Source organism: Apis laboriosa, unplaced genomic scaffold (assembly GCF_014066325.1).
Source record: "Apis laboriosa isolate Shangri-la unplaced genomic scaffold, ASM1406632v1 scaffold34_cov151, whole genome shotgun sequence".
In the NCBI taxonomy this organism is placed as follows: Eukaryota; Metazoa; Arthropoda; class Insecta; order Hymenoptera; family Apidae; genus Apis; species Apis laboriosa.
Genome location: NW_025222928.1, coordinates 9,049,224 through 9,337,581, shown reverse-complemented (window position 1 = coordinate 9,337,581; position 288,358 = coordinate 9,049,224). Strand labels below are relative to the sequence as shown.

General features: G+C 28.2%; 28 protein-coding genes and 7 long non-coding RNA genes across 81 annotated transcripts in view; 15 read left to right on the top strand and 20 right to left on the bottom strand.

Moving 5' to 3' along the window:
- LOC122715248 overlaps positions 1–1,904 on the bottom strand; it is a 2,471-nt gene extending 567 nt beyond the window's left edge. Inside the window, exons 1-7 of one of the 2 annotated variants that reach the window (XM_043937282.1) lie at positions 1,828–1,904; positions 1,234–1,507; positions 765–1,017; positions 533–661; positions 366–468; positions 140–263; positions 1–64 (exon numbers count right to left, since the gene is read on the bottom strand). The exon at positions 1–64 is cut by the window's left edge and continues 93 nt beyond it. In XM_043937282.1, the coding sequence (XP_043793217.1) occupies positions 1–64; positions 140–263; positions 366–468; positions 533–661; positions 765–1,017; positions 1,234–1,350 (790 nt within the window). In that variant the 5' untranslated portion in view covers positions 1,351–1,507; positions 1,828–1,904. Of the gene's footprint in view, positions 65–139; positions 264–365; positions 469–532; positions 662–764; positions 1,018–1,233; positions 1,508–1,762 lie in introns of both variants that reach the window. The other variant, XM_043937281.1, reaches the window with a different exon arrangement.
- Positions 1,905–5,073, top strand: LOC122715247 (protein arginine N-methyltransferase 3). The gene is made up of 8 exons (XM_043937280.1): positions 1,905–2,045; positions 2,351–2,704; positions 2,824–2,993; positions 3,061–3,216; positions 3,299–3,486; positions 3,579–3,805; positions 3,912–4,271; positions 4,348–5,073. Exons 1-8 carry the CDS (start codon positions 2,033–2,035, stop codon positions 4,455–4,457), a joined length of 1,578 nt encoding a protein of 525 aa, XP_043793215.1. The 5' UTR covers positions 1,905–2,032; the 3' UTR covers positions 4,458–5,073.
- An 88-nt stretch (positions 5,074–5,161) lies between these two features.
- Positions 5,162–9,930, bottom strand: LOC122715250 (ETS-related transcription factor Elf-5-like). Of its 3 annotated transcripts, XR_006346806.1 has the most exons (9): positions 9,598–9,930; positions 7,545–7,671; positions 7,132–7,377; positions 6,855–6,926; positions 6,698–6,784; positions 6,438–6,633; positions 6,212–6,362; positions 5,534–6,125; positions 5,162–5,455 (listed from the first exon to the last, which is right to left on the bottom strand). XR_006346806.1 is itself a non-coding variant. In XM_043937285.1 (8 exons), the coding sequence occupies exons 1-7, from the start codon at positions 9,643–9,645 to the stop codon at positions 6,251–6,253; spliced, it is 888 nt and encodes a 295-aa protein (XP_043793220.1). In that variant the 5' UTR covers positions 9,646–9,930; the 3' UTR covers positions 5,162–6,125; positions 6,212–6,250. The 3 variants fall into 3 exon arrangements, 2 of the variants coding, with proteins under 2 accessions (XP_043793220.1, XP_043793221.1); XM_043937285.1 differs by having other exon boundaries at positions 5,162–6,125; XM_043937286.1 differs by having other exon boundaries at positions 5,162–6,125; positions 9,607–9,930.
- A 5,780-nt stretch (positions 9,931–15,710) lies between these two features.
- Positions 15,711–20,207, bottom strand: LOC122714769 (protein cramped). Its single transcript, XM_043936422.1, has 10 exons — positions 20,085–20,207; positions 18,680–18,892; positions 18,271–18,534; positions 17,998–18,201; positions 17,742–17,932; positions 17,077–17,571; positions 16,676–16,978; positions 16,272–16,601; positions 16,091–16,201; positions 15,711–16,012 (listed from the first exon to the last, which is right to left on the bottom strand). The coding sequence occupies exons 2-10, from the start codon at positions 18,882–18,884 to the stop codon at positions 15,908–15,910; spliced, it is 2,208 nt and encodes a 735-aa protein (XP_043792357.1). The 5' UTR covers positions 18,885–18,892; positions 20,085–20,207; the 3' UTR covers positions 15,711–15,907.
- LOC122714771 (stromal interaction molecule homolog) lies at positions 19,418–30,397 on the top strand. 2 transcript variants are annotated; one of them, XM_043936423.1, is made up of 11 exons: positions 19,418–20,298; positions 20,863–21,005; positions 21,083–21,202; positions 21,275–21,387; positions 21,486–21,601; positions 21,669–21,838; positions 21,929–22,072; positions 22,155–22,322; positions 22,421–22,685; positions 22,955–23,029; positions 24,132–24,758. In XM_043936423.1, the coding sequence occupies exons 1-11, from the start codon at positions 20,091–20,093 to the stop codon at positions 24,170–24,172; spliced, it is 1,563 nt and encodes a 520-aa protein (XP_043792358.1). In that variant the 5' UTR covers positions 19,418–20,090; the 3' UTR covers positions 24,173–24,758. The 2 variants fall into 2 exon arrangements, with proteins under 2 accessions (XP_043792358.1, XP_043792359.1); XM_043936424.1 differs by lacking the exon at positions 24,132–24,758 and adding an exon at positions 28,541–30,397 and having other exon boundaries at positions 20,085–20,298.
- Positions 27,565–28,952, bottom strand: LOC122714772. 2 transcript variants are annotated; one of them, XR_006346709.1, is made up of 4 exons: positions 28,816–28,952; positions 28,491–28,741; positions 28,182–28,284; positions 27,565–28,111 (listed from the first exon to the last, which is right to left on the bottom strand). It is a non-coding gene; the product is annotated as an uncharacterized LOC122714772 (long non-coding RNA). The 2 variants fall into 2 exon arrangements; XR_006346710.1 differs by having other exon boundaries at positions 28,182–28,281.
- An 8,788-nt stretch (positions 30,398–39,185) lies between the features above and the next one.
- On the bottom strand, positions 39,186–57,451 carry LOC122714878 (lutropin-choriogonadotropic hormone receptor). Of its 5 annotated transcripts, none has more exons than XM_043936619.1 (13): positions 56,992–57,451; positions 45,689–45,760; positions 45,509–45,580; positions 45,104–45,172; positions 44,434–44,577; positions 44,089–44,229; positions 43,936–44,001; positions 43,669–43,812; positions 43,517–43,588; positions 43,031–43,323; positions 41,717–41,896; positions 41,433–41,627; positions 39,186–41,298 (listed from the first exon to the last, which is right to left on the bottom strand). In XM_043936619.1, the coding sequence occupies exons 1-13, from the start codon at positions 57,213–57,215 to the stop codon at positions 39,902–39,904; spliced, it is 3,069 nt and encodes a 1,022-aa protein (XP_043792554.1). In that variant the 5' UTR covers positions 57,216–57,451; the 3' UTR covers positions 39,186–39,901. The 5 variants fall into 5 exon arrangements, with proteins under 5 accessions (XP_043792554.1, XP_043792555.1, XP_043792558.1 ...); XM_043936620.1 differs by having other exon boundaries at positions 41,717–41,836; XM_043936623.1 differs by lacking the exon at positions 56,992–57,451 and adding an exon at positions 46,228–46,362 and having other exon boundaries at positions 45,078–45,172.
- Positions 57,452–58,512: 1,061 nt separating this feature from the next.
- Positions 58,513–62,615, bottom strand: LOC122714865 (DNA topoisomerase 3-beta-1). Its single transcript, XM_043936595.1, has 14 exons — positions 62,278–62,615; positions 62,002–62,144; positions 61,696–61,890; positions 61,443–61,610; positions 61,225–61,353; positions 60,983–61,101; positions 60,684–60,884; positions 60,379–60,583; positions 60,125–60,307; positions 59,848–60,057; positions 59,564–59,781; positions 59,232–59,456; positions 58,888–59,149; positions 58,513–58,823 (listed from the first exon to the last, which is right to left on the bottom strand). The coding sequence occupies exons 1-14, from the start codon at positions 62,366–62,368 to the stop codon at positions 58,617–58,619; spliced, it is 2,556 nt and encodes an 851-aa protein (XP_043792530.1). The 5' UTR covers positions 62,369–62,615; the 3' UTR covers positions 58,513–58,616.
- Positions 62,616–63,032: 417 nt separating this feature from the next.
- On the top strand, positions 63,033–65,497 carry LOC122714978 (charged multivesicular body protein 2a). 2 transcript variants are annotated; one of them, XM_043936814.1, is made up of 5 exons: positions 63,033–63,233; positions 63,530–63,714; positions 63,791–63,966; positions 64,446–64,580; positions 64,661–65,497. In XM_043936814.1, the coding sequence occupies exons 2-5, from the start codon at positions 63,547–63,549 to the stop codon at positions 64,863–64,865; spliced, it is 684 nt and encodes a 227-aa protein (XP_043792749.1). In that variant the 5' UTR covers positions 63,033–63,233; positions 63,530–63,546; the 3' UTR covers positions 64,866–65,497. The 2 variants fall into 2 exon arrangements, with proteins under 2 accessions (XP_043792749.1, XP_043792748.1); XM_043936813.1 differs by having other exon boundaries at positions 63,034–63,228; positions 63,525–63,714; positions 64,661–65,496.
- Positions 65,498–66,193: 696 nt separating this feature from the next.
- LOC122715263 lies at positions 66,194–88,899 on the top strand. Its single transcript, XR_006346807.1, has 3 exons — positions 66,194–67,491; positions 83,884–84,034; positions 88,559–88,899. It is a non-coding gene; the product is annotated as an uncharacterized LOC122715263 (long non-coding RNA).
- On the bottom strand, positions 71,102–96,892 carry LOC122715261. Of its 5 annotated transcripts, none has more exons than XM_043937308.1 (8): positions 96,506–96,892; positions 79,478–79,694; positions 78,098–78,201; positions 77,419–77,610; positions 76,660–76,799; positions 76,264–76,390; positions 75,049–75,495; positions 71,102–74,905 (listed from the first exon to the last, which is right to left on the bottom strand). In XM_043937308.1, the coding sequence occupies exons 2-8, from the start codon at positions 79,644–79,646 to the stop codon at positions 72,275–72,277; spliced, it is 3,810 nt and encodes a 1,269-aa protein (XP_043793243.1). In that variant the 5' UTR covers positions 79,647–79,694; positions 96,506–96,892; the 3' UTR covers positions 71,102–72,274. The 5 variants fall into 5 exon arrangements, with proteins under 5 accessions (XP_043793243.1, XP_043793245.1, XP_043793244.1 ...); XM_043937310.1 differs by lacking the exon at positions 96,506–96,892 and adding an exon at positions 82,404–82,434; XM_043937309.1 differs by lacking the exon at positions 96,506–96,892 and adding an exon at positions 79,768–79,910.
- A 2,315-nt stretch (positions 96,893–99,207) lies between these two features.
- LOC122715262 (alpha-N-acetylgalactosaminidase) lies at positions 99,208–102,684 on the top strand. Its single transcript, XM_043937313.1, has 8 exons — positions 99,208–99,344; positions 99,480–99,641; positions 100,980–101,154; positions 101,226–101,400; positions 101,478–101,572; positions 101,642–102,001; positions 102,069–102,233; positions 102,294–102,684. Exons 2-8 carry the CDS (start codon positions 99,481–99,483, stop codon positions 102,480–102,482), a joined length of 1,320 nt encoding a protein of 439 aa, XP_043793248.1. The 5' UTR covers positions 99,208–99,344; position 99,480; the 3' UTR covers positions 102,483–102,684.
- LOC122715260 (phosphoribosylformylglycinamidine synthase) lies at positions 102,617–109,238 on the bottom strand. 2 transcript variants are annotated; one of them, XM_043937307.1, is made up of 20 exons: positions 109,126–109,238; positions 108,188–108,488; positions 107,974–108,115; positions 107,746–107,896; positions 107,242–107,632; positions 107,067–107,179; positions 106,707–106,967; positions 106,560–106,633; positions 106,319–106,475; positions 105,889–105,998; positions 105,546–105,782; positions 105,345–105,470; positions 104,997–105,224; positions 104,698–104,896; positions 104,365–104,630; positions 104,092–104,308; positions 103,838–104,017; positions 103,603–103,764; positions 103,245–103,526; positions 102,617–102,890 (listed from the first exon to the last, which is right to left on the bottom strand). In XM_043937307.1, exons 2-20 carry the CDS (start codon positions 108,454–108,456, stop codon positions 102,715–102,717), a joined length of 3,741 nt encoding a protein of 1,246 aa, XP_043793242.1. In that variant the 5' UTR covers positions 108,457–108,488; positions 109,126–109,238; the 3' UTR covers positions 102,617–102,714. The 2 variants fall into 2 exon arrangements, with proteins under 2 accessions (XP_043793242.1, XP_043793241.1); XM_043937306.1 differs by having other exon boundaries at positions 105,889–106,235; positions 109,126–109,237.
- Positions 109,239–109,371: 133 nt separating this feature from the next.
- On the bottom strand, positions 109,372–116,223 carry LOC122714735 (mediator of RNA polymerase II transcription subunit 25-like). 4 transcript variants are annotated; one of them, XM_043936365.1, is made up of 15 exons: positions 116,173–116,223; positions 113,315–113,448; positions 113,190–113,235; positions 112,933–113,060; positions 112,635–112,854; positions 111,980–112,577; positions 111,538–111,887; positions 111,219–111,397; positions 110,999–111,161; positions 110,726–110,917; positions 110,434–110,628; positions 110,085–110,270; positions 109,929–109,988; positions 109,726–109,839; positions 109,372–109,624 (listed from the first exon to the last, which is right to left on the bottom strand). In XM_043936365.1, exons 2-15 carry the CDS (start codon positions 113,434–113,436, stop codon positions 109,481–109,483), a joined length of 2,697 nt encoding a protein of 898 aa, XP_043792300.1. In that variant the 5' UTR covers positions 113,437–113,448; positions 116,173–116,223; the 3' UTR covers positions 109,372–109,480. The 4 variants fall into 4 exon arrangements, with proteins under 4 accessions (XP_043792300.1, XP_043792297.1, XP_043792298.1 ...); XM_043936362.1 differs by lacking the exon at positions 116,173–116,223 and adding an exon at positions 114,238–114,276; XM_043936363.1 differs by lacking the exon at positions 116,173–116,223 and adding an exon at positions 114,031–114,138.
- A 2,898-nt stretch (positions 116,224–119,121) lies between these two features.
- On the top strand, positions 119,122–121,146 carry LOC122715094 (protein aurora borealis). Its single transcript, XM_043937018.1, has 6 exons — positions 119,122–119,397; positions 119,539–119,827; positions 119,898–119,983; positions 120,062–120,256; positions 120,356–120,557; positions 120,644–121,146. The coding sequence occupies exons 1-6, from the start codon at positions 119,122–119,124 to the stop codon at positions 121,144–121,146; spliced, it is 1,551 nt and encodes a 516-aa protein (XP_043792953.1).
- An 811-nt stretch (positions 121,147–121,957) lies between these two features.
- Positions 121,958–123,091, top strand: LOC122715116. Its single transcript, XM_043937039.1, has one exon. It carries the CDS (start codon positions 122,009–122,011, stop codon positions 123,014–123,016), a length of 1,008 nt encoding a protein of 335 aa, XP_043792974.1. The 5' UTR covers positions 121,958–122,008; the 3' UTR covers positions 123,017–123,091.
- A 3,748-nt stretch (positions 123,092–126,839) lies between these two features.
- On the bottom strand, positions 126,840–152,176 carry LOC122714776 (synaptic vesicle membrane protein VAT-1 homolog-like). The gene is made up of 7 exons (XM_043936430.1): positions 151,266–152,176; positions 134,717–134,846; positions 133,267–133,482; positions 130,493–130,641; positions 130,101–130,260; positions 129,290–129,722; positions 126,840–129,136 (listed from the first exon to the last, which is right to left on the bottom strand). Exons 1-7 carry the CDS (start codon positions 151,565–151,567, stop codon positions 129,111–129,113), a joined length of 1,416 nt encoding a protein of 471 aa, XP_043792365.1. The 5' UTR covers positions 151,568–152,176; the 3' UTR covers positions 126,840–129,110.
- Positions 131,947–137,717, top strand: LOC122714779. Its single transcript, XR_006346714.1, has 3 exons — positions 131,947–132,358; positions 136,875–137,116; positions 137,458–137,717. It is a non-coding gene; the product is annotated as an uncharacterized LOC122714779 (long non-coding RNA).
- Positions 152,177–154,877: 2,701 nt separating the features above from the next.
- LOC122714777 ((Lyso)-N-acylphosphatidylethanolamine lipase) lies at positions 154,878–158,284 on the top strand. 4 transcript variants are annotated; one of them, XM_043936435.1, is made up of 8 exons: positions 154,878–155,022; positions 155,272–155,465; positions 155,879–155,955; positions 156,130–156,336; positions 156,717–157,040; positions 157,167–157,284; positions 157,414–157,600; positions 157,722–158,284. In XM_043936435.1, the coding sequence occupies exons 3-8, from the start codon at positions 155,922–155,924 to the stop codon at positions 157,935–157,937; spliced, it is 1,086 nt and encodes a 361-aa protein (XP_043792370.1). In that variant the 5' UTR covers positions 154,878–155,022; positions 155,272–155,465; positions 155,879–155,921; the 3' UTR covers positions 157,938–158,284. The 4 variants fall into 4 exon arrangements, with proteins under 4 accessions (XP_043792370.1, XP_043792367.1, XP_043792366.1 ...); XM_043936432.1 differs by having other exon boundaries at positions 155,272–155,469; XM_043936434.1 differs by having other exon boundaries at positions 155,000–155,022; positions 155,377–155,469.
- LOC122714778 lies at positions 156,934–159,921 on the bottom strand. The gene is made up of 4 exons (XM_043936436.1): positions 159,755–159,921; positions 159,093–159,657; positions 158,679–159,013; positions 156,934–157,071 (listed from the first exon to the last, which is right to left on the bottom strand). Exons 1-4 carry the CDS (start codon positions 159,910–159,912, stop codon positions 157,065–157,067), a joined length of 1,065 nt encoding a protein of 354 aa, XP_043792371.1. The 5' UTR covers positions 159,913–159,921; the 3' UTR covers positions 156,934–157,064.
- Positions 159,922–160,400: 479 nt separating this feature from the next.
- LOC122714655 (retinoblastoma-like protein 1) lies at positions 160,401–167,427 on the bottom strand. Of its 6 annotated transcripts, none has more exons than XR_006346683.1 (9): positions 167,208–167,427; positions 166,152–166,683; positions 165,787–166,083; positions 164,697–164,798; positions 164,181–164,278; positions 163,708–164,091; positions 162,244–163,629; positions 160,967–162,156; positions 160,401–160,843 (listed from the first exon to the last, which is right to left on the bottom strand). XR_006346683.1 is itself a non-coding variant. In XM_043936183.1 (9 exons), exons 1-9 carry the CDS (start codon positions 167,343–167,345, stop codon positions 161,971–161,973), a joined length of 3,051 nt encoding a protein of 1,016 aa, XP_043792118.1. In that variant the 5' UTR covers positions 167,346–167,427; the 3' UTR covers positions 160,401–161,970. The 6 variants fall into 6 exon arrangements, 5 of the variants coding, with proteins under 5 accessions (XP_043792118.1, XP_043792115.1, XP_043792116.1 ...); XM_043936183.1 differs by having other exon boundaries at positions 160,401–162,156; positions 165,787–165,904; positions 165,977–166,083; XM_043936180.1 differs by having other exon boundaries at positions 160,401–162,156.
- Positions 167,428–168,325: 898 nt separating this feature from the next.
- Positions 168,326–175,640, top strand: LOC122714663 (polycomb protein Asx-like). The gene is made up of 7 exons (XM_043936196.1): positions 168,326–168,919; positions 169,159–169,418; positions 169,542–170,648; positions 170,730–171,011; positions 171,148–171,963; positions 172,062–172,298; positions 173,894–175,640. Exons 1-7 carry the CDS (start codon positions 168,664–168,666, stop codon positions 174,308–174,310), a joined length of 3,375 nt encoding a protein of 1,124 aa, XP_043792131.1. The 5' UTR covers positions 168,326–168,663; the 3' UTR covers positions 174,311–175,640.
- A 1,702-nt stretch (positions 175,641–177,342) lies between these two features.
- LOC122714904 (protein spire) lies at positions 177,343–190,719 on the bottom strand. 2 transcript variants are annotated; one of them, XM_043936679.1, is made up of 15 exons: positions 190,210–190,719; positions 187,791–188,095; positions 186,627–186,658; positions 186,419–186,542; positions 186,184–186,338; positions 185,558–185,779; positions 185,160–185,189; positions 184,465–184,728; positions 184,202–184,343; positions 181,258–181,391; positions 180,902–181,157; positions 180,514–180,824; positions 180,164–180,412; positions 179,788–180,074; positions 177,343–179,709 (listed from the first exon to the last, which is right to left on the bottom strand). In XM_043936679.1, the coding sequence occupies exons 2-15, from the start codon at positions 188,089–188,091 to the stop codon at positions 179,484–179,486; spliced, it is 2,733 nt and encodes a 910-aa protein (XP_043792614.1). In that variant the 5' UTR covers positions 188,092–188,095; positions 190,210–190,719; the 3' UTR covers positions 177,343–179,483. The 2 variants fall into 2 exon arrangements, with proteins under 2 accessions (XP_043792614.1, XP_043792615.1); XM_043936680.1 differs by lacking the exon at positions 185,160–185,189.
- Positions 190,720–191,532: 813 nt separating this feature from the next.
- LOC122715036 (KICSTOR subunit 2-like) lies at positions 191,533–193,824 on the top strand. 3 transcript variants are annotated; one of them, XM_043936910.1, is made up of 9 exons: positions 191,533–191,668; positions 191,960–192,106; positions 192,218–192,369; positions 192,439–192,579; positions 192,673–192,811; positions 192,890–193,083; positions 193,153–193,303; positions 193,430–193,534; positions 193,604–193,824. In XM_043936910.1, exons 1-9 carry the CDS (start codon positions 191,588–191,590, stop codon positions 193,772–193,774), a joined length of 1,281 nt encoding a protein of 426 aa, XP_043792845.1. In that variant the 5' UTR covers positions 191,533–191,587; the 3' UTR covers positions 193,775–193,824. The 3 variants fall into 3 exon arrangements, with proteins under 3 accessions (XP_043792845.1, XP_043792844.1, XP_043792846.1); XM_043936909.1 differs by having other exon boundaries at positions 193,430–193,540; XM_043936911.1 differs by having other exon boundaries at positions 193,430–193,526; positions 193,604–193,739.
- A 201-nt stretch (positions 193,825–194,025) lies between these two features.
- On the bottom strand, positions 194,026–197,949 carry LOC122714726 (WD repeat-containing protein 3). Its single transcript, XM_043936342.1, has 14 exons — positions 197,751–197,949; positions 197,485–197,694; positions 197,225–197,422; positions 196,983–197,146; positions 196,616–196,828; positions 196,378–196,513; positions 196,112–196,299; positions 195,848–196,043; positions 195,528–195,755; positions 195,168–195,437; positions 194,842–195,084; positions 194,616–194,776; positions 194,310–194,532; positions 194,026–194,231 (listed from the first exon to the last, which is right to left on the bottom strand). Exons 1-14 carry the CDS (start codon positions 197,919–197,921, stop codon positions 194,067–194,069), a joined length of 2,766 nt encoding a protein of 921 aa, XP_043792277.1. The 5' UTR covers positions 197,922–197,949; the 3' UTR covers positions 194,026–194,066.
- A 1,839-nt stretch (positions 197,950–199,788) lies between these two features.
- LOC122714725 (trichohyalin-like) lies at positions 199,789–201,955 on the bottom strand. Of its 3 annotated transcripts, none has more exons than XM_043936340.1 (3): positions 201,764–201,955; positions 201,049–201,455; positions 199,789–200,964 (listed from the first exon to the last, which is right to left on the bottom strand). In XM_043936340.1, the coding sequence occupies exons 2-3, from the start codon at positions 201,422–201,424 to the stop codon at positions 199,949–199,951; spliced, it is 1,392 nt and encodes a 463-aa protein (XP_043792275.1). In that variant the 5' UTR covers positions 201,425–201,455; positions 201,764–201,955; the 3' UTR covers positions 199,789–199,948. The 3 variants fall into 3 exon arrangements, with proteins under 3 accessions (XP_043792275.1, XP_043792274.1, XP_043792276.1); XM_043936341.1 differs by having other exon boundaries at positions 200,005–200,083; positions 200,202–201,455; XM_043936339.1 differs by having other exon boundaries at positions 199,789–201,455.
- Positions 201,956–230,497: 28,542 nt separating this feature from the next.
- LOC122715105 lies at positions 230,498–238,878 on the top strand. Of its 11 annotated transcripts, none has more exons than XR_006346780.1 (9): positions 231,182–231,479; positions 231,713–232,047; positions 232,110–232,267; positions 232,581–232,874; positions 233,110–233,468; positions 234,045–234,357; positions 234,439–234,723; positions 234,839–234,971; positions 235,082–238,878. It is a non-coding gene; the product is annotated as an uncharacterized LOC122715105 (long non-coding RNA). The 11 variants fall into 11 exon arrangements; XR_006346772.1 differs by having other exon boundaries at positions 231,713–232,267; positions 235,082–235,099; positions 235,220–238,878; XR_006346773.1 differs by having other exon boundaries at positions 231,713–232,267; positions 235,082–235,387; positions 235,513–238,878.
- Positions 238,879–242,093: 3,215 nt separating this feature from the next.
- Positions 242,094–250,389, top strand: LOC122714752 (venom acid phosphatase Acph-1-like). 4 transcript variants are annotated; one of them, XM_043936393.1, is made up of 8 exons: positions 242,097–242,281; positions 247,484–247,551; positions 247,718–247,910; positions 248,054–248,229; positions 248,309–248,555; positions 248,657–248,783; positions 248,906–249,108; positions 249,276–250,388. In XM_043936393.1, the coding sequence occupies exons 3-8, from the start codon at positions 247,722–247,724 to the stop codon at positions 249,411–249,413; spliced, it is 1,080 nt and encodes a 359-aa protein (XP_043792328.1). In that variant the 5' UTR covers positions 242,097–242,281; positions 247,484–247,551; positions 247,718–247,721; the 3' UTR covers positions 249,414–250,388. The 4 variants fall into 4 exon arrangements, with proteins under 4 accessions (XP_043792330.1, XP_043792328.1, XP_043792327.1 ...); XM_043936392.1 differs by lacking the exon at positions 242,097–242,281 and adding an exon at positions 242,292–242,796; XM_043936395.1 differs by lacking the exon at positions 247,484–247,551 and having other exon boundaries at positions 242,094–242,281; positions 249,276–250,389.
- Positions 244,221–245,324, bottom strand: LOC122714751. The gene has a single exon (XM_043936390.1). It carries the CDS (start codon positions 245,316–245,318, stop codon positions 244,221–244,223), a length of 1,098 nt encoding a protein of 365 aa, XP_043792325.1. The 5' UTR covers positions 245,319–245,324.
- A 401-nt stretch (positions 250,390–250,790) lies between the features above and the next one.
- LOC122715017 lies at positions 250,791–261,133 on the bottom strand. Of its 2 annotated transcripts, none has more exons than XR_006346754.1 (4): positions 260,997–261,133; positions 251,675–251,959; positions 251,463–251,583; positions 250,791–251,316 (listed from the first exon to the last, which is right to left on the bottom strand). It is a non-coding gene; the product is annotated as an uncharacterized LOC122715017 (long non-coding RNA). The 2 variants fall into 2 exon arrangements; XR_006346755.1 differs by having other exon boundaries at positions 250,791–251,313.
- LOC122715016 lies at positions 255,625–257,882 on the top strand. Its single transcript, XR_006346753.1, has 4 exons — positions 255,625–256,912; positions 257,096–257,271; positions 257,376–257,607; positions 257,712–257,882. It is a non-coding gene; the product is annotated as an uncharacterized LOC122715016 (long non-coding RNA).
- An 898-nt stretch (positions 261,134–262,031) lies between the features above and the next one.
- Positions 262,032–272,054, top strand: LOC122715010. 2 transcript variants are annotated; one of them, XR_006346752.1, is made up of 4 exons: positions 262,032–262,472; positions 270,020–270,172; positions 270,521–270,684; positions 270,761–272,054. It is a non-coding gene; the product is annotated as an uncharacterized LOC122715010 (long non-coding RNA). The 2 variants fall into 2 exon arrangements; XR_006346751.1 differs by lacking the exon at positions 262,032–262,472 and adding an exon at positions 268,257–268,371.
- Positions 267,900–270,025, bottom strand: LOC122715008 (protein atonal-like). Its single transcript, XM_043936873.1, has 4 exons — positions 269,281–270,025; positions 268,578–268,782; positions 268,104–268,388; positions 267,900–268,045 (listed from the first exon to the last, which is right to left on the bottom strand). Exons 1-3 carry the CDS (start codon positions 269,571–269,573, stop codon positions 268,110–268,112), a joined length of 777 nt encoding a protein of 258 aa, XP_043792808.1. The 5' UTR covers positions 269,574–270,025; the 3' UTR covers positions 267,900–268,045; positions 268,104–268,109.
- Positions 272,055–272,067: 13 nt separating the features above from the next.
- LOC122715007 (odorant receptor 13a-like) lies at positions 272,068–275,262 on the bottom strand. The gene is made up of 9 exons (XM_043936872.1): positions 274,639–275,262; positions 274,330–274,455; positions 274,098–274,218; positions 273,658–273,919; positions 273,101–273,226; positions 272,919–273,009; positions 272,694–272,830; positions 272,452–272,584; positions 272,068–272,246 (listed from the first exon to the last, which is right to left on the bottom strand). Exons 1-9 carry the CDS (start codon positions 274,780–274,782, stop codon positions 272,196–272,198), a joined length of 1,191 nt encoding a protein of 396 aa, XP_043792807.1. The 5' UTR covers positions 274,783–275,262; the 3' UTR covers positions 272,068–272,195.
- Positions 275,263–275,385: 123 nt separating this feature from the next.
- On the bottom strand, positions 275,386–287,475 carry LOC122714723 (soluble guanylate cyclase 88E). The gene is made up of 13 exons (XM_043936335.1): positions 287,349–287,475; positions 283,211–283,409; positions 282,435–282,648; positions 281,498–281,771; positions 281,263–281,386; positions 281,000–281,141; positions 280,034–280,160; positions 279,732–279,936; positions 278,738–278,884; positions 278,252–278,384; positions 277,937–278,164; positions 277,499–277,834; positions 275,386–276,518 (listed from the first exon to the last, which is right to left on the bottom strand). Exons 2-13 carry the CDS (start codon positions 283,376–283,378, stop codon positions 276,118–276,120), a joined length of 2,499 nt encoding a protein of 832 aa, XP_043792270.1. The 5' UTR covers positions 283,379–283,409; positions 287,349–287,475; the 3' UTR covers positions 275,386–276,117.
- Between the last annotated feature and the right edge of the window lie 883 nt (positions 287,476–288,358).

Sequence of the window (288,358 nt, the reverse complement as noted above, 5' to 3'; positions counted from 1 at the left end):
TTTCCAGATTTTTTTCATCTAGTTTTAAATTTACATAATATCCTCTTTCCGTATAAAAAAGTACCTAAGTTGTAACATTTTAATATAAATGATAAAATTACAAATTATAATTTTTTTATAATTTTTTCATTATTATTACTTTATTATTATCTGCACCCATAGTAATTATACTATCTGAACCAAATTGAAATATTGTTTTTGGTATTGATCCTTCAATACTTATTATGTTATGCATAGCAGTATAGCAATAACTGTAACTTGTGCTATTAAATATTTATTATTCATTAATGATTAAATTAATTATTTTAATTATAGTTTTCTTTTAAATCATACCAAATTAATTATAGTTTTCCTTTAAATCATACCAAATTAACTTTCCATGTGTTTTATTAATTATCTTCAATGTATTCATATCCCAAAAGTTTACATGATTATTTATAGAACAAGATATACAAATGATATTTGTTTCTATGAAATATAAGTAATTGATTAAAAGTTTCTATCAAATTTATTTTTTAAAATTTGTAATTACCATCTCTGCAAAATTGTATACTTTTTATGTACTCCATATGATCAATTATATACTTTACATTTGCATTTAAATTGCAAATATTATAAAAATAAATAAATCCTTCAGATGTTCCTACTGCTAAAAAACTTTCTAAAAGATATTAGTTATAAAAATTAAACATTTAAATTTTAAAATAAGATTTTAATTTTAAAATTAAAATTAAATTAACAATTTAATATTGTCAACATATTACCTGATGTATCTATACAAGTAATATATTCTAAAGGATGATTTTTTAAGTCTGGTTCAATGCATGTAATTTGTGTATTACATTTTATCATATTTTTGCATTTAATCCACAATTTATACATAGCCATCCAAAATTTAGCATCATGTTTTTCATGAAAATTAGTATGAAATTTATTTGGATTTAATGTTTCACATAAAATAGTCCAATAATGTTCAGGAATTTTATTTTTGCATAATTTATACCATAAAGTACTTTCCTATATATAGAAGAATAATTAAAAAATTAAATAAATTTATAATTATATAATTAATTATATATAATATTTAATAATATATAATATTTAATACATATTATAGATTAAACATTTATAACAATGTATATATGTATTACACAAATATACATTTAGACATTCAATAAATAAATTAAAATTGTAATAAAAGTTATATATATTATATTATTATATATTATTTACCTGTAACATTTTATCAATAATTTCCTTCCAACATTTACAAATTATTTTCAAATGTGTAAGTGATACAGGATCTATGTATGTAAATATATGTTCCCATATTTCTACAGAGAAAATCATTATCGTATTTTGTTTTAATCAAACAAATCAAACACATCTAAATAAAATGTGTATGTATAAGATATTCGGATTATTATATATTTCCGGTCTATAAGTTCTATAAATATATCTTTTTTGTTTTTGATTATTATCTATTTCCGATGTAACATTGTTGCATCTGAAACAATTTTGAAAATTTTTGAAATAATTGTTTTATTAAAAAAAATATATAAAATTAATAATTTTATTTAAATTATTATATTTAGCTCTTCAAAAATTATAATTAAATTTATTTGAAAACTTTTATAAATTTATAAGAATCATTTTATTTTGGAAATAACAGAATTTATATTGTAATATATATATATATATATATATATATAAATTTCGTAACATAATAAGAAAGATATTCCAAATTCTTTATAAGATTTACCAGGAAAATAAAAAAAAAGGTCAAGAGCATTTATTATTAGACGAAATCAATAAATATTAAATTACAGTTTAAAGAGGACCACTTATTCCAAAAAGTTTTTATTGGCTAAGACGTGATACGATATAAAGAATATGGATTTGACATTAAGTCAGAAGTTTTGCTTACCTCGACACGTGTATGGATGAATGGAATCTCTAACCTTGAAAATTTGAAACAATCTTATTTCTACACGAATAATTGTTGCATACTATTTTGTGTATTAATTGCAAAATGACTGATCAAGGTAATAAGAAATAATATTTTTTAATTTATATTTGTTAATATATATGACATAAAATAAATAAATATTTATAATTATGTCATATATTGTATTATATTAAATTTTTATTTTACATATTTATTTAATTTAAAAATAAATTATAAAATTACATAAATATTTTAAAATTTATTCAATAATTTTATAAATAATAAAATAAATCTATTTATTGATATTATTGATATTATATTATAAATTTTTATTAACATTTAATATTTAATACAAAAAATATTTTATAAAATTAATTTCTTTTAATATTTTTCATTCTTTAGCCATTTCTTCAAAATGTGATTATAATTGTGAAATGGATGAAACAAGTGATGATGATAGTGGTGATAATTGGGATGAAATAACGGAAGATTTTGAATCTATACCGTGCCTTTTTTGTAATGAAATATATAATAATTTTTCTATGGCATTAGAACATCTTGTAGCTTCACATAGATTTGACTTAAAAAGTTTCATAATCAAACATTCATTAGATACTTATTCATATATTAAATTAATTAATTTTATTAGACATAAAAATGTTTTATCTGACCAATTAAATGCATTAAACATAAAAACATGGGAAAGCGAAGAATATTTAAGACCTGTTATAGAAGATGATCCTTGGTTAATGTTTGGTAAGTAGAAATATAAATAAATTTAATAAAAATAATTTTTATAAATTAATAATTTTTTTATTATTTTTATATATAAATTTTACTATTTATATTATATATAAATTTTATTATGTATAAAGATATTGAAGATATGGAAGAAAAAACAACAAAACCTATTGCATATACAGTAAATTCAGAGAATGGTTGTGTTACATTATCTGAAGCACATTTTGCTGAATTACAAAGAACAATACAAACACTTAGAGCACAATTAGAACAACGTGAATTAGCATGTTTTTTAGCAAAACAGGTATTTATAACAAAATTTGATATTTGTATATTAAATATAATAGATATAAAATCATATATAATTCTAGCAAATAGATGAAATGACAGAGAAAGCACAGAAATTGGTCCTAGATAGTGATTTAGATGAAAATACTTTTAGTTCTTCTAGAAATTCTAATTGTAATATTGATAAAGGTTATTTTAATACATATAGTCATTTTGCTATACATCATGAGATGTTAACAGTAAGTATATCGATTTTATTTTTTTAATATATGTACATAAAATGTACAATTTTTTTTAATAATAACTATAATTTTTTTATAGGACAAAGTACGAACAGAAAGTTACAGAGATGCATTATTAACAAATGCGAATAGATTTAATAATTGTGTGATATTAGATGTTGGTTGTGGAACTGGCATTTTATCTATGTTTGCAGCAAAAACTGGATGTCGTAAAGTAATTAGTGTTGATCAATCAGATGTAATATACCATGCTATAGATATAGTGAGGTAAATAAAATATTTATATGAGAATATAAATATACCTATGAAAATAATATTTTTAATATCAATTTAACAATATTCTTTCTAATGTAATATAGAGAGAACAATTTAAGTGATATTATTACTATAAAAAAAGGACGATTGGAAGACATTAATCTTGATGAAGATAAAGTAGATGCAATTGTATCTGAATGGATGGGATATTTTCTTCTATTTGAGGGTATGTTAGATACCGTGATATATGCAAGAGATAATTATTTAACTCCTGGTGGAATACTTCTTCCTAATAAATGTACACTTAGTATTGTAGGAAGTGGAGATACAAGTATGTATTTTTTGCATAATAGAATTATAATATCTTCGATTTGTATATTTTATTCATTATTTTTTAAATAAAAAATTAAATTTTGAATTTTCATAAATTTTTATAGGAAGATACGTCGAACTTATTGATTATTGGTCTAATGTGTATGGTTTTAAAATGAGTTGTATGAAAGCCGAAGTTGTACGTGAACCAAGCATAGAAATTTGTAATGCTGAGGAATTAATAACTAGCATTGTAGAAATTCAAGCATTCGATTTGTATAAAGTAACGAAAGATTGTGTAAATTTTTCGTCACCTTTTGAATTCAAAGTAAAAAAGACTGGATCATTGACTGCAATTGTTGGTTATTTTGATATTTTTTTTGATTTGGACAATCCAGTACATTTTAGTACAGGACCTTATTCGCCTCCAACACATTGGAAACAAACAGTATTTTCATTGAGCGAACCTATTAGCATTACCGAAGGTAAATAAAATAAAAATTAAACTACAAATTATTAATTATTATATAAATATAAATAAATATAAAAATTTTTTTATAGGAGAAATTTTATGCGGTAAATTAATCTGTCGTAGACATGTTAGAGATATTCGAGGACTTATGATTACAATTCAGATTAAGAATATCAGTCAAGTTTATTATTTAGAATAAGTAATCAATATTCATTTTAAAGTCCATTTAATAGATATAAGTGCCAAAAGAAAAAAAAATAAGACAAAAAGAAACAAATAAATACATAGGGTCCAGCTTGCTATAAAACTATTAACGATTATTGTTAAAAGTAATAATAGATGGAATACAGTTTAAAAAAATAGGAGAAATCGTTCGATATGCTATTTTTTATGATATTGTGATTTATATTTTAAATTCTTTTAAAATTATATAAATCATATAATTTCGTACATATTAAAAGTTTTAATTCCTGCAATAATGAAAATAAATATGAAGTCTTTGTAGAATTTTTAATATTATTATGTTATATTTTTTATATATATATATAAACCAAAGATCACATTTGATTGTTTCTGTAAGTTATCTTACATAAATACATTCTTATCAATATCAATATGAATATCAAACACAGCCGCTAATGCGTACTTTAAAGTAGAAATTATTTACGATTTGTGCCTTTTTGATAATTGCTGACGTTATACATAATTGATTATAAAATTAACGTTTTATGTAGTTTCAAAAGTGATATGTCAGCTTTTCCAATTAAAATTATAAAAATAATTTTCAAATAGTAGTAACAAAAATATTTAAGTATATACCTCCTGGTTGCATAAATATTTCGTTTGAGTAATATTTCTTTAAATGCATATATTTAAAAATGATTAAGTTAATAACTGCAATTATTCTTATTACTATACATATATTTATTATACAAACAACGATTTCAAATTCGCTCAAATTAGATATAATCCAATAGTATACAAATAATTTTAAAGAATTAAAAAAAAAAAATGCATGCTTGTTACTGGCATATCTTCTTCCGTCGCGGTATTATATATCTTGAAGTTTAATATTTAATAGTTATTAATCATTAATCAAATCGTCCAGAATTTTTTAAAAATATAAATATATTTGCCAGCTTTCTTGCATGTGCTATAGAATAAGTATCCACACCTAATAATTAATCATTAACGAAACTAAAAAATTAATTAATATAAATTGAAATTCGTTTTTTTATCTTAATTCATAATTCATAAAGAAAATAATATAATTACTTTTTCTGGGATTCCTTTAAAATTATTTTAGGAAAAAAATTTAATGATGATCTATTGTTTAAGAATTCATAATTTAGTTTCCTTTTTTGAAATTGGCCTGCATCTTATTTATAATTCAGGTCCAATTTAAAAAGTACTTATGCTTCCAGATTAAGGTAATACACAACTCTGTGATATATAAAAATAAGTAATCATAAATTTATTTGATCATAAGTCAGAGAATTATTGCCTTCCTTAATTATAATATGTATACTTTTTATGTAAAATAAACTATTATGATATATGCTTAAAATCAAATAAATTGAAAAACAATCTTATGAGACTAAATTAATTCGTACTCACATTTCGCCTATCACGTATTTTCATAATCAATCGTACGTATAAAAATGTGAAAAATCTCGACATTTTTATTCATTCATACCTTTCTTTAGATTATTTAAATCTAATCAGTATATATTATCTATAATACTAGATCCATTTTTTCTTAGTCTTTTATAATTATCGATATTTTAAACGCTTCATTTTAAATCACTTCATTTCACTATCAAAATACTTCAATTTCTTATCTGGTATCAAAAATACATTTACAGATCTATACAAAAAGAATTATTTTTTTTTTAAATTTTATAACATATCTCGTGTACAATATTCATAATAGAACATAAAAATTACTCTTACTTTTTGTACATTTTTTACAAAAAATGAAATCCTAAATTTTTAACGCCGAAAGTTCGGATTGTCAGTTTGCCAACCTTTTGCATTTGGTCCAAATTGATAAACTAATCTTTTACCAAGTACGGGTTGAAAGATTTTACTTTTATAATAATACCTGAAAAAATTGTTTATGTGAAAATCTCATGTTCTATTATTAAATTAAATGTTACATAAATATTTAAAAAATTACCTCATTGCTCGGCTTAATTTTTCATATGTCATTTTTGTATTTCCTTTTCTTGAACCCCATCGTTTTGCGACTTCGTCGCTTTTAACAAATCGAAATTTTGCCTGAGAATAATCTTCCCAACAGATTAAACTTGGACATGTTTCGCGATTACGTAACAAGTCTCTAATGAATTCCCAAAGCTTTCCTTGGCTGGTAGCTATATAAATATCATTACATATATTAATATTATTAAATTAAAAAATATTTCATACAATACTTACAATTTTTTTTTGGTTTTAATATTCTTGGTCTACCCGGCGATCGTTTAGTAGTGGAAACGTCAATACTATTATTATCTGATTCTGCATCTATAAAAATAAAAAATTTAAATAATCTATTATAAAAAAAATTATATTTAACAATTCAAAGGATTCATACCTGATGTATTGCTGGAATTAATTCGCGTATATTCGTCCTCGAAATGAGGATGAATGGTATCAAGTGGTGAAACTACAATTATACAAATTCTTTTTAATAATTATATCTTATATTTATATAATGTTTTTTAAATAAATAATTAAAATACAAAAAAAATAATATTTCATATATATAATTTATAATTAATATAATTTGATGTTTATAAGTGTTTAATATTTTTATTATCGATATTTGCGTAATAATTATATACATACATACATAAGGTATGCATACGTACACATATGTTGAGGAGGGAGTAAGTCATAGAGCTTATCTCCGTATGTGGGATCGTGAGCCTTAAAATCGTCTTTAGTGAAGGTGATCAATTCGTTTCCTGGTACCGCAAGACTATGTTGAATTAGACTATATGGTTGTCCAATTGTAGATGCTGCAGTCATCAACCAATTTATTGTTTCCTCTTGACACCAGTTTTTAGTAGGTTTGTATAACCAGCCGGTACCATCGATCTCATTATTTTCATCACCTAGATCATATAACAAAACAAAAACATACGGTTAAAGATAAAGAATACACGTATTGAAATATATAATCTCTTATAACAATAAAAGAGAATCACATTAAATAGTATTATAACAAACTATTGGAAATATATAATACTGGTCAAACAAAATAATTCTTTTTATCAATTACCAAAATAAAATTTTTTTCGGACAGGTTCATAACTACGTGTAGCATTAGTTTTTAATGTGACCAGAGTGTCCATATCCAGTACAGAATGATCATCGTCTTCGTTTGGATAAAAAAGCGAAGGATATACCTGCAAATATAACGTATTACATGACAAGTAAATCCGAAATGAAATCGAATTTCTGCGTTAATGACTTTGTTGGTGTCTTTAAGCGTCTCATCTTTTTTTATCAAAGACTAAAAAAAAACGAGATCACGACAATCTTGTTTTCTCAGACTGGCTTATATGCATGCTCAATGAAAATACATATTTTATATTTACATCTTGATCCTTAATGCAATATCTGTGTTGAATGGATATTAATAATTTATAATAAGTAACCACAGGCCATTGTTTCAAATTATTCATTATTCTTTTTTTAAATACTATGTGTTTTGAACATACATTATAATCAAGCATATGGTAAATGATAATTTTTTATTATAAATAATATTTTAAATTAATATTGTAAATTATGTACAATAGTGTAGTCCAATCACAATTAAATCAATAATTTATCATAATTTAATTAATATAAATGATAATTGTATTTTATTTACAGATATTATATTATATTATATATTTATAAATTTTTTCCCATGACATATCTTTATTATACTTTTTTCTATTTCTTGAATATTCGATTCAAAAAAAATATTGTTGCACATATTACTTAAAATTTTTAGACTGTTTATTATTTTTTTGAAAGATTGTTTCAAAAATTTTATATCGATCGTCTTATTCAATCATGAATTGTAATTAATTATATCAATGTTTATGCAACTATTTTCTGTGTCAATAAAAACTGATACGATATCGTCAGAAATATTATTTCGTAAAATCGACATTTTATTGCTTTCACAAATCATTTCGTTAAATCTACAATCTGTTTATTTCGTACCAAAGTGTGAATACTTATTGAATATAGACACTCGAGTTTTATTTTTTGTGTAAAATAATTCTTAAAAAAAAAAAAAAATAAAAATTATTTAAAAATCATTAATCATTTAACGTATATCTAAACATTTTTTGCATTTTAAATTCCTTTAGCATTCTTTTTGTTTAATACGTTAAATATATAAATATTTATACACGTATACGTATATACACGTGTATTTAAAATGTCTCGTAATTCATGGTACAAATGGAGTCAGGGACGTTCTATGGCTTAAAATAAGACGAAAATCAACAATAATAAAATTATATTTGATGCATCGTTTTCGAAAAAAAAATATCATTTGAAAATCAGTCAAGTATAGATTTATTTAGCTAATTTCTTATATAATGATAAATTATTTTATGAAAATTGTAAAATAAAATTTCTTTGTAATTTTAAGATATCATTTCCGAGGAAATCGAATTTGAAAATTCATTAAGTGATTAATTATATACTAAACATGTTCTAATAGAATATTCTTAAAAATAAAGTCTTAACAAGAAAATATTATTTTATACTTATTTTCATATTTTCATAAAATATCATATCTATTAGTATTAAAACTATTCAGTTGAAAATCGATCATATATTATTTAATAAATTTTTAAATTTGATTTCTTTAGAATTCTAATATTTTATTATTGTCTTAATATTTGTCTTATTTTAGACCGTAAAATCTAATATTATATTTAATTAAGTATCGAAAATTAACATTATAATTCTTTAATTTTTTATCTCAATTTCAAAATATTTAAGAAGCTATCTTTTATAAGTATAAATTTATGAATCAATTTAAAGAATTTTATAAAATATCTAATAATTGTGCGCTTCTCTTATGCAAATATCAAATAAAAATATATATAAAAATATATAACTTAAAAAGTTTATTAAAGAATACCAAAGTCGTATGTATAGCAATGAAAAACTTTTTTATTGATAACACATGAAACTCGTGTGTTTCTTTTTAGTAGAAAATGCAGAAAACATAGATAAATCAGAATCATATTGAATAAGCAAAAATATTTTATCGAAACGATTTAAATTATTCAAAGTTGAATCTCTTTATCACTATAACTCACATAACTCACCTCCTCCAATGTTTTATTGTAATTATCGAACAGATCCATATTCGAGATTAGTTGATTGTCAAACCAAATTATAACTTTAAATAACTTTTATTTTATTTTCCAATGATATATTTTCTATGATAAATTATTGCGTTTTACGCAAAACTAAACAATAAATGTATGTCATAGCACGTTGTGAATAAATCGCATCACTCGAAAACAGAGAACAAATACACAACGATCAAAAACACCACAACGTGATCTTACGGTGATGTCGCACAACGCGATACTGATCGTCGCCGAAGTGTCTCTTAATTTCTGACGAAGAGACTGGCGTCGCTAGGTCGCGATGTGGTGATGGTAAAGACGTCAGCGGGAGTACCACAGGAACGGATAGCGCGGAAGAGCAGGTTTCAACGGGGATTTCCCGCTCTTTGAAACTGGCCAATCACTGGCGTCTCGTTTCACGCAAGCTGACGCAATAATTGCGGATACACTCCATTGGCGGCGGTCTTCAAGATTCAAAGAATCTGAGACGAAGTCAAAAACAGTTAATTTGACACCTGAGTGACTTTTTTTTTATTTTGTATATATCTAACAAGATCAATCGATTCAATCAATTTGTTGTTTTCGATTATATATGAATTATTCTCTTGCATATGAATATTAGATCAAATTTCATTACGAATAATAGAAAAATTATATATAAAAATATTATTTCGAAAATTAATTATATGTGTATTATATAATATCGTATATTATAATATTTTGTTGAAAGAAAAGAAAAAAATTTTTGCATCGTGAAGACAGAATTTTTAATATATACGTATATGTATATATAATTGAAATAGTAGACATATGGCGTAATAATAGACATATGGCGTAATGTATGTATGATATTCAGTACGTATAATACTCATAGGAAATCCCGTCTTAATATTTTATTCAAAATTTTAATCGTAAAATAAATTTAATTTTAAAGAAAAAGAGATATTAAATTTATATTTAAAAGATTTTTAATAATTTAATAATAAAAAAAAATTTTTAATAATTTTTTAATAAAAATTTGGACAAATAGATGTTATAATTTATATTTATAAATATAATGCTTAAATATATAAAAATATTATTAAAAAAAAAAATATAAAATATTTATATTAAAGGAATAAGACGTGATTTGATTATAATTTTTCTTAAGATTAAAAGATTCTGTATCCAATTAGTTGTAAAATAATTTTATAAAAATAGGAATACATAAAAAATAGTAATTAAAATTTAATGAAATATATATCCAACAATACATATCCATATTAACATTTTCAGTTAACTTTTCATTAATAAAAAAAAAATAATGAAAATATCATTGCAAGTGAATATGTTATGATTGCAAACAAAATTTCATTTAATAATTTAATATTTTGATTCATAATATAATTAATTTATAATTTACTTATTTGATAAAATAACATATATATAATTAATCTATTTAATGAAACATTTTAATCTTAGTATCTCAAAATCTAGTTATTTGTTTTTTAAATTATAAAATATATATTATGAAAAAATTTCTTCATATTAATAATTATGTCAAATAATAGCCTATGATTTGATATAAGATCAGATCTACAAGTTATCTAATTTTCATAAAATATAAATTACTATTGAATTTTAATTTTTTTTGAATTTTTTGTTTTTAATTTATTAAAAATAAATAATGATTCGGCAGGTAAAACAAACGAAACATAATCGAAAAAAAATTCGGAAACAAATTTGTCGCTGGAGATGAATGTCTCGGTGATGTTGCAGCCGACGATGACATTGAGATTTAAAGATCTTACAAAGATTTCATTTTTTTTCTCTCTAACTGCGTTATTAATAGCATCACGTTGTTCCTCGCATAATTTAGATAAAACGTGTAAGAAAAAAGAAAATGATACTCTGCAATAACGTGTTTTATATGCATATCAAATTTTCCTAGAATGTTGTGTTACATTTATGTATGTATGTATATATAATACTTGTTCTACGTGTGTCATTAAGATATACAAATTTGCAATAGCATAAAAATTGTATCTTTCAACTATTGAACGAATAATTAACGAATATGTAAGAAGAAAAATATTTATTCCCAAATTGAAAAATATGTATATCTTTCATACGATATGAAAAGTTATTTATACAATATTTATTTGAAAAAACTCACATTGTCGACGCCTATGTATTCGTTTATTTATAGTACGCCACGATGTCTCGACATCGTGGTGTGTAAACATGTTGGTACTACCATGGACTTTATTTTACTTTACGATGCACCTTTCTCTTTTTTTCTCTCTCGTATGTCTTTTTTCTTTTTCTTTCAATTACGTCTCTTTGCGAGTGGGAAGAACTCAGTTTTTATCATAACCGCAATGAAACTCCTAAGGATTACTAATAACTTATTCGAAGAACTATGATCATATAAACCTTGTCGAGATTTGATTTTATATTGGTTCTTTCGAAACGTTTTATTTCCTATAGCGAAATTGAAAATTGACAAATAAAAAAGAAAGAATAAGATATGAATTTAGAAATGAGAGGTTATATTTTAGTTCTAACAGTAATGAAGAAAATCGTGATAAATTTATTTAATCAATTTCAGATTTATAAAAATGTATAATTATAACATTTCTCTGATCCATTTTAAATTCGTTTATTTTTTGCTGAATTAAGAAAATAAAAAAATTCTTAAATCATTTTTACACTATCTTGCTATTTTATTTTTTTGGATTGGGGTTCTGTTTATACGTAGAATGAATCATAGCTATCTAATAAAAATTGAGATAAGCTAAACTAAAATAACAGTTGGAATTTCCTTATTGAATATAGATGCACAAATATTTAATTATATAATTATTAATTATTTTTTCGCTATATTATTTTTAATTAATTTTAAAATACAAATATTTATATCTTTTAAGATTAATAAAACATTTTATAACAATTTTCTATAAAGACCATAATTAAATCAAATAAAATAAATCAAATAAATATTAAAATATTAATATTTAAATATCTAATAAATTGATTGAAGAATTATTTATTTTGTACATTTTTCTAATATTATATAGAAATCTACATACAATCAATAATATTAATAATATTATCAATAATATTGAGAATAATACAGTATTTACATTTTTAATTTACTTTGATTTTCTTGAAATCGCATATTATAAAAATCATTTTTAAAATTTTGATTTTTGATAAACATTCTTATCAATGCTAATGTAGCTTATACTATTAAATATTTTCTATGCAATTATTGCGGAAATGAAAAAAATATCAGTGATTGTCCATTTCAAAGCATTTCTGATTAATTTTTTTTTTAATAAAATTTTTCATATATCTCGATTTATTTTATTTCTTAATCCTTGATTTTAACTATAAATTATTTGTTTGCTTTTGTATTAAAATCTATTAAATAATTTTAATGCAAAAATTTTTAATAAACAAAAATAAATATACAGAAAATTTTTATATACAGAAAACATTTATTATAAAGAAGTACGAACAAATACTTGCAAAATGTTTCAATAATTTTGAATATCTTTGTTATTTATTTATTGTTAGAACTAAAGGATTGTCAAGAATAATTTTTTGTAGATGCCAAATTTTTAGAGATTTCAATTCTATATATTCTATATATTTTTTAAAATTATACTTTTTTTTCTTAATAGAATAATTTGTTATATGAAAGAAATATAATATTATATAATATTATATAATTAAACATTATAATTACATTCATATTTTCATCAATGTTTTTTGTTCGATATAAAAATATCGTCAACTTTCGAATCAATTTTATTCAATGTAAACACTATATACAGAATATCTCAATTTTTTTACAAAGCAATGTTAGCATACATATATTTTTTGAATAGAAACAAAAAAAAATTCATAATTCATCAAAGACTTACAACAAAAATATGAAATAACAATGAATTGATGTCTCATTTAATATATTTATTCATTAAAGCGTTATATATCTGGAAATATGGGTAGAAAATGGATTTGATGAGAAAAGTTTAATGGATAAAAATTAATACGTATTTAAAGTTAATAAATAAATAAAAAGAATTTTTATGCAATACCGATCATAAATTTATACAATTTATGATAAATTCATTTTTCTTAAATGTAATTTTGTATTTTTTTTTATAATTTTTTAAAGTATTTATAATTCGATATTTACAAAACATCTTTTATTATTTTTATTTATAAAACATGTTGACATTGTTCTATGAAAAAAATTAAAATCCTTTATACATTTTTTTATATAATTTCTGTAATTCATGGAAATGTAAATTAATATTTACTATATTTCGTAAACAGAATATATATATATATCAATGATAATTGTAATTGCTTTACAAACACGTTAACACAAATGTAAGACACAATGAAAGAAATAAAGGAAATTAAGAATGAAGAGTTTCTTTCTATTCTTTTTTTTTTTTAAATATAGTAATAATATTTTATGTGTAAACATAATTGAACTTCTGTGTAATTATACACGTTTCGAAACAAGAAAGGTCATTTCAAAGTGTTAAACAGGCTCATAATTTTAATATAATTTGATGAAAATCGAAAATTCTTAATTAACATAATTAATAATTAACAAAATAAAAAATATACGCATTAAAAAAAAAATTCAAATTATAAATTTTTAAATTAAAGTTTCTTGATATATCAATTGTACTTGCTATATTAAAATAAATACAAACATGTATTTATAATATTTATATATAATATATAAAAGTAAATTATAAGTATTATACTTTTTCTGTAAAGAAAGTATATTATTAATAATTTATCTCTTATGATAACAAGTAGAACCAGTTCATTCTTAAATATACTTAAAAGGTGCTTACATACGAGAGAAATCACATCTGTAAATAACAAATACTTGATAGGTGCGTGCGCATGAGATCACGTGGACGCGGGTACTATGAATCATTCACAATATCTATTTCGCAATGCGCCATCGAAAAGCTTAGTTTCTAAGAATACGAATATCCTCGGGATGTTCCGTTCATTATCATTCCTATTACATTCGAGGCATTTACAATTTTCTTAAGCATCTCTAATTTAATTAAAGATTACTATTTTAATCGATATTCAATTCGATCTTTAATTTGAATTTTAGTATTCAAATATATCAATTAAAAGACTTAAAGTTTTTTATAGAATACCGTCATGATTTTAATTTTTAATTACTATAATGATCATTATTTCCTTGATTATCATCAGATAAAAATCTTTTTTGCTAAAATAATTTTCGATATATAAAACTTCTTAATACCAGTATTAGAAATAATAATATTTTTGAAAATTATTTTGATCTTAAAATATCTTTTAATCGAAAAATTACTTTAAAATTATTCATTTAAAAAATATATTATTCAATAATTATTTCAATAAAATTATTCAATAATAAGTAACAGCAAACAAATTCTAATAATATGTAGCTGTATTATTTTTTTACATTCAATATATATTTAATAATAATCATATTAATCGGATTTGCTGAAATAATTGAATTTTATCGTTTTTCTCGGTAAAAGGAATTGCAGACTAGGAATTCATTATTTTTTCTTTCAACACGCGTAATTAGTTACATGAGATTGCAACGCAATACTGAGAATTTTATATACGAGAACTTGCCTAAATGATTCCATAAACAAATGTCGCGTCATCTTTATAGGTTAAATAAGGATGTTAGGATAGTTTAAATAAGGATGCTAAATATCTTATTTATAAGCGTATTCCTCCCGCATTTGTACAGTTTTCAATAAATCTTTATATCATCAAACGTAGAATGAAATATTTATGAGCATTCATGAATGATTGATACAAGATTAAAAAGTTAGATATAGTTAATATAAAAATTAATTTTGTGTTCCTTAGAAAAAATATGATTATTTGAAATAATATTGACAAACTATTTAATAACAAATTATTATATATATATATAATAAATTAAATATTAATAAAATAAAATTAAATATATGATATATGTTTTACAAATTATTAATAATGAACAAATAAATTTGTAAAAATTTTATATACGTGTATAAATTACTTTATTTTTCATTTATTATTATTATTATCAATATTAGAATTATTATTATAGTCAACTATGAAAGTCAATATCAAAGAGATAAATTAGTCAATCTAAATATCATTGCATACTCTAACTATAAAACATTATTCAATTTGCATGATTTAAAATAGATATTTCGTTAAAATTTGTACAAAACTAATCAATTATTTATTATTTTTATTTTTTATTATCATCCGATGCAATTTGTGATGCAAGATTTGCAAATTTTGCCATATAATCAACACTATTTTCTCCCATCAGGCACTGCATATGTGAAACAACCTGTAATGTTCATATATAATTTTTTATTAATTAATATGTAATATATTTAATTTTCTTAATTTCATTATCAATATTTACATCGGATGATGGACGATTATCTTCTATATTGTCTTCATTCTGAATCCTCTGTGAAATCTTCATAGGAGACTCTAGTTGACCTAGAAAGCTACTTAATGAAAAATCTGCTACCTGGAATTTAATATTACTTGTTAAAAATTTTTTTGTTTGTTTCATATTCTTTTAAAGAGAAAAAATTTACCTCGCTATTCAACCATTGATGTTCTCCCTCTTTAAGTATTTGTGTAGCACTTGTTATAATGGAATTTGTAGGTTTTGAGTCTCTTGCCACTTCAAGTTCATCCAATAAATTTTTCACTTGTGATTCATTTATAATTATAGATGACGATTTTTCATTTTGATGATCATTAATATTTATAGAAGAATCATTTATTTTATTTTCTTCTTGAGGATTAGATATTACATCTTCTGATGAATTATTTGGTGTAGATATGATAGGCAATACCCTTTGTACAATAAGGCTTTTTTGTCTCACAGTTCTGCCTCGTTTACTAAAACGTGTCTTAAACTTCTGTATTTCAAAAATAAAATTATTTTATAAATCAATATTTAATTTAAAAAAAAAAATACAAAATCAAAACGAACATCTAACTGTGTTTTGAATGCATCTGGAGTTCCAATTTTGTGATAAGTTTGTGGAATTAAAGGTCTCCTGAAAGTCGATTCTTTTGTCGAAAGAATTCGAGAGGAGATCACAGTTTCGTTACTTCCAGAAGTATTGTCATATACTTTACTTGTGCCATATCTATGTTTTGCTATGGATAATAATTTTTGTAATGTAAGACAAAGATTGTCGTTATGTAAACTTGTTGATGTAGATTCTCCAATATGTTCTCGATGATTCCAATCCCACCAATATTCCAATGTTACTTTTGATTCGCGACCAAACTAGAAGACTTAGAAAATTAGAAATGATGCGTTTCTGATGAATAAAGTTCTAGTAATTTTAAACTTTTATTCAACATAGATTTAAATAAAATGTATACCATTAAAAAGAGATCTCCTACAGTGATGGTGTTTGCTTCTTCAATATTCCATCCTTTACGAATTCTTTCAATAGTTTCTCTGCCCGGAAATCCATTAAATTCTGTTTGTTGTTCTAGACTAGAGGTTTCGGAATTATTAACAGTCGATGGTTTTTCCGAAACATTACTACCAGATTCTATCACATCTATATCACTATTATTATCTGGCATGATACAATTATCTTCTGTACGATTCATATATTTTTTATCCATTTTATTTTTCTTGATTCCCTTTTTTCCAACACCTTTTAAATATTGTACAGATCCTAACATATCCATTCTGGAACTTTTCAGACCTAAACGTTTTTCATAAGAATTTAAACTAACACTATTACTAGTGAGATATTCTCCAAGATTCACCATTGGTAATGCAATTTTACTTCCTTCAGGTGGTGCCACTCGTAACAATCGAGTATCTTTCATTTCGTTAGTAATAGCATTTTCTACATTAGGGAACTATGTTATATGTATAGGATTTTTTCATATTATATACTTTTATTATAGGATACTTTTAATTATTTATGATATATATAATATAAATAATTTATATTAATTATTATTATTAATTATTATTAGTTATTAATTATAATTTATATTATATTAGCAATCTATTATGAAAAGGATACTGTATTATATTTTGCAGGTCTCCATTTTTGTTGTAAAAATATTAATAAACTTGACAAACGTCTTTGTATAGGCAATAAGGTGCGTATTCTTGGATTCATTGATGATGCTTGTACTTGCCACCATGCCATATTATTACGAGGTCTTAATTCAATTGTTATTCTAGAAGGAAGTTTAATTTCTTCTTGCCAATCTATGAAAACATTATAATGTTAAATATTTCTTGAATTATTATAAGATTTTAATTATTAAGAATACCTTCTAATTGATTCAATTTTCTTAATGCTCTACATATAGGTGTTTTAATTCTCATAGTTTTTCCTCTGAGTCTGACTTGTGTTGAACCCCAATAAACAAGTTCATTTAGCTTTAAATGTACTTTTTCATATATTCGTGGTAACTTTCTTCTAAGTTCACCATAATTAATTAATCCATATAATTCTTGTGAAGTTTTTTTCACATCTGAAATGAAATATTAATGAAACATTTATTAAATGAAAATTAAATTATGGCAATTTATTAATCAATTACCTTCTGAAAATTTTAAATGTTTTGATATTTTTAACCAAGTTCTATAATAAAAATGTCTTATTTGTTCCTTATTTTTTATTGCAACATCTGGCAAACCTTTTTTCTTTCCTTGATTTAAAAAATAACTTTGCAAAGCATCAAAGTCTTTTCCATATTCGTTCAATGCTTTGAAAAAGGTATTTTTATCTTCCATGGACCATAATTCACAAGATCTTTTTAGAGATCTTACTTTTACTTCCGTGTTATTTTCTTCATCCTTGGAATCTAAACATAGATATAAGTAATTTCTTATAATTATACAATCAAATAAAATTTAATTAAGAATTAAATAAGAAATTATTTCATTATCCATTTTATTGAATTCTTTTGATTAATATATATATTATCAATTAATAGTACAAATACAAACCTTTCTTTTCTAAATTATTACCATCACAAATATCTAATTTCATTTTTTTAGTTCCACGAACGACACGAACTTGAGTATTCTTGGAATCCGTGGATATTTTCGTTTCTGAACAGTTTTGTACATTTTGAGATAAAACTTCTTCTCTTTTGGTAATTGAATTGATTCCCTGAATTTCACAATCTTCGTTTTTTGTGTTATTTTCCATTCTAATGTCTTCACAAAAAATATAAAGCGATCTCAACAATTTCAAATCCTTAGATGTTTCGAATTTTATAACATATTAAAACATGTATTACTTTGATCAACAACATTGTCAATTTATGATGAAAAATATTTGCATTATTTGTAGCATTAATATCATAATTCAATCAAGAAATTGTATAAAAACTCGTTTTAACATAATTAGACTTCGGAAACAAACGTAGCAGTGATTTATTACTGCGTTAAAACGTAATTATATTCGTATGTACACACAATTATGAACACAAGCTTTTTCAAAGCTAATACTCATTGATGATTCAAAAGAATCTAATTTATATATAAATATATATAGAACGTAATCGAAAAATTACGTAATTATGAAAATTTAATGATGTTGAATTCCAAAACATGATAGATACTCATTACTGTGCGTTCTTACAGATTATACAATTCTGAGCGTGTTTTCGAGCAGATCGAATATGTATTTATTTAAAATAAAATCTAGAAATTAAAAAATAATAAGCAATTTTCTTGTAAGCAGATACATATTATAAAATTATCCACTTAATTAAAATAATTATCAGAATAATTAATTAACATATTTGTAAAATTCTTTCCAAAATATCAAACAGTTGTATCATATCATTACTTCACTCCCCAAGAAGACATTTTACAAATAATTTTCGCGCTACACTGGCGCTAGTAATAGTTTACTGTGCAACTGCAACGCTAAGCCAATAAAATCATGTGAATAACCATACACAGGGCCAATTGAATTTTTTGTTTTTTACATATAGAAAAATATATTGTTGTTTCCGATCTAAATTAATGATTTTTCACAATGTTGTTCATGGACAGTGGCCTTGATAGGAAAACTCGACACACAGCAGAAGAGCGGAGTGTACTTAATTAATAAATCAATCGATTTTAAGAAGAGATCTCGGACATTGACCGACGCCTTGATGGGGTTAATAACGATGGTGTATTACTCGGTTGCAGAGCTACTAATATCATAATCGATTACGCGTGTTATGCACTCGTCAAATTGCATTGCCATCCCGGTTTTGATAATTGTAACCTTGGATATATTCACTATTGCGGGTCTACGTCAAAGGTGACAACGGGCCAAGAGTATTCGGTTTTATTTGACTTGTAGCAACTGCGCAAGGGGGGCGCGAGGTGTCAGTGACAAGGTGTAACTAACCTTAAAATGCGATCATCCGTGATTACTAATGTGATTGTACTGTTCGGATTGCATTTCTTGTATTGGTGTTGCAACACAGTAGATGCTAGCGGCGGGGCCCTTGATGCGAGTTCGAACTTTCAGTCTGGCTCCACTGGAAGTTCACATTCCAAAGTCACAGCATTCTCCGCCACACTCACAGATGGACTAGCACAAGCTGTGGCTCACGAAGCTGGTAAATTTTCTCCTCTTTTTATCAATGTTTTGATTGTTGTCTGAAAATATTATTTAATTTATATTATGTTTATTGTATTTTTAATCTTTTTGTTTGTTTTATTAATTCTGTATTTAAATTTTTTATATGTATATATAAATTTTTTATGGAGCATGTATTTAATTTGTAGAAAAAAGTTGGGTTTGATTTGCATTTTGTGTGAAGATATTAAAAAGAAAAATTTAAAGTTTTCTTTTAATTTGGTATTATTATTGGTTACAAAATAGATAAAAATGTGTTTATGATAAAAATTCATATTAAAAAAAATAAATTTCATGAATGATCATTTTTTTTTAAAGATAATTTATATTTTCATTTAATAATAATATATCATTGTGCAGATTAATTTAGTATCTATTAACAACTGACTTTTTCAATTTTTGTATTAATAATAATTGGATGAAAAGCTTCTTAAACATATTTAACAGGGACAAGCATAATTCTATAAAAAATGGCACCTGTATAACAAATTACATATAATCATAAACACATACAATCAAACGTAGGCTGTTTAATTTATTACAGGTTCTGATACTTGTAACGATGACCTAGCTTGTCTTACAACAATGGCTTCTCATGATCGACTAGGTTTGGAAGCTATCAAGTCACTCCATAGTCAACTAGATGATGATGCCAATGGAAATGTGGACCTATCGGAGTCAGATGATGTAAACAAATTTTTATATATAATTTATTTCATATAATTAAAATAAAAATTTTTTTTATAAAAAATAAATCTTTTTAGTTTTTAAGAGAAGAATTACAATATGAAGCTGGATATGAAAGAAGACAAAGGGCTTTTCATCATAATGATGATATGCATATTAGTGTTCGAGAACTTTGGGAAGCCTGGTTAAGATCAGAGGTATTATCTAATATATTCTTTTATATTCTTTTGATATTTTATCATTTATATATATATTTTTTTCTTTTACAGGTTCATAATTGGACTATAGAACAAACATCAGAATGGTTATCTTCTAACGTAGATCTTCCACAATATGTTCCTACTTTTATACAACACCGTGTAACTGGTGCTACACTTCCAAGGTGACTTTCTATAGAATAATATATCATTATAGAATAATATATCATTTTTATATTATACAAAAATTTCTTGTACAAAAATATATCCTGATTTTTTTCAGGTTAGCTGTGAACAATATGCATTATTTGACTAATGTATTAGGTATCAAAGATCCCATTCATAAACAAAAAATTGCCTTAAAAGCTATGGATGTAGTTCTCTTTGGACCGCCAAAGGGTAAATAATTATTAAAGTATCTTTCATTAATAGATTCTTTAATTAATTATTTAATACTTTGTCATAGATACTGGACATAGTGTGAAAGATTTGATATTAATAACATTATTATTTGGCGCGCTTATTGGTTGCTGGTATGCATATCAGCAGAAGAAAAATTCACAGAAACATCTTCACAGAATGATGAAAGATATGGAGAGTTTACATAAAGCAGAATTAGCATTGGAAGACTTGCAAGTATGTTATTTTATTTTTCTTTCTATCTTATCAATATTTAATAACTTTATATTTAATTTTATTAATATTATAATTTATGGTTTTTTACAGAAAGAATTAGAAAGAGCACGAATGGAACAAGAAAGTGTAACTACCGAAAAACAGAATTTAGAAAAACGTTTACAAGATGAAAGTGTAGGATTACATGCTTCTTATTCAGATCTTGAAGTATCTCAATTAAAAGCAGAAATTGAAGTAAATATTTTTCTCTATATTCTTATATTATATTATATCTTATATTAAATGTTTTTTCATGTAATTAATTTCTACTCAACAGATGTTAAAAGTTGAATTGCAACGTGCAGAGGGTGAACTTGAAGATAGATGCTGGTCTCCTCCTCCTGGATTGCAACATTGGCTACAATTAACTCATGAAATTGAAAATAAGGCATATACGAAGAAAAAAATAAGTGCAGAAAAACAATTGCAACAAGCGCGAGAAGCAGTAAGTAATGGATTTTTTTTGTAATTAAATAAAATATTTTTATATATTAAAAATATGTAATGTAATTGTATATATTAATTTTAATAAATCTTTGCTAGTGTGAAAAACTACGAAAAAAACGATCAAGTTTAGTAGGAGCATTTGTTTCAACCCATGGAAAATCGATCGATGAAGTTGACAAAAGTATAGTGGATGCAAGAACTGCATTAAACGAAGTCACCGCAGAATTACAAGAAAGAGTACATCGTTGGAAACAAATTGAGCTCTTATGTGGCTTTAATATAATCAATAATAATGGTCTAAGCTATTTAGAAACTGTTTTATATAGGGGGACACCTAATGGGCGAGGTCTTGGATTCAGAGGTATATATATATATATGTATATTTATAAAATCAAAATTTTTAATTAATATTTATTTATTTAGATATCTAAAGTATCTTGTAATTCACAAATGATTTTTATATTTTGATATGATTGTTATTAACATTAACACAAATGCAACATTGTCAGTATTTTATGTAACGATTTTGATTTAGTTTATTATTTTAATTCTCATATAATTTCAATAGATTTTTAACAACAAATAATATAAATATCTATCATTATTTATTGTATAAATTGATGTTTATAGGTCGACACAGTAGTCAAGATGATTTAGACGACGAAGCAAGCTCAGTGTATTCACCTTCATCATGTGGTGCCGCAGGTAAGCTGGAAACGGACTTCCACGAGCATTTAGATTGATAATAACAATGCTCAATATTGTACATATTGTAACTTTGATATAATGACATTTACCATATCTAAATATTTTTCACTTTTTATTTTTCTCTTTGTGTCTTTCTTTTTTCCCCTTTTTCTTCTCTTTTAATATATATACATATGTATATTTGATATGGACGTTGTCTTCGAAATTAATAATTTACTAACTTGTTTGTCTTCCTAATAATAATTTGGATTTTTTCAATTGACATTAATGTCTCTTAATTAGTAACTCTAATTTTACAACGTACATATGTATTCGAAAAAATAAATTGTCATATGTACTCTTATTCGAATTGAATTCTAAATTTTTATTAATATTTTTTAATTACTTTATAAATTTTAAATTGATTTTTATTAAATTTGTAAAGTAATTTATAAAAATTTCTTAATGAAAATTTTGAAATCAAATTTTCATTAAAAAAAAATTCACGTGATGCCTTAAAATTTTTCTTTTATAAAAAAATAAAAAAATAATTTTGACGAATCGTAAAATGCGGTTAATGTCACACATTACGAAGATTTTAATATTTTATATAAAAAAAAAATATACTTAAGGAATACAAAAGTATATAAAAAAAATATATATTTTTAAAAAATAAAATTTTTAATAAAAAAAATTAATAAAAAAATTGTTATATATATATATATTAAAAATAAATAGAAATTATTATATATATATTTTTTAAAACATTTTTGTATTGTTAAGTTTGATTATATTCTTGTTTTGTGTCTGTTATAAATTATTGCATAAATTACGCTGTAAATGTTGTTGATTCGTTGTTTTGTTTTTTTTTTTAAGTTTACTCAAATTGTTCAATATTGCTTACACAATTTTTTGTGCCTTTTTTCCAAACTAATTCTTGTTTTATAAAATTTATTTATAACTTAAAATGGAAGTATAAATAATATAAATATAAATACTTTTTATGTTTGAATAATTGTATTAACAACTCGAGTTGTTTTTATGATAAAAATACAAAAATTTCTTGATACTTATTTCTTAGATTATTATTTGTTTATGTTATATTATCATTTGCTTCTAGGGATGGAAGAAACTATACTTAGTGGTCCAAAAAAAGATTAATGAAGCTACATAATCAAAATTTTTTAATATATTTTTATGCATATTATTTATCTTGTATATTGTATGGAGACTTATTTAAAATTTAAGAAAATTATAGTTGTTAAGAGATTGTTATTATTATTTGTCAAATAATTACATATTGATATATGTAATATATGAATATTTATTAGTATATATTACATTAAAGTAATGTGTGACACGAATAAAATTTTTATAATTGAGAGTGCATTATGTCAAATAGCTGCTTATAAAGCTTTTCCTTTGACATAACAATAAATTGTCGAAAGAGCATCAGATTTTTAGTGAATCTAATCAGGATTTGTGTGCAGGAAAAAGGAAGATTTGAATTAAAAATGTTCCCTTTTCCTAATCAAGATTTGTCAAGTTTTAAATAATGACAAACCTTTTGATTCATTGTTAACTTTAATACATTTATATATACAAATATAACTGGAGCAATGTATAATCACTATATAATTATACATATCGAGTTGTTTTTTACAACTACCCTTTCGTATAAATTATAAAATAAGAAATTATATGATGATAGTTTGAAGAAAGAAACATGACATATTTTTGTATTAAAATTTTCATAATATATCAAACAAACGAACGAAGCCACAATTTAGTGGTGATAAAAAAGATAAATTTGATATTTTTATAAATATTATTTTTACAAATAATATTTGTGTTATTCTTATAAAAACAAAAATTTTCAATTTTCTTTTTTTTCAGTAAGGAATACGTGTATTTATAAGTGAAAAAAATGATACAAAAATTTAACCTATAAACAAAATTTAAATAATCAAGAAAACAAAGAAAACAAGTATTATTTTGCTTCGAGTCTTATAAAAGAAAATTTCAAATATATATTATCGGCAAATCTATCTTTAATATTGTTTTTTTCTTTAATAAAATTCAAGATATCTACCAATCCAATTATTAATCTGCGTAATTTGCTATTATTATTAGATCAATTCTCGTCTCGATCACGACTTTGATTATTCGCTGATTATTCAGAGCATCGTGATTAAGTTATAATAAGCTTTCAAGTTCGTTCGTTTTCAATATGCAATATGTCGAATAAGGCGATTAAGATGCCAAACACGATAATTATTTAATTATTACATATTTAATAAGTTTTCATGATCGATCATCACCTGTATATTGTATTTAATTAGATAAAAATAGGAAATCGCAAGGACGATTATAATTTTTATCTATACTGATTACTTCGCTAGTTTTTTTTATCTCGTTTTAGAAATCGCGAAAGCGTTTTTCTCGTTTTCACCAAGAGTACATTTCCAATTTTGTCAGATTTGTAACAAACATATTGTTGCACAACATAGTTTCGTATTAATAGGTTCGAATTAAAGACGAACGCAGCATCCAATTTTAATTGGACGATCGTATGTTTACATTACTGGAGGTGCAATTTACTTAGATATTTTCTTCCGCAATAATTCTATTTATCGCGATTATCTTTCGCCTTATGGGATGTTATCGATTTAATTTAACAATGAAAGATTTTATTTGTTCAAGATTATACTTCCCATCAGAGATTCCATGAGATGTTACTTTTCGTTTCTATTGAATTTTTTTTTTTTTAAATTTAAAAAAACAAACCATTTTTTAATACTTTGTTCGAATTTATCTTTTATTCTATCACAATTAATACGCGCAAAATATTATTATTATTTCCAATCTTTTCCGACGAATGAATAATTCATTTTTTTTTTTTTTTTTTTTTTAAAGACTTACGAGTTATTAAACGATCGAAAAATTTCAATTTTCTCTACGTTTATAATAAAATAAGAATCATAAGAAATTGCTTCTCGCAAGGAAATATTGTTCTAGGAAGTGGAAGGAACCTTGAAAAACGTTGAAATCTTTGTAACTTTAGATCATTAGAAATCGCTTGTCTGCAATATTTTCTAATTCCTAGGATTTTAAAACGATAAATGATGCCAAGAAAGAAATTCTATTTCCTGGGGAGATCCACGTCACGTTTAAGATTAGAGCCAATTAAAATTAGATGCGTAGATTATATATACGATCGAAAATTTTGTTCCATAATCCTTGCATACCCTATATATAATGCGATAATATGAATACGCTCTCTGAAAACGTTTTGTTAAATTCAAATCGAGAATCGAGTGGCAATGGAAACGCTCTTCATTTTTTTCCACATATATTATTATATATATTAATGTACAAGTATTAACTACCAATGAATTGTATATACAATGTATATGTATATGTACACGTATAGACACATGTATAGTCCACAGAAGAAGAATGGACAATTCGTGATACATTGTCTGATAAGTCACAACACAAGTTATTACGTTCCCTCATTCAAATGTTTTATTATGCATACAATTTATATGATCGTAGTTAATAAATCAAAAGCAATTAGAAAGAGAGAGAGAGAGAGAGAGAGAGAGAGCAACTATACGAAGCTATACACGAGATTTTTGTATACGATATTCAAATCGAAAGAAACATTTCAATATGATTGAGATTTTAATATGTAATTTTAATTTTAATTTTCTTTTTTTTTTGCAATGTTGGAATAGAATTAGAATTTTCTGCTTCTATGAAATTTTTTTTTTTTTTACCTCATTAAATTTTTACTTCGATCTTCTATTTAATTATTATTTATTTAATTGTTAATTAAATACATATATGTTGTGAATTTATTAAACACACGTACATATGTTTTTTTTTTTTTTAAGAACGACTTGAATTAAAATTACATATTATACAATTTTTATCTTGACTTGGAAATCAAACTTAATCGTATTAACATTAATAATATATTAATTCTTGATAAAAATTTTTTGTAAGTTTTAAGCTACTTCTATATCGGCTACCATCTTTGCGTTAGACACTTAACGAATGACATTATGATACATACATATATATATATATATATATATACATATATAAAAAACTATATTTTAAAATATTAAATCGTTTTTTAACACCGTATTTAACTTCATTATGCAATGAAGTTTCCTTTGCATTATTGATCCGATATTAAAAATAAAATGAGAAAAGAAACTAGAAACTATTTATTGTCATAACGTTAAGTACATGTTAAGCGTCCGGCATGAAGGAGTCGATATAAACGTATATTTGATGAATGCGCGCCAGAAATGTACCAATGATATTTACAAATACTGTTGTTAAAATAACCGAGAGTCTAAAGGTTATCTGCGGGTTATTAAAAAAAGATTTTCTTCGAACAAAAAAATATAAAGACATTTAAAGACATATTTTTTTTCTCTTCTAGTTAAAATAAACAAAGAAGAATCAAAAATATTTTTCTCTGTATAATCTTGTATCCTTTGTAATTATTTCGTTATTATTTTAAATTATCGTAGAATATATATGGTATATGGAAAAAAATTTTTATCAAAATTTAATCAATGAAAATGTTTGATTATCCGTAAAAAAAAAAGTTTTATCAGCGATTTCTCGCGTTCTTTTTCATCAAAACAAGGGACTAAACTGCGCTCTATGATAAAGTATACGATATATATATATATATATATACTTTGAATCGCATGCAGAAAGTTCTCTTAGAATCCACATGACGCATAGTTCGGAAGAATTTTTTTTCTTAGAAGTAAATGCTGTAAATTTTACTATTGTTAATCATCATCAATTTTCTTTTCGCATTATCTGCGTTTTTTAAAATAAGATTTACGAATATTATCATATGAATATTATTATTACGAATATTAACATATATATATATGTTTGTTAAAAGAGTAAAAAAAGGATTGCGATGAGATAAAAAAATTTATACTATATCGATACTGTGGAATATAAAAAAAAAAAAGGAAAAAGTATTATCTATTCTGTTGTTTTGTTTCTCTTCTTCCTCTTCATGAATTCTGCATGAAACTCGATCTTTGATACCGTTTTATTCTGAAATCGGAAATATCTAACATTAGCTTATTTGAACAATTTGATTAAAAATATTCTTTAATATAGATACCTGATAATATGGACAAAGCTGTTGCTGAATCAATATTCCTTGAAAATTAACACTCTTTTCTAGCTTCTTCTCGAAATAATCTTCTCTCACTGTTGTTATTCTACTAATATAATTAATTAAATTAGTTTATTTAAATTTTCAAACCTCTTCAAACATTTAATTTTCACACTTATATAAGCCCAATTCTTAATTTCAATTAATGAACATAATCGGTATACAGATATTTTTATAAAATTTTTTTAATTAATTTATTTAAAAAATTCAAATATAAAACGAAAAGAAACTATTGATTTTAAAAACACTGATTACAAATTAAAATGATGATATAATTGAAATTTTTCTATCTTGTGTATCAACAGGTACTATGGACAACTTGACGTGGAAAGAATCATCAGTTCCACCAGACTCGTCGAGCAGCGAGACAGGAAAGGAGACACCGCCGGAGAGCAACGTGGTACACTTCACGGTTGGCGATGGGCCGGATGAGCCTGTCAGATCGTCTAACAAAGAGAAATGCGGCATTGTCCGTTCTTACAGCCAGGACACGAACATGCTCCTTCCTGTCGAAGACAAAACTACCTCATCATTCCTCTCCAAGACGTCTTACTCGGAAAATTCGTTGGACTCGTCTAACCAGGATCGAGGAGGGCAGCAAAGAGTTGTTCCGAATCCATGCACGGTCCCGGCCTCGAGCGTAACGAGCATCAATTCCGCGAGCGGCCAATCATGTTCGAATAACAGGAAGGGGGCATCGAAGGAGGGACAACCAACATCGACGGTTGACGACGTCGAAACGTTATCGACTGATTCGAATTCCACCATGGACAACGACGATCTGAAAAAACGATCCCGCAAGATCCTGTTTGCGTTCAAGAGGAACAAGCCAAAGGTTACGTGGTGAAGAAGAGAACCTCTCGAACCTAGTCAACGCGACATAATACGATATACGTGGTATACTAATCCGTATCTGTGCAACATTTCTTACTTAACACTGATTACACTACGCGATCCGATTAGTTATTGTTATTATTGGCTATTATCGAGCCGCGACGTGCACTTAAAAGGGGGAAAAAACAAAACAAAAATATACACATACACATACACACACAAAAGAAAAATGAAAAAGAAAAAAAAAATAGAAAACGAAGTTTTGTCTCCAAGAATCGGTCGGTAATTGATTAGCGATCACGCCCTGCCGATACGTGTAAATAATATGTATACTATGCATCTATCATGTATACACATATGTATACACATGGGATTAGAGAAACAGAGGTATAGCCGTGTAGAACATCGTTGGAGGAATTCATCGTTAAGGACACTTTGGTCTGGATTATTGATGTTGAGCCATGGTTCGAGCCATGATGTTTATATCGAGAGATTTATTCAAAATTTCATATCAATATATTGAGAGATTATACACGAAAAATAAATATTTATTTTTAAACTGCGATATTTCATATGAATTCGTGCAATTGAATTTAGTAGTAGTTTAGAAACTTTAAGAAATTTCGTTTAATTGGTCTAATAAATAACACTGTTGGCGTGTATAATTAATGTTAAGGCTCTTTATGCAGAATATTGTAAACATTGATCTATGTTAAAAAGTGTGTTGAAGAAGAAACTTCATTATAAAAAAAAAAAAAGAAAAAAGAGAATTGTACAGTGTGAAAAGCATAATGGAATCGATATATATCAATGATTAATTATAGTAGTGTCGAAGATTTTATTAATTAACGAATATAAAGAAAATCAAACATAATGGGTAATTTAATGGAGAGAAAAAACGATGTTCTACCGTGCTATTGTTGAGTAGGATGTTTATAGTGTCCCGGTGTGTCTTCTGTTTTGCCAAATATTCGTTTTGTTCGCAAACGAGGCACCACCAAGCGACATTCTTATCTTAGTTAGATTTTTTAAATTCGCGATGCCGAATTCTTTAACCACGACAATATTCTAATTCAGGGATGGGCGATCTTTAACACTGCGCTTCCGTTTTCGCGTAACGATAGCTTTTTTTTTTTTTAATTTTTCAATTGTACTTTCAATTGACTTTATCCCGTGACATATTTCTTTTTTTTACTTATTCATTTTATTTCATATATTTAATCAATGCAGTCAAGTTTCAGCTTTTAATTAGTTTCCACAAGGATAAAAGAATCTCAATTCTAAGCTTATTGCTTATTAACTAAATTTTGTAACATTTGTTACGGAAATTTTTTTTTTTAAACAGCGAGAAACGAGTTTTTTCTAAAAAGAATCATTCAAATTATCAATCGACTATTCGAGAAAAAAAATAAAATTTTCTCTATCATTTTTTAAAATTGTTAGAAAAAGATATTAATATTATTGAAAAAATTGAAATTTTAATTTTAAATATACAACGACATATATCGTAATAATAGTCTTTCTTCGAAACAATGGAGATACTCTTCTTATCCATTCCCATTCTTTCATACATTTTCATTTTTAATTTACTTCGACTATTATTTAATTAAATTAATTTAATGAAAAATTATTTAAATGAATCTGTTCATTGATTGATTTTATTTCATCGATTATAACGTATTACCTATCTAATCTTCCATTTCTCTATAACGACACTCGGCCTAAGTGTATCAATAATCTTCGTTGTAAAAATTATCCAACAAATTTCGAGAAATTTGCTCCAAGAAGCAGTATACAATTCATGATTTCTGTATTATAATTTCAATTTCGATTTTTATTTGAAGACAAGCGATCGCTCATTCCTAGATCCTTCGAGTCATATCTTTTATCGCGTAAAAACTCGAAATTGTAACGCATTAAAGCTTTTTATTTTTTTTTTTTTTTTTTTTTCGCCAATGACATTAGTAATTTTTTGTTTAGATGTAAATATTTTTACTTTTTTTCTTTTCTTTTTTTTTTTTTTTGCGCTATTATTTTTATTTTTAGACATATTTTTTTTTTTTTTTAAGTTTTGACAATATAGGCCGAGCAATAAATCAACGACGCTCTTCCATTTCAAACTTTTTTTCTTTTTTTCTAAATTTCATCTAGTTTTTTTTTTTAATATACGTACATTTAACACGAAACACAATCTCATGAGTTTTAACATTTCTTCGTCTTTTCTTTGTTTTTTTGCAAATTGCATTTTTTTTTTAAATCGTTACTTTTACTCACACAAAGTTATTATTATTTTATTCATATTTATTCAAGTTAGCATATTATATATTTATACTTTTTAAAAAAAATTTTCTTTTTTTTTTTAGAAATTTAATGATAATAAAATATTTTCCATTCAATCGCGCATAATTAAAGTGAAGTGAATATTAAATTTATTGGTGAACTTTACATTACATTTGTAAGGAATAGAGCTATATTCTAAAATAGGTGATAATGTGTATGTGATAAGAGATACGTCATCTCAGAAGTAATGTGATCTCTCTTTTTTTTTATGTAATGATATTTAAGACAAAAGGACATACGATTGTTTTGATTTTATGTATATATTATTTTTATATTTCTATTTTGTAAAATAGAAATAATAAGGATTTGAGATTGATAATTCTATTATCATAATGAATCAATTTTCATTTTTTTTTAAAGTAGAAAGAAATAACAAAAATTATAACTTAACAAGAGAGTTATTATTTTTTTTCTTAATAAAATTTCAACAGAATTTATTTATTTTTGAAAAGGACGATATTGTTATTTTATTGGCATGATTTATTATTTTGTACCTTCTTACATACACTTCATAGAATTACTTATGGGATGATGTAACAATTAACTATAAATGAATTTAGGACATTAATCCTTTGAGGTTCATGATGATTTATAAATAGAATATATTGAGAAGCAATAATTATTAAGACTTCTTCATTTTTTTCTATACATGACTTTACATAATGAAGTTTGAAAGTATTACTAGATTTAATATATAGATAAAACTCAGGAACCTTAAAGGAAATTCTCAGGTGATGAGATTTTTGAGAAAGGAAGAGAAATAAGATAAAAAAAAAATGATTTTTTTTTCTGCTTGCTGTCATATCACGAGAATATGTATTGATATTATTTATTATATATTATTTTTTTTTTTTTTTAAATACAAATTAAGAAAATTTGCATACGAATCAAAGCATTTTACGGTCGCGTCTTTGTTTCGACTTTGTACGTCGTTGATCTTCTTTTTTTTCTTTCTTTTTTTTAATTTCACATTTATATTGCGACACCTGTTGTACTTCACTTTTTTTTTTAGATATTTAGGTAATGATGGTCCGTCTGATATTAGTCATTAGTCATTCAAGGTCATCAATGTCCATCGTTTTCATCGTTTCTTAATTTCCAAATCTAACAGGCTTTCTCTAATTTTTATATTTTATATTTTATGACAATAGAGAAAGTCTGATAAATGTAAAAGATTATTGAACGATGTAAAATGAAGGAAAATAAGTGAAATATTGTCAGTACTACTATTTTTGGAATGTTAAAAAATTGTAAATATGAAAATATAAGAGAGAAAAAGTGATAATTTGTATTTTGAAGTATGATCTTGAATAACTTGACTTGTTTTTTTTGGACAGACTATAGAGTTAACTTATTATCACCCCCCCCCCCCCCCCCCCTATCGTACACATATTTCCCTATAATTGCTATGTGTGCTAATGAATATAAAATCGAATAGTTTCTTCCTTTCTTATTATACTTTTTTTTTTCTTTATACACAGGCTTTATATATATTCAGACAAAAAGAGGGGAGAATATTTAAGGGATGATTTTAAAGACTGAAACAAGTACAAAAGTTAGTATGCAAGAATATCCATTCAATCCTTATTTTTCATATTATAAGCAACTCAACGTTTCTCTTTGTCCCATCTAGTATAATTAATTAAATGGCTCTTAATTAATGGCTCTTAAATTGAAAAATAAGTTGTATAATGCATACTTTTCTGCGTACTTTTGTATTTAATTTAGAATTGCATCTTAAATCTTCTTCTCGCATCGTAGAAATATCCTGTATGTGTACAACGTGTACACAACATACACACATATATATACACATACATATATACATATTGTAGAAGAAAATGCGGCGAGGCTGGAACTCTCTGAAACTTGTTTTCATTTCAAAGAACAAAGACAGCGTGGTAAAAACTGATGTGCTCCCTCCCTCGTGTTTCATTATCTTTCCGTGAATCGATTTTATGATATTTTGAAACAAATTCTATCTTAAACGTTCATTATTCATTCGAATTTTAAATGGAATTTGAAACTTGCGAAGCGGAGACAAAATTTAGAAAAATTTATGTTGAATGAAAAAAATGAAACCACGGAGAGATTTGGATGAATATATATTCTTTGTATTCCACTTGTATTCCCTATTTGATCTAGACAATTTATCTATTTTCGCTTGATCTCTTTTGTGCTATCAGATGTTTTTTTTTTTTTTTTTTTTTAATAATGTGCGTTTTTTTTGTCGTGTATTTTCACCTAAGCGTCCAAAAGTAGCGGATTTTCCATTCACTCACACTTTGAGTTTTACACGTCTTCCAGAGAATATTTCTCGCAATCCCTTTCTTTTGCTTCTTTTTTCGTCTTCTTTTCCTAAGCAATACGCATTCCCCGACTTATTGTTTCGATAAATTCAACACTCCTCCTTTAGGCACAAACTGACACATTTGCATCTCAGGATTGAATCTCGATTTTTTTTTTCTGGTAATAATAATCGAGAATGAAGAATGAAGGTTTTTTTTTTCGAAGTATACCTTCGAGATCACATGATTTTGGAGACGATACCTTTGGAGAGAAGTTTCGATATACACATCGATATACACATGAATAATTGTTACATATTGGATGTATTTAATGTTATTATTATTCGAGATTTTCCAGATTTAATTTTAAGAACAAAATACGAAGAAATTGGCTCCGAATTGAATTAATTTGAACATTGAATTTCCATAATTTATTATATTAAGATATCGTACACAAAGGCAAACAAGATATGCATGCAGCTTTAACGAGTTTTTGTCAAGATATCAAATTACGTCAAAGGTACACAACGTCGAAAGTACACAAAGTTGACCGGTAAAGGTATCAAATTCCAAATAAGAGAAACCAAATAAGTAACCAAGTAAATAAGTTCTCATTTTTTTAACTAGTTGAATTATTAAAATATCACGTTATTTAATTGTTAATATCGTTTATCGCGAAAATACAAAAATTATTCTGGAAATCTCGAATGGTAAAATACACATATATGTTGTACCGATTGTAAGAACGCGTATATCATAAGAGAGCAATAGACGAAAGGATTTGACATTCAATGGACCAAGTTCGATTAAATGTACATAAATGAGAAACAAAAAAAAAAAAAAAAAAAAAAATAATAATAATAATAATAATAATAATAAACGATAGTTGGAAGGATCGAAACGATCTTCTAGGCTCAATTAGCATCATAGATAGTAGGGAACGAAGAAATTGTTATAATTATATTGTTCATATAAACTTTTAACTTTGATGAAATGTTATTACAGCTTTCAAGGGCTTCCGGATTAATACAATTGTAAAATAATTATAACTATCAATTTTATCGTGATTCACTAGTTGTGCCCACCTGCCAATTTTATTACAAATTATAAATTATATGATTGTTAGAAAAAAAAAAAATATAAAGAGAAGGTCCAATCTTTAGTTGGAATATTTTTTGAATTTTTTGAAAGTTTTTTGAAAATTGATCGAAATAATAGATGAGATTACGAAAACATTATGTTAAATTTCAAAATGTGTGTCAATTAATCTGATCGTTGGGACAATTTTAACCAAGATGATTTAGTGATCGGCTAATCGGATGAGGAAAATGAAATATCGTTTGGAAAATATAGGTCGATAATTTTCAACTCGCAACTCGTGTATCAAGAGAATATATTTTTTTTTTGCAGTTTTTTGGAATAGAAAAGTTTATTTTCGTTCCATGTTTTTCAAAATTATACGATAAAATAAAATAAAATAAAATAAAATAAAAGACTTCAATGAGCAAATGAATAATAAAATCCTACAACTTATGATACGTACGATATTCTCGATAGATCATTTTAATCCTCACGGATGGCTGAATTTTATTCCAAAATGAAATAAATTTGAATTCAATATCTCGCTTTTATCTAGCCATTGAAGTCGTGAATCGTTCGACAGGATTAATATCCTATGTATAAACTATGTTTCGTTTTGTCGATGATTTTAAAGAGAGAGAGAGAGAGAGAGAGAGAGAGAGAGAGAGAGAGAGAGAGAGAGAGAAGTCGAGTCGTTGATCAACCGTGTGAAATCTTTATAGAATCCCTTATTATAAGATAGTCGGTATACAGAATATAAAATCAAGGATCAATTTTATCATAATACTGTTTGTAATACTTCTCTTTGCGAAAACATATTCCTCATATTATAAATCCTGACCATCTTGACTGAAGAACAAATCACACACCGTCCGAAAAATTGTATACCGTCCTTACAAGACGAGATCTCGCGTGATTGTAATATCGAGATAGGATATATGCGATTATCGATTTATATTCGAAAAATTGAATATGGCGATCGTTCATTTATCCGTGGTGGAATGGTCCCTTCGTTGGTATACTTTTTTCTGTTTCGAAAAATTCAAACAAAATCATCGAGGATTGTGTAAATAGGGTGAAAAAAAAAAAAGAATTTGTACGAGAATAAAATGTGTCAGCTTCGTTTTAATGTCTTAATTCGTGATTGACCCATTAAGTACCAGTTTTTAAAATGATTTTCCAAATTATGAATATTTGATATATAATATATATATATTAGACGAGTTCCTTTTAGTGCTCCTTTCGTTTTATCGAATAGTTGTAATAGTTTTTAAGTAATCATAATAGTATAGTGTTAACCATTCCTAAAAACTAATTAATAATTGTTGAAAATTCGTAATAATTTATTCGAAAAATGATTTAGCGATTAAAAAGATAAACATATCTATGGAAATATAATATAATGTAAGTACTTTATATATCCGAAAATAAAAATTATACAAAACAAATTGTTGTTAGCTTAGGTAATAAAAAATCTTCGATCTGTTGATCCTGGCGATCAAGCTTTGCTATTTTTCTTCGCGAATTTAGTTGATTTTCTTAGATTTTTCAGTTTTTCTTTTTTTTTTCTTTGGATTTTGAATATTTAATTACGTTTTTTATTACATAAATGAATTTCTCAAATTATATATTGCAAATTTATACGTATATATATAAAATAATTATATATATATATTGCAAAAACTAGCATTAAAAATTCTAAAAAAAAAAAAATGTAACAATATACGAATAGATATAAAAATTTAAGAAAGGAAAAAAAGAAATATTTTTCAAAGATAGAGTAATAAAAGAATAGTTTTAAAAAGATATATGATAATATAAGGGTTTTTGAAGAAATATAAATGCTGGTACTTAATGAACCTATAGAAACCCATCATATATATAAAATTTGTTATAATATGTATCGATCAAATGTTTTGCAATTATTACGAGTAACATTTATAAAGGACAGTTTTTTAAAATTGTGTATATCTTTATATCACTTGAAACCTGACTCCAGTTTACCGATTATTAGTGAATAGAAACAAAGTGTGAATGGAAGAGCGAAAGAAGAAATAGGATGTAAGAAATGAAAAGAATATATCGTATATATTATATAATTTAAAAATATTATTTATAATATATACTACCAGCCAAAAATGGAGATGAATTTAACTTAAAATATGAATATTAAATTATATCCTCTTTTTTTCAAATATTTAAAAGAAATTAATATATATAATATAATTCAAAAAAAATTATAAAACTTGACTTTTAAATCTTTTGAATTTTTTTGAATTCTTTGAATTCTTTAGAAATATATTCATGAAACATTAATAAGTACAGTGTTCTAAAAAATAATTACTCTTTACAGTTTTATTAATAATTTAGATAGATGACAGATTTGATTCTTCTAATTTATATAAAAAAACGTAAAGGAATAAAAGGATAATTTAATAGATACATTCGAGTGATTTATAGAATTATTTTTCCAAATTGCAAAATAATATAATTTTTTACATTAGGAAGTCTCAAATCTCATATTTTTAGCTGGTAACGTATACATATACACGCCTATACGGAAGATATAGATACTATTTGAGTAAGTTGAGAAAATTTTATTCTAGATAAATATTTAAATTATTTCTGTTATATATATATATATATCAATAGTATTATATGGTTCGCCAATTTAATGGTGATATAGGGCTTTCTTGTAACGCGACAGAGTACATTTTTTCAAAAATAAAGGAATTTTATAAAATTTTAGAAGCATCTAGCCGATTTCTGTTTCTTTTTTTTTCTTTTTATCGATCTTATTAAAAAAAATTTATTTATAAATCTGCTTTTTTTTTCAGGGAGAAGAAAGAGAATAGAAATGCAAAACATTCATTCGTCGTAATTCGCTATTTTATTAGAAAAACATTATTAAATAGTTTGGACCGAACACACGCGCAAACATGTTCGGTGTTACGTCGATAATGATAGATGACAAAACTTTTAAACAGCTACTGTAATTTCAATTTTTTAACTTTTTGTGGCCTAGATCTATAATACTTATAGGTACAGTTCAAGACTTTCAGATGCAAATTCTACTTCTTTTGAAATAATATCCTAAATAAAATTACATCACTACAAATGATTTTGTCAGGATTAAAATTAATATAACGATTTACTCCCAATTTAATAAATTTTGCAGATTATTATTTTCATAAATAGCAATAAGTTTTTAATAAATCTCTACTATTTTTTCTAATTTTAAACTAAAAATCTAAAAAAGAATTATATATTCAACAAAATTGAATATACTATAAATAAAATAATGGAATATTTTTTTTTTTTAAAGACAAGAATATGATCTGGAGGTCTCAAACGGCATTAAGTATCAAAACAATGATATACAAAGAACAATACAATTCACTCATCGACAAATAAATCCGGTAACTAATATTAACAAATATCTTTGTCATTAATTTAAAACCATGTATAAACATCTGTACGCCGTAACGATTTTATAATAGTCTTTAGGTTAGGATGGTCAAACTATGACCTATTATAGTTGCACAACTTTATAATTGTTCATTTTCGTAATTAACGGATGTAACGAATTGATTCTAAGACAGTTTATAAATTCTCAAATAATTGTGTATTATTATCTAATTTTATTTTAAGATGAAATTTTTTTTATTATAAAAATCATCTTATCATAAAGATATATCAAAGAAATTATAGAAAATTTAATTTAATTTTCTAACTCGACTTATTTGAGAATTTATCGACTATCCTATAATTAACAATAATAATTAACAAATAAATTAATCGTTAGATTATTCGTCATTATGATATTATGATATTTGTTTAAAAATCGTATTACGTGTCCAAATTTTCAACTAGAAATCAACTAGAATCAAAATTAGAATTATGGGACAAACTGTATAAACCATCAGTCTTATGAAAACGCAACACACGCTTATTAACAATTGAACAATGGATTTTAAATACTGATCCCGTAACAAAAGGATTTTCCTTTGAACCACAGACAAAAAAGCGTTCGAGTTTCTATCGGATCTAATAAACTTTGTAAGGAAATAGATGAACGAATAGAAAGAATACTATGTGCTCTATTTTAAATTTATCAATAAATAGTACAATGTTCTAATCTTAATCGAAAACTATGCGGAACATCGTGTACTTTGTCGTTTGAGTCATAATTCTCTAGTAATTTCTTATAGTAAAACCCCCAATGAAATTGACGCATTTTTCATACATATTTTTGAATTCTTTCTCTCGTATAGAATTAAAATTTTTCATTAAATTAAATTAGTACGTTATGTTATTAAATTAATATGTTGGCTGTTGTGGAATTTATTCATAATTTTTTAATGTTGTTTAAAAATCTTAGATTGTATTTAATTAAATATTGAAAAAATCTTATCTTCCAAAATACAAAAAAAAAAAAAAATAGTATTTTAATTTTATTATTTTTTTTATTATTATTAGTATTTTGTATTATGAAATATTAATATAAGAATTATAAAATTCCTTCAACAGTCAACATGTTAAAAATTCTTGGCAGTATCTAACAAATATGACTACCGTATTCACCCTCTTTTAATGCAGTTTATCTATATGCATGTGTAACGGACGGTCAATAAAGGTAGATCAATTTTGTTTCTTCCACGAATCCAAACGATCTACAATATCGTTTGCACTTTTAATTATTAATAGCATAAATAATTGTATAATATTGTAGAATAAAAGTAGTAGAGTTTTTTTACTCTTCCTCCTTCAACGTCTTATAAACTCCTTTACTTAAAAACAATTCAGAAAAAAAAAAAATAAAAATGATGATATTTTTAAACAATATTATATATATTACAATCAACTTTAATCACGAATGTTTGCAAACGTTGAAAGAAGAATGCGCTAGACTGTTCATCGTTTTTTCGTTCACCTAATCTTAAACAATGATTATCGCCAATATACAGAGTATTTAATCTCCTCCTTCTTTCACACCTCTCTCATTGTCAGAAGACACTTAATACTGAAACCATTCGGAAGCAACGAGACCCATATTTGTAATCTATTATATTATAACCGAATATAATCTTTGATAAACCGATACGCATAGATATGCGTATCAATTTAACATTGCGCTGTATTATCGTCATCTTGCTGATCACTGGTTTCTGCCGCGGAGGGTATAGTTGCGAGGAGCCTGGCAGCTAATCTACTTGGCGATCCAGGTGGTTCAGGCTCTTGAATTGCGAGCTGACGTGTGAGCCTTGGTTTCGACCTGGCTGGTCTCGGTGTATTTCTGGCAGTTACCTCAAGGGACGCGCTAGACCTCGAAATCCTCCAAGTACTAGTGGTAGCAGTGGTGGCGGAACCGGAAGAATCATTTCTGGAAGAGCTGAGATTCGAATCTTGAGACGGTTTTCTAGTGATCAGCCACGAAGAAGCTCTCCGTTTAGGATCTAATAATCTTAATGGGATACCGCAATGATGAGTCTGTCTCCAGGAATCTGATCTGGACGAGGAGAAATTTTCACTTGAGGATACCGATGAGGCTCGTTTGTGTTGTTTCTGTTGGATCTCCGCGATTTGATATGCGTATTGATCGCTACGCGCGTGTCTGGGCCTCGTGTCTCTGGCGCAGGGCCACAATATCCTGGTGCCCCATCGTCGGTAACCGGAACATTGGCTAGTCTCGAGTAATCTTGAATTACATGCACAGGGTGTCTGATTCTCTCGCGACGATCTGTCCACCAAACTGTTCGTGTTTACCGGGGTCTGTCTGTTGCTGAAATTCGAGCTATGCCGGCATCTGCCGATCCCCCTGGTCACCCTGGACTCCTCGATCGCCTTGCAAATAAGTACGCAATCTTTTTTAAACTGCTTGGTCAAGATGGCATACAGAAATGGATTACAGCAGGAGTTTAATGGCAGTACGAACACGGCAAACACTTTTGCCTGTTCAAGCGATACCAGCTGCAATCCAAACGTGGCAGTCAGCGAGAAGAACGCTATGGGGGACCAGCAGAGGAAATCGGTGAACACCAGCAGAGCCATCCGCTTGGCGATTCGCGAATCATTCGAATTCCACGCTTGGGACCCTCTGATCGCGCAGTACATCTTCAGATAACATCCCATTAATATAAGAAATGCGACACCATTGATCAACATCAAAAAGATCACGTATGCTAGCGCAGCGTTCCCGTTAGTCTCGAATGGTAGGCATATAGCAAATTTTCTATAATCTGATACACCGATCAGAGGCAGACTTGCCATAGACAGTGCGAAACACCAGCCTACGGTCATTATGTAACCTGCATGCTTAAGGGAAAGTCTTTTGTTCAGATGCATGGCATGCGTTATGGCGTAGTTCCGTTCCAAAGTAATTACTGCTAACGTATATACGCTCAACTCCGAACTAAGAACGCCTAGAAAACCGGCTAACTGACAACCAGCCGAAGTTTGCCACGGTATGGCGTACATTCGGAATTCTCCTAGAGTCGAAGCGTCCACCACTGCTAGTAGACCTGAAATTAACAAAAGTGTTATTTGAAGCCATAAATTTGGATATGATGATTTTAAATACGTAGAAAATGATTCTATACCATAGAATGGTATTTTTGCATCTTGCATAGATATTTTTTTTTTTTTTATGCCTAACCTAAATAAATGCCCATGAAAAAATCTGCTGCAGCAAGGTTGCAAACAAGAAACCGAGGAACATCCATCTTGCTTCTGGAGAATATTAACACGAATACTACGGTTCCATTTCCAAGCATGGCAAGTAGAAATACTACCCATACACCACAACGTAATGTCCACCAATCGAACAGATCTTGGCACGGTAGAAAAGGACCTGGAAATCATACACATATTTTAAGGTCTTTTTCATATTGTGTATTGAAAGAAGAAGAAGAAGAAGAAAAATATTCATGTTGAAATTACCAGGTTGAGGTAGGCACTGTACGTGAGAAGGTAGTGTTTGAACTGGCAGTGTAACTCGGTTGTTTTGTTCTTCAAAATAATCCTCAACATATGAGGGCAGGTTACCAGGGTATGTAAAATCTGAACCAAAGTTAGCCCAAAGTTCATTTATTTGCGAGCCAAATTTGTCGGTCATGTTATCTAAAACATGTCATCACTTCAGTGCTGCAAAGTCTTTTTTTCTTCTCGTTTGAACGAATCGATGATTGAAGAAAAATAATTGAATGATTTTTCTAATGGAACATTTTTCTAATAGAAAAATGTATGTTTTTATGAATTTGTGCTTCTCTTAACGATTATAAGAAATCTCTAACATGGCAGATTTAAAATGGGGAGTATTATATCTTTTCTTTGAAAAGAATTTTAAATTGTTTTAAATTATAATAAAATATATATATATATAAAAAAATATTTTATTACTAGGTAATTATCGATTCTTTTAATTTCTAAATTCTTTTAATTTCAATGATACTTTTTGTTATTATTTTTGACTGCAATTTATCAATGTTATTAATTATAAAATTAATTTTAAATTTGCCATGAATGATTATTGAAATATCATATGATTGTTACTAAATGAAATTATTTATTTTTAATTTTTTGAGATAACAAATGTTAGAAATTTCGAACGTTGAAATTTACTATTGTATATAAGTATAAATTGATAATATTCTAAAAATTTATTATTAACTTATATTTTCTCTTAAATCCTGAATAAGTAGATTTATGTGCTTTGCAGCATTTCAGTGTCGATTGATTCATCAACGAGTTGTAACAAGTTGAATTTTAAATAAAACAAAATTATTTTTAAATTACAATCTTTTACAAAACAATACAAAACAATACAAATCAATCGTTCTTGCTAAGATATTTTAAAAAAATAGAAATTTTGAAAACTTTATTTTTTTTTATTTAAGATGTAATTAATAAATTATTTTGTATAATTAATAAATTATATTGTTTAAAGTATAGTGATAGAATAATTAATGATAATGATTCTTTTCTTTTTTTTTCAATCAAATGATTAAAATTTTATAGATTACTACCATATACCAACATTTACACAATTGCTATTACAATAATTAATTTGATATTACTTTCTACTAATAATTTAAAACAATAATTAACTAGTGGAATAAATAAGAAAATATATAAAAATAAATATATTCATTTTTAGAATTTCGAATAGTATAATATATAATATATAATATAATAGTATAATATATATAACTTTGAGAGTGCATGAAAGCTCTAAAATTTTATCGAACTACTTACTGAGCTGTGGCCAGATATCGGTGAAACTCGAGTTCCACAAGCTCATATCAAAATCATTGTCAGTGGGGAATAGGATAGATTCTCGAACAGAGGATTTCGTCACCGGATCCTCCACTTCGACCGATAGAAACGAGCAGCAGTGATAAGCGTACGATAATACCATCGTTTGCACACGTGGAAACCTTTCGGGAGCTGGAAATTCCCTCAATGCTGGATTGTTGAATGTCTTAAGATGTAATAGGCCTGATAGCCCTAGTGTTGGCAGTACGGGAAACACGTTATTCCCAAGATTTCTGAGGATTGAGAAAATGAAAAAAATGTACATATATAGCTGATCAATGAATATCAATAAAAAAATTGTTATTCAAAATTGTTAGAATTTAGATAGTTTAATCTTAACTGTAATGTAATAATAATAAAACTTAATTCTTTTTAATATTATGATTTTTTAAAGCAAGACTGAGTTTTTTTTTTACTAAAACTTACAAATCCTCCAAATGTTTCGTCTCTTTAAATGCGTTAGGGTGAATATACTCGATATAATTGCTCTCTAGATCCCTGAAACATAGAATCCCTTTTTTTCAAAATGATAACGGCTAGCTTTCTACACGGGATTAATTGCAAGCGACGACATTTACAACACTTGTAGCCTCGACAAGCCGGTGAACGCGTCACCTGGGATTACTTGCAACTTGTTGTCCGATAGAAGGAGGTCGTGCAACATGTCCAGACCTTTGAATGGCTCATTTGGAAACGACAGAATCATGTTACTGGCCAGATTTCTAGAGAAAAGAAAATTTTCTTTTTTATATCTTCAATTTCGTGTACACAATTTTATAATTCATATATATTATATGAACTATAATATTTATAAAATTTATATTGTTTTTAAGAGAAATACTTACAAAACTCGTAACTCGCTGCAATTTCGTAAATTTGGCACCTCTGTTAGAAAATTTGATTTCATATCACTAAAAATTAATTAATAATAATTAATAAAACATGATTCTATATCAAATGTTAATGAATTATCGGGATACAAAAATTGAACTACTTACAAACTTTTCAATTTTGGACATTGCTCGCATAAATTTTTTGGAACATTCGTCACTTGTGCGCGATCTAATCTCAATACTTCCAATGATTTTGTCCCATTCAAATTAGGAAATATCTGTAGTTCTTTTAGATTCGACAGGATCCTAAAAAAAAAAAAAAAATATTTTCGTCATTTTCTTTAAACATGCATACTCGCAAATCAAAAAATATATACAATGTTGGTTGCGATAATTTAATTCCAAAATATTTTTTAAATAGAGAGTACAAACCATCATCCATACATTACGTAAGGATTTATCTATCTATCTGACAGTTGATAAATCGCTTATCGAATAATCTATACTCACAGTTTACGAAGCTTGCATAGATTATGAAAAGTGTTCCCGTGTATTTCTTTGATAGGATTTCCGCGTAGGTCAAGCGACAATAGATTACTGACACGTCGAAAAACATGCTCCTCCAAAGTTTCGATCCGGTTGTTCGACAGCGACCTACGGAACCGATAAAGCATACACGAATACGATTTTCTTGGTTTCCTTCGTTTCGGTGAAAACGAAAAACAAAAGGAGCGGAGCATCGATCGATCGATCTTTCGCGATTCTAATTTTTAATAAGTTTCCTTTTTTTGCATTTGTTATCACTTATATCAATAAATATAAAAAAAAATTAGTGTTTCATAAAATTTAAGTAATCATGATCACTCTGTGATAAACTATAAAATTTGAATATTTATCTTTCTTAAACGAAAATATTATATTTTTCTTTTCTTTAACAATTTTCATTTTCGTGATTCGAAAAAGATTCTCTAGAGTGATAATGATTTAACAGACAAATAATTTTTATTGTATATTAGAAAATTCTTCTCGATATTTTGATCGAGATATCGCCATATGAATATTAAATTTTCTAATCGGCCATGAATGTACAACGCAGCTCGATAAGGAAATAGAATGTAAAATTCATAGAATGTAAAAAAAAGTTGTCAAATTACATTTTACTTAATCGATGCACACTTACAGGTCTTCAAGGCCAGAGAGCTTTACGATCGCGGTTGGAATTTTTGTTAAATAATTGTCATCGAGCTCCCTACAAAGCAGACAGAGAATTATAATTTTTTTAAAAATCGCGGCCACGATCCCATTTTATCTTCTTTCATTTATAACGAATTGTCCGCCTTTTCTTTTTATGTTTTTATTATCACTTTTTTCCCCCTTAATTTCTTTATTGATTAACTGATGAATGAAATTAATTAATTTTTTTTTCTTTTTTAATATTTTATACATTTGTTATATAAACAAAGTAATATAGATTCTCTTTCTTTTCTCCATTCTTTCTTTATCGTGATGATTTTTTCATTTTTAATTTTATTTTTTTTTTTTTTCCTATTATTATTATATTCTGTGTGACTTTTAGAACACTCACAATACTCGAAGGCTCGTTAAGTTTGTAAATGCATCATCGGCGATCGTATGCAAACGATTTCGTCGAAGTAATCTGCAAAAAAAAATACGAAAATACTATTTGTTAAGAAAGAAGAGAGACAAGGAATATTACGATAAAAATAATAGAAATATTATTGATTTTTTTCTTTCTGATACTTACAACACTTCAAGATTGAAAATTCGGTTGAAGGCACGGGCTGGAATGTCTGTTATGTTGTTACTCGTTAAATCTCTGCAACAATTCAAAAGCAAAATTATACTATAAATGAACAACATAATCATATGAAAATTTTATTTTCATAATATATATTGTTACGTATATATAAATCAAAATGAGAAGTTTACAATTGGATATAAATTTTTTCTTTATAAACACGAATGAATATTTATTTACAAGAGAATTAAAAATTAATTAACAGAATCAAATTAATTTTATTTAGTTCGATTATTTAATTCTTGATCTTTTTTCTTGCTGCTTATATTCGAGTCATACAAATCCAACATAATCGAAATAATTCTGTATGAAAATTAGATAATATGAACAATAAAAAAACAAATGAATTAGTTCAAGAATTGTTCCTAAGCAGCCTAGGGAGACGATTTTATTTTAAAATGAAAAAAAAGAAAGGAACATAAGATAAGAAAAAGAAAAAATGAAAGAGAGAAAATGGAACGAGAAAAATTTTCAAACGAGCGAACCATCGTTAAATGTTACCGACAAAGTCCTCCATGTTTAGTTGTCTTCCCAATTTTACACTCAACTCACGAGACAGAATCAGACGCGGCGAGTTTACGACGGACCGATTCTACTTGGATGCACTTCTTTCTTTATACGTACAGTTTGTCCTAAAAATGTGGAAACATCCGTTAACTGGAGATTTCTGAACTAATTTTTTCAAGAAACATTTTCCTTTATAAAAACTTTTGTTACGTTTTTTTTAACGAATTATTAACAAAAAACATTGGCCAATCACGAAGCACGTAACCTGTCAAGCCACGATAGTTGTTACGTACAGTTGAACAAATTCAAGCAACGTGTATCGAAGAAAATGTGTTGAATATTACAGTTTGTTCATTGTTCGTGATATAATTCGATAATTTTTTTGTATAAAAAAATATTTGTCATATTCAATTTACTGTCTTCGATATATGTTGCTTGGATTTGTTCTCTACTCGATCTACTCGATCGACAGCACGTAACCAACGTTATCCTGGACTAAGCTACATGCTTCGTGATTGGTCAATATTTTTTGTTACTAGCTCGTTAAAAAAACTGTAACAAAAGGAAAATATTGCTTGAAATTATTTCAGAAATCTTCAGTTAATGGATATTCTATATTTTTGAGACATTCTGTACATATATATATATATATAGAATATAATTTTTTTCAAAATCTCATCGATCTAATCGTCGTCGATTTATTAACTCATATCCTTATATCGTAAATTCTTATACATGTTATTTCATTTAATTTATAATACTACAATTCGATACTATAATATTACAATTAAGATGTTCGGTTTACAAATATCTAAAAATTGGAAAGATGATATAAAATGGAAAGTTTGTAAAATTTTCTGTGCACTTATATTTAATTTATTTTTTTTTAACAAAAAGAAACAAGAAAGAAATAAACTTTCTTTTGTAAAAAGTAAATCTGGAAAATTTTCAATTGTCGTTTTAAATATCCATCCGTTTTTATCTGGCAATAAAGTGATTTTCCAGTTGATGGTAGGCATATTATCCTCGGTATAGTACCAATTACGCGCTGGTTACCCCTTAATGGCCCCATAAATTCGCCGATATCGAGCACCCAGCCACTTGAACACTACGAATATAGAATAAATTTGTTCGAGTGTTGTGCTTGTTTAAATCGCACACGCGAAACTTGACATTTTTAAACATAGCAGTCTAAGTTCTAGAAATATATTAAGCGTCTTGTAGAAGTAAGCATTCTAAAAGCATTCTAAACCAGTTCATAAATTCAAATTGAAATTAGCTAAATTTAGTTTATTTTCTCTTATTTTGTAATCGTAATCGATCAAACGTAAAGCGTTTCAATTCGATCTAGTAAATCGATTCGAAAATAAAAATTCGAAATCACTTTCTCAGGTAGTATAGCGTCACTGGTGAATTCTCGTTTGAAAAATCGTTTTCTAGGCCACACTCAACCGTCATCGTCCAAATATCGTTCTGGCATGCATAAATATCGAGTTTCGATACGAGTGCGGTTACGATTCATTGAATAAAAAAGTCCTTGGCTAATTTCGGAAGTCGCGCTCCTTTGATTAGCATAAAGATCCGATAAAACGATTGATTTCGCTTAATTTTTCGTGTTCTAACATAGATTCGATGATGCATAATAATGCATAATAATATTTAAGATATTTTTAACATGATTTGAAACAGGAAAAATAAAAATATTTTGATAGATATTTTTTTGAATAAATTCGTTAAAATCATTTACCAGAACAATTTATTGTATTTGTATTCATTTCTATTCTTCGAATTGGAGAACATTTATTCTTGTTTTTCGAAAATCGCTACAATATCACTTCCGTTCTCCTTTGAAGATTTCTTCTTAACTAAAAGAATTCGTCTCGATACAAACGTAGTTTTACATTATTCATACAATGTCTCGGATTTAATAAAATTTTATTCTAACTTTATTTTTTTCATATTTTTATACGAGTTTTTCTCGACAAACGAATACGCATGCGAATATTCGTTTTACGAGTTAGAATTCACAAAATTGAATATTTTTGTCGCATAATATATATAATTTTAACAAATAATATGTTTTCTTCGATAAAATTTTCGGTATCGGTGGATGCGCGTGCGTAAACTCACTCGATCAATGTGTGGATACAATGTGCAGGCCACACAGAAATCTCATGAAACAATGAAACTTTTTCAAGGTATTCACGATATGTTTTTCCAGCATTCGTTCTTTCTCTCAAGTTTCCTCGAGATAGTAAAATAGTAATAAAAAAAGCCTTTTTTATTTACAACAAATATTCTCCATCAACTAAAAGAGTTATTTCATCTTTGTATAGTTATCCTTAAAAAAACATCCAACTCAAGATGTTTCGACCACATATTCTCTTCGAATGATAATTAGGCACATGGAACGTCCATTCGTTCCTATAATCAAAATCAATTAATCAATCTGTTGATTTTCTTTATCCGACCTGTTTCACATCTCAACGGATAAAATCGACGCAGAAGAAAAAAAGTCGAAAGAAGAAAAGAGATTGATTTCTCTCTATGAATCTAAGTCATTTGTAAAAAAAAAAAAAAAAAAAGAAAAACGCCAATTCTCAACGTGATTTTTCTTCCCTTTGTATCTTACACTTAAGCTGATGGAAGGTTGGTTAAAATGGTTTGTTCGAGTTTTAGGAGTTAGACGAAGGGCTGTTTAATGGCAATGTTCTGATAAGTTTTTCAGAGAAAGTTTCCCGAGGAATCGTTTATAAGAGGAAATGTGGTTTCTCGATGGAACCGTAAGTTGAAAGATTTTTCTTTTAACACGTTTTTCGTATCGTGTAGAGCAAAGAAAAATATCCTTTTAGCAAGAAATATCATCAATTATATAAAATATATTTTATTTTAATCGTTTTTCTGCGAGTAGAAAAATAAATTTTTATCACAAATATTAAAGTTGATCTATAATTTGATATTGCAAAAAAAAAATGTTTCGTAATTTTATAAAATACGAGGATAATATCTCTTACAGTTAAAAATAAACTGAAGATTGGTAATAAAATTAAATTCAACATTGCTTATTTCTCACCGATTGTAATTTTTCGTTGTAGAATCCAAGAGGAGACGAAATGCGAGGCGACCGAGAAAAATATGGGAGAAAAACAAGAGAAACGAGGAAGGGATCTGTTATTTGGCGGCGGAAGGGAGAAATTTTCATCGTTATTCCAGTCCTCGTCCTTTCGCTATTTGTCATCATAGTTTTATCTCGGTCTTTACTGCCTTCTCCGTGCCTTATGCCGTGTCGTTTCGCAAATAATGCGCCTCCCCCCCTTTTTTTTTACGAGTTTGTAGTAAAAATATATGATTCTCCGGTTGTCGATCGATCTTTGCAGAGTATGGATACGACGACGGTTGTAATAACGTCTATCGAAAAATAAATAGAATAAATTTAAAAAATTTATAATATTAATATAGAATAGATATTAATTTAGAATATTTAAATTCTAATTATATTTAACATTATATTTAAAATTAAATATTTAAACAATTTCTTTTTTTGTATTCTGACAATGTGGATGAGAAAATGTTTGATATATTAAAATAATTATATTGTTAAATATATTGGAACGAAGATCGATATGAATTTAAGAAGAATTTTTTAAAGATTCGCTTGCCCTTTAATATTAAATCTTCGCTTTATCCAACCAATTGTGAAGAGAATTTATCGTGTTTGGCTTAGTCGACTATAATTTAAATTTAGTATCGGCTGATTTATGAATCTGGAGGAAATAAACGGAGTTGTGGCTCGAGAAAGCGTGTATGGATCGAATGATTAAAAAGGCAGTTGACGAAAATTAATGTATCGTTTTGCTGCGCATTAAAAAGACAGATCGGAAAGAAAAAGTGTATCGCGTTATCGAATAAATTTCTTAACTTAATTTATTTCATTCTATGAATAGGAATTTTTATTTTTCACTGACCAATTAAAAATCAAGAGAAAAAATATTTCTGAAAATCCAATTCTCCACCAGTGATAGAAACGACCCATCTCCTATTTATGATAGGTCGCTCGTGTTTCGTAAACACACAGAAAAACTTTGACCACGATATAAAAGCTTCTATATGAATAACGGTGGGTCAGTCGTATCACCAACTTCTCCGTTATCTATTCGGAATCGATTCTCCAACGAAATGTTTCATTAAATCTCGTTTATTTTTTTTTTATTTTTATTTATTCTTTTGGAAATATTAAAAAATATTTCAGACAAAATTTGAATGGTTTCGATTTAATTATAGCGTAATATAATTATTTTGTTCTTAAGTGGGCACGAATATCGATTTTCCTTTTTTTTTTAAATAGAATAAAACATTTTTAATGCATATTTAATTATATTCAATATATTCCACCTTTTTTCACACGATCGAAAAAACAGACTTATTTGCGTAAACGCGGATCAATCCTTCGATATTCTTGTCACGATCCAGCCTGGCATCCCAATCACTTTGTTACTGTCAGAGAAAGTTTTAACCGGAAATCTTAAATAAACGTTGAACGTCACGTCACGGCTCGAACTTCATTCTTGTTTCCTTATTAAATTCTCAATCGTTTTATCCTTTCGTTGCCATAGATGTCTCTATAATCGTATTCATACTATATTAAAAATTATAGTAACTCGATTATACGTAGAGAATTCGTTGTGTAGCGAAAATAAGTACATAAGTGCGATCAAAATGATTGAACGTTTTATACCTTCGTTATAAACCATAAATGATTAAAAATTATTACAACTAAACACAAAAACAATAGTGACTCGATTCTATATACGAATATAGAGAATTCCTTGTGTAATAAAAGTAAATACAATGCTCGATCAAAGTAACTATAAAATATAATTTTACAATTTATAAATAAATAACATTCGTTGTATATTTTCACAGCTGTAATATTCGGCAAAGAATTTGTTTAATTGCATCCAAGTTTCGCGTTATTGCCCGGCTGTTCCAGGTCGAGGAGTTGGTGTGAATCGACGCCACGGAAACGAATCTTGTGCAATGTTTCGGGTCAACAGCTCGTTCGCCTAAAATTGGACCTGAAGATGACGACTCGTTTCCTCGATGAGGGATGGCTGTGAGAACTCGCTAATTGGCCGAACGTGTTCGTTTTTCCAACGACATTCTAATCTCGAGAGATGATAATTAGCGCTAATTTTTCGAGATTAATCATTTTACTCCTCTTAGAAACTTTGCAAGATTCGTTTTATACAGAATGTGTATATAATAATATTTTTATCGATCTGTGTAATATTATTGACAATGATGCAAAATGGTTATTGATGGATCAATTATTTGCTTTTATTTTTACTTGAATAATCGTATATATATGTAAATAGTATATCTATTTTTTTTTTTAAAAAGTGTAATAAAATAATGTCGAGATAAATTCAATGATCCGGCTACGTAAAATGATTCGAAATAACAGGAAGTTGTAAATTAACGAAGTCTTCAAATGTCAGGTTAACGTGAATCGTGAATCATATCGACTAGGATATTATTCTACACCAACGCGAAATATTTCGGTTAAAATTGCGAATTTGTGTCATTCTTTCATGATGAATTTATTTACTATTCGATACAAATTCGCAACTTTGATAAATGAAATTCATTTATAATTTGAATGTAATAAATAGAATATGATAAAAGATCTATTCTAATTTTTTTCTAAACAAATCGATACAAAAAAATTCAAATTTATTTCATATATTTATTTATTTATTATATTCATTATATTTATAATATTTATAAAAATATTTATAAAAAAAAGAGAATTAAAAAACATCGATTAAATAAAAATTTTCTTTAATAATACGAATAAAAAATTTTCCATCAACGAATTACATTAGCATTAAAATTTAAATTTTATTAAAATTAGAATTTTTAGCTAAATCCAAAAAAAAAACATATCTGAGATAAAAATTTCGAAAAATATTTATAAAAAAAAAAGAGAGCATCGATTAAATAAAAATTTTCTTTAATAATACGAATAAAAAATTTTCCATCAACGAATTACAATTGGTATTAAAATTGAAATTTTAAATTTAAATTTTATTAAAATTAGAATTTTTAGCTAAATCCAAAAAAAAAACATATTTGAGATAAAAATAATTTGGAAAAATATAAATAAACGTGGAAAAAATAATCTTGAAAAATCATTGCTCCGATCGAACGAGAAAGATCATGATGAAGAACACGCGTCTTGAATGCAGCGAGTGTGACCCGAGAAAAGTGATGTATCCGGTACAGATGTGACACGAATATTTCCGGATTACCGGCTCTCGATCGTCCAAGAACCGCCCGAGATTCTTTTTCTTCGATCCCTTTTCTTTCCGCGCTATTTCATTGTCGATGATATTTTTTTCGCTTCAGATCGAAATAAAACAAAAATTAAATATTTTTCTACGTATTACGGCAATTTCTTTTTCCGTTCATTTTATTCAATCTTTTTTCGTTCACGATGGAATCTCGATAACACAACCGACGTACATTCTGACCTATATCGTGACTCGTCACCAGGATGGAATCTGGCGCAGATTGCTCGATTTCACAAAAATCACTCTCTTATGTACGTTTACATCATTCATTAATATATTAACAACCAATTTATTAAGGGACTAATTTATATTAAGATCGAAAAGAAATAATTATGTTTCACGTGTCTAAGAAATTTTAAGGTTAACTTTCGTCGCGCGATAAAATTTCATACATTTACACTTATTAACAAATTAAGAAGAATGAAATATATTAAATTTTATGCCATTTGACATTGAAATTTTTAGAATTTATTATATGGGTCAATATTGTTCATTGCTACGTGATAATTAATTTAATGATGAGTATTGACATATTGACGAGATATACGTGAACTTCGATTAACGAGGAATGGAATACTATCGAACCGCCGTGTGATCGATAGTTGCTATAACCGATTGTCGATATGATTAATCATTCATTTTAAATCGAAAATTAAGAAATTAACGTAATTTTAAGAAATTTTTATTCGTCAATTCTTTTTATTTTTTACAGAATTACTTCTAAAAAATAGATTATCTTTTTTAAATTATTTAAATAAAAAATAGATTAAAATCGATATTCATGAATCTTGAAATTTTATATTTTTTTCTTGAAATATGTATTTATCGAGGAGAAAAAAATAAGATAAAAAAACATGTTTTCATTAAATTTATAAAATTGATATGAAATAATAATAAAATTTCGAAATATTCTTTTTCCGTAAAGACAAATGGGTCGAATTTGGCAACAGTCGGTGGGATTACTTTCACAATAACGTCATGAACACGCGATTCACGTTATAGACGTGACCAACATGATTAATAGTTCTCCACGTTCCTTTCAGATGTTTACGCTCGTCTATCGAGCATCAGGCCATAATAATAATATCTACTGATACTATGAGAACGAGAATTTTATGTGAATGAATTTTTAGTATTGGAAACACCAACACCGTTAAAAACGAATGATTATGATAGGTTACCAAAGTCTATGATAAGAGCTATATATTTACAAAAGCAAAATTATATATTAATTATATATTATTCTACAATTAATTTTCAGATAAACTAATATTTTCTCTATTCAATTTTCTCTATTAGTTATTAAATATTTTATTATCTCTTTCTACGAAAAAAGAATGAAAAGAATATAGAAAAGAACAAGAAGTGAGAAAAAGGAATGAAAAAAAGAAGAAAAGAATACGAATGCGATATAATTAGAAGAAACAACTCAACTGAATGAGAATAATTAACGAAGCAAAAGATCGAAACAGGTTCGTCGAAAGGATGAATGAAAAAATCTTCACTCAAACATGCTGCTTCTCCAACAAGATAGTTTTCTATAAATATTTCGCGTCGATGAAACCACGTGCAATGACAAGATATGTAGAAACGACTCGACTCTCGAACGAGCGAGAGCGAGATTAATCGACTCCTAACTGCACATCGAGATATCGGTCGTCGAAAGGGTCGATGTAGAAACATCTTTAGATAATAAATGGAACAACTGTTGATCACGAAACAAAATTTTTAATGTTGCCATATTATTTCTGTAATAAATTGTGAAATCAATTTATAAGAAAATTTGAAAAATATTTATATATATATATATATTTATATAATTATAATATTTTATTCTTTCTTTTAATCTAATAGTAATAATAATAAATTTATATCGCTATATGACAGTTACGTTAAAAAATAGATCGTTTCCTTGTTGATTTACCAAGGAGGAAATTGACGATTCCCGATAATAAGATTCGTTCTGATTTCTTAGATAGAGAAGTGTGAATTAATCTCGACGACTCCCGTCGATTAATCAGCCTATTCCACAAACGAACGAACAAAGATAAATTACTTCGCTTCTCAAGTGTCTTCTTTTTTTTTACCCTTATGTCATCCTCTATTTTGCTGTTTTCTCTTGCGATCGATATTCGTGGTGAAAATGAAATATCATGATAAAAGAAGATTGAAAAAAAAAAGAGAAAAAAGAATATAAAAGAAAACAAAAGAAGTGAAAGAAGGAGATCGTGATGAAGAAAAATCACACATAAAAAAAATAAAAAAGAAAAAAAAGATAAAGATCATTGAGATGCAAAAATATCATAAAATATTTAGCATATATAGATCCTCGTAAAGATTGCTCATGAATATTGTTAACACTCTGTATATAAAAATAAGCTAGAATTCGAATATGATATGTAATTTCTTATTGTATCCTCGATCTTAAACTCTGCTCTATAAAATATCGGCTGTCTGAATAAAGAAGGATCAACCTCTTGGCTATGTAGGTCGAACGTCAACCGTATTTACTTGTACGGATTATACCTTCATACCTTTAAGAGATGTTCTCCGCATCTCTAATATCTCCGTTCCTGTATTCTTAGAAACATTCATTGTACCGTGCAATTTCATTTTTATGACGTTCCGGGTTTTTAATGCTCAATGCTATCGATTTTTCTTCTTTTTTTTTTATTTCTCCATTTTCTTAGAGAGACTTTTATAGCTAGAGTGGATACATTATAGGCATTATATTTATTTTTGGATATAATACGGCGATAAACATAGAAAATATTAAAAATATAATATTTAAATATGAAATATTCAATGTCTCGACGATTTAGTAATATTATAATTTGTTAAAATTTAAATCAATGAGATAATATATATTAATGTAATATATATTTCTTTTTTAACCATCATATAATTTAAATTATTTCATAGCCAGATACAACGTGTTAACCTAACCTTTCGCGAGACCGATAAAAACATATATTAATTTAAAATCAACTATTTGATCTGAAAATTTTTGCGAATCATCATTTTACTTTTTTAATTTAATAAAATTTTTTCAATATAAAAATCGTTATTTACTTCTTGAAAATTTTAAATTAAATGTTAAAACAAAAAATACATAGATACAGTATATAGTGCAGATACAGTTTAGAAAAAATATATGATAAAAAATATCATTGTGAAAAAAAGTCAATAGTTTTATCGCAATATAATTTATGACACTTTCTATCAAATCAACATTATGAAATATTATTTTCTACATAGTTACATATTTCTTTGTAATTTTCGATATTCGAATTTGATTCAAATGACGACATCTCAAAATTGATTTCAATTTTAATTCATGCAAATATATTTTTCTTAAATATTTTTACATTTCACTGTTAAATATAATCTTAAAAAAATATTACTCTAGTAATTGTTTATAAAAGATCTGGAGTAAATAGATTTGATAATGATAGTAATTGTAATAGCGAAACAACGATTGATTAGAAAAAGATGAAACGAAAATAAATTCGCATATGCAGCGCTGCAAGTCAAACGGACAGACGTATCTAAGTGTATACGCGGAAAATACGACCAACTTGTCCCGAAGGATACTTTCGGATGGAATCCAGGCCAGAAAAAAGTTCCAATTACTCGTTCGTTTTTCCTCCGCCTTCTACGCGCGACCATACTGTAAATGTCATTTTTTTCATTCTTTTGATCATTCCAGTAGTACGATCCATAAGTACGATCAAAAAAATAAAATAAATATTAATCATAACAATAATAACATTTCTATTTAAAGCATCGAGTATAAATGAAAAAGAAAAATTAATAATGTTACGTTGTAATAGTAAATTGTTGTTTTGAAACTTGATATTATTTGCGTGAGGCTTAAAATAAAAGGGATCATTTTAAAAAGAGAAACAAGTCAGAAAGGTATGTTTTAATTTTGACAGATAGTTTTCATACTTCGTTTCATTCATAGTTTTGAATAATTGGCGCTTCTTGACAGATCACGTGGTAATTGTTTTATGTATTCAAATCATATTCTAATATTTGATGATAAATAATTATCAATAATAAATTTTATAAAATATATATAAATATAAAATTAAGAAATTTTAAATCGCCATATGAATCATTTAAAATGTTAATGTCTCAAGGTTTCTGGTGTCTCATCCAATATCAAACCTTTCAAACTCTCAAGGCAAAAGTTCGAAGGACCTCCGTGCGACCGTAGTGCTCGAAAAGCCGCGCGCGCAAAGGAAACAACAAAAAAGGAAACAAGAAACGAGAAACACGATCTCAAGTATATCAATAGAATTTAATACATTTTGAAGTATTTTGTTAAAATATTATAATATAATAAATGAAAAGAAATGAACATATGTATACATTTTTACTCACAGTTTCGTAAGATTGACGATGGATGGAAGTGTAATGATATCGAGAGGCTCCAAGATGGACAAAAAACCAGCTCCGCGGCAAGAAATCTCCTTTCCGTCGGCAGTAATATTGCAAGATTCTAGGAGACCGGGTCCACTGAAGGAACCCGGCTGTTCCTCGGCGGAGCAAATCCGGCAGAGGAACATCGCCAAAATGACAGTACCGCGGCAGAACTGTGTGCACATGCCGGTCAGGTTTATTAGGCTTCTCTTCCTTCCTTCTGCCGGAATCGCCGCGCCCAGGAAACGTTTCACTTCACCACATTATACTTATATCAGATACACATCAGGATCCTGAATCCTTTGACAAACGAAAAGATGAACACACGAGATAGCATATAGAAAGGAACGCGTGGCCTGTTAAGGAGCTTATAAGCTCACGAAACGAGCAACGCACGCGCTCACTTTCCTTTTAACGCGGTTTCAACAACAGACGTATACAATACGACATACGTTTACCAACTGACAGTGTAACTATATATGCAATAGCAGTAACTGCACCAATTCCCCCTCTTTCACGCAGTCTTATCCCTACTATTGCCATATTCATAGCTTTGAACCAATCAACTTTCTCCGTAAAAACGCCACTACCAATGCACTTCTTAGTATAATCTACCGCGACATCGGCGCATCGATGATATATCCCGAACATAGAGATCCATAATATTTTCGATCGATTTTATGATTTTTATTTTATTTTTTAAGACAATGTTTGTAACACGATGATTGAATGATATTTTGATAATTGGATATTAACTTTGATAAAAAAACAGAAATTTGTATATTCATTTTTGAGAGATTAATTGATTTTGAATTTGAAGATTGCTAAAAATATATTGAAGAATATTATATTTGTAAAAATTAAAAAATTATATTTGTAAAAATATATTTTATATATTCTTTTCCTTTGTTTATTATAAAACATTTAAAATTAACTTTGAAATTAGAAATTAAAATTAAATAATATAAAAACTTATTAATTATCGAAAAATAAAATACAAATATATGCAAACAATACTATGAGTTTTAAATAACATATATTAATTATAAAATGATTATGGATACAATTATATTTTTTTTAATAATTTTTGTTTATATTTCATATTTTTTTTATTAATTTTCTATAATGTAATAATTTATTTTTTGTTTTTTAATTATTTATTTAAAATTTATAAAAAATGTATTGTAATTGTATGTTTTCTGCATGCTATATATCAAAACACAAAATGATATCAATCGATAATTCCAATTAGATTTCTTTCATTTACAATTTTTAAAAGATTTATAATAATCAATAATACACATAGATATATATATTTTTTTTAAACACAAATATTAACTTTCATAATTTTTTAACTAATTCAACACTATTATTTGATAATGAGAAGCATATGGATAACAGTTGAAAAAAATATATAATTGATTATATGATATATAAAAAAATAACTTAATATATATATAAATTTTTGAGATAATGAATACATTTCGATTTATTTTTAAGATTACGTAATAGCGAAAATGTTAAAATATAAATAGGAAAAAAATTATAACATTTATATCTATATCTTCATTTACAAATAGAATTATTTATACAAAATACGCAGCTAATTGTGCCATTTTATCTTTTGGAGGACGAGGTTTACCTCGGCTGCGACCTTTTGCGTGGCCACGGTTACGAGTTGTAACCGGTTTCGAAGCGACTGCACGATGCTTTTCTACAAGAGCCATGAAAGCTGGAGTACAAAAGACGCAACCAGTCATTTCCGTACTTTCATTAGGTAACTTACTTTTTTCCTACAATTAAAGAAAAACGAAAGTTTTATAATATTCTTTGAACATAAATAATTTTCTTAATTACCTGTTTATATTCTACAGTAACTAATTGAGCTCCACACTCGCACACTTCTGTATCGACTGTCACTTTATGAGCATTTTCGAATAAATGAATAATAACATCACAACGATTACACCCAAGTTTCCATTTAGGTGCAGCTGAAGGGTCAAGGACGAGTATACCAGCATTACATTCTAGACAACTCGATATGCCATTAGAATTCATACCATGTGGACAAGTCGGATGTGTGCAAGAATTGCAACCACTTATTCCTTTTTTCATATCTCTAAAATTTATAATTTTTTTTTATAATTAAGATTTTTATGTTTTAAAATTGTTTTAAAATACATTCATATAATTAGAATTACCTAAATGGAGGATTATTATAACAATATGGACAGAATGTGAAACTTTTTCCTCGTGCTCCAGTAGACCATGACAACAATTCGAAATCATCTAATGGACATTTCAATTCCTTATAAATTCGAATGTTTCCATTCTGTGGAAGATTATACGTTTCGTTACAATGTGCACAATGCATTCTAGATGGCTTTGTTTGTATATATTTCATGTAGCGTCGACATTTTCCACATCTATATAAAAAATATTATCAATAAAAGAAAAAAATAAATATTTATAAATAAGATAAATATTTAAAATAATATTTAAGATAAATTGTTATATATGTTTAATTATATACCTAGAATGTGCTTTTCCCGACGCAGAAAGAGGAGAAAAGGAAACTTCAAATAATTGATCCATTGCTTCTATATTTTTTACAAAATAATGAAATTTTTGTTTGAAAATTTCAACTGTATGTTGTAACACAGCATGAAAATCTGCTCGACCTAGAGCTATTAAATTTAATTGTTCTTCTACTGCAGATCTCATTGTAGGTAGAACTAATTCAGGATCTATCTAATATTAATAGAAAATTATCATATGAAATAAATGTTTTTTATATATATAAAAATAAATATGTACCTTTTGATATCCATGAACTAACACAATTCCTAAAGAAGTAGGAACTAATTTTCTACCAGTTGCTACATTAACATAATTTCGCATACATATATTATTTATGTGTACTGGAATAGAGGCATCAGTTCCAATACCATGTTTCTCCATAAGAGATATTAATTCAGATTCTGTCAAATAATCTGGAGGCTGTGTATAACATTCAACTAACTTTATCTACAAAAGAAATAAAATATAGTTATCAATTAATCAATTAAAAATCTTCATTTTATACATTTACAACCTCTTGTATGTTGACTTTTTCACCCGGTGTAAATCTTGGTAAATTATCATTACTTCCAAGTGCTTGCCATGTGAGTATGCTAGTATATCCAGGATCTAATAAACTATGACCATTTGCTGTGAATATTTCCATTCCTATTTCAAATTTAATTGTAGTACTCAAATATTTACAGTCGTGAGCCAGCTACAAAATAAGTTTTCTAAAATAAATGAAAATCTATATATTAAGATATATATAATAAATAATATTTATACCGTTGCAATAAAGTGTCGAGTTATGTAATCATATAATCTCCATGTATCCCCATCGAGTTCATTTCGTGTAGCATGTTTCATTGGAGTAATAGGAGGATGATCTCCAACATTGCATCCTTTTTTTGGTCTATTAATACCAGTCGTTAATATCTTACGAACTTGATCTCCCCAATCAGGATTATTCTGCTGCTGTTTTAATGCTGCACTAAATATAAATAATTTTACATATATTAATTTTATATAATTAATTAATTAATTTTATATAAATTTGAAAAAATCCAAATTTTGAATATTTATTAACTTACAGCAAATCAAAATTTTCTGGATATAATGTTGTTTCAGTTCGAGGATAACTTATATATCCTTGAGTATAAAGACGTTCTGCAATCTGCATGGCATGATGAGGACCCATTCCTAAACCTGAACTTGCTACTCTCATTAACTCTACTGTATTTAAAGCTATAGGTCGTGATTTTGTTTTTTCTGTACTTTCTACACTTATGATCCTATAATTGTTAATAATGTAAATATAATCATATAATTATAACACATTTAAAATAAATAATTAATTTTAAATAATTAAATATAAATATCTATAACTTACGTTGCTTGATCATATTCTTTTATATGACTTAGAAACATATTTGCTATCTCCTTGTCAAAAGATCGCACACGAGTCCAGTTCAAAATAATGTCTTGACCATCAGAAGATTTAACTGTAACCTTCAATGCATTCGAGTTTATCTTCTTCCTCTTACTGAATCATAGAGGGATTATATTCTGACATATAAGAGGTAGCTACATGTCAAGATAAAATATAATTATTCTAATAATAATAAATTATACCTGTAAAACCCAATAAGGATCTGGCTTGAATGTTTGAATTTCATCATGTCTTTGCACACAAAATCCTAATGTTGGTGTTTGACAAGGACCATAAGAAATTAGAGATACATCTAAATCTCCATATTTACCCTATAGATGAAAAAAAAATTATTAAATTAATAAATTTAAAATAAATTAATATAATAAAAATAGAACAAATTTTTTTTTAATGATTCTACCTGAAAAAATTTTGTTTGGAATCTTGTGAAAGCACAACCAATTCGTAAATCCAATTCTTGACGAGCATCAACACTTTTTGCTTCATTTTCATTTGGTTTTATTAAATTTACCAATGCAGATTTTATATCCTTTTCTGTAATGGCAGAAAATCTTGCCCTCCAAATATCCTATAATAAATATAAAACTCAAAATCCATAAAAATCATTAAATAAGATAATGTGAAGAATTAAAATAAAATTATAAGAAACTTACATTTGGATTTAATCTTTTGTTCATTCCTTGCTGAACTGCATATATAACTTCAAAACAAATATTTTCACCTTCTTTATCACAATCAAGCCAAAGAACTAAATAATCACAATGTGCTCCTTCCTTAGCTAAAAAGTATGGTATTTTTAATCTAGGAACTGCTTCTTTTTTTTCAGTTGGACATGAAAATAACTCTGCCTTAAATATAACAAAAAATACATGGTAAATGCATGACAAAAAATATATTAAAAATATATAATAAAAGTATGATAAAATTATAAGATAATATAAGATTATAAGATAACTTACAGGATCAACTTTATCCCAATTATTATACTTTCCAATAAAATCTAAAGTCATAACATGACCAAATACAGAAGTCATTTTAAAGTTTACAGTTTCTGATCTAAACTGTCCTATCCATTCATGCACTGAACACGATCCATTTAAACCTGAAATGTTTTTTTTATTAAAATATGCATTATAAAACATAAATAATAAATAAATTATTAAATATATTTAATATTTTTCATTTAAAACTCATAAAATTATATGTGCATTAAACTTCATAAAAATCTAACCTACCTTTTCGTGAAGTGCATCGACCGTTACTTAAAATATTGGCTAACGAAGCTGCTAATGATGGCTTTTCAGCCACCATCAAAGCTGTCTTCATTTTTATAAAAATGTTTATTTATATATTTTGATTTTTTATATAAAGAAATATTAATTTCTACTAAGAAAATCTATATAAATCTATATATTGAAGAAGGTAACTATCGAATACGTATGACATATCCTGCATTCCAAAATATTTAAGAAGCTATTAAATTATTTTAATATTAATAATAATTTAATTCTTAATGTTTATTTTTATTATTATTATTTTTTAATTGTAAAAGAGATTTTGAGTTTGGTTTTAAAACAAACATTACTTATAATAATAAACATAAGCAAATTCACTTTTTTGATATAATGCCAGTAAAGTTACCAACACAACAAGTTTAGATTTCTATCTGTAAATGATTTTATTCATTTCTTTATGAAAAAATTTAATTTGATTGATTGTAGACAGAATCAAAGAAAATAAATTATATTTTACAGATAAGTTTCTACGAAAAATCTCCATTCATATTTAATAATTTTTTATGAATAGTAAATAATTAAGAATAAATAGTTTTGAAAAATTCAATAAATTACTAGAAATGTTATTGAAATAATTAAAAATTTCTTTGTTGTAATTGTCAAATTAATATTTTAAAGTCAATTTTATAAATTGTATTTTAATGTATATTATTTACATATATATATATTCTTAATTTTGATATCGTTGCAACTGACAAGTATTCTGTAAATCTTGTTACAGTATTATGATAAGATCGTATCGTATTTTCTATTTTAACAAAAACTGAAATGTCAATCAAAATCAAAATTGTCTGATATATATATATATAATAATATTAATCATTTTGGTATTGTGATTCATACAGATAGTCTGACAGATCGAATTTTCAATATAAAACTAACCTAAAAAAAGTAAATTTCGAACAATCAAGATTTCTATAATTTTTAATATAGATACATTTAAATAATTATTGGATACAAATACTATTATTTATTTTAAATCTATTAGATGATTTAATAGATTTTTCAGTTTTTAATTTTGTTTAAATAAAAGCAACTATTTTAATCTAATTATTATTTTAATCTTTCTGTTTTTAATTTTTTACGTAAAAACGTTTTGAATTTTTTACAATCATTTTTAAACTTTTTTATTAAAATTTTAATAATAATAATTTGTAATTAATATATGTTTACATTAATTTTAATAGGTAAAGTTGGAATATTTCAATCATGGAGTGGTTATTTGGAAAAAGAATTACTCCTGAAGAAATGCTTAGAAAAAATCAAAGAGCATTAAACAAAGCTATGCGAGATCTTGATAGAGAAAGAATGAGAATGGAACAGCAAGAAAAAAAGATCATTGCAGATATAAAAAAACTTGCTAAAGATGGTCAAATGGTAATCTGTAATTTAATTTTAGATGATGTGTTTAATTTTAATAAAATTTTTTCATTAATAATTTTAATAACAATAGGATGCAGTGAAAATTATGGCAAAAGATCTTGTAAGAACTAGACGCTATGTGAAAAAATTCATGCTAATGAAAGCGAATATTCAAGCAGTATCTTTGAAAATTCAAACTTTACGTTCGCAAAATACCATGGCACAAGCAATGAAAGGAGTCACAAGAGCAATGCAAAACATGAATAAGTTAAAATTTGATTTATTTTTTCAAAATTATGATCAAAGACAATTATTGTTTGCTATATACAAGATGTCTGACTAAATATTATCATTTTGAATTATATCATTATTATTATTTGCATTGAGAAATATTTTAATTAGTTTCAAGAGATGTATATACTGATATTATTTTTTGTAAGTGAATGCATTAAGGACATATAAAGATCAATTTTTTAAATAGAATTATATTTTTTTATACAATCAATGTAATATAAATATCAATATAAAAAAATATTAACTTATAAATATCGAAAAATGATTACGAAATATTTTAATAATATAATAAATATTGTTAAGAAAACTTTACTTGCTTATTAATAATTGCATCTCTTGAAATTATTTAATGTCAAAATATCTTATATATCACTGCAAATAATAATAATGATATAATTCAAGATAATAATATTTAATGAGATATCCTGTATATAAATTATATATTTTTATAGACAATTAAATCTTCCTCAAATACAAAAAATATTGCACGAGTTTGAAAAACAGTCAGAGATAATGGATATGAAAGAAGAAATTATGAATGATGCAATTGATGATGCAATGGAAGATGAAGGTGATGAAGAAGAAAGGTATTTGTATAATTATTAAAAATATTTGTAAACATTTATTTATTAAATATTTTAATTATATTTATATTTATTGTATGTAGTGATGCTATTGTGTCACAAGTTTTGGACGAATTAGGTCTTCAATTAACAGATCAATTATCTGGTTTACCACAAGCTTCTGGTTCACTAAGTGTAGCAAATTCTAAGCAACCAATTGCAGCTGCGACAGGAAATGATGAAGGTGGAAATATTGCAGATGCGGATGCAGATCTTCATGCTAGGCTTGAAAATTTACGACGTGAATAAGAAAGTGTTATGTAGCTGAAATGTATAAAAGATGTAAAAAAAACATTGATGTTGTAAGCATAATTAATTTTATAATTTGCTTTATATTTTAGTTGAAAGCAAACACTTTTATTATAGCACTTGTTTTTTAATCACTTATTCTTTTAATCAATTAAGAATTCATGAATGAATGATAAACAAAGGCATCTATTTAGATTATGTATTAATCTATAATGTTACATTTTTATAAAAAAAAAAAAAAATTTTAATCCCTTATGGGCGCAAAACTCATTATGATTACAATGGTTTTGATATTTTTCTTATGGATGAATTTTCATAACATATGGAATTTGGCGATATTTAAAAAAAATGTGGAGTCCGTCACGGAGCGGTTAAAATAATATAGAAAGATCTCTCTATTAAATTTTTTAATGTTTCTGTGCATATTTTTTGCACAGTATGATTTTGTAAAATGAATATTTCACACTTAATGTGCTTATCAAATATATTGTTACAAAATACTTACTTATTATATTTTGATAATTACATGTACATAGGTTTTCTTGGAAAAGTTATACGTACATATACATATATGCTTTTATTTTTTTAAAATACATTGTATACTATTGTAAAAGTAAATAAGAAATAAGTTAACAAATTTTATATTAAAAAAAAAAACATTTTTTTGTGCATAATTATTTAAAATAAAAATAATTATAATTATAAAATAATTATTTAAAATAAGTAATGGATAATTTTATTTATTCTTTCTATCTTTCAGTTTCTCATAGCATATTCATTTTTAACAACTATATAATGGTAAAAAGTATATTTTATGTTCAGATATAATTGTATTAATAAAATTTATTTATAAATTGTATGAATTATAACAAAGGAATCTGTTATGTATTGACAAATTGATTAATAGAAATGCAGCGAAACAAAATTGTCAATGATATAAGTAATATATATGTGAACTTAATAATATATTAAGTAGTATATATGTGAATAATACATGCATATATTTCAGTTAACAATAAAAATTATTAATAAAACAAATAGATGATTTAAATACATTCTTTAATATTTTGATAAATATGAATAATTATACATTATAATTTATCACTAAAACTATATTAAAAAATTATTAAAAATAGCAATGAATTAAATGATGTAAAACAATTTGACATTCTATATTATTATAAAAAAATAATAAAAAATCGCATAAAATTATTATTAATTAGTAATTTTTATATTATAAATAAAAATCGTTTTTTTTTTAAATTACTTAATATAGCTTTTAAAGATTTTAATAAGTTCGTTTTTAAAGTTTTAATAAATTTGTTTTTAAAGGTTTAATAGTTCATAATATAATAATCAATAATTATGTGAGAAATATTAAATATTATTTCTATTAAACAAAATTTACATAGACATAATAATATGCATTAGATAATCATTCTAATATCCTGATCATGAAATGCAGGTATAAAATAGAAATCTGGTCTGGTTTCGAGCATGGTTTAGTTAGATGTTCAAAATGATGAATACGAAAGTTTAATTAATCGATTGGATGCACTGAATCGTTAATTCGTTATGAAAAGTTTATGAAATAAACGTATATGTTATTTTGTAACTGGACGATATGTCCGATGTTATTGATAGAGACAAAAAATAAAAAAAAAAATTGTTTTATATGATATTACTAAAATCGAAAAACAAAGAAAATTTTAAGGACACGTGAATTTTTCGAATGATATACAGATTTTTTTATAAAAAGTTAGTCAAAATTTTGAAAAATAAAAAATATATTGCGATAAATTGTTTTTACGATAAATATTTATTGAAAATGTTAATTTATTATGTTCATTTTTCTCTAATCTAATCATCAATACGATTGATTCAATTCACGTATCCTTTTAATTTCTTCATTCTCCGAATAGTAAACCCTATAGAAATACGATGTAGTTTACAAAACTGTGATGAAATCTTTTGTCAATCACATGTATATATATTGTCAATATCTTTTTTAAACATCTCAGAGGTACTCACATACTGCTCAAACATAACGTACCCCAAGCTAGAATTAATACCGAAAAAATGCTTTGTAGCGCCCCCGTTATGTTCACTTAGAATTAAACGCTTTCAAAAATTCGCGCCATCCTTCAATACTTCGATAGTCATATGAACTATCACATCTATACTAGATAATAGTAGTATAATAATAGATGATAGTAAATATTGAATAAAATAAAACGTTTGCAAATTCATAATATTGGGAATGAATTTGTTTCGCTTATATGTATATAATTGAATAACTTATATGACTTTAAAATAGCTTGTTATGATTAAACATTAATAATTTTCTTTTGATGGCAAAACTATTTTCATAAGCGATATGTATTGAATCATGCGAGAGGATGTAATCGATAAATCGTTTGAAGGTTATTACGATTGTATTCTGAATTTTGTTGAAAAATTCGCGTAATGAGATTATTACCCTGATATTCGTGCAGATAAATAGAAATGAGGAAACAGAACAGGAATTTTAATTTGCTTCGAGTATGTCTACAATTCTGTGATTTTTCGATGGTACGCAATCACGGATTTTTCGAAAATAGCACCATTTCTATAGTAATAATTTTCAGTGAGTACAATTTTATATACATATTACTCAGGATCGATCCGAAAAGTTACAAATGGAACGAAAAAAAAATTGTTTTGTCCTAAAAATATTTTATAATAGAAAATAAAAAAAGTGAAGAATATAAAAAAAGAAAATAATAGAATTAAGAATAATACGTAATAAATTTGAAAAATCTGTTCTTTCTTTTTAAAATACCAATAAAAAATTTTCAGATTGACCCTTAGTATTTACTGGAATAATGTATAAGATGCTACGATACAATAGAAAATACGCAACATTGAACTTCATGTTATTATCGCAATAATTATACACTTCTTGTTGGATGATATTGGATTATAGAACAATTCATTTTTTTCGTTTAAATATTCGCTATATAAGTGTGGAATTATTAGACCTTATATATTGTGTGTAATCAGTGCATTATGTACGTTTTTTGTTTGTACGCTTATATATTTCTTACGTGTATGTTGGTATGCGTATGTATGTATATGTACATATATACATACATACTATATACATTTAAGCTATGTCGAACACAGCCTTCTCTAGATGCAGCAATAAAATTTGACAGTTTTTTTCGTATCCTTTTTTGTTCATTCCTTAATGTTCATTGATTTTATGAATAAGAAATCCAAAATTATTATTTATTTATTGTTAGATAATGATATTGTTAGAAATGTACCAATACCAATGATTGTGACTCGATTATTGAATTAATTTTTATTATGAAAAACATTTGTTTAATATAACTCTAAAATAATAATAATAATAATGTTAAGAAAAATTATATAAACATTAACTGAAAATCATAGAATCAAAAAATTAAATTTTTATAAAATTCTTTCTTGACTAAATATTAATCACAAATTCAAAACGATAATTTGCTACAATATGATATATACTTGATATAACTTTTATTATATTCTATTTTTATGATCTCAACGTACATTTTTTGTTCATTCCTAAAATATGTATTTTTTTTATAGATTGTACAGAATTAAAAACATCGAATTAATTATACTATTATATCGTAAAAAAGAAGAACAAAAAAGAACGCGTCAAAATACTGTTTAAACTAATCATGGACATTTATAATAACATACATAGATGAGCAATAATTAGGCTTTCGATTGAAATCGCTGATCACGTGAAATTCTGATTTTATTGATTGTGCATTTATTTATTTGTTCCATGATGACGATTTGTCACCAAATATCATATTTTCTAGAATATTTTTTGTACGTTTTTTTTTTCTGTTTTAATTACGAAGAATTTTCCTTTTAATTCTGATAATAAAATTTAACTATATAGTATAATTAATTAAAGGCAATCATATAAACTTTATATAAGAAACAATTAAAAATTTAACGATGAATTAAATTTTTTAAAAAGAGAAGGAATATGTTCACTCTTTAACATTTAAACCTTTTCCATTCCCGAAATGTAGAGAAGATTACCGATATATGTATGTATACACGTATACATATATTTATGTATTTATATATTTGTATATGTATTTTTTTTTTCGTATTCTCATTAAGATATTTACAAAAAAAGTGTAGCAAAGTATGCTCGTCATAACATATGAACTGTAATATCACTGGATTCGTTAAACTTTATTTCTTTTTTTTTTTATTTCTTTTCGTACGTGCGCGATCGTATATACTGCTATGATATCTACGACTTTTAACGATTTGTAAATTGGTTTGACATTGAATCAACAATTTCACGAACTGTATTTATATGTGTCTTATACGTATCTTTTTCCTTTTTTTTTCCTTTTATCTAGTGAGTTTTTTCGTGATCAATGTTTTTTTTTTTTTTTTTTTTTTTTTTAATACATATATTTATGGAATACATTCCGGTCATAACAGGTCGAGATGATTCAATACTCTTTATTTGTTATCTCATGAATTATTCCGTTGTGTAACCTGTCATCGAACTTTTTGCGACACATTTTTTTTTTTTAAGAGTCACAAAAATCGTTTATGGAGTCATGTCTTGTCGTGAATATATATATATATATATATATATATATATATATATATATATATATATAAAATTCCTTGGAAAAGCAAGGAATTGAATTTTACTAAATTTCGATTATTCTGTTGTTACATAATTTATTCTTATCGAATGGTCCGATAGTTATTGCGATATTACAAATATTCTATTAAAGTTCTGAGTTATTTCTTGTTTTTACCCTTTTGAATCCGGTAAACTAGAAATCATAAAATTCTTTGTTTATGAAGATACGTGATTACACTTCAATTTGCAATGCCGATAGCGGTGATAAGACAGACATACTCTATATTTTTAATTTTTTGGTCCTTTTTTATATGAATTTTTTTTTCAAGTCCTCCGTCGGTATGATAGATTTTTTTCTCGTCACGATTCAATTTCACCAAACTATACTTACTTCGCAAGACTTTCTATTTCGTATGTCGTTCGTGATAATTCGTAACTAATTTCATAAAGATCCTTGAATTCTCTTATAACAATCCATCCAGGTACCACCTGTGGAGTATATTTCTCCTTTAATTTCACTTTCAAGTGTATTTCTTCTTTCAAGTTCTTCTTTTGTATAATTCAAATTATATTTATTTTTCTGTACATCTATTAGCAAATATTCTGTTCGAAATAATTAGAGCAATCCTATCCACAAAAGAATCTCGATCTAGACTTAGTGTATACATGACTCTTTCACTTTTACCAAGCACTGCAAATATTAATATTTTGAAATATATTAAGAAGTATTTAAAACAAAAGTTAGTTTCATTAAATATTTTTTTCTATTTTTAATCTTTTTTTGTTAATGGCTATTTTTATGACAAGATTCTTCTTATTTTTAAATAAAATTCATGTTTGCTAATTAAAAAATATATATAATACTTATGTATATAATGAAATAATAAATTTAACTATGAAGAAAATACATTTTGTTCGCAAAATAAAATTAAATTTTTTAATATAAAAAAAATATTGACAATATGAATAAATAATATGAATAAATATTGACAATAAAATTATATATAAGACTGTACCCATAATATTTTTAAAATTTTCACTAAATGTTCAATGACTTTCTAAGCATCAAAATAGATGACTCTTCAATAAATTTAAGTAGCGTATCTTCCTGTTTCGTTAGCTGAATTTCCTCGTGGTAATAGCGCAATAACATTCACTACATTAGAACAATAGTTCCTGTACAATTTATTATTCTAAACTCTCGATTTTCATAATACGCTGTTTATGAAACACGCATGGTAAAAAACGTTATCGAAGCATTGTTTTACATTTTGGAAGTGATCTATGTTTGTCGAGCAAGAATCATTATTTTTCATATTATTTATATCATAAAAAAAAAAGAAAAAAGATTTCTTATAATTAATGCAATATTAAATATTTAAAAAAACATTAAGAAAATCGAATGAATATACTAGACAAATTATATACAGTTATTTATATTCAAGTTCGATTCTTCCTATTCTATTATTTCACCTTTTTTAATTAAATTTGAAAAGGTATATTTTTTTAAATAACATAATAATGTTAATAAACTTTGAAAAAACATATTTAATTTATTTTAAAAAAAAGATAAATATTGTGTATTTTTATATATATTATAAAAGAAATCTTATATAAAATAATTTTATAAACAATAAAACAATTTAATAAAAACAAAATATTGAGCAATAAAAAGAGTGAACATACTAGAAACGCTACTATATATGATAACAATTGTTAAATTATACAGATATACATATTTCAATGGGAAACATTGTACCCGTTTTTTCCACAGAATGATTATAATGACTGACGAATTTAATGATGAAAAGATTAGGAACTACAAACTCTTCTAATGTTTAAATTAAAACTATACTTTTTTATCGATTCGAGATTAAAATGGAGATTTTTGAACAGTAACACAATGAACGAGGAAAGAAGAAACATTTGGTCAAGCATTTAGATGAATAATACAAACTGCTATTTTACTAATATCGCTTATTTGATGAATTATCTTTTGTTTACCGATCTGTGCGCTTACGTCGGAAACGTTTTATTTTATTTTACATATTTACACTTCGATCCCTTTTCTTCTATAATTTGCCTTTTATCTCTTACATTTTTCAATTTTTTTCATATTTGATATATATCTAATAATATTATTTGCAAATTAACAAAATTCACCGATATATGCATCATGAATTTTCAACTTTATGAAATATTTTTTTTGAATTTACACGATACTTCATATTTTGATAGAAGAAAGATTAATAATACATTAAAACTAACAAAAACTAATTTCATCTAATTGCACGAATATTCCTGATTATAATAAAAGTTACACTTCATCTCTTTATTCACAATCCAGTCTTTTCAAAGTCTTTTAAATTTTTAAATCAATCTCATTCACAAAAATTTTAATATCTTTTTAATTCACTTGCTCAGGTAATTTGTATTTAACTAATTCAATAAATCACATTCAATCTCAAGTGAACAATGAAAAAAATAATAATAAATTCACGTTACATTTTCACTAGCCATCAGCCACATCTATGTATATCACATACCTCCTTGAGCTTCATAACAAAGAAAATCAACCACGATTTTCATCATGGCGTATGATACTCGCAAGAAATAAATCGAGAAAAATTGTTGTTAAGTTCAGCGAGTATCACGAACTGATTATCCTTGCCCGAAAAGCGATCTAATAGGCAGCGTGGCGACGTAAGAGGCGCAACGCTCCGCGCCAAAACGGGACAGGGGCGTCCGCCTCGAGTCATATAGTCCAGACCTGTACCTTCTCCGCGACGATGCACCAGCTCGCGTGATCATAATATGACGAGATAATGTGCAAGTTCTCCACATATTTATTGATGAGTTGGTCCAATTCACCCTCTCTGAACACGTGATAGTACTGATGATAGGTTATGGCACCACCTCCGCGATCGGATGGTAAAGATTCCTGGGATGAAGATCCACTGAGAGAATCATTGCTTCCAGTTGTAGTTACCAGACAATCAGTGCTGCGTTTGCTATTGTCTGGATATCTAGGTGGCGTCTCTTCAGAGGCAGATCTTCTTTGTAATTGAAGTCTTCGTTTCTCGGCGTACGATTTTGGATAATCGGCGTTCGAAAGTAACGACATCATGCTGCTACATAACCTTCCAGTAGATTCTGCATGGCTTCCGTCACTGAAACTGATAGTGTTGTCGATAGATTCGCCAATGTCACTGGATTCCATGGAATTTGCGCTTCGTAGATAGGGTTTCTCAGAAGATTGTTTATTTGTGGAAGTTTCTTTTTCGTTCATAAATTCTCCGGTATTTGATACCATGACAAAATCCATTATATCATCTGAAGTACTTCTATGCATCAATGAATCTTCGTGAAAACCATTATTGGTATTACTCAGCCATGCAATTGTATTGGATAAATCATTGTATTTAGATTTGTTAGACAGCGATGAAGAAATGTCATAAGGAGTTGAAGATTCAAGATTTCGCTTGTCCAAATCTTTTTTAAGAGGAAGTGCTTCATCTAGGATCTGCTGATTGTTTTTATTTTCATCTCGCTCATGTAACAAGTTTTCACTAAGTTTTTCAGTAAAGTCTATCAAATGTTTACGACATTCTTCGTTCCAAGTATCTTCTACTTCTGGTAACTGAATATTCGATTTTGTTCTGATCTTATTTTCATCGGAATTTTCGAGATCGCTCTGTTGTGCTGTTTGCATTGAAAATGGTTTACTGTGCGTTTTTGTAATGGCCGTCTCTACAGCATCTTCCAAAGAACTAGCAACATTAGCCGCAGCTTCCAGAAGTCTAGAAGATTGAGACAAACTATTGTCTCCTATTGTCTTTATTTCATCTTCTTTAAAATCGGCTACATATCCTGATAAATCAACTGTTACGTCACTAGGTTCAGACATATTTTCAGCTGAACTATCTAATACTTCAGATTCTGTACACTCTGATTTGTTATTATCCTTCTTAGCCATATACCTTTCATCAGAAATCACGCTGATCACAGAACCTACTGAATCCGGTGAAGAAACTCCACTGGAATCGCTATCCAAGTCATCAGTCTCAGGATTAAACAGCTCTAATGAAAGCAACCGTGGCAAGACTTTAGTAACGGCTTCTAAACGACCACTAGCTGTCGTCGAAGCTCTTCTGACTAAAGGAAATGACGGTTTGGTTCTTGTTGCAAAACCAGGTTTCTGTTTTAGTAATTCTTTGATTTGATTCAATCTAGCTTTACGATTCTCTTCTTCTTTACTGATTTCAAAATTATTCTTTTCCTGCAATGATGTATCAGGACTATTATCTACATTCTGTAAAAGTGGAGTTGTATCTTTCACAGTTTTCGTTTCCTCAATTTCCACATTCTCAGTCAAAGATCTATAAGCATGTATAGCTTGCAAGCTAGGTTTTTTGTCTTCTAAAAAACTATTTCTTCTGCAAACTTCATTTTCAATATTTTTCTTATTACTCTGCAAATCTTCATTAGTTGATTGATGGTAATCATTATTCAAAATCTCTGTCTTCTTTGTATTAATGGAATTATCTCCAGACACTTGTTGCTGATTGGAAACAATTGCTGAACTAAAAAATGATCTGGTCAATGCAGAATTTAAAGTACAAGGAGATAGACCAGGTGGACTAGACGAAGGTAGGGATTTACTGGTAGCTGGGAATTGTTTGAGCAATGGGGATATAGAAATGACTTTTAATCTTGAATTAGGTGTATCAGGAGGTTGTTTGACGCGTGGTGAAGGGGGAGCTGAGATGCTTCCCAATTGATGATGACCATTAGAGGCTGGAATAATAACCTCTGTTGCTGGCTGTGCGTCCTGCTTTGGCACAAAAATCACGGACGCGAAACTGTCCTCAGAATCGACACTTGTATCGCTTTGTAAACTACTGTCTTTCGATGAATCTGAACCATCCTCGCGGGATAAACGTCTTTCAATACCCTCTGTCTCCCTTTTTGGTACGGAGACAGGCTGAACTTTCGAGTCGTTATTTTTCGTCTTAGATGCTTCATCGTTTAATATGTTTGACGTTGTCTCATTTTCACTAGATTTCCAACCTTGTAAAATTTTTACAAATCCATTCTTGATTGATATACCAGATACTTCGATATTAGTCGTGGATTGTTTGATCTTATTCGTAAGGCCACTTTTCAATAGTTGAAATCTCTTTGTCGCGTTTACGGAATAAAGGGAGTCTTTGAGGGATTCGAAGGTTTTCCCTTTACAAATGATGTCCTCATTTAAAGATGCCTGTTTCATAATATTTCTTCGTACTCTTTCTTTCTCTGCTAATCTATCAGTAGACATTAGTTCCTCGTTCATCGAACTTTGTTTTAAGATACTTCCCCGTTTCGAATAATAATTGGATGTTATCTGTTATATCAAATACATATAGAAATATTAATATTTAGCCAATATTAATAACTTATTTAAATATAAAAATTTCAATTTTGAAACATTAAAAAACATTTCCTTGTTTAAAATATTAAAGTTTAGATACATAAAATAATAGAAACCTGGAAGTCTGGAATGTCCTTAGATAGTTCATGAATGGCAGTGTTATCAGGATGTTCCAAACCAATGTCGTCTATGAAATGAGACTTCTGTTTAACCAACCGTGGCTTCGAACCACTCATCGAAGATGATGTCCTGGATTCTCCATCCAGATTCAATTCGGATGTCAACATGGAGCATAGACCAGGAATGCTGGATCTAGATCGTACAAGATCCAGTCGTTGAATCTCTAAAATATCACCTAAACTCTTCGATTTGATACTCAGAGAGTCTGACTGCTTGTTTAACGTCATGTTAACATCCTCTACGCGACGCAACTCGATGGGCAACTCATCCACGTCCGGTGGTTCCTCTTGCTCGTAGTCCTTTCGATTCTTTCCACTGCCGCTCTGCCAACTGTCAAGAAACCAAGGTCGACTTCCAGATCCACGTCTACCTCCTGCTAATTTCTAAACAAAATTTGGATTCACTTTTTTCAATATCTTATAAAATACATAATATAAAATATAAATATAAAATACATAATATACAGGATATAGTAAATTATACATATAACTATATTTGTATAAAGACTTTCAGTCTTTAAATTGCTACAGTTTTCTTCGAATTAATTATCCTTAAAAATCACTGAAGTATGATATAATCTGAATTAAAAAAAAAAAATTTCTAAAAACTTTCTTAATTCGATTGTCATTCATTTTATTTAAAAAAAAAAAAAAACGAATATTCAAAATTTTCAAATTCGAAGAAAACAATTAAAGATTCTTTTCAAACTAATCTAAATTATCGATTATTAAGTAAACAACAAGAGGCGATATTCATGTATCATGCTGACGAACAATTTTTCCGCATTTTATCCGTTCCAATTGCATCCGAAGCATATTCCGCAAGCAGTTAGCCTACTTTTTTGTATGGAATATCATTACGGTTGCGCACGAAATCGATAAGACTTGCCAACAATTTAACTACTTATTATTAAAAATTATCGTGTTATCGTCTTACAATAATATACATGTAAAAAGTTTAAAAGAAAAAAAAAAAGAAAAAAAAAGAAAGACAGAAGAAGCAATTTTAATATTGGCACGCAATTGTATAACATATATTATATGATAACATGTAATATATGATAATGGATTAACTATTCAAGGAAAAATAAAAATGTATAAGTATATTATTATAGTATATTATTATAATAAATATAAGTATATTTATTATACCTGCAAAGCACGGCGGAAAAAGCTGTAGCACGTCTCATTTGGACTGGATAAACTACTGGTTGATGGTGATGGACTGAATATCGGGTCGATCCAATAGCTTTTGCTTTTACATTTTCGTTGGCTATTTCTGAAGCAAGAATCCCATTAGCACTAATTATCGATGTCAATGCCTCGTTTTAAGCGTTTTATGAAGAAGAAGAAAAAATATATGTTTTAAGAGAAAAAAAAGATAAACTAGGATAGACGAAATATAATTTTCAAAAATTTCCAAATATTTTCGATTTGAATTTTAAATATTAGATATTAAGTTTAAATGCAATATTTTTTTATTAATTTTTTTTTTTTTAGATATTAAATTTAATTTTATTATTTTGAATTATTTAGATAATTAGATACCTTTTGGAAGATGATAAGAATTTTTGAGCATTTTGATTGGAATGTAAGTTACTGGCATATGGTGCACTTGAACGTTTTGATCTATTTGAATTCATACAGTATGCTTTGGGCCATGGTATTAAGACATCTTGAGACTCGAACTGAAAAAAAATAAAATTTGCATATTTTTACTAATAAGAATTTTTTAAATAGTTACTAAAAATCATAAATTTTAATTAAAATACAATGTGTTTGAAAAAAAAAATTTCCAGTGCTAATTTAAAAAATGTATAATACCAATAAATATATGAACAAAAACCTGAGTTAAAAAATAATATTATCTGCAATAGAAATTCAAAGGTTTACCTTGACTACTACGTGCATTGGAATAATCATATCGATTGACCGTCATGCTTGCGTGGGTGTATTTCAAGGCATGTTTGAATACCATTTCAATTCAATGGTATCGGATGACGACATTTTTAAGCTCAATCGAATAACCTATATATATATATATGTATAACTGTATCTACAAATCCTTGCAATGGCTTGTAATCCAAAATTAAATCGCTTCTCATACAATGTAGTTTTTGGTACATTCAGAAAATTCTTCACTATGATTAAATATGTATTTCTCGCTTAAAAAAAAATTAAATAAATAAAAATAAAAATATGAAAAGGTAATATGAAATATAAATATGTGGTAAAAATAAAAATATTGAAAAATAATATAAAATAAAAAATGATTTAAAGTATTTAAATCATTTTAATTTTGTTTACCTTTCTGTGTTTCTGTTCCATAGCCCATACTGATATAACCAATCGACCACCGATCCGTAACACCCGCGCGAGTTCTTTTAGCGCGTGAACCCGCCTCTCTATTGTGGCGAAATGATGCACCACCGCGATCGAGAGAACCGCATCGAAACTCTCATCTCGAAACGGGAGGGCTAAATTGTCGCAAATCAGTACCTAAACAATCAATTTTAACAAAATTTAAACATTTCAATTATAATTCTTTGAAATTAAAAAAATTATTTGTTAAAAATTGATTTAAAAAAAAAAATTAAAATATGCGTATTTGAATATTTATTTATATTCATATTGTATAAATAATATAATTTTATTATTTTATTATTTTATTATTTTTAATATAAATATAAAAATATCTTAATTCAAAAAATTATATAAATCATTTCTTATCCTTCTGTATATTCAATGAGGATATTATTAGTCATTTCTTAGTTCAAGTATAATTACAAAATATAAGTGGTGAGAAAAACTATCTTCCGGATATAATTAAGGACGCTACTTATGATTATACTGGCAAACACAGGAAATAGACATAAGAATCTGTTTCCGATATCAGATTTAATTTGTATATACATATGTACATATATATTTTCTTGATAATTATTGATATTATATAAAAAATATACATATATATATATATATTTACCTCATTTTCTTTTTCACGCGCGATATCAGTAAAACGTTTGCATCGGTCCACTCCTACCTTGAAGATACTATGATTAACACTCAAGTACTTCCCGTTACCACAACCTATATAAAAATAATATTAGTTAATAATTTCGGAAAAATTTTAAGAATAATTAGGATTAGATGGATGGATTCATTTAATATTTTAAAATGTTGTAGCAAAAAAAAAAATAAATAAATAAATAAACGTGTACTATCTGTATAAAATAATTAAATAATATATAGTTGATAAAAAGAAAAAAATTTTAATCAATCTTTTAATGTAATATAATATACTTTAAAACTCTCTATAAATAATAAATAATAATTTTAAAATTTTATAAATATTTGAATGATGCTTTGATCATTATCTTGTATAATTTTTAAATCGTATTTAGAAAGATTTAATCATGACTTCCGATTTCGATTTAGTCTAATCTAATTGGGAATCGTTAGCTGATCATTATATAAAAAATGAGAGAGAAAACCGATGACTGAACAACTGAAATTAATAATATATTTGTTAGAACAATGTATGAAAACTGGATCAAATGTGAAACATGAAACGACATTAAAGTTCGATGAGTTTGTGTAATCTAAAGAGAGCGGATCCCACGGTATTTCAGAGATGGTTACATATACGATGTGGGATCAGCCGTGCGCACCTAACCTATACATATATATATATATGTAGGTATACGTGTATAATCTGCACGGATTTGCGTTGATAAATCTATGCGGAGGTCAATTGATCATGTGAAAGCACGAGTAACAGGAGTTTAAGCAAAGAAAAACTAGGTAAAAGAAAGAATAAGATAATAAGATATCAATAAATATCTATGTAAAGACTATATGAATATGTATTTTATGGGATGTATACAATTAAAATATTAGTAAATTGTCTGGAATCATCAACTAGTTAATTTGAATTTTTAAATATTCAATCACACGAGTTATTATGATATAACTCATTGAATATGATCTTTGAATATTCAATTGTTTTTGAAAGTTGTTAGTTTATTTATTAGTAATTGAAGATAGTGAATATGATTAAAATGACATGAAAAGGAAATAGAATGGTGATCAAATAAATTCTATATAGGAATAATTTGTCTTAAAAATATAATCATATTTAATAGATTTGGTTGATTAATTTAATATTTTATATATAAAAAATAATCACACAACGTAAATATATATTATATCAAGTATTATATTCCGTACCATACCTTGTTTTAAATTATAGGTTAGACAATTAATTAGATGAGAAAAATGTAAGAATATAATAAGGTTGATTTCAAATACAGGAAAAATGCATATTCAGATGATTGCACAATGGATATTTCACAAGTAAAATTACCAATGTCGCAGACAAGGGCTCCTGGTTCTAATTCTTCAAGAAATTGATAGATTCGTGGCCAATGTCTACTCTGAACTGTTTTTTCGGCGCATTGTTCGTAAACTTCATGGACATAGGCTTGCTCCAAGGCCACCGACCGTGCTACTTGTTCTCCGTCGCTTTCAGACATCCCTCTCGCTAAGATGGTTTACCCTCATCCACACGCGTGTCCGCGATACTGCAAGAAAAATCACAATTTCTGTTATTCGTTTATACAAAACAACATAACCTTAAAAGTCAAATACATTTACCTGAATCATAATTGGGTATTAACTCGTTGAAAGAGTAACTGATTAAAAATTTCGAATAAAGTTACTTTAAGCAATTAATTAAGTAATTATTTATTAAAATACTTGAATAATATTTATTGATAATTATTATAGTTGATTCGTTTTTCATATAAACTCGGTTATTTAGCATTACAGCATTATTTGCAATTATTTCAATGTTTTTTAAAATTTTTAAATTATTGAAATAAGTTTATTCTTAATTTCAATTATTAAATTTTTCTCATTTATGATATGAATAAATATTTTAGAATCGGAGATATAGTACAGAAAAAATAACTATACCTATACATATCAAAGTAATAAAATTGTTATTTCTATTCATTTGTTTATGATAAACTAGCTTCTACATAATAACGCATGAAATATTTTTATGATTATAACCTGTTGAAAATTATTTTGTTATTAAATCATATATCGAAATAAATCTGTTGAATTTCCATTTGTTATTCTATTTTATTTTGAAATGATTTCTACAATCAGTCAGAAACTTAATAATCATCAATAAGAGAAATCGAATTTGACTCTTAATTAGAGAGAACTGAATTGCATAATCTGCGATCAACAAGAATATATTAATGTAAAACTTTTTATATATTTTTTTTAAATTGACAAAATTATTTATAAAGTTATAAAAATTCGAGTTATATTTATTCTATATTAATAATTACGTATTGTGTCACATGCGTGATTTTATACTACATAAGATATCAAAAACTTTTCATAGCAAACTTTTCAATTTATATCCCGATGCATTTCCATTTGCTCTGTTATATTGAACAATCTGTTATGTCCTATTGTTTTCCGTTTATCACCCATGATATATAGGAATAAAATGTTCACTTTTAAATTACTTGAGAAGAAAATAACTAGAAGGAGAAATACATCTAAATGCTTACAAAATTCTCTAAATATTTTATTTCATTTAAATTAAAAATTTACTTATAGAATAAAACTTTTCGATATTTCAATTAAACATGAGATTAAATTTATTTGGTAATTCATCGATTGATATTCCTTAATCGGTAATCAACAAGGGATTCCGGTTTCAAAGATACCGGTTCATACTTTCTCGTCACTTTCATTTACCAAACATTTTTTACACGTGTTCTGTTTGTATATAGGGATCGTGAATGTTTAACATGTTTCAAAAACTTGATTCCAAATAGATCTTTATAGATATATCATCAAAGTTTACATCTCATCTAAATAATGAGGTTACATAAAATAAAGTTATAAATACTTGTCTGGAAGATACTTCCATCGATACCAAAATAACAATCCTAAACATTCTACATTTCATGTACGTAAGTATATATCGTCCATCTTTAAAGGAACCTAACCTATTTTTAAATATTGGTCCAAACTTTTTCATCAAGTTCAAGCAAAATCATCCGTGAAAAATTCTGTCTTTGACTTTCATTCGCTTCCATAGTCAAAGACTGGAAATACTCAAAATAATTACTTTTTTCCTATTTGAAATAATTAATATTTTTTCGATTTATTTTTTTATAATGAATTTTTTTACGATTATAAAAAAATTTAAATTTATTAATTTTTTATTGTGATTTTAGCAAATCCCAGTTGAAGGAAAATCTAATTAGAAGATTAATTAATAATAAAAAATAATAAATAAAGATAAAACAGAAACTAAATGATTATTCACACTTAATTTTTATACTAAAAATTTTTCATTTAAAAGTATTTTATTTTAAATTTTTACATCAAAAAAAATTAAACTATGAAATTTTAAAGTCGTTCCAGCAATTTTGCAAAATGTACGAACCAGAATCCACAGGTAGCATATTTGACCTAATTAATCGTCCCTGGTTTGGCCTACATTCTAATGAATCGTGTATTGACTAGAACGGCACTGCTTTACGTACGAGATAATCGGTAGACAGCTGTCACTTGAGACCAGTTTCGAACACTGGCTTTCAATGTTAAAAAAAAGTAAAACTGTTATACACAGGCTAAACGTTTCAAGGCAATGTATTTAAAATAATTACTCTATCAATTACTCTATTATAATTGTAAGAAAATTTTTAAAAAAATTTTCGAAGTTTCATGTGTTTTAACCTCACTTTTTTACCTTTCATCTTAATCATTTTTCATCAAACGAGTAGAAGCTCGTCATCATCATCATCGATCACAGAACGATAACTTGCTCTTTCTCGAACAAATGTTTCCGAAGTTTTATAAGCAAGGAGTGAAGGACCCTCGTTACAACGTCGTCAACATCGTCGACGTAAACAGGTCGAGTGGTCTTTCCGTTAATGAAAAAGAAATTCTGTAAGATGTCCACTCGTGTTTTCGTCACGAGAAAAACGGTGGAAGAAAAGAACACACTGTTCAGAAGGAAAAACAAATTGAAAACGGAAACCACATAACGATTCCGTGGAAAAAATCGAGTACAAACTAAGAGCTCTTCACACGTTGAAAACAATGATTACATCTTACATCACTTGTTGGCAAATAACAATTTTTTTGTAAAGCTAATTCTTAAATATTTATTAAGCATATAATCTTTTTCTAAACACACATTTTATTCTTATTCAAATACTATAGAATATCTCTAATTCAGAATGTAATGCACTTACATTCCCAAGAGCAGACCGAGAGCAGAAGAATCTCCACAAATCTATTATTTGTGACAACAGGTACATTTTCAAAAATTTATCACAGTTTTCCGTTAACAAGATCGGATGGCGGTGAACATCCGCAATAGAACAATTCTTGGAGGACTTTCAGGATCAATTTATCGACTCTTTGTTTCTCTTTGTTCCCTGAACTGGCATTCCTATAACGTAGATAGGGAATCGTGTAGGCACGACACCAACGAAGAAATTCACCGGTGTCCTCTGTGCGAATGAACGTCACGATGGCCCAAAGCGTGCACAAGTTCCGCGACTTTCGTCTGGTTTGGAGATAAAGCTGGCAGACGTCCAGGAACGTCATCAGATCGACGACGCCCCTCCCCATCGATAATGTGAACAGTTGTTTTCGATTTTTCTTCTAATTATATATTTCTTCTAAATAATTTTAATTTTTAACGTTTCCTTTTTATAGATTTAGAATAAACAATAACTGATTGCTCAAAAATAATAAACTTTTTGGTATTTTAGATTGTTTCTGAAAAGTTTTGATTTGTTAGAAATTTTGTTCAATAGTTTAAAATAGATAGATAGATTGGTTGGTTGAGGATATTTTTAATAATTTAACAGAATTATTTGTTAAAATTAATGATTTTTTTTTTTTTTAGAAATTCATCATAATTACATCATTTTAATGTTGATTAAATTTACTAAAAGTTTTGCATTTCAGATATTTAGCAAAATCTTCGACGGAGATATTGATATACGAGTTCTTTAGATTTCTTTATCAAAGATTTACACACCATAATAAGATTAAAACCGTAAAAATTCCTTTGTTTACAAAAATTCAAAAGAGCTTGATATTTAAGATTTAAGTTAAGCACAAGATTTCTCATTTTTTTTTTATCATATGCTGATAATCGTATTTTATAATTATTATTTATTGATACAATGAAGTTTATCAAGAATCCAAACAAATATCAATCAATTCGATCAACAATTTAATTAAAAGATAATATTGAATATCAAGTTCTTCATTATTAAAAAAAATCCCAAATGATAATTATTCACAAATTATAATTTTATTAAGAGAGAAAAATATATATGAACGCACACATATAGAAGACCGATCTAAACTTTTTCCAATTCTACGGTATCTACGGTCATGAAACACGTGTGTATATTACAGAGTTAGAACAAAAAAAATAAACCAATTTTTTCAATTTAAACAATAATTTTTTTTTAAGAAATCGGGCGTTCTATCAAATATTTAAAAAAATAATTGGAAAAATAATGATGGAAAATCGAATTAAATTTCTCTCACAGACATTGTGAAATCGTCAATGCACTATCGTTAACGCGAAGTCAAATAAAAAGAGGTGGTCGAATGGCGCACCACGTTTAAATGCACGGATCGCGGAAATCCGTGGTAAGATACTAGGCCTATCGAAAAAGTAATTCGTGTGTTCTTCGATGTCGTTTCCAGAGAACGATGGGATCAATCCGTGGAACCGTGGACAACATCACTGCTCTCCATTCGCCATGATGCTACACCGCCGCCCCCGCGCGTTCTGTGTACAGCAGCCACCGATAGAGGCGACGGTGGTAGCAGGTGGTAGTAGCCAGTGACTTCAAAGGTAATGTAGAAGTCTTGTTTCTCTCTTCTATCGTCGTCTCTTTTCATCTGGGATGGTCCTCCCATTCTCTTTCTCTCTTGTCTTTTCCACCCTGCATCCAACACCAACGCTCTCTGATTATGCGTCTCTGTCGCTCTTCGTCAAAGCTATCGTGCTTTTCCACATCATGATTTTTTGCTATACGTATATGTAACATATATTTTTTGCTATACGTTTATGTAACATATAGACGAAAAAAAATCAAATAATTCTCTAGGTTATATATGACAATGAATCTTTAGAGATCCATTCGAGTTGAATATAATATTGAAATTAAAGTTGAATTCTTTTTTTACTCTCGCTGGCTCTCTATTATTCTCTCTATTACCTTCTTCGTTCTCGCTTTGAAACAAACAATTATTCATTACTCTTTCTATTCTTTATATATTTTTTTTTCCATTCTGATGTATTGAACTAGAAGAATTATTTTTAATCTTTAAAGTTATATTTTTTTTTTGTTTCATTATTTATAGATTGATAATTTTATATTAGTCATTCTATTCTAATTCATCCTATCCTATTCCTCTTTCTATGATTGTATTTATTTTACAAATGATCGATTAAACTTTAATGTTTACGTTTATTTTTCTTATTGTATATTAAAATTTTTTATTTTGATCCATGATTCTTTCTAGTGTTCTATTAAATGGCAACTTTATAAAATTATAATTTGTTTTCATTCTAAAGTTTCTTTTTTCTTTCTTCATTTTTCGTTTTATTGAGTTTCTATGAATATATCCCTCTTCTATAATTTCATCTTCTCTTTCTGTTCCCTTTTCACTATCCACCACGCACACTATTACAAATAGATAATTCACGTACATACACGTGCTGACGCCACCAATATGCGGCTGCGCGTTGAATTTATTCGATATCCTCTTTCGCATAACTGGGTTAATTTTGGTGCGCTAGTTTAATTAATTTAAGGACGCACGCTGGACCAACGTCAATGTTATTCCGACCATCTTAACTAGAACGCGCGCGCAATTTAAACGTATGATTCTTTACTTCGAATTTTATAATAGCCTATACTTCTGCCTAATTATTTTAATTAGTCGACATTTTGCTTCTACGCTACTATCACTCATTCATTTATGAACTTGATACTTCAAAGACAGAATTAAATTTATAAAGAAAAGAATATGATGTTTTAAAGAAGACATAAACTTTAACTTCTGTCATTGTCCTCAATGTAAAAACTAAATATAATTGTTCAAAAGATAATTTACAAATTTATTCGTAAAAATCTAACATTGTTGATGAGATGAAAAATTGTAATTTGAAAAATTATTCGTAACAAATAGAATAATTTCTCAGTGAAAAGTATTATTCCTAGAGAAGTAGCAATATCTGAGCAGAATTCACAGCTGTTCGAAGTGATAGTGAAAGTGTCGAAGAGAAAGGAGAAGATAGTATCAGCGCGTAAACACGCGTTTAAACGCAATTTAAAAATAGGTAAAAAAATTATTATAAATCTCTTTTTCAATTTTTTTAAAAATCAATATTTTTCAAAAAAATAAGATTCGATTTCTCAAATATTGAATTCTCAATATTTTTTTTTGCTTTTCACTGCCCTTTTCTTTATTGAATGATTATTTGAATTTATCTCAATATCTTGGTCGTATAATTTATTCAGTTATCTCAACATTTTAATGTATCGTTATATTTATAAATTTGTATTCGGAATATATTAAGACATATTTACATTTTTATTAATAAAAACCGGTCTAACTAGAATTGATTGCAATCTATGGTTGAAACTGATTCTGCCTAAGGAATTCATTATTATAAATTTTTTACGGCACGATCATATGATCTTTCCTTGTTTTTTTCAATTGAAAACAACGAAGAGAAATATATAAATCGTGCAGTAAAAAGTATGCAAAGGGCCTTAATTTATATGATTTAACAATTAAAGCTAATAATTTGTTTTTATGGATTGTATTTTTTAAAATTATACAAGAAATTTTTTTCGATTCGTTAATTCAGCAGACGATATATATCGAAGGTTATTAATAGTCTGATGTAATCAAAAGATATTTTTAATTGTATAAAATAAAAAAAAATTTTAAAAATAAAAAATTAAAGATTTGAAGTAAAAAATTTTCTAATCACAATAACAAATATGATTTATTTAAACGGAAGAAGAAAAATAATTATGAAAAAATTTACAAAGCAATATATTTTTTTTTCCTTTTTAGCTGTACATTTAAGATTTAAACAATAATTAATACTCTGCGATTTGTTTGTCGAGTAAAAAGGCAATAATTTCAATAGATGATAAATCACGAAACAATGAATGTAATTAAACGATAGTAAAATACGCATATAATATTTACATAAAGCGTGAATTATGTACGTGAATCGCATAATAAGGTGTGCTAAAGCACCGTTAAGAATCGTTAAGTTTATTTTATTGACATCGTTACAATAGCGTAATATCATCACTTTAAAAATAGTATTATTTTTTTGCGCGGAAATACTCGTTCAATATTTTATAATATTCGAATAATTCTCTTCTCTCCTCATATAAAGTAAGAAAAATATTAAAACATAATATCATTGGCACTTCTTTGAAAATCGTATCTCTTAGATCGAAGACCACTTATCTTATAAAACGATTAAATTTTACATTTATATTTGATGACAATTAGTAACAATTTTAAAAACAAAAAAAAAATTGATAAAAAGAAAATTTCTTATACAATAAGAAAACACAAAAATAAATTATAACGAAAAATGAATCATACGGTGAATCGAAGTATAGAGTGCTGATCGTTATGAAGTTATGCAACAAAGGAACCTTTGAGAGTAGACCTGTCCTCACCGATCGAGCGCTGTTCACGCAATAACTTGCAAGAATCAGCGCAGCTTTCACCTACAAAATCTTACGATTTCTTTCAGAGATTCATGAAACGTAGCACTTTGGGCCGAATATCTGAATCTATTTTTTTTTTTTTATTTTTATCAAACAATATATCAAAAAATTATCTAATATTAAATTAAAAATCATATAGTTAAATTCACAAAAACGACAAATCTTTTTAGCATATTCCAAATGGATCCATTACATCGTGTTTAGGTTACTTTTTCGAGTTAAAATATTTTTTATAATAGAAATCATGTTACATCTCACGTTTAATCAGATAATCATGTGATTCCTTCATTCGCAATGTTCTATTTAAGTTTTTGAATTAATTTTTCTTTTATATGAAATGAAAAGAACGATACAAATTTCCAAACAAATTCTTTATTTTTTTTTTTTTATATTTGAAATGTCAGGGTTACTCTGAAATAACGTACATTTTTCTTCCTTCCAAAAAAAAGGAAAAAAATTTGTAAAGATCACCGATGACCTCGAAAGATATCCTTGACATACTACCAATCTGTTCTTTTTCTCATAAAATCTCAATTACTAAAAATTCTAATCTCCCTGGAGCTGATTTTTCATCCTCTTCGATGTATATTTCTTGTAATATATACATATATGGCATAATTTGTGTATCTATTAACAAGGTCACTTGATATATGAGTAACAAGTTTGTATTATGCAAGATCAAAAAATTTTTCTTATTTTTTTTATTTATTTTAATTATCATGTTAATTAAATATCTTTTACTTTTTTTAGCAAAAATTCAAAGTCCCTAGAATCTAGGGTAAAATTGATAAAATCTATCTATTGATGCAGAATTGTTGTTATTACAATATAATGTCGTGATTGATATAACAATGTTATATTATTTTTTTAATCTCCTTAATGTAAAGTATAAGATCTGGTGTACAATGACTGGATCAAAAAATAACTTTTTAATCTCACGAGTATTATACTGTATACGTTGAAAATATTGAAAACACATCGTACAAGAACATGAATTTTTACTTTTCATTAAATTTAAGTTTTTTTAGGTTAGGTTTCAATTAAGATTACTTAACTATTAATTACTTTACTTTGTACAAGGATATGAATTTATATTTTTCATTAAATTAAATTTAAAACGGATTTAAATTATACAGTTTGTTAGGTTAGGTTTGAATTATATTTCAGTTAAATTCAAAATAAGTTTACGTTCCAATTATGATTCAGTTGGGTATCAATTTTACAGAAATGATAGGAATAACTTGGTGACAATTTGCAAAACGATAGTGATATGTAGAACATAGAAAGAGAAAACAAATAAGCGGAAAGTAAGGAATGAAAACGAGAACTAGTCAAGAATTCGCTCGTAATCACGGTCATCGAGTATGTAGACGGATGAAATAACTATGCACACCGAAAGAATTTCGATCTACATGAATCGAATTTGCCTTTTTTAAGAAACTTCGATAAAAACTAAATGAACTTTTTTCCCTTTTTCGTTTTTTTTTCCCGATTTCGGTTTTATCGGTTAGGGATGATATTATAAAAGATTAACGTGTAATCTTGGGACAAAATTATTATCTAAGAAATTATTACAAACAGTGAATGACGATCGTTTTCAATTTCAGATACGGATTCAGACACAATGCTCGACTCGACCCACATTCCATCGAAGGTGTAAGGACATGATCAATTGGGTCACAAAAAAACCGGTGTTGATATTTTCAAGTTCCTTCGTTAGATTCTTACAATTGGTTAATAATCAAATATTAATCAAAAATAGTAACGCAATCTGTTGTGGATTACGGTAATTTTTAAGATTACTTGCGGATTGTATTGCCAAGGATGATAATGTCTTTTTATGGAAAAAAATCAAACGATTACGTGGAAAAATTATTTCTTATATTTTTTTTCTCTGTTAATTTTTTTTTTATTTTTATATTTCAGAATGGAAAGATTGCAAATTTTCTTAAAAGGAAGATTTTTTTAAAAATTTAACCTAAAAATTGTAAAATATTTTCAAAATTATATTTGTACGTATATTTTCGTATAAATTTAACATCTCAAAAAAAAACATTATCATCTTCAAGTCAAATATTTTTCTTCTAATTGGTTCTTCCAAATCGTCGTTTCTTAAACGTTTTTTTAACTCATTTGTATTCAAAATAGAGATTTCTAAAATCCATGCGATACCATTATTGTCGATATTTAATTCTTCGCAATATTTCGAAATTCGATAGACAAGATAAAATCTTCAATAAAGTTTTAATCTTTTCATTTCTTATATAATTTCATTGAAATTGTATGAAAAAAAAGAACATTAGAGTAAAAGATACTTATAAAAATTGGTAAAATACAGCGAGTATTACCAAACAGTTGGAAAATTTTATTTTCTTCGATAAATCAATCATTGTTATTATAAAATTTCGATACATTAATTATCAGTACTGTATATAACTGTATATTATAAAATAGAAGATTTCATTCTCAATTTCGAATATGAAAATTGAAAAGTTTATTTAAAGAATTCAAATATTCGATATTGAAATTTTTAAAATTTCCTTGTTACAAATTCACAATATAAAATATTACAAGAAATCCTTTTTAAAATTCATTCATGCCAAGATGAACTTTTGCCATCCAAATATGTTTTCTTACGCGAATTAAAATTACAAAACAAATATAGTAAAAAATTCAGTTTGGCCGTCACAACTGATGATGGATACGCAACGAAAATACGCAGAGGCAGCAGACAAAGGCTTGAACGTCAGAAATGAATCGTGTTAAGAAAAGAAAAATGATTGTTTGACCGATCGTGAGAATAAAAAAAAAAAATAACGGTAGACATTTTGATCTTGACATTTCCTACGTGTCATAACTCGTTTTAAAAGAAGGGAAAAAATAAAAAATCGCGTAGGATGCGTTACATGCATAAATTTAATTAATAACGAAGCGATGAATAACATTTTTAAACCTTGAACAATCTGTCCGTTGGCATTTGTAAGGTTAAACAAAGCTGGCCGACGGATGTTCGATTGACACGGAATTTTCTTTTGTTTTGGTTAATATATACTCGGCAGATTATTACAATTTCTCTGACGCGAATTCTCGGCTCATGCGCGAGAATAGATCGCTCTCTAAAAAAAACTGCTTTCATTCTCCGAGGAAAAGAATGTCCTCGGCCTATATAACGTTCGAGCATCGATGTTTCGGGAACGATTCATACTTCTTTAGGAATATTAAGCTTTTCGGAAATCTTCTCTCTCGTTGTTATTTTTCTTTCTTTTTTTTTTTTTTTATTCTTTTCTAAGCAAACGGATCGCAAGAAGAAATTTTTAAAATGTTCAAAGTACAATTATCGTTGACTATTTGATTTTTTATAACAATTCGAATATCTTTTTTATCTTTCAAGATTGTTTTAAGAGATAAAAATTTTTGAGATAAAAATCGAAACGAAGTAGAATTTTATTTAATTTAATTGACATGAGAAATATAATTTAATTGATTGTATCTTGTTCTTCGTATTTTTCTTGCCATTGCATATATATATATATATATAAAAAATCACGCGATTCTTACATCAAAAAGAGAAAAAGACCAAGCATAAAGATGACCTTCGAATGTTCAAAACTTCTCCAATTATGAAATATATATAATCATATTCGTAATAAATAATGCAACATGTTCGATCTGGAAACACTGTAATTATAATTCTAAAAATATTTACTCAAATACACCTCTATCCTAAAATCTTTAAATCTTATTTCATTTTGCGATATTAATTTAAATCTATCTATATTGTCTATCGATATATCTACATAGAAAGTAAATTGTCACCATATTTCTATGTAAATCAGATGTTAATTAAACGATCTTACTCATCATTTCTTAATCTGCGTTAACCACTGAACGATTATAGCGAATCCAATCCCATTCAGTTTCACAGCGTGGAAAGAAGAATAATCGCTCGTAACAACGCTTTCTCTGTTGGTAAATGAGCGATGAAATTGCGATTTTAGATCCTATCTAAAATCTTTACAATTTGAGCTTTTGAATTAAAATATCATGTAACCATTATTTTATCGATTCATTATTAAAATCAAAGCAAGATTGTATTATATATATATTTCATAAGATGTTAATTGAATATTTAGACCTTTAGACTTCTCGAGCTCTTTTTATCATTATTTTTCGTTCGTTTCTCCATATATGTAAATCGATATCGAATTGATATATCTTGCATCGCAAGATTTTCATCTTGATACTTTGATACACATTTTAAAAGTTAATGCGTTAAACATATTGTCAAATTTGATTTATTATTTTTTCTCCTCTTCTTTTAATCTTTCAAATCATAAAAATTTTTACGAATTTTAAAATTGTTTGTTGAAAGCATAAATTGATTAATATTACAATATTGATTATAATATTGATTATAATACAATATTGATTAATATTGTTTGAATAGAAAAAAAAAAAAATTGTTTCACGGATCTACGAGCTTTGTTTCTTTGCCAGGAAGACTATTACTATTACTACTAATTTTAGACCAAGAGGATTGACCTTTATGGGCGAGGCACTTTCAACGTGGTTGATCATGAACGATCGTATTCTACTGTTCCGCACTTTCAAACCGCAGTTACACTACAGTCTAATCACTCTTCCTTTCATAGAGAATAGAGAAGAAGTTATCTGCTGATCCTCGAATTTTTGCATAGAAGTGAATTTTGAAACTCGTTTCCCCTCGTTTGTGATTTAAATTTCATTAAACTAGATATACGATGCTTAATGATCAAACGAAAACAAGATTATAAAAATTGTTAAAACTTTATTTTTTACAAAAATAATTTACGAAATATTTTTATTTATTAATTTATTCGAAAACGCCTTTTCTAAATCATTTAATATTTACATTATGTATATGTGTATATTAAAATAATATTCGATTTAAATGATTTAAATCGGATCAGAAATAAAAATAAAAATAAAATGTCGAAGTAAAATATGCAAAGTACAGGAGACACGGAGTCGATGTCTAGGTCAAAACTGACGTAGTCAGTTCTATATCTAATCATTTATTATAAATACCATTAAATACCTTACTTCCGATCCTTAAATCGACCGAGATAAACAATCTAATTTAATTCCTCTTAATGTTCCTAATTTTCTAATTTTCTTTTTCCAAATCCAATTTTGCAATAACGATCATCTCTGAAATAATTATTTCCTTTCCTCGTCAAAATTTAACTAATTTTAAGTCACTATGGTTTATTTTAAATTTTATAATTTGATCGAAATTATAGCGTACTTGTCTCTCAATGGACACAATAATAAGATAGAAAGTATCGAAAGACGGAAGACAATGACACCAGTGCACATATAGTATACATGGTAAACCTTGCTTCGATCAGGTTTTTATCGCGGCTTCGAGCATAAGAGAATTAATGGAAAAATTCTCATATCCTTTCTAATCACCAGACACAATAGTCGAGTGTTTCAACTCGAGATTAAAGTTTTCAACAATGTTGTTTAAAATATTGCACGATTTGTGATTAATTCGAATCGTGTATGTGTATATATATATATATATATATATATATATATATATATAAATCTAAATAGAATTTATAACAATAATAATTTAATAAAAATAATTTGATAAGATCAAGAGAATATAAATAAGGATTAATTCGTATTAATAATTTCCAAGAGTTATTACGATGATATGGATTCATTTTTATTAATTATTTGAAAGAAAAAAAAAACGAAGGAAATCAATCGAGGGATTATTTCGAGAAATCTTCAAGAACGTGGAAAATTTATATTATAACTTATTATATCTAACTGCAAGCACGCACGATCTGGCAATGCAGCACTAAACGCGATGTATGTAAACAAATATTTACACAGAGTACAATGAAATGTTCGACATGTTTCATTATGTCCATGAGAAAGAAAGTGTGTTGAAACTGAAACACAGAAATGATACATAATTTCGAAAAAATTATGTTTAATAGAAAATATGTATATTTCTTTATTATTAAAAATTTTTATTACGTTTTATTACATTTAACAAAATGGATGCAAAAATATTTGATCTCTTATCTCGAGCTAAAATTCAATTTTTCGAATTCGAATATTATTCGAGTGCAAATATACTTAAACGTTATTCACATGCTATTATTTATTATCTTAATTCTTAAATTAGAAGTTTGAAACTGATCGACTTCAACACTCTTTCGATTCGTTTCTAATTCGATAAATATATGAATTATTGTTCTAAATTCAACTTCGATATCAAGAATATATTATATATAATTACATTATTTCTCTTTAACCAATCCACCTTTGTAACTCAATCATTTAAATTTTTTTTTTAAATTTTAAAATCAAAATTTCAATAGTTTTTTTATGATTGAAAAAATTTAAACTTCTACGTAACAAGAAGATTGGTTATGAGATCAATTATTCCGTATAATCGAGTTTAAAAATAAATCGTGTTGATGAATCGTATGCGCAAAAATGAAAATCTGAGAAAGAAAGGAACGAATAGAGAAACAAAAAAATAGAGGGGAGGAGAGAGGAATGAAGGATGGTAATCTGATGACGAGAAGATGAAGAAGGGTCATGACAAGGGCGAACGAAGGATGAAGGATGAAAAGATTGTGGTAGCTATGAACGTTACAGACGAAATTATACTCGGCAGCAGAGATGGGCGTCAGCAATGACGTATATGGAAGAGTGGGGATAGCGCGATATAGTAGATATATAATGGAAGCAATAGCTAGTGATGGCTTCGATCTAACTTCTCGGTAACTTTTTCTTATCTTTAGCATAGTTATAATCGATAATAACATACGAAAAATATATTTTGGAATATTTGAAAATGAATGAATGTTAATATTATATTTTGAAATTATAAAAATTATAGATAAGAATTATTTTTTTTATGATATAAGTTTGATATACGTATATATATATATATATATATTTTTATGACATATTATGTGACATTATTATTTAAAAAGTTTTTATGATGAAAAATAATTGGAGATGATCCAAAATTGCATATAAAAGAATAAAAGATCGAGATCGTGAAAAAATATCATCCCCATCGCTATGAACAGCGTGGTTGGTAGCAAAGGCAATGATAGCGGAGGTGGTGCTGGTGACTCTCGCAACTCATGAGCCAATAAGGATGGATCCAAAGAAGGTGAATGTGGTAGTAACACCAATGTGCTAGCAAAACATTGATTCTCAACTTGTTTTTTTATTCCTTCAAGACTAAACATATTGTTTTTTTATTTTTATTATTATTATTTTATTACACATTTATATATTACACATATATATTACACATTATTACACATATGAAAAATATTTCCAATGATGCAATAATAAAAATTTATCATGCATTTTATTAATTAAAATATCTAATATCATATTTATAAATTTTAATTATAATTATAATTAAATTACAATTGCGTATTTGATATTGCGTTTTATTATTAAATATAAAAATTTTATTCATAAGTATGTTATGCATCTTTTGTTACGTTTCAATTGAAAGCCATTTGAGCTAACTATATTAAGTTATCTGTATGTATGTATATTATACATCGCATATTGAAATTATTGTTTAAATGAACGATAGATGGAAAAGAAAAATAAATATAAAAAGAAAAAAAGATCTCATATCAAAAGATATTTCTTTTTATTTATGATACAATATTGAATACGAAGAGAGAAAAAGGAGAAGAAAGAAACAGAAATCCATCTTAACCTAATATGCAAATAGAATCTGTTAATTTAATCTATAATTTCAGTCTTTTTATTCATCCGTTTAATTCCATTTTCTCTTTAGATAAAAGCTCGTGAATAATTTAAATTGATAAAGAAATATTTCTTAAAAAAAAAAAATAGTTTAAAAAATATAAAATTGCTCGATCCTCTATATATTTTTTATTCACTGGATTTTTTATAATTTTTAAACAATTAATCTTAAAATATATCATAAAAATTAATTTTAAAAATTATTACGTATATTGAGATCAATAAAGTTATAAATCTATATGTTAAACGTAAATAAAAAGCATATTATCCAAGATTTATAAAAATTATTCAATGGTAATGATCGTTATTGTTATATAGATAACATTACATATTACATAGATAACATAAGATGAAGAAAGAAGAGATTTGAGAATCACTGCAATAGAGATAATCATGCTACTAATGGACGAAATAGTAGTAGTGTCGGTAATAGTGGGGATAAGGGGTTGTGGTGGTTGCTTGTCAGTGGTGGTATATAGAGGCAACGTGCTAACCGTGTGAGGGGAAACAGCCATGAATGAAAGTAGCGCGTATCGATTTACCCGTGCCGCCCTAGATAAAATATGGTAAATAGTGAGCCAAAATGGGCTACGAATGAAAAATGTCATTGCACATAATGCCATTTTTTTGGCCGTTTACCAACTAGAATTTCCTTCATATTGGATCACTTATATATAAATTTTTAGTTAAAATTTCATAAATACGATCATCTGAGAAAAATGCATAATTGAATTGAATAATAATGAAAAAAATTAATTGTAAATTATATTGCAAGAATTTTTACAATGAATCTTTTGATGATTTAAAAGATTACTAACATTAAAAAAAATTTTCTTTTGTAAGTATTAAAAGAAATTTTAAATTAAATTTTTTCTGCATTTTTAAATTCTTATTTTTAAAACAAATCCTTAAATTTATTTTATAATTAATTAATAAATCTTTAATAATGTTAATAAGCATAATATTAAATCAATTTTTTATCAATCATTTGACAAATTGATAAAGAGCAGATAGTAATCATTAATTGTATTATTTCATTATCATATCAACAAAATAACTTAAACTTATAAAAAATATTTATTATTTAAATTAAATATAATCAAACTTCAGATATATAGATTATAAAGTACAATTTTTAAAAAGTTTACTAAATTTAAATCGGAAAATGTATTCGATGTAACACAGATCAATGGAACGATTGCAGCGCTATAGGTATATCACTATCTAAAATTATTGTCTTTGGATGCCGCCATTACCCATTCATACGATTTGTCCAAGTCCCTTGCGCATCAATGGCATCAAAATATATCATTCAAAAAGACACCCAATTTTTTCCGCATAGGACACAATCTCAAAGTCTTAATTATTGTCCGAATCCAAGAAAAAAGATGGAAGAAATGCATCATCCTGAATCACTGATTCTGAGAAAAATTTTGAGATGCTTTGATGCACCAACAGATTGCAGATGCACTCTATAACAATTTACTTAATAATCATTGAATCTTTCTTTAAATCAACTTAACTCAACTTTAAATCAATTTAAAGATTGTTTTAAAATTTCTTTTAAAATGTTCTCTTTAAATTTGTCAACATGATATTTGTTAATTAATATATCTATTTTTGCTATTATGAAAATATATCGAAATGAAAAGAAAACGTGCTTACGAAACACAATATCCATTATAGAATCTGACAGATAATAGTACAAAATGAAAGTTGAAAAATCAAAGATATTTGCCTACCTTGGTCATGACAGGGGTGGGATCTTCATGCTTCCATGAAAACTTTACACAATTAGTCATCAATTCAGCAATATATCCCGGTATCGTCGAACGAGAGCGATATCACTGAAACGGTTGACCACCATTTCCACGCCATAACACGTCAAGAACGCACGATGAACGTTACTCACATGACATATCGCACGACAAGATTAATCGAAGAATCATTGATAAATAGTAAATCGACATTCGTCACGCGGTATAAAGAAAATTTGCGCGACCAAGTGGTAAACACGTTTACTTTTGCACGGTAAAAGCAACTATCCCTCCAGCAGCCCCGCGTTAAACGGTGGCTGCGGGATTGTTGAGGGTTTAGAACAACCGAACGAGAACGAAGAAGAGGTTAAACGAAGAGAGGTACATCGCTAGCAAAACGAAGATAGAAAACAAATGATTTGATACGGTGACGCATCGTGGCGCCACCCTCGATTCACCCTCTCGCATCGAATTATTTGAAAAATATATAAATATATATTTTATTCTAATTTATATTTTTTGATAATTTCTTATATTAATAACAAAATAAATTATTATATTAATAATATCTGATTAAAAAGTATTAAATATATTATATATGAAATATAAAGAAAAATTATACAATGTATAAATTGCTATAAAATTACATTAAATAATATTCATTTAATCTTATTAATTAATATTTTATCAACAATATAGATGTATTATAATAAAAAATAAAAATAATCAAAATATTTCAAATATTCTAGAAAATCTCTATTTGAAATTTATTAGAATATATTTAATTTATATTTAGAAAAATAATTCATAAAATTAATTAAAATTATTTTCACTTAATCATATAATCTTATATTTACAATGAGAATGTTATAAAAAATTTTAATAGTATTTTCATTATTCTTATCACAAACAATTGAATAAGAAAATGGAAAAATTTGTTATCTATTGCGCGATATTGAAACAACTATCATTCATTTGTCTTGTGTATACAAATTTCTCAGTATATAAACGATACACGACGTATTGAAACATGTTTTGTGTCAGAAACATAAATTTGTTGAAAAAGGTAAGTATTCATTGAAAAATGTTAAAACCAATATTAAACTTTTTATTAAATTAAATTTAATAATATTATTTATTATTCGCTATTATTATTTATTATCGCTTAACCATTATTTAGTATAAACTTTAAAATAATAAAAAAAATATAAAAAATTTTATTAGTTTATTGAATCAAATACAGTGAAATAAATATTATAATTTTGTATAATAAAATATTACTTACTTAATAATATTTATATATATATATATATATAATAAAAAAATATACATATAATAAAAACTGTTACATCTCATACTATTTATCAAATGAAAAATTGAAAATTTCGAAAATATCTATATATATATATAAATATAATTGATAATATATAGATATTATTATCTTTCGAAATATTTTTCAATTTATTTATAAAACTAATTATTTAAAAAGGATTCAATATCGAATTTATACTTGAGTAATATTATTTAATCAATTTTTTTTGTTGTTGAATTATTATGAGTATAAAAATTTTTTAAAACTATGATCTTATTTTAGACACATGTATAACAACAGAATTTTGTTAAAAATCTATAAATCTTAGACTAATATTAATACGATATCGTCAGTCGATAAAGAAATATTAGAATTCATTTTCAATTTTGATTTTCAATTAGTAATCAAAATATCTTGTTTATATTAATATAAAATTAATTATTTATTTACTTAATTTTTTTGAGATATTGATGAAAGTCAAAAATCAAATTAAATCAACATTTTAAATATTTTTTTACATTTCAGAAAAAAAAAGTAAAAAATAACAGAACTTTTACAATAATTCAAAAAATAAATAATAAGTCAAAAATAATTCAACCTATCATTTTATCAACAAATTAAAAAATTTTTTATATATTTTTTTACTGTATTTTTTATAATTTTTTTTTTAATCGTTTTCTTTCTTATTAACAGTCTTCAAATTTATATAATGCACATTCCATTTGTTCATCTCGTATTTGAATTCATATAACAAACTTTTTATTATTTATCTTAAGTAATTAAAATTTCAAGTTATTGACTTAAAATATTAAATTATTGTCTTAAAATCGTATAACAAATATTTTTATTCTTGAAAAGTTTAAAATTAACCTCATTCATCAATCATTCATTCATTTAATCATTGATTTATTATAGAACAACTGTTTTTTTTTTCTTGCTAAAACTTTTTCAAATTTTTTCAGTTAAAATGAAATGGATCATTGAGATGTAATATAGCAATAATCTAAAAAATTAAACATAAATAAAAAATATTTTTAAACTGAAGAAAATTTATAGATTACGTTTTATATTTATTTATGTTATTAATATTTATATTATTTATTATATTTATTATTTATATTATATTATATTTAAATTATTATTTATATTATATTATGCCACAAAGAGCATTAATAATCATTTTAATAATCATCGTTCAAAATAATAAAGACAAAGAAGATTCATAGGATAAAATAAATACTTTAAATGTAATAATTGTGTTATAATATCACAACACCAATCTATACATTAGTGTGTGAAGTTACTCGCTGTGTATACGAAAGGAAATCAATGTGTTCACACTATTAAACGACAGTGATTGGTGTGTAAAAATGAAATGGGGCATTGGGTGAAAGTACTCTTGGGTTGGAGGTCTTATATCAGATCAGTCACAGTCTGCCAACAGCCGTGCAGGATGTGGATAGAAGTTCTGCGTTGCTCCTAATGACCAGATTTCTTATTAACTCTGACGGAGTTTGTTTTTTTTTTTTGTTAATTTACTCAGATTTTCATAAATTATGTTATTAAAATCATAAAATTAAAAATAATTAATGTTTGGTTAAAAATTGGTGAAAAGTTTAATAGTTAGAAAGAAACGTGTTTTTGCAGAATGTTGCAGATAATATGGATATGGTGTTTAATTGTGTCAGTGGCTGATTTGACATTGGCCCTTGAAAATGGTCTCGTGAAAACACCACCGATGGGCTGGCTTGCCTGGGAACGATTCAGGTGTAATACAGACTGCAAAAATGATCCTGAAAATTGTATCAGGTAAATGATTATTTTGAATTCTTTTTATGCATTTTGACATTAACTTTAGATATATTTTATGTAGAAAAATTAGAATAATAGAATTTGTGTTCAAAATTAGAACATTATTTGTTCTTTATTTGAAATTATTTATATATAATATTTAATAATATATTATAATTTAATAATTAATTAATTAATTTAATAATATATAAAATAAAATCTTATTAGTATTTTTGTTAATTATTTATATATTTTTTAATAAATATCAAAAATTTTAATTTTCAATGATAATGAAACAAAAATATGTAATATTTTCATGTAAAAATGTTTTAAAAAATTTTATTAAACTATAAATATAAAAATTTAAAGAATTTTTTCATTTTTTTAAGAAATAAAAATCATTTTTTTAAAATAAGAAATTAAAAACGAATGAGGTATATGATTTATTGATATATTCATTTTCATATTATTTAATTTATGTTTTTAAAATATATTAAAAATTTTGTGAATAAAAAATATTATTTATTATTTATATAAATATAATAAAATGCTTTCATACTTGAAATACCATAGAATTTTAAATTAGTGATTATATTTAAAATTATTAATTGTATTTATTTTAATATTATTATAAATTATTATATAATTATTTATTTAATAATAATAATCAATAATTAATTCTTAATTTAATTTTAATTTTCATTTTTAAATTACTTATTCAAATATATTATATATTATATCATATATCATATATTAAATGTAAATGTATCATGTATTAAAAATTGTTTTCTTAAATCTGTATAAATTTTTTTTATTATTATTTATTATTATCACTTATATTTTTATTCATTATTACAAAAATTATTACAAAACTTAATCATTTACAATCACTCATTGTAATAAATATTTAGAAAAAAAATAAATATTAGAATAAATATTAGAATAAAAATAATAAAAGATAAATAATTTTATGATAATTTTAATAATATTAATATATAAATATTAAAATTAAAATATATTGTCACTTTCCATAATTATGGAATTAAAAATAAATAGCATTTTTTTTTCATAAAATATTAATTAAAAAATTTTAATTATAATTAAAAAATCATATATGATAATTTTATATGATCATTTTTATATTAAATATTAAATTATCAATATGAAACCATAAGATTTTTAATAAGTTTACTGAGAGTTGTGTCATAATTATTATGTAAATCTATTTTCTAGTCCAAGGTTTCATTAATAACATATAATGAGTAATATATGTTTTAGAAGATGAATAATTTATAGATCATAATCTAAAAAGAAAAGATTTTAAAATTGTAATTAATATGTCTTCATATTTTATAGTGATCGACTCTTTCGTACAATGGCAGACATTGTTGTAGCAGAAGGCTATGCTGCAGTTGGATATGAATATATCAATATTGATGATTGTTGGCTGGAAAAAGATAGAAGTGTTAATGGTCAATTAGTGCCAGATAGACAGAGATTCCCATATGGCATGAAAAGTCTTGCTAATTATGTAAGTTTTGATATATCATTCAACTTATCGCAGAAGTTATAGATTTATTTTTACATAATTCCATTTGGTAGATTCATTCAAAAGGTCTTAAATTTGGAATTTATGAAGATTTTGGTAACTATACATGTGCTGGTTACCCTGGAATATTAGGATATTTAGAAACTGATGCACATACATTTGCATCATGGGATGTTGATTATGTAAAATTAGATGGATGTTATTCCCATCCTTCAGAGATGGATAGAGGTATAATTAAAACAATTTAATTAATCATTACATGCTTTAATATGTTCTATATTTACAAAGTTTATAACAAATTCTAGGATATCCTGAATTTGGATTCTATTTAAATCAAACTGGTCGAGCAATGGTATATTCTTGTAGTTGGCCAGTTTATCAAATTTATGCTGGCATGCAGGTTGGTATTGACATAATATCATCATATATCATCATATATTGTGTAATTCTAAATTTTATAAAATTTTAGCCAAATTACACTGCTATAACAGAACATTGTAATTTATGGAGAAATTTTGATGATATACAAGATTCGTGGAATAGTTTAGAAACTATTATTGATTATTATGGAAATAATCAAGATGTGATTGTACCAAATGCTGGTCCCGGCCATTGGAATGATCCTGATATGTTGATTATTGGAAATTTCGGATTAAGCTATGAACAAAGCAAAACACAAATGGCATTATGGGCAATTTTAGCTGCGCCATTATTAATGTCTGTTGATCTACGAACAATCAGGCCAGAATACAAAGCTATTTTACAAAATAGAAAAATTATTGCTGTAGATCAAGATCCATTAGGTATACAGGGTCGACGAATTTATAAAGTTAGTAAATTCATTTTTTTTAATACAAGACACTATCAAATATATTTAAATCTAGTCATAATTTCAGCACAAAGGTATTGAAATTTGGGCGAGACCAATTACTCCTGTTTATCAGAATTATTTTTCTTATGCTGTAGCGTTTATGAACAGAAGAACAGATGGTACGCCTTCTGATGTATCTGTTACGTTAAAAGAACTTGGATTACAGTATCCTGGAGGATATAATGTTGAGGTAATTATATGTTTAATATATTTCTTTTAGATTACTTTCAATAAATAATTATATTTTTAGGATCTATATGAAGATGTAAATTACGGTGTTTTAACACCGCAAACGAAAATAAAAGTTAAAGTTAATCCTTCCGGAGTTGTAATATTACGCTGCGATTTACATTTAGAGGATATTTTTAATACGAATGAATTTTCGCAATATACACCGTCGAATCAACTATTTAAAGTGAGACAGAATTCATTTAAGTAATACAAATTAATTTTTATTAACCAATTTTAACTGTAATTTAACTTCTTTTTTGTAATATTTGACAAAAAAAAATGTTACCATACTTTATTAAGAGAATAGGAAATAAAGAATTTTATAATCTGTAAACGTTAAGATTTGTTAAATAATGTTATATAGTTTATTTAAAAAATATATGATTGTATTTACATTTACATATTAATTGCAATAATGAAAAGTATAAAAAATCATAGAATCAGTTTTTTGTCATACACCATGCATAAGCATTATCGAAAATACGCTGCCATGGCGAAATAGTATATTTCCAATCATAAGGTTTCCAAGGCCATTGCCATATTTGTGAACATCGTTCAGGATGTGGCATCAATGCCAAATGTCTTCCATCCATTGAGCAAATACCAGCAATACCTTCTATAATGAATCATAAAATCATAATATTTTACAATATGAATTATATGATATGATCATCTATTGATTATACCATTATTTTATTATTTATATTATTTCAATTATTTGTCTACAATTAAAATTTTTTTAATTTTTTCTTTGTCTCAATTTTAAGTAAAAAATAGGAAAAACCTAGTTGTATATAAAAAAAATTATAAGATACTTTTAATAATTTGTGATCAATATAAATTTATAAAAAATATATTGTTTTTTTTTTGGTAAACCTTTTTAAATCTACAATTATAATTAACAATAAGAATAATAGAAATAATCGTGTAGATTATTTATTTTTATATATTAATTTATAAGAAATATTACCTATACTTCCATTAGGATTAAATGGATACTTTTCAGTTGGATTACCAAAATCATCAGTATACTTAATGGCCAAGCAATGATTTTTCTTTAGTTTTTGTAAAACTTCATCATTTCTAAATGTAAATCTTCCTTCACCATGAGCAACCCATACACCTAAGATACTATTTTCCATTCCACTTAACATGATTGATGGTGATTTATCAATTTTGATAGTACTCCATCGACATTCGAATCTTTCCGATATATTATGATTTAGAAAAATATCTAATTCTTTAGTATTGTCTGAAATACAAAAAATAATTGAAAATACTAATTATAATAATAATTTATAAACATTCTTTTTATAATTAAACAGTACTGTTTTCATTTCCTATCCATCCTAACAAAGACATCAATTGACATCCATTGCAAACTCCTAAGCTAAATATATCTTTTCGAGAAATAAATGCTTTTAATTGTTTTTGAAGAGATGGATTAAATAAAAGACTGGCAGCCCATCCTTTAGCAGAGCCTAGAACATCTAAAATTATTTTATTTAATTTTTAATTTCTTTGTATTTTGTAAAATAATAATTTATCTATTTATTAATTTACCTGCATAGCTAAAACCACCAGGGAATATAATACCTCTAAATCTATCAAATGTGATTTTATTTTGTAAGAAATCTTGCATTGTTACATCCCAAACTTCAAAACCAGCTTCCATCAAAGATGCTGCCATTTCTCTATCACCATTTATACCTTCTTCTCTTAATACAACAACTGCAATCTTTGCTGTAAAAATGATAAAATATATACATGCAATTAAATAAGATATTTTCAGGTTTTATTATTAAATTTTTACTAACAAGATAAATTTTTATAAATTGCAATAGGTCTAATATCAGGATTAAATGTTAATTTATAAGCTGGTGCAGTTCTATCTTTTATTCCATTGAATTCTTCAAATGCACATTTAATATTAGTTTGTCGACATTCTAAATGATAACTAGTTTCTTCCCATAAAGTCATCAATGATAACACTGTTGAATCCACAACAAGTTTTTCTTGTACTTGAACTTTTATCTAAGAATAAAATATAATAAAATTTGATATAAATTATTTATATATATAATACATACTTTTGATGATAATCCAAATCCTTCTGATTGTCCAATTAGATATACAGGAACATTGAATTGTTTGAACACATCCAAAATGTAATTGTGATTTATTTGATCAATTTCTAATATCCATCCTATTTCTTCAGTAAATAAAATTTCAATGGGAGATCCTGTTTTGTGTAAAATATTCACATTTATTCCAGATATACCACCAAAACACATTTCAAGAAGACAAGTAATAAGTCCACCATCGCTAATGTCATGTCCTGCCAATATTTTTTCCTCTAATGTAACAAAAAGGATTTCAAACATTATTAATTTTCTTTAAATTATACTTTAATTACTAATTACCTGCAATTAAAAGTTGAATAGCTTTAAAAGCATTTTTTAATATATCAATTTGTTGTACATCCGGAACTTCATTTCCAAGAGATTTATAAACTTGAGCCAAAGCGGTACCACCAATTCGATTTTTTCCATTTGATAAATCTACAAATAATATATAACCATTTTTACCAATTGCAGGAGCTTTTAAATCAGGTGTTACTACCTATAATAAAAATATAATAGAAAATAATATATTATATCAATAATTGAATGTAAAAATAAATTTTCAAACTAAAAATGCTTTAAAAATATTTTTATCTCACTTGTTGGATATTAGGGCAAGGAGCATAACAAGAAACTACAAGTGTGCCTGGTGCTTTAACGATATCTTTTCCAATTCGCGCAGCCATACTAAGAGAATCTTTTCCTCCATCAATTGCTATTCCTAATTCATTCATAATTGAACACATAGCAGAACATGCATCATACAAAGCAGCACCTTCTCCTGGCAATTTTGCAGCCCACATCCAATTTCCACTACATTTAATATCCTAAATATATAAAATATAAATTTATTAATAATTTAATATTTTATAATTTCTTATTAATAAATATAAATATATTTATACGTTTAAAATATACAAAAATTAAATTATATAATAAATTAATACCTGTATATTTGAAATACGTGCAAAAACTAAATTGGTCAATGCTTCTGCCACAGTCATACGAGCTCCAGCAGCTGAATTTATGAGACCTTTTATTGGTTGTTCTCCAATAGAAGTTGCTATACCAACCTATAATATTTCATTTATTTTATTTCTTTATTTTAATTAATTTTATTTTCTTTTATTTATTTATTTTTTATTTACAGTAGAGAAATGAGAAATTGCTGTTACAGCAACATTAGCAAGAGGAGTATGTAGAGGACCAATACACTGTTGTTGTGCAATTAATCCAGTAACAGAACGATCAACTTTATTAGTTAAATATCGTTTACTTGCTACCGAAGGCAATCGTAAAACTCTTTCTAAAGCAGCTTGTATAGTTAAATTTGTTGGTATTTTAATAGTAGATAATTGGGTTATTTGTCTCAGAAGATTAAAAGTCTATAAAAATATTAATAAATTATTATTATAATAAATTAATAATTAATTATTAATCTAATTATTAATCTTATTAAACTTAATTTGTTTTGTTAAATTTTTTGTTTACCTTTTGGGGCATTTTTCCTAGTACTAGTTCTAAATCTAAATCAACTGGATGTTTTGTTTTGTATTTATAATTTTCATTTAAATATTTCGAAGAATCATAATCATTTTCTTCTGAAAGAATAATTTTACCATTTCCTGTAACAATACCTACAAAATTAATAGGACATTTTTCTCGCATTGCTATTTCTTTAAGTAAGTTACTATTTTCTGATTTACAAAGTATAGCATCATTTTCTTGATATTCAGCGCCCCATAATTCTAAAATACTGATGCTTGGATCACCTAATTCAAATTTTTTCGCAAAAATCACTGCACCCGCGGGTTCTACTAATTCTTTTAAAACATTGCCTGTTATTTTTAAATAACAATTAATGATTTGATATAATATTATTATATATAATTGTAATATAACTTTTTAAAAATTTCTATACCATTGCCTCCAGCTCCTTGGTCATGTATACTAAGTATTGGATTTTTTTCTCCCATTTCAATGCACGCACGAACAACTCTATTCAATTTTTGTTCCATTTCAGGATCACCTCTTTGTACAGCTCCGAAATCTAATTCCATTTTATTATCACCTTGTATCTAACAATTTTTAATTTTTAATCAATTATTAACAAGATAACATATTAAGTAATAATTAACATATTCTTTGAAATATAAATTTACCTCAATTGAACTAGCTGAACCACCTCCCACACCAATTCTATAAACAGGACCACCAATTTTAATGACTTCCATACCTGATATACAATAAATTTCAATATTTTATATTGTCATTGTTTTATAAAAATTATTTAAATAATAATTTCTTACCTTTTTGTGGTAAAACTTTTTGAGACATATTTGCATCCATTGTACCTAATCCTCCGCTAAACATTATAGGTTTAATCCATTCGCGTCGTACACCAACTTCATCTGTCATACCAAATGAACGAGTAAAGCCACATATGATAGGTTCTCCAAATTTATTGCCATAATCAGATGCTCCATTGCTAGCTTGAATTAGAATTTCTAATGGAGAAGCCATATTATTGGGATATGGTATGTTTTCTTCTTCCCATGGTAAATTGTATTCTAAAAAAAAATTAATAATTGAATACATAGATTATTTTATTCAAAAATATATCACTTTTCTAATTTTATAGTTGGAATGAATTATACAAAAATACAAACCTGGAATGTGCAAATTACCAATAGAATAACCAACTGTTCCTGCAATGTAACATCCTCCTCTACCAATTCCTTGAATATCTCTCAATCTTCCTCCAGTTCCAGTTGCAGCCCCACTGTATATTGCAATATTTATAAGTATATTAAAATAGTTTCTAAGAAATTTTTAAATTTTTACCTAAATGGAGCAACTCCTGTTGGAAAATTATGAGTCTCTGCTGTGAATATTAAATCCTGATCTACATTTTCCAAGTGAAAAGGACTGCATGTATAAGTCTTATTTGGTCGTAGAATTTTTATTTGATATCCCTTAATTGCACTACTATTATCACTAAATTTAATTGTATTGTTTGTATTGGAATATTTTTGTGTTCTTATAATCATATCGATTAAAGATTCTTTCATTTCTTGACCATCAATAATTATTTTACCTTTAAAGAACCAATGTCTACTATGTTCACTATTTGATTGTGCTAAATCAAAGCATTCAACACTAGTTGGATTGCGCTTTAATTTGTTAAGAAATAAATCTGTGTAAAAATCTAAATCCCAATTATCAAATGCTAAACCTAAAGAAAATGTTTAAAAAATAATATAAGAATAATATTAATATGGATACTAACAATTTTGTATTATATTTTATTCTGTATTATATTATTGTATTATACTTTATTCTATGTACCTAATTTTAAATTTACTTTTTCTAATGCTATTCTTCCTTCTTTTAAAACATCAACTTCAAACCAGTTTTCTGGTCGAAATCCATGATCAAATGTTTTTATTGGTTTCATATATTTATATTCGGTCATTTTATCATGCAATACATCTACTATCTAAAAAAATAAATGTAAAAAATATTCATTATTTACATTAAATAAAATTAATTGCAAAATTATGATTATTTACATACAGAATCTTCAATTTTCTTATCAATTATTCCATCATGTTTAATATAATATCTAGTTGTTACTTCAATTCTTGTTATTTTATTTAAATTTACAGATCTACAAATTGATACAGCATTGCTAGAGAATGCTGTAGAAAAATTCAATCTGTAATAATATAATATAATAATTTTTATTTTAAATAATATAATTAAACTATCACTAATCAATTTAACTTACCTTGGACCAATTTCAATAATAAGACAATTGTTTAATTTTTCATTAAATGTACTAGAACTTTTTAAATTATGTGATTCTAAAGGAGGACTTAAAATCCATTTTAATACTTTTAGTTCTTCTTCAGTTAAATGTTCTTTAATTTCAACATAATAACAAAATTCAGTTTTTAGACTATTAATTTGATTTGTTATTTGAATAATATCATTGAATTTGTTTTTAAGTTGGCCTGATTTAAGACCAGGTATTTTGTAAAATCTTATAATATCCATAATTTAAAAATTAAATATCACAGGATAATAAACTACACAAAAGAAATAAAAAATACAAAATCAAATAATTAAAGAATAAATATAATAACAGATTGAAATGATTTAAGTTGATAATTATATTTATTAAGATTCCCTAGTGAAACTAATAAGTAAAACATTGAGTTATCTTAAGTTATCAATATAATAATTGCAAAATAGAATGCTTGTATCATGATAACAATTAGAAAATATTGTTGTGAGGTCAAAAAGACATCTTACTCAATACTATGTATTCTGTGTTTATTGTAATTAAATATTTAAATATTTAATTATATTAATATTTACTACAAAATTGCAATAAATTATTTAAGAACGTTTTATATTTTTAAAATTAAATATTGCGAAAAGAAAATAAAAACAAATATTTATAATTATAAATTATTAATTTATAATTTATAATTTATATTACAACGATAATTTATTATTGTTGTTATTGTATTAAATAAAAATAAAATATTTTTGAAAAAAAAAAACTTTACGTAAAAAAACAAAAACATGTGAACATAATTTGATTATAGAATTTTAATACTTTAAATTAAAATTAAATTTTATATAGTTAAAAATTATATTGTTAAAATATAATTGAAAATAAAATTATTTATTATATATATATTATATATATCTACATACAATGTATCTTTATTATCTTTTTATATTTCTTCTTACAAATGTTTTTTCACATGTGTGATGTATTAATGAATGATGCATAACCTCGTCTTTTTCCACGTATTTTTTTATCTGTTAATAACTTTTTATGAAAATTCTTATAATAAATTTTTATAGAGTAAATTTAGAAATGATAAACAATTTAATATATTTTATTTATTCTAATTTATTTGATAACATTTTTTTTTTATAAAAATGAATATAGTTGTTTTAAGTTTTTAATTTAGATATATATAAATATTGTAAAATTTTTTTATACTTAAAAATCATTTTAATATAATATTTACAATATAACATTTAAAATAATTATTTAAATTATTTATCCAAAGACATCATAATTAGGAACATCCTCAAATTGTTGATTTTGTGGATTACCAGGAGCCATAGGTCTTGTTGTCATCTGACCTCTAGGACCAACCATTTGTTGTTGTAATCCAATTACTTGCCTATACGGCGGTTGTGGCTATAAAATTAAAACATTTTTCATTTAAAATATAATTCAACCCTAATATAATTATTATGTAATTTACAAATTTATATAATAATTTATATGATAATTCATACTTGTTGTAATAAATGTCTAAGACCGATATTCGAAACAGGCCTCATCAACCTTGGAGCATTTGCTTGTTGATTCGTCATACCAGCAGGATTTAGTGCTCTTTGGGCTTGCTGAGCCTGTAACAAATGTTTTTTATTTGTTTCGTTTCTTCTTCTGCACAAAGTTATACAACAGAATTTATGATAACTTCTAAAAAACAGTTCACCTCCAACTGTTGTTTATATTGCATTTCCTGTTGCTGTGCTACTTCTAGATTCTGTTGAATCTATAAAGTTAATTATATTATATGAATTCTGTGAAATTTATTTTAGTATGTGTTTTCTTTTTCTTCTGTATTTTGGTGTTATATTTATTGGCTTACATTTATTTCCAGTTGTGATTTATATTGCGCCTCCTGTTGCTGCGCAGCTTCTAACGTTTGCCGTAGTTGTTGAATTTTTAATAAATTTTGATGCCTAGCTATTTCTATGTCATCAAATGGTGGTCTTTGTTGTCCTATCATCGTACCAGAGGCTGGAGCCACTTGGGGACCAGTAATACCACCACTCTATAACCACATCAATAAAACGAATTCTTTATTTTCATAATTTATATCTATGTATATTTTATAGATAATATTTCTAATTGTTAAATGTCTCTTTACATGTCATTGATATAATAATTATTTTAAATTAATTTTATTTTATCATATAATCAAAATAAGTTTTTACCTGCATATTTAATTGATTTTGAGGGCCAGCAGATGAACTTAACGTTTGTTGTGGAGCATTTGTAGAAACTACATTCTGAGTTATTTGTCCTCCTCCCATAGCCATAGTATTTGTTTGAGACATAAGAATACCTCCTTGTGAAGTACCTGTAGAAGGCATTGGACCAGCTATTGCATTTCCTTGAGCAGCTCCAGCCTATTAAATGTAGATATTAATTAAATATATTTAAGAATATATTTAAAAATATTTAATATAATATAATAATTATGTTAAAATATAAATTTTTATTTACTTGTCCTTGTCTCATAGAAGCGTGCGACGTTTTTTGTTGTTGAATTACTTTACGGAGGCGATCTACAAAACCTGTCTGATCATTTGGAATAAATCCTAGATATGTCCTTCTTTCTGCTGTATAAAGAAGAATAAGTATTTTTATGTCGCAAGCTGTTGTTGCTTGCAAAAAAGTAAAATGGACACAACCCGCCTAAAACATTTTATTTTATAAATAAATACAAAAAAAGAAATCCATTTTATTATATTATTATATATGATGCAATATACTAACAAATCCAGAATTCATGACTTTTGTCAAAGATTCCAATGCTTCACAAGGTGTTGGATGAAACAGAACGGATTTAGAATTTTTTAAATAAGATCCACCAATATTTCCTATCAATTGTTTAGGCATTAACTGCATAATTAATTTTTGTGGCCATGTATCAGCTTTCCTATAATATATTAAATTTATAATAATTCATGATTACATAACATTCATAAAAACTTACAATTCTGGATCTCCATCCTTGGAATTCGCGGAAACTTGACATGGAAGATGTCTAGTTTGTTTTTGTGCATCTGCAGTTGTTTTAGCTTTTTCAACCCATTCAATAATACCTTGCCATATAGTATGTCTTTCACGTGGTGTGCTAATTTGTGGCCCTGGTCCTACTGTGCCAGCAGTACCCTTCAAGAATTATATTAATATATATTATATTAATATATCAATATATAATGAATATTATGATTTATATTTCTTTATTATAAACTCAATATAATATATTTTGGATTTCTTATTTTAAATAATAACATAAATTTGAAAATTACTTGGGTTTGAGGATGAGTTACTTGCTGCTGTTGAGTTACTGAAGATACAGATGCCTGTGTTTGAGAAGCAGTAACTGTTTGTGGCACTTGAGTAGGCACTGATTGACTTACACAGGATACCGTCAGCTGTCCAGCTTGTCCATGAGTTTGTTGAGCTGTTATTGACATTGAAGCTTGTTGTTGGACATTTTGTTGTTGTTGCTGTTGTTGTTGTTGTTGCTGCTGCTGCTGCTGCAATTGCTGTAGTTGAGTTAATCTTAACTGTTGTTGTTGAGTTAGTTGTTGTTGTTGCTGTTGCTGCTGTTGTTGTTGTTGTTGCGCATTAGCAGCCATGACATTAATATTAGTCACTAAAGATGTAAAATATATATAAACATTAATTTTTTTATTAAAAATAATTATTACTATATTATAAAATAATATAAAACATTGTTAATTTTACCATCCATTCTTCCAAAAGGAGTTACATTAAGTCCAATTGAAGGTGGAGGTTGATTCAATTGCGCTATTAAAGCACTACTTTGTGTATTTGTTGGACCTGTAGTACCTGGTGGTACAAAGTGCTGTCTCCATCTAGGATGACTTGTCCTTGCTGTTACATTTGTAGGATGATAAGTCGGTGGAGCAGATATTTGAGGATTATAAGGAGGCCGTCCAGCATTCATTGCAGTTGCCATTGGTACTACTGTTTGATGAACTGAACTAATATTTTGAGGAGTTGGATTTCTAAATGGAGGACCTTGAGATTGAGTTGGTTGTGTAATACTCTGCTGAACTTGATTTGTATTCGGACTATCGTTGCTTTGTAACGGACTTAATGGAATTTGTGCAGCAGTGCCTGATGTATTATGAACAGCCCCACCGATCGTAGGACTAACAGGTCTTTCTTTTAAATTATAATTGCGTAATAAAACCAAATGTCGCGGATCTTTAGCATAATTTTTAGTTTGAGATGATTGCAAATCTCCTCCTGCTTTTTCAAATAATTTAAATAATGCAGGTATTTTTCGTGGCGATAATATTGAAAGATTAATGTTTCTCTAAAAAAAAAAAAATTTTTATTTATATTTAATTTATAATTATTAATTATAGTATACCTCTTGATAAAGTGTGGCCAATTGTTCTATAGTATGCCCAGCAAATTTATATGATTCTTGTATAACTGTTTGATATGGAGGAGAATTGCAAATCAAAATACAATGTTTTTGTGGTGCTGTATTTGGCTCACGTCGTAATTGTAAATCTTCAAAACATTGTAACCCAGTTGCAAGACCTTCTCCAATATTTGCAAAACATTCACCTTTTCCTCCAACCATTCTATTTAAATAAAAATATTACTAATGTTTATCAAAAAGATTAAAAAAAAAAATCTGTTTTCTAAAAAATTTTACTTACTCTAATTTTTCTAAAACAAGTAATAGTTTATGAGGATTTGCATATGGTCCAAAAGTTTCTGTACATGGTGCTGGCAAACAATCAGCAGCATGATATACTACTATTCCATATAATGTTGTACTATTTTGCTAAAAAATGTTTTATCATTAGATAAAGAATATGAAAAAAAATATATTATAAAAATATTAAAATATTAAAATAAAAAATATTCTAAAATAGTAAAATAGATTAAAAAGTAAAAGATAATATTATTTTACCTCAGAAACATATTCTCTATCTTCAATACCACCTTGACTAAAATATCTATATAATACAATATTTTAAATTAATAAAAATTTAAAAAAAAATAAAAAATATTAAGATAATTTAATATAAAACTTACTCAAGCGTGGGAGTAAGATAATTTGTTTTTAAATCATTGAGATATGCTCCATTAACAGCTGTTCCTTCAATTACAAATATTACATCGGCTTGAATACCATGCTCTGTAGGACCAGCTACCATTTTTACTCCGTTCTTTAAAATAAAAAATATATAAAATGAATATAACAAATAATATGAAATTTTTATTATAATAAAAATGCATATATTATAAATAATTTTTTAAAATATTATTTTATTAAAAAACTAATAAATAAGAAATATTTTTAATACAAATTTTTTCATTCTTAAACATTTCAAATGATAATATTATAATGTATATTATATAATAATAAATAATAATAAATATTAAATTTTTACAAAATAAATTATAGTTATTTTCTATTAATTTTAAATTATGTTTATAGCACAGTAATATGAAACTTACAAAGAATTTATAAGTTAAATATTAATAATGATAATTCATTTATATATATTACTAATATTAAAATTGGAATTGTTTAAATATTCTAACTAATTAATTTTTAATTATTAATGACATCATAATATAATTATAATTTACAGTTCAATGTGTAATTTTCCAAGAATTAACTAATTATATCATAATTTTATTTCATTATATCATATCTCAAATCATTCAATATAAAAGAAAACATTAATATTTTATTATAAGTAAAATTATTATATCAAAATATTTAATCATAAAATAAGACAAACCATTTCATCTTCAATACAAGAAAATGATTCTTGTATTCATTTTATTAATTTTATTTAATTAATTTAATAACAAAAAATAAAACAAATAAAATGCAAATTATTATATCTCTACTGCTTTTTTTTTTACAATAATATTATTTATTTAAAATAATTCATTAAGTATATTATATGCTATCATACTTTTTTTTAAATATAAGAACTGCTTACCTTAGATACGCGAATTGTAGTAAAACTAACATGCGACATGCGATAATAATACCACACTGAGCGAAATGAGACAAAGTTCTTAAATCAGCGCCATCTCGCGTTTGAATATTCGAAGCTTTGACTTGTTATTAACATAATGGAATATACAAGGAAATATTCGAACAAGAAAAATAATAATAATAAAAAAGAATAGTGAGCAGTTTTTCATCAATTTGAGGACAGTATTTAAAAAATTCATTAATTATTTTTTTTTTATTCAAAATTTTTACATTTTGTAAATAGAGCTTCAAACAACTTTTTTGTATTATTTTTAATTATTATATTATAATAAATTATTTTTAATTGTGAAATTGTTTCTAATTAATTATTTATTATTGATTAACGTATAATAATTTCTAATATTTTGAATATTATATAAAATATAAATATAATATAATATATAATATAAAAAAATTAATTAATTACTTACTTTCTAATCAAAATTTCTATATTTTTAAGCTTGCATTTTGAAGCAAAGTTACTTCAAGCAAATTTCTCGTATCAAATATTTTAAAATGAAATTTTTTCAATTTTTTAATTATTTATTAATGATTATTATAGAATGTGTCTTAATCACAAATCTTTAATTCAATAATTGCATAATTCAATAATAAAAATCAATTTATTCATTTAAACCAAACAAAACAAATTATAAATAAAATATATAAAAAGGAAGAAAAGAATTAACAATTCAAATGTATATAATCATATTTAGAAATAAATCTTATAATAATGAAAAATTAGTAAAAAATTTATTGCATATAATTTATTGATATTAAGATTAGATATTAGAATTAATCGATAATAAAATAAATAAATAAAAAAAATTTCACATTAAAATTTATACGAAAAACTTATCTAAAAGTTTCTTCAAGATGCAAGCAAAAATTTTGATTAGAAAATTTTGTATAATTGATTAATTTTTGATATAGCGACTTTAGTGTATATCCTTTTCAATTTTATAATAAGTAATAAATGGAAAAGAATTTCACATTAAAATTGAAATAAAAGATTTATTTTATATTTTCTATCCATAAAATGTAAGTTTAAAAATGTAGAAAAAGATAGAAAATGAAAACGAGTAATTAATTTTCTATATAATGTCTTCGATGCATTATAAATTATTGTTAACCATTAATAAAAATATAATAAAAATAATAAAAAAGAATTGATATGAGAAATTTTTTAAAACTCTAGTTGCAAAATGCAATTTTAAAAGTGTACAAATTTTGAATAGAAAATTAATAATTAATGAATTTTCCAAATAATATTTTCAAAATAGCAGAAAATGTTCTCTATTTTTCTCATATAATATTATTTTCTTATCGGCAACTTCAAGTATCTCCTTGTATATTCTATTGTATATAACCTTGTATATTCTATGTTAATAATAAATCAGAATTACGGATATTTAAATATATGATGGCAGCTTTGATGTTTTAGCTACCTCACTTGCAAAAATTATTTCTAAAAATATTCGAACATTTCTAATGCTGATAATCAATTCTATATTCTTTGACCATAAAAATTTAAAATAATTTAAAAAGTATATAAGCAATATAAGCAGTATATAAGCAATAATCTGAAACATTTTCAATTATTACTTATAATTAATTATTATTTATAATATTAAAATTTACATTATTTGAATTAGAAAGAGAAATGCTATTTATTTCTGACACATTATATACTATTTTCTTGCATATATATTTAGATTATACATTTCATATATATATATATACATATATATATATAAAGAGATGATTTAAAAATAATTTGAAAATAAAAGTACACAAAATATTTATATTAATAAGTTTTATTCTTAATATTATTGTTATTTTATTTATACAAAATTTTAATCATTATTGCAGCTATTAGCAAATTTGTTTTACTTACATATATAGTAATACAAATTTCCCAAGTCACACCACGAGGAGGTTACTGCAAATAGTGACTCGCCCTAACTCCAACGGACCCATCCACCCTTCCTTTGCAAATTTTAAACTGCGGAAAACATCATCGCAATACATCAACCGTTTATTCCAATTAGAATAGACGGTATATAAAAAAATGGACCTACCCGAAAAAGAGGTAGACGTGCTAATCATCGCCTATCCTCTTTTTAATCTAAATCATCAATCCCTAGCTAAACTTATAACTAAGCTAAGCCCTAGCTAAAGAAAAATAAAGATTTTTGATAGATAGGATTTATAAACTGTGCAATCGTTTAATTTATATATTACTTAATGGCGTACTCCTTAATAAAAGAAGAGCCTACGAATGACGAAACGATGTTATTTAAATTATATTGGAAATTACGCTGATTTGATTACATTGCTCGTCTCGTCCGATACGTTGTCACGAGGATAATTGGAATTCCTCTACTCCCGTCATCACGATTATAGAGGAAGGTAAAACAAAATAGAATATAAACATTAAATACGTTACTATTCCATTTATACATTGCGAATATTGCAGACGAAACAAAGCTTGGAAACTGCGTTTCTTTGCGATGCAAAAAAAACTATGTTTCTTTTGCTTCTGTTCACATCAACAATCGCAAAAGAACCCTAATGGATTACCAATTTTACACGTGTGATCTCCTTTAACTAGAAAAAGGCACTTAAGGAATGACAGAATATAAACCATCAAATCACCGTATAAAATGGGTCTTGTAATGGAGGTGCATAATATGGGCACATTTCAATCCAAAAAGATCAAATTATTCCCAAACGTAGCACAAATTATATTTTCTTGATTGTAAAATTTTAGAAAAAGATGCAAAAATCTTGTTCGACTTGACTATGTCAAAAGAACAAGAAAATGGCAACCATTTCCATTTAATCTTACTTTCATGAAGTATATAATTTTCACCTTACAGACATACAGATAGAAGGAAAGAAAATAAGGAAAAGGGGACTTACGATCGTCCGGGATTACAATGAAATCAATCTGCAAGAAGAAACGAAACACACGGAAGACGCGGAAGACGCGGAAGACGCGGAAGACCTGAAAAATATTAATATATGAAACGAAACAATTACACAATAGTCTAGCTTGAACATAATGTTACGAATTAAAATAATATTAAAAAGAAGAAGAATTAGAATTAAAAATATTAAGAGTAACATCAAAATTCTTAAAAAAATTAAGAATTATTAAAAAGAAAATGAAAATGTCATCTACTCGCGACTGTTCAAGCTAAACTGAAATGATGTAGCCAAACGGTCAACTATGTGCATCGATTGTGCTGCCATCGGAAATTGATATTTCTACCGATTATAACAATTTATGCTTAATAATTATTTTAATAATTATTAAATTAAAACAGATTTGTAAAAATAAAATATTAAAAGATATTTTTATTTTATTGATCATACAAATGTGTTTATAATCTTATTGAATTAAAAGAACAAAAAAATAATTTTTACGGCGAAAGAAAATTTTTTTTTTATTCAACTTGACAAAAGCGACATCTATAAATACTACATTGTAAATATCGATATTCTCATTGTTTCTTCGAAATATCTTTATAGGCATTATAGAATTTGAAATACTATACTTTTATTTACATAAACAGATTTAATGTTTTTTTTAGAAATTAACTTGTTCTCTGTTTTTTTTTAAGTATATTTTTCTAATTATTTCATGTTGAGACAAAATTCTTGGTATAAACTGTTCCTTACAAGCTTAATCAAATTATCTTTTACTTATTTATTTATTGATAATAACAACTATTATTTTTTTCATTTATAATTAAATTTTATTATTAATTATTATTAATTATTATTTTATTTATTAATTTTTTTAAAATATAAAAGTAGAAGCAATTATTTAGTTGTAATGATATCATCAATTTATTTTGTAATTAGGGATTCATTAATATTATGACATCATTAATAATTTATAATATTATAATTTAAAAAATGAAGATTATATGCATGCAATGTAATAGTAAATGAATATTATTATTACTAAATTTTATATTATTATTACTAAATTTATTATATATTATGATTATTATTTAATAAATTTATATAAAAAATAAAAATTTTTAAAAAATCTTTGCCTTCGATCTATCTACTCTGTTTTTTATCTTATATATAAAGAAAAGAAAAAAATTAAATAATTATCATAATTAAATATATTGCTAATATTTAAGTAAATAAATATTTTATAAAATCATAAAAACGTTGACCAAAACTAGTAATTTCTAGAAACTAGTAATTTTTAATAACTAGATCGAACTAAAGTACTAATACCGAAATACCGAATTTACAATTCTTACCATTACTTGTATATTTATAATATTCTTTAATTTTTATATATTTAAAAATAAAATCAAACTCAATTGAAATGGAATATTTATTTGAAAATTAATTAACTTAACATTTATAAATATTTCGATTATCTTCTAGTTTATATATTGTTTATGACTATATCACGTGATTATGTTCGTTGTTTCAAAAATATTTCAATTTGTAAACAAATTTACAAATTATATTAATATAATTACTGTAATATAAATTTGTAATATATAAAATAAATTTTATGATTCGATAAAAAAATTCCATAAAGTATCTACTGTTTTTATATTTTTATAGTTATAAATTAAAAAAACAAACTTGAAGAAAACGTTAAAGAATCAATAATAATAAAAATACTAAAAGTAAGTTTGTTAAACTATTTAAATATATTTTGAATGAAAAATGTTACTTATAGGTATTATAAAATTAATATATATATATATTATAAAATATATATATTATAAAATTAATATATATGGATAATTATAAAAAAATAAAATTTAAATGGCATATTATGAATCATTTTAGATACATTACAATGGAAAAATTAAAGTGGACAACGCCAATTAAAAATGGAAACGAACGCGAAAATTTAACAATTAAAAGCCCTGTTATATATAAAACTCCTGTAAAACAATGTGAAACAAATTCAAAATGTACAACATATCAAAGTAATATTAGTTCTTTTAGTGTTCTTCCAAATCATATTACACCTCCCTCAGGTTTAACAAAGTTTATGGCAAGGAATCCATTTGAGACTGATTTAACTAATAGATTACATTTATCTGTGATTAGTCCAACTGTATTTAGTAAGGTAATTTTTTAAAATATTTATTAAAACTAAAAATTTTATGATATTTTTATTTTATTAAACGATATTTGAAAATAATGAAATTATTTTTATATCATTTTTTAATTGTTGTAATTATGTGTGTAATTATTATAATGTTTCTAGGTTTCAAGTCCATCCCAACAATCTTCAAACTTTGAATGGAGTGTAGATGAGCTAGCTTTAATACAACCAGCAAAAATAGAAGAGTTTCCCATACAACAGATACATTGTATTGACACAGAGACTGAAATAAAAGCTCAAGCAGCTATTGATCAATTTTTTAATGAAAATGAAATAATTCCAAGCCCGTGGGAAACAAAGAGAAAAGAAATTAAGACAAAAATTGAAGTGAATACTCCTGTAAGGTCTTCCACTGATTTGAATTTGGATTCTTCTAACTCAAAAAAAGATGGTATTTATGTTAAATAATCAAGAAATATATTTTCTATGTTCTAATTTTTTTATTTTAATTTTTATTATAGGTTGGAGTCAAACAATGTTAACATTTGCACCTGAATTGCCATCTCATGTTATGGAAATTTTAAAACCTTACTTTACATTCGTTCAAGTAAATACAAAGTTGATATTATTATTCAAATTATTAGATATTATTGCTTTGATTTTAAACTACTTTTTTTGTTTTTAGAACCAAAACATTGAAAGTGATGATGCAAATTCAAGTAATAATTCTTTAAGACGAAAGTTGTTTTTCAATCATGAAGATTATATAGATAATGATGAGTCTTCTATTTGTGTATCACCAGTAAAAATGAACGGATCTTTAATATTATCTTCCAGTCCTCCACAAAGTGGAATGTTAATTCATGGTGCTCCTTTAAAAGTAAATACAAATGTATTTTAATTAATTTTTATTAATCTATTTTATTATTCAATATATAAATATTGAAATACAGAAAGCACTGAAATTTCTTTTTTTCAGTATTCATCAAACGAAGATTGTCATTATGATACATCACAAATTAATACAGAAAATTTATCTCCTCCTAATGTATCTCCTATACACAATGCAATCCACATGTCATGCGAAAGTATAAAATCTCATTCAACTACTCAATTAAACTTTACTATGAATATGAGCATAGATCAACCTAATAATAAAGAATTATTAGATCATTCTTTAGGTAATTATTCCACATTATTAATATATATTCATTAAAAAAATAATCTACAATATTATTTTTTTAAATATGATTATCTATTTTTTTAGATAAATCCATTAATAAGAAAAACTTAGAAAGAAAAGTCGAGTTTTTAAATGTACATAATAATTCCACATGTGATACTCGCATAGAAAAAAAAGTCCTAAAAAATTCGATCTATGTTGAGCACAATTGCGATAATAAAACTTCAGAATTCAATTTTAAATATCAAAATACTGACAATACGCTTAAATACGTGACTGATTCGTGCAAAATGAATACGAATGACAGTATCTTTCAGCAAACAAATGTGATCTTAGCTACTTCTAATCAGCAAAGTGTTTCAAACTCTGCACAAGACACAGGTTATCAAACTTATAGTATGAATAATACAACAAATATTACTGATAGTTATAATATTACTCCAGTTAAGCAAAAGCTTTGTTGGGGTGATCAAATTTTAATAACTGACGATGAATTTCCTCTATCTGATTGGAAAGAGAATATGAAAAATATCTTTAGTTCTACTCCGTCACGAACGAATAGGGAAAAGGATAATCATGTATTTTAGATAATTTTTTTAAGAAATGATATATAATCTATTTAATTTTGAACATAAAATTATAACAAATAAATTGCTTGAAAGCTTAGAAATAATTTAAATATATATTATTGGAGATATATATATACATATATAATATAATTAAAAATAATATTATTATTTGTATTTTTTATATTTATATTCTTATTTTATCATGATGTTTTGTTTCTTAGTTAAATTTATAACATATAGATTTTAATATATAATGAATAATATAATTTTCAGTTTTTCACTGCTTTATATAATCTAAAATAGATTTTTTATAATATTAGATATATAAATATTATAAATAAATATATGAATACATTTGTCTAATATTGAATAAAATTATAATAATAATATATTAGATTTCAATTCAAATTAAATACATCAAAATTTAAATATATCTTTTAAAAATATTTTTGAAATATGAATACCTATATATAATGTATCTCATATTTTTCATATTTTAATTACGAATTAATTTTCGTATTAAAATGTGTAATAATTGATTAAAATCAAGGAAGATAACTGAAAAGTATATATATCTTACAAAAAATATCAATCTGATATAAAATATTTATTAATTATTAATTATTGATGATAATATTTCTAATGATCATATAATCATGATTATCATAAAAAACTAAATACACATATATAAAAATATATAGAAAGTTATGGAAAATTAGAAATTTTTCAATTCAATTGTTTTTGCAATTTTTTAATTGAAACTATGTAATTATTTAGGTTAATTTTATCAACTATATTTTAAGTGAATTTAAATTATATTTAATTAACTTTTGATTCTATCTTTTTTTATAAAAAATATCAAGAACAATTTTTTGTCAAGATGAATGCAAATCTCAAACTTTGTGAGTCCGATAAAATTGAAAAATTATATATTCTAGAAATTTTTATTGATTCGGTTACTATTTATGCCGAAAAATTGCAAAAAATTCTTCCTAACGAATTAGGTGTTGATTTAAAATTTATCGATATGCCATTGTTTCGAATTTTTCAAAGTTATTTTTTATTAACCAAGCCAGATAGATCAAAAGAGATAACTCGCGGACCAGGAACTTTTACTATAAATTTTAATGCTGGTAAAGCATATCTGTTCACTAGAAACCCCGGCGAACTTGTAGCACAAATGCGATCTAAACCCATATTATTAGACGTATATAAAATCAAAAAAATCGAAATTTGTCCCGAGGAAGTAAAAAAGTATCCATTAGGACATTCAGTAATTCCGATACCAGGTTGCTTATGTGACCACACAATGATGGCAAGCAATGATATATATCATTTACCAAAACCGTATGAAATAAAAAATATTTTTGTTCTTATGGACGAGGAATATAAGCCATCTGGTTATATAAATATTTTCTTGAGATTGACTTGTTTTGGAACGTATACAATCAATCCCTTCGTAATCGCAGGAAAAAGATTATTATATAGAAATATTGGTTCATTTAATGAATTTTTGTGCACTAAAGTAATGTATCCAGATGAGGAAGAAAGAAGAGCAGCAGAAGCTGGTACAAAATTCTGCATGCCTGAAAAAATATTTGAAGAAAGTGAACTAGATACTCCTCCAAGAGCAATAAATATAGCTCATTTGATATTAGTTTGTAAAGATTTATCGGAAAAAGACGGATATCCGCCAAATGTGATTTCTCCAAATTATCCCCCGAAAATTCCAGAAATAACTACTGAAGAAATTAAATTTGATATTAATAGAACACGACGAAAAGGATTTAAAATGATAGTTCAAGAAGAAGTTAATGCTATTACTCCAAGATATAAAACATGTATTAATATTGGATGCCCTGGTAACATTTGCACGGGACAAAAATAACAATAAAGTTAAATAAAAATAAAAGACGATCATCAAATTAAATAGAATTAAAAATTATTTTCATAAATAAAAATGTTAAAAAAGAAATAAATATTGTAAAAGGATAAATTAAAAAATATAACAAAAAAATAAACGATTAATTTTTAAATTATTCTTTAAAATGTGTAACTTTTTTATACTTGAGACAAGTTTTTAAGAAAATAAAATAAAATGTGTAAAAGTAAATTGTGATATATAAATCATTGTATAAAATTTCTAACGTCGGCCGTAATAAATCGTAGAGGGCGTAAAAAGCATTATGATTTTTTTTGAGGTCGGTATTTCAGAGCACGTAATGTAAAGTTTGATAAAACATCATATTTGATTTATAAATCTGATCTCAAAAATTTTTATATCGCGAAAAAATATCATATCTATACTTTGTTCATAATTCACATTTATTGAATATTTAAAAAATAATTAAAAGGATTTTAAAAATGTAAAGGATATATTGATTAATCGATGTAACTGCGATTATTTTCGAAGCAATCTTTAATATAGCAACATAGTCAGTCTTACAGTAATAAGCCAAAAATACAATCTATATATCGAGCTTTCGGAGAATGGGCAAAAATGATTTGTGTTTTCCTTCATAACTAAATCGTAGGACCAAAAAAAGATTAACGATCGCATTTCGTGGAAGAGAAGGAAAACATGTGCTCCTTTCGCCCGAACTCCTGAGACAAATTTTACAATTTTACACATAATCATATTATGTATCACGCTGCAAAATTGTAGGTCCTGTTCTTCCACGATCTAAATCTCGTTTTGAATGAAAGAATTTCACGAATGTATATACGTAAATTGCATTTTCTTCCACCATGGCAACGGAATGACATTTTATGGTCCTATTTTCAGTGAATCTTTCGATGAATCATAATTGAAAAATTGTAAATTAACAACGAGCGCAGAAATGTGTCACTATGGCATATATCATTCTATCAACAATTGCAATATTTACAATAGTGCCTGCTAGAAAATGCATCTCAAAATATTTAAAAGAGTACAATTTTTAAAATATCTCAATTTTCAAAATCAATCCAAGCGAATAAGTTCTTAAAATCGTTAATATACGACAGACTAAAATAAAAATTGTTAAAGTTTAATCTAAATTTTTATCTATTAATTTAATATTTTACTTATCTTATTACAATAACATACTAAATTATAGTTGAATTTGCGAAATTATTTTAATTAAAATTAATTTAAACGTAATATAAACTACTTTTTAGTACGGTTAATAAATATGTCTTAGAAAACTATATATTTATCTCTTTCGATATATAAATTTTAATAGAATCCAAATTTAAATAATAGAAAAAAAGAAAACGAGCGTCTTTTTGATTCTCTTCGAGTTGCGTTTTTCGAGGCATTATTGTATAAATTAGAAATGAAAAAAATTTTTTACATATTATTAAGCTAATTTATAAATGTTATACCAAAAAGAAAATATTTCGAATTTAATGTTTAAAAAACTTATCATTATAAGACGAGGGTTTGCTTTGAGTTGCACACATTTCTGAGCTAAATGTGTTACAAGTCTCATCACAAGTGATGAGACTTGATCTCTGTGACTCGACTCAATCTAGTTTCAAAAGCGACATTTTAATTAAATATGCATTGAAACACTATCATAACGAGTTTCAATCTTTTAAATTTCAGTGTACAGAATGAATCGTAAACGTTTACAGTGAGTTTAGAATATATCAAACAGTGCAAAATAACGTTGGCTTTAAACAAGATTAAAAAGCATAGATCCGAAGAAAATTTTGTAATTAAGGCCCGATTTTCAATATCATTTTGTCATCAATTTATTGAATTATTTGATTATAAATTACTATATCAATATAAACTACTTCTACCAATCAAATTATATTTTTTTTCGCCAATTGTTTTTTTTCACACATTTTTATTTCATTCATAAACATGACTGGTTTAAAACAACTTGTTAAAATTCTGACTACAGTTCTTTTAAGAAAATAAAATAATTTATCTTTGATTTTAATAATATAGTAATGGAGAACATACATTTTGTTTATTCATTGTTATCAATTGTTAATTGATATATTATTTATAATAAAAAAAAAAAAGAATTTAAAGAACTTTGAACTTGAAAATTTTAAGATTTCAAAAGTTTTTAAAATAATATTTTTTTCAAAATTTTTCTCCAAGTCTGTCGGACATTAATTACAAATTATTTTAGGACACTGATACAATTTCGGACCTAAATTATTACCAGGATAGGGAAAACGATAGATACAAATATATAGATATATTATAATAGTTATTTGAAGAAACATTTAAAGCCTTACATAAAATATACAGTATGATGTGTATCGGCACGTATGTATGATAAAATTATGTGATATCTATGTGTGTGTATGTGATTGTATACCTTTCATTTCTCTCGTACAGATAATAATCGTGTCACACGTTGAACTTAACCAGCATGTCTATATATATATATATATATATATATATATATTATATATATTATATAATATAATATATATATATAATATATAATATATATATATATATTATATATATATATTTATAATTATTATACGTGTTCAAAAGATGTCTCAAAATATGCAATCATATTCTTTAACGATCTTTTTTCTTCTTTTTCTTCCTCCTTCTTCATTTCTTTTTTTATTTTTTAGTTCTCGTTAATACAAAGAGAATAATAATACATATTCTCAAGATTGAAATACATTATTCGGTGTACTCTTGGACTGAGACTTGATACGGCAGTAGTAATAGTAATAGTAGTAATAGTAGGAGGAGGAATAGCAGTAATAGTACCAGTAGCAGCAATAGTAATAGTAGTAGTAATAGTAATAATAATTTTAATAAGAATAAGAATAAGTGTAAGAATAAAAATAATAAGAATAAAAGTGAGTAAATATAAGAATAAAAGTGAGAATAAGAGTGATAGTAAGAATGATAGTGAGAGTAAGAGTGAAAGTGAGAATAAGAAAAAAATAAAAGTAAGAATAGAAGTAGGAATAGGAGTAGAAGTAGGAATAGGAGTAGGAGTAGGAGTAGGAATAGGAATAGGAGTAGGAGTAAAAGTAAAAGTAGGAGTAGGAGTAGAAGTAAGAGTAGGAATAGAAGAGTAAGAGTAAGAATAAGAGTAAGAGTAAGAATAAGAGCAAGAGCAAGAACAAGAGCAAAAGCAAGAGCAAGAGCAAGAGCAAGAGCAAGAGCAAGAGCAAGAGCAAGAGCAAGAGTAAGAGTAAGAGTAAGAGTAAGAATAATAGTAAGAGTAAGAGTAACAGTAAAAGTAATAATAAGAATAAGAGTAACAATAAAAGTAAGAGTAAGAGTAAGAGTAAAAGTAAGAGTAAAAAAGTAAAAGAGTAAAAGAGTAAAAGAATGAAAGAGTGAAAGAGTAAAAGAGTAAACGTAAGAATAAGAGTAAAAGTAAGAGCAAAAGTAAGACCATGAGTAAAAGTAAATGCAAGAGTACAAGTAAAAGCAAGAATAAGAATAAGAGTAAGAGGAGGAATAAGAGAAAGAATAAAAGTAAAAGTAAAAAAGAGTAAGAGTAGGAGGAGAAGTAAGAGTAAAATAAAAAATAAAAGTAAAAGTAAAAGTAAGAAAGAGTAAGAGTAAGAGTAAGAGTAAGAATAAAAAAATATAAAGAGTAAAGAGAATAAAGAATAAATAGTAAGAATAAGATTAAAACTAAAAATAAGAGTAAGAATAAGAATAAGAGCAAATATAAGGAAAAGAAAAATAATAGGAATAATAATAAAAAAAAAAGAATAAGAATTAAAATAAAAATAATATTAAAAAATTAATAATAATAATAATAATAATAATAATAAAATTATAATAATAATAATAATTAATAATAATAATAATATAATTATAATTCTTATTAAATTCTTACACTTCTTCGTGCCGATATAACGACTCGAAGAATGAATCGACTTATTTTATCTACTTAATCATTTATTCATTTATTTATATTTATATATATAATATATATAGCTCTCCCTCGTCTGTAATTTTTTTCGTTAATAGTGATCTTTTTTTATCGAATATAGATATATTGATATACAGAGCTAGTATCAAATTCTAACAGAATCGAACTACGTAAAAATTGTTCCAACTGTTTTGGAGAGATATGCATTTCATTCTGCACCTTGCTTTCTTTCAAGCCTTTCTTTTTTAATTTCATTTCTTTCATTTGTTTTTTCATATCTTTTTTTCCTTCTAGATAAAATATCAAACATTATTTCAAGACATTACTAAAAAAATTTTCTTACTCAAATCACGATCATTATCTATTCAAAAATTCATTTTTCTTTAATTTAACAGATAATTCTAGTGTATATCTCTTATATTAAATTATAAATATTGAGAAAAGTTCGATTTATTACAAATTCTGTTATTTAAAATATACTGATGTTTTATTTTTTTTCTGAAAATTCACGCAATGGAAAAAATCAAATATTTTTGCATCATCTATTTCGCTAATCACAATTAAAAAGATAGTCATTAAAAAATAAAAGAGATTGTCGATTTTAAGACAAAATTAAAAATTTTTTTTTAAATATCATTTTATATAAATAGATATAATTAAAACAAAAAATTTCAATACTTGAAAAGTCAATTGATATATTATCTTTTTTTTTAAAATAATTCTAACATTTCAGATCATCTAAAAATTCAAATAAAACTATTATAAAAAAATAGTACATCGTTGGTAAAGTTAGAATCGTTGCAAAAGTTATTAATCTTTTATCTTCATAAATTGTTCACGAATAATCATGATCAGCGTTATTTTTTTCTTTTTCCATTTTTCATATTTTTCTTTTTTTTTTTTTTGTCTGGGCAGTTAGGTGATTCAGTACTTTCTGTTGTATTGAAAAAAATTATCATTTAAAATAATACAGCGAATCCTGATACATAGAGTGTATAGGCTTATTTTTTGACTGTGTTGTTTAGGTTATTGTTAAAAATATTTAAGCTATATATAATCATCAATAATGAAAAAAATATTCTTGATAAAAAAAAGTTATACATAAAAAAATAACACAGTCATTTGTTTTTTTTTTCAGCCTTTTGAGATACAGGATTCTATCTAATGTAATTTTTTCTTCCCTTCTCTGTAAAGCTGATGAGATTATCGCTGCCATCGTATTCTATTAAATTACAATAAATGGTACTATTATATCGTGTAAAATGTCATTGCATATACATATGTGTATATATATACACTTATCTATATACTTATCTCGCAGCAGTAATAGTACTCGATGCAAATAGATAAAAGTAGCAATCTGCTGGCCAATATAGAATCATTGGACAATCTTTATTTATTTATTTTCATTTTTATCGTTTTTCTTGATACTTTTTATAAGTACGAAATATAATATAAAAAAAGAAATCAAAAAATTATTAAAGATCGTCCAAAGAATCTTTGCCATTTATTCTATCATATATGAAAATGAATCGTATGTTTGGTCAGTGTGAAAAAATAAAAATAATAATTTTTATATTCTGCAAACTACTGTGGACCACGTCAAGATATTGTTTTTTATATTTGGTTGTTGTTTTTTTTTTTTTTTTTTTTCTTTTATACTTCCTTCTGGTTCGCACACGAACATCTTCACACATGAATCTTTACGTATATTCTCACATCCACCCTTTCATTCATGAATTCCATCAAAGAATTCTTTCAGCGCAAACAGACGGAAGGAGAGAGGCATGCAAATAAATTTTAGAAAAACGAGTCTTTTTCTTCTCTTTTTGGTCAAATTGAGCTAAATATTTTGAAATTCTTAATTTTTGTTCATGTCTTGCTGTTTCATGTTTTTGTTTTCGTTTTCCAAATTAATTCGTTATCTACACGATAATTTGCGGACATTAGTACATAATAATCAAGTGTTGTGTAGCGCAATAAATGTAGATCTCTGTATAATGAGAAATAATAGAGTTACTTATCTGCAAAATTCTTGATCTTCACGGTTTTACATTCTTTTTAATATATATGTATTTTTATTATATACGTATATTAGAATTAATTAGCGCCGTTAATTCAACTCGATTCTTTTTCTTTCGAATCTGAAAGCAAAAAAAGAGATTCGGTTAGGAGGATATAATATAAAATATTTAATAGATAATTGAAATATTTAATCAAGTAATAACTTGAGCGCGTAACAGAAATTTTTTCCAGAAACATCAATGTAAGCTGAAGAATTTTCTATTTTTATTTACCGCTATCGGATTTGTCTTCGGAAGTTCCATTTGTCAATTCTGGTTCTTTCTTCTTCTCTCCTTCCTCAGATTCGACGCTTGAAGCTTTTTTCTCTTGACTTTCTTGGCTAGCCGCCTTCTTATCCTTCGTCTTTCCTTTAGCAGGAGTTGCTGGCTTCGGTTTTGGCTCGAGACTCGGATCCAATACAATTTTACCGATGTTTTTACGGTCATGCATCTTCTGCATAGCTTCCGGAACGTCTTCCAAAGCCCATGTCGAGTCCACCACAGGCTTTATTTTACCCTCGTTCCATAAAGCGAATACCCGTTCCACTGCTCGTCTCACAAATGCATGACTTCCATGCTGATACATCAAGTGACGCAAATTCAACCCAGACAAGGTTTTATTCTCGTCGAACAGTTTAATGGGAGATACTTTGTCCACTTGCCACCACTATAATACAATAAATATATCAATATTAATTATGTATACAAGTGCTTTATAAAATATTGTTAAATTATATTGTCAATTTTATATTGATTAAGCGATTTAAATATAATTTTCAAAATGATATGACGATGATGAATTAAGTACATTAATAATATAATAAACTTTTACATTCAAGAAGAAACGTTAATTAATTTTTTTAATTTGTATTTCCCATGTTAAGTTTAATTAAATTAACAATTTTTAACATAATATAAAATCTAGTTATTACAGCTTATTATAAGAAAAAATTATCTTTTTGTATACAAAAAAAGAAAAAAAAAATATAATCATTTAAAGAAAAAAAGTTAAATGAAAGTATGTTAGATTATTTTGATAACATACTGATCGTGCTGCCGAGAAAAAGCTCTTAGTTTCGCCAGTGACAACATTACTAGATCCATAAAGAATATATTTTCCCATAGGTTTTAGCAAAGCATATCCTTTGTTGCATTCTTCACCACAAAGGCAATCCAAAACGATATCCACACCCTCTGGTGAGATCCTGTGGAAAAAAAGAGAAATGAGATATATGAATTTTATAATATATACGTATATGTATAAAACATATTATTGTTTCAATAATAATCAATATATAAACATATGTAGAAAAACTGCATTTGTATGAACTAATGAAATAAGACCAATAATTTTAAGAATGTACGTGAATTTTTGTGGAAATTTGGCAACAATATGAATTACATAAAAATATATAATTTGTGAAATTCGTTACACACTTTCTGACTTCGTTACTATAGTCCGCGCCTCGTTCCAAGATGTGATCAATGGTGCCAGTTGCTTTCAGTGCTTCGTGCTTCGATTTGCTGCACACTCCAAAAATGGTTACATCCTTCACAGTTTTGGCCAATTGAACGACTGCCTGACCCTAAAAAAAAAATTAATTGATTAGATGTACATTAATAAATAGAATATATTAAAAATAATTTAAAAATAAATACGTAAAAACTAGATGATAAAATTAACTTTCAAACATACTTTCGAATACCTTATTAATTCATTAGAATGTTGATCAAAATCTTTTGTATGATTCAATCTGTTAAAAAGTTTTAATAAGACGCTTTCCACCTTCTAATAATATCTTCAAATGAATTTTTTTTTAATATTCTATTGTAGGAGAATATTTTTGCATAAGATATATAACAATTTCTATCTTTCAAATTCAATAGAAATCGCCAAGAATCATAGTTAAATTATTTTTAGTACTAGCCTGTCCCTATCATGTTCATCAAATTCGTAATCCTATTATGCAGGCTAAAGATGGAAAAAGCATGTTCTGAAGTCTTTTCATCGCACGATCGCGAAAGAACAGTCAGAACAGGACACGAGATAGGAAAAGAAAAAAATTGAAGCGGAGATCTTGGAGATTTTCTCAACAGAAGCAGCATTCATTATTTCCGAGAATCGAGAGAGCTCTCTCTTTTCTTTTCTCTCTGGCTCGCCACTCTGTCCGTTGTCGAGAATTCGATACCCAATAACGTTGACCAATCCCTGAGCCTTGAGTAACTAAGAAGAGGGATAAAGACAGAGCGACAAGCTTGAAGGGAAGAGTAACAAGAATTTAAGAAAACGAAAAAAGATCGAAGTAAAAAAGTAGCAAAAAAAGGAAGAGCGTGGACGAGGGCTAGAATGTTAAAAAGCCGCTCTAAATTGTACGTCATAACACATTGTTAATCGATTGAAAACCATTCTTAACTTTTCCATTATATGTATTATTAATAATTTATAATAACATATTTCATTTATTTATTTTGTTAAGAGAAATTTTGATTCTCGATATTTTTAAATACGTATGATAACTTCTGTTTAAAATTTAATAACTTATTTAATTAAATTTAATTAATTAATTTCATGAATTTGGCTAATTTGATCATAAAAATGTCTTAATATATTTCCTTTTTTTTTATACTGTAACTAAGTTAATTTGATTGAATAGAAAATTTATAATTCTTTTCTTTTTTTATAGAACAGAAAAAATTGAAACTGATCAAGAAATGAAATTTTTTCAAATCAAGTATTCATTTCAGTTTTCTATATGATTTCTATTATCTAAATTCTTTTTCAATCATAATATATTTAAATAAATTACTAAGCATATACTTGTAAGTTTAAATTTTAATAAATTCCTACTTTGTTTCCATTCGTTCTATTTTCCGTATAAAATAAAAAAAAATTGAAAAAAAATTTCTTTGTAATGTCGTATAAATTTTCATTGTAGTTAACTTTATATTTCGATAAAAATTCTCAATATCCAATCTGAATAAATTTTACAATTACCAACCAAACTAGCTACACTATTGGTTAATGCGAACAGGGCTTAAGAGCAATGTACAACACGTGCTAACGCGATACTATGATGGTAGTGGAAAATAGTGGTGGTGGTAGTAGTGATGGCGGTGGTATGGTCTCAGACGGGCGCGGCCCGTCACGGTGGTCGATGAGAGAACGAAGGGTTGCCAAGCAACCCTCACACCCCCGTCGTTTTGTGCACCAGCGGCGGTAGCAGCATCCCCCGTAGATTTCGTCGTCTCAACTTCCAACGATGCTACGCGACGTGTACAAACCAGCGGCTGAGTGGGATGGAGGTACGGGAGAGGGGATGAGTGGGGAGAGGGGATGAGTGGGGAGTGGAAGAGGTGAGGCTCAGAGAAGTGGGGGAAAGTTGCGAGGCGATGTAGTTAGCTTCGAGTGTAACCTGTTGAGCCGTATTGATCCCGACGTAGTCGACTGGCTCCCGCCTTCTCCTTCGACGACATTGAGAGAGAAAGCGTTGTGATGTGACTCGAGCCGACTTCGCAAAAGGGGCAGTAACCTTGCACCACGTTGTCGCGATCTCTTCTTTCTCTCTTCTTTTGTCTCTTTTCTTGAATTATAGTTGCATTTCGCTGTTTCACGATGCAATTTTCTTTCGAAAAATTATGGTGAAAAATGGCTAATGAATTTTTATTTTAGGGAACGGATGTTATTTTATAAGATTTTATAAAATTTACGTTTCAATAAAAGTAATATCAGAAAAAGATGTCTCGTTTGTCAACAACATTGACAGCATTTTTTCATAATAAAAAGACATAAAACATTTTTATATCTTTAATCGACAAATTTTATTTTCTAGTGGAGAATCCTATACGGATATCTAAGTTTCAAGGGATAATTCTGTACTCGATTAAAGTTTTATTTCTTCTCATATTTAAATTACCATAATAAATCATAAACGAGGCAGAAAAATACTTACAAATTGACTGCGCCAATTAACAAACAATATCTAATCATTCAACGAATATATAACTTAATCTCAATAGTTCAATCCTCAATTCGATTATCTTATATTTTCTAAAGCCTAATTTTATCACTTTCCTTTTCTTTAATTCTTCTTTAATTTTCTTTTATTTTACTTACTTCCTTCGGTGGATACACGGCGTCTTTCTCGAAATAATATTTTCCACTTTGAATAATTTATGATTCTTTTTTATCGCAACATCAGAAGAATACTTACCACACCCCCGCCGGCGCTGTGGAGTAACAGATTCTTTCCGGGCGTTAAATTAGCCAGTTCGAACAACAGAATGTAAGCAACAGTATAGTTCATCGTGATCGCCGCTGCATCGAGGTAGCTCATTCCGGCTGGTAGCGCGAAAACGGACGTGGCCGGTACAGCGACAAGCTCTGCCCACGCCTTGTGATCAGGAAGCGCGACCACTCGATCGCCCACCTGAAAATAAGCAACCAAAAATGTTAAATGTTTATTATGCATCAACTTTGTTACTGCTCTTTCCTTTTCATTTACTTTTTTCATATATTTTTTCTTTCTTTTGCCTTTACAAAGTTTTATAAATCGATCTCCTCTTTCCAACAACTCGATCGATAACGTTTAGATGAGAACCACTGCGACGAAGCAGATTATCCTATAAAGGAGTAAGTAAATGAATGAGTGAGTGAGTGAGAGAGAGAGAGAGAGAGAGAGAGATATCTCCATATATAAATGCAACAATGCCAAGAACTCGAGGAAGCAAGCAAGGAAAGGAGGGGAAGGAAAGGTCTGGGTTAGGAGAGACGCTGCAAGCTCAAATATTCCATCTCGAAAAGTTTCTCATTTCCACGCATACTTGCTGTGCACGCTATACACGCGCTAGCGTCGGTCATTTACACGTACATTTGAAACACCCTAAAGTCTTAAACATGGTATCCCCCTCGCATGACCTCGAGGAGTTGTGCCAGTCCTAAAAATAGACCACCCCAAGATATGAGAAACGGAGAAAAAGAGAAGGGAAGAAAGGAAAAAAAAGAAGCTGTTCTCCTGTGATGTATACCGATTCACGAAGCCGAGAAAGTGGAATCGTGGAACTCCACCCTTACGGAAGAATTAATGGGTGAAAAATTCAAGGACGACGGGTTGAACGCGGAAAGAGTGTACACTATTTCGAGAACGGATCTTCCTTTGGATATGCTGTTACGCCGCAGGATATTTTCTGTCTAAGAGTAGAACAATCTTTTTTTTTTTTTTCCTTTGCTTGATGATGGAGACGGGCGGTTTACAGATCTTTTCCTTTGATGGTTTTTTCTTATGACGACTTAAAAAAATGAGAGAAAGAAAGGAAAAAAAAGAATGAGAGAGAGAAATTTCTTAAGAAAATTATTAATATATTAACATTTAATAAAAAGTATAATTAAATTTAAATTTATTCTTTATGAAAAAAATCTAAAAATATATTGAAAAATAATTAAATAAATGAAACACGTAAAAAAAATAACTGAAAAAAGAATTTATAAAAATTAGACGAATAATAGGAAACAGATGGCACGTAAAGAAAACGTTTGTAAAAATTATTTCGGAATATCGAGCATATATTAGAGAACTATATTATTAAAATTTCTTTATTGTTAAAACAACTTGGAGACAATATAAATGTATCATAATTTTGAAGAAGTTCACTTGGTTCACTTACTTTAAAGTTCTCCACGCCCTCGCCAACTTGCTCGATATCACCTGCGCACTCGGATCCCATAATGAAAGGAGTTTTTGGTGGGGAATCAATAGCACCCTGCCTCGCCATCAAATCTTGGAAATTTAGTCCACTGTAAAAATATAAAAATTATTGTTAAAAAAAGGAAACATATATGCAATAAAAAAATTACGCAATTAAATAATTTGCAATATAAATTTAAAAAAAAAACAAATTTGACAATTATATATATATATGTATATATAAAACAAAAATATTCCATCACTTTATTTATAAAATGAAGTTTTGTCGGACAAATAAATCATCTCAATTAAAACCAATCTACTGTACATGCACGAACCGTGAATACAATCGATAATAGATTGGTTACGTATGTTATTATTTTTTAATATTATGCAATATACTATTGCTATAACAAATGTAATATAAACAGATTAAATTTATCATGTATTGATATAAAATTTTTTTTAATATAGATTTTTGTCAATTTCGTATAAATTTTATTATCTTGATGATTTTGGAAGAAATCCAATCTAATCTTATCATTATATTACAACTTTATGTTTTATATGTTTTATAAAATTGCAAACAATTATATTATAACAGTTAATTTTTGCGGCTTGATAACTGCGTTATTTTTAACTCGGTTAATTTAGTAGTGATAACGCTAATTACGAACGAAAGTTATCTGGTATACGTGACTTTTAATGCAATTTATGAGATTTCAAATGTTAAATTAAAAATAATTATATTATTAAAAAATACTGTATTTTATCATATTCTATAAATTTAATAATTAAAAATTATATAATATCAAATTCGAATGTTCATTGCATTACATATGTAGTAAATATATACGTGCGAGTACATACATATATAGTACGCGTATACGCCTGTTCATTTCTCACATAATAGTGGAAAAATGGTAATCGATGTAGATAAAATATTCGTGGGTAGTATTCGCGCCGTTTTTCTAGGAAGCCATATGAACGAAGGCAGTGTCGATGCCGTAGAAGATTCTGATAAAGCATGTACCGACGTTGTTTCACGGTTCCCGACGTGTTTGTCGCGAGAGAGAGACCACCAGTCGTGCATTGCGTGCGACGCCAGGCGTCGTCGGTCTAGGCGTTGTGGCGCCTCGATCTACCCTTTTGCTTGTCGCTCGTATAGGGTTGGCAGAAACTTCGATCTAACTGCACACGTGTATTTGTACAAAAAACGAAACGCACGCACAACAGTTGCATCAAACTACATACACATTCAAAATATTCTATTTCAGCCTTTTCTAAAATACTAACTAAACTGCGTTAATAACATTGGACAAATAGGTTTCAATTTTAAGAAGCTTGAATTCGTGTAACGTGAAACTATTTTACTTTGATCTAAATCTATTTATTTATTTGATCTTTGGAAAGTGCGCTTTCGAGTTTCTATCAAGTTTATAAAGAAAATAATGATTCTTTTAAGTTAATTTTCTTCGAAATAGAGATCGAATGCAAATTCAAACTTCAATTAAGTTTGAAAAATTGCGTTGTTTATTCAAACTGAAGTTGTAGAAATAACGAGAAAATAATTTAATTTTTGGAAATTTATCAAAAATATTAGAACAAAGAGAGAAAGGAGAAAATGAGAAGAAATGCTACAAATATATTTATTATTTTGTATTATATGTATTATTTTCAGCAAGCATGAATTTTTTACAGCCTCAACTTTATCTATCTCATAATACAAAAATAATGTTCGTCGTATCATCTGTTGCTTTAATGCCCACGTAGCTGAGACCTAATGATGTGCACATATACAGAACATTTCGTCTCATACACATGTATTTACGCGCAATATTCATTTATAGGATGCTATTTGTTGAACATCTGGAACTGGAAAAATTTGATCTCTTGAAATAGATTTATTTATTTTTACTCTTTACAAGTATATGCTCGATCTCAATATCAATCTTCTTCTTTTGAAATATATATTTTAATATGGCAAAAAATTTTTTTATGATTTTTTTATAATTTATTTTTAAACGATATGATTATCGAAATTATAATTCAAGTAGAAAACATTTTGAAAAAAGTTTCTTTTTCTTTATTTAGATTAATATTCTATATTAATAATAGGTTATGATTACAACTTTCAGGTAGACTGACCTGACAAACGCAGCTGTCCTTGGCCTCGCAAAAAGCCAAAATTAGAAATGGCACTTAGTAACTCGGAGAAAGAGATTAGAGAAGGCATATACAGAAAGAAAGAGATGAGAAGTGCCTAGAAGCCTGCTGTACAGTTGTCTCGAACGGAAATGGGATAATGTAATTGTCTCTCCTATCAGTAGGGGATTACTCAGTTCTCTACATAAAGGATAGAAGGATAGAGGAATTTGAAGTATGCGAATAGTATATTTATTTAATGTACCTTATTATATATATATATATATATTTAATGTCTCTTTTATCTCTTATGGCCTTTGTTTTTATTTTATAATATCAATTATAATCAATTTATTTTATAATATCAATAAATATGTATAAGATATCAAACACATAATTTTTATTTATTTATTAATATTATTATTATAATTTATAATTTTTTATTTTTATCATATGAGTAAAATAAAATCGTAGAATTTTTTATTATATTTTTTTGAATGAAATATAAAATAAATATGTTTGCTATGGAAGATTATTCTTTATGCAAATCGTTTGAAAAAAATTATTTTTTTTCAGATTACTTTAGATTATTTCAGAGATGTGGTGAGACATTTTCTCAGATGTATCATAAAACTTTATCGATAATTTGTATGTGTCATATAATTTTCTGAGAATAACCAGTACAATGAATCATTACACTTAAATCGAGAAATGTCACGCAATGTCGATAAAAAATTGTCGAGAAATCGTTACATTACTTTTAATATAAAACATATATTATAGAAACGTAATAAAGTTTTATTATTAAATAATTATTATTACATATATCATTTGATATATAATATCAAAAAATTATGAAAATGTTATTAAATGTTATTAATGTTAAATTATTAATGTTAAAATGTTATTAAATGTTAAGAAAATAAATAGAAATTTCAGATAATCGAATTTACTGATAATAAAGATATCGAATAATCGGTCATTCCTATCGATCCAATCTTTTCCCTTTATCCCTTTACAAAAGGAAAGAGATAATGGTAAAAAAAAAAAAAAAAAAAAAAAAAAAAAAAAAAAAAAAAAAAAAAAAAAAAAAAAACGAAACAAATACTCGTTTATATTTATTTTAAAATAACTGCGCTAGAAAGTTATACTCGCGAAACAATTTTGTGAGAGTTGCAACATTTTGTAATATGATTTCTTCTCTGGATTTCGTAATTAGAATTAGTTATTCTTCTTTCGTTTTATAATGGCACGGAATTTTTGGGGCATAACGTAACATAAAATGCATACCGGAATTGAAACGAAGCTTGAATTTAACGTTAAAATCAAATGGGAACATCAAACAAGCAAAAATTCGAAATCTAGTTACTGGATAATGAAAAAAAAAAAAACACATCTATATATATATATTTTAACTAATTCTTTAATTGAAGATATTCTTGTTCGTTGAACTTTTATTTTTATAATTAATAAAATATATCTCATAAGTTCACAAATAATCATAAGTTAAATTTTAAAATTTCGTTATTCGATCATTTATAAAACTTGATTTTTAAATCTTCTGTTAATTTCTCACACGTGAAATGCTATTGTTAAGAATGAAGAACTGTTGAATAGAATTTATTTCGATCTTAGAATAAAACAAATTCTCAGCAAAGGATAAAGGGAAAAGGTTGTACGAGTTATGGGACTACGTGGGGCACGGTTCGCGATCGCTTAATTCCTTTAAATTACATGGAATTGGAGGGAATAATTTTCTCCATTCTTGGGGCACCGACCAATTGTACGGGAGGAGAAACGGCGACCATCGTGGATGGCGACATGCAACAACGCACCCCAGGGTCACGCACACCATGTGCACGAATGAAAGAAGACAGCTAGCAAATAGGGAGAGAGATAGACCTTGGGTCTTTTTAGTGATCAAAAAAGCGAAAAGAATCGAGAATGTGAGAAAGATGAAGAAAAAAAAAAGAAAGAAAGAAAGAAGAAATAACGAACAAATAAAAAAATTAAAGAACAAAAAAAATACGTTGCTTTTATAATTCAAATATGTCAAAAACTTAACTTTTATATTTATTTAAATATATATTTAAATAATTTGTAAAATTTTTGTAATTTAAAAAGCAATAGTATTACTATGGAACAACATAAATATTTATAATTATTAAGTAATTCAATTAAATAATTTTGAATAATATTAAAAATTTTCTTTTAATTGTGAATTCTTTAAAAAAAATGACAACCTAACGTGATTAATTTGAAAAAAATGATATTATCTTTCTATAAAACTTTACAATAGAGAACGCGTTGATCGGAAGGAAGTATGTATACGTAAAGAATCGAATACAAAAAAAGAGAATATATGAGTACAACGAAGAGAATAAAAGAATTAATATGTGGTGATGAGGCTCATACATTAACATGAGCCACATGACATTGACGATCATGTGTACAAGAACATAAAAGAAAAACTTAATAGACTATCGTTAGGAAGAACAGTGTTGCTCCGTTATATCGTTCAATTGCTATTACGTGTTGTTACGTGATAGATGGCAGTCGGATAGCTACCTGCGAACGTTCGATCGATTGACAGAGAAGACATCGAGGCGCCTGCGAAATTATACCTTCAAGTGAAATCGCACGCACAACTTGTGACTCGATATATATATATATATATATATATATATATATATATATATATAATGATAATACAATATATATCATTCACTCAACCTGTGATCAAAGTGCAGCTCAGTTATAACGTTTGCTGATTCTTATAACTGTTTAAATTAAATAGATATTGCACATCAATTTTCATCGTGATTAATAAAAACATTGTACTTGAATCAATTTTATGTATTTTTTCCCTTTATTTAATTTTTTTCCAATGATTATCATTTATCTTCAGAAGAAAAAAGATGTTATCATTATCGAAATAATAATTAATATATTTCTACATAGAAATGTATTGTCTTATGTTGATTAAATAAAAAAATTTTTAAATAAAAAAATTTTATTAAAAAAAAAATTCATAGTTGCGATTATAAGATCATAATAAGTAATCATAATTCAAAATATATTTTAATATATTGATTTTATCAATATAAAAAAAGAAGAAAAAATTCATAGAATTAAATTTAATGTTCTAACCGCAGAATGAAATTTTAACTTGGTAAATTTTCAATAACACGCTATTTGATCTAGAATAAGATATTACTAGTCGCGTGGCGTGCGACAGACTTAATGGGATTTGCACGGCATCGCATAAGTAGTACAATTGTTAATACAAAGGGTCGTATTTCAAGAGTGAAACACGCGCATATAAGTTGGAAAACTAGCTACGGCAAGCTAACCAAGTAAAACGTTATATCAAACGTCTTTATGACATAGGGAACGTTTAACAATTTGTTTACGAGTTGCTTTACAATTGTGATTCTGTTTTCGTATTGCGCTGAACACAAATCAAGACACTATTCTTAACAAACGTATTGATTGATTAAATTGCTACGAAATGCTTACTATAGATATATATATAGTATAGTACAGTATAGTATATATATAGAAATCTAGAAGAGATTGACATCAAATATTGCAGAATTATTAATCCTAGAAAATTCTTGTATATTATTTTCAATATGAAATATATACAAAGAATAATATAATATGAAATAATATGAATATACAATTCATATATTTTCTATTCATATGTCATATTTAATTATATAGTTTCAAGAATTTTATCACAAATGAAAAAAAAATTTTTGAAACTTAATTAGCTAAGAGATATTACAGTTTCGCAAAGGTCATCATATTGGAAAAAATATGAGGCAGAGAAAACAGCGTAGAAAAAATATATAAACAAGTAATATATAAAATTATTATATTTTACATGACAGATGACCTCGTCATTATCAATTGTTTTCAAACGAGAATACCGATATAGAAACTCTTTGTTACTTTTTATCGACTTTGTTACACATATATGTGTTTATACACACACACACATATATATATATATATGAGTCACGATTGAACCAAATGCATACAGTGGGTGGTTTCCCTACCTTTTTCTATGAGTCAGGCATTGACCTCTACGAATGCTAAAACTCAAGATAACTTGTACCACATTTCTGAGGGGAATTTATTAAAACCGTGATAAAAATAGATGACAAATTGATCCGTATGAGAAAACTGAAGATATGTATATTATACATGTATATTCTATATATTAGTGATATATAAGTCATTTTGATTATTATATATACTATATATATTCAAAGAAATAAATATTGAAAATGTTCATTATACAATTTTCTATATAAATAATTACAAATAAAAATAACTGTTGTTTAAAAATTCTCCCAAAATCACTTTGTGATATTCTTAGAATTTGTTGGGAGACAAAAATTGAAAATATTGCATTAAAGAAATATTTATCAATTCTCATTTTCATAACTTCTTATGTAATTATCAATTTCTTTATTCTTTTTAAATAGATTAGTTCTATTTACAATGAAAATGTTCATATGATTATTTTTTTCTTTGTACGCCTTACTAGCATTTACATTAAACTTCACAACATGGTATCATTGCTGGCATACATAATGTGTCAGACCAAAGGAGGGGAAAAAGTTAATTTTCTTCCAGACACACTTTGGATACTAAAAATAGATCTTTCAAACTAACGCCAAATGTGTTTCCACTTTTAAAGGACACAGGAAACGAAAATTTTATTCCCCTCTGTTTCCTTCTCCATTATTTATAAAAGCAACTGCCAAGTACTTACTTACTATTTATTATGCATTGCACAGATCCTCTGGAAAAAAATTTGGATACGTTATTTCTACTATATCATAATATAACGTGAAGATGAAATAGAATATACATATTTATATGTTTTTTTTGTCTTGAATTTCTTTTTAACAATGTATTGTAAGTATTTACATATTTTACATATTCAATTTCATTACTTTATATCTTTATTATCTCTATTTTATTATATGAAACAACAATATCATTAGATTATATCAATTTCATTAACCCATAAGTGATAATTATCTTTTTGAGAATGAAATCTAAGTAGTTTAGAGTAGTTGATTGACAAACAAACGTGAATTCCAATACAGTAAATCGATAAGTTACTTCCGTTTCTTGATATAGCTTTCAAATGTAATATTCACTTTCGAATACCAATATTTATCTTTCAAGATTACTTTGAATTTCCGGTTTTCATATCATTTAAGATTAATTAAGCCTATTATAAATGATAGTCATTTTCAAATATTAGAGTGAAAGAAAAAAAAATTTGTCGCATAGAATGAATAGACCCATGAATATCGCATGAATAGATCAATTGATTAGAATAGTCGAATGATAAATGAAAAATGATTTGGTTCCATTAATTCACTATAAAAGTATATTTATTTTTTTTCTAACCTAATTCTTTTTTCTTTAATACGATAGCATATTATAATTCAATATAAACTTCAATATATTAAATATATTACTTATTACTATTATTACTATTATACTATTATTTCAATAATTTAATTATAAGTAGATTTGTATTGTTAATACGATAACATGTGTTAATAAGTATTATAAGAAATATCTATTCAATGTGGAAATATACGTGCTGACGTGCTGACGTGCTATCATAAGATAGTATAAATAATAAATTATATTGAAATGATATGCGTTCGGCTTAAACAACGAATGAGTCCATTAGCAATGGAAGATTACGAGCAAAAGAAAAGTGAAAGCGAAAATCTAAAATCATATACCATCAAGTAAATCATCCATGACCATGCTACACTGCATCTAATTATACGGGACAGTTACTTTTCTGTAATCATGAACGTGGAAAATATTCAAGTCAAAAATTAACAAAATTATTAAATACTTTAAATATTTTAATAAAAAATTAATTATATATTAAATATTTTTATAGATTTCGAAAACAGTTTGTGAGTTTGTTGTGAAATGCGATAATTATCAAGTGATTATAAAATATTTACGAACATTTTCACGAACATATATATTTCTTGATAAGTACGCACCTCAAGAACAGCTGCGGGTCAAAATGCGAGCTGTTATTGTTTTTTATGAGTCATGAGTGGCAATATTTGTATATGTATGTATATGTGTAGCGGAATGTCAACAGAAGGTCATTTCTGTTCAATCGCAAACAATTTTATTAGTCGCATTTTCATCATGATCCTTAACCTTTAAGAAGCTTGAATATTATTCAACTATTTTATCAATCATATCACTGATTAATATCTATTTTTCAAATAAAAGAAAAAACCTATAATTTTTCTTTTTACAAATAAATAAAATTGTAATTATTTTTGGGTTAATTTTAATATAATAAGTAAAGAATTATATATATATATATAATATAAGTAAAGAATTTTTAATAATATTTACACGTTCTGTTAATTCTATGATAATTCAATTTTGATTAATAATTATATAAATATTTTGCAATAATAAAAATCAAAGCAACTGATTGCCAATATTTATTTTTTATTTATTTGTAATTTTTAAGTTTAGGTAAAAATCAAATAATAAAATATTTGAAAATTATTCATAAAAATTATTCATAAATATATCATAAAAAAAGCAATGTTTAACTACAGAAGAATATAATAAATTTCAAAATTCAGTTTAAAAGACAAAGATTAATTTTTATTATAAAAGAAGGATATTCATAGTACTCTACGAATTTTGTGCGCATGCATGCTATATGTGAATGCGCGCGCGCGCGCGCGTATTGTATATGAGAGGAGGTGTAGAAAATACGGGTGTGGTTCGATCAATACGAACATCCCATGGATCCATCGGTGCGTGCACCACACGTGTACAATATACGTTTGTGAGGTGAATCACCTCAAATTGTCACTATCCATAAAAGTTATATTAATAATAATATACTTATATAATGTAGTTGAATTTAAAATTAGTTTTAACTTTTTAAATAAAATAAAATTTTATATATAATATATGTATAATATATATATATATATATATATATATATATGTATATAAATAAATGAAAAAAATTTAACTATAAAAGAAAAAGTAAGATCATTTTAAAATCTTTATAGTTTAATATATCACGTTGTTAATGTTATCAACGGCTTTACCGCAAAGGAAGAAATGTAACGAACAGATGTTGGACGGAGTTATTTTTGCATCAAATCTATAGGATATGCTTGTGTTCCACGGAGAAAAATCGTCAGTAAAATCTGTTGGAAATGAGGCTTGCACAAAGAAGAGATTACGGTATATCGAATGTTGAATGGTATCCGTTCAGTTTCCCATAGCCCCGATATTAAGACCTCGTTAATTTGATGAACTCGGCTAGTCAGATATAATGGCGCCTTTCATTAACCACATTGAAAGGTTGCTTGATAAACTTGGTGCACAAATACCGAATATATCGATGGATTATTGCACGAATGTTGTATGTCCAAAACAGATTTCAAAAATTTAATGAATTCGAGGTTATATGTACTAATTTCACAAAAAAATGGATATTTGATAATAAATCATTGATCACTTTTGATAATCTTATAATCCAATCTGCATTTTATTTTATGTATTATTTGCAACATGAAGTGAATTATTCTTATATTCTTTTAAATATATCTATTAAATATATCTATATATATAAACGAAATTGAGTTCTTAAGTAAGTAAATGTATTAACAAGAGAATAAATATATTGATATAACTTTCTAGCATTGTTTCATCATAAATGAACGAATCTAAATGAATTATATTTTCTATTATATGAATAGAAATGATTAATTTTTGAGAACTTAAGTTTCTTTCATTATTTTATAAAAGAATTTTATGATAGAGCATAATTTTTGTTAAAATTCAGTAAAGCATTACTGATTTTTATTATCAAACGTTGATATTCATATGTATCAAATATTGATTTAGAGTTTTTGATGATAAAGTTATGTTTATTTCAAATTTTATATTTTGTTTCTTCTTTCATAATATTTATAAATTTGATACAAAAAATAATTACAACTTCAAAAAGAATGATAATTAATTTGATAATCTTAATTTTCAAATATTTAAACATTTATAAATCAGGATTTTTCGAGACAGTTCAACTTTTTATCATTCTATATAATAAACTTCATGTTGTATTTTTATCATTAAACGTGTATTTCTAATTCCTCTTTTTTTTCTATTATATTTAATTTATAATATTACGTAAGTATAGTGAAAGGAGAAATTGTTTTTCCAATTAACATTAATGTTTCTCACATATTTTTTGTGCAAATTATAAAATATTAACAAAGAAATTTTATCGTAGAAATATGTTGGAGACCCGGAATTGGGAAGGTCGAGTAGTGTTTGCTCTACTGATATTCAAATATTAGATCGACAAATATTTAATGTCATTTATTCGCACAAAAAATTATTCTGATGTATAATTTCAGATCATTATAATTAATCGTACACATACGATAATCCATGAAAATCTTTATAAATATATTTTTATTAAAATACACAGTATGTTAAATTTAATATTGTATTAATAAAATTATCATTATATATATTTTTGAATTTATTTTAATAATCGGTCATATAATGAAAAAAAATTTCTTAAAAACTTAAGTAAAAGCCCAAGATAATTTCGATCCTTTTAAAAATATTTTTGAAATATTTTTACATTTGTTGTACATTCTATATTGATAAATTTTTGTTCAGAATCTTTCTTTCTCTTATATAACTATAAATGATAGAAAAAAGATCATCATTTATCAATTAAAACAATTAAATCGTTAGAATAATGATTATAACGAATTTAATGTATAATTAAAATTCATACTAAACACTGATTTCAATAAATTGCGAAAGAAATCGATTTCTAACCTATGCGTCCAATTTAAAATCGCGCTTGCCCGCTCTCACAAATGGATTACAATAAGCGGATTAAAGCGTGTAGTTTCCCAGTATATAAATCTATTGTTTAAAGTTCGTCGCGAAAAAGCTTTGTGAATCGCTATTGGATTCGTTCCGAGATAATAGATTCTCGAAATCACTTTTTCTTTTGGGGAGAGAGAGAGAGAGAGAGAGAGAGAGAGAGAGAGAGAGAGAGAGAGAGAGAGAGAAATATTTCCATCAAATTCGATCCCACAATTACAAACCTCGTATCTCATAAAAAAAAGTCATCGCTTTGCCAAAGCTTATTCTAATCTCTATTTTCAAATACTTTCAATTTGTGTCAGAATCTCTTTAAAAAAACATAAGAAAAAAAAATAATATTAATCGAATAAAAAGTATCACTATCTATTATATTTATTATGATTACTACAAACGATTGGTTTCCATAAGTGCATGCGTAACATGATCGAGAATCACAGAGATCACGTTGTCTGAATCATACGCTTCACTTGTGACACAGCCTGGTTGAAGCACGGTATGCGCACGCACGGTCACACCGTGGAAAATTGCATCTTAGAGAAGCAAGCGGATGAATTATCGCGTTATACTAATTCACTGCCCGACAATGTTTCACACTTACACACTTTATGAAATGTACCTCCTCTTCATGTTAAGGTTTTCAACCGGAAAATAACATGGATGAAAGCGAGAAAAAGTTTTATATTACGATACGAGTTTGTTCTCCTCGCTTTAATTTATTATTTATAGTTTGTGCATAATGCACAGATATTTTGAGATATTTTTTATATATACATATACATGTATGATTTATTGTTTTTCATTTTCTTTTCTTTCTTATTATGTGAACGTGTTTGAGAGAGTTTGAGGAAAAATAAGAATTATAAGTGTGAAAAAATATTCAAATTAAAATATATTAATTCTAGAAATAGATACGAGCTGTGAAAAATGATGGATATATTAAAAATGACTTCGCTTATATATATAAATAATGGATTTATTTATTTAATTATTTATTTATTTATTTTTTTTTTCTTGTTATTTAATTATTATTTAGTATTACTTTTAAATTGATGAAAGATATTAAATATCATCAAATGCAAAATATTTAAAAAAAAAATAATTTGATAGCAAACAAAATATAAAAATAAAAACGTTAAAATTCTATATAGTTTAAAAAATTAATATTATCGGTATTTCAACTTAATTTACAAAAATTTTCGTTAACATAATAAAGTGTAATGTGATATGCTCGATTGATATACGATCCATTTTTTAATGAAATATAGAAAAGCTTAGAGAAATTAATAGAAAAAAAAAAATTGAAAGAAAAAAGTAATCAAGAAGATGATCGTTCAAAGTTTCTTTTATTATTTTATCAATTTCTGAAAATTCAAATTTTAGAAATTCTTATTAATTCTTCTTAAGAATTTATTAAAATTAATAAAAATAAAAGAAACAAAAAGAGAAACTAAAGAAAAATAAACCAAAAAAATTCGAGAAGGGTACTCTGTCTAGTTTTTACTCTTCCCGTATCTCATAAACCACTTATGAATCAGATTTACTATAAAAAGTAATCTTTAAAAATAAAATAAAATAAAATAAAATGAGAAATCGAATTATATTTTCAAATTTATTATATTATATCCAGTTTCCTTTTTTATTTCTTGTATTCCATTCATAATCAATTGATGATTGTGTACTTGATATTCAGAATATATATATCAATAAATTTATAGTCTTTTGTGTAATATATATTTTCAAAATTTTATTTTTAAAAATTAAAAAAAAATATGTATATATAAATACAAAATGAGATATAATTTGTATATTATAAATATATAATTTGTAATATTATAAAACAAATTTTACATATAAATATCTTTCAAGTAATCAACTTAAAATAATTAGTAATTTTTTATAATATATATATATATATATATAGATAAATTGAAGAGTATAATTTCCAAAATTAGTACAGATATGTACAATGTTTTTTAAACAATTAACAAAGATTAATAATCTGGATCAATTTTTGAAATAATATTTTATGAGATTTAAAAAATTCTCTTTTCATTTTTTTTTTTAAATAGAACATCATATCAATTTTTTATTATTTTAATTAGGAATTTAAATTATTTAATATTAAAAAGAAAATTTTCTTAATATTGCAAAATCTTTATATGTATATGCGCGCGCGCACATACACACAAACACATCATGAAATAAGATATTTACAAAGTTATTTTTTCTAAATTCATATTTAAAAATATAGTTTATCTTATTTTCATATAAGAGAATATGTATTTATTCATTAAACTTTGTTTTATAGTATTTCTTTTTAAGTAAATAAAAGTAAATTAGATAACTTTAAAACCAAAATATTCCTAGATTCAAAACGATGACTTTTTCTTAGATTATATTTCATTTTTACTAATCCAATATTATTAGAAAATACAAAAAAAAAAAAAAGATTTTTTTAAGAAAAAATAATACCCCAAAACAAAGTTCTATTCTATTTTCTTAATCGAATAATCAAAGATTCTTTCGATCATATTTATCGTCAATCGTTTTCTAAAAGCAATTGAATTATCTAGAAAGAGAGTACCCCGGATCTTTCTCCCAACGATTTCAAACGAAACCACTCTTCTCCAAGCACGTCGCGCATACATACAGGGGTGCCAGCAGCAGCATGTAACGAACGTCTATAGTCGTGCAGACAAATTCATTCGACCCAGCATTGGCAGCGTGATATCTTTCTATGGGGGCTATTTTCTCATCAATCCCAATCGCTTTTATGAAACGTGACTCACGCGTGAAAAGGTCCGCACGCCTTTAGCGAATCCGATTCTCCCCTTATATTCTCTATCTCTTTTTAACTCACCATCTTTTCCTATTATATTATGTGTTATGATCATTTCGAAAAGAGAAAAAACACTCATTGGACTAGACTCGAGATATATATATATATATATATATATAGAAACTTAACCTTCTCGATTTAAAATATTTAACGTTTAGTAATTTTTTATATAACAAAATCCCTGATGACCAAAATATAGAAATTTTATATTTTTTTGCATTACTAATAATACATTTATTGTTTATATCAAATATGTCAAAAATTTGTAAAAATAAAACGGAAAATTAACTTTTTTCTAAGTATGTAATAAAATCGAATAGTTTTAAATATAATAAAATAAAATAGTTTCAGTAAACTTTCAAATAAAAAAACATTGAATTACAAATTGTTTTGTAGAAACTAATTTTAACGATGATAAGAATGAGATGAGAATAATATTCTTATATAAGAATAATAATACTATTAACAAAAGTTTTAAAGAAATTGTTATCTTCAAGTAGAGATTTATGAAACATATTGAACATGCTTTTTTTTACATCTCAATAACTTTCAACACCACCATCAGATAGATTCTCTAAAAAAAAATTAGTAATATTAATATTTCATGATTTTTCTAAAAATGTTCTTCGCATACAAAATCAATATTTCATATAATTAAAGAAAAACAGATAGAATCTTATAAAAATACGAAGAAATTTTTTAATTTTTTATATGAATTAATAAGACATTTAGATTGATTTATCGTTGTGAATTAAGCATGTATAATTTCTATACAAATATAATGTAAATCCAAGCAAGTAAAAAAAAAAAAAAAAATAGAAAAAACGAAAGTGAAATTTGATAGAAAAAATTATTTGATATTACAATGACTCAAAATTCTAAATTTTTAATTTATTGATTTGTAATTCATTTATATCATCTATGAATATGAATATTATATGTTATACATATAACACATAAATGTAATGCATAAAATAAAGTATTCTCTAATATGCGTTGCATTAAATGTATATACTTTGCCATCTAATAATCTTTTTTTCATATCTACATTAATGGATCGTATTTATTAAACATAGTGTACTAAAGTTCCAATATAATAATATATATGATATATATATATATATATATATATATATATTATAATAATGTTAAATTGATTTTCATATAATATAATATAATATACATATAATATAAAAATATTTAATATAACAACATGATTGAAGTTTATAGTATATATATATATATATATATTCTTATATATTATATGAATAAATTTCGACGAGACAAAATTACATATTCAATAAAGTTGAATACAATTAAACGGCTTATCAAACTTTGTTTTGCATATCTACAAAAGTATACACTAATATTAAACACATAGGCATGTATTCTATAAATGTAGCTAGCTATTTAACGTGCAGACTGCATAACATTCTGAGGAATGCTGGATAATACTTTTTTGTCAAACAGTAATGACAAATAATTTTTCATATTGCAATCCTATAAAAATATCGAAATATTCAATTAAAGTATATTCTTACAAAAATTAATAATAATTTTCTTTACATTCTATTGCGTCTTTAAAAGAATTTATAAAAAATGAACTTTTAAAAAATTAATTTTATATAAAAAAAATTGAAAAAAAAAATTTTATCATAAATTATATTTTTAAAAAATGATAACTTTTTATATTATTCTAATTTTTTTTTAAATTGATTAGAAACTTGTTATTATTTATTTACAAAAATAATAATATAAAAACCTATTAGTAAAATAAAGTATAAATTTTGTCAGAAATTAATAGTATTATATATATAAAATTATATCTTATACAAAAGAATATGTAAAGTAGAATTTTAATTTTAAGAAATATTTTGATGTACATATACCGGAATTAAATGTTTTTATTAAAATTCTTTTACATCTATAAAAATTATTCATGCTCTATATCGTAATAATAAAATTTTAATTATCAACAAATTTTAATAATCAAATTTTAATTATCTCGGAGATACCACGCCTTAATTTCAAAGATGCAGTGGTATTGTAACGGTCTCTTCGCTTGGATCGGAATCTGGACACCATATTTTCTATTTTGTTTTCTTCTCAGTGATTCACCTTCATTCCAATAACGAACTATCGAAACATCGTTTCGAATAGAATTCAAAACTATTTCAAGTGATCAATCATTGATATAAAATCGAAATTTATACATGTTTAAGAAACATATTTTATTTTATTTTATCCATATTTTTAATGTTAGTGACATTTAACTGCTTTATATTCAAACAGAATAAGAGACGCTATCAAAATGTCGCTTGATTTCGCTAACGTCACATCAATCTTAATTAACTTCTACTTTTCATCTGATCCGTTCAAATTTTAATAGGATTTAATGTATAACTTTAATAACATTCGCAAAATAATATTTATAATATTCACTCATATTATTTAATCAATGAATTCTTTATATTTAATTTACATTTATTTCCTACTTTCTCCTATATCCAAATCGAATTATTAAAGTATTCGAATTGTAAGTAAATGTATAGATTATACGAAAATATATATAAATTGTAAAGTTACTTACCATGCTTTGACTCGAATAAGAACTTCTCCTTCGGAGAGGGTGGGCTCAGGCTTCCTCAAAGCTTTGACACTTTTCAGTCCGCCGAAACCGTTCAGTACTATAGCCCGCATATCCTTCGGTTCTGGCGTGGGTTTCTCTTCGCCATTCTCCTTGGGTTTATCACCGTCGCCATTCTCTTCGACTTTCTTTTCTTCTTCTTTATTTTCTTTTGGCTCTTCTTTTTCTTGCTTCGATGGGGCCGCTTCCTGTGGTGGCTTTTCACCCTCGGCACTTGGGCTGGTTTCGTTTTTGTCCTCTGCCATTTTTCTTTTTTATTTCCTTTACTTTAATAAAATGTAACTCTATTGCTCCAATAAAATATTTATTCGTTTTTTGCAAGAAGCGCGCAATTTTTAAATAGAATACCACAAAGGATTCTTTCGATTTTGTATTCGACAATGAGAAAGGAGACAAGAGTAAAAAAAGAAATAAAGCTTCGGTGAATCTATATCGCGTATTTAAAGACCGCAGCACGTTTACACCCGATGAGAGTCGACGTTGTTCTGCGCAATTTTCCGCCACAGTGGCAGGAACGTTTGGTGCCGGCTACGCCGGCCGGTGACGCGCGCGGTGTTGCCGTTGCTTAGCAACCGCGCGCCCCTTTTGACCGACCAATTGGAATACTGCTCGGCATCCCATCGTCCGCTACTAGGTACGTTAAACTACATTGCGTATAGTACGACAGGTGCCGTGAGTTGTGGAATATTGGTGTTCGCGATTAAAAAGTAGTTCCCCTCTCTGACAAATTTGCATTAACCCACGCATCTTCGACTACGATTTTCGATTCCATTTAATGTTCATCATGCATCTTTTTAATACATTTTACAAAGTGAATATGGCATTCTTTAGAAAATAATTTTTAGATGACAGTAAATCATCATATTAAATAAATAAATTTCATCTTATCTTATGAATTTTTTTTATATATTATATCTGAACTAAATATTGTTCAATAGAATTTGATATAATTATATTGATAATCAATTGTATGTCATGAATTACATATTATCAAAAATATTGAAATCATAGATTATAATAATATAGGATTACATAAAAGCAGAAAGAAAAAAATAAGATCAAATTTATTTTTTCTTATTAATTATAATATTGAAAACATTAGCAAATGTTATATATTATGTTTGATTATTCGCTTAATAGCTATTATATTTTTTGTATGATATTTTTTGATTATATTTTTTTCAATAATATTCATAGTAAAATTATGCATTTTTTATATAATTTTTTTGCATGTAATATTAATATTTAATATTAATATAAAATATATACAAATAAAATAACTAAAATACATATAAAATAATTAAAGATAAAATTAATAAAATTGAATATAATTCATTTCAAATTTCAAGTTTTATGGAGATTGATATATATAATTATGGTGATTGATATTTATTATTAAAAATAGAATTATATAAATTATTTTAATAATTATTTTAATAGTTTAAATGAATATTTCTTATAAGAATTAGGAAGATGTCAAAAAGAATTGATATAAATTAATTTCGTGTGACAAAAAAGATATAAAATTTAAAATATGTTTATATATTAACGTGAATTCATAAAAAAAATGGTTTTTTTCGATAATTAATTATATCGTTGAAAAAGAATGGAATGAAAAATAAATATATATATATATATTTATTTATTTATTTATTTATTCACGAAACAAGCTTTGTATTCTTGAATTACCGATTAAACATTTGACTATTACATGAAAGTAACAAAAAAATATTAATTTATTTTATAAATATAAATAAATTATTAATAATATTATCAAAATTAATATTAAAAGCTCGAAAATTAAAAATTGTTATAAAATTATTTTAAAAATTTGTATTTAGTAAATATAGAAGTAAATGTTAAAAAATATAAAGTTATATTTCTTATAAAATTGAAATAATTTGTTCGGCGTTAAAAAATTCAATGTAGAATACAATTTTATGTGAAATTTTGTTCTTTGACTGGCAAATAGAAAAGTAGTGCCAGCAGACGACGCCCGAATTATCTTGTATTCTTGCGCCACGCATGCTATGCATTACATTGAATATACATAAATATAGGTATACTTCTTACTTTATATTTTATCTTTGAATACGCCATTCGAAATGTGAATATATGTTATTTTCTTTATATCTTCTTTGACAGATTTTTTATTTTTAACAAAATAAAAATAAATATCATTTTTATTAAGAAATTAAAGAAGAATTTTAATAACCAAACTTTTTCAAATTTTTACATAATTAAAGAATTTTACGTAATTAAAGAATTTTAGTGTTTTTCTAAAATAATTATATTTCATATGCTTGATGGCTAATATAAATATAAATTGAAAAAAATATTTATAATAGTGAAATTAAAATTGCAGTTAACGAATTTTTCTCATATTCTATTATTTGTTTTTCTCATTGTATAATAGTCTCAATAAAATATTATTGTTTTTATTATTTAATATTATTATTTTGGTAAATTTTTTTTATTACAATTAATAAATATATATAGTGATATAAATATATATAATACATATATAATACAAGTATAAAACTGTAAGGACAATCCATCAACTATCATACAACTTTAAATTCCCGAAACAATTGGACCAAATAATGAGAATCATGCATGAGTGCAATGAGGATGTGCTGATTGGGATGAATAGCTCATATTGTCGGGAGAACCAAAAGCACCCAGAGCTTGTATATAGAGTCTCTGATCATTATAAAATGTCTTCTTCATTGTATTATACTTACACTTTGTTGCATGTTACAAAGATAGAGATTCATTTATTTCATTGTATTATAAATACATTAATCATAAGAATAATTTACTTACTTAAAAATTCAAAATATTTTAAATTATTAATTAAAAACAAAAACAAAAAATAAAATTCTATATTAGTTATTAATTTTACAATTATTTTTAATAAATTTGTACAATCGATGTACTCTTATCACTATACAAAAATATTTTGATCGATAACTATAAGCGGTAGATTCTTTTTTATCTTTAATTATTATTTTTCACATAACATCGATATCTCCGATATATATATGTATATTATAAAGAACTTATTTATAACTTTATTCTTTATAAATTTCAAATTAATTCATGCATCAGAATAAAAATATAATATATTGTATTATAGATTTTTTTAAAGATATAATATTGCTCATTACATTATCATGAATTTTATTAATTTATAAGATTTACAAGTTAATAATTTCAATTATATTAAAAAATACGAAGTTAGTTAAAACAGAAACAGTTACTGCACTTCTTTAAAAAAATTTACAATGTATACTTTATGAATATTGGTTATCACGATGATTTTAGGTTATGTTACTTTTATTACATGTAATACTTTATTATTGTAATAATCTTATTTCAAAAAAATAATGTGTTAATACATTGCAATCAATATGTATTTAAAAAAAAATACATATAATAATAAACAATGAAGTACGTATTTTGTATTTCACAAAAGAAAAATTCCACAAATCTTCCAAAACATATGTACATCAGCTGATTCTCCCACTCTTCCATTTTTCAACAGACAATGTATACTGGAATTCTTACCGACTAGATAATAGAATTGGTTACGTCGTCGTACTCATTTTCCATATTGTCAACAAAGAAATCATCGTACACGAACAACCAAAGCATCGTAAAAGCTAATGGCAGATTATGAAATTGTCAAATCGAAAAGGTATGTATTGAAGAATTTTAAATATAATTTTTTTGTAACTGTCATTCGTAATTTTTTTTTTAATTTATGGCTTTCATTTTTTGGCGACTTTATAGTTTATCATAATTTTCTATACATCAATTTTCTATAAATACATCATTTTAATTGTATCAATTTTCGCATTCGAAATTTAAATTAAAAACTTTTAATTTACAACGTTCTTATATTGCCACAGAAATTGTCATTATAATTAATAGATTTATATTATAGATACCGTACATGTAGAAGTATTTTGAAACGCTACATATATATATAAAAGAAAAATGATTATGGAAGTCAAAGAGTTAACTATGTCATGTTGGATTGCTTTTCAAGGTCACGTGCCAAATATTTTTAGCACGAAGAATCATAACCAAAGAAATATGTAGAGTTAATTCCATTTCGAGTTTATTTTACACAAATACGTAGGTAATTTCTTTTTTAATCTACGCATTAAAGTCTTCAAAATTGATTTTACATATGTATTATATTATGTTTATCATGCTTATCACTTGTCAGATTATTATATATATAATGTCTAATAATTTTTCAAGTTCAGTATTTTAAATCATAACATGACATTTGTAAAACTACATTATAACAGTATCGAAAAATATAATGATATAGATAATCAATGATCTACACATAAATAACACATAAATTTATTAAAAAATTATTATTACACATATCATTAGTTTTTATTAATCCTAATTATTAATTATGTAAAAATACTGTTACATAAATGTGATTTTATAAATATTTATAAATATACAATTTATGAAAAATTGAATATATTTCGTTTATTTATACAATCTTCTTGAATTTTTTTATTTGTTAGCTGGTTTTGGGAATGGTTTAGCTGGTCTGGCTCATCTTCAACTATGTTACGTGCTGCGGAGAAAAAAATTCTTTCTTGTAAGTTTTTTTTGTTAAACAAATTTTTTGAAAAATAAATTAGAGACATTTAGAGATATATTTAAAGACATTTGAGATAAAATAATCTTTTGTAATAAATTATAATTTTAATGATATTTTATTTGATTTGAAATTATTAACTATATGATTTAAGAACTATTGTATTTGATATAGGTTTGAGAACAGCATATAGAGGATGGTATGTGGATATAGGACCAGTTGTAGGAACATCAGATAAGATATGGACCATTTCTTTGAATGAAGAATCAACAAAAACACCAATTGTCTTATTACATGGTTTAGGAGCAGGTGTGGCATTGTGGTGTTTAAATCTTGATGCATTGGCTTCTCAAAGGCCAGTATATGCTATTGACATATTAGGTAAAAATAAAATAATTATAATTTCATTTATAGTTTTATAATATGTAAAATATAAATTTATATTTTTTTAAATTTATTCAATAATATTTAAAATAAAAAGCCATATATACTAAAGATATATATTTTGTTTTTAAGTATAGTTATTATATGATTCATAGATAAAATTGAACTTTAGAATTGTATATAATTTATAATATATAATATATATAATAAAATAATACGAAGTGATTTTTTTCATATTTTTTAAATATTTGTTATTATTATTTGTTTTATAATATTTTTATATCATTATTTTTTAAACTATAATATATTTTGGTTATCATCATATTTGTTTGTTGTTTATTTTGCTTCTCTGAAATATATATTAATTTTTTATTCAGGTTTCGGTAGAAGTAGTCGTCCTGTTTTTAGTAACGAAGCTCAAGAAGCTGAAAGTCAATTAGTTCGCTCTATTGAGGAATGGAGAAGAGAAATGCAGTTAGAAAAATTTGTACTGTTAGGTCATTCAATGGGTGGTTTTCTTGCAGCATCATATAGCATGCAATATCCCGAAAGAATTAAACACCTGATTCTTGCCGATCCGTGGGGTTTTCCGGAAAGACCTGTAGATCGAATTTCCAGAGTTCCTATGTGGGTAAAAGTTATAGCATATGTAATCGAACCATTAAACCCACTTTGGCCAGTCAGAGTAGCTGGTCCATTTGGTTAGTTCCTATTTTAGCATATTTTCATGTGCTAAAAATAAAAAGGTCTTATATAATATTAATTTGTAAAATATATACAAAATTTAAATACTGTTTTATAACATATATAATATTATTTTTTTTTAGGACAATGGTTAATTGAAAAAACAAGGCCAGATATAGTAAAAAAATTTGCACCTATATTAAAAGATGATACTGCTGTGATTTCACAATATTTACATCAGTGTAATGCTCAAACACCATCGTAAGTTTTTAAAATTTTTAAAATAAAAATTGTTGAATTTTAAAATTTTAAATTCAATTAAAAAGTATTTTCATTTGAATTTTTAAATATAAAACGCAAAAATTAATTTTTTATATATTTAATAAAAAGTGGTGAGAGTGCATTTCATGCAATGATGCAACATTTTGGCTGGGCCAAAAATCCTATTGTTAAAAGAATGGATAAATTAAATCCAGAAATTCCAATAACTTTATTATATGGTAGTCGATCTTGGGTTGATAATTCATCTTGGGAAACACTTAAGCAAGCTAGAGCATCATCTTATATTAATGTTCAGGTAAATATAAAACATAAAAATAAAAAAAAATAAAAATAAAGAAATAGTATAAACAGAAATTATAAATTTCTTTTTAAAATAATTTTAATAATTATATATTTATATATTTTTATAATTATAGGCTATAACAGGAGCAGGACATCATGTTTATGCTGATAAAAGTGAAATTTTCAATAAATATGTATTAGAAGCATGTAATCTAAGTGATTCCATATCCCATTTAACAGCATCAGATATTCGATCAAAGTCTATAAATGAACAACAAATTTCATTAATTTTAACAAACGAGGAAGTTGATTCTAAAACCGCGAAAGGACAAGAATTGAACACGCCATAAGCACGATCTAGTTAAAATTTATTTAAAATTTAAAAAGTATAAAACTTGATGATTGAATCGTACTGTTTTGACTTTAATTGCAGTCAAATGACTGCATGAATTGTGTGATTTAGATTAGATATATATGTATTACAACGTACCAAACAATAATTACATGTTGATTAATGTTATTTAATTATTTTCTAATTTATGTTATACTTTGTTAATGCTGTAATTTATAATTTCTTGAATTGTTTCAAGAATAATGGAGCTCAATTCTTAGTTTAAGCTCATTGATTTATCATTTATATTTCTAAACAATAGTTGAATATTAAAATATCTAATTTTTTTTATAAATTTTAATTTCTTCATAAGATTGTATATTTTAATAAAATATAAATATATTTTAATAAAAATTCAAAAGAATAATAGTACTAATTATAGAAATATTTAAATATTTGTGCTTGATTAAAAGCACAATGTGTAATATTAAAATCAAATTCAATCAATGGGATCAACAATTTTCACGAATATTCGTGTATGTATGTATATATATATATATATTATGATATATATCGTATATATATATAAATAAATCATATTATAAATTTAACAGAGAAGATCAAATTGTATATTATGTACAAATATATTATATAACAAAATTAAATGTAGAAATAAATATTGTTGATATTAATTTTTTATGTTTATATTAAAAAATTTGTCCTATTCTAAATATTTCGTATACTATTATTTATTTATTACCGTTTTCTTTTAAATTCATCATGAATGGAATTATCATTCTCATCAAAAACATCATAATCATTTTCAGAAAAATCATCATAATTATTTTCAATCTTATTATTAACATTTTGTTCTTCAAAATTATAAATAAAATCATTTAATTTAAAATATTTTTTCTTATTTTTTTTTCTTTGCTCTTTTTGTCTTTCATTTAAAAATTTAGCAAATTGTTCTTGATATTCATTATCAATTAAAAAATTCGAAATATTTTTTACATCAAACTTAGAAAGTGGATTTGAATATTTATTTATATTTACTGTTTCTTTTTTCAATGATTTATTTAATGAATTTTTAATCTAGAAAAAAGATATTTTTAAATATATTATTATTTTTGATTCACTATTTTTAATTATTTTGTATATGTATATGATATACCTTTGACATGATTCGAAAATGATCTAATCCAAATATATCATGTTTCATTATAGGTATAGTTATACTGAATTTATCTTCTTTATTATTATGTACATCCTCAATGTCAGAAGAGGTAATAGTATGATGTATAGCATCTGGATATGGACTTGGTATATAATCTTTCTCAAACTCTATAATTTTCAATTTTTCTTCTATTTTTTTCATAATTTTAATACCTTTACATTTAACAAATTGAATAGGAGGTACAATGCCTATTACACGAAGTTGAGATAACTTATGTCTTAATTGAAAAGCACATTTTTGTAATAGTTCTTCAGTGTCCAATTTCTCAGCATTATTGTCTATCCAATAAACATTAATAAGTTTAAAATCTGGAGTTATTTTTATATGTGAAATTTCTATATTTCTATTTAAAATTTCAGGTTCTATTTCTCCAGTTGACATCATATCTGTAATATGTTCCATAAAAACTTTATTCAGAACATTCATTCTTCGTTGTGTATGCACAGAAATTTTATTTTCTGATGCTACATAAGTAGTAGGATTTATATCTTCAATTGAATATCTATTTAGAAATATTATTTAATTAAAAAATTATATTTAAAATTCTAAAACATGAAAAAGTAATATACAAAATTTATGAAATTTAAGATGTATAATACCTTTTTAATTTATTTTTGTTTAAAAGCTTGTTCATAAATTTGCTTTGTTTCCATATATTATATTTTATGGAATCACTGAAAATATATCTAAATATTTGTTTTACACCAAATATTTGTGTATTTTGTATTTTAATAAGAAAATACATATTTTTACTCATTTCTTTCAATATAACATTTTATTAAAAAGATTTATTATTATTAGTATATTATTTAAATATTACAAGAAATCTTCTTTATAATAATCATTCATGTAAATTATTTTAGGTTATATACTTCATTAGTATATTTAAAAATTATAATTTTAACTTAATATTTAGATATATATAATATAATAAATATAAATAAATTGATACTTTTATTGCTTAAACATAATCTAGATTTATAAATAAAAAAATTTTATAAATTAAAATTTCAATTTAAATTTGTTTAAACTGAAATATATAACTCGTTCAACTTTTATTTAGTATGGACGTCTTTTAACAGTCCTAAAATTTCTAACCTATTAACTTTTGACATTAATATAAAATTTTATATTATTATATTTTAGATAATTTTTAAAGTTTTTATTTTAAAAAATTTAAAATAAAATTTTTTTATTTGTCATTAATCTATAAAAAACTAAAAATTTATAAATGGAAAACAAAAATTCAATATATTTTTTAAATATTTAGTGTTCGTTATTTTTATAACAATTGAACTAGTATAACATATAAAATTTCCGATTTTTATTTTTCTAATTTACTTTCGAATTACAATACTATGTACACATAAACTATTTAATAATTATTATATACCAATAAAACTCTTTACATTTTTATGTTATCTAAAAGAAATCGTTAGAGGAACTGCCATAAGTCCGTAACGAGAAATTCTTTCCTCATCGAACTATATTCTTTTAGCTCGAAAACTAGCAAATACATCATTTATGTTATAATTATTATGTGTAACAGCAAATCGAAAAATTGTTAACACAATCATGTTACGAATTTCATTCGTAAGAATTAATTATTTTTTCATTTACAAATTTCGTTAGAAAATTGTTCTGCATTTATGAAATTTTTTTTGAAAAAACGAAAGCGTTTTTCAATCCTAAAAAGTCATTTTTATCTTAATAATAATTACTTGTAATTAAATGTATCGTTTGGTAATAATAATAATAAAAAAAAAAAAGATTTAATGAGATCAAATGTCAAATTTGAAAAAAAAACTTACAACTAATAAACATATCGTTGGATTTGATCGAAAATCGAAAATTTCAACTCGTAAAACGAATGAAATTTCGAAAAACGCGCGAATAAGTTATTATACTCGAAAAATCAAATAATATAATATATCATACGATTACCGCATTGAAAATTTTTGTTTAGATTCAAACTTATATGCCTAAATTTAATTAAATATCACCCAAATCGTATTTGCATACTTCGAGCATTCAACTGCTTTTACAGCATGCTTAAAACTAGTAGTAAAATTACATCTCTTTTACCGTCTATGGCCGTAACTCTTACAAATTCATCATACATTATATATAAGTTACATGTATAATTTCAGAGACAATATATAGCTCCATCAAAATACCACTGATCAGTGATATCAATAAAAGTCAGAATAATTTCCAGTGAAAATGAAATACGATAATATATTCATAATAATTAATTGATAAATATGTGATATATTTTTCTTTTAAAAACTTAAAATAATTTTTAAATTATTTATATTTTTTGATAATTCTTGTAATATTGTAATAATGAAATGCTTAATTAAAAAATATTATAATACATAAAATTATCAATAAAACTATATCTATGAATGAATGGAAAAAATGTCCAAATTTTTTACGTTTTGAAAGTATTTCCTCAAAATGATGCTTAAAATATCTCTATTTCAATTAAATTTATTGAAATAATTTAAAAAAGCACTGGAAATAAAACTCTGGCTTTATTCAATATAACAATATCGTATCCTTACATACGATCAGGTATTATACGGGCCTTTTCTCTGTTTCTAACATGATCATACCTGAGATGCGAACATTAATTTATTTTAAGCCACACAGCCAAGAAACAAAAATTCAACTTCAAAATGGTTGTTCCCTACTTTTTGATTTAAAAAAAATTGTTTATTCAATGAAAACGAAGATATACTTCGAAAATAATATTTTTCTTTTGTTACCTATATTTTCAATAACTTATTTCGATATTCAACTGAATTTTTTCTTATTGATTCTGCGTACGTCGTTCACCAATTATATTTTCTAATTTACGTGCAACGAATGCAGTTGTCTTTTTGATCGGGGATGTTCCTTCTGACATCTCCACGTCGGTATCATCCGATAAAAGTCGCTTGCCAACAGATCTTTTTGGATCGACGGAAATCATCATTTTATTAATAGCCTCCAAATCCTAGAAAATAAATAAAATAAAAATAATATATATTTAATATATACATATGTAATTTTTCTATTATATAAAATAAAATTATTTCTTAACCTTTGCAGGGCTACGACTAAAACAATAACTAAGTTGTGGTGCTGGAGAAGCTGAAATAGCTTTCGGATCTAATGTACGCGTCATAATACTACTAGTAACACGTCTCACTGGTGAATTTGCAGGAGGTTTTCCTTTTGGAAGTGGACTTAATGACAGATTCATTACACTGCCGCGTACTAATCCAAATTTATTTGCCATCTCTTTTACTTGTGGTACATATACTGTATTATAAAATTTTATTAAATCACCACGTGTTTCTTCACCAAAATTTTGCGAAGTACCAGCCATATTCGTAGGTGTAGGAGGTGCTACATTAGTTTCTTTGTCTGATACATCTTTTTGTCTAATTTCTTCGTTGTTCTTCTGTGACTCACCGGATGGTGTTTTAGCTATAAGTACTGATCTATATATATGGGACTCTGCTTGTGGTTGTAATCGATAACATCGCATGATTTCAGTAAACGAATTCTTTTCCATTTTTACCAACTTGCATATTACATAAATTGCACACATTAAAATTTGATCTAGATGACGATCCTTCATTAATTCTGTTCGTTCTTTAATCGAATATTCAAAAATTGTCCATATCTTTTTTTTTAAATCAATATCCATTATTTCTAACGATCCACATAAATCTAGCATACGTACGCTAGCTAGATTATAAAATTTTCTGAAAAATAGTGCAACAGAACCGGTTCGTTTTGGTTTTGCTGATTCTCTATTAATTGTTACAGTTTGTATTGGTGCAGCCGTTGTTTGTACAGTAGACGATCTTGGAACCGTAATCTGTTCAGGTAAAAAAAGTATTCTCGAATTGCTATCGATAGTTAAAACTTTCGATGGTAAGACACTTTGACCTGTTCCTCGCAAAACACTTTGTCCACCAATTCTGGTATCTGAGAATAATCGTTTTTTAGCTACACCAGATGCTGCGACAGGAGATTGAAATCTTTCCGAGGCTGAGGAAATAGGACTTTGTTGTACATCGTGATGAGTGCCACGATCTAAAGCAATTCTTCTCAATACCGGTTGTCCTGGAATATTTGGATCAACAGTTTCTAACATGCCAGGCAAAGAAACTTCTTCACAACTTGGAACACCTTCTGGTGTAGATTGTATAGCATTCCATAAAGGACTGTCACTTTGCCATGCAAGTGATTCTAAAATCTTTTCCTCTATTTGATTCAAATGCTTTACAACATCACGAGATAATTGATCTTCTGCTCTAACTATAATTTCTATTACTTTATAGAAATAATAAGCATCTAAATTCAGAGCATTTAGAATCCAAGGAAAAATTTTGTCATTACTTTTGTATGAATAAATGACTATTTCTAGACAACAGGCAAATAAGCACTGAATAAAAATTTCTTTTGTAAGAAGATTCTATAACATAATCAAAATAAGTATTATTCAACTAATTTTTTTTTATTTAATTTTTAAATAATTAATTATCAAACCTACCGTTACATCGTAATTTGGTTTCTTGCGTTTTTCATCATTTAAAATCATTTCTAAGAGACGATAAAAAAGAGTTTGACCTAAATAAAGTCTTTTTCTTCCAAAATCTGAAGTAGTCTCATTTGCATTTGTACTTCTGTTGTAATTAGCACAAAATTGTTCACCAAGTTCTTTAACTTTTGTTTCAACGAGAGTTTTTACATCTTGAGAACAATTATTTAAAATTTGTAACAAATTTTCACTTGGTGAAGTTTGACCTGCCAACATAGCTTGGAGTCTAATTACACTTTGTGTTGCTGTAGATACTGGTGTCACATTAGTAATATCTTTTTGTCTAAGATAACTACGTCCAGTTAATGGAGTAGTTGGAGCTAAATGTTGTATCTGCTGTAAACATTATACATTTTTTTTTAATATAAATATTTTTAAAATTATTTTTAGAAATTACATATATGTATAATTATTTTAATACTCACTCCACTATTTTGTTCTTTTTTCATTTGAAATTGTTCATGAAGATCACCAATATTCATCATCTGTGTAGGAGATCCAATATTATTACTAGCATCATGGCCTGTAAAAAAAAAAAAAAAAAAAAAAAGATTGCAAACAATATCTGTAAAAATTTATTGTATTCTATTCTTCAAATATTTTTGAAAAAGATTACAAATATGCACAATACAGATTTAAAAAATCCATCAATTATTCTGGAGATAGGTATTTAGGATAAAATGACAAACATTAAGGAATAAAATAAGAAAAAATATTAACATAAATGCTTGATCATAACATGAGCTTAAAAATAACTTCAAAAATTAATGGAAATCATTTCGTGTCAATTAAATATGCATTATTATATAGAATTATATGAAATTATCATAAAAAAAAGTAAAATTTTAATATAAATATTATTCATGTTAAAGCATAATGCTATTAACCATTAACCTTATTATTATTTTTTTATAGCAGCTTTCTACATATTATAAACCTACCTCTTATAAAAATATGTTTAGATAATCTAGCATGACAAGCTAGATCTCCTCCAACTATTTCCAAACTTGATATTCCATTTAATCTCACTCTCCTCCAATCAGCTATACCACAATTAAGACAAAGCAGACACAAATAGTTAACAGCAAGAAATGAAAATTATTCAAAAAGACAAAATAAAGATTACCAGATATTTTGTCCTTTATTAAAAAATGCAAATCAAAAAAACATAAGCAAATCTACTGGGTGTCCTGTAACTGATGGTACAATTGAATAGAAGTGAAATTGGCTATTTCCCGATTAAATACGATTAAATTATCGATAGAAGATAATTTAATATATAAAGATAAGAAAAAAATATAAAATAAATTTTTTCATTTAAAAATTATTCACGAAAATTGAATTTAAAAATTTGTAATTAATATTAATTATATGATCCTCGATTACGATTATATCGATTTAGCTGTACATATTCAATCTCGATTTTGTCAAAATTTTATGCAATAAAATTTTATTTTACATTTTTTATTTATTTTCGCATATAAAGGAACTATCTATCAATAATATCCCACCAGGAGTTAGCCAATTTCACTTATATTTGAAAAATTTTTAAACTTGATTTGAATGAAGCCTCAAATAAAAAAATTTTATTCTGCATTTTCAATTTATTTTTTTACGTACAATCATCCTCTGTCTGATTATACTATCAATTATGGAACATTATATAAAATAACTTTGAAAGTTTTATTATTTTTAACTAATTATATACAAACATGAAAATTTACTATCTTTTTTTAAATAGCAATATTTTCTAATTATTTATTTAAATATAATAGGATTTCATTTTAATTTAATATATACATTACAAATGTAAAGTTTCTTATACATTAAAAGAAAAAATTTAAATTCTATAAAGTTATACTCTCAAATTTGATTTACAAGCACTTTGATTTATTAAAGCAAAAATAGATAAAAATAAGCATACAGGCATACAGCATTATTTCATTTTATATACAAGCTTTTTATTAAGCAAGTTTGAAAGCTAGTTTTATAAAAATACTAATAAAGAAAGAAAAAAAAAAAAACAATTACCTAAGAAAATCCTTTCATCAAAGTCTCCAACACTTAATACATGTTGTTCATAAACTCTATTGATAGCTTTGCTATTGCCATCAAAATTGAGAGCTTCTAAAATACCAGAAAAGTTTGACTGATCACCACGTAAAACTCTTTCATTGAACAATTTATTAATATGATTCTTCAAATAATATTCCTTAATTACTTTAGCTTCAACTGCAATAGCCTCATGACGTTCACATAATAAACTAACTATACAATTTGCTGTCTGTGGTGGAGTATAATTCTCATCATTGAAATTTGATGGTAAACCTGTCAAAAAGTATATAAATGAAAACAATTTTTTTTTATTTGATATTATGTAGTCAGCACATATTTACCAGGAAAATTAGGATTTAAAAGATCCTTTCTATTAGCCAATAAAGCATTGCTATATATAAGATCACAACATACTAAAAGAAGATGATAAGAATTAACCAAATCATCAGAAATATCTGGAAATGCTCCTTTTATACAAATAAATAAAGTCCAACAAAATTCAAATACTCTTGCAGGTGTGCAAGGCATTGCTTTGTGCCTTCTAGATCTTGGTGGTCTTGAAATATCATCTACAGGATCTTTAAATATATCAGTGAAAATTGGTTGATACTTTTTGAATATAACCATAGAAACAGCAAAGTTTCCTTCTAGTTTTTCAATCTTTGAACGAAAATCTTGTGGCATATTAGCCATATCAGCCCAAGACTTACTTTTTGTAAAAAATTGTATTAAAGGAAGATTACACAATTGTAATAAACGTGTCAATGAAACACAATTGCCTTCCACATTAGTACCAGTTTTTCCAACAGTAGGTATAGAAGACTTACGACAAGCTACATATAATGCACACCCTATCCAATGTAATTGATCACCCTAAAAAAACAAATAATCTTTATATATGAATAATTATATATAGAAAAAATGTAAAATGTAAAAATGTAAAAAATGTATATAAATCTTATATTTTCATGAATAACATTAAACAAATAAATTATAAAAAAATATAAATAAATGAAATATATAAAATTTATAAATCATTTAATTTATAAATCATTAATCAATTTATAAATAATATAAGATTAAATTGTGATAGTCATAGATCTAATTTTTTTATAATTTAATTATTGTTTAGATAAAAATATTTCTTATATTCTTAAATCAACACACTTAATTAAAATTTTATCTTATTGTTTTAAATTGGTGCGCTTTAATCATCTGAGTAAAACAAAGTGCGAATTCAGCAATATTAATTATTAAACAATTTGTATATCATAAATAAATTGTAAAAGCAATATATATATGATTCATGGATAAAAGATAGAGAAATTAAAATGCTTAAACTTAAACAATTAATACGATATGAAATAATTCTCAATAATAAGTAATTCAAAAAATACCTCAAGAGTATAATTTTGTCGAATAGTCTCATAAGATTTCCAAGCTTCAGATGCAGCAGTTGCATCCATATTTAATTTCTGACACAAATCTTGATGTCTACTATAAGTAGAATCTTCTACATCATCTGACTGTCCCATTTTTATCGAAAAACTCCAGAAAAACCACAAAAAAACACGATTAATTTATACTCCTACACAACCAAGTTGCGCCATACGAGAGCTCCGTGAGGGCTTGGCGGGAAACGATATGAGCTCCGCCATGTTTGCCATGTTGGCGGGAAATGTAGAATGGCCATTATAAGAAAAAAATCCTTAGGTTGATTTTGCACAAAAATTTAATATATTTTCTAACTAATTTATTTTTTAAATAATGTGTAATATATCTTAGATTATAAAAGGAATGAGACATTTTTGTTGAAAATTTTTTTAGACGTTAAATATTCATTATTAGTTTTTATAATTTTTAAAACAGTGAAATCAAAATGGGCGGCAAAATTTTCATAAAAGATTTTCATAATTTTAAAGAAGTATAGCACATGATTTATTATTTATAAAATGCATATATAATACTTTTTGCATATAAATAATAAAATGAAACTAAGATTATTTTATAAAATAGCTATTTGTTAACAGAATCTATGAAATTTTTAATAAGATAATTCAATTAAAAATACAAATCTTTTTTATCATGATTAGAAATATTTTCTTACTGCTCTTGTATTGCAAAATACATATTTTTTTTTATTTATTTTATTCATAATTATCATTTAAGTTATATTTCTAATTTATTAATATCTTTATTGTTTTCATCTTTATACATCTATTTTAATCTTTATTATTGATAATATTATATTTTTATTTATTACTTGAATTAAATATAAATTAAATATAAATTATAAAATAATTTCGAATTTTTTGAATTTTGATTTTGTTATTTTGAATTAACTTATATTTTTAAAATTTTAAAATTTTTAATTTTAAATTCCATAATAAAAACCATAGCATCGAATTTAATATAGATAATATATAATATCTATGAAACTAAAAAGCACTCTATGTCTTGATGGCGCTTTTCTGGTATAAATATGTAAATACAATATGGCCGATAGAAGCGGAACTTTGCGAGTTTTTCCGAATGGCATTTTGCCAATGGATTAAAAAATAGTGAAATTCATAAATTCGTTTAAATTTTGTGCATATACAATTTTTTAAACGAAATGGATTAGAAAATATTATGTAAATTATCAAAGTTTCTTTGATTGTATCGAAATGTCAGGAAAGTACTGTTACTAAAGAATGTTTATTTCTCAAATCAGGATTATCGTTTTTTGAATTTTTTACTGCAATATGAAATAAAACTTAAAAAATTTGCATTTAATTGAATACAGTGCTATTGTGGATTTATGTTCGATTAGCCGGCATTTCGATCAATGATGTTCGCAGTATAGGTATTGTCATGGACACAGATGTAGAACTTGCCAAAGGTGAAGGGTGTGAAACTAGTCCAGGTTGCTCTGGCTATTCTAGCATGGTGCACAGCAAAAAAGTTATTAAACATGCATTACGACAGCAGGCCAAAAGACGTAGAAAAAATACAACGATTGCAGCTGGAAATTCTCGTACCCTTCCAAGAATTGTTGTTAAACCACTACCTCCACCTCCACCGAATAATCCACCTTCTCCAGTTAATAATGTACAACATATTAATACTAGTAAGTGAAATATAACTTAAATTTGATGATTATATAAATGTAAATATAACTGAATAATATGATAAAATTATATTGATATAAAATTTTAATATATATGTATTTTTTTATTATTATATATTAATATAATATATGTATATTAACTTGATAATTTATTATTATATAATTATTATATTATTATAAATATATTATTATAATATATTATTATAATATATATTATAAATAATATTATTTAAATATAGCAACTGAAGAACCTGCTGCCACAATGAGGGAAGTCCTGGCAAGTTTGCCAGGATTTAGCTTAAAATCTGGACGTAGACGATCAACAAAACGATTATCAGCAACTGCACAATTGGAGGCTGGTCTTGTAGATCTTGAATCTCCAGCAAGTATCTTAGCAAGCACAAGTTTACGTGCTCTTTTAAATAGGCATACTTTTCAAGGTTTACCACCTTTGTATCAAAGGAAACTTGCACAACTTTTACCTGCTGTAGATAGACAGGTAATTTTAAAAATATATATATTTATTAATAATATATTGATAGCAAATTATTCTATCTATCTTGTTTTTTTTTCATTTTTATTAAAATAATATTTTTTTATAAAAATATATTTTTTCTGTTAGGATGCTGCTACATCTGGATTAAATAATGAATTCTTTGCACGAGCATGCCTAGAATGGCGTAAACGCTTGGCAGAAGGAGAGTTTACTCCAGAAAATCAACAAAGATTGAAAATGGAGGCAGAAAGAGATAAAAATAAATTAGATCCATGGAAAGTAAAACATTTCGAACCTATATGGGGTGAAAAACGCGAACCTAAAATTAGATCAGGTCTTCATTGTATTGCGGAATCAAGATCTGGAGGAGCTGTAACACGTTCGAGTTTAAGACTTCGCTTAGAATCTAATGTAGATACACCTATATCAGATACTCCCTGTCCTATTATGTCCGAAGATAAGGTTGAAGAAGATAATTGTAAAGTTGAAACTAGTATAAATAATTCAGAAGAATTAAATGAAACAACAGAAATACAAGAATTATTACCAACAGAATATAATGAAACAACGCATACGTTAATTGATGAAAAACATATAGACTCTGTAAACATAAATTCTGTAGAAACGATAACTGATACTGAAATGCATCAGGACAAATTAGAAGAAGATGATAAAAATCTCTCAGAAAAACAAGATATGCTTGAAGAAAGTGAAGTAGTAACACAAGTTTGTCAAGAAAGTATTTCAAATACATTTGATGAAGAAATTCACTTATCTCAACATGAAAAAAATCTTCAGTCAATAGAGAATCACATTCTTGAAGTATCTGAAGAAGATACAATACTTCTACCTGAAGAAAATTCACCAAGATCTAGTGAACAAATAGAACAAATGTCTCAAACATCTAGAGAAACATCATCTCAATTATCAACAGAATGTACATCTCAAACTTCCGTAGATCAAGTATCTCAAATTTCGAAAGAACAAATATCCCAAATATCAGAAGAACAAATTTATCCGATGTCCGATTGTGAAGCTACAACTATACTTGAAACTTCATCGTCACATGAACGAGTTAGATCAACCGAAATCGTTATGAATGATTCAACATTAATCAATAATCAAACTGAAGTAACACAGGTTTCTCACGAGAATCCAACGGATGGTGAATCACAAATTCCTGAAGGAATGGAGATCGATAGTGAAACATTACAACGTATTCATGAATTGGAGGTGATAATTTTTATTATTTATAAAGATATATTAAAAGATATATCAAGTTCTATTAAAAACATATAATATATCTCTTTTTAGGTAAGAGGAGAAATGCGTGAAGCTTATGAAGAAATTTCGGGATGTCCCGAAGAAATAATGTATCCTATTCTTGACGGAATGGAAATGGGATCGAATAATACTGAAGAAACTGAAACACAGGTTGTCTCAGGACAATCAGAAACTACCAGAGATCAACAAGATGTAAATAGTGGAAATGAAGACGAAGCTCTTCGAGAAGCAAATAATTATGTGTGTTCTGAGATGTTAGAATGTAGTTGGTCGGTAGATCCCACAGTTAATAATATTAACAATAATAATAGGGTAAGTGTATTGATAAAAAATTTTAATATTCTTGTATTCTTAGCATTAATTTCTTTTAATATATATATATATATATATCATAAGTGATTATTTATCTTATTTTTGATTTAAAAAAAATTAATTTTATTTCATAAAGCCTCAAGAAGAGCTTCAAGTTCCATGGCCATTAGTAGCTGCAGCTCTTGATGGATCTGTTGCTGCTAATATTACAGTGACTACTCAGGATGAATGCAACGAGACACCTACTTCAACAGATTCAACTAATCCACCTCAACAATTTATCAATGCAGATTCTAATGTAGAATCAGTTAACTGTATTCAATTACCAGTTGTTCAAGGAACTCCGTTTCAATCGGAAAGTCTCGCAATTGGTACACCAGGAACAAGCTGTATAATGAAAAATTTTCAATCTCAAAGCTCACCTATTATTGCATTTCCACAATTACAATCTATTAGATTTGTGCAAACCAATTTTCATTCTGATCAAAACACTACTTCATCTTTAAATAGTACATCCCCAATTAATGCTCAAATTCAGAATACAACTTCACAAGTGAATATAATGAGAACGCAAGAAGAAGTCGTTCAATTAAATACTCAAAATAATAATACACGAAATATTAGAAATAATGTGATTCAAAATCAAGTTCCGAATACTGTTACGGCAGCAATTAGTGTACAACCACAAAATCGTACACAAAATACTATTGTAATTCAACACCAAGCATCGGCTCCTACGCAACCACGGCAAGTCGTAGCGACCATACAACAACAACAATATCCTGGAGGAACAGTTACTGTATCTTCAAGATCTTCACGTTCTAGTAATCAAGGTAATCAGAGAGGTTCCAGGAATAACAATAAAGAACAAGGAGGAGGTCGATCTCGTAGTACTACAAAAGAACCACCTGGTGCTGTTAATTTGGAACGTAGTTACCAAATATGTCAAGCGGTAATTTAACACAAACTAAATTTTTTTTAAAAAAAGTTTTAAAGATTCGAAATTTAATTTTTTTTGTTTCTTTAAAAAATATATGTTTATTATTATAGGTTATACAAAGTTCACCAAATAGAGATCAACTAAAAGCTCATTTGAAACCTCCACCTAGCTTACTTGCTAGAGGCGATGGTGCATTCACAACGAATAAATCTGGTGGCCGTACAATTACAACAGTCAAAACTCAGAAACCATCACAAACAATACAAAATAAACAAACTCAAAATAAAACACAAGCAGTTATGTTAAGACATGTGTTTGCAACAGCACGTCAAGCGACTTCTACAGAGGTATGAAATATTTCTTCTAAAAATTATATGTAGTAACTTGTATTTTATTATATTATAAAAATTGTATTTTATTATAAAAATGAAAATATATTATTTATTAATTCATTATTTCATTTTGTAAAAGTATTATATATTGAATAGTATATTGAATAGAGAATATTAAATTTTATTAAATATAAGTAAAATATAATAAAATAAATAAAAGTGAAAATATAATATTAAAATTCATATTTGTTTTATTGGTTTTTATATTGCATATATTTGTAACATAAAAATGATTAAGATATATATATAGTAATTGAGAAATATAAATGCTTGTTTGAAATTTTCAATCAATAGAGTAAAATAGAAATCGTATAATTAATAATTAGAAAAAATATGATTTTTCATAGAAAAATAAGTATATAATTTTTTCGTCAACATTTCGTTTTTGAAAAAATCGATTTGAAGATTAGTTAAATATATGTACAATTAAATAGGATTTGATTATCATAATTCAATCCAATGAATTGTTTCTGTTCATGTTTATAAACATTTATTGAACCATGACTCAAATGATATAACAAGTTTTTGCAGATTGTTATGTATTTTTAATATGTTATAAATATTATTAGGAAGGTCGTTCCTGTTGCTTCAATGTTCTACAAATTAAAGAAGAATTAACAGTTTTCAATATGTTTTTGTTTTTTAATTTTTAAATTCTTATAAAATTGCTTTCAGTTGTATTATTCTTTTTATTAATAAGTGAAAGTCAATAATATCTAGTGATCTTAATGAGCGAGGAGGTATTGTACAATAACGATCGATTCAATTTTATATATAGATAGAAAAAAAATATATAATTATATTATTAATATATAATATAATATATATTATTAATATATAATTATATTATAAATATATAATTATATATAGATAGAAAAAAAATATATAATTATAATAGAAAAAATATATAATTGGTTTATCAAAATGTGATAGTGCTTCTTAATAAATGAAAAAATTGAACAGCTTTCATTAAATAGAGATATTTATTTTTATAAAAAAAAAATAAATTCAAAATATATAAATTGTATATGTATCTTATTGTTTAAAATTGGTTTTCTCGAAAATGAGACTTTAAACTAAAAAATTTTGTACGGAATTTTCTATTTTTTTTTTATATAGAATCAATCTTTTTTATCAGTTGTATTACAACTTTCATTATTTTTGAAATACATATATAAAATAGAAACTCAAGCTTGCATCATATATTATTTGATATTTTTCTGTGTGTACAGTGCTAATCTTGCGGGTGGCTTGTGATGATCACTGTATCATACAGGTACCTAAATAAATAAATCTACTTTCTAGTTTTGAGTTTCTAAAAGTAGTGGAAACAATATAATGATTTTCGTAAAGTAAAAAAATCAAGAAAGATATATCTTAATAACTTATTTCACAGAAAAATTTTTCTTTAAAAACAGAAAGAATAAGGAAAAAGATATTAATATAGTTTTAGATGTCATATGTTTGTTTATTTTAATCAACTATAATATTATTCTTAAAATAAAATTTAAAATCAGAAAAATTGTTTCATGTTTAAATCTTCCTTTTAGATTCCAGAAAGCAATAACATAGCACAATTAGGATCTACAACAACAGGTGGATTAGGTCAATATATATTGGTACAGAGAACAGGAGTTGGAGATAGTGCACCTAGAGCATCTTCTGCACCACCTCTACCTCCTCAAATTGCTGGAATGGGTGTCGGAGTGCATTTAGTACGTGGTAGACCTGCTAGTGCAGGAGAGGGTTCACATCAGGCAGTAACGTTAAAAGCAAGAGGTTCTGATGGTAGAGGAGGAGGTGGCGCCGAACCTGGAGCACCTGGAATGATTATGGGTGGAGATCCACCACCTCCATGTGAATGTAATATGCGTGGTGCTATGGTAATATGCCGACAGTGTGGCGCGTTTTGTCACGATGATTGCATCGGGCCTCAACGTATTTGTGCTACCTGTCTGATACGTTAATCATTGTTTAAATGATGTTTCTGTGTAAATTAAAAAAAAAAACTGAACTACTGGAGTGCTGAATATCAAATTGAGAACAAAATTATTTTAAATGGAGTCTTTATCAGAAATCATTTATTACATGAATTTGAAAAAACTGGAAGACTTCATAAAGGCAACTAAATTTGTTGTTCAGCACTTTATTGTAAGTTGTGGTTCATGTAGAAAAGGGAATTAATGGATACAGTTGCAAATATTTTTGGAGTTTTGTGTTTTGACTCTTTTGAAATTATATTTTTAGTATTAATTTATGTTTATTTGAGTGCAAAATGTTTATTTTTATTTTTATTTTAATTTTTTTTATTTATTTCAATGGGCAATTTTTACAAAATTTTAATGAATAATTTTTTATGAATTAATTTTTTAATTAATATTTATAATTTTAAAGTTTTATTAAAATTACAACTGTATTCTTGTAATTCTTTAAGAGCAAAATTATTACAGTCAAACTCTAATACCGTCTTCCAGTAAGCATCACATTCTTCAACATACATCTGTACTATTTATTTATTAACAAAAATTTAAGTTTATTCTTATTATATAGATATTCCTGTACATGCTGATCTCAAGTTTAGTTGATTTAAAAAAAGTCAAAAACTTATTCTTATATGCTCTCTCGTAATTATTTCTTTTGTAGCTTTTTAAATGCAAAAAAATTCTCATTCATCATAAATCTGTTACTATAATAGAGCATCTTGTACAGGAATGTTATTTAAGGACGATTATTGGTGATCAATATTATTAATCTATTGCAATGATGGAATCTAATTAGATGAATGTAGAATATACATATTTTAGCTTCATCTTTTTGTTGAAAACAATTTTTTAAGATATATATTGGTTATGTTATTTGCTTCATATTAACATGAAATTAAATATCATAAAACGGGATATAAAAAAAAACGCATAAATCAGTTTTATATTATGTACATAATTCGCATTTCTGAGATTTCAAGTTTTTATATGTTTTTGAATCTTTATAAGAAAGATGATTATTTTACACAAAATAGATGTTTGAAAATTGAAAGCCATTGTATTATTTTCTTATGTAATTGCAATCGATTACAATTACAAGCATTGCGTCTTTGCATAAATATGATAATATGATTCATATTTCGCTATAAATGATATCAATCATCATTCTCAAATTATGTTTACTACATACCGATAAATTTTTTGTCGATATATTTTCTTTGAAATCATTGATAAGGCTATGTAGTATTATTGCGATTCGATAGAACAACCATTGTGTATTTGTCGCTCAAATGTAAATAAAATCATATTCGTTTAACGTGTAAAATTCGTTTAATATGCGCAATGTACGTAATGATTAAAGTACGGATTTGGCAATCGTAAATATTGTGGGAAAACAATACTTGAATAATATGAAATAATTTTTGCTTTCGATATAGTTGCGACTATCAGAACTATCTCTAAGTATCTGCAAAGCATATTTCATCATAATGCAATATAAGCTAAATTCGTACTTTATACGATAACGCATTACCTGTTGGAAACAGCAATAGCTACTTAACATATATGTACAAAGGTATTCTATATTTAAGAATGCTGAAATTAAAAAAGTAGTATTAAGTCAGATAAGAGTATTTCTTTTGAACCATGAGATTATTTTTTTTTTTTTACGTTCATCACGTGAAGATTACAAATAATTATATATTATATATAATATATATATACATATACATATTATATGTGTATATATATATATACACACATATTATGTAATATTAAATAAATTTGTAGTATTATATAATACTACAAATAGAAAGATTTGCTATTTCTTTATAAACTTTAACTTCAAAATTTGTATTCTTTTATATTATTATCATGCATAGAATATTTTGTTCATATATTTGCATAATTTTGTCTTTTAAACAAGTGTTTTAATATTTTATGACTGCATGATTTTATATTTTTAGCAACTACTAGACTCAATGGCTGTGATGTTTCTTTCTGGAATTTTAGCCATATGGTATTGTATTTCATTTTTAAAAAAAGTATCATTTTTTAAAATAAATTCATTTTAAACTTTGTAATTGATTAATATTACTTGTAAATAGTACCTACCTTATATATTTTATGTATGCTTTAACATATTAAATTGTTGCAGCAATTAAATTGTAATTAGATATTTTATATAAGAGAGCATATTAGAAAATTTAGTAAATTTTATCATAAAAATAGAATAAATCTTAATATAATAACAGATAATTGTTTTAGAAAACATTTATTCTTTTTATTTTTTATTTATCTAATTTTTCATATTTTATTTTATTACTATTTTAATTTGAACATTTTAAATATTCTGATTTTGTTCATTTACATTATTACATCATTTTTAGACACTTTAGTTATATTTTCAATTTATTTATTTACATTTTAAATTTTATAAAATGAAAACATAGAATGTATATTATTTTATTATATTTTATATATTTTATTATATTTTATTATATTTTATTATTATTATATTTATATTTATATTCTATGTATAGAATATAAATTATTTTGCATGCTATATCAATAATATAAAATATGTTAAGAAAAATATAAAGAATTTTAAATAATGATATTTAAATATTCAAAAATCATTTCAGAAATTAACACAAAATAGTTTTTACTTATTTTTTATAAAATCTTCATTTATAATGATTTAAAAATATTTGAATTGAGCTTAATTATAGATTTTAATTTATATTTGTTTTTGCTTATATAAAAATAAAATTTAACGATAAATTTCAAAATTTATAATTATATATTTTAATAGTCTATTATATAATAATTGATAATTAATATATCTATTATATACATAAAAAAAATCATATATTTTTTAAAATATTATATGTATATATATAAAAAAATATTAGAGTAAAATGTAATTTGTGTAATTAAAATCTAGCTTATTATAATGATAAACTAGAGAATAAGAGAAATTTTGTTTAAAAAGACAACATTATATTTAATGAATTAGAATAGAATGTATTTTGGTCACTTTCATCATAAAAACAAGACTTCTATTTATGGGTGTGTATATATATATATATATATATATATATATATATATATATGTAGTACATCGTACATAAAAATAATAAATTAACATAATAAATTATTTTTTTTCAATTGCCATCACATAATCTTCTTATATATATATCTTATGATCATGCCATTGTGACTCTTAATATTTTTTCAGTTTCGATTTATTATAATTTTCTACAAATGGAATTTCATGTTTTGTATTTTTTGTAAGGTATCATTGCGTGTTTTTTTTACATAGTATTTTCATTACATTGTCCGACAAAATCTATTTTTTATTCTATTTCAGAAATATTATACGAAATATTTTCATTTTGATTTTTACTTGAAAATTATTTAGAAATCTATTTATATGACTAAAAAAATAAATAAACTTCTTTCTTAACCAAACCGATGTACTCTTTTATAAAGATTACCAATTTTTTTTATATATATTAATAAATTTATAACCACGCTGTTTTATGTATACACTTCGATGCCAGACTTACAATCAGCATATTAATCATAGTGCAATTCGCATTTTTCGTTTGTACTCTGAACATCATCAGTTTATTTTTGTACATTTTTTCGTTAATAGCACATTTTTAAACTGTGCGAGTGAACAGCCACTTCATTGTACTAATTTCCTATAAACATGACCGTCACAAGAGCCACTATTCTTTTTTTTTTTTAATTCATTTTCTTCTCCGCTTAGTTTATTTCATAGTAATTAATTTATATATAATTAAAAATGCAAACAAAAACAAAAATAATTTCATTTAGTATTAACAATAATATAAATAAAAAATATTTCAACAAATAATAACATAGAACAAAATATGAAAATTGTACTACATGTTCATATAAATTCCATAACAATATATGTATAATTATATGTACAATTACAAAGAAACACATCTGTAAGTTAATTCACAGAATTAAATAAATATAATAAATAGTACACATAAAAAATAATAAATTAATATCACAAACATTATACAAAAAAATTTAAATGAATTAATTCCATTAAAACATACTTATAATACAATTGTGCATCCGACTTCAACTCGCTCTAAATTAAATATATTATCTTAAAATAAAATGATGTCATCGCAGACGCAAAAAAATAATATTCTTTTCATTTGGGGTTGTCAGAGTATTTGATTCTCTCGCTAATTTATAGTTCGTATGATTTTATAATATGCGTGTGCTTATGTATGCGTACCTCTCATCTTAATTAGATTATTAACAAAAGTTACAAACAAAAGTATTAAGAATTTCAAACACAATCATTATTAATATATGTATAAAATATGAAATCTAAAATTACGCGCAAAAATTACATGTTACATGAATATATTAACAAATTAAGGAAAATATAAATTTTTTAATAATTCGAATTAATGATCATATAATTTTAAACTATCGCATAGTTTGATAGATAAGAATTGATCATAATTCGATCTATTGCGCGGAACAATATTATGGCACATATATGTAGATTATATCTAGAGTTTCAACATTTTCATTGTTTCTTTGTTAATTTTTGCTTATGATAATTATTTTCTTTCAACTAAATTTTACAATAAATGTGATATTATTTTTAGATTTAATGTTCACAACAATATGGGAGCAAAAAGAACATATATGTACACATTTTTAAAATCCCGAGATAATCGGGGTTAAATATGAATTCCCAGTTTTTATGAACTGAGAATACACGCGCATATGACAATGCAATCGCATGATTGCATAATAATTTTTATTGATAGAAGTTTATTATTAATAGTAATTATTGAAATGGGAAGCGAAAAATAGTTAATTGTCGTTAAGAACTAAACAGAATCTTAACTCTCATAATTAAATACTTGATTCTAATCATATCTCATTTTCAAATTTGCATGCATTAATGATCTACTTAGATGTAAGCCTGAATGTTGGTACGTAGAATACATTAAATGTCATTGTATGCCGATTTCATATAGATTTTTTTTTTAAATTCCAGCTACATTAAAATTATATATTTTACATTTAACTTTCTTTGCATATTTTATTCCTTTTTAACCGGAACTTCATTTTTTTTTTTTTTAAAGAGAATTCAAACATAGGCTGGAGATAAGTTTAAAGTGAGTCGTGAAATAACATTGTTACGTATCGTAGCTCGTGTTGTTCTCGAACTTTTAATTATTTGTATCACCATAATACGGCAATCATGACAGACAACCATAGAAACACCTCGCAATCTTTCCGCGGCCAATCGTTGTTCCGAGTTTTGACTTGTGAAACTGGAAAATGCCTTCGGTGATGGTACATTGGCTGGCAATCTTTAATATCATATAAATAATGTTTTTGAAGAATAATAACAATAATCAAAAATTATAATATAATTAAATGAAGTAAACCTTTTATCTTGAATCTCTGTTTCACGACGAGCATGAGAAGGTGGCGTGGAAGTTGGTGTAAGTATCAAAACTGGTGTCGTAGTAGGCGTGGATGAAGGTGTTACACTTTTTAGTGATGAATCCTTGCGTCTAGAGGCTGGTGATGCCGGTGCAGATCCAGCTGCTCCGTTACTTCTAAGCCAAGAACTCTTGCTAGTATCTGGTTCTGAAGATGATGGAGAAAGAAGAAGACCGGGAGATAGTAATACTACTGGGACATGGGCGAAGTGTTCTGTTGGAATTCGCATCTATAATACAAATAATATCTAAATGAAATCTAATATCTAAATATTATATATTAAATGAAATTGTATTAATAAAAATCTTGAAAATTTACTTTGGAATAACATTTCACACATACAGTCCTTTCACACAAACGACAACGTTGTCCCCAAGGTCCTAATAATCCGAATCTAGTTTTTAGACAAAGAAAACAAACGCGTCTCTTCTCTACATCTTCCTTTACACGCCCTTCTACAGGCAGAGATTCCAATTCTGCTTTAGTTAATACACTCCGAATATGTACAATTTCTTCTAGAGTCAGAGAAAGTCTTTCATCTAAGAACATGTCACCTAATGTAGGTTTCTATAGAAAAATAATTTTTTGTTATTACAATTTATTTTTAATAATTTATATAAATATTAGTTTTTTTTTAAATTTCGATCATCGATTTTGCAATATAATACCTGTCTTTTATCATCTTGACAATCTTCATTTTGATCTTCGCTATCTTTTGTATCTTCAGCAATAGTTTGTGATCGTCGCGGTTGTCTTGTTCTTGGCTGAGGACTTACACTTGGACTAGGATTCACACTAATATTAGGACTTGGACTTTGATTTAATAACAATTCTGTTGGACCTGTATACTGACGACTTTGTGGTCTCGAATGAGGAAGAGAAGTAGTACCAGTTAATGCTGTAAGTGCTATAGTACGTTTAGCTGCGTGTTTTCGAGCCGACGCTCTTCTAGATGGACACTGCGTTGCAAGATCATAAGCTAAAAATAATAAATTTAAAAATAAATTTTCTTTTTTATTTATTATAATAATCTAAATATATAATCTAAATAATTACATTCAAGTTGTGTATCACAAAATCGATGATATTCGTTCCTTGTCAAACGTAATCCACCAGTTCTTCGCCAAGGATTCGCAGAATCTGCTTCGTCATCAAATCTGTGATCTTTATATCTACTACGTATATTAGTTCTATCTGCAAATGTATAATCTTCTTTTAGTTGCCAATAATTTGATCCTTCATCCTCTTCTTCGAATCTTGTCACCGTGAATTCATCATTGTAATCTTCATCGTCATCTTCCTCGGCGTCGAGCTTTTTATTAAATATTTATTAATATTTTTATCTTATATGTATCGAATTAGATAAAAATAATTAAAAATAGAGATATATAAATTTACAATTCATAATTTACCTTTAAATCAAAATCTACAGGAATTACTTTTCTCCTACTTGTTGTAGAATTGGAATTGTCCAATTCCCTTCGAGGAGGTTTTGGTATAGTAGGTGATCCATTATCCTTGATATCAGCAGCATTTTGGATATAATCTAAAAAATTTTTTTTATTCATAGAAATTGACTCAAAATATATATTTATCATTATTCGAAAACATAGGAATATATATGTTGATGATCAATGAACATGACACATGAATGTGAGATCTTACAAAAAGAAAAAGGATCAAATATTTATAGAATTGTGGTACCTCAGTAAATCCTAAATACATACATAAGTGCTTCCTGTGCGGACGCATAAGATTATCATTATAATTATTATACAAATATAATCATTACAATTACATAAAATTAACATAAAAAAGTTGATAAAAAAAACTTCATAAATAATAATTTCATAATTCAATAAAAGTAAGATTAATATTCATTATAAAGTTTGATTACTATATTTCAAATATGTACATATTATTATATAAAATTAAGATATCAATTTAGAAAACAGTTTTTATCAAATGTTGCATTAATCATATCAATATAATCAAAGGAAATTCATTATCTGTAGTTTAAAATATATTTTTAAATATGCTATCTAAAAGAATTATGTTGATCAAAAGAAAGATGAATGATATGATTACCTGCGACCGTAATGCGCCTTCTACGCGACTTACGATTCCTGTTTCCCGGTACCCTAATATCTGGTTTGCCGATTCTCTGCCTCGGTTGCGGAACCGGTGGTACATTTGTTCTGTTTCGACTCGCGATAGTCGGTATGTTGGTAATAGTGCCGACAGTAGTAGTGACTGTATTGGTTTGATTTTCAGTCTGCAACCATTGTGCCGCCACATCCTGCGCGGGTTCTTGTTCCTGCTCTGGTTGTGACGGTGGAACTTCACCCAGGACTATCATGCGAGACTCACCGCCTACGATCGGTAACATTATTCCTCTTTTCAACATTTATCCTCTTTTTCTCCTGCTAATATATACAATATGTTCGGTTTAACTTTTGTTATTTTAGTGCAATTGTAAAAAGTATACAAAAATAATTATAAAACCATTGTTTCAACATAAACATTGATTCTTCAATGATGTTCATGTAATTGTATATTTTTATTTTATATTATATTGTATATTTTTTACATCATTTAAAAAAAATATAATTAAATATTTTAAATGTTACAATTAATAAATAAACGATTTGTATGATAAATAATTGAATAATCAAATGCTTATGCACACTTAAACCGAACATATAAGATGTCAACATAATTCTTTACAGTGGTTCTACTTGCGACAACCACGATGTATAACCAGAAGTCACTAGTGTTGAACCTTCTACAATTTTTCGGCTTGGCTTGAGAATCTCACACTCTGTGAATCAAGACGTTTGTCAAATTTACACGTTCCATCTAAGGTGATTAATCCATTGTTTCTCTTCATCGAAAAACAATAAACATTTCCGATTACCAGCATCCAAGCTGTTTTTCACGTTCATCTGTTCGTTTTTTCCATCCTGTTGAATCCTTGATCCACCGTGATGTTTGCAGATCCACTGGTAAGGACTGTACATCAAGCACACGTGTTTGTTAGTGTGCTTATTCTTCTTTTGGTACACTTGACTTACTCGTACACATTTAGACGCAACCCATCGAATTTCACGCTCGAACTGCAGCTTCCCCCCGGGATGCACGCGAGAGAGAAAAGAAAATAAAGAAATGTGGATAAACCGACGAAAATATGACTAATGAAAAAAAAAAAAAACGCGAGAAATTAAGTAAAAATCTAGATAGACACAATGACGTTTCGGGCGACGTCAACTCTCGCCCTTTGCGCGCTTTCGGTTATTGATCGCGAACCGTCTGGGGCTTACAATGGTTTAAGCCGGCCTACCATTGCAAATCATGATTCATATGGATCGACCCTCTTTTATCGCGATAAAAAAATTAGTCATGATGTATATCCTGACATATGATGATATAATAAGAAAATAATTTTCTTTCTAATAATTTCTTAATATGAACAATGCACTGGAAAAAGGAATCATAAAATATTATTATACGTTATTGTAGAATAGCTAATAATTTTTGTAATAACTTATAACAGAAAGATTGAGATACGAGCATCAAATGATTATCATTATTGTGGACAATATAATTATTTTGGTTATTATTGTTATTATGGTTAGTATTATTATTATTGAAAAAAATTAAGACACAAATACCACTATTCTGGCTGCACTGCGTTGCAATTGTCAAGTTCTACTGCTCTCAAGAGTACATCAAGAGTGAAAGATATACCTATTGCGCTCGCGTGCACACATTGCGCATGTGTATTCTTAGTTAAATATATTTTTGTAAGAGTTAACTGCACATCATGTAATTCTATATCATGCATACTGTTGGTTCTTAATGCAAATATTATTTGCACCATATTATTGTAATTCAGTTAAAATGTTTATTATAATTAATTAATAAATTATATAATTAATATGAAAACAGTTGTCTTTTTGCAGTTTAATTCTATTTTCACTTATTTTGAAAACTATTTCTAAGTCTAAAATCTATTCTTGATATAAAAATTAAAAATTTTATTTAAAAATTGAAAAAGTACAGAGAATAAAATAAATAGGTAATTAATATAATATTAAAAGTTTTACTTTAAAATTTTAGTTGATTTATTTTGTACATTTTGCAAAGAAAGATTTATTGAGGTACCACATAAATCAATTATTAGTAAAATTGATGCGTATGGAATGTCACAATTATTGATGTATAAAATATGAATTGAATGCATTGGTTTTCATGAATTTATTAAATAGTTATATTCAAACAAAGATGTATTTCATAAAGCATTATAGCATGCAAAAAAAATTATTATTATGCATATAAATATAAAATGCAACTTACCATTTTGAGGAGATGTTCTTTCAACCTTAGGAATGTATCTATTGCGTGAAGACCTTAAATTTGGTGGTTTCTTTATACTTTCCATAAGTAATTCTCGAAGAGTCCATTCCTTTTGAAGGGGTGGAAGCTGTCTTTCTGATGCCTGTATAAAATTATATCTCTAAAATGTACTGAAATTTGTAAAAACTATAATTTTTACAATCCTTTAATTAAAGTCCCATTAATTGAATCTAAATAAAGCATTACTTTTAATAGAACATTACCTTCTTTAGAGGTGGTCTACTCCGAATGAATTCAAGAATAACAGCATGGGCATCTTTCTTCAAATTTGGAGTTGGTGATGGTGTCTTCCTCAGATGATATCTTCTTTTCCGAATATCATCCATCAAAATTTCATAAGGTGTTAATTCAAATTCTGCTCCCTTTCCACGCCCACGGCTTGTGCTTTTTGAACCCAAATTAGCTTCTACCTTTTTTAGCTTCACACCTTTTCTTAATTCTTGTATAACTTGTACCCAAAATCTTGCCTTAAAATAATTATTTTAATTGATTCTTATTAAATACAATTAAAATATTAAATACAATAAAAAACACGCATTAAAAAAATGATTTTTATAAATTTTACAATTTTTATTTTTATACTTAAATATATTAAATGTTATCAATACTATTTATACAACATAAAGAATTGAAAAAAATAAATTCCTAAAAAAAACCTAATATTTTTATAAAATAAATTATAAAGATTAAAATCTAAATTTTTGAAATATTCTGCATAAATTTAAAATAAAATCATGCATTTATAATTTTATAATTTTATGAAAATCAATATTTTAAAGCAGCTTATAATTGATAATAATAATTATATATTGAAACTAATCATACTATATATATAATTATAATTATGTTCTAACACATCATTCTAACACATGCGCAAACATTATTAGTAATGACATACTTGTATAGCCCTCCAAATCCTAATGTCAGTCTATAATGGTAGAGAGTCAAGTCAATAAATCTCAAATATCTTATCTCTGCAAAATGATAAATGACTTTACACGATATAGTAATATCAGTTATTTCATTTTACATAATTTGTAATATATACTCGTTCACAATTTTTCGAAATGATAATTTGAATGCATTTAATTGAATTTTATTACTTTTGTTTTAAATTTACTTACTCCTATGCGATTTATTGATAATTATTTATAAAAATTTTTAATTATAATAAAAAAAGTATTTAATAAATGAAATTCGTATCGAAAAATAGTGTTGTCTTATTTGTATATTGTATATTGTATATTGTATATAATTTAAATCATATGATATATTTTCTATAGCTGAAAATCTTACCCAATCAATGAAATCTAATGTATCAAGATTCTGAACGGACATCGAGATTTGCTTATTACTATCACTGTTGACAACTTCCTTCTGACTAGCTTGTAGTTTATCAGCTTCTATTGTGTCCAAAAATTGTGACAATTCCAGAGCTTCTGTTACAAATGCTCGTATTACAGCTTTATAATGAACTTCAGCAGATTCAATAGAAGTTTGCATGTGTCTGGTACATAACTACATATAAAAATTAATATATATTATTATGAATAAAAAATAATAAAAAAAATATCAATATAAAAAAAATTATTAGAAATAACATATATATAGAATAATACAAAAATTTTTATAAAAGTGTAAGTGAAAGTATATTATGTTCAAATTATTTCTTCTAAATTAAAATAAATGCTAAACGAAAAAGATAAATATAATATAAAGAATACATTCAACAAAGAGTAAAATATATATTTTTTGCATGAATTACAAAAAAATTTTGCATATGTAAACAATTATATTATTATTTAATGATTTAACTTTTTAAATTTAAAATTGTTATATAAAGTTTCTTATATAAGTTTCAAATTTTTCTTTTTACTACTTTTGTATATAATAAAAAATAAAGATTTACTTATTGCACTTACTTGCATTACATTTTTCAAGGAATATATTGATCTTTCTTTATAGATATCATTACTTTTTTGTGATAAAAATTCATCTATGTCAGCAATACTTGAATCTCTCTCTATGCCTTCATCATCTGTTTCTTGTGGACGTTCTTCCATTTCTTCTTCAATTTCTGTATAGCAGAAAAAATTAGTCTTTATATGACTTTAATTTTTATTATTATTAATCATATTTTTTAGAAAATAATTGTACCTTGATCTGCACTTGTCATTAATGTTATAAGGGCTTCTAAATCCGGTGATAAAGGCCTTTCTTCTTGTTCATCTAGGCCGAAATCAAGTGCTTTGAATATCATCATACCTAATGAAAACATAGCCTGCACAAATAATATATTTTTTTTTATGAAATAACATAACATTTTTTTTTTTTTTTTTTATGTAACTTTAAATGAAATACTCACCTTTTTTTCAGATACATGGGGTTTTTCCAATTCTGTAATAAAAATATTGAAACATAAAAAATAAATTTTAAAATTGTCAAAATTTGTATATAATTAAAAATATGATCAATTAATATGCAAAATTCAATAACTTTCAGTAATTTTTTTTTATATTTTTTTATCTTAAATTATTTACAAGTTATACGCAATTATACGATTTATAAAAATATTTATAAATTTTAAATTACAAATATAAATTTCAGAATATAGTGAATCTTGTTTCATGTAAAATCATCAATTTTTCTTATATATTCTTTTTGCTTACCATCTATTGCAATGATTTTCAATCTTTTTTTAATTTCACGGCATAAACTATTCAAGAGGTTATAGAACATGTGATTATTTTTGATATACATTCAGAATAGAAAATAGTATAAGCAAAGATAATGAAATAAAATTAAATACATAATAATTTTTTGATACAAATAATAATAATTGAATTTAAAAACTTGAATAATGAAAAAAAAAAATCTATAAACCCATTTAATTTAATAAAAAAAAATATATTTCTGGATTTTTGTTTTATAAGAAAAAAATTAATATTTTTTTTCTGTGAATATTTTACGGCGCATTTAAAATCTATAATGTAAAGTAGTATATTACACATATTAACATGTTAAGTTAAAACATAATATATATACATATTATATAATCACAAATAAATCTGTACAAATAATTACATATTTTTTTTGAATATACTAGATATAGCTAAAAAAAAATCATATAATCAAAAATAATATATTATAAATCAAATAATATATAATTACATTATATTAACTAAATACTACATTATTTTATAATTATAATATCTTATAATAACTATGTATCATAATTGTATACATATATATGTATCATAATTATATATAATGAGATAATTATATTATAATTATATTTGAAAAAATAATTTAAAAATAGTTTTATAGTTATTGCTTATTATAGCTTAAAAATATTATAATATTATCTAAGAACTATTATATATATTCTTTTATTTAATCTATTTTTTAATGATTATTTATTTTTCTCTTATTGATTATGAAACAATCATATATTGATTGAACAACAATATATTGATAAGATTTCACGATAGAGAATAAATTTTCTTTAGAAAAGATTAAATTAACTTACCGATTAGATCGCCAAGCCAAACATCGCCATCCTTGTGAAGGACGATCTGCGATAACTCCGAGAGTTCATAAAAATTGTTTCCCGGTAAACATGACAAACTCTTAGCTGTTTGATAGCATAATGCCCAAGCTTGTTCTTGGCTGACCGGTCCATTGAAAGACAGTAGAATATCTTTAAGATTTAATCGGTCATTTGCATCAAGTTTACACTTCGATCTTTTCATCTGTTTCACTTTTTTTTCATTATTGGAGACATCGAGATTGTCCTTATAGCATGTTGAGATCTCTTTGTGCGTAGTCATTTTTCTGTAATTTCATTAACGAATCGAATATATTTATATAATATAATAATCTCAAATAATTTAAAAAATGATTCATTTACGTGATCGAAGTTCATATATAAATTCACAATTTAAACTTACATTCATTGCATGAATAAATAATTATTTTATTTAATTTATCAAATAAATTAACTCGAATTAACAATGTACCTTATTTTCTTTTATAAAATTAAAATAAGAATATTTCACAAAATATAATAGTCAATATAATAATAACATACTTATTATGCATCAAAAATATTATATATAAATAAAATTGAATAAATATAATCTAATTCGATATATATTATTGAATACGTATCTATTCAAATGTTACCCAAATTTTTGTTGTTTTATAATAATGCTGATGTCTTTATTAAAAATGATATAAAACAATGACAAATAAACTTTTATAATGAAAATATATAACTCAAAGATAAAATCATCAGTAAAATGAATGAATATGTATACATATGTATATATATGTATGAATAACATAAATAAATTTAAAGACAATTTTTAAATAAAACCGCACTAACATCATAAAGAAATAGAAAAGAATTATTCATTGATAATTCGTTATTCCATTTTCAAAAAACATAAATTTAAAATTTTTTTTTATTAAAAATTAATTTTTTTGTACCTATTTTATTTATAATTAATTGATTTTAATTATTTATACAACATTTCACGATTTTTGTAATAATTAAGAATTATTTATATATTATAGATTATAGACTCGAAGCGAATAGATATTTCTAATTACACAAGAACAAGAAGACTAAATATCTTTTATAATTCTCTACGTTCTTAAAAGATATATGAAAGCAGATAAACATTTATTACCATTCGTCATCATGTGCGCACACAGATATTATAGCGAGGTCACAAAATTAATCTAATGAAAAATTGAAAATGTTCTGATTGAATAGCAACATAAAAAAATGTCATCGCAACATTAATGATAGTGTTTATTACAATAATTTATAATTATATTATATCTTTCTGGAATTATACGCCCCTTTTACTGATCAAAATATTTATTAGAAAATATTTTTATAAAAAACTCATTCTCGACAAAATGAATTAAAACTAAAACAAATAAGATATGAATAATTTTCGATAAGTTTTGTATCTAATCTCTATTATTTCTTATTTTATTTTTTAATATGATAAATTAATTTTAAGTTTTTTAATATTGTTTCAAAAAATAATTAAATATTATTTCATTCGAATATATTTAGTTCGAAATAGTTTGCTAATTAAATTGTCTTGTAATAGTTTTCTTTTAAATTTCATAAATCATGGTAAAATATTATTATAGAAAATAATTAATTTTCATATATATATATAAAATATAAAATATTTTTAAATTACTAATAATACGAAAATTATCGATCATGCACATACATATATATATGTACAAAATTATAACCAAGTGCATGAATAAATTACGTTATATTTTTCCTAAACTTAAATTATTAATTTATATTAATTTTTTTTTATTTTCTCAAATATTTTATTTTTATATCAAATAGTGTTCTTTACCATTTTTCGAATTTTAATCTATATTCTACATATATTCTACATAAATATAAATAATAAAACTTCAGTGAATAATTCAAGGTTAACTATTTATGTTTATTCTATTATATTTATGTTTATTCTATATAATTTTATAGATAAATATAGGAAAATGTATTTATGAAATGTCATGAATTGTATTTGCACACATGATGAAAATAATTTACATGATTTTTACTAGCGAAAAATATTAATTTAATTCATTAATTAAAATAACTATTAATAATTTAAAATAAAATATCACAATAAAATAAATAATCAAGATTGAATATCTATTTTTTTTTAAGATTTTCTAAGATTTTTTATGACTGATTTTATTTTTGATAATTCGCATTGCAATATATATTATTTTATAAACTACTAAAATTATTTATTAATATACTTTGAAATATATTTTGAAATGTATAACTAATAAAAATATTTAAAAATTTATGATTCAAAAACAGATATTATAAAAAAATCAAGTAAAGAAACAATCATTAAATTAAAATGGCAAAAATGCAATTTCATACATACTTTTTGTTATATATGGGCGATAAATTATGGCACAAAACACATCATAGGATTTTTTCTACATTACATTATTTTGTTCAATACTCATACGAAGCTTTCCAAATCACTTTTTCGTTTAAGTGAAAAATTGTTTTAAGCTCGAACAACTTTTCACATTGAACTTTTCTCTTGCAACTTTTAACATTGATCATATTAATTTTTCTTGATTACATTGACAATCGAGATACAATGTGATATTTTGTTTATCGCCAATTTATAGTTGCAACGATTTATTGAACATTATAAAATTAAATGAAATATTCAATGTATATATGTATATTCTCAATTCTATATAAAATATTACATAAGAATACCGGTAGTAGTTTTAATATGTTACAACATTTTTAACTTATCAAAATTGTAAAATATACTTAAAGTGAATTTAATTTAAAAAAGGAAATTGACTTTAAATTCATTACAATATTTAAACTAACGAAAACGGGTGGTTAGGAACAAATTATGATACAGACTGAAACTACTGATCGCTACCATCCGATCCATAACCTGTACTCTTGTTATATGTATATGATTTGTATACATATATATGCATGAATTACCAAATGCATGTTATAAAATATAAGGATAGGATGAATTTTAAAATATATACACGTAAAATGGTATTATTTTTATTGATAGAAACTTTAATATTTTGTTTGTCTATTAATTTATTTTTTATAAAAAAGTATATTAAAACTTGTAAAAATTATACGAATCGATAATAAAAAATATAAAATCACTTATTTTATTTTTGAAAATAAAAGTAATTTAAAAGTAATTTAAACATATTTAATTGTACTACACAAGATTGAATACTGTATATAAAATTGTAGATAGTTTAGATAGTTTTTTATTGGTCAATTTTGTAACATTGAATTGACCAATAAAAAAATTTGTCAAAGCTTACACGAATTATTATAGTATTTTTCATGAAACGAATTGCAAAATCACGTGATCAAGATTTAGAGAATTTAGAAAAGATAATTTAATTTCATAAATAATAAAATTTTAAGATATATATTATATTTATATTAACTAATTTTAAATTTGATATTTTATTAAAAAAAATTTCAATCTTTTTCCTTAAGATTATTTAAATTTTTTATGTAAATACAAGTTATTTATAACTTTCTTGAAAGCTTATTTTTTAAGCCAAATAATGTCAAGTTTGCAATGCGCAAAAGAAAGAAGTGGATATCCACCTTTAAAGGTATGATCATTAATATTAATAATTACAATTTAATATAATATATATATTACTTATGATTTTATAACCTTTAAAAATATGAGTAATGAAAATAAATATAAGCAATTTTGTTGTGATTGTAATAAATATAGATAAAAAATGGATCACGAAGAAGAATTTCTTAATAGTTTCTTCGCTCAAGTTGCTCAATTGTGTACTGATAAAGCTAAAGAATTAGTTGTAAGTTATATTCATAAATTATATATTATATTTATTTTATTATATATTTTTATTTTTTAAAAAATAATTTTAAACATTTTAAAAAAATCTTTAATAATTAGTTAAAAAATGAACGATTAATAAAATTATTGATAAGTAATTTTGAATTTTCTCAGAATCTTTGAAAAAGGTTATTAAAAGAATATTGAAAAAATTTTAAATGGTTAAAATGGATTTGATATTATAACAAAAAATAAAATGATACAAGTTAATAATAAATTTAATTTAATGTTTTTAATTATTAATATTTAGGAAAAAGAACGTGGATTATGTCGTCAAACACAAATGGGTCCATGGGGAATGTTACTTATGCATTTACCACAAATAGCTGTAGCAGAACATTCATATGCAGATTTAGGTTTCCTTCATACCAAAAATAAAGGATTTTTAAGGAAAGATGTAAGAAAATAATAAAATATAATGAATAAAAAATAAAATTAATATAATGAATTAATAAATAAAATTCATAAATATTTAATATTTATAATTATTTTCTTCCTTTTTTTTTAGAATTCATTAAAAACGGTATATGAATCTTTAAAATCTGATCTAAAAAGAGTAGAGGAAATGACTAGAGGAACCAATTCAATTGGTGCAACAGTTGCTGAGGTTTCTAATCAATTATGTCAATATATTACTGCAAAAATACAATTGATAGATTTGTTAGTATATTGTTGATTGATTATTGTTGAATTTATTATTAAATATTTCATAATATTATTATATTACAGTTATGAAAAAATGTACAATATGAGTATCAATAGTAAAAGTATGAAATATCAAGAATTATTACAATGTATAGAAGGAATAGTAGAAATTCATTCTTTATCTTGCTCACATTTAGCATTAACTGCTATTAAAACAAGCTTAACGTAAGTACAAATGAAAATGAAATATTAAAAATTAATAATTAAGAATTATAATTATAATTTATTTTTTCTAAAATTAAAACATTTTTTGATTAGTTTAGAATGTGAAATATTAGTACAATTGACAAAAACACAAGTTGAACTTCAACATTGGAGATTTTTATCAACATTAATGGCTCTTTATGGTGCACAGACACGAATGTCAGCTTGGGAAAGAACTTTACAAAGTAAAGAGGTTAGTATATTAAATAAAGAAGATATTATATATAAAGAAGAAATAAATATATTTAAATAATAAATATTATATTTTTAGTCATGGAAATTAGGTTTCAGTGCTTCATTTTTGAAAGCAAATCAACAACCAGCATTATATCAATGGTTAGTGAAACTACGTAGTAGCATATTAGCTAAATACTCTTTATATTTTCATACTACTTTAAGTCAGCAGGCTAGTCCAGGAGAAATGAGAAGTATTATGAGCAAACAAAATGTGGATTATTATCATAAGTAAAATATTTTTAATTATTTTAATTAATAAATCATATATTTTGAGTGAATATTAATAAATATTTTTAGAATACAAAGTTTCCAACGTAAACATGATGTCTTAGCAGTATTAATAATATTTGACTCCAGAGGAGTAGAAGATGCAGGTCCAGGTTATAGACATCCTTGTAGGGAACCAAATACATTTGAACAATTTCCTGTTATTCTTAGTTATCCCAGTGTAAGTATTTATATGAATATAATTGATTATGTAATACATATGTTATATTTAAATTATATATAAATTAATTTAAATATAAATTAAATTATATTATATAAAAATATAAAAAATTGTATTATATTTTAGATATTTGTACAAAAGCCATCAATTCACTTAGATAATATACAGAAACGAATTAAAGAACGACATTCAGAACTTCTTGCCATGGATAAAATTATATATTGTAAAAATGTAAAAGTATGTTAATAGATATTTCTTGATATAAATTTTGTATTTTGATATATACTATTCTTTTTTTAGGATATGTGTATATATGCTATGTATAATACTGATCCTAAAATGACTTTGGTTACTGTATTTGAAAGTGGTAAACAAAAAGATAAAGAAGCTCATATAGCATCATTTATGACAGACTTATGTGTACATATTAGGTGCAATAAAATATATGAATCGTTGAAGTTATCAAAATAAGAAATTAAATAAATATATGTAAAAATGTTAAAATATTGCCAAAGATTAGCGAAAAAGAAATATCAAAAGTTATTTAAATAATAATACATATATGTTATATATTAAAATTTTTATGATTTGATTATCTATTATACTATATTTTTTTCAAAATAAAGTGTTTTTTATTATTTAAGAATTGTTTTTTTAGATAATATTTGAAGAATAATAGAGTTTAATATAATTATACTTTAATTAATAATATTTATTAAGTATAATTATATACAAATTTTTTATTGTTATAAAATAACAAATTTTATAAAGACATAATTGCTCTTTTTAATGCCTTTTCTTTATTTTTCTTGACTTTATTTTTATGTTTATTGCTTTGAGTTGCATCTCTGAAAAGTTGTATTCCTTCTTTTTCTTCAATAATTCGTTGTATATGCATCATTCCATGTAAATTAAATCCAATTATATCCTAGAAGTATTAATTTTTAATTAATAGTGTTTACAAAATTATTTGTGAATAATTTATAAAATACAAATGTTTTTTTACCCTTAGATCAGAAACTTTTTTAATAGTAAGTGTTTTCACAATTTCTAAAATAGGTAAAAGTTCTTGAGTAGCTATAATTGGGCCATGATGAGCTTGTATTAAACATAATGCTAATTTTGCAATTAATTCCGTGTGATAATTTGATTCTAATAATTTAGGAAGCATTTTAAGAATTTCACATGCAGCTGAGTAAGGTAATAATAGTAATGATTCTTCTAAATCGCTAAAATTAATTTATTAGTAAGTTTATATTTATATTATATTTGTGCTAAATACATATATATATACTTTATATATATTTTTTACCTTCCTCTAATTTGTTTAATTATTTCTAATAAATAATCTTCCGTATTTGTACAATTATAAGCTTGCATTTGTAAAGGAATAACAGGTGCTTTATCAATAGTTTTTGACAATTGTTCATTATATTCTTTAGATATACCAAGACATTCTAGTATCAATTCAGCCTGAATATTAAATAAAATTTTATGATTTAAATTAAGCAATTTTTATATAATTTATTGATATTTACCCCTTTTTCACTGGATACTGTTTTTCTTGATGGTAAAGATTGTTGTTTTTGTCCTGGAACAACAGTACTTTCTCCAGTAGCTAATTCATTTTCTTGATGTTCTCTTTCTTCTTCTTCTTCATCTTGAAGAACTAAAGGTTCTAATGTTCGTTCATAAAGTCTAACAACTTTATCAGATCCACAAGAAACAACATATATTCCATTTGGTGAAACAGCACAATTCCATGCTTTACCTGCATGTCCCTAGATAGAATAATTTTATTTATTATTATTACAATTATTGTTTATTCATCTATATAAATTTACAATTAAAAATAATTTATTACTTGTAATGTCACAATTTTTTGAAAGATATCTGCATCCCATTGCTTTACTTTGCCATCTTTTCCACAAGTAAAAATATAATGTGTACCAGGTACAAATAAAAGTCCGGTTATGGAGTCATCATGAGCAAAAATTGATTTATGACAATCTCCAAAATCTAAACCCCAAATTTTTATATTTCGATCTGCAGAACCAGTAGCAATAAGTGTTGAATCACTTGATATATCCATACATAAAACTGGTAATTTATGTCCATAAAGAGAAATAAAAAACTAAAATTGCAAAATTTTTAAATATTATGCAACATATATATATTGTGACTATATATATTTATATATGCAAATATATTTTCACAAAATTACCTTAAATGTATCAAGAAAAAAAATTTTTACAGTAGAGTCAAGTAATGCAACTGCAACAAATCTATTATTAGGACTTATTCTTACACATAATACAGTATCTTCTAATTTTAAAGTTCTTAAGTGCAAAACAGATAAAATTTTTGCTTTTATTTCTCTATCAGGATCTTGAATAAGTTCAAAATTCCAAAATTTTACTGTTTGATCTCCACCACCACTAGCCACTCCTTTCTATAAAAACATGTAAAATAATTATATATGAGAATAAAATTTATATTTTATATTATAGATAGTAAAAAATATTTATATTAAATATATATTACTTTATCAGGTAATAATGTAACACTCCAAAGTTCTTTAGAATGTGCAGATATTTCCTCTAAAATATCACCTGATGCGATATCAATAATTAACATTTTACCATCTTTTAAACCAACAATTAAATGTCTATCCCCAGGTACAAATATTGCTGTTAAAGCATAACTACACTCTACAGTACGTAAACAGGCTAAAGTTGGTCTAAAATTATAGAAATTAATATGAAATTTTTTTTATTGATTTATTATATATTGATTTTATATATATACCTATTCCATAATTTCACAGAATCAGCACTAGCTGTAGCAAAAGCTAAATTATCAGAACTAAAACAAATGGCACGGATTTCTGAGCGGTGACCATGATTTGTTATTGATCTTAAATGTTTTATTTCATCTTTCTCTTTTATGAATAAGGAATATAAATCAATGGAATTATTATTCAATCCTATGGATATCTAAAATAATAAGAAATAAAAATTAAATAAATATCATTTTCAATTTTTCAAAAAAAATAAAAATTGTTTATAACATACTCTCAATTCATCATTTCTACCCATTATTATAGATAATCCTTTAATTTTGGCAGATACTTTGATAGGATGTAAACGAATGATTTCATCTTTTATAGTTGATGTTCCTGAGAAATTTGCTTCTATATCTTTTCCACTTCTATTTAATAGAAATATACATATTATACATAATAAAGAAATATTTAAAATTTAAAAAAACTTTTAATTTTTATAAATATATTAGAAAAATATCTTGACATACTTTTCAGCTTTTTTTCTTTCTTTACGTAATCGTTTAAGAACATTTTCTTTTATTTTAGAATCAGGTAACAATTGAAATAATTCTACAGTATTGTCTAAACCATAACATCCAATAATAGTATAAGTATTATCAACTTCAAGAGACACAACTCTTCCATGTCCACTTCTTAATATACTTCCTATTTTTTCACATCTTNATAATATATAAAATTTTTATTAAATGTTATATAATATTAAATATTAAATATTAAAAATAAATAATATATTAAAAATATATATATTAAATTATTATAATATATATATTAAAAATAAGAAATATATTAAAAATATATTTCAGATATAAATATAAATTAATTAAACATTATACCACATCGCTAATTTCAGTATCATCAGTGAGAGTTAAATTATGTAGATTAACATCAAAATCTGTACTATCACTTTCAATAAAAGATATTTTCCATATACGTAATTCATTGTCATTACAACCAGTTATTAAATATTGATCATTTTTAACTAATACTAAACTCCAAACCTTAAAAAAATAAAATAATGTTATTATTATTATATATTATAATTATATATTAATCATATATTTATTAAATTTATTTACCTCTGTTCTATGACCAACAAGAGTTCTAAAATTATGTTCTGTGTCTAAATCCCAAAATTTTACAAATGTATCTTTACTACAACTAATAATTACATTATGATCTTTCATAAATGCTAAATTAGTTATTACATCTTTATGTCCAATTAATCGACATATTCCAATTTCAGCAACAACATCCCAAAGAATAATATCTGTATCCTAAAAAAAAGTAATTAAAAAATAATTTTATATATTTTATTTTCTCTATCAAATTTGTTTACCTTTGAACCTGAAGCTAGTCTATGTCCTTCTCTATCATATCTCAATGTTGTAATTTCAGATTTATGGCCTACAAATATGCTTATATTTTCACCTATTTTCAAATCAAATATTTTTATAGTACCATCTGCATAACCAACTGCTATATGTTGTTTATTAGGAGATGGAGCTAAATATGTTACATTTACTTTATCACCTGATAATACTCGAACCTAAAAATTAAAATAATATAACCTATTATGACAAAATTGATAAATTAATATTTTACCTTTTCTCCTAAACGTAAATCCCATATAAAAACATGTTCACATGCTCCAACTGCTACAAATCTACCTTCATGGTCTTCTAATTTTACAAAAACAATATTACAATTAGGACTAACAATTATATTTAAATTTCCAGCTGGTACATATCTTAAATATTGTTTTGTTACACCCATTTTTTTTTATTAATTATATTAAATAATAAATATAAATTTTATTTATAAAACTATAATAAAATAGTAAAAAAAATGTTTATTTATTCTTATTTATTCTATAATGTTTATCTCATAATTTTTACATAACAAGAATTTATTTAAAATAATTATTTAATTTTAAAATTATAGTTAGTATAGTTTTAAATTAATACATTTTATAATGTAGGTTACGAATTCATGTGGTCGATGTTTATACTAGAAATTGAATAAAAAAAAGAATTAGCGCCATCTCTTGAATGCTTCTAAAACGATTTTTTGAAATAATGAGTTTGACATTTCGATAACGATGAAAAATTTTTCGAAATCAACGCCATCTCGCGTTTAAACATGGATTCTAACTTGTTATTAGTATAGCAGAATATACAAAAAAATATTTGAAATTACAGATGATAAAACATTATGCGAGAAAGATAAAAAGAATATTTTCCATCATTTTGAAGATTCCATTTGCCGTTTGGAAAATTAATTAATTTTATTCGTTTTCTAATAAAAATTTCGATACTTTTAAGCTTGTATCTTGTAACTAGAGTTTCAGGCAAGTTTCTCATATAAATGTGAAATTCTTTTTCATTAATTATTTATTAACAATTAATGTATTTCATTATCACTTAACTCTAATTTTGTCGAAATGTCGAAAACATATTTCAAAGAATCATACTTTTTAAAAATTGAAGATATTGCTAATCATTTTATTCTAATTTATTCTATCTTTAAAAAAAATTTTTTTAACATTTGAAAGATAGTGCTAAAGATTAATTTTTATCTTATCTCTATTATTCTCCCATTATTTTCTGTCTTTTTTTTTTATCTGTTTTATTTCTAGTACTGATTTATCCCACCTAATTACCTAATTTATCTCTGTTCTTTTTCTACTATTTTCTTTCCTTGTTTAATATTTGATCTTGGCGTGTGATTATAAATGAGATATGAATGTCAATAAAACTTTTCATATATTTTTTATGTTGAAATAATGTTTTAGAATTAATATCAATATATAGATTTAACAAAATTTAAATAATCTAATAAATATTAAAATTTAAGTATTTAAAATTTTTAAATACTTTTTAATTAATAGATATTATTATTATTTTACACGTAAAAAATAAATTAATTATTTTTTTCTTTTTATCATTATTAATTTCATTAAACATATATAAAAATGAAAAAGAAAATTTGAGAAAAGTGTTAATTCAAATAAATAAAATAAACAAAATTATATGATAACATATTATTTATTTTATTCCATATAAAGGAACTGTAAGAAAAATGATATGGTAATATACATTATTACATATATACATTATTACATACATTTTAAGAAATGTATTATTCATTCATATTTAAATGATATATATATACATGTGTATAAATTGTTTAAATCACATTAGAAATTGCTTTTGTAGAACAGTGAACAAAAAGGCACTGTTAAGATGTACAAGATGATTACATAAATGTACAATTTTAATTTTCTACAATTTTAATGTCTTCTTTTTTTTTCTTATTTATATCAAATAATATTAATAACATTATAATAATTTTATTATACTTTGTACATTTTTGAAAGTAGCAAAAAACTTTTAAATACTTTTTAATTATTATAATACAAAATTCAATAATATTAAATATTTCAAATATTTATATTATATATTATTCATTAAATTTTCCTCTATATTAATAAATATATTAAATAACAAGTTTTTTTACATGGCAATTTTTAACAATATATAATAAAATAATCATATTTAATTGTAAAATATATAAATATGAATAAAATTGCACAGTGTAGAAAAATTATTATTCAATATCTGATACATGATAAATATTATGTTAATGCAATGATTATAAAATATTTTGCTATTACAATTCAAGCATAAATATAAATAATATGTACAAATTATTATACACGATTGAAATAGCAAATGTTTTGTTTCATGTATTCTCATGATGAAATGATATATACAATATTAAAAATTTATCATAGAAATTTTTTATTCATTATTTTCTGATTGAGATTTGATGATTTGTTCTCCAATATGAACAGGTTGGACTAACGAATTTTGGAACCACATCATCCAGTTACTCAAGTAATGACCTCCCAATTGATTATCAGGATTCTCCTTTATCTGAACATTGTTTAATTCTTCAAAATTTCGAACAGTTTGGAGTTCAGTGAAATTATTATTCACTGAATGACGTCCATGCATTCTTACCTCCCTTTTTCGAAGAGCATCTTTTACTAACCTTTGTTTACGCTCCTCTTCTGTTTCAATAGCAGATCTAGTAAATCTCATTTCTCTAACTCTTAAAGCATCCCTCTTTAATCTCTCTTTTCTTTCTTCTTGTGTTTCTTTAGCATATTGATTAAGTCTAGCTTCTCTTCTTTTTGCTGATTCTCTATTTAATCTCTCTCTTCTTTGTTCAGGAGTTTCACTAGCATATAATGAAAGTCTTTTCATTCTTCTTCTTTCTGCTTCACGATCTAATCTTTTCCTTCTGTCTTCAGGTGTTTCATTATACATTCTGTACTCTCTTTTTCTTGCAGCTTCTGCATCTAATCTTTTTCTTCTTTGTTCGGGTGTTTCATAATACATTCTCATTTCTCTTCTTTTTGCTGCTTCCTTTGCTAATCTTTGTTGACGTTGTTCTTCAGTTTCTTGCTCATACAATTTTTTTCTTTTTTCTCTCATGCACTCTGCTTTTCTTCTCAACTTCTCTTTATAATCTTGTAAAGAATTTGATCTTATTTTTAATTGTTTTTTAGGTTTCTCAGATTTAGTTTCCTTAATTTTCAAATTATTATCATTTTCTGATGATTGATCCTTGTGTTTTGTCAATAATGTTATCGTATCATTAATATTAGTAGGAACCTCTTGAATTTTGTCTTTAATATTCTTTGAAACTTTCAATCGAATATCAGTTTCATTATTCACATTGCATAACCATTCTGTATTGTAAACTGTATCCTGATCTAGTTCATTTTCCTTTTTTATATTAAGATTTAGTCCTAAAAGATCACTTGATATAGTAACTGTTGAAATATTATAATTGCTTGTTTGTATTTGTTCATTTTGATCAATAAAAATATCACCTATTTGATTTGTTGGTTTTTGTATTTCTATATTTATATTTTCATAATCTAAATTTTGCAAGTATACTGAACTATTTAAAATACCATTTATATTACAACTTTCATTTTGTCGTATAATATTTGATGATGAATTTGAATTGTTTAAATTATTTGTATTTTGTGTACAGTTTTCACTATTTACAATTGATTCTTCATTGTTATTAATTGTATATCCTTTGCTTTCTTTAATTTCAATAGCACAGAAATTTTGAGCTGCATTGATTATTTCAATATCATTGAAATCTGTTTCATGTTCATCATTTTCTTGTTTAATGTAAACAGGAATAAAGTCTATAGAACAATCTCTTATTTGTACACTAGTTTCAATTAATTCCATGACCTTATAGTCAAACAAATAGCATTAGATACTGAAATATTAAAAAATAAAACATATAATAATAATATTTGAAATTATATATATATAATAATATATATATAATAATATATATATAATAATATTTGAAATTAAATCTTTATCAAATAAAAAATAATATATAAAGTTTATGACATTAATTTCAAACAATTATTTAAAAATAATTAAAGATAAAATAAAAAAATAAGATAGTAATAGAAAATTAGAATGAAAATATATAATACATGATTTTTATAAAAATAATTAAAAATTATATTCTTATTGAAGAAAGTTAAAATTAATAAACGAAAGAATGAACTTTACCTACGTATCGTCTGCTTATGACAGCTGATTCAAAAAAGGATACTACAAGTGTTTATAATATGTTCATTTTTGCTGCAAATTGCAGATCTTCAACCGTTATCATTTTTTTGTGTGTCACATATTAATGTAATATAGTTAATAGAATAAATAAATAGCCATAAATTTGAATCTTTCACTTTCCGCAGTATTAATTTGCACGTCGTGCTACTCGCTATTCGTCTATCCACGTCGGTCGACATTAGGTTTATTCGCATTGACTACGCACGCAGCACCTGCGCAAAAAGTAGAAACAATCATTGGTTAATTCTTGTCGTTCCAAAAAAGTAGTTGATGTTTTTTGTACAGATAATATAAATATATTCATCCGAATATAATCATTGAAACAAATTAACCAATCGCTAGAAATAATTCAAAAAAATTATTTTTATATTTGAGCATTTTTGATTGAAAATATAACGAACATAGAATTTTATATTATAATAAATATTTTTAATGTTTTTTTTCAAAAATATTAATGAATTTAAATAAAGTTCTCGAATTAAAATTTGTTTAAAGTAGTATTTTTGATAAAACTAATAATGTGATATATTATTGAAACTGAAAATATATAATATTTTGATAAAATCATTTTAATATTTAATTAAATATTTTTTATTACGTATTCATTTCATGTATTACGAGTATAACAAAGTTAATTTTAGAAATAATATAAAATACAAATATAAATCATATTTTATAAATTTAAATACATTTTGCATTTTTATATTATGTATAAATATGATATGTAAATAAATTAAAATTGAAATTATTTTAATTTTATGGAAGAAAATAATCAAGAATTATCAATAATCAAGATTATTGAAATTGAAAAGATTATCTTATATTAGACAATTAATTGAATTTATTGAAAATATATAATGTATATTTTAATGGTGGTAACACTGAACTAGATGTGAATTTTTTTTTTGATGTGCATATATGTATGACATACTTTGTGCATATGAGAACGAACAGTAAGTTTATATGAAAAACAATAAATACTTACAATATATTGACGCAGTATGAATGTGATCTAATATGTTTAAATATAAGATGTATAATAAAATTGAATTATTTATATATTTATTTTTCGAATATAGATATTTATGCAAAATCTACTAAATCAAGCTTATTAATTTTTTAAAAATTTAGATATATGTATATATGTATATATAATATTAATTTATTAGTTTCGCGTAATAGCGAGATATATGTATGTATATATATTTCCATTGTACATGTATTATATATATATATATATAATACATGTACAATGGAAATTATAAATATTATATTTACATTCAATCAAATAATGATATAAATTACGAAAAAAAGAAGAACAATATTAATCTTAATGAAAAAAATTTATTCTTTTTTTCTTATTTTTCATTAATTTTTTTTTACATTTAAGAATAGAACTTGTAGTCCATTAAAATTTATTTTTTTCTCTTATACATTTTATCTCTAATTTTTTTATATTCATTATTATTTATTTTATATCATATACAATATAATAAACAATCGGATTTTCCAATTCTTTTTAAAAAAAATAGGATGTATCGCAAAATTGGATTCTTTTTCAATACCAGTACTTTTACACATCTATATATTTATTTAAATACGTACATATATTTCAAAGAATTGTTCGTTTACTTATCTAAATATTACCAATTTCAAACGTCCTACCTTCTTCGTATGAAAATATTTCATCGTGAACACATAGCGTCGCTATGGAACGATTCAGGAGTGGATAATGTTTTTTGTTGGCCGCTACGTGCTCTGATAATTAAGACATTTCCATTTAAAGTTGACATCCTGTGACGTGAGGAGATGCATCAGGCGCACGTACGTTTTTGGCAGTCCATGCTTCAGAAAAACCTAATCCTCATGCATTATGTTGATAATTAATGGTGTATGATCGAGGGTTCCATTCTTGGAACGACGAAAGATCATTGTACAAGAAAGGAACGATACGTATGTATCTATCGCGTGAAAGATTTATTAGTTTCGCGTAATAGCGAGAGAACCAATATTCTTTTCATGTATTACTCGAAGAAATAATTAGGCATTTGTATTTTGATACGTTTTTCTTATAACAATAAAAATTGCACTTTTTTTATTTTTTGAATTAAATAATTAATCGAATATAATAAATAAGTAATCGATAAATTTAAATATAAAAAAATTAGTTTAATAATAAAAAATGAAGTTATAATAAAATATATTATAATAATCATAAAAATTATTTTAGTATAAAAGTACTTAATACTAAAAATAAATTTTAGTATTAAAGTATAAAAAATTGGATTTGTAAATACTTTGTAAACAAGAATATTTGTTCTTAATAAATTGATTTCGAAATGTGAATATTTTCTCAATGATTTTTTTTAAACGAAAAAAAAAAAAAGAAAAAATTAGTATTTTTTTTAAAAATGATAAGGTCATTTAACAATAAGTAATTCATAAGAAGAGTAGTAGATAAGAAAATCGTAATTCAATACTAAATTAAATGACATTAAAAAAATTATTTCTCTGTAGGCTATTTCTCGCGGATAATTGCGTTAGATTGTGCGTTACAATCCGCGAACCATAATTTACGAGGGGATCCCCGTCGGTTAACCGAAGCGTGGTTACAGCGCCAAATTCGAATGCAGAACGAGTCACGACGGAATGTTAGCAGGTTCTTTTCGTCTCGGGTTGACAAAATCATTAGGGGACTAAATCCAATAAAGGGACTTGGTCTTCTGCTTGTTCAGAGATCCTCACGTAAGAAAACATTCTCGGTGAAGTGATCGGTTGCATCGTAATCGGTATCAATATATATACAGACAATGTATCAATATAATTTTTAACACACGTATTATCGTATTGTATTTTATAAAAATGTGCGTTATTAATATAATACACATTTCAACAATTTTCTCCTTTTTAAAAATCAAAAAAAGTAAAATTTAGATGCCTGTTGTAATTAAAATAATAATAAAAAGGCAAGAGAATAATAATAAAAATATATAAAAAAAAACTTTTCTCATCAATCCGTTTTAATTAATTATATTTTTAAGCAAAGTACACTATTACATGATGAATGTTGTTCTTTCAAAAATTAGAATTTTCAAATTAAATAAAAAAAATGAAAATATTTGAAATATTAAAATATGGAGATTCGAATTGTTTTCTGCACGATTATCAGTCATGATACGAAACTGATACATCATCGTTGTGCGTAAATCAAATTTAACGCATGTAGTGGTTGATTTTGCTCGCACCGTCCTTCCTCTCTAAATATTCTTTTTGTGATACGCCTCGCTATTAAATTAGCGAGACACTGAAGTCTTAAATAATTTCTTGGCGAGTTTCGTTCGACGCCACGTGTTCGAGGGAACCGGTTCTAATGATACTTATAAAACAAGTGCTCGCAAGTGAAATAAAAGAAATGCTTCTCTAAACGCAATCGACAAATTATTTTCGTTTATCATTCCTTTAATAATTTTGGCTATCAATTTAATCGAATATATATTTTTTTTAATCATCAAAATTCATCACGAATATGAATTTGTTCACAATTTTTCTTATCTTAGAAAACTATACGTACATTATCTTCCTTATTATCTACTATTTTATTACTATTCTTATTTTTTATTCATACGATAGAAAGGAAAAGCAAAGAGGAGAAGCGAGAAGCGATAAAGAAAGAGAGAAAGCGAAGGTTAGAACGGTTAGAGAGAGAGAGAGAGAGAGAGAGAGAGAGAGAGAGAGAGAGAGAGAGAGGAGGATCGAGTCTGGTCTTGAAAAGAAAACTCTGGGTGGAATAACACTCTCTTAACGAATATCGAATCGATCTAGAAACAGGAATCTCACGAGCATCGGTTCTCCTGGCATCGGAATTGGCCTGGAGGCTCTGCTTGATGTATGATCGGCGCAGAAATGGCTGTCGTCGCGGGGCCGCGTCCCAATAAATCTCTTTGCTTTTTCTCCGCGGACGGACTTGTCGTTCGTGTATAAATGTATCGTTTTCATCAATATTTATTATGGGGAGGGAGGGTAGACCAATTGGAGCGAAGTTCTGGTATAGCGGAACGTCGTCGTTGGGACGTTACTACGACCACTTTGGTCTGTCTCCCATCGGCTTTACCTCTCCCTCCGATAATAAAGATATCCATTATACCGGCTTCTTCTTCCTCGGCCAAACATTTCGTTTTGTCGGCCTCCATGCGTCGTCTCTCCTCTCGTTTTCTGTCCTCCTTGCGGATTCTACGCACCCTTTCAGCGCACTCCGATCCACTCCTATGATGAATATATGTATCGTGCAACCTAACCTAACCTGCGCGTACATTGTTAATTGCATGCCTTTACCGTTTCCAATATCATTTGCGTTTTTCTGCATTTTTCGTCTTTTTTGCGTGTCTATTTTTGCGATACTTCGTCCTTGAATATTTTGTAAGTATTTGTTTCCGTTAATTTTTTTTAGAAAACATTTAATTATGTGTTTATGTCGCAAATAATAATATATATATATATATATCTTTGTATAATTTGTATTACCGTACCAGTAATATTTTGTTCAAATGTGAATTTTTTCATAAATTGCTGATTTCTATATCTATATTTGTATAATTTGCCTTTCGAAGATTGAGATCGATCATTTTGTTATCGATCATTTCTTTACGAATTCTAGCATTAATTTTTAATTTATCGTGTTTCATAAATTGAATTTTCGAACAAAGGGGAAAGAAAGTATTGAAAAGGGCGGCAAGAGATCATCCAGTGCGCGTTTCCATTTTTTTTTTTTTTTTACAACAGACAATTCTCCCCTTTCATCCTCTTTCACTACTGACATAATGCCGCTGGCATTAGAAGCGGCATAATAACACACGGCGTTTGTTTGACGCCGAGAAAGGTGATTGCACGATTTAAGAAGAAGGGGCGAGATGCACATCTCTTCTCTTGGTCTCCGTGCTTCTCGGGGTCGATCGCTAAGTCTTCTTCGTCTCTCTTGGTTGTTTCTTTCTTTCTCTCTTTCTTTCTTTTTTTTTTCTTTTCTTTTTACGTACTTCTATCCTCTTCTTCCACAACAGTTTTCTCACCTCGTCACGCGCCTCTGATGCGGTTTCGTGTTTCGTGTATGTGCGAGCGCGCGCGCGCGCGCGTGTGTGTGTATGTGCGTGTGTGGAAGGCCATCATCACGCTGGTTTTTCAAACATGGTGATATCAGGGTCAATTTCATTCGCATTTTATTCGATGGTTCATCATCATAGAAATCACGGTGTCATGCATTCGATATTCTTGATATACATGTATGCATATTTCGTCGATAGATTAATTTTTAATTTAAATTTCGTACGGAGATGAGCAAAATTCATAAAATATGCAAATAAAATTGACATTTTATAATTAAAAATATTATAATTGTATCTTGAGAAGATTATTTTATCGTGAAAGTCTTTTTACTCTCGAATCTTGAAAGGGAAGAAGTTTTATTTGACAGGTATTTGAAAAAAAAGATTTTGCAAAAAGATGAAGAAAATTATTGAATTACACAGATAAAACGATAATATTCAATGTTCAATATTGTATGTGGTCCGAAGATATTTATTTATTTATTTTTTATAATAACATTTGGTATTACAGTAAAGTAATTCTAGCTGTGATGAAGATTTGTTCATCGATTCTGCTGATTCACTAAGGAAAATGTATAAAAAGGATTGTTGATGTCATTTAGATCGGTGGAAATTTGCAAAAGTCGCGTAATTTTAAATCGCTGCTTTCCATTCATTAATTTTTTACACACGTACAATTTATAATTTTATTAAATTGAAAATAGAAGAGACACATTTTTCAAAGATTACAATTTATGACGTAAATGAATTTTTCTTTATTTTTGCATTTTATTATTGTCTTAAACTAATAATAATCTGGCGAGATAATTTTTTTATTAAATTAAATCAAAGAAAAAAGAGAATTTGTGTTTATTTTTAATAACTATCAAAAATATTTTCAAATTACTTTTATGTTATCAAATACTATTAAACACGTACCACGCATTAATAGTACAAATGCAATTAATGTACCATGGAGTGAGTAAGACTGTTATTGATATATATGTATAATTATATCCTATATGCAATAACAGTATGAGAAAATTATAGGAAGAAGTTTTCTGAGAAATAACTGTACATAAGCAGTGTCTCTTCCATGGGCAATGCCGTCAACTCGTGTTGTTAAAAGTTGTTGCAAGGATCATCGTTTTGATCTCTTCGAACGAAGCGATACGTATATAATAAATTATCTCCGTCAATAGTACGTATAGAAGAATACCGTTCCTTTTTCGACGAGAGAAGATTTGTTATTGGAAAAAACGTGTGCGAATTATTATCGAAGAAACGATGAAAAAGTCATTATTTTTTAAAATATAATTTTTATGTTATTTTCTAAGAATTCTCATTTCACTCAAGTATCCAAATTTTTTCATATACAAGACGTTTGACTACAGTTATTCTTTGAATCAAATTAAAAAATAAGAATAAGAAATGATTTCAATTCCATTGGGAATATTCGTTTACTTGAGATCGATCAGTCAATAAATCTTGGAAAAAATTAAGAAAGATATAGAAGGGGTAAAAAATTGGTAAAAATTACACAATTCCTGCCATTAATGTTGCTTATATTTCACACAACCCGTGTAAGTCGTAAGCGTGTATTATCGCGAGGTTTCTCGATGTGTAGTTGCCTACCATAAGTCATCGGAACAATGCACGAGCACAGGTATTATTTACTCTACCTTCGTATTCGAGCTATGATCTATACTCTATGCGAGTAGTCTGCCATCTATACTTATTTCCATGTACTTGTTTCTCGATTAATGTCTCCCGATTATTAAAAATTAACACATCGAATCATTTGTAAATGTATATCAATTACTCGTATGCAATAAGTATATACGCGATGTAACGATAAAATATTATATCCTTTTTCATCCTTCAAACGATTCAAAGTGTAGTTTGGAATGTTACGAGGCGGAATTGGCGCTTGTAAAAGTTAACAGGAAACATATCCGGGTTCAACCAGCTATATTTCATGAGTCGAAGTCTTGTAAGAGGAGAAACACGTAAAGATAGGTAAACGTGGCCCTTTACAAGGTTAGGTTAGGTATTTTCTTCTGAGAGTTCAAAAAGGATTCCAACCACCAACAATGTACAAAGTACGTAAGTATATTGTAGTTAACAAAAAAACGAATGTTCGCTATATAAATAAATACGATATGTATGGTATTTAAAGGAATTAGATTTGAGAATTTGTTAAGTTTTTATCGATTTGATCAATTTACCATTAATTTATACGATACAAAGTGGGATAAGTTAAACATTTTTTTATGATTCTCAAATCGATTTTTATATTTTATCTCCGATTTTGTTCTTTTGTTGGAAATCTTTAAAACTAATTTACAAAATATGGCTAAAGCGGGGAAGGTATTATAGTTAGAGGGTGCGTTTTCGTAGTAAGTTGCAGCGTGTAGAGGCAGACGAATTTCGATGAGCTCAACGAGTTCGAGGAACACATGTGCCGTGTGGTAATGATCATTACCGTGTAATGATCGGACCAATCGATTGGCTTCGATTGGTCCTGCGTGTTAGTGGTTCCCAACTTTGTTGCTGCGTTATTCGATAGTTAGATTAGCTTAGATTAAATTAGATAATTTTTAAACCAATATTTCGAAAAAACGAAACATTATATTTATCTTTTCTATTCATCAAGTATTGCTAAAAATATAAAAAAAAAAAAAAAAAAAATAGAAAATAATTGGTATCTCGAATCTGCTCTATTTTATTTAGATTTCAAGATCCATTACTTAAATCCCAATTTCAATCTATTATTAATTAACACATTCGAGATGGTATCAAAAATCGGAAAGTATTCCTTCGATATAAGATTTTTTCGATAAATATGAAAAAGTGGTAATAAAACGGCCAATAATGAAATGAAAAAGAAAGAATAATCGAATATCTAAAAATTCTTTCGACAATTTGTACGTATCAATCTCTATAGAAAATTCCCATAAACGCACATATTGCTTTCAAATTAATTAATTAATTAATTCGATGTTTTAATCAGAGGTAGTTTTTTATCATGCGCATTTGTTTGTTATCATTTAACCGAAGAATATGGAAAGAATATAGGAAAATTGAACGCATCAGGTTGAAAAACACTGGCTAAGAGGGTACTGTACGTAACCGGTACGCGGCAAGTTCGCACCTCCGCAAAGAGGGTCCATCGTGCGCTCGCCCTACCGCGCAACACCGCTCGTTAAACGAATTAAGTAGTTACGGTTTGTTTAATCGGGGCCACGGAGGCCTGAATTAAGTTGTTATCGCGAATTAGCTGATTATACCGAGGCGGCGCGAGGTGTCGAGTTGATTTGTTGTTGCGAAATATGGCATGAGGTTTGTTTATGCTCGCCACGCCCCACACCCCTCGCCGACCTTTCTGCTCGTTTACGGCTGACCTTAAATAAGGTGCATAGACCGTTCCATCCATCCACGCTACTCTCTCTTTACTCTCTTTCCATCCATGATCCCACCCCTTTCACTCGCGCCACGGGAACCAGGGGATGGATAATCATTCTCTATAATGCTATGATAACACTCCACAAGTGCATGATATATCGCTAATGGCAGGAGACTCGTAATCTGCCTTTTTTCGAGAAACACGATACATTTTTTCACGGGGCTAAAACTAATATTGACTGTAACAACGTGTTTTTTTTTTCCTTTTCATTTAATGTAACTATGGTATCACGTTTCCATAGGAAATTTAAGTTTCTGATAGACAGTCATTTTTTTTTTCTTAAATTTCTTAAATTTCTTAAATTACATTCGATGCGAAAGAAAATTCGATAGAAAGAAAAGTGATCGAATAATTATTGAAATAAATTTATCTTGTTAGCGACGAATTCGACGAAACGGTAAGGAATTGATAATGAAACATCACGTGATTGAGGAAACCGTCAGGAGTGAGGAGGTAAAGGGAAGGTCATAGACGTGTCGCGTTGAAGAGCGGTAAAAGGATCGTTGGTCATTTTCCACGAAAATTATAGCCATCTATGCGCATAATCCCCTTTATGGCCGCGTTGCATCAAATTATAACTGGCAACGGCGCTGCCATCGTCTTTCCTTCGTTGGTCTCTTCCTCTCCTCTCGACCTGCGCGCTTCGTTTCCCGTTTTTTTCGTCTTCTTGTAGGTACGCGTCCTCGAAGCCTCGTAAAACGGCACATTCCGCCAATCATCGCGGCACATCGGCCAGATACGTAACCCTTCGACCCTCGAGTCGCGACCTAACTCAACCTAACCTCTAATTTCGCCGCTCGATCCACGTGGACACAACGATAAATCGATAAATCATCGGTACGATCTCCCCGTGAACGCTTACATGTAATAACATGACGTGTAAGTTAGCTGATCGTTATCGAGATTGAATTTTCATTGCGATTAAGAAAAACTATACCGTAATAGAAATGCAAATATAGATTAATTTTAATATCTTCGACATCGATCGTATCGATCGTTTTCTCGATTTGAAGTTGATACAAATAATTTCTAAATTCTATTAATTTATCCGATAATCTATTAATGTATCATTTTCATTATATCCTTTATTTTATCGACTTCGTAGTTTCGTGGAACATGAAATTCTTTCTAGTTAAGAAAATTTTTTAATAGTGCCGATAAAAACTCTTTCTACTCTTTCAACCAAAAAGTTTATTATATAAGATACGCTTAAGTTTCCAAGAACGTTTTTAATATTTTTCTATCTTTTTTCGTGATTTTCATTTAAATTTTCTTTCATTTTTAACGTGGATTTTATCAAAAAATATGTGCATCTATGTAATTTCAGAAAAGTTTAAAATATCCTTAGGTGTCATCTAAGGATATACTTGAATATAAGTATTCTATAAGTAACTTTTTATTTAAGAACAATTTTAACAATATTTTATGAATTTTGCGTATGAAAAAAAAAAATCATTCAGGATGGAACGGTTTATCGGCTTACTTAAATCCGAGATTTCGATTCAACGATGTAAAATTCGTTTTAAGACCCTCTCGTAGTCGAGCGATTGAATGTTTAAAGCAGTTCTAAAACAGATGCTTGTATTTTATAGTTGCATAAAGGTACGTAGTTAAATTGCGGCCATTATCGCGAAGATCAAATGATGAATACTGATTCAAGAAATATGAGGTGTGCGCAAACTCAACAGTGTGCAACCACGTATCGATTCACGTTGATCGATCCATCGTAGTTAACGACCATAGATGGACAAGAATTGCAAAAAGTAATTAAAGCCGATTGGTTACGAATTATAATCATGCTTGTAAATTAATTTTCGATATACTACCGAGATATCGTCTTAGATATAGAGGAACGATCAATGAAAAATTAAAGGTACGTATATTTTGATAATTGCATTTAGGTTAAGTTATGATGCAAAGAAATAATAAGTTTATGATGTTGCATTTCTAGATATGGCTTCTCTTAGTCGGACCACAAATTATAATCATCCTTGTAAATTAATTTGCGATATACTACTGAGATATCGTCTTAGATATAGATGAACGATCAATGAAAAATTAAAGATACGTATATTTTGATAATTGCATTTAGGTTAAGTTATGATGCAAAGAAATAATAAGGTTATGATGTTCCACTTCTAGATATGGCTTCTCTTAGTCGGACCACAAATCATAATCATTCTTGTAAATTAATTTTCGATATACTACCAAGATATCGTCTCAGATATAAGCGAATGATCAATGAAAAATTAAGAAACGTGTACTTTGATAGTTCCATTTAGATTAGGTTAAGGTAGATAATAAATTTATGATTCAGTTTCAGATATCAGCTTCTTTTTTTGGTACCACAAATTATAATCAAGCTTATAAATTAATTTTATAGTATCATTTCAGATATAGGCAAACGATCAATGAAAAATTAAGAAAGGTATGTATATTTTAATTGCATTTAAGTTAGATTAAGTAATACTTTTATGATTCCAGATATGGGCTCTCTTTTAGTATCACGAATTATAATCAAACTTGTAAATTAATTTTCGATACATTATCGTGTCGGATATAGGAGAACGATCAATGAAAAATTAAGAAAGATACATATATTTTGATAGTTTCTTTTAGATTAGATATAGTTTTTCTTTCATTTTCTTCTTTTGTACTCTTTAGTTTCACGTTTCATCGCAAAGTCAAATACGAATTATTTCCACCATGCAAACTAATAGACGAGAATATCGCGTTTCGATATAAATTTTTCTACCATATTTGTTACGAGCTGAAATGTTGAACAGTAATAAAAATGTCTTTGACCCACTCCTTTCGCATCTCTCTCGAAAACGTTCCTGGACGTTTCTCAACTCGGAATCCCGGGGATAGAAAAAGCCGCGATGGCACCAGAAGAGGACGTGCCAACCTGTAATTGTTCTCCGATGTAATTGCCCCCTTGGCTTCTCCCATTCGTGCTCGAGGACCTGGTGGACCCCCTTTCCCTCCCTCTGGCAGAATTCTCAGCAGCCGATTTCGAAAAGCAAGGACGTTTATTGCGAGCTATCTCACCGTTCTCTCAAGGTATCGTTGTTCGACGTCCATTATTCTCTTCACCCGCGGTTAACATCCAGATTCTTTCTTCACCTCTTTAATGAGATCGTTTTCTCGCTGTTTCGCTACTTTGTGCTGTTAACTCGGCAGAAGGTATGCGCTACGAATTCACCTTTACGGAAGTAGAATCCTTTCTCTTTGTGTATCGCGGTAAACGGTAAGTGCAAGCTAAAATTGAAGCAATTCTATTTTTTTTACTAAATGGATACTGGTTTCTGGTTACTCGAGTTACGTCGTTTAATTTTCAAGTTATTCGGAACAGAAATTTTTTTGTAAATATTCGTCGAATTTATCGTAGATTGCTTTTTTACGTAAACGATTGGTATAAATTAGAAACTACGAAACGTATAGAAAAGCAGCGATGAGGAATGACATGGCCCATTCGGATAAACTTGATAAAAAAAAAAAGCAATGGGATGGTCTCATGGATCCGGAATCGGATGGAAAGCGAAGTGTCACGTCCATGGATGAGCAACAACGACGCACACTGGCTCGCGAAAACGACGAAATCGAACAAAACGGAGAGGAGGCGTTAGAGGACGAGAGAGAGAGAGGACGAGAGAGAGAGAGGACGAGAGAGAGAGAGAATCTTGCATTAGTCGAAGGAAGAAATCGAGATCGAGAAAAGAGAAGAAAGAGAAAGAGTAAAGAGAAGGATCGAATTAAGAAGAAAAAAGAAAGAAGGTAAGGAGAAAGAGAGATGGGTGAAGATCTCGAAGAGCTGAATCGAGAGAACGGTTCGATACGTTTATGGAGAGGTTCGAAGTCGTGGAATAAGGGCCGGGAACATAATTATCCGCCAAGTCAAGGAACCCAAAGAGCCGGAGACGCGAGGATAAAGGGGAGGGGATCTACCGCGTGACAGAGAGGGGAGGGAGGAGAAAGAAAGAGGATAGGAGAATCGCAAAGAGAATCTTATTCTTCGGTGCGGTTGGAATTTGAAATGTTCAGAGGGCGCATTATCTTCTTGCCACCGCCACTCAGCGCCACTCATGGATTCCGTGATGGTGCGTACACCTTATTTCGATACGCGAGTGTGTACACGTTCCATGCCGTTACAAGTGTGTTACGTTCGAGGAATTAAATTGGATTAGCGTACTTACACGGTGTATTCGTAAGATACACGAACGTTGCTCGGAGTGGCGGTCGATACGCGCGTTTTCTTAACGCGCGATCTTGTCTGATCTTTTGCCGTGATCGATACTTGTTGTTACGAGGATAAATGAATATGAATACGCGACATTGATCAAATTTATCCCTCAAATGGATACATGTCAGTTTTTTTTTTTTATGGAGACAGGATTTTTGAAAAGCAGCTACGAAAGATTATATATTAGAATGTTTTATAAAGAATATAGTGACTAGAAATAGCAGGATAAATGAATATATTGTACAGACATTGTATCAAATTTATTTATTTTTTTTTATTTTTAAATTTTGAAAACGGTTTATACGAAAGATTGCGTATTAGAACATTTTATAAAGATACGGGCAGGATTAGAGAAAGGGAAGGATGAAAAATAGCGTTGGAGAGAAAAGAAACATGGGTTATAAACTGTGGTTAGGTTGGCATCGCGCCATATTCCAAGGTACGCCACTGACTTTTTGCCGTCCCTCACAAGCCAAGGTGAGAAATTGAAAAGTGGCTGTCCGCTGGGTAATTAAGATTTCGGCTCTTTGTACCGTACGGAGATCTTGCTCCCTGTTGATTTCGCGCCATCTTTTGGCAAGATCCCCAATCTCGAAGATCGCCTTGTATAACGCGTTGTTTTCGTATTCACTTTAACGCTTTAACACTTTAACTTTAAATTGTTCGTGTTTTTATCGCATAGATCACATCTTTCTTTGCCAAATTGTATGAATAATTCTTCTTTCCATGAAAGAACAATAAAAAAATCGTATTATAATAATCGTTTAGGGAAAAAAAAAAATTCTAATTTTTTTTTCGCGAAATTGAACGATCTGAAAAGATAACGTGGAAAAATAGAAAAAAATTCCAGGATAATGTGTTAATTCGAATGGAAAGAGGTTGGATAGAGTGACCGGTTGACCCGGTGAACGAATCCAAAGAGAAGATATCGCGGAAAGAGTGGCGATTCCGTAGTGGTAACGAGTCGAGATGGCCGAGAACATCGGCGGTGCCACTTCAAAGCGGGAATCCCGCGCAATCAGATTCTCTTGCCCTCCCTGCTCGCTTGAAAAACCGAGCGAGGGGCTACCAGATCTCTTCGTCTCTTCCTTCTTCTGTCCTCTCTTTGGGCTGGACGTTCGCCAGGATATATCCAGTCGCATCGAGTAACGATCATCTTTCCAACGATTCTCCGTTAACACCATCGTTTTTATCGATTTTTAAAATCAAAATCGAAAGATGAATCGAGCTGAATATATACTAATATATTATTATATTATAGGAATTCAAGAAAATTGCAGAAAATTCGAGAAAAAAATTTATTATATACTTTTTTGGACTTATTATTAATTATTATTAATTAAAATTAAAATTTTGAAATGCAACAAGAAATTTTTTAATTTTTTTCTCTTTTCTTTAAAAATATATTTTTCGATCTTTTAATAATATGCGAGCAAGAAATAAAAATTCAAATTGGAATCGTATTTGTAAAAGGGTATCGTAAATTAATGAAAATTCAATTAGCGTGTAGATAAAAATATTTATCATCGTGATTTCACAGGTTTCGTAGCACGCAAGTGTCGTTTCTTTTTCGTTTTTATCATCGACTCGTGTAACTGTAAGCATGAAACAACATCGTTAATGATGTTATCACGATGCGATTCCCGCGCTTTTTTTTCGATTACTCTCCTCGGCTACGCGTCCGAGAAAATATCGTCGAAGACAGTTACGAGTAATTACAACCTTGTAAAATATTGCACTTGTATTAATGCGTAGTAAACGAATACTTTCGTACAATTCGAAACATTTGCATGTCGACGTCGTAAATTCGTAAATCTTAACCCCATCGTCCTTCGTTGTCTCATGAATCTAATAACTTGAGGTATTTTTAATATTTATTAGATGAATATCGTCATTTATCGTCATTTTGTTTTCTCTATTAATTTCAATTCAGAATGATTTAAACGACTTTGCCAGTTTTAGAAATACTATTCTAATATATAGTAGTATACTAATGAAAACGCTTTTGTAGAAACGAAACGGTGAATTTTACCAATTAAATTTGAGAATCCGCAAGAATCAAAAGATATTCAATTTTCAAGCAACATCTACAAATAGTTTCAAAACTTGAAACAAATTTTCCGTCGATATATAGCTTTTTGAAGGAATTATTTTATAAAGAGAAAGATCTGCATTTTTATAATGCAAGATTCATCACTTTTTACACAACCTAACCTTATCACGTACGTTGTTCCGTTAGAACGAATCTATCTATTCGACTGATTGTTCTAACCTCAAATTGACATCAAATTCGAGCCAAATGATGAAAAGTTGTGGTAAATCTAATACAGCTGGAAAACAATAATACCAGAGATATACGTCGAGTGTACGTTTGTTATGCCTATCTATAAATTCATTTTAAATCATTGGATTTATGCGCCGTGTACTTGTCCGAGGGCATGCTCGTACCCGTGAAAAATTTCGGTCGTTTCAGACGACAGCGTGGATTAATTGTGCGATTAAAGAAGAAATTCGTGCTTACCGATTGAGAAGTTCCGTTTTCATCCCACGATTGTGATTCATTTTATTTTTTTTTTTACAAATTTGCATGGAGAATTTTCATCCTTAATTGTCATCACAATTTTGTAGAATATAGATAAATAGAATAAAAAAAAAGAATGCTACGAACGCTTTATAATTTTGCTGTGAATCAACATATGGCTTGAATAAATACTTTCTTTTAAATTGAGAGATTTAATTTTCTTCTCTCCGTTATTCTAATGCAAATTACCGTGATGAGTTGCAGAAAAAGAACGCACCTCAAATTAAAAATACTTTTTTAATATCCTAATTTTCTCGAGATGCAAAAAAATTACTCGAAATGTTTTCAGAAGGAAAATCTCTTCTCTCATAATCGCGCAAAGTCCATTCCTAGATGGCGCTTAGAGTTTTTTCATGTTTTTAACTTCTTGTCGGTAAAAAATATATATCGCTTTCTCTAAAAATAGATCATTTTTAAACAGCATGCCATAGGGAATTTTGTATTAAAAAGATAAAATAATTATATACGAAGAATCGATTTAAAATAGAGATACTTTTGTGAAAGTTTTAAACACGTTAAATATTTATAGTTATGTGACAATACTGATGCATCACTTTTCCAATAAAAATTTGATAATCAATTTTGAAAATTTCGATCGTAAAAATATTTTTATATAACAAACGCGAGATCAACTTGAAACTCGAGATAAGATAATCGCAAACGATTGGTTCGTACAAAACAATCCCGCATTGGTGGCGTTAAACCCAAAACGGTTAAAGATGCTATCTAATCGCAGATATTGGTATATCCACACGTCATAACGTATACGGGATCGAAAGATATCCTCGGTTATCTCGTTGGCTAGAAGATTGCTTCCACCGATATCATAGTTGCTTGCCATAATTGGTCTCGAGGTCTTGTTTCTCCAGGATTCTCACCAATCTTTCTCCTCAGAGTGGCGGATTGCATCGCTCGTTCATGCACCACGGTTTAACCTTAAACACCAACATGCAACGTGCAACTTTGATAGAAATTCGCATTAGTATGCTCGATGCTCCGTCACGTCCCGCGATACAACCTTTCTGATTGCGACGTTTTTCGCGTTTAACGGTTTTCTACCTGTCGTCGATGTCATTTTCGTCGTGAAAACCTGTTGCACATCGATTTTTTCGCAGTTGGTCAGGGATACATGTAGGAAGTTATGTACAAAGGGACGCGGAGTGATTCTTTGTGGAAAAAGTAAGAAAATTTTTTCGTCTGAAGATTCGTTTTCCAGAAAATCAAGTTTGAAAGATTTTTAAGCGAGATTGGTTAATTTTTTCATCGGATACGAGTGAATTATGATAAAAGAATATTCTATTATTTTTCTGAAAAGAAAAAAATGTAGAATAAAATTTTATCATTCAAAACCTTGTTTTTGAAGAAATCGGTTAAGAATCATATATCGGTTAAGAAAATTAAAAGTTTTTAAGTATAATCTATTTTCATATGTAGAATAATCTCCTATTTATAATTCATTTGTTATTCAATTGGGAAAAAAATTTTCTTATTTTTTTATAAGGAATATTTTGAAGTTCTTTGACTCTCATCTAATAAGTTTAGAGAAAATGAATTGATTAAATTCTGAATTATCAAACGTACCAATCCAATTTTGCTTTTATTTAGAAAAATTTTTCAAACTTTTTCATATTACTATTCTATATTATAACAAATAAAAGTGGGTATAAAATACTATTCTCTTTTTCATTTTAAAAATTCCAGTATTTTATTTACAATAAATTTTATCATAAACAAATTACAACATAGATGTATCCATGAAGCATGCGTTTGGAACAAGATAGAAACTAGCTACTTTTATACTATTGATTCAATTATTCTCTAACACGATTGATTCATTCGCCGAAGAAGATTTATTCTTTTGTATTCGAGCGATCCTTATACACGTATCACGATAGTATCACGATAGTATTTACACGCATCGGATGCAAAATTTACTTTACACATATGATCGATAGACTAGGCGCCGAGTTTTAACTGTAAGCTGTCACGTTGTTATCTCCGGATTGTTAATTGTCCGTCAGTGATTAGATGTTTCGCAATTTAGACGATTATCGAGAGGAGAAGATGCTTTGTGCGTCAGGCATAAATTATCCTTGAGAAGTTGCTAGAAATCGATTGCGGTCGAACAGTCGGTAGCATATTTTGACATTTAACGGTGCTTCTTCACGCTATAAAGTGATCCTCTCCCTACAAATTCTAAATAACCAAGTTTTTATATCTGTGATGAATATACATTAACTTGGATCATCGATTATCGGTGGAAATAAATAATATATCGGAATATAGTGTGAATATTTGAGTGATTCTTATTTATTTAAAATTCGACATGTTAGGTTAGAAATCACTTTTGGCACGAGTTGAAAAATTATAATTAAGAGTTATAAATTTTGTTAATAATAAAAGAATGAATCGTAATATCTTTATGAAACATCGATTCTTCGAGTATATCGTCGAGAAAGATTTAAAATAAGAAAGCTAACCTCATCGACGCGCTCATTATTTTTGATGATTGGTATTTGTGCTGATTTCTATGTGAAAAAATTCATTGGATCCGTAATTATGGGATTACCTAGGCATCTTCGTCCATAGAAAAGTAGTGGAACGTTGCTTTTGAGTAAAAGTAGAGATATAAAATTGTGAAACGAACGATTCTAAATTAACGATAAACGCGGTAGCAAAAAAATTATCTTCCATTTATTGCAACGTGTATCTACCGTATTTATTTCTTGGTTATGAACAGATAGAAATCTCGCGTAAGTTGCGTAATATCACTCCAATCTAGCGCTTTGAAAGCATAAATAAAATTACGCCTTCTGAATAAAATAAAAATCGTAAAGTGCGCTACTCGAGAAACGTGAAATACTGCTAATTTAATAATCCTTTTATCATCGCCTACTTGTAATGTCTATCATTAAAATCATGTAACAGGTCCGCTTTTTACCGTTATTGCGTCGAAAGAATCGTTGGAATCAAATCGTGATATTACGACTTTTCGCGATATCTTACTTATAAAATACGCCTAATTTTGCATCGACATGAGAATTAACTTTTGCATCATACGATATCCACGATACGAATGATCGATAATTTTGCTTTTTTTCGTTGCAACAAAGATACGAAATATACACAGTGTTAATACAATTGTGGTACACAATTTTAGAGAGTAAAACAAACATACAGATTATTACATAGAGACATCAAAAATATCGATTGAAAATTATGTATTAAATTACAATATGAAATATATAGGGTCTTATTATATTCGTAGACATTTGAAAGATCGATTCTAGAGAACAAGAGTCGTACAAAAATATTGGTCGAGATTTATTTATTAAGTTACAAGCAATTAAAGAGAGTGAGATCGCTCTGTTCCTATCTCGCTCCATAAATTTTCATACAAACAATCTTTTCAAAAATATGTCATAAATATATCAACACTCTGTACATGCAATCACTCTATTATTATAAAGACATTTATAATATTTGAATAATAACTTTCGAATAGAACCAGAAAACTAACCTAACGAACAAGAAAGGAATAAATCAATGATCAAGAAGCTTGTCGTTTCTTTTCATTCCCTTAACATCAATCAAATAAAGACAAGACAACGATGGTAGCTACAAAAAATACATGCAAAACGAATCTTACTCTTTATACCTCTTCCTTCCCTTCTTCCTTTTGTCCTCCAAGCTTTTTTTACCTCGTTACGAGGATATAAATCGGCGAGGTCAATGCAGAGGTCGGGTTGTACGGTCGCGAATAGAAGGGTCAGTCTTCTTCTTTGCCATTACCAGAGGTATGGACGTCGCTTCTGGGTGGTAATTAGTTCCAATCCTAGTAACGGCGTCGTATATCTCAATTTTTACACAGCTCTCACCGTTCTCTCTTTCTCTCTCTGTTCGTTATTTGTACGCTATCATTGTATTTACTCCTCCTATCATTGAGATTCATACTCTTTGCTCGAATGATGACTAGAGTAATTTGTCCACGATAAAAATTGTCCACTTCGATAGATCGTCTCTTACCATCTCGTGATCCGTAACCATATAAACGTGGGCTAGAAAAATGCATATAGATAAATACAACGAGTTCTATGGAGGATCGTATAATGTAAATTTAATGGAAATTGCGACAAATTGTTGTAACAGTTAACGAGGCTAAATTTATGCGTATGGAAAAAGTGACGCAGCGAAGGAGGAAGAATATGAGCGAGAAGAAAGGGGAGATATCTTATTCGAATAAAAAACGGAAAAAGTCAGTTACTGCCCGTATCGCCAGCAGAACGAGCACTGTAATGCTCGACGACAGGATGCATCGGTGACCAAGCATCGATTGGCTATAAGGAAATGACAGTTAAGAGAACTTTTAATTTACAACTTATTAAATTTTCTCTCTCTCTCTCTCTCTCTCTTCTCTCTCTTTTTTTCTTTTTCTTATTCTCCCGCCATCTCGCTAACTGATCGTTCGCTCGAGGTGGCTTTACCACGTCCTTGATCTTCACCACGCCACGTGATTTATGGAGATGCATTGACAACGACAGGACGTAAGTCGTATCCAAAGATCCGTGATAATAAACTCGGCAACGGTACTTTACCTTTCCATCTTCCTACACTCTCAAACTCTTGTCGACAAGAAAGTGTGAAAATGTTCTTGACCAAAAAAAAAGAGAGAGAGGGAAAGAGAGAGAGAGGGAGAAAGAATTGAATTAGTTTGAATGAAAAATAACCTCGAATCTCGAAGGAACGTTGCAAATGATTCTTCCGCTTCGAAGTGATGGTTTCTTCCATTTCCTCTCTCTCTCTCTCTTTCTCTCTCTGCTTCTCCTTTCGCTCACAGTGACGAAGTCGGATTAACAACAACAGTGGATGTTCCGTGATCCTGATTGGGGATGGTGACTGGTTGGAAAGCATTGAACCAGTCTCGTTTGCGCATCTTTCCACTTTTCTTCCTGTGAAAGGAGAGGCGATGTCATTTCGGTAGCCACGCAAACCTAAGGACTAATATCTGTGCGCGATTGTCGGCGATTCGACACGTGCAACTTCCTGCTTCCAGCGGTGGGAGAAAAAGAAATACCTCCCAGGTTGAAATTAGTGTGATTCCAGCCGCGATTATCCGTAGACCAGGATAAAGCTACTGTGCTTTTTCTCGCTAGAGGGATCCACTTGACTAGGAGGGACCACCTAGTTTGGACCTATGGAATATGAAATTCAATATGAGAACAGAATTTTCAGCAGAAAATAAAACGAAATACGAAAGTGAACAATGAGATTAAAGATAATCGAGATATGCAAGTTGTAAAGATATTTGTTTCGCGTATATATTTTCATTCGTCGATTTTCGTGCATCTCAATGATAATTGAGATTATTAGTTTTTTTTTTTATTGGCATCGAGTCAAGCTGTCGTTTCTTGCAGAGCTTTAATCACGAATAATGAAAGGGGGGAGAGGGGAGAAAGAAGCGAATCTCAACTTATTTTTTGTAAAACGTGGATTCGAGAAAGAATATTCGAAATCCGTTCAAAATTGAGTTTACTCAAAATTTATCCAAAGGAAGTAACTTTGATGGTTGACACATTGATGACAGGAGAAGCTAATTAACCTCTCACACACTTTGTGCGGTATCTTATAAAGAAAGATTAACTATTAACTATTAAATAAAACAATAAAAAAAAAGGAATGGATGCTATAAATAAAATATTATGAATGTGTTTTTATGTCACATTGAATAATAAGAAATAGTTATCAATATTTTATAAATTTTTTAAAAATCTTTTATTCAATTGTCTTAATGTTGAATAAAACTTTTTTCATATCTAATTTAAAATTTGCTATGCTTAACCTAATAAATAATATAGTTAATAAAGTTTAATAAATCAACATAACGAATTAATAAATAAATTCCAAATTTCTGTAATTAAACTTGATGAATGAACTAAAGATGGTACATTATTACTATTATTGATATTTTCATGTTGAAAATGATATTTGAGCTTTTTTTATATAAGCTATTACTAATAAACAAAATATTATAAATTCATTTATTCTATAAAAAATTAAATTTCATCTTCCAAAACATGTTACATAACATATTACCATTAATAAACCTGAATCGTCAACACAATTTAAAATAATAGTTACTACTCCTAACAGTTACTATTCCTAATGAGGAGATAATCAAAAAGATGGAAGATCATTCGAATATAGCGCTAAAAATTTACTCTATAAACGGATATGTTGTAAGATATGACGAAAATGAAAATAATATATAATATTACCAATATATGTGAAATTGATTTTTTTGACACGATATATGTTTGTAAATTTTGCTTGCTAACTCTTCATTGGGAAAATTTTCAAGCGTATCACATTAAAAAATACGTTACTAAGAATCTTATCTTTAAATATTGCCAATTAATTTTTAATAAAATCATTACACTTGTTGAATGTTACACGCCCTTTTGAATCCTTTCAATCATTTAATTAAATAATTCAAAAAACACGTGGGAATTCAAGTTACATGCTTATCAGAGCATACAATCATGGATGGATTAATAGAGTCTTCTCAGACAACTCGACAACCGTCAAGTTGCTTTCACCCGGATGAAAAAGATCGTGATAAAAAATCAGAGGAGGTAGGTGGACCCGATTTAAAAACCTGCGCTTCCTTCATCCTCGATGTCTAATTATAGAATACCATCATTTCCACGGTCCATCGAAGATTGAGTCGGATCTTCATAAAGGCATAACGTTTAATGATTGACAAATAACGATTAAGCACCTGTTCACACCATCACCCTTTGCCTCTTCTTTTCTCTCCTCCCACGCTTCCTCCTCCTTTCCTCTTTCGTCTAATACTTCCTCTCCAAAAGCTCCAAGGGTGTTCCCACACCCCTTCCTTCCTTCTTTCCTTCTATTTCTTTTTTTTTATCGATCATCTTGGTAATAGTGACGTTACACACCTTCCTACAAAATCTTTCATTTTAACTTTGTAAAAAGAATCTATATGCATCTACGTAAAAAGTATTGATTTAAACGTTAAGAAAATTTTTATATTTTTCGAAAAAAATCTTTCTTTATTATACTTACGTCATTTTAACAAAGGAATGATTAATTTAAATTTGTAGAGAGACACGAATCAACACGATAAATAAAGGTGTGCTCTGCACGTGTGCGGTGTTTTTTGTAAAGCGTAGCACGGGTCAAAAATAATTTCTTTAATGAAAGGAGCTTCCTCGCGGTCATAAGTCGATACCTGGTCGCTCGATAGAATTGGACCAGTGTTCTGCTCTCCACCATTATTTCTAAATTCCCAGATCGCTGTAGCCGCATTGTGACTTAATCCACCTTTCCACCACGGTCACGATGGGTGGTCGCTATAGATTTCTCTTCCATTTTCCCCATATAAGAGTACACCCCGTTGAGCGTGAGTAACGCTTGTAAGAAGAAGAAGAAGAAGAAAAAGAAATTGATCTCGTTCGTGCATCTAACAGCGTATTCCTTTTTCTTTTTATAATATCCAAAATTCTTATCACCTCTGCTTTGAAAATAAATTTTAAAATCTGGATATCTTTTTTTTCTTTTTTTCTTCTCCAAAATAATTTTAAATTTCCTTCCTTTTCATCTCTCTCTCTCTCTCTCTCTCTCTTGCTTTCAAAAAAAAACTTGCTCTCAAATCCCTGAAAAAGGAAATATATAGCATCATCGTGTCGTGAAAGAATCAAAAGGATTTCGAATGGCGTGAAAATGACGTGAATCTTTTCTCCCACCCCTTTGAAAATTCTATTTTTCATCCAATCGATTCGCTGCCCGACGTACCTCGTTTTCATTTCTCCACTTGGGTGGCCACACGGTTTTACACGGCCATTTAAAAGGCCAGTGTTTAAAATGGCCGCTTACAGGTTAGACAATGCTAAATCTTCGTGGGCCAAGTCTTTGATGTTGCGACAATGGGGCAAACCCATCCACCGAATCGGGAGGACCCAGTGATCGACTTCCATGCATCGAAGTATCGCGTGGAACGTCTTCATCAGAACGGAAGATACTCCTCCCCCCTTTCCTTTAATCTCCCACGACACGGTGAGTGTCGTCTTCGTTCATTTTCGATTGTAGGCCACGGCGATGACTCGTGCTTTCCGCCAGGATGTGGCGCGCCAGATGTGCCGCGCCGATCTCCGCCGATCACACCACCTTCCGAAGGAGTTTGTCGCTGCAAAGAGAAATTCGATCACGATTCACACACCCTCCAACCGATTCTTTTCAATTTATATCCACCGATCAGTTATTTTTTTTTTTTTCTTTCTTTTCCATCACCGAGATCCTTCCTTCCTTCCTTTCTTTCTTTTTTTCCTCGCGAAAGAAAGAAAGCGAAGCGATTATATATAATATAATATAATAATAAATAATAAAATAATAAAAAAATAATAATAAAATAATAAAATATAATAATAATAAATAATAATAAAATAATAAAATAATAATAATAAATATAATATATATATATATATATATATATAAATAAAGAGATCAAAGTGAGAACGAGAAGATTTTCAGATTCAAAGGGAAGAATGAATTTTGCCCGGAAGTTGTTCACGTAATCTCCCCCTTGATGGGAGTTTAAAGCGTCCAAATGGGTTTTTAATTGTGCTCGAAAGTGTATTTATTCTCCACCGAGCGGTGGAAAATAGGAAGTTTAAATAATATATATATATATATATATATATTTAATAATAATAATATAAAAATTTGTTCGCCGCGCGGTGTAAGATGTGCCTTCCTTTCTCCCATTTTCCCACGGAGTTAAATCTCTCCTCTCCTCGTTTTCCCTTTCTCTAAATTTAGGCCCCATACAAATTTCCCTTCCTCCTCTCCGGCTAACATCTCCGGGAAGAAGAAGAAACGTTCACGCGGCACGATCGGTCCCCTGTGTAATCACGTGTTCTTTCTTCTCTTCTTCGTTTCCGTACCCTGTAGTTTCGAGTCCGATGCTGCGACACACCGGACCCGCCATACGGAACGTATATAACGAGTTCCGAACGAATACACCTCGAGAGATTCTCGATTTTTGCGGAAGCAATCCTCCTTTAAACACTCGTGCTCTTATCTCTTTCTTCTCGCGTTGCGTTTGCTCCCGTTCTTTACCGGTATCCCCATCGAGAGACAGAGGTAGAGACAGAGAGAGAGAGAGAGAGAGAGAGAGAGAGAGAGAGAGAGAGAGAGAGAGANAGAGAGAGAGAGAGAGAGAGAGAGAGAGAGAGAGAGAGAGAGAGAGAGAGAGAGAGCGTCGAGAAGAGAGGAAGCTGGAATGGAAAGAAGAAGAGAAAGTGTATGTTGGGGGTCTGTTATAATTTTCGTGCGTATGGACGACCCGGAGATTGCGTGCCTCGTGACGTGCACGCTTGCCACTCAGGCGGGGGTTCCACGTGGTTCGATGGTTATGCGATTGTATCGGGTGAACATCTTTGGATCGAGATTTCTTTTGGATTGCCGCTTCTGTCGATTTCGCGATTACGAAATGAATGAGCCTCCTTTTGCTTTTTTTTTTTTTTTGATTTTTTCGCGATTTTGTATCCTGTAGGTTTTCATCGGGAACGAAAAGAGGGATTCAATCAGGTTCCATTGTACCTTTGAAATAAAATTAAATTTTAATATTATGCATACGGTATGTATAGGTAAAATTGTTGAATTAATGACTTTTGGTTGATTAACGGTTTGCTTTTCTTGCTTTTCTTTTCACTGCTCGAGGCGGTCATTGTTCTTACGACGTTTATCCGCGGTCAGGATACGATATGACGCAAGTCCGGATCTTGAAGAGTTGTAATTTTTCGTATCCTTTATCCATTCATTTCTACTTCCAGTCGGGCCATTGTATCGACAACTTGTTGTCAGGTGCATCCCTCAATAAGACTGGAAGAAACAAAAAGCCTCACACGCACTTCCGTTTACGCAACATCCTTCCGGTATCGTTTTATCCCATCCGTACACACGCGTAGTTACACAATTTTCTGGAACCGCAATATTGAGTTCTTACGTACGTTCAATTTTATATATGATGAATCGAAAAATATGCTATATGATATAAATATTCGCAAAAATTCACGAAAAAAACAAAGATACGTGAATACAAACGCTTTTCGTTGCAATCTAACTTCTGAAAGATTTAAAATAGGACACTTACTTTCGTCTATTGTTTCGGAATTGCGAATGGCTTAAATTAGCTTCATAAAATGAATTAAATAAAACAAAACATATATTTGCGTGCAGAAACAATTAATATTGGTTCCCTATGTTTAAATATAAAAAAATTGATTTGAAAGATACTCATATATATGCTCCAATTTACACGGATACGCGCGTGTATACTCGAATGACTTTAATTCGTATGCGGTGCTTTTTGAAGCGTTATTTGCTCCGAGCAAAAAATGTTAATAAGCTTCCGCGACGCGAGAGGGCAGGAGCAATCGTAATTCACGGTTTCGGTAACGAGGCAATTCAGAAACATTGTTCCGCTTGCCAGATCTTATTGTCCGTAAGAGGTACGAGGTACCAAGCCAAAAGTAAGACTCGCGACACGACACGAAGGTGTTCGTTCCCGTGTAAAATGAATCATTAAATCGCGATTCTGCACTTCCGTGTTACGCGCGTGAATATTTAATATAGCAGTTTTTCCAAGAAATTTGCCTTTCCAACAATTTCGAATTCTCTTTGAATCCTCCAAGAATTCTTTCACAAAGTGTTATTGATTCTCTGTAGTCAGTACATATTAATATATTCGACGATATACAAGGAAACAGGTCACCGAACTATAATTCCCAGTACAGTTTTGTTTGCGGTACCGATCGGTAGCAGTGGATTACTCGAGACGTAGAGGTTAGGTTGATCGTAACGTGCGAGTGAAGCATCGATCCGCTCCACGCACTGTCGAACGATCATTAATCATCGCATGCGCGGTGACTGTGACGTACCGATGTTTTCACCTTGGCAATGATCCAGGAAACGAAGAGATCCAACGGCGGGAATCCGCATCGTTCGGTCCAAAGACGTTTCTATTCAGTGTGCCGCACGTGGTCCTGTGGTATATTGCCGGCAATCCGCCGGATGAGTTCATAAGTTAAGCGTTTCCGCATAGATCTTGACAAGCGCGTGCAACACACACGCATACACGGTGAACTCGATGAAATATAACGCGTTTCGAATAAATCAATTTTCATTTTAAATAAGGAAGCGAAACTTTTTTTATGCATAAGCGAAAAAATTGTTCGCGTGTTAGATTATATCGAATTATGGAATGGCGGAAGAGTGAGAGATAGTTGAATATCGTCAGTCGGTAACGATTATGATGGATTTCTGGAGGACACCATATGTATACTTAGACGGATATAAGTAAACGTTCTCTCCATTAAACGGCACTCACACGAAGCAATAGGCGAGATAGGATAATGCGAGATTTATCGGGATATCTTATACTAGCATCGGCAAATTAGTAATTGTCGGATTTCGCATAGACTTCACCCCCATCTTACGGTATGATCGAGGTGCCGCGCATCTCATTTGTATTGCTTGTAAATTGATACTGATAAAAATCTGAAAGTGCCATCGCTTTCTTCCAACGAAAATAAATATAATATGCATAAATTTCTTTCCTCCTAAAATAATCCATTTTATTTAATCTCTTAATTTTTAAATGAAAATTATATACATCTATTAGATTCTTCTGATTCTAATATTCTCGTTCAATTAATCCTAATGATGTCAAAGACCTACAGGCTGAACAATAAAGCGTTCCGCACAAGGAAATCGTATAGAATCTTTGATTCGTTAACGAATACGTTGTAAATACATTCACCAATAAAGATTTCTTCGACAATCGCGATTAACGATTACAGCAGCCTGTCATTCAATCGGAATCCCATTACACATCGAAAATAATTGACGTCGCTCGTTCTCCCGATTTTTTATAAATCTCTAAATGTAAATTTGTTCGAATCGATTGCGTAAAAAGATACTCGATATTTGATGCTCGATCGATCTTCGCGTATCTATTATAGAGAGACGAACGATTGGAAGGAGAATCTGGATCGCGAGTCGGTGGTGACAATTGCGTGTACCACGTAGCTCGAGAAGCTGTCCTTGGCCGTTAGTCGTTAACGCGTCACGAAAAGATGGACGAGCCACTGCCGGTGTCCGCGGCCGCACAATGCCATATTAATGGCTGTCGGTAGCGGTGATAAATTCCTAGGTCGAAGCCTCCTCGACTTTCCTGGTTAGCCAGCGTCGCACTCTCGTTCTCTCTTCCCCTCGGGACTTGGAATGGCGACAATGAGCGCGAATAAGTCAACTCGATGACTGCGAGAAGGAGGACCGACTAAAGAAGGACGGTCTCGACACGAACAATGTTCATTATCGGGGGATAGAACCTTCCCATTTTTTTTTCTTTCCTTTTCCAACCGATCGTTTAAACGATGCTTCTGTTCTCCGATCGATGAGAATTCAAGAGAACGATTTCGAATAAATTTTAGATCGAATCGATCGAAAGTATGAATATTCGATGATGTTTGATACATATAGAATATTTATTTATTGCAAAAGTAAAATAAAACGAACGAGAGTCGTATATTGCTCGTATACGTTACAATATATATGAGTTGGGCAGATTTTAATAGTTGAAATTAAGAATAAAGTTACTTCGATAATTTATTACTCGAAGCATCGAATAATCGCGGATAACTGTACTGCCAAACAGCCGAGGTTATACGAAGAGCGGATCAAATATAATAGCCACGAATAAATATTATTCAAGCATGTTAATAAGTAATCGCTTAAAGTAAATTTATTCGAGATTCTCGGTTGGCGTCCAACTTTGATTCCGAGAATACAAAATCTACCTAGAATAAATTTAAACGAGATTCAAATCGCGTTCATCATCGATTCATCATCGAGGATGGAACACGACTATTTTTTTTTTTTCCATCTTCGTATAACTACCGTTTCAACAAGAGAGCGACATACAGAATCTCGTTGATGATGACATAACCTAGATTACGATCTCGCGACATGGGAATGAAACGATGGTAAAGAGTCGAGTAAAAAAGGACGTATCCGTGGATAAAGCGCAACCACGATTAAAACTATGGTTAAAAGGTAAGACGAGCAGAGATACTGAAACTCGAGTTAATTGCCGCTTCTAGTTCTCTCCATTCTTTGGAGATCGATGCTAGTTAACCTCCTACCACTCGGCTTTCTTCATGCTTTATCTCGACTCTCCACTCTCTCCTTCTCCCCGCGCAAGATCACATACGAGATTAAGCATTCGCACGACCTTCGTTGCGCGCGTATCTCGAGTGCGTGGAATCGCGACAGCTTCGTCGAGGACTCGTCGAGGAAGGGAAGGTCAGTGCCCGTTTCAGAGATTTCAGTCGTCGACAATTAAGTTTGCGCTCCGTTTGCTCTCGTCAACTTTTCGTGAGAATCGTGAACAGGTGCTGCAGCGATTTTCTTTCTAACTTAACCTAACTTTTATTAGAAATGTAATTATATGTATCTTACTTATTTTCACGACTTTAATTACAATAATTTATAAGTAAAATAGATATTACAAATCAGTTTTGTAACGTTAAGATGATCGTTGATTTTTCTTTCATTTTTCGAATATTCGTATCGTTGATCGTTTCATTCTTTCAAACTGAGTCATCGAATGTTTCTTTCAATTCTTCAAATATCAAGTTAATTTGAGCAAAACGAGATATAATAAATCCGATATCACGGATCATCGAGCTGTTTTAGCAATTGAAACGTTAATTCAAGACAATAAATGTAATGAAAACAAACGTGATGAGATCGCGTAGTAATAGCGTAAATCGATTAAAAGTTTTGCTGAATCGAGTATTTGCGATACGATAGATCGATTTTGCGATATTGTTGCGCATTAAACAGTTGCGCATCTGGTAATTATACAACTATTCGCCACATTACATCTCGCGAGAGATTGATCGATCGATTGTATGCGACTAATTTCGAAACTCTGGCAAACGTGAAACGTGTATGGGGAACAGTGGGAAGAATAGAAAGTACAAGTGAATTATTTCTCGATGTAATATGGCCACAGATGTGAACGATAATATCGAATCAGCGTGCAACTCGCTTCTTACAACAGTTGCAAACGGATCACAATTTATCGAAGCAAACTACTGGCGACATTACGTCATTCCGACAAAGAAAAATAAATTAATCGAATAAATTACTTCGCATCGTAAATATCTTATGATTGTGTACAACTATTCATTAACTATATTTTGGTGGGTCCAAAGAGATCTGTTTCGGCAAATAAATTGACACAAATGACTTCAATGGGTCCGTATTATTAGCTCAATCGAAAATTTTTCTCCCCCTTAACCTCGAATCGTGAGAGTAGAATATTTCGTGATACATAACCTTCTTTCTCCACTTGTACATTTTGAATACAAAGTTGACGCTTAAAAACATGATTCGTGTTGGGAAAAATAATCACAGGTTACGAATTAATTTCCAGGTTTCTATTGTTTTCGGCGAATGAAAGGTTAAGACGAAAAGGCAGATTCGCGACGTTCTGAGCTCGAGGGCAGCGTGGATGGATGCGAAGAAACCCCCATTAAGTTGTTACGCCGACTTATCCTCCTGCACGTCGATTAATCGCCGACTCAGTTCGGTGCAACGACATTTCGCCTTCCTCATAGGAAGGCGTCTTTCGCCGCTCTTTTCGTTTTTTCCGCACGAAATTCCGCCTCAAGCTTGTAGACGAGAAGCGCCACTCGAAAAGGACGTTCGATACGAGGAAGAGGTTAGGTCCTCGCCCGCGGACCCCTCTCGACCGTTCTCGTGATAGCTGTGAGGGCCGTTTATTAAGGAAAGATTTACTCGTTGAGCCGTCTCTGGACCGATTTCTGCAGGTTTTTGACCGCTCTAGGAATTCATCCTCCGCGCGGATGAACGTTACACTTCATGGTTTCATGGCCCATTCCACGCCTTCCAGAATTTTGTCCCTCGAGGAAAGGGTTCATTTCGAAAGAATTCTTTTCCTGCGTCTCTAACTTCTTTGAAAATGAAGGTGCGAAAGATGGTACAAAAAAGGTTCTATTTTTTATTTTTTATCGATATATCATTGTTTTCTTATTATAATCTATATTCGAATTCCTTTGCGTAAACATTACGATACACGTGTGAGTTATATCTTTTAATTTTTTCACTTTTTATTATATTTATATGTAATTATGAAAAACAATAGGTCTTTCTTGCATAAGGAAAATGCATTCATAAATAAAAATCATTATATTATAATTATATGATTGAATGATTTACTAATTAGTTATAATAATTATAATATAATTGAACAATTTTGACGATTCGTATTATTTTTACAGCTTATAATTTGCAAAACTCGAATATTTTTATTCTACAATGAAGAATGGATTAAACACAATAATGGATTGAGCACAACGTTGAAAATAAATAATATATCCGCTTCGTAACTTTCAATCATCCCAAAACTACGCTGAAACGAAATATAAATACGACAAAAGTGAAATGAATAATATTTACTTGTCTTGAAAAAATTACGTAAACTTATCGATATTTCTTATCGATGCGGCGATCACGTAACATACACGAAATACAATACGACTTGTGAATATGATTCCAAACTGTGGCAATCAGAGGTAAATAGAAACGAGAGTCTCTTTTTTTTCTTTGATAAAATTAATTTATTGAGATAGAAAGTGTAACTCGAAATGGAACCATTACCTTATAAGGAGAAACTTTTATCGAAGGATTGCAACGTATTTATTTTCATCATTTATATGTGAGATATAGATAGTTAGCTAGATCATAGATATAAAATTAAGATAAGATTCGTCGATCAACGAAATGACCAAAACTTTTTCGATGCTGTAGCTTGGTGTTCCCGATGTTCATCTCAACAATGGAAGCCCATCGTCACTTTTGAGAGACATCCGGCAGCCTCTTTGGTCGCCTCTTTTTTCTTTTCGGAATCGGCTCACCGCTGCGAGAATCCTCTTCTACGAATCGCGTTTGGCCAATCCAAAAGAGACTGTACGGTCGTGCAGTCTCGTGCTCCTTTTATTTTACGGCGCTGTGTGCAAATTGGCCAGAGGATTAGAATCGCGAGCATAGGCTGCGTGCTGCGTGCCCCGGAGCGATGAATTATTATTGTCTCGTGCCACACGCAGCCACGCTTCGCGTTTTATGCACCCGTATATACACGTATACGAGCATCCTCGAAACCGAAATAGGTAGAGAGAAACAACTGCATATCCCTTTCTTTTGATAAAAAGTTTCTCCTATTCGTAAATTCAACTTCAAAGTCGTCTACCAAAAAGCAAAGAATTAATTGCATTTTTCTTCCTTCCATAAAAGTTCCCTCCTATATAAAATATACAATGCAAGTGATTCGAAATCGTCATTGGGTTCTTCTTTCAACAGAACCAAATAACAATTGTATTTCTTCTCCTTTGATAAAAATTTCTTCCTATTAAAGTAATGCTTCAACTTTGAAGTTGTTTCTCTTTCTCAATATTTCAGAGCAGAGAGAGACTAGCAAAATTTGAAATCAAAGAATATATTTATATTATATTTTATCTTAAGTCTTTAAGAATTTAGTCTTAAGTCTCTTAAGAATCTTATCTTAACTAACTCTTATCTAACTCTTTATCTTAAGTCTTTAAGAATATATTATATAAATATATTTTATCAATTCAAAGCATAGAATACACAAGTTTTATACAACCATAATAACTACTATAAATAAATATTACTTAATCTTTTTCAATAAATTGCTTTATAAAATTGTAATCTCAATTCTGTTCCAGATCGAGGTCTCGATGGTTGAATTATCCTTCTGCCTTCATTGTCCTTTCAACCCGGCTATGTAACTACGTACGTTTCAAAGTTCTCGATATCTTGATCTTCGCTTCCAACGTTCGCCTCCCACAACATCACTGAACACGTGCATATTCAGCTTGCACACACTTCCCACCGAATTACCTTCATGGAGCAAGATTGTCCAGTGGAAAGCGAGACGGGACAATGGAAAGGAACGCGGTTAGAAATAGTTTTGGATCGAGCAGAGAGAGAGAGAGAGAATTTTTGCGTCGCTCGTCGAGGAGGAATGTCGGTTTCGAGGTTCCATGAAGACATATCAACAATATACACGCGGCCGCGCACCCACATTCATTGTATGGCTAACCTGATATCTCATCGTAGGTGGAGGAGGCACGCCACGAGTTATTGACTCGTTTGATCCTGGGTTACGCCCCGACCTACCTTAACTCTGACTTACTATCTTGCCACGAGAGGTTTCGGCCCACGACGCAACGCCGCCGATTTCCGTTTCGATTCGAGGAACATCGTTCACCTCGTTTCTTTCCGTCTCTCGGATAATGAATAGCGAATAATGAAAATCCTTTCCTCCGATTGGAGGAGGAATAAGATGGAAATTGTTTCTGTCGTCATTTCATTGAAAAGAATTCGCGCTACTTTTGTATTACTGTACGTATATGGATATACTATTATTGTATATGGATATTTTTTAATTCGAATGGTTAAATTGACGAGATATAATTTTTCATAATTAATTTTTTATAATTTTTTATAATATTTTCAGGAGGAATTTCAGGGTTTAGTTATAAACCCTAGAGTTCTTATAAAACCCAAAATGTATGATGGAGTTAAAATTTTTTGGAATGCAGAAATGAAATGTAAAGCAATCTTTGAGCAATCTATTTCCATCGTAATCTGTAAGTTTTTCACCAATCTACAATGTTATATCAATATATTATATTATTATATAATATAATTATAATTATATATTATTATTATAATAATAATATAATAATAATTTTTTCAGCTTGAAACGAATGAAGAGGTGAAGCAAAATTTACAAATATATATGGTGTCAACATTAACATTAACAATTATTTATATAAGATACCGCATGAATTAGCATCTCCAATGTATCCAGCATTAAAATTATTTTCTCTTTTAGGTACATTTCACTTTGAACGGATTTCGAATATTTTTTCTTCGTCGAATCTACGTTTTGCAGAAAGTTGAAATTCGCTTCTTTTTCATTATTCGTGCAAGAAGCGACAGTTTGACTCGATGCCAATAAAGAAAAACTAATACAATTATCGCTGGGATGCACAAGAATCGAGTGAATATGTGAAACAAATATCTTTACAACTTACATATCTCGATTATCTTTAAACTCATAGTTCATTTTCTTATTTTTTATTTCTTGCTGAAAATCGTCTTTTCATTGAATTCCATATTTTTCAGGGTCCAAGTTAGATGGTTCATCCAAGAGAATCCCTCAATTGAAGGAAAAGCACAATTTTATCCCAGTCTACGAATAATCGCGCTAATTTCAACGTGGAAGATATTTCTTCTTCTCCCTGCGCTGGAAGCACGAAGTTCCACGCGTCGAATCGCCGATCTCCTCCAGAAACGCCATTGCAATCGTACTCCAAGAATCGATCGATTGAATCGGATTCGCTCATAGAATTGGAATTCCACGTTTCTCCAAATCATATTACATTCAACAAGTTGACCAACTATCGATATTCGATAGCATAACACGTCAATTTTCTTCCATCGATGCCTGTAAACGAAATGCAACACCGGAAAAATTTAATATCGGAAGTTACGAATAAAGTTACTTCGATAATTTATCGTTCAAAATATAATAATAATCACAATAATAATAATAGTAGGTCAATCATAATAACTACGAACAAATAGTTATTATATATAGAGCTTACTTTAATAAGTAATTACTAACTTGAAGTAACTTTATTCGAAATTTTTAATTTTTTCAACTACGGGTTAATAATGCCCAATTCTGGCGAAAAATCGTGGAGCGTGGAGAGACTTGCCTCTAGGTGGAGGTGGCACACCTGCCCTCGAACGTGGAGAAGAGGAGAGAGAGGAGAGTCGCGCACGTATGTTGGAAGATGCGCCGACAGACACGCCCTGATTAAACGGTGATGAATGCGCGAAAAAAGGGGGGAGGGGATCGAAAGATCGGTGGCAAATCGACGCTTGTCCCCTTTTCCATCTCGAATCCGCCGCCGGGAATGCAAATGATGTATCCGTCTCTAGGAGGGTATCCAAGCCTCCCCCGTAAAACACCGTGACTTATCATGCTTAATTACACGGTCTACCGTTGAATTATCGCCGTTTTACGATATTAAAGAGGCGGCAATTAGCCGCGTTCGATGCCGTTTTCGTTTCCTTCCTTCGGGGTCTAGATCCTTTCTTCCATCCAATCAAGAATACGTCTGTGTTCGCGACGCCTGTATAATATATGTAACGCGGAATATAAAGCAGCAGGGCGTACCCTTTTTGAAAATAACACGTTCCTTCGAGAGATAGAGATAGGCTAGGTTTCTATGTGAAATTGTTTATCGGGTAATCTGGTGCGCTACCCTACAGGTATCGAAGAGTGTAGGTTCCTCGCGAGAGAAATATCGGTATAGATATCACCTATTACCGCAATTATACCTCGTATTTCATTTACCACGATTCTTTCGATATCTAAAAAAAAATAAAAAAAAAAAAAAAAAAAAAAAAAAAAAAAAAAAAAAAAAAAAAAAAAAAAAAGAAAAAGGAACGTATTCTTTTTTCAACGGTCCAATCACATGAGAGAATGGATTAATTGTTCCGTTGAAATTTCCATCGATGGAAATGGCGAATAACGCACGCTTGTTTACTTAAAAAAATCGGCCGTATCATTTTTCTCATTGCGCGTTGTCGGCTCATTTTTTCGAGCGGTGGCGCTCGAAGCCGAAAAGGGGTGGAAGATACATAGCGCGATGCCCTGAGCGGACGCCGACCCATTTCTCTTTCGCGCCTCTTTCTCTCTCGTTAACGCGACTCTATCGCCGTTTCATCCACGGTGCGCGTTTAAACGCCCCCGGTCCCGTCAACCTGATTTCACTAACGAACCCGCCAATTTATATTATCGATCGGATCGTGTGTCCGCAGTAGGCCAACTTGACCAAGGATTCATCGTTAAACCGGTACCCGGCAGCAACGCTGCACCCTTATCGTTTGCATCCGCCATCCTATTGCCAGTGGCCGTTTTTTTTTTTTTTTTTTGTTTTCAAACCGTTCTCTCCAACTTTCCATCTCTTCGAATCTCTTCTATCGAACGATAACCGGTCCTTCCACCTACTCTATATATATATATAATCATTCACGAATTGAGAATGTTTCGAAAGAATAGAAATAAAGCTGGATCGAAAGGACATTTTGTTTCAATCGTTAACACGTTCAACCTTGGAATACGCGAAGGAATTTCAAGTGCACGTCGATCGTGGCGAATACGTTGCTATGAACCGTGAAATGGAGGGACGATTTGCGGCTTGATGTCTTTCTCTGCATGGTGAATGTCCGCGATAGAGGAGATAGAAGATAGAAGGGAGAGGCGCACGAACGCTTGGCTATTTTAATTATCGATGCGCGATCGAGACAGCACAGGTCGTACGTTGGTGCTCGATGCGCGATACAGATCGATTGTAAACCTTCGTAGTCTCGATCCATTATTATACGGCTCATCGTTTAATATAATTTTCGATCTCTCGTTGCGATACGATATCTGGTCGATATCAAAATTCGCGTATAAAAAATCATATAAAAATTTCATAATTCGTATATTTTGTCGATTTCGAAAGCGTGTGGCTTCCGTGTTGTATTCGATGTTGTATCCTTAGAATTAACGATCTGTTCGTATTATCCTCCGTCCTCTCTGTTCGGTGAACGGTTACGCGGTGACAGTGCAAAAACGTACGGTCAATGGAATCGGACGTGGATGACGCGCCAAACAGAGATGTACGCTCAACGCCACTCCATCGAATTATAGCAGCGTTGGTATATAGCGGTGGACACTGCTCGCCCCGTCCTCCAACCGTTAAATCGATTAATCCGACGAGGAATGCGCGAATCATCAATGCCACGGCTGTGCAACGCACTTCTTCTTCCCGATTCTATGCCGATTCTCTTCTGCTCCGCCAAAGATTGCTCGCGTTGTCTCCTACCTAACCGTTATTGTGCTAGGGACTTTTCGAGAAAGGTGGTATTAGCGGTCGCGCGTAATTGTGCAGTCAAGCGAGACATGCTTCCACGCATCCATTGTCAGCGAGTGATTTTGCTTCGTTCAAAGGGATTGGACAATTTTTTATTTAGGTTTTATTAAGTGGTATGAATGAGTTGAGAATTTTTATCTTAATCTCAAACTTTACGAAAGGAGAATGGTTTGTACTTTTTACGAGTTGGAGATATTGAACGATGTAAAATCAAAGAGATAAACGATGACGAGAAATTGTTTGTTCGAGAGATTCATCGGAAGTGTAACATTTCGAGATTTCTCTTTACGAAGCGTTCACTCGTGAAGTCATTGTGCCCGTATCGCTCGATGAAATTTAGGCATTGAATTGCTTTTGAACGATGCAAGAGAGCATCGACGTGTCTCGACGAGCAGCGCATAATACCGAAGTTGACGCGTAGCAAACGAGATCGAGGAAATAGCAAAGTCATGTAGACATCAAGAAACCCGGACCTGTCCTACTGTTCTGCGTTACGGAGGTCCGGTGTATATAAAGCGATTTACGTGAGAATGTTTGCACTCCTTTATTCGAATTATTCTTTTCCAATAAATTGTATAAACTATAAAATGAAATAAATATTTGATATCCTATATAGATAATCGCGATTATTCGATTAAAAATATTCGCGTAATATTTAAACGTAGTTAGACGATTATGCATTTAATGCGCGTAAATATACATAAACATGCACGCGCTATTAATTTTCATACATCTCGCAGAAACATCTCGCAGCTTCTCCCATCTGAAAGCGTAATTCACGCTTATTACCGTTCGACGAACCTTATCCTAGAGCAATCGTGATAATTGCGATAATAACAGTAATCGCGATAACAACGGTTTACTCCATTGTATGGGGAGTAACGCGCATTAACTTTATTACGACGACTTGTAATCGTCACCGACTGAAACACTCGAGGGATGCTACAGTGTATCTAATTTACCGACACAATCGTCTCATCACCAATGACAGGCAAAAAATACTTGAATTACGAACAATCTTATAACCAACTTATAATTCAATTTAACGAATTAAATATTATTTTAATTCAAACACCAGCATTCGATCGTTACGTTAATCGGAAAATATTTCTATTTTATCGTACAATAAAATTTCGTTCGTTACATTTTAGTTCCCGAAATAAAAGTCCCAGAATTTTCTACCACGCACATTTTTGACGACTAGTAGAATACAATCTACTGTATCTCCACTCGTCACAACTGCCATGCGACATCGGTTCGAATCGGATAATTTTTTCGCTTCGATGTCGCGCACGCTTCGTTTTATTCTGGATTCGTCGAGATCCAAAGAGTAAACGCGAGATGGACTATTTGGAGTTAATACGAGGTTGTAAGAGGCGCATAAGCTAGCCGGCTTGGATCGTTTCGAAGCATATCGAGGTGTGCGAGTTATGCGCCCGTACTTACTCGAGGCACGTAAGGTACCCCCGTGTACAGGCGGAAAAGATAGGGAGAGTGAGTGCGTTGCCTGGTATCAATTTGTCTGGCTGGTAGCACAGGTTCACTCGACCAGACGAAGGTCGCTTTGTGCGAGCCGCTATCCGGCATTCTATCAAACCCAACAACGTTCGCTACGATCGATTTATTCTCCCAACGACCGCGTAAGATACCAATTACCCGTACGCTGCTCAACTTCCAATGGAAATCGGCGGTTAAGCGCGCTTTGTGCCCCTCTCTCTGTGCTTTTATTTTCTTTTATTTTCCGCACGTTTAGAGACGCTCGACAAATTTCCACCCAATATCCACCGTCGATAAATCAAATTTTCTATATTCGTGTTAACGATTTAACATTAACGAACAATAATGAACAATCGATATAACATAATTTGGAAAGATATATGTGTATGTATGTGTATTCAAACACGCAAAAATAGAAGGAGAAATAATAGGTAAGAGATTAAATCGAGAAAATTCAATTAGCCTAATGAACCGATAAAACGGTTTCATCGTCGTATCCCTTCGAGCATCGAGGAGGGTCTGGAGAGAAGTGGCTATTTATTTTTTCGTCGCGTCCTCGAAATTGTCGGCGCAGTTATATCCTAGGCTTCCTGGAAAAAAAATCGATGGCCTCGAGGAAGAGTTTAGGCGGTTCTGCTCGAATGTGCATCCTTATGCACCGACGATCGACACGGCTCGATCGAGCCTTCATTCCGCGAGTTGGAAATTATGGAAGGCAGACTCGATCGATTTTGATAATCTTCCCGGTCCCAATCGTATACTTGCTAGCGTTTTCGATCATCCGTTTTCGTTCAAACGCACTACGAAATCTCCATAATTCTCTCTCTCTCTCTCTCTCTCTCTCTCTCTCTCTCTCTCTCTCTCTCTCTCTCTCGGAAACGATGAGCGAAAAAAAGAATAAGTTTGCGAGTAAAAAGAAAGGGAAAAGAACAAGAAATTTCTTTTGGATTTTTAAAAAGGTTTTTTTTGAGTAGAGCGATAATTTTTAATTCTTTAGAAGAAAAATAGGATGTGGAATTGAACGCAACGGGTGAAATAAGAGAAAAAAAAGTCGAATCTTCCAATGTGTTTTTTATTCAACATTGCACATCCTTAAATACATTTGGTCTCTTTAGAGGAACATTATTGGTGGGAATTTGTTTTGCCTATTTCGAATCTCCTCTTAAATTAAATCTTATCATAACGTCGTATTAATATATATAAAACGTACAATTTATTTACAAAGGTACTCTCGATGGCAGTGCTATCGACCCGAAACAACGTAAAAAAAAAAAAAAAAACGCTTTACAAAATTCGCCTCTTTCCGATTTGCATAATCTCACCACTCGTCTCGCTGGTAAAGAAACAACGATGTTTATTATACGACGATAGTTCGATCATTTCTCGAATCCTCGAGTCCAATACTTTCGAGAAACACCGTAATTTGAAGGGCGCCGTTCGAAAGAGACTCCCTCCCCTCCCCCTTTGTCTCTTTTACGTTTCTCTGGTCGCTAGTCTGCAAATTAGAAGCGAGTTATGATAATCTCGTCTAAGACGAGCACGCGAGAAGAAACCAACTACGCATTTCATCCACGAAACGAATGGAGAATAACGAGGTTTAAATTTGAAAAAAAAAAATAGAGCCGATCTTTTTCGAATTTTCGTCCTTCTAATTTACCGCCCACGGTAATTTTAAAATATCAATAAAAAGTTGTAGAATTTATATCATGATAACACTCATAGTATCTTTTTCTATGTCACGATTGAGGGAAAAAAGACTGTTGATATATTTGTGAAAAATCTTTGGATTTTTAATATATATAATATTTTTAACATAAAGATAAATACAGGGATTGATAAAAAATTGATAACCGATTGATGTTTTTCTGCATTAAACGAAATTGACTCAGATAAAAATCAAACAAATAAGAATCTAAAATGGATCCACAAATATATCAACACTCCATGTTTGCGCGCATTACGTGCCATTATCCCCCCTTGAAGAGGTTAAGAAAACTCTTTCAGCGCGGCAGGAAGCGAGAATCTAAGAGAAACCGGCAAACGAATCGATTGCAAAACTCTGAAGAAGCATCTCTGCAAACACGTTCCGCTCGGGTGACACGATGTCTCTGTCCAGAATCCACGTTATATTACCTTATATCCACGCGAAACGAAGAAAACCACGCGTGGCGAATCCACTTTTTCCACGGTGAATAACAAACTGCCTGCGTTACCGCCGCGATCACGACCTCTATCGACTCAACACCTAACCTATTATACGAATGGATCCAAAGCGTGTCCTCTCTCGTTATTCGTCCGTACAAAATCTCGACAGACGATCGAGAATCGATAGTAATATTCGATTATATATTGGAACGAAGACATTCCTTCGCTCGTCGTCATCACGAACGTCTTCTTTTCTCTTCGATTGAATCTTTCTATCGGAAGAAGTTAGGCGGAAATAGATTCGTGTCGGGTCACAAGAGGTCGGTTTCTTTTTATTCGAATCTCGATTAATCGTCGCTATCGTTTTCGGACGAACGATAATTTCTATCTAGTTTAATTGAGCATGCGCGATAACGCACGACATTTCATTACGATCAGTTGCGTGGTTATCAATTATTTTTTTCATATCTTGGATAGATATTACCAAAAGGTTTAAAAAAGCATCGAATTAAATGATAAAACGTGGTATAGTAACGAGTGACCAGTTTCAAAAGTGTATTAGAACGCAATTTCAGTCGTCAGAGAGAACACAACAATGGCAATCAGAAGGATTTTGCGTAGTCATGTTAAATTATGGAATAACGGAAAACTGGATAGCGTTCGATCGAATATACGTATAACGTATGTAGTTGTTCTCTATAAACGATATATTTTCTTCAAGAGGAGAAGATATTGGTCTTACACTTTTGCATTTTCGCCCGTTGTTCGGCTCGAAGCAAAGGCAGGAGCAACAGCAGCAGCACCAGCTTTCTCACAGCGGCGTTCTGCGGGGAAGGTAACTCTCCGCCGTTCCATCTCTATCCCTCTTTTTCTCCGTCCCCCGTGTTTTCGCGTCTGCGCGCCACCATCTATCATTCTGTCAGCTAGGAGATTTCAATTTGCTCTCTTTTTGCGCCATTACCAGGGGCCGAAGCTCGCGCAAAATTGTATTTAATTGTGATTGACTGCTAAGTGGAGGTGGCCGACCACCGCCATTTGTCCTCCCATTTTTGCATATCCCTAATTGCGGGAGAAACATCGCAGGAAACCATCCAAACAACCTGTCCTCTTTCGCTTTTGTCTTCCGCTCTATTCTTTATTATCGGGTGTCAACATGTTCGTGGGGAATATATATCCGTTTTCGAAGGATGATCGTTGATTGTTTTCGCCTCTCGAATCGATCCTCTAAAGGAGAATGTATCACAAGAATATATCAACACCTCGTACGATTCAAACCGGTAGTATACATGATCGTAACTGTGATTGAAAAAATAATCGCGACGCACTGTTTTTTTCCTTAAACTGTTAACGGATTCTTTGGTTCATCTCAAAAAATTTAATCGACGAGATTCCCGTGTTATTATCATCACGGTAAATTTCCTTTCGCGAAAATTATTCGATCGATTTTTTTAATCGGAGATAAAATCAAAATCATCCTCACCAAGAAGAGAAAAGAAAAGAAAGTATGCTCGTCGCGTATCTCGCGAAACTGTTTTTTCTCGAGCCAAAGACGAGAAACATAATTTTTCTCTCTGCTGTTTCAGAGAAGAAATAGCTTTACTTTTTTTTTCGCTGTCGCACGGATCGATCATCGTGATCGAGAGATCCCCCATTTTTATATATATGTACACAATTACCTAAACAACGTCACAATAACTTAATTGCGTCTAATCAAATATTTACACGAATCCTACGATTAAAATACGCGATAGCCACGTATACGTTTTCGATATTCGCTCAAAGCAGCGATCCCCAACCTGTTGATCGCGAGATATTCGTTTAATTTCGATTTCTTTCATTTTTCGCTTTACACATCGCTTTACACAGAGAAAGAGAGCATCTGGATTGGAGAACACTGAAACTACATCGAGGCTCGTTTCGCGTATCAACGCATCGCAATCGCGATTCGATCTATGAAAAAATATTCTGGAATCCGGCAACAAGGCCGCGCGGAGGGAAAAGCATTAGCGACGTGTTTGCGCGCACCAATTATCGCTAATTAAACTATCGGGTGGGAACGAGATCGATTCTCGTCGATTTTCGAATCTTTCCCTTCAACGTTTCGTCATTTACCTTTCAACGTCGATCAAGCGTCGCGACATCGTTCCTCTTCAATCGGTCCAACGTAAATTATCCACTTGCAAGTTTCATCGAGCAAATTTATCGAATAGAAGCGATCGCTGGACGATTAATCGCACATTTTCGCGAAATGTTCCAAGTTCACTCTCTTTGCAACAACTCGTACAACGCCGCGATATAAGTCTGCGCCATTTGCAGAGTCTCGAACTTGCTCAGCTTTCTGTCGTTGCCCAAACTAGGTACCACGTCCCTCAGTCTATCGAACGCGTCGTTCAGACTGTTCATCCTTCTTCTTTCCCGCGCGTTCGCGGCCAGCCGTCTCTTCCTCAACACCTCTATACCAGGCGTCGTCCCGTTTTTCATCCTGTTGTGATGCACGTTCTCCCTTGTCTTTTCACCGGACGTGTATTCGATCTTCCCCTGGTACCTGGCCGTGTCGCGCTTCCCGCCCTCCCCCTCGCCCTGCTCGACAACGTAGCCCTCGTTCCTCTGCACATGGGTGTACGTGCCACCCAAATAAACAATGTCGCCTCTTTGTCCATAAGAGTTCTCCCCGCTATTATTCCTAGCCAAAAAACCACCATCACCTTTCGGGATACCGAAGAAGCTCTCCTCGCTCTGCCCAACGAAATCGCACCTGTCGTTCCCCGTATCCATGTTGCGCTGATGATGATGATGATGATGTTGCTGATCCATTTTTGGCGGCACGTTCTGTTTACCATCCTGACTGGTGGTGGAGAAATCGGCACGAGCCACGGTCACACATCCGTCGTAAACGTTCGCGCACTCGTTCTTCTCCCTCATCGTCCTCGAGTTACATCCGCTCGAGGAGTGGCCGATTTCGTGATCACGATGATGATGATGATGATGATGATGGTGGTGATGATGATGATGATTATTATTGTTATTATGATGATGATGATGGCGATGATGATGATGCTCGTTCCGGCAAGCTTGTTGTTGATAGTAAGGGGACTCGTAGAACTCGGTTTCGAGGTTGAAGGAAGCGGGGGTGGCGGCCAAGCGGAAAGTGGCGTTCGTCGCGCCGATCTCCTGGTACTCGCGATTCTGACAATCGACCGAGCTCACGCTCCCGCAACTGCTACCCCTAGATCTCGGTGGTTGAGGGTATATCTCCTGTTGGGCCCAGCTACGCGGATTCGATTCCGGGCTACTCGCCGACCCGTAACCCTCCGAATCCAACACCTCGTATTGCTGGAAACTGGCGTAAGTGGTCATTCTCGTGAAACGTCTCTCGCTCTTTCTCTCTCTCTCTCTCTCTCTCTCTCTCTTTCTCTCGCTCTCTTCTCTCTGATATATATGTATGTATGTATATATATATATATATCTATATATGACGATTCAACGCATAATAAAAACACTATTACTGTTTTTTTTCTCTTTCTCTCTCTCTCTCTCTCTCTCTCTCCCTCGAGGAGGAGGAAGAGGAATTATCGTTCGTTCCTCTCCTTAATTAAACGAATTCCGTCATTTCGTGCGGAAAAATGGTAAAAAAAAGGAGAGAGAAAAAAAAGAAAGAAAACTTAAAGGAAGTTGAAAATTTGGAAACGAGGAGAGATCATCGTTCGTTAGAGGGGAAAGGAGTCGCGGAGAGGATCGCGAAGGATGAATGGCGTTATATGGTTCGCGTACGGAAGCGTTGCGTAAACTGACTTTAGAAACCGGGGATCTCGTGGTCTGGACCATGCTGCCCGCTTTTCTTAGGGCCTTATGGTGGGGAACGGAGGACTCCCGGGGCCCACGTGGAAGGGATCCCCGTGGAGGAGTGTGGAAGGGGTCGACAGGGAAGTGGGCATCTCTTTGTAGAAGCCGCGCGACCGGACACGCCCCTCGTCTTCCTTCGTCCTTCTTGTTCGCTGGGGGCTCTCCTTTCGCGGCCGGGGAGAGGAGAGACGAGAGAAAGAACACGAGGCGCCGCGTTCCTGCCGCGCTTCAGACGCGGCAACCGCCCCATTTTTTCTTTCTTTCTCCCTTTTTTTTTTTCTTTCTTTTTCTCTTTCTTCCTTTTCTTTTCTTCCCTTTTCCCTCTCTTCCATCCTTCTCCCGACGCGATTCCACTTATCGAATTATCGCCAAAAATTGAAACGGACGAACGACCGCTAATTTTTTAATCCTTCTCCCCTCTTCTTCTTTCTTCTTCTTCTCTCTTTCTATCCATCGAGTCGAGAAGATAATTTCTATAGAGAGCNATAGTGAGAATTCCATTCTACGTTAATTTTATATATATATAAAATTAGGCAATTGATTAGTTATTTTAATAATAGTGAAAATTCCATTCTACGTTAATTTTATATATATATAAAATTAGGCAATTGATTAGTTATTTTAATAATAGTGAAAATTCCATCCTACGTTAATTTTATATATATAAAATTATATATATAAAATATATAAAATTATTTTTATATATATAAAATATAAAATTAATTGATTAGTTATTTTAATAATAGTGAGAATTACATCCTAGGCTAATTTTATATATATATATAAAATTAGATAATTGATTAGTTATTTTAATAATAATGAGAATTCCATCCTACATTAATTTTTCTTCTCTTCCAATATTAATTTATCAATTGGAGATGATCTGCAGTTTAAATCTAAACTAATGTTTTGCACGTATTTTCAATCGTATCTGTAATTCAGTAATTTATATTAATTTATATTAAACGTATTAATTACCGTCTTTTTTAATCACATTTTTGTTTTTTTAAGTGTTGAAAAAAAAGTATAAAACACATTAATTACACACACATATATCTCTGAAAAATTAAATATTTTATGAATAATGGAAATATTTTAAAAACTTGAACATTGATGAATTACAAGTAAATTACATTGTTTGTAGATAATAGTGCATCTTTTTTTAAAAATATCGAATCAATATTTTTCATTATATGATAGAATAAAACAATAATGAAGTTTATAAGAATCGATTAATAATAAAATCCGTTTCTAGAGTATTGTCATGTATATAATGTATTTTCTAAAATCATTATTCGAATATTATCGAAATTATAATAATATATACATTTCTGAATATCAATATTTGTAAAATAATTATCAAGTTAACAGGTGTCATACATAAAACATAAGTTCAATTTAGATATGTATATATAACAGTATAGTGTACGTAAAAGAAGAATATTTGCGAAATAACAGAATGTTACAGTAATGAGTATTTATCGAATTATCGAATATACTTCAATTTTCTACATGTTTGTTTTTTAGATTATTTTGTAAAAAAAAATGAAACAAAATATTCGATCGTTGTGACATTTTTCGATAGCCTATCGTTAGTTAGATAAACCGGTTGTCCACCACATAAAACTGCGTTGACATTAGATTCTTTTTTTATATTTTAAAATACCAATTCTTCGTAGTTTTATCTACTATAAACATATGAACGTTGCTCGAACGAAATAAAAGTACGCTCAACGCACAATATTTGGTAAGATTTTGTAATATAATTATCGATATCACAAAAGTAGCAAGATTTATTTAATAAAAAAATAGAAAGAAAATATTATATGGAATCTTTTTTAATTTAATATAGATAATATATTTTGAATAAAGCTATAAATTTATTTGTTAAATTATATTTCAATTACTTTCAGAACGATGGATACCACGTGGACTCTACGATTCATCGTTTGCCTCCTTTGTTGTCGAGCATCTTTGGCAGAACTGAAACTTGTACAGACGATATTTAGACATGGAAACAAAATGCCATCGAATATCAATTTTTATCCTAACGATCCTTACATCAATTATACTTACGAGCCTGCGGGAGAAGGAGGTTTAACAAATGTATGTATTAATATCATTTTTTAATCATTCTAATTAATTTGTACGATATACATAATTTTTCTTCCAAATGTTATACAAAAAAAAAAGAAATGAATTCGATTAAATAACACGAATTAATTGTGGACAAATTTTAATTTACGTAGGTTGGTAAAATGACCATGTACAAAGTTGGCCAATTCTTTCGAGAAAGATACGAGGATTTTTTGGGAGAAATTTACACGAAAGAAAATATTTGGTTTCGCTCGGATGAAGTAGATAGAACTGTAATGAGTGGACAACTCGTGGCAGCTGGACTATATCCACCTTCCAAAGAACAAAGGTTCTAAATTAAATTTAATGGTTGCCAATTTAACAAACTATATTACTATATAAGGTAACTTCATAAAAATTTACTTTAGGTGGAATCCAGATTTGAATTGGCAACCTATACCTGTATGGACAATACCACGTACTATAGATTGTCTTTATAATACTCAGTTTTCTCCAAGATTTGATATGTTGAGAAACATAGTGGAAGAAACGGACAAAGATGTGATACAATTTGAAAAAAACAATAGAGATGTTTATAAATACTTGTCTGAACACACAGGTGGTAATATCACACAATCAAGAGTATTTTCATTATATCAACATTTATTCGATCAGGTATCTTTTCAACTTTTGAAATTAATTCGATAGAGATTGAAAATAATTAACATACTTTTTTTGTCTATATAGAAAACGTAAATAGAAATAATTTTTTTTAGAATAATATTGGTTTGGAATTACCAGAATGGACGAAATCAGTTTTTCCTCACGGGAAACTTGACGAATTAGCTATATACGACATTTTGATTCGTACTCGTACTCTGGAATCAAAACAAATATCAGGCGGTAAATTTAAATTTCGTTGTCATTCTTTTCTTATTTTTATGGAAAAATAAAAAAATTCTAAAAATTAATACAATGTGATTTCATCGATTTATTATACTATTTATAATTGTTTCACTCGACAGGAATATGGATTCGCGAATGGTTAAATCATGTTGATGATCATATAAGCAAAAAAGATAGGCGAAAAGCGTTTATGTATGTGGCACATGATCCAAATATCGCATGTATACTTTCTGCATTGAATAATTTCGACAACGAAATTCCTTACTATGGTAATAGTCTGATGTTTGAATTACACAAAGACAATAACGAATATTACGTTCAGGTAAAAAAAGTATTTTCTATAAAAAATAAATTGACAGAATATTACTTTTGAAATTGAAAGATGATCAGTAAAAATGATTAAAAAAAAATCACATAAAATTAAAACTTTTCAAAATTAATTTCTATTATTTTTACAATTAGATTTATTGTTACTATTATTGTTCACAGGTGCTTTATAAAGATAAGGATAATATTCGAGTTCTTAAATTTCCTAATTGCGATAAGATGTGTCCATTAGATGAATTCAAAAAATTCGTAGAGCCTTTAATATCGATTAATATGAAAGAAATATGTGGACAAAAATAAAGAAATACATATATTTTCTTATATTTTCCAACTTTTCTCTCAAATATATATATATATCGATTGTCGCTATTCTAAGTGGGAAAGCAAACTTGATATTTATATCGGTAAAAATAATGTGAATGCGATAAGATTGGTCAATAAAAGGCGTAAATCTGTTTTGTGTCTTCATAAAATGAAGGAGGATGTTGGAAAGGCTTTTGTTTCGCAAAAATTTTTTTTTATATAAAGATTATCAGCAATTTCTTCAGCAGTTTCTTCAAATTTCATTCGTGTATTATTCTGGATTAATCGGAGAAGTATCTGTGAAGAAAAAAAAGAGCAGAAAGTTGGAGAAAAAAGGGAGAAAGAATGTAGATGGAGTGGCTTGACTCGTAAACCAGTCAAATTTGTCCGCACTTTTCAGCCCCCCTGTATTTAAAGTGTCGTAAAATACGTCGAGGAAGAAAAAGAAAAAGAAGAGGAAGAAAAAGGGGATTGGAAAAAAGTTGACAAGTTTTGTAAAGCATCCCAACGATCCTTAACGTCTAATTTGTAAAATCTTCATTTTAGATCAGTGTCGTTTGTAAGAATTATAAAGTTGCTATCTCTTCTTTTGTCTCATTCTGATAACAATACAATTTGAATACGTTTATCCATAATAACATAATAACAATACAAATTAAATCTGTTCATCCAAAAATTATTTTCTTTTCATTTTTAATGTAACAAGTATCCATTCAACTTCTGTCTCATTACCCTGATAACATAAATATAATTTAAATATGTTAATCCAAAAATTATTTTCTTTTCATTTTTAATGTAACAAATATCCATTCAACTTCTATCTCTGATAACATAAGTACAATTTAAATATGTTCATTCAAAAATTACTTTCTTTTCATTTTTTTAATGTAACAACAAGTATCCATTCAACTTCTGTCTCATTACCCTGATAACATAACTATAATTTAAATATGTTCATTCAAAAATTATTTTCTTTTCATTTTTTTAATGTAACAACAAGTATCCATTCAACTTCTGTCTCATTACCCTGATAACATAAATATAATTTAAATATATTAATCCATATATTATTAATCCAAAAATTATTTTGTTTTCATTTTTAATGTAACAAGTATCCATTCAACTTCTGTCTCATTATCCTAACATAAATAATACAATTTAAATATGTTAATCCAAAAATTATTTTCTTTTCATTTTTTAAATGTAACAATAAATAAAAATTCAACTTCTATCTCATTACCTTGATAACATAAATACAATTTAAATATGTTAATCCAAAAATTATTTTCCTTTTATTTTTAATGTAAACAACAAGTATTTGTTCAATTAGAGGATAGACAATACAATTGTAAGTCGATCTTGTTTGTTTTTTCTTATTGTATCGACAAGGAAAATGGTAGAATCGTTGGAATCGATTAACTTTCGGCTGGCAACCGGTGATTTTCGAGATTTTCCTTCTCACGACGAAAATTTCTAGGGGTAGGCGTACCTCATTCGTTTCCCTCCTCTCTTTTTTTCGGAAGACTCTTGAAGTCGCTTGGTTCGCAAAAGGCGGCAGCCTCGAGAAACCTAATTATCCTCCGCTAATACGCAACAAATGAGCCGATTCCTCCCCGTGCCCGACCCATCACGAAAAACTGTGTGCTTGTGCACGAGATGTGGCGGGTCTACGCCCACGAGCGCGCATTAATTTGTAAAAGGGTACTGTCGTCGGCAATATAAACTTCTCGAGAATTATTTTTCTTTTTTTTTTTTTTTTTTTCAACAGGAATCTCTATAATTTTTTATCGTATTGTTTATTTTCTGCCAACATGATGAATCTTGTTTTTGCGTACGAAAGAGGAAATTCAATGATACATATATGTTTTTATAAATCTTGGAGTTAGCTTCATTTAACCTGCTGGAAAGATGTTAAAAGAAATTTAGAAATGCAAATATTTGTAATGATTCAAGTATATGATCAATAATATTCTCTTTTAATATAATATAATATATAAATTTAATATAATCGAGAAAATTTTTATTTTTAATAATCTTATCGCTTACCTTGTACGTCTGAATTAAATCCAGCCAAATAAATGTATTGACTTCGATTCGAGAACCAATTCCTTTTTCTTATACAAAACCTTGATTTTATGTTCGTTTCTCAAAAATAGAGATTCCATGTCTAAAAATAAATAAATAAATAAATAAAGAGAGATTTCAATATAATAGGCGATGATTTATAGATATACGATTATTTCATAAAATACGCTCACGTTAAAAAGTAAACGTAGATGCACGCGTAATCAGCTTTTACGATACACGAGATTCTTTTTGCATAGAGAAGATGGTGAAGCTGCAACATAATGGATCCCTCGGCTAATACCAGGATCGATAGATCGTACAACGGTCACGCTCCAAGTCGGGACAGTTTCCTGGTGAGGTTCATTTGACGTAAATTACTCGTATTCGTGTGATTGACCAATTTTGTGTGGCGTAATAATAGCGACGAAACAACGTCCTGCTCGTGAAACCTCTTTTCGATGCTTCGATTTATCCCTCTTCGATTGCGAATTAAAAAAAAAAAAAATCGAAATTAATAGATAGAAAAGATAGTGCTTCGACTATGCATCGTTGCCTACGTCGACTATGCCTAACTCGCGATAAAGTAAACGAGATAATGATCCGTTGTATAATACGAGATAATTTCGGAACGAATTTAATTGATAAAATTATAATATTGTTTTTAATTTTTTCTAGTTAGTTTAATAAATATTCACTAAGTCCAGGTTGTGAGATTGTTTGTACAGTTTTCGTCAGTCAAGAAAAAAAATTAAAGAAGAATAGTTATATAAAATAAAATTTGATGATGAAATGATCTGTTCGGTGAATTTAATTGATATCTAAACAAATATATATATATTTATAAACGTAAATATAAAAGAATAAATGAAAAAAAATAATAAATTTTGAAATAAAAAATATAATTGAATTACGTATAAGAATATAGAAATGATTTCTGTTAAAAAATACACACAATGTTATAAATCGATAATAAACGAATAATTATTTTTGCACGAAATATATCATATATTGTTTACACATTTATGTACGAGTAGTAGGGAAAGCAACATACCTCCAATACTTTTTCACTTAACTTGATGCTTCTTTCTTCTGTAACCTAACCTAACAACGATATGATTTTCAATATAATGATAAATTTTTTTTCTCTCTCTCTCTCTCTCTCTTTGGTTCGAATAATTTTACCAATCATTTCATCTAGCTTGAAATCAAGCTACCGCGTGATTTATGACATCTAAGTTGAACATCGAAGTCTTCAACTATGAGTGGTGCAAGCGAAAATGAAAAAAAAAAAATACGAATAAATCGCGCCGCTACGTTGTAACTGTGTATCCAGCGAAAGATACACAGGAAGCTACGCATCCAATCTTCAAAAGAAATCCCATTTTTCCGAATGTTTGCGTAATGGATGTATGCAAATGCAATCAACTCGCCATACATCGAGATCCAATCCTCTCGATGTTTGTCACGCTTGCGCACACATCGATCCATAATGGCGAGGAACGATCGTACTGTCGGCCGGCTCCACCGATAATAAATTTATTGCGGCCGTTGAAGGGCACGAATTGATTATTAGTTGACCACGGCACAGTTACAGTTCGACAAGGCTGATTTTCAACGTAATGATTCGTGATTCGATGCGTATACATCCATTTCGAGCACACCTTCCTGTTACACGTTCGAGAATCGATCAACGTTAATTGGATTTGAAACGTGAAGTCGGTGTTTATTCACGAAATTAATACTAACTTCACACGTTGGACCAGTGAATGTACTAAACCAATGTATATAAACATTGTACTTTGTTGCATTAGACTGTGCATATCAATATTGATTTTGCCGTTGATTTTTGTTCTTTGTCAAAGGATTTGTCGAATCAATAGTAATAAAAGTATCAATTAATAATAAAATAAATATAATTATGATTATAAAGTATAATATAAAGTATAATTAGTAATTAAACTTAATAAATAAATATAACGCAGATGTTCGTATATCGTTTCGATGTTCGCAAATTATCAATGGATATCATGTGTTAGACTTTGTGATGATAATCTGATATATTAGCTGCCCATATTGTAGAAAGATAAGTAAAAAAAAATCGTTTTTTTTTTGTGTGAAAAAAGATATAATATAGAAAAAACTGAATAACTGGATTAATAAATAAATAAGACAAAGATAAACTTTACCGACTCTCGAGGTCGATTTTCCAGATGATTTAAGGATCCAATTCCTTATGGGGTTCGTTCAAACATGACCCCCGTAACAGGCGGAGATTTATGGCAAAACCAAGGCCCCTAATTAGAATCACACCGAGGTGTCCTAATTACAGGTTTAGCCACAGAGTTTTTGAGTTGCGCCAAAGGCGCAAAACGATGCAGGCCCTGCCAATTTCTGCCCTTTTTTCCACCAACAGCTCGTTAATCGTAGGAAAAATAGACGATCGTGGGCGTTGGCTACTTTTTCGAATTTACATCTGACCAAGTATCATGCTACGCAATATCTGATACCATAAATGAATTCTTTGTTTCTCTTTATATTACGAGATTTACGAGATGAAAGTGATCACGAAGAAGTAATTTATAGGAATACCTTGTGCCATGATAATTAATAATAGATAATTTTTGAGAATTGAGATTTATTATTGTATGATTGAAATTTTCTTAGAAATTTATTTGTAACATCGATAAGACGTGATAAAATTTGTCGATTATTAGTTGAAATAATTGTACGTACAATATTGAACAGATTTAAACAGATATATCGCGTATGAATTTTTAAAGCTGACCCAGTGAAAGCATAATTTCCGTGGTAATTATTAATTTCACGGTTGATGGATAAATTGCAACAATGATAAATTTAGTCGCAACGAGGTCGGCTTGTTTAATGCTTCATGCAGGGAGAAGACATCCATTAATTTCTACATAACGGTTCGTATCAATGATTGGAGTTTGAAAAAGTCAGGCGAGAGTAGACGATACTACCGTTTCACCATTATCCCGATGAATACGATCTGCGATTCAATCTTAAAATTATAATCGAAAAGAAAAAGCAAAACTTTCATTTGTGTATCAATTTAAATAAAAAAAGAAAAAAACTGATCAAACATTAACATTCAAAATTTGAAAAAAAAAGGTACAATTTGTCGATAAAAAGCGTAGAACTCGTTTGAAAGATATAACTCAGAGATATGATAATTCTTCTCGAATTCATTATAGCATCGTTTACAGTCGTAAAAATAATGATGAAACACGATGATGCTTAGAGTATACCGTTTCATTAGCATTAACGCGGATAGTCTTTCATGCGTATATTGTACAGTTACTTTTTAGTCGTTCCAGATAACTGCAATATAATTAAAAACGGTAATAATTTGGTAATTGCCCAATAAAATTCGAAGATTCATGTACTCTGTTTATTTCTTAGGATGTTTATAACCTACAATTAGTAAATATAACGTAATTTTTCAGTTGCATTAAGGAAAACAGGTTAGAACGTAGATAAAGAAGAATTGCGTAATGTTCTAAAATGTATCGTATCCCCACTTTTATTCAACAAATATTGAATGTGGTACCTTCTAGTGTATATATATATATATATATATATATTAATTAACAATGCCAAAAGTAATGAAAATAATTGCTAATACGATGTAATGTTTACCATATGATTATAATACATTTATAGACAAAAAGTAAGATTTCTATCGATTATGTAATATAAGAAAGCGTTGAGAAACTAGAATGCTTTCGTGATATTCAGAGACATCAAAAATAAGAATTAAAAAATAAAAATTATTCTTTATGCAAACTTTTCAATTTCAAATAGAAATCTATATTTATCATTCGAATGTTATTGCACATTTTATTGTACGCATATACGCGTTTCCTTCACAAATTCTACCCTGAAACGATTACTTTTCCTTCCACAACGCTTTCTTCGTAACAAGACCTCGTTGGAGGAAATCTTCTCGACATGATTGTCTGTAAAGATACTCGGGGTCTCATCGACTTCAGAATACCCTAGCTAACGATTTTCCGGCTCCCGCGAAGCTTCGTCATGCTTGCAAACTATCCTTGACGCAGTTACGTATGGAGATGCTGATACAAGTATAAATCGTAGACAAGTGTGATTTCCTCTTCGATATGTGAACAAATTCGTGCGTGTTACGACTATTTGAATTTTTACGAAAGATGTATTGTCGTAATGGTTAATTAACCGATAATCGCGATAAATTTTCATCAACGATGAATGAATTTGAATAAACTACGAAGAATAGGTTAGGATTCGCTTGAAAATAATTAGCCCTATTGCATATGCGTGTTGCGTATTGATGGTAATTATAAATAAACGATTTAACAATGATTGCAATGAACATTTGCATTTGTTTAACGAATAAGTATACGTATCTGAACTACTTAATAAATCAAAAAAATGTTGTAAGTTAAATCTACGTGTGAATCAACGAATGAACAATTAGCATTGATATTGTAGCATTGATGTGAAATATAAATGAAGTAAACAAATAAAATTAATTATACTGAATTAAATGTTTCATTATGGAAATATTTTTATAAATATTCACAACAATAACAATGCATGTTCTCTTTCTAAAAGAAGTATATAGAACAGAAACTAGATTTCACGAAAACGAAAACAGGCAGTTTCGAAGAGTGAATTAGATTTCAAAGGATTGTTAACATTCACAGCGATCCGTAAGTGTATCCTCGCGCTTTCTTTTCATACAAACATGGATAATTAACCGAGCATAAGCAATTTTTTCACCTGGTCGAAGTGAAATTCAACTGGACATAATCTGTTTGGAAAGAGTTACGTATCCGGGTATCGAAGCAACGATATCTCCTCGACGTATCAATATCTCTTCGAAATTGTACAAGGCGGATGATCTATTCCCAGTCTACTCGTCTTCAAAGAGACAAATCGTCATTCGCTTGAAGCCTCTTGGACGATGATACGGGAGAAATGACGAGAGATAAGTGAAACCAAAGTTCAAACGTTCACGGACGACTTTCCCCGTAATGTTTTCGACACGAACAGGATTCTGTGGTTGAAACGTTAAGTTAGGAAAGATGTGTACTATCATTGTATATATAACTATCATTTAATTATTGCAGGAGTTAGTATAAGGATATATGTATGAGTGTATATCCATGATAAGTGGTATGAGAGATGAAAGGATATGTGGAGAACGAATTCAGCGTATATTTCGATTTATGTGTTAAGAATAAGACAAAAGAATATTAATAGTTTACAATGCTGGATCAAAGATTTGAGATTGAGATTTGTGTATCGAATATACAACGAAAAAAGAAAAAAAATAGAGAAATATATATTTGTATACGAATCTGCATTGATATAACCTAAAACTTTTGAATTATCGAGAGAGGAAAAGGAAAAACAGATGATTTTTCGTATGTATCTTGAAATTTATTTATCTCTAAATATTTGAAACATTAATCTAAAAAAAATATATTATAATTGTATCGTTTAATTATTGCATTAAGTTATAGTATAAAATATATAGTATAAAATGTGATGATTGGTGTGAGATAGAAGAAGGATATGTGAAAGAACAAATTTATTGTATATTTCAGTTAGCAATAAGAAAGAATATTGATAGTTTACAATGTGAAATATAGAATGAGAAATATACAACGAAAGAAGAATAGAAAAATATATATATTTGTACACGAATCTGTCTACCAATGACATAACCTAAAACTTTTGAAAGAGGAAAAGCGAAAATATTCTTGATGGATATGATTTCTCTGTACGTACGCGGATTCATACTCAGCATATTCGAGAGATCTATCGGTTCGATCAACACGAAAGTACGGCATAATCGTTCGTGTATCATTTCTAAATGTTTTTCAGAGATAAATCGAGGACAAGGAGAAAGGGGGAAATAAGGAAGAGAGACGGATTAATAGGAGAATCATAGGAGCAATGACGTTATCCTGGGATAACGGGTGACCAGGTGCATCGGGCACATCGCCACCTAGGAAGTGGATACGAGGTCTGACGGTTACCTCGTCATCTTGACCATTCTGCAGGATACGATGAGGCCTTCAGGCAACACGCTACTTTCTTTAATTTATATCCCTCCGTGATTATTACCATGATCAAGCCTCGAAACAACGGATGCCCGTTTTTCTTTCGCTATTACTACTCGTCACTGATTCGTCATCCTCATGTCTGACAATGTTACAGGTATAATATCGTACCATGGAAATATCGTGGATAATCAGCTTTTAACACGTTGAACACCGCACAAGAATCAAGGATTTTGCTACAGATCCATTTGTGATTTATTATTTAGGAGAATGAAGGATCCTTTGCAAAATTTTTGCATTGTTTAGACTTAATTATCGAATCGATGAATCTTTATTCTTTATCGTTTCAAATTTAAGGAATTATCCTCAATTTGCACTAAAAATCAAAAAAATAAATAATAAAACATTTTTTTTTATTTCGTATTCTATCTTTCCAAGAATACGATATTTTGAAAATGACTAATATACATAATAATATATACAAATCAGAAACACGTGTCATATTTAATATTTAACATTATAGTATTTAAAGGTAATAAGTATTAATTAAGACACGGAAGTAATAATTTTATACACTTTTCAATTGGCCAAAAATTAAAACGTGAAATTAACATCTCTTAGGATCTCTTACGATCATATTAATTCAAATTGGTATAAAATTTGCGAAATGTGCGTGCATAGATAAATAGCGTATAACGTAAGAAGCGTGCCGGATCGAGGGTAATTTAAAGTTCGTATAAGTAACATAATTGCAGGCAAGGTGTGCTTAACGACGTGTGAAGATGGCAGACAGATTAATTAGAGCGATCGATGATTGATAAATAAAAACGACTTGGTTATCAATTGCTAATTTTATCCTTAACTAATTTTTATAATGAATATTGTAAAATTCATCGATCATTTATCGATTATTCTTTTCATAATGATTAAAAATGACATAATGAGAAAAAAACTGATCCAGAAAATTTTACTTTTTATGGATTAATGTTATATATTTGTAAAAAATAATTCACTGTAATCAAATTGTTAAATGGTTTATCGTTCTACCAGTTTCAATATATTATATATATATATATTAATGAATATATATATATAGAATATTAATATATTCATGAAAGATCAATTCTAGATATCAAAATAAATAAAAATATATTAATTAAGACTTATTTATTGAGATTATTTATTTAGTAAGTAAGAATACTTTCGTCTTGTATATTTCAATTGCACATTTCAATTTAATAAATAAATAATATTAATACGATATATTTCGTATGTTAACTTTTTTGGTCTTGATTTTTTAAAAATATCTCATTTTATCTCGAGCAATAATAATCTAATAAAGCAATAATAAATTTTAATGATTGAGAATATCACAAAATATAATTATTATTTTTATCTTTTGATAGAAGTATGGTAATATAATAAGAAGAGATTGTGGATCATTGATCGCGTGATCGTGTTACCGAAAATTGATTGGCGATGAAGCGTGACAGTATTCACGGGGTGAGTCAGACCAATTTATAACTCGTTAGTCAGGGCTATATATTAAATTGAAATTGATCTGTCTTTCGTGCAGGTTAAACAATCAACCGAAAATTGGGTTTTATTCGCGTCAAATAGAATAAAAATTATTCTATTTAAAAAGTATGTTTGCGAAAACAAATTACGTCACGGTTGGAAGAGAATTCGTTTTGGCGGGAGATTTTGTAGATTAGTTGCAAATGGCAGCCGTCTTGAGCGTAACGGTCGAAATGCATCGGGCTCATTGGAATTCACGTGTTTACAGTGCAATATTTCTATCGACGGTATTCTCTTTTGGCTTGTTTGCACGGATCGTTACCCATGAGTACACAACGGTTACGTTGATAGTCGTACATCAAATTGTTCGAATTAAATCGTGTTTCTTGGTTGCATGTCGTATAGAAGTCAAATGTCGCTTTTAGCACCTTGTTACTTTTAAATGACTAACATAACCTAATTTTTTTTGTTCTTTTTAATACTTTCATTATTATTTGTTATTGAAAGTAAGTTCAGTTTAAATTTTCTTATTAAAAATAAACGATTTTTCATCAAACGTCATTAATTTCAAACTTTACACTCGAAAGAAACAATACCGTTACACGAGATTAGCCGTTCTATGAGCTCATCTGTTGGTTCGTTTGTAATCATGCTTGTGTACTTTAGTCGTAAGATATTTTTGTAGAACAATCATGCACTTGTGCTCATTTCACGTTAATATTCGCTTTATATTCAGCCTTTTGATCTCACTTACCGTTAGAATGGCTTAAAAATATTATCGTTCTCCTTTCTGTATAGATTTTCAATTATTATCCTATTAATTATGATTTATTACTAAATTATAGCATCAATGTCAAAGTTTTTATAATTATAATTCCTTATATATATCATATCGACTAAAATTACTTTGAATAGACGTCAGTAGAAATTTCACTGAAAAGATTATTCCTGTATTTCATATAATTATTTTTTTAGAAATTTATAAATATTTAAACCAATCTTAAAAGTAATTCAGATCAAAGAATATACTTTTTTTAATATAAAAATTAAAGAAGATAAATATTCATATAAATATGATTCGATTTCTACATTAAATTTTCCAACTTAACTTTTTTTATAGCAAAAATTTAATTATTAAATATTTGAAAAATAAATTTTTATAAAGTTATAAAATAATATAAATATACGAATCGCGTTATATGAGAAAAAGAATATTGAAATTATTAATAATTATGCGCAGAAATCAATTGCGCAATCAATATTTGAGATTACCAAGATATTCCGATAGGTGACTCTAAATATCAATATTTTAATAATAAAATACATTTTTAAATTTAAATATAAAATATAATAAATGCGAATTAAATATGAAAATATACGTTTGAAATTTAATACTGAATGTATTAGTATGTAAAAAAGAAGTAAAAAAATCAATTTATATTCTTACATTAGTATTGTTTTTATGTAAGCGTTTGCATTTACAAAATGTTAGAGAGGAGTGTGAAGAATGTAAATTGCGTATCTTGTAACGATAGCTTGATAGCGATGAAAATACGGAAGACGGAACGAAACAGTGGATGATACTTAAGATAATCATACAGTCATTATCTTCCCGTTACCAGCGATAAATCCTAAATGAAGAACAACGGATATGTAATTTCAAAAAGTCATGATATGTTAATTATTTGTCATCAAATGTAATTTTGCTTAATAATACCAAACAAAGATATAATACCAAACAGTATTTCTAACATGTCAATAATGTATGAGTTCATATATCGATATATCAAATATATATCAAATACTCGATAAATTTCTGATCTTAAAATTTTTTTAAAATTTTAAAATTATTATTTTATCAATTATTTCAAATCTTATTTTTCTCGAAATATGAGCATTTCTATACGGATATGTAAATATTTACCTTTACAAGCGATGATCACTGCCTTACATCCAAGCTGTTCGAATCAAACAGACAATGTTCGAGCTCGAATGAAAAGGAGAAAGGGAAAGAGAGGAAGAAGAGGTTTCCGTGGTCGCGTGCCGTCGTGCTCCGCTGGGCCCAACGATACTCTCGCACATGACGCACTGGAATAGGACATTACGAGATAGTGAGCGGCGTCCCGGCGTCCCGTCGTCGTCCCGACATGCCATCGCATCGCGGCCCAATCGTCGGTTGGTGCCACGCGACTGGCACGTGGCTCGCAATTGCGCTACCGTGCCCCCTCGGTCACGCCCCGCTGATTCGCCTCTGCTGCCCTTTGCTTTTGCATTCGTACACGATCATTTCTAGCCGCGGACTCCCTCTGTTACCCCTTACAGATAACTGGACCCTTTCAATGATACGTCTCTCGGTTGTTATTTCGCGCCACGAGCTGCACTTCTGTGTTGTAAAATTACGGTGCCGTTATACGACTAACCTATCGTTATATTGTAGAGGGAGCAAATATTATTTTTTCAATTTTTTCAATTGAATACGCGGAATGATACACCAAGGGTTTGATACTTTTTATTTTCTCAAGTTGGACCACGCTCATGTCTTTTGCTGATGTGTATTCACTTTGAGAAATGTTTAAAACGTTTCCTTGGAAGAAAAATTATTTATAAAACAGAGAGAAATAAAAGAGAAAATAAAAAAAAACAAAAAGAACAAATTATGTTCATAGTTTTGATTTGAATTTTTTAAATCAACTATATTAGTTCAAAGATTAATAATTTTAATCATATGGAAGACAAAATTAAATGTATAATGCTAAGTCAATTGATCAATGTTATTGATCGAATCAGCAATCGGCATCAGAACTAACAATTGAAGCGCGTGTACGAACATAGTAATTCACTTAGGTAAAGCAAATCTTGATCAAATCTTTTAGTGATCGTGTTTCATGACGAGTGGCGCTGTCAGCAGTACATTGTTGTAAAGTTACCTGATGATTCGGAAGTCTCGTTGCGAAAAACTCGGAACTTACCTGTTCCCGAATGCTGTAACTCACTGATAGTGCAACTTTCATACCAATTGTCGAATAAACGAGAACAAAACTAAAGGTAGCAGAATGAGGGAAGAAAAAAAAAAGGAAGAAGGTGAGAGAACGGGCACCGCGCCATAAATCGTCGTTTAACCTTAAAAATCGTCGTTGCTAATGGACATTTGCTGTCGAACCTCGAGAAATCGTTGCGCTCGTAGCCGCGAGAATTCTTTCAACGACATTGTGCGAAGTGCCGCTCGACAAAGGAAGAATAAAGATTTGTGTCTTACTGATTATCCAGTTCGTGTACTATACTCGGCTTTAGATACATTCGAGTCAACTCCGACGAGATAAAGCGTTTGTTTTGCGCATGCTTGCATGAAATGCGCTCAGGATGCAGCATACTTTGAGGAAGCTTGTTTTATTCCATAAAGGTAAAACTCTCATCAGGTAATTTATTTAATACTACTTGTTCGAGAATTTTTTGGTGTTTAATATTTGCTCAGGATTAGATTTCCATTATTTATATTATTAAATTCTATTAACTATTATTCAATTAAGTTAAATTAAACAAAATTTAATTTTGTTAAATTTAATTTTAAAATTCAAAATTTCTTCCATCCATAAAAAGATAAAAATAAAAAGATTAAAAGATCCATAATCAAAATTTCTATTTTGAAAAAAAAAACATTTCATACTATGGTAGTTTTCCAATCGTTAGCGAAATCAACTTTTAACTAGCCTGAAGATAATCGAAAACCTCAAGGGGTCGAATGATCGGTCGATCCTTTCGGTTCGCCAAAGTCGACAGGCATATCTGTTCGGGACAAAGTGCGGCACGATCGTAAATTAGCTGTACCGATGACGTGTCGGAAGATGGTTCCACGTGGACAAGGGGATCGCCACATGGCACGAGTCTATGGGGCGGAGAATGAATGCGGTATTCTTGGTATAGTGATAGCTTGGGTGGTGGCATCGGAAGGCCGGTGTCATCTGTTGCATCGGTTACATCCTGACTAGCAAAGCGTGACTGTGCTTGGTAACCGGCTACTATAAATGTGATGTAGGGGATTAATTATCTTCTAATTGCCTAGTAGAACGTTGTCACTCGAAATCGATGGTTAAAAATTGTTTTGTAACAAGCGATCTTGTCAACAGGAAATTTCTAATTGTTAAATCATATGAAGGATAAAATATAACAAGATCATTTGTCACTTTATTTAAATTGTTTAATAAATTCTTTAATAAATTCTAAATGTTAGAATAAATCTTGAAAACTATTTTTGTCGATTCATTCTTATTTATTATAAAGTAATTTATTATAAAATTTCGTAAAATTTTATGAACTGTTTATAATTATTATTAATATAATTTTTAATTTTATTTATAAAAAATAACATAACAAAACAAATTCGTTTATTCGTGACCTGACTCAGATCTGTTTCGATCTTTCGAAACACTTGTTCGATGTACAAAGCTTATTTATCTCCCAATAGTGATATCGACATGATTGTTCGCGCGAAATTTGATGTTCACGTGAATGCACCTACAGTTTTTGGGGGCATTCATTGAAATCATCTGTTCGCCATATTTCGGACAGAGCGCGTGCCGTGTCGATAATACGATGGTACGTGTTCAATGACAAGCGGTAAGAAATTGCAGTCTGAAAAAATTGGCATCAAGATAATAATTTATGCGAACAATAAAAACATATGGTTCGACAATCGAATGAAATTGAACACTGCATCTAATGATTTAATAATAATAGTTTTTTTAATTAATATATCTTTAAATAAATATTTGGATTTTCCTCAAAACTGAAAAGTCTGTTAATCTTAATTGTTGTTATCACTTTTGTTGAGAATGTCTTCCCATCAGCGGCCATCACATCATAGGCGTACTTTTCTATTATTTTGTCATCTTTTATTTTTTTATTCTGTTAATTTTCTTTTTTCTCTTTTTCTTTATATTTTTATTTTCTTTTTATTGTTTTAATTCTTTACTTTATCTGTAGCTTTGAATAAGTGGTTTTGTATAACATATACGAATATTTTCCTTTCGTTAAATTGTTAAAAACTTATGAAATAATTTAAATAAAAAAATATATATATATATTAATTATACATTACTACATTATTACATAATTACTACATTACATATTAATTATTCATTAATATATATTAATCATAAAACATAAGGAATTCGATCAAGGTTAAATCGATCATGTATTCAAAATTTCGAGTTTCTTATTTTCATACAACTGACGCCACGCGTCAAAATCATAGGTTAGACCGATCGACGATGAACGGAAAAAGAGGTGTGAAAGAGGTTTCTCGTATTGAAAAGATTTGTGTTTTTGGTCAAAATGCGGCCTAATTTTTTTCTAAAAATGTAATAACTACACTTGGTTTCGGTTTTCGCTCATGTCCTATGAATCCCATAATTTCGTTGTGATTCTTTTTTCTTTTGGCGCCTACTCGTTTTCTGTCGCCGCACTCTGACGCTTTTGCGGTCATAGAATACAAGCGGTCAATATAATACAACTGGAAATTATGAATCTTCAGGATCATCATCCTAATCGAAGTATAATTTAGGCGACGCTTTCAACGCGCGGTGTGCCACCACAGATATTAGGTAAATAATGAAGGTTAGGTGTGGAAAACTGACAAGAATGGAACGATAATTTTGAATCGATACGCATATTGTGAAATCTATGAAATTGTAAAATTAATCTGTAACAAATATAAAATTTATATATAATATAAATTTAACATTAGAATTCAAACTAGGATTTAAACAAAAGTTGAAATTTATTTTAAAAATTAGATATGAGCACTATAAATATATACTGAAAAGATACGATAAGATATTTTAATTCTAATTTTACAGATTATATTACTATAAATGCATAATTTTCCTTTAGTGATATATTTTATTTAACAAAAAATATTATATAACATTATATAAATATTGAAATATTGAAAATATTGAAATTTTTCACATTATGCAATTGATGAAACAATTTTTATTTTTACCTGCGCAATTTACAGAATATCGTATGTATAATGCATACGTTATGTTTTTACTGACTTATTATGTAATTTCAATTTTTTTTTTTTTTTTGCACACGTCACATTGATCGTTTATCATTGCGCCTAGCTGTAGGCCAACTTGCACAGTAAAAGTTTACTCCACTATACACAGATGTCGCAGAGATTGTAACTGGTTTCTCGCTAGCATTCGGTTCATATACCAATCTGTATATAATAGAGATTCCAAACTAAAAGCATTGGTGAGGTCCATGGCGCCGCCATACGCAATGACCAACATTTGTGAAGCACAAAACCCCTCTCTTTTCCCTTCTTTCCTCTTAGCCTAGCAAACACTCTAGCGTGTGTTTCCTACGCTTCGTCGAAATGTATGTGTGTCATCGCTATATAGTTTATGAAACGTCTTTCTTTATCGAGTGTGCGAATCGTTTTTGGGTTCGAATGGCAGTGACTATTGGCCCAGGATTCTCTTTATTTCACACTCAAAAAAGTGGTGTACTCATAAATCCGTCATCATGACGTTAGAAGAAATTAAGCTATAAATACTTGCAAAGACAAGTTGAAAAAGAAACAATTATAAATACACTTGACAGAGTCAGGTTAAAAAAAAAAAAAAAGCGTATTTACTTCTAGCATGATCACTAAGTGGAAACTCCTCTCTCCCCTCTCTCCTTTCGAAGAGAAAATCGTTGGAGCATCATTGTGTGTGTGTTGTGTGCTTTACTTTCTATCAAATTGTCTGGGTTTTCTCCTTACCCTTTCAATATGAAAGTTGGGAAATGCGTTTGGCGACGCCATGTTTGGTCTCATCTTTTGATAATTTTACTTTTCAAAGTATTAAAAAATTTATTTTTTTAAGCGTCTTTTTTATTGTATATATGTTCTATATTCTATATATTTATTTTATATTCAATGTTGTTATGGCATAGTGTTCTACGAAGAAATTGTTTTTAACAAGTATTATAAAAATAAACCTCGAATATTAAATCATAAAAAAAAATAAAAAAATCCTTTCTCTCAAAAATATTCATTAAAATTTGTTTTCTTCTTTCCTCGATTCCTGGAAAATTTCTCGTCCACACAATGAATTTGAAGAAACACGATGTCATGGGAGTTCTCGAAACGAATTTCGGCGGCGTAATTTTCTCTGAAGCTAGGCTAGAAAATTTTTCCGACAAATCCCTCCGTTACGGATCGGTCAACGAGCGTTTTAATCATGGAAAAGGGTTAACGAGTTTTGCGGTCTATCCTAAGAGAGCGGTGGCAAAATCTTTCGACACGGAGTCAGGTGGCTGGAATCGTAATTCCGTCGAGGGTGCTGACTTTGACACCATAAGGGTAGCGAGGTGTCACAAAATTCACGACGGTTCGGTCGTTCTCGCAGCCTGGAACGAATCGTCTTCCCCTTTGGGAGCCAAGCACAAGACTTGGCCGGTTACGGCTCGTTATCGAACAACACGTTCTAGTAATGAGGATGTAATTTTTGCTAGAGTATCGTCTATCGGCCATGCGCTAATTTAACCTTGAAACCGCCCTTTTGTCGCAACTTTTCTCACGAACGAAATTACTTTTTAGAACTATTTTAAAATATACGAAATATTTGAGAACCCTGTTATTGAAGAAACGATGTGTTTCCTAGATAGAAATTTGAGGATAGAAATTAATAGATTAAATATTAGATTGATATATATATATATCTATTGTACTTATATGTTACTGCTATTATCATGATAACGTAATATCGGATTAAAATGTAGTAACAAATGCAGCGGAAAATACGAGAATCGTTTTGTATCTTCAAATCATAATCCTGGGTGAAGAATCGGGATAAATTTTACCTGAGACACCAATTTTGAAAACTCGATCATTTTTAGCCACGCCCAAATTCAAGGTTTGTATTCAATCACACATTTGTCTCACAAATTCTTTCCTTTTTTTATTTTCTCACTTTTTCCGGTTAATTAAAAATAATATATTTTTTTATGTTAAGAAACACAATTATAAATATATTAAAGATGAAATAATATTTTTTCAATTCAATTAAATATTTTATTTACAATAGTTTTGATATAAATTTTTTTTATTCAATTTATTTAATTTATTTAATAATGACATAATGTTACTTATATTTATAAAATTACTTATTTTATAAATTATTTATTGTTATTCGACTTGTTTGAATCTTTATGACATTATTTAATAATCGTTTTCTTTGGTTTCGTATAATATTTATATTATTAAATGGACGGTTTAGAAAAATTCTTAGCTTTACAAATTTTGAAATTGTTTTTCAAAATATTTTTGACTAGTTACACAATAAATATATAAATATACAATACATGTATAAATCACTAACACTTTCAACGGGAAAATTTAATATAAAATAATATAAAAAAATTCGAAATAGTAAAACGTATTATTACAATTAAAAAATTGTTTTACAAAGCATCTTCATATATAATTAATTCTATTATAATTTCGTAATACGTTATATGTGCATAGAGTTATGTAAAATTTCTAATACTTATATAAAAATATCATTTAAAATATTGTACTAGTAATAATGGCACGGATACGAAATTAAAAATAATATCAAAGCCTTTGTTTAATGACAATCTAATTGTTTTTAATGCAAGTTCATAAATTTATAGAACATTTCTTTGGATTATTAGCTGTCTACATCGTATACAATTTATAATTATAAATTTATAAATGAAAGATACAAATTACATGCAAATTAATTTTCATCAAGAAAATATTACACACGATTTATATTAAGTAAAAAATTAAATGACAAACTTAATGACAAACTTATCTAATTCTCAAAAAACTTTCTATATTATAGTATATTATTATATACTATTATAATAATTATAATTTTCCTTTTATCAGTCCTTATATTTCTCTTTCTTTATTATATCTATTCATTATTCGGCTACAAACCATAATTTTTTCATCTAGAATTCAATTGTATTTTTTAATTTCACAATGTATAATCTAAATAAATAAACTTACATTGATTCACTGCCACTTTCCATCGTGTTCCTGAAGAAGATCGCACAACGCCGCGATGTAAGTTTGCGCCATCTGCAATGTCTCGAATTTACTAAGTTTGTGGTCTGCTCCAAGACTCGGTACAACTTCGCGTAATTTATCGAAAGCATCGTTCAGACCGTTCATTCGACGTCTTTCGCGTGCGTTCGCTGCCAAACGTCGACGTTTTAATACACTTGGCGATGGCGGTATATCCCTGGATCGTCGTCTTCCTCTTCGGGGACTATTGGTAGGTGATACTTGTTTCTACAAAAATAATCGTATTATTGTCATTATAAAAACACATGCTAATTCAGTCTTTCATCATTCGAATATCAATTTATGATAAAAACTTTTTTCTTCCGAAATATAGTTAATACTTTAGTATCTTAAATTTTTCGTTATACGATCGCAGACACTTTTCGATTAAATGTCAAATGTTCCATTGAGATATACCTGCACAGATGTAACAGGTTCCCAAGAATTATTTCGTTGCTCGACAACCATTTGCATCGGTTTCCCGCTCTCGAGGATTTGAAACTTTTGTTCTTGAGGTGGTGTTTCGTAACAATAGGCTGATGGTTGATACTCCATGGAATTGTCTTCGTGTAGCATCGTTCTTGGAGAAACGGTTTGATTTATCGCGTGCTGTGGTTCATACCTGTTAAAATTATTATATCAATTTTCGTGAAATTTCAACTAACGTCTAATATTTATTGATTATAATGAGAATATAAGAAAAACATGTGATCATTAATAATTATTTCATTCTTATATATTGCTTTTTTGACAATTATATCGTGTGAAAGATACAATTACGATAACGGTAATTTAAATTTTAATTAAAAGTTCTTTTTTATCAGCATAATTCTCTTTTATTTTATTCAATTTTTTATTTCCTAATTAAAGAACTATTCGAAACTCGTATAATAATTATAACTAAAAAACTATAGGTTTAATTTTTTAAAAAGGCATAATCACTGTGATTATTCGAATATAAGATTCATAATTTGTTAAAATTCTATTTAAGTAATCCATGCAACTTAATTTATACACAATTACAACATAAATTTTATATTTGCGAATACAAACAAATAACAGACATATGCAACACAATGAATTAACGAAGATATTTCTTGAGAAAAATTTGAAAACTTACCTTTGAGGTGTGACAGGTGTCAAAACGCTAAAGGAGCTTCTTTCGTACGAATCTGGTGTTCTCGAATATTTCACTACCTCTTTCCCATAACTAATCGTCTCAGAGTCTTTTCGCGGAGTGAGCTCACCTTTATGCGTGTAATTCTCTCCGTACGATACCTTGATGGGATCGTAATTCGGAGAGTTGTACGGCGAGGGATACAAAGTGTCGTAACTTTTGGTCGCGGCCTGATAGGCGGTCGTTACAATTTCAGAAGAAATTGGGTATTCGTGGTGATTCGATAAAAGAGCCATAGTTTCAACGACTGTTTACGTTTTATTTACTTTTGAAATAACGTTTCATAAAAGATAAATAAATTCCACCAAACCTTTCTGTTACTTCATTCGCCAAATTTTAAAGTCTTTAACCATGTTGTTTCTTAACGTGTTATATAGCCTTCTTAACATGTCATTAGATAAAACGATAGCACGATTTTTTCCTCTTTGGAACCGAATTTTTCCAAGAACACTTTTGACTCGATTTCAATTTTCACTGCGATTTCTAACAAATGAAGTGAATGATCGAAACTAAACTCAAACGCAATTTTCGTTTTTCACTTATAGTCGAAAAAAACATAAATCTCCCTCGAAGCTTTCAATTCGTCCAACATTCGATGACACACGAAACGTGAAATGAACCGGTATCACATGATTACCGATCGACATTTCCATTTAATTCGTCGTTTTGTAATTTCTTCCAGAGACGCAAGGAACACGGAACGAAGCGGGATCGTGTGTCATCAGCGGGCAATGGCGATAATGAAGAGAGAAGAGGAGTCGGCGATCCTCGCGGTGTAAAGGCTCGAGTTTGAGTGTGGCGCGTGCCACGGCGTCCTTCACCGCATCAACATATGGTACGTTTTATGTCCATTCCGTGGATGCACCTGGTGTGGCCATCGTTCTCTGCCTCCTTCTGCATCTACCCTCTCTTCGTCTCCGCCTTACCCCTCACACCATCACCATTTTTCGTTTACTCCTTCCTCGTGTTCTACTACTACTGTTCCACACTCGAGTTGAGCACTTCCTGGAGAACAGGGGAGCGTACCTGTTGATTTAGATAACGAATGGCGGGGAGGAAGTGTACCTGTTGATTTAAATTCCGCTTAATATTCTTGGATCTGTGTGGAGAGTGGGTTGAAAGGAGGGGAGATCCAGTATTTTTTAATAACCACGTGCGAATTATTACATTGTATCGTTTTCAGGCTACAAAAAAATCGTTTCCTTTGCTCCTTTCGTATCGATGAAACGACAGATGCCTTCATTACGGAGACTGGAAAAAATATAATAAGCGTGTCTCGATCATCGCCGGGAATAAAAAGAAGCCGAAGAACAGGAGGAAAGAAAAAAGAAACTTATATATACTCACGTGAGTTGTGCGTTCGATGCCGAAATATTATCAACGAATAAACTAATATAATATAATAAAAATCATCCACAATCAGTTCGACAATCAGCAGTGGATTAGAACAAGGACTAAATGGAGGGAAAATTATCGGAATGCAACGGTCGAGACGAATCGCCTTGAGACAATTAAAGATATCGATCTCGGATCTACCCCTGGTTGCCGGCGCGTGCCCTGCGCCAACCTGGGCCGCCGCAAGGTGTTACCCCGGTGAGCGCGGCAGATTTCAGGATAAAGAGGGCCGATTCCACGGGGGAAAAAACCTTGTCCACTCGGATGTGACGGTGCAGACCGCCTCCAGGATTCGTTAACCCGGCAAGGACGCGAGTTTTATTTTCGCTTTTATTTTGTGACTACGAGTAGAGTTCACGATCCTCGAATTTGGATCATTCTTGTTATTTTGTAGATTTTTTTTTTTTTTCGTTGATAAATTTTTTAATTTAGCATTTTATCAATGAAGGTTCACGATTCTCGATTTTGGATCACTCTTGTTATTTTGTAATTAAATTTTTTTTTTTTTTTTTTTTCGTTGACAAATTCTTTAATCTAGATTGTTCTTGTTATTCCTTCCTTTGAGAAATATAATTAGTCTCTTTCGTTGAGAAATTTTTTAATCTAGCAAAGATGTAATATTTTATTATTATAATTCTTGAACTTTTATAATTCTTAATTATAATTTGTTTTTTACATACATTTTTTTTCATTGACAAATTCGTTAATCTAGCGAAGATTTAACGAGTTTTATTATAATTCACCGATAAATATCATATAAATACTTCAAATAGAACCATTCCCATTATTTCACCCTTTGAAAAATATAATTAGTTTTCGCGTCGGATGTGACGAATCGTTAAAAAAAAATTTTCATCCACGAGTTTCTTAACGAGTTGTATTAATTCTTATTAAGTTGTGTACACCTTCACAATCATTCCTTCGTTATCTCATGACGAATCGTGGCAAGATTCGCTTTAATTCCATCTATGATCCGTTAAATTGCGATCACTTCTATTTCTTCCTTCGACATATAATTGATAATTGGTTTTCGATGAACGTCGTAAATCGTGACAGAGTCGTTAACAAGTTTTCATCGACGTTCGAACGACTCGTTCGATGGCCACTGAAAATCAATTAAGCCCAGGTGGGGCGCGTGGCTCGAACCGTGATAGATCGGTGTTGCCGTTTTCACCGTCGACGATCTATTTTTCTCGAAAAAGTATCGGCCCACGAGAGCCATATGGCGCGCGACGACGAAACGGTGCGTTACGGTGCGATTCGACGATGAAAATAAAAACGCGAATGAAAGTGGAAGAGAGAAGAAAAGAAAAAGAAAAAAAAATATCGATGTTTTCTCGTAAAAATTTTCACACATCGAATTACTTACGATTACATTTTTTATTTTGATAATACATTTACAATTTTCCTCGTCGTCTTCTCCCCCCTCCTCCTCTTTCTCTTTGATAATCGTCCATTCGAAATTATTGAAGGGAGCACAGTACCATTGTGTAAGAGACTGATGTTTTGGCAATCTTAAAGAATCGAGAGAATAAATAATAATGTGAAAACGGTTTGGAAATAACGGTTACGAAATGTTGGAAGTATATATATATCTATAATTACGTTTAAAAAAAGAAAGATTAAGATAAGATTATATCGACGAACTCGGAAGATAAGATTATTTAAAGACGATTAAAAAGTTTGAAAAGGAAGATCGATGTAAAAAAAAATTCTTACCGTAGTGAAACTTTCTAAATTTAAAGTATAGAGCTTGCAAGCTGTTAATCTCAACGGTGCTATACTTTTCGACAGCATTATTGTCAAAAGTTTTCTACAATTTATCGACGATTGGTACCATTTCCCATTTGTTCTGGAAATATTTTTTTTTTTTTTTACTCGTTCGATGATCTTTTTTTTATTTATTCGTATATAAAATAAATATATATAATATAAGTGAATGAGTGCAGAAAAATTCTCACGTGTATTCAAAAATACGTTCGGTGGAATTCGATAACTGTTGCCCCGTCCAACTGACGAACAGAAGATCGCACAAAAGGGAAATAGTGACTGAAACGTATCTAAGAACTTTGGGCGTGTCTTCTATATTTATTATTGCCTGATTATATAAAAAAACAAAAAAAAAAAAAGATCGATGTATAAATAGCAATTTGTAACTAATATAAAATTAAAGTAAAAAATCTAACCTGGAATTGTGTGAAGCTTATACAAATCATATTGAGTCCTAGCTGAAGCAAGTAAGACGTGGTATTTGTATCCTCGAGTATTTTAGCGAATCTTGATTAATGAAAAAAAGCAGGATATTTGAAAAATAATAAAAAAAAAAAAAGAGAGAGAAAAGATAAATAAGAATTAATTTAATACTGACTCGATTATGCGTTTGTGCAAGAGTACACAGTCCCTGGCATTTTGATACCATTTATCCTCTTTGAATTTATTTGGGCGTAATTCTATGTCCATTGCATCGGTTTCCACAAAATTCTCTAGTTTCACTCTGAACAATTATAAATTGATTCATTTTATTTTCATAATTTTATCCTTGATAGGATGAAATATCCAAGTGAATGAAATTCTTTTAAAATAATATTTACAAATCATATTATTTGATTCCCTCGGTATTATTATCAAAATGATGCATTCAGCAATATAATTCTTAACATAATGTTTCATTTTGTTATTAAAAGTTTGGATTGAAAATGGATTAAAATATTTTTTTAAGAAAACATGATTCTCTATATATTCTTTCATTTTTATATTTTAAAAGAAAATCTCTTCAATGTGACTTCTATAGATTTCATTAGAAATACTGTTTTTCGATCAGAAAGTATTACTTTTTCGTACAATGTGAGCAATAATGTTCATTCACTGGACGAATCGCTTTGTCTCCAAAAAAGTGCATATATTAAAAAAAAAAAAAAAAATTACCTCAAAATTTCACAAAGTCCGCATTCGTGTAGAACGTAAACGATTATTATCGAATTGATGGCCAATACAATGGTGGTATATCCAAGAGTGCCAATGTATGAGTGTATCAAAAGAAAATAATAATATTTATCCACGTCCACGAAATACTCGACTCGAAAGGCCAACGGTCTGTCATCCGATATGTTGCAAAGTCGTAAAGCGTCACCTATGTTCAGCAGCAATGGCATCGCCGCGAACGGTGTTATTAATCCGAATAGAAAAGCTGTTGTATGCAACGAATTAACGCAACGATCCTCGTAAGTATTAAAAAGGTTTTTTTTCTAAATCTCTTTCTCCCTCTCTCTTTTCTCTTAGCTCCTTACAATAAAAGTAATCTTGATATCTTGAGTAGAGAAAGCTTTCTTTACAATCTGTTAGAAATTTATTTAAAATTATCTCACCTACAAAACTGGTAGTAATTTTTCTTGCTATCGCGTAATGCTCGCAAAGAATTTCATATTCGTTTCTCAATTTCGCGTGAAATTTCCAATCCTTTTGCATTATATCCATCAAACGTTTCATCTATTCGAATGTAAATATTAAGGTTATATGGAATTGGAACAGAGAGAGAGAGAGAGAGAGAGAGAGAGAGAGAGAGAGAGAGAGAGAGAGAGAGAGAGTTGAAACGCGTACCTGATTGAAATAATATAGGAAATTGATATACTTAACAAAACACATTAAACTAATAACTAAAGGTGCAAAACTTTCCAAAAATGACTCGATATCACCAGCAATTATGGCAGTTATCATTCCTCCAAACTGAAAAAAAAAATATTTAAATCCGTATAAGTATAAATATAAGTTCCAACCTTCCTTTTAAATTAATATTATTGTACTTTCCTTAAGTGTATCTGAATAATTATAATTATAATTATATATATATTTATATTTTTTATATTTAAAAAAAATAATAAACGTATGTTTATTCAAATGCACCGATACCTGAAGAATTAGCTGAGCGATAACAATGGGGATGAAGATAATTCCAACCAGACTTCGTTGAAAAATGGTTTGATAAGGCCATGCGCTTAACACGAACAAAAGATATTTATTCACTCGCAGATACTCGAACTGAATACCATCCATTCTAAGAATTTTAATATCTTTTTACGGCGACTACTTTCCAAAAACTGATCCCAGCAACTTTGCCGATACGTATGTTGACAGTCCACTCGACAGGAACTGTAATTACTATCGTTAGACATTCCGTTTGAAAGGCTGTAATTAATTCAAGGAATAAATTGATTCGTTCGGACCGTATTACGAAAGTTGAAAAGCGCAAGTTGGCAATTTACGCAATTTGCGGACTTAATTCAGCTACTTTTACTGATAGTCTATAATTTTGAAAAAAAAAAAATGAGAGCTAAATTAAAAACGTGAAGTGGAGAAAGATATAGAAATTATTCTTGAACCGATTGTATTGAGATTGAGATAGTCTGACTTCGATTCTAACATTTAAAAAAATATAGATAACGAGATGGATATATATTCGTGATATAAAGTTTTGATATAAAAAAGTTGATAAAATATAAAAAAATATATAAACGATCATGTTATATTAGTTAAAAAAAAAGAAAAAGAAAGAAGACAAAAAAAGACGCGTTAATTTATTAAATATCGATAAAGAAGTATCATCGGTGGGTAAGTAAAAAGGTTAATTGAAAAAAGTATTCGTAAATTTTTGACGATTCCTCGATATTTATACATATTCCGTTTTAAATATTTAATTCGTGTTTAATTAATATTTTTACAAAATTAAAATTGAAAACATTTCTTTTTATATGTTTTACATTAGGTATATTTACTACTCGTCACTTTTACGAGATAATAGCTAACAACCATTTGAGTATTCATTATTGATATACGTAATTGATTACGACCCAAATAGATAAAAAAAAAATACGATTATTTTAAAAAGAAACAAACACGAACGATTCTATTTTTATTGCACTCGATAATTTCGATAATGGAAATTATATGATTACATGAAAATTATTGAAAATTAAATTTCTGCCTTCGTTCATATGACAAATGTTTTCTTTGTCGGACAAATTTAAAGCTATCTAACACGGTGATTCATATTCACGGAAACAGTGGAGGACAAATGTGAAATTTAAAAGAAAAAAAAAAAATCTTTCAAGGAAATTCATTCGTTTCCTCTTTCTCATTTAAAATACTCGACATACACGATTATCAAGATTAACAACACTACGCTATGTATAATGATATTTCATTTAAGACACTTTTTTTGAGTGTTATCTTTACGAATTGCACGACACGTCGGTTTCTTCGACAATATACACACCACACACACATATTCACACCCATACAGTCGATTTTCAATAACAGAAGATTTATGCTCGCGAAGATCACGATCGAGGGAAGGAGAGAGGAGAGGGGGAAGAACGAAATTCAATTCGATTAAGCGATGCAACATCCGGTGTTTTGGTGACGCGTCTTGCCGCTCTTCGTCATGGTGAAGCCAGGGCAACACTGGTCCTGATGCGCGAGCGACTGCGAGTTGCCGATATCGGTGTGGAACGAAGTCGAGTAATACTCTTTGCCCTTCTCGCAATGCTCGCTCTTCTCTCGCTTCTCCGCTTCCAGGGACGTAGTCGCTTTCTCCTCGCGCGACTCCTCCGACGAGGTGCTTGAGTTCGCGTTCGCGTTCGTCTCCGAGTGCACGATCGCCGATCGATTCTCAACTCGGGGCGATAAACTGTCTCTGTGCTGTCTGAAGTGTTGTTCCGTGTCGCTGAGAAGGGAACTGAACATCTCCGAGTTCCTGGTCATCACCGCACCCATCGAATTCGATCTGTACTCTATTATCGTGATATCGATGATGAAATTTGGTGAAACATTTCTCGTTGGAATATCAGCTGGAGATAAATTGGAGATTGCCGAGATAATTTCAAAAGAGAGGAAAAAAAAAAAATATTTGTCGTATTCGATATTTTTCTTTTCGAGATACGTTGCTTGGATTTATGTTTCGTGATTGACCAATGTTTTAACAATTCGTTAATAAAAGTAATAAAAATTTTTGCAAAAGAAAAATAATAATTGAAATTATTTTGGCAATCTTCTGTTTCCGAATGTTTCAAGGTATCCTGTATATAACTAATAAATATACATTTTTGTCATTTTAATTTATACGTTATATATCTATTGCTGGAAAAAAGTCTCGAAGGTTTGATTGGTTAATTTGGAAGGAAACGTCTATTTTCACATGCATTTTTGTTTCTACTATAGTATTTGTCACATATATCCATAACGTAGATCTGTATTTAAAAATTAGAAGCATAGAATCCAAAATATTCTAATATAATATTGATATAATATAAAAATTTTTTTATTTCTCATAATATGCGACTAATTATAATTTGTATAATTATAATAATTTAATTTATAAATGTAATCTTATATTTAAGTAGTTAAAATAATAATTGTATGTATACAAATATGTATTAATATTACATCAAAATAATTAATAGTTTCGAAAATATTTCAGTCATGATTATTCTAACTTTATAAATAAAAATAATTTTTACGATGTTGAATATTCAAATTGTAGCTCTTCTATTATATATCGTATGTCAGGATTGTCAACAAAGCGTCTGAAGTAGAGATAGGCGGTCTAGCGAAAGACCCCTCTTGCCCCTGTGCCGTCCCGCGAGACTTCTTTCCAGCAGTAAACACGAGAACACGTGTCAATTTGAAATATTTTCTCTCGATAATCGCCGCATGCATCTGATGTTTATGTTTTCGTAAAATTGTACTAAATAACAAAATTATTTTGATTTACCTCTCGAATCGGCATTCTTGGTCGGTGAATTTGCCACCGATCTGCGAGCCACGTCTTGGAACGTGATAGGGGAATAAATTCTTCTTTCCTCGGGGATAAAAGTTGATTCCGCAGGCGTGGGAGAGCCAATCTTGGAATCTCTCCTAGAGGACGATGCGTCCAGACAATTTTGATTTTCATATATGGTCGTCGAAATGTTGAAAGCAGCGGGCGTTCCCGCGGATACTCTTTTCTCGGTGCTTCTCGTGTGCCATTGAGGTGGTTCTTGAATGGTAATTCCCTTGGTCGACGATGATCTATGCTCCCTTTTCTCCAGCCAATAAGTCTTCATTATCCCTGAAACCAGGCCAGATATATATATATATATATATATTTGAAATATTTTCATTCGATTCGATTCGTCAATATTATAAGGATAGAGATATAAGGTCACTACACCTTTGCCTTTCACCTCTATCTCCCCTCGTTCCTTAACCCTATACGACGGCGACAATAATTCTTTCGTCGATTGCGATATGTGTATTTGCATCGCTTGGCTGGTCGCCTCCATGCGAGACGCCGTGTTCACGGAGTCGCCGAATAAACAGTATCTCGGCATTTTCAAACCCACTATACCAGCCACCACGGCCCCGCTGTGAACACCAACTCGTATTTGAAGATGAAGGCCTGAAAACGACGATCGCATTGGAGGAAATGATACGTTTTTACTTTGTCGAAACCAGTGTTGTTAAGCCAGTGATGATGATTTCCAACCTGTGGAACGGTCTTTCAAGTCTGTTATTGCCTCAACCATATCGAGTGCCATGTCGCACACACGATCCGCGTGATCGTTCTCCTTCACCGGAGCACCGGACACAACCATATAGGCGTCTCCGATCGTTTCGACCTACGAACGAAAGAGAGAGATGTAAAGAAAACAAACGAAACAAGAGTTTTATATATCGGTTTGTGAAAAAATTATCCATGCATCGTAACCGGGAGTAATAATATATTTAATATATAATAATATAATATAATATAATAATATATTTTTTATAGATCGATATTGATATTCTCCCGAATGTTGACTTCGTTCGATTATTTAAATCTATTTTAAATCGTTTGAAAAAAAATCTAATCTCTCGATTACGATATGCGTTGAAAATAAATCGAGTTTGAAAAGTTAATCGAAGTAACGTATTTTAGCGAGATAATGATTTGATTGACGAATAAATGCTAACTCTTACTACCTAAGAATACCTTATACACCCGGTTCCTTTCCGTTAACGTGTCGAAAAGGGAGTACATCGCGTTTAACATGGACACCACCTCCATCGGTGTGATTCTGCTGCAGATTTCTGTAAATGTGACTACGTCCGAGAATAAAATTGAAACGCTGTCGAACATCTGAAATAGTCATGATAGTGAAACGTGTTAATCAACGTCGGAGAGATCCCTATTTTTCGACATCTACAGCGCCGTTCAAAAATACGTATAACGTTTTCTTTTGCTCTTATCCCCAGCTATTTTCCTCCTCTTTATCGTTTCGTCCATAAAATTGGAATAGATTTTCGTCATCATCGCGTTTTATCGATCGAGTTCTTTCTTCTTGATCGGTAACGATGGATAAAGGATCTTTGTACTCGAAACGATAGGAAAATAGCGATAGAAGAAAGTACTATTCGCTGTTAGAAAGAAGTCTCACGGAACAGAGGCAATAAAATCCATCAAAACGACATCTGTATCTAAACCTCAATGCATTAACGTAAGCATAGAATCCAGAGTATTCTAACGTATCAATATAATATAAAAATTTTTTTATTTCTTATAATATGCATAAGTTAATTATAATTTGTAACAATAATTTAATTTATAAATGTAATTTTATATTTAAGATAATAATTGCATGTATATGCATAATTGTATGTCAGGATTATCAACAAAGCATTTGAGGTGGAAAGAGGCGGTCCTAGCGAAGGACCTCTCTTGCTGCTATGCCGTCCCGCGAAACTTCTTTCCAGCAGTGAACAGTAGAGGGAGATAATATATAATTTTTACGATCGAAAGAAACCGTGTTCTTGAAATATAGTTATTTCAGTGAAATTTTGTCTATCGCGAAAAATAAAATTCCGAACGTTGATAACAAGATTCGGTTTTTTGTTTTTTTAAACAAGTCGAAGAACATAGAAAGATATCGTCGTTAAAATAAAAAAAGAGAAATTAAAAATCATAAAAGAAAGGTTAATTTCCTTACTTCGCACGTGTCTATCGGATTCTCGCCGTTTCTCAAACGATCCGCCACTTGTTTCGGTATCATCTGATACAACAATTCATCCGTACGTTTCATTTCTTCGTCCAACTTTCTCATAGACTCTTCTAGCTTCTTGCTTTTCAATTGTTCCTGATCCAAAGCTAACTTAAGCTCCACCGATTGTTGCGTACCGGCGAGCATTAGATCCCTGTAATATGAGGCTCCATCGTACAATGTGCGATTCTTCGATCACGGTCTGATAATAATAATAATAATAATAATAATAAAAGAAAGAACATCATCACCTGCTAAAGTCGTGCATGGATAGATCGTTTATGTAAAGACCCGTCGCGATCAAAGCGTTGAGATCTGGCATAACGGGGGTACCAAGGTACATCATCATCTTCCAGTTATCCATATATATCATCTGACCTAAAGGATATGATGGATATTCGATTACAAAGATTCGAAGAGAATGGATAAACAAAATATCCATCTCGAATATATTTAAATTTTCTTAAACAAATTTTCGCATTATTTTTTTTTTACTAATCTTTCTCCCAAAGTATAATATAGTAATGGATGTATTTTTCGCATGCTGAAACCACCATTTTCAATCACGATTGGATCACTTTCGGTTCTACGAAAATGACCATTTTTTTTTCTTCTTTCAAATGATATTTTAATCTCGAGGGATAAGAAGAGAAACTGAAATATGCAAACTGTAATAAATACAACGAATAGGTGAATCACCATTACAATTTTTTGGTAAAACCAAACTGGGGGGTGGGAGGGGAGGGAGGGAAAGTAGTTGACCTTACTGATTTCTGTCTCGAGGATATATCTCAAGGTCAACATCCCGGGTAATTTATTTTCTACACACGCCGCTCGATTTTAACTTCGGATACGCGAATAAATATTTTTAATACCTCGAATACGTATACGAAATGTGTAAGCGGATCATTGAGTCTATCATAAGAAATAAATTAATCTTGAAATAAAAAGAGTTTCATTTTTAGACTACGTAACTAAAACATACCTACATAGATATACCTTACAATCTTAAGAATAATATTTTCAATTATGATATTATAACAAAATAAAAAGCCTCGTTATAATATGGAATATTTCTAAAAGCCTAAAACATTTTTACAACAAAATTAAATAAAATAATTACCGATTCACGAGACGATTAATAAATCGTCTTGTAAATTAATCGTCTTTGTAAATTTATAGAAAAAAGAAAAAAAAAAGAGGAAACGGAAGGATACCTTTCAATCTCAATGTTCTGTCATCTACCGAATCGAGTTCATCGCTCAATAATATTTCATTTCTCTGCCGATCTGATGGCCGTTCGGTGAGAATCGGTTCCACGGTTACCAACTCGAAAATATTGTTCGTCCTGTTTAAAATCTGTAACGAGAATAAATCACGAGAATCATCGTCACATACGTAATAATAATAATAAACTCGAAGAAATAATCAAAATGAGGAAAAATGATGAGATTTTGATCGATGGTACACGGATACGTACAGAATGAAACTTAAATGCGATAAGCGGTCTGACGAGATCGAAGAAATGAGTTATCTTTTTGCCCACAAGATCGGGTAATATTACCATCAACGAATTTCCAATACTTCTTACGATCATGTCTGATCTGAAAGAAAAACGGAAACTCAATTATGGGGGGGGGAGGGGGGGGAGTTAAAAATTGTAATATTTGTAATTTATTTATAATCGCGAAACGAAATGAAATATCGAAGCATACCCGAAAACGATACAGAAAGGGAATATTTCGAACAAAACGGAAGCTCCTATTGGTAAATGTTTCTCCTCGCGCGTCATCGCCAGCGAGGCTTGCGTAAAAGCCCTGTTATCGAAGGTGAGTTGGAAGGTGACGTGCACGGTGTCGAAAAGGATTTCCTCACGCACAAGCTCGATCTGTAATTCCTTGTGATAAAAGTGACGAGCCACCTCTCTTATCTGGCCCATCGTGTAATAAACGAATCCTCGTCGTTTGCTCCTGTAATGGAGGGTCAGACCTACAATGAGGAGGGGAAGGCAATCAATGTAAATTTAGACCACGATTTCTTTTTTCTATGGATGAATCTACTATCTATTTGTATATAGGAAATTATTATATATTGTGGATTTTTAGAATAAAATGGATCGAAATTAATAGCTAATATCATTGTTATTTTGGATATTCGCTGCTAGAAAGAAATCTTGAAAAGAAAAAAAATGCGGGTCTGATTGGTTAATGTGGAAAAAAATTCGATTTCTCGTAATATGCGTAGATTAATTATGATTTGTAACGATAGTTTAATTTATAAACGAAATTTCTTATTTAAATAGTTAAGATAATAATTGTATATATACAAATAAGCTAGATATAGATAGTTTTGAAAATACTTTAGCTAATCTTGAATGATTATTCTATAAACTTTCTGAAAATGAGAATAATTTTTACGACTTTCAATATTCAAACTCTTTTATTACTGTGCAGTGTTGTAGTGTCAGAATTGTCAACAAAGCGTCTGAAGTGGGGATGGGCGGTCCTAGCGAAGCGTTAGAGAACCCCTCTTGCCCCGATGCCCCTGTCCCGCGAGATTTCTTTTCAGCAGCGAACAGTATTTCATAAAATAAAATTTCAAAGAGTTTTCTTTAATACGATTCAGATCCAGAATCAGGGGGAAGATTTTTACCTTGTCGTGTCTCGTTCTCGCAAATAAAGGAAGGAGCTCTCATCCTAGGGTAGGAGAATTTCAGATATTCGTGTAAATTGTCCAATCCATTGAGGAAATCTCTTACGTGACGTCCAAGTACTGAAAGCACACGATCATAACCGTACTGGCCAACGAATCCTACGAAGTGTACACCCATCTGATCGAAAAATTCTTTTTCCGTTACGCCAAGAACCTGTGATGTGAGCGAGAAACGTATTCGATTGAATTAAACGACTTTCATCTTAACAGACGAAAGGAATAAAAGAAACGTAGAAGAAGAAAGAAATTTAAAAGAATCGTCCATTTATATTCCGTTATACGTGGTCTGACGATAAATCGTGAAAATTTTCTCTAGAATTCGATATTTTAAGACGATCGCCGTTCAGAGCATTAATCCATTAAAAAAAATAACTAATTAAAAATTTACGTTAAAAATTTCGAATAAAACTACTTTAATTATTTTTTAATTATTTTTTAAAATGCTTGAATAATATTTATTCGTAGTTATTATAGTTATAGATCCGCTTTTCATATCACTTCAGCCGTTTGGTATTACAATTATTTTCGATTATTTTATTGTATTTTGAACAAGAAATTATTTATCGAATAACTTTATTTGTAACTTCAACTATTAAATTTTATCCATCACTGTCACTGTTATAATCGTCAGATCTCGTGTAATGAACGATACAAAGTTTCTTCAGTTGTTTTCAACGAGAATTGAAAATTACACCGACTTAATATCATACACTTACCTGAATAGCTTTCTTCGCTAATCTCGGTATAAGATTTTCAGGATAAACCTGATGAACGCTGAAGCTAGGTTGTTCTACGGATGCTTGTCGTCGGATCTCTTCCCATCTGTCTTCCCCGTACACCTGCCGTATGTATTCAGACATATTTTCCAAAATTAGGCCGTACATCTTTGCTAATTTTCACTCCTTCTTACTGTAACTTAAACGAAAAAGAAAAAAAAATGGATAATTTTAAAAATGCATACGATATATAAACTTTATTTTTTCTTTAAATAAAAATCATATTTAATCTTTTGATCACAAATGACACTTAGTAACGTTTAAAAGAATCCTTTAGAATTTTTTTGTGAGTAAACCACTTCTTTGCATTCGTATAATAATTCAGCACAGGATTAAAATGAAACGCTTGTCGGAATAGCGAGCACGAATCGCATTTCATTTATTTTCCACATATTTTACATTTCAAATGTTAATCTTTAACGAAAATATATATATATATATATATATATATATATATATATATATATATTCTTTCTCCTTATTTTTTCTCGCTTCTATCTACGAAACTTGAATTTTCGATAAACGAACGTGTGAGACATTGCACGATATTTACATTGCTACTGTCTCGAGTGATGGTGAGACGAAATCTTGTTGCCATAACCGACGAAAATAATGCGATATTTCCCGAGCGATAGGGATCATTTCGACGACCGATTTCGGATGCTACTCGCGTTTTTCGATTATGATGATCACTGACCCCGCGCACCAAAAGGACGAGGCCTGGAAGGAGGCGGTTTTTGCTTGAATTAAAATCAAGCGTCCATATAAGTAAGAGGCTGGTTATTATTAGACCGTTCACAATTTCGCTCACGTACGCACCTTCACCGATGGACACATCGCGGATAGATTCGGTCGAGGATGAAAAACGAGTGTTCTCCTCCTCCTTTGTGACCCTTTAGACTTGTCATCTATTTATTATTATCCTTTCCACTTTAACTTTCCTGTTATCGGTCACTCGATCGAATCGAAAAATCGTCGGGTTGAAAATTGATTCGGTTCATGACAACCATTTCATTTTCCTCCCTCTTTTTTCCAACGTTGCTCGTTGTATCTCGTTTCGAAAGGGCGAAAGGACGAATTCTTTTAATCTTCCCTCCCCCCTCCCTCCTTCCCTTCCTCTCTCTCTCTCTCTCTTACTCGCGATCAATTTCTACCAATTTCAGAGTGGAAGAGCACGCATATCTCGCATCTGCAACTTCTATTTATACGATCGGCTAGCGGAGGACCGTGAAGTCACTAGAAAAATATCCTGAAATAAACACCCTCTCGATTAACGATTTTCCGCTAAACTGTCGCCAATTCCAAATCGAAACTCTCGTCCCTCGAAGAACTTTTAAAGATTTATTAGGGCAGAGAGATTAAAGGCGAATTTGAACGTCGCGTGTGCAGGAAGGATGGAGACGGATGTCAATCGTGCGAAAACGTTAGAAAGGAAAAAAGATAAGATAGGATCGAAAAAAAAAAAAAAATGAAATAAATCGAAAGGACGACTTTTTCTTTACTTGAGAGATATTATTTCTTTGTTGACCGAGAGCACTTTTTAACTGGGCGGCCGGCACGATCCCGGAATGCTCATTTTGCCTTGCATGCTCGATGCCACATCGCAACATTTCGTACTCCGTTGTAGATTTACGATTTTTTGCATTTCGCGTAATAACGCATGCATGTCTTGAATACTCGTTTTTTTTTTTTTTACCTCTTTTCATACGTCACGAACACGCTCCGACACATTTTCATCTTTTAACCTCGAGTAAATAACGAGATAACGAGATAATTTTGCGTTTCGAGAAACTAGTGTCTATTTTAAAAAAATTCGCATAATTTTACAAATTATTATTATAGATCCTTATCGACGTAAAAAAAAAAAAAAACGCACAACGAGTTAACAATGCGAGAAACCAAATAAATCAAATACACGATTACACCAAATTACACGAATGTTGAAATAACACGAATAATTCCGAACCGATCGTCTTACCGATCGATCCTTCGAACGAACGAAATCCTCCAAAAAGAGAGAGAAAGAGAAAAGAAGAAGAAGAAGAAGAAGCGAATATTACAAGAAAGAGAGAAGAAAAAAAAAAAAGACGCGTCACTTACGTGAACTCTCTCTCGTTGATACAAGAATGGAAGGTATCGGTCAGCCAGAACCGGAAACGCGGATGGTAAGAGGTGGTAAATAGCCACCTCGTTCAAGGGACGATCTATCGACAGTGCATACACTTCACTTGCGTCACTCGTTCTGAAAGTTGTGCGGGCGGAAAGACGCGGCTGATACTATATACTCGCGCGCACAAAAATGAATCCTCGGCAGGAAAATGCAGTGGCGGTGGACGGGTGAGGGGTGGTGGGTGCAGGAAAACGAAAGGGAGAGTGGATCTAGGTTTTTTCTTCTCTCTCTCTTTCTCTCTCTCTCTCTTTCTCTCTCTCCTCTCAGTTATGATGCCGCTACGTTGTTACACATTTCGTGGATTCACGTGTCCTGTGGGACGGTGTCCACGGAATAGTTCGGCCGGCCGGCAACTCCCTCTTTTTCCCTCTTCGTCTATCGCTCATCTACCCCCATCGCTCTCCCTTCCCCCCTACCGTTCCGTCGACCAGTCACGAGACGGGCGGCGAATCTCGAGCCGCTTTTTCGAGAGAGAAACGTCCAATTCTTCCCGGCTGGAAAAGTTAGAACGTTAACGTCGTAACGTTTGGGGGAAGAAGGAGGGGGAAAGGAGGAGGGACAATTCGCGAAAACTTTGTCCCTCTTTTTTAGTTTTTTTATTTCAAAGATGATAAAGAGCGAAATTGTCGGATTGTTATAAACGTTTGGGGAAAAACTTTCGTTATATGAAAGTTTTCGCGACACGCGAGTTTACCAAAGGCGATCTCTCTCTCTCTCTCTCTCTCTCTCTGGGTAACATCTGTCCACCGTTCCGTCGCGTAACATTTCGATATAGAGCGGCCTACATTCGTCACTTGAGTTTTGTCTGATCAATTTTTATTTTTTTTTTTACGATTTCTCTTCTGTCTCCGTTCGAATTAAAAGGATTCTCGAATCTCGATCGAGACACGACACGTACGTGTAATCGGAACAATCTCGAACAATTATTTCGATTAATTCTATTTCTATTTCATCGTTTCGTGTGATTCGCGTACTATTTTTTCCTCTGTCTTCTTATCTTATTCGCCCATTTTATATTAATTTTTCTTGAAAATGCACGAATTTAGCATTAGCTTACTTGTTAAGCTAATACGATCCTTAAGGACGCGTGTTGCAACCATTTCGACCGACTCGTGCGTCCTCGTCGTTATTGGATACGGTTATAATTGTCCTGGTATACTTAACGAACGTTCAAGCAAATTACACGGCATCGAAATACACTCTGTATTGTGCTCTAAATTGATATTAAGTCTAATGAGAGAGGGCTGTCGTTTCTGGATGGGCCTCTGCCATGTGAACGCAAAGGGAAACGTTCTACTTTCCGTGGCGTCTATAATTTATTAACCTCGCCTCGAGAAACCGATTAAAAAATTACATGCTCTTCGATTAATAACATAGAGGTATGATTGAAACAATTTTTACAAGCATTCAATATTAATTAATCAATTAATTAATTAAACTCGAATAAATAATAATATTGTCAATCGGTATTTCAAATAATATGAGTATAATGATAATTAAATAATGGAAAAGTTTTAATTTTTTCATATTTAATTGATAAAAGAACATTATTTTTGTACAACTATTTTTAACGCATTTTTTTTTATAATATAAGGTATCATACAATTCTTTATCTAAACGATATTTCTTTGATAATAAGCATATGCCTAATTTAAGAAACGAAAGAACGATTTTCTCCTTTTTCCTTTCATATTAATACTCAAATATACTAAACTCGATCGTATCGTTGATATAAAAGAGCAAAAAGAGCACGTGTATGTACGATGCTTGATTATTTGGAATACGTTTGTCTTGACCGCGTATTAAATGTATCTTAAATCGTGAAAACTACGAAAATTTGTACGGTTTAGAAACGATCCTAATCGTTCTTTAAACTCTATAGCCAACAATGTGTTCTGTTATACGAACCATCAGCTGATCGACATGACTCGAACGCGACGAGAGGCACAGGGGATGCAGCAGGTGTTATAACGAGCCTACCTCCACACAACAGAACCACGCTCACGTTAACCAACTATTTTCCTGTGTATACGAACGTACTGACAATCAGCTGAGACGCGCACACTCGGGATCAATCGCGAAACGAATCCTGCGCAGACACGAATTTCATGGATGCGCGCAGGATTCTTCCGGCTTTGCGATCCAACTTCGTGGTTAGGTTTTTTCTTATAAGTGAAAATTATCTTAAATATTTTCTAAATTTTTGTTTCTATTTTTTTTTTTTTTTCCTTTTATTCATTCAATTTTTCAAATTCTGACACGTAGATGGTAGATGTACACCATTGGTCAAAAATTTGGAATCATTTCTTTTTCCTTTTTATATTGAATCTGTATTTATAATTTCCGTTAATTAATTCGAAATCAATTAACCTGTTGAATTGTCGCGCGTTCACGTAATGTACGTCGAGGTTCATAGTCTAGGAAAAATTAAATTGAAAGATAATTGATATCTCGAAATAAAGAGAATTGTTTGCATTTCATTTAAAATTATCGAAATCTACATATTTTTTATTGGGATTCAAAAAAATTTCTTCGCTAATCGTTAATCGTGTGATACTGCATTTTCAATTTTATGTCTTTTTAATTTCCTATATGTACTTAATAACAAATTCAATATAATAAATTCATATTAGGCATTATTATTTAACATATTAATATTTTTATAATATGAAAATTCAACGTTTTTTCCATATTTTCATTTCAAAGAATATTAAGAAAAGATATTATATAATTAGCATTTTTAGTATTTTATTTATTTTTAAAAAATTACTTATTTATTTACTTATTTATTTTTAAGAAATTATTTTTAAAAAAATTGAAAGAGGCATACTCACCTCATCCCATATTCCTTAGTTTATATTTCAGCAACAAAGATAAAACAGCCACAAAGACAAAACAAAGAAATTGAATTAATCCAA

Coding starts and splice junctions, on each gene's coding strand:
- LOC122715247 (XM_043937280.1), top strand. Junction 2,994..3,060: donor CATGTTTTTTAGCAAAACAG/GTATTTATAACA, acceptor ATATAATTCTAG/CAAATAGATGAAATGACAGA. Junction 3,217..3,298: donor TACATCATGAGATGTTAACA/GTAAGTATATCG, acceptor ATTTTTTTATAG/GACAAAGTACGAACAGAAAG.
- LOC122715250 (XM_043937285.1), bottom strand. CDS start 9,645: ATGGATCTGTTCGATAATTACAATAAAACATTGGAGGAGGTGAGTTAT. Junction 6,634..6,697: donor ATTAAAACCAAAAAAAAATT/GTAAGTATTGTA, acceptor ATATTTATATAG/CTACCAGCCAAGGAAAGCTT. Junction 6,363..6,437: donor AAATTAAGCCGAGCAATGAG/GTAATTTTTTAA, acceptor CAATTTTTTCAG/GTATTATTATAAAAGTAAAA.
- LOC122714769 (XM_043936422.1), bottom strand. CDS start 18,884: ATGGAAAATAACACAAAAAACGAAGATTGTGAAATTCAGGGAATCAAT. Junction 18,535..18,679: donor TAATAATTTAGAAAAGAAAG/GTTTGTATTTGT, acceptor ATCTATGTTTAG/ATTCCAAGGATGAAGAAAAT. Junction 16,202..16,271: donor ATCAATGGTTGAATAGCGAG/GTAAATTTTTTC, acceptor ATTAAATTCCAG/GTAGCAGATTTTTCATTAAG.
- LOC122714771 (XM_043936424.1), top strand. CDS start 20,091: ATGCGATCATCCGTGATTACTAATGTGATTGTACTGTTCGGATTGCAT. Junction 22,323..22,420: donor TGCAACAAGCGCGAGAAGCA/GTAAGTAATGGA, acceptor AATCTTTGCTAG/TGTGAAAAACTACGAAAAAA. Junction 23,030..28,540: donor TTCATCATGTGGTGCCGCAG/GTAAGCTGGAAA, acceptor GTGTATCAACAG/GTACTATGGACAACTTGACG.
- LOC122714878 (XM_043936619.1), bottom strand. CDS start 57,215: ATGTGCACACAGTTCTGCCGCGGTACTGTCATTTTGGCGATGTTCCTC. Junction 43,324..43,516: donor ACGAAACATTTGGAGGATTT/GTAAGTTTTAGT, acceptor CTCAATCCTCAG/AAATCTTGGGAATAACGTGT. Junction 41,628..41,716: donor ACAGTGCCTACCTCAACCTG/GTAATTTCAACA, acceptor TATGATTTCCAG/GTCCTTTTCTACCGTGCCAA.
- LOC122714865 (XM_043936595.1), bottom strand. CDS start 62,368: ATGAAGACAGCTTTGATGGTGGCTGAAAAGCCATCATTAGCAGCTTCG. Junction 61,102..61,224: donor ATCCTTATTGGGTTTTACAG/GTATAATTTATT, acceptor AATGCATTGAAG/GTTACAGTTAAATCTTCTGA. Junction 58,824..58,887: donor TTACTGTAGAATATAAACAG/GTAATTAAGAAA, acceptor CTTTAATTGTAG/GAAAAAAGTAAGTTACCTAA.
- LOC122714978 (XM_043936814.1), top strand. CDS start 63,547: ATGGAGTGGTTATTTGGAAAAAGAATTACTCCTGAAGAAATGCTTAGA. Junction 63,715..63,790: donor TTGCTAAAGATGGTCAAATG/GTAATCTGTAAT, acceptor TAATAACAATAG/GATGCAGTGAAAATTATGGC. Junction 64,581..64,660: donor GAAGGTGATGAAGAAGAAAG/GTATTTGTATAA, acceptor TATTGTATGTAG/TGATGCTATTGTGTCACAAG.
- LOC122715261 (XM_043937308.1), bottom strand. CDS start 79,646: ATGTCTGAAAGCGACGGAGAACAAGTAGCACGGTCGGTGGCCTTGGAG. Junction 78,202..79,477: donor AGCCCTTGTCTGCGACATTG/GTAATTTTACTT, acceptor ATTTTTATATAG/GTTGTGGTAACGGGAAGTAC. Junction 76,391..76,659: donor TTCTTATCATCTTCCAAAAG/GTATCTAATTAT, acceptor TTCTTGCTTCAG/AAATAGCCAACGAAAATGTA.
- LOC122715262 (XM_043937313.1), top strand. CDS start 99,481: ATGTTGCAGATAATATGGATATGGTGTTTAATTGTGTCAGTGGCTGAT. Junction 99,642..100,979: donor GATCCTGAAAATTGTATCAG/GTAAATGATTAT, acceptor CATATTTTATAG/TGATCGACTCTTTCGTACAA. Junction 101,155..101,225: donor TGAAAAGTCTTGCTAATTAT/GTAAGTTTTGAT, acceptor TCCATTTGGTAG/ATTCATTCAAAAGGTCTTAA.
- LOC122715260 (XM_043937306.1), bottom strand. CDS start 108,456: ATGGATATTATAAGATTTTACAAAATACCTGGTCTTAAATCAGGCCAA. Junction 106,476..106,559: donor GTTCAGCTAGTTCAATTGAG/GTAAATTTATAT, acceptor AAAAATTGTTAG/ATACAAGGTGATAATAAAAT. Junction 106,236..106,318: donor CCAAGGAGCTGGAGGCAATG/GTATAGAAATTT, acceptor TAAAAATAACAG/GCAATGTTTTAAAAGAATTA.
- LOC122714735 (XM_043936362.1), bottom strand. CDS start 114,276: ATGTCGCATGTTAGTTTTACTACAATTCGCGTATCTAAG. Junction 113,236..113,314: donor TATCTTACTCCCACGCTTGA/GTAAGTTTTATA, acceptor TGTATTATATAG/ATATTTTAGTCAAGGTGGTA. Junction 111,888..111,979: donor TCCTTTTGGAAGAATGGATG/GTAAAATTAACA, acceptor TTACATCTTTAG/TGACTAATATTAATGTCATG.
- LOC122715094 (XM_043937018.1), top strand. CDS start 119,122: ATGGAAAAATTAAAGTGGACAACGCCAATTAAAAATGGAAACGAACGC. Junction 119,984..120,061: donor CTTACTTTACATTCGTTCAA/GTAAATACAAAG, acceptor TTTTGTTTTTAG/AACCAAAACATTGAAAGTGA. Junction 120,257..120,355: donor TTCATGGTGCTCCTTTAAAA/GTAAATACAAAT, acceptor TCTTTTTTTCAG/TATTCATCAAACGAAGATTG.
- LOC122715116 (XM_043937039.1), top strand. CDS start 122,009: ATGAATGCAAATCTCAAACTTTGTGAGTCCGATAAAATTGAAAAATTA.
- LOC122714776 (XM_043936430.1), bottom strand. CDS start 151,567: ATGGCAGAGGACAAAAACGAAACCAGCCCAAGTGCCGAGGGTGAAAAG. Junction 130,642..133,266: donor ACAGCGCCGGCGGGGGTGTG/GTAAGTATTCTT, acceptor TTTTTTTTTTAG/GGTCAGGCAGTCGTTCAATT. Junction 130,261..130,492: donor TATAGTAACGAAGTCAGAAA/GTGTGTAACGAA, acceptor TTTTTTCCACAG/GATCTCACCAGAGGGTGTGG.
- LOC122714777 (XM_043936431.1), top strand. CDS start 154,991: ATGGCAGATTATGAAATTGTCAAATCGAAAAG. Junction 156,337..156,716: donor ATATGCTATTGACATATTAG/GTAAAAATAAAA, acceptor TTTTTTATTCAG/GTTTCGGTAGAAGTAGTCGT. Junction 157,041..157,166: donor CAGAGTAGCTGGTCCATTTG/GTTAGTTCCTAT, acceptor ATTTTTTTTTAG/GACAATGGTTAATTGAAAAA.
- LOC122714778 (XM_043936436.1), bottom strand. CDS start 159,912: ATGAGTAAAAATATGTATTTTCTTATTAAAATACAAAATACACAAATA. Junction 159,658..159,754: donor AACAAAAATAAATTAAAAAG/GTATTATACATC, acceptor ATTTCTAAATAG/ATATTCAATTGAAGATATAA. Junction 159,014..159,092: donor ATTTTCGAATCATGTCAAAG/GTATATCATATA, acceptor TCTTTTTTCTAG/ATTAAAAATTCATTAAATAA.
- LOC122714655 (XM_043936180.1), bottom strand. CDS start 167,345: ATGGGACAGTCAGATGATGTAGAAGATTCTACTTATAGTAGACATCAA. Junction 164,279..164,696: donor TAAACATATTTTTATAAGAG/GTAGGTTTATAA, acceptor TTTTTTTTACAG/GCCATGATGCTAGTAATAAT. Junction 162,157..162,243: donor TTAGTCGTAGCCCTGCAAAG/GTTAAGAAATAA, acceptor TTTATTTTCTAG/GATTTGGAGGCTATTAATAA.
- LOC122714663 (XM_043936196.1), top strand. CDS start 168,664: ATGGACACAGATGTAGAACTTGCCAAAGGTGAAGGGTGTGAAACTAGT. Junction 169,419..169,541: donor TACCTGCTGTAGATAGACAG/GTAATTTTAAAA, acceptor TTTTTCTGTTAG/GATGCTGCTACATCTGGATT. Junction 172,299..173,893: donor GTCAAGCGACTTCTACAGAG/GTATGAAATATT, acceptor TCTTCCTTTTAG/ATTCCAGAAAGCAATAACAT.
- LOC122714904 (XM_043936679.1), bottom strand. CDS start 188,091: ATGACTACGCACAAAGAGATCTCAACATGCTATAAGGACAATCTCGAT. Junction 184,344..184,464: donor GTAGACCACCTCTAAAGAAG/GTAATGTTCTAT, acceptor AATTTTATACAG/GCATCAGAAAGACAGCTTCC. Junction 181,158..181,257: donor CTGTAGATTTTGATTTAAAG/GTAAATTATGAA, acceptor TTTAATAAAAAG/CTCGACGCCGAGGAAGATGA.
- LOC122715036 (XM_043936909.1), top strand. CDS start 191,588: ATGGATCACGAAGAAGAATTTCTTAATAGTTTCTTCGCTCAAGTTGCT. Junction 193,304..193,429: donor TTATTCTTAGTTATCCCAGT/GTAAGTATTTAT, acceptor ATTATATTTTAG/ATATTTGTACAAAAGCCATC. Junction 193,541..193,603: donor TATATTGTAAAAATGTAAAA/GTATGTTAATAG, acceptor TTCTTTTTTTAG/GATATGTGTATATATGCTAT.
- LOC122714725 (XM_043936339.1), bottom strand. CDS start 201,424: ATGGAATTAATTGAAACTAGTGTACAAATAAGAGATTGTTCTATAGAC.
- LOC122714751 (XM_043936390.1), bottom strand. CDS start 245,318: ATGACCACTTACGCCAGTTTCCAGCAATACGAGGTGTTGGATTCGGAG.
- LOC122714752 (XM_043936395.1), top strand. CDS start 247,722: ATGGATACCACGTGGACTCTACGATTCATCGTTTGCCTCCTTTGTTGT. Junction 248,556..248,656: donor ATCAACATTTATTCGATCAG/GTATCTTTTCAA, acceptor AATTTTTTTTAG/AATAATATTGGTTTGGAATT. Junction 248,784..248,905: donor ATCAAAACAAATATCAGGCG/GTAAATTTAAAT, acceptor TTCACTCGACAG/GAATATGGATTCGCGAATGG.
- LOC122715008 (XM_043936873.1), bottom strand. CDS start 269,573: ATGGCTCTTTTATCGAATCACCACGAATACCCAATTTCTTCTGAAATT. Junction 268,783..269,280: donor ACACCTGTCACACCTCAAAG/GTAAGTTTTCAA, acceptor TAATTTTAACAG/GTATGAACCACAGCACGCGA. Junction 268,389..268,577: donor AACCTGTTACATCTGTGCAG/GTATATCTCAAT, acceptor TTATTTTTGTAG/AAACAAGTATCACCTACCAA.
- LOC122715007 (XM_043936872.1), bottom strand. CDS start 274,782: ATGGATGGTATTCAGTTCGAGTATCTGCGAGTGAATAAATATCTTTTG. Junction 273,920..274,097: donor AATTACTACCAGTTTTGTAG/GTGAGATAATTT, acceptor TGCATACAACAG/CTTTTCTATTCGGATTAATA. Junction 272,247..272,451: donor ATTTAGAAAGTTTCACTACG/GTAAGAATTTTT, acceptor CGATTCTTTAAG/ATTGCCAAAACATCAGTCTC.
- LOC122714723 (XM_043936335.1), bottom strand. CDS start 283,378: ATGTACGGCCTAATTTTGGAAAATATGTCTGAATACATACGGCAGGTG. Junction 281,387..281,497: donor CCTTTCTGTATCGTTTTCGG/GTATGCTTCGAT, acceptor TTTTTCTTTCAG/ATCAGACATGATCGTAAGAA. Junction 281,142..281,262: donor TCGCATTTAAGTTTCATTCT/GTACGTATCCGT, acceptor TTCTCGTTACAG/ATTTTAAACAGGACGAACAA.